General features: G+C 27.8%; 7 protein-coding genes and 1 non-coding gene across 11 annotated transcripts; 4 read left to right on the top strand and 4 right to left on the bottom strand.

The window, feature by feature from the left end:
* Positions 1 to 5,459: 5,459 nt before the first annotated feature.
* Positions 5,460 to 13,463, bottom strand: LOC129963429 (suppressor of SWI4 1 homolog). Its single transcript, XM_056077788.1, has 8 exons — positions 13,303 to 13,463; positions 10,340 to 10,513; positions 9,412 to 9,735; positions 8,651 to 8,724; positions 6,721 to 6,942; positions 6,137 to 6,280; positions 5,795 to 5,955; positions 5,460 to 5,701 (listed from the first exon to the last, which is right to left on the bottom strand). The coding sequence occupies exons 1-8, from the start codon at positions 13,321 to 13,323 to the stop codon at positions 5,508 to 5,510; spliced, it is 1,314 nt and encodes a 437-aa protein (XP_055933763.1). The 5' UTR covers positions 13,324 to 13,463; the 3' UTR covers positions 5,460 to 5,507.
* Positions 13,464 to 13,842: 379 nt separating this feature from the next.
* LOC129962659 (renalase-like) lies at positions 13,843 to 32,024 on the top strand. 2 transcript variants are annotated; one of them, XM_056076548.1, is made up of 7 exons: positions 13,843 to 14,139; positions 18,869 to 18,968; positions 21,546 to 21,691; positions 22,811 to 22,975; positions 25,209 to 25,370; positions 26,915 to 27,091; positions 31,626 to 32,023. In XM_056076548.1, the coding sequence occupies exons 1-7, from the start codon at positions 14,025 to 14,027 to the stop codon at positions 31,775 to 31,777; spliced, it is 1,017 nt and encodes a 338-aa protein (XP_055932523.1). In that variant the 5' UTR covers positions 13,843 to 14,024; the 3' UTR covers positions 31,778 to 32,023. The 2 variants fall into 2 exon arrangements, with proteins under 2 accessions (XP_055932523.1, XP_055932525.1); XM_056076550.1 differs by lacking the exon at positions 13,843 to 14,139 and adding an exon at positions 15,979 to 16,440 and having other exon boundaries at positions 31,626 to 32,024.
* A 713-nt stretch (positions 32,025 to 32,737) lies between these two features.
* On the bottom strand, positions 32,738 to 47,165 carry LOC129962658 (ELAV-like protein 3). Of its 2 annotated transcripts, XM_056076546.1 has the most exons (3): positions 47,063 to 47,165; positions 36,153 to 36,200; positions 32,738 to 33,976 (listed from the first exon to the last, which is right to left on the bottom strand). In XM_056076546.1, the coding sequence occupies exon 3, from the start codon at positions 33,888 to 33,890 to the stop codon at positions 32,910 to 32,912; it is 981 nt and encodes a 326-aa protein (XP_055932521.1). In that variant the 5' UTR covers positions 33,891 to 33,976; positions 36,153 to 36,200; positions 47,063 to 47,165; the 3' UTR covers positions 32,738 to 32,909. The 2 variants fall into 2 exon arrangements, with proteins under 2 accessions (XP_055932521.1, XP_055932522.1); XM_056076547.1 differs by lacking the exon at positions 36,153 to 36,200.
* An 11,977-nt stretch (positions 47,166 to 59,142) lies between these two features.
* Positions 59,143 to 124,316, bottom strand: LOC129963628 (polycystin-2-like). Its single transcript, XM_056078109.1, has 17 exons — positions 124,086 to 124,316; positions 113,653 to 113,876; positions 92,572 to 92,685; positions 88,822 to 88,952; positions 87,535 to 87,785; positions 83,457 to 83,681; positions 82,169 to 82,331; positions 80,585 to 80,650; positions 79,342 to 79,572; positions 78,639 to 78,760; positions 76,884 to 77,004; positions 76,649 to 76,747; positions 74,698 to 74,828; positions 71,495 to 71,737; positions 62,991 to 63,138; positions 62,064 to 62,170; positions 59,143 to 60,775 (listed from the first exon to the last, which is right to left on the bottom strand). Exons 2-16 carry the CDS (start codon positions 113,852 to 113,854, stop codon positions 62,066 to 62,068), a joined length of 2,352 nt encoding a protein of 783 aa, XP_055934084.1. The 5' UTR covers positions 113,855 to 113,876; positions 124,086 to 124,316; the 3' UTR covers positions 59,143 to 60,775; positions 62,064 to 62,065.
* Trnal-cag (transfer RNA leucine (anticodon CAG)) lies at positions 107,234 to 107,317 on the top strand. Its single transcript has one exon. It is a non-coding gene; the product is annotated as a tRNA-Leu (tRNA).
* Positions 124,317 to 130,012: 5,696 nt separating the features above from the next.
* Positions 130,013 to 185,550, top strand: LOC129963131 (unconventional myosin-Ic-like). 2 transcript variants are annotated; one of them, XM_056077224.1, is made up of 32 exons: positions 130,013 to 130,417; positions 155,127 to 155,259; positions 156,395 to 156,510; positions 158,584 to 158,782; positions 159,517 to 159,597; positions 159,684 to 159,863; positions 161,441 to 161,539; positions 161,630 to 161,740; positions 162,335 to 162,406; positions 162,870 to 162,989; positions 164,692 to 164,759; positions 164,842 to 164,947; positions 165,672 to 165,752; positions 165,828 to 165,965; positions 166,219 to 166,267; positions 166,578 to 166,624; positions 167,985 to 168,065; positions 169,126 to 169,231; positions 170,130 to 170,361; positions 171,859 to 171,935; positions 172,026 to 172,094; positions 172,935 to 173,019; positions 174,347 to 174,401; positions 174,963 to 175,067; positions 176,092 to 176,175; positions 176,255 to 176,348; positions 176,626 to 176,696; positions 177,769 to 177,910; positions 179,979 to 180,049; positions 181,845 to 181,948; positions 182,034 to 182,133; positions 184,409 to 185,550. In XM_056077224.1, exons 1-32 carry the CDS (start codon positions 130,407 to 130,409, stop codon positions 184,424 to 184,426), a joined length of 3,105 nt encoding a protein of 1,034 aa, XP_055933199.1. In that variant the 5' UTR covers positions 130,013 to 130,406; the 3' UTR covers positions 184,427 to 185,550. The 2 variants fall into 2 exon arrangements, with proteins under 2 accessions (XP_055933199.1, XP_055933200.1); XM_056077225.1 differs by lacking the exon at positions 130,013 to 130,417 and adding an exon at positions 153,906 to 154,059.
* Positions 185,551 to 185,670: 120 nt separating this feature from the next.
* Positions 185,671 to 196,129, bottom strand: LOC129963446 (mitochondrial import inner membrane translocase subunit Tim22-like). The gene is made up of 4 exons (XM_056077820.1): positions 195,737 to 196,129; positions 189,405 to 189,589; positions 187,126 to 187,198; positions 185,671 to 185,797 (listed from the first exon to the last, which is right to left on the bottom strand). The coding sequence occupies exons 1-4, from the start codon at positions 195,945 to 195,947 to the stop codon at positions 185,718 to 185,720; spliced, it is 549 nt and encodes a 182-aa protein (XP_055933795.1). The 5' UTR covers positions 195,948 to 196,129; the 3' UTR covers positions 185,671 to 185,717.
* Positions 196,130 to 196,268: 139 nt separating this feature from the next.
* On the top strand, positions 196,269 to 206,515 carry LOC129963413 (m7GpppX diphosphatase-like). The gene is made up of 4 exons (XM_056077768.1): positions 196,269 to 196,774; positions 199,884 to 200,023; positions 203,043 to 203,267; positions 205,088 to 206,515. The coding sequence occupies exons 1-4, from the start codon at positions 196,432 to 196,434 to the stop codon at positions 205,364 to 205,366; spliced, it is 987 nt and encodes a 328-aa protein (XP_055933743.1). The 5' UTR covers positions 196,269 to 196,431; the 3' UTR covers positions 205,367 to 206,515.
* Positions 206,516 to 216,568: the final 10,053 nt, after the last annotated feature.

Raw genomic sequence — 216,568 nt, 5'->3', positions numbered from 1 at the left:
CCTCCCACGATCAGTACTTTTTGCCTTGAAGTAGGAGTAGGACAGTCTCTCTTTCTGGTCGTGATTAGAGAGCTTTTTTTTTTTTTCTTTTTTTTTTCTTATTGTTTTGGAGAAGGAAATGAAACACTGCGTATGTGGATGTAAGGTTACTATGCAGGTCTTTTCTTGAAAATTGAGTTCAAGAAAAATTCCTTGTTCAAAAGAATAGTGCCAAAAAATTAATGGATTCCTTTCTCGAAACGTAATCAGACTGAATCGATTAAATACATCGTTCAAGAGCTCTAATAGAAAAAAGTATTTCGATGTTTGAATCGCATATCTCTGTCAATAATAATTGTTATTAATATTTGAAATTTTCCTATATTGCTTACAGAATGACAGTTCGCCAAGTATGTGTCGTCTCTATAGCTTTAAACAAATACTAATAAAAAGTCACACTTAAACTAATTCTAAATATTACTGTTATAGACATTTCTGTATTATATCATTTGATACATGAAAATATATTGTCTTTATGTTAGCTAGTTATATCTTCTTTTATTTAACTTTATCTTTTTTTTTTAATGCTACTTTTTCAAGAATAATTGTAATTCATAATAAAGAGTACTGAATTTCCACCTTTTTTGAAGGGAAAAAATTTCAAAATATTTAATGGGGATTTTTTTTTTTTTTTTTTTCATTATATGTGCAAGACAAGGGTGTCAAACTCAAATGCAGATAAGAACAAAACTGGCAAGACCTATGGTCTATGTGGACTGTAAAAATCTTTATTTTTATAAAATTGTAAGCTTTCTTTTTAAAAAATAGTAAAAATGCGCAAAAGCAAAAATAAAATGTTTTTGTCCCGATATTTGTCCTCTACCCAATTTTGTATATCTTGCTTGGAGTGATTAATTTCAACTATGATCCAAGGTGAATGTGAAGTCACGACTCGAAGCCGTTCGTTAGGAAATGTTGTATTTCATTATTAACATCTATATACAACTAGTTTTTTAAAAAAATTAACCTAGGAAATGTCTATAAAAATATGGTTATACTCTATTATGTTTTTTGATCTCCAAAATATTATTTTGTTTCCCGAAAAGATTGTTTAACATCGTATATTTTTTTAAAGTCTTTGCCTTGCATTCAGATCTAATAACATGTTTAAATATATATTATTCTATTGTATTTTTCTTCCGATTAAATAAATCTATCAAACAAGCCTCATTAGCAATTAATTGTTTTGCTACGAATATTAGTAGCATTTAAATTTAATTAAACCCCTGAAGTGTAAACCAGATATTCATAATTCTCCCAACAAAATATTTTCAAGCATCGAATGGTGACAGACATCAAAGGTCAACTTATTAATTTTAATAGCTTTACAATTGTACAGTTTACAGAAATTGAAATTACATTGCAAATTTAATGCAATTGCATTTTATAATTCTTCACGTAAATTGTTCACATAATAGGCAGAATCTTTTTTCCCTTTAACTTTTAACTTAGGGAAAAAAAAAAAAAAAAAAGAAAAAAAAAACTCCAACGAATATATGAAGGATGAAAAAATGAAAATTATTTAATTTTCATTCCAGCAATGAACCTTATTTTTAAATTGTCAATTTTTTTAAACCACATGACAATTTAATTGATATTATCAAACGATATATATATTTTTTAATTTTAAGGTAGTATAAAAATTATTTTCATGTTGTAATGTTTTTGGAAGCTATGGTGTACAAATTAATTTAATTTTTACCACTTGATTAAAAAGGTTAATCCCCAATTTAATGATAAATTTCAAACAAACAAAATTTAGACATTTTATACATTTCTATTTTAACTAAAAATAAAGTTGAATGCAAGTGTGTACGCTTGTTGGCGCTCTACAAGCTAGCCCTTTAACCTATAATTACCAAATTTGGCATATATATAATCTTGGTGGGTCGAAATGTGCACCTCGGAAAATTTTTTAAAGCATTTTTAATAATTGAAAATTAAGCTGAATTTTTTAGCCTTTCTTCAATAACCTTCAAGAATATTATTACACAAAAATAAAATTTACACTATTGAAAAAGTTTTTAAATTATCTTTTTAAAAATGTCAATTTAATAGTCTTGCAAATTTTCCCAAAATTTTGATAATTTTCAACAATAGATTTACATTGGTTGACCAGAAATTCAAAACGTATCATTGTTAAATCAAATATTTTGTCATAGGATTTTCTTCCATTGTTGCAAGTTAAAGAATAATTCTGTTTAATATCTGTATAGTTTGCAATACGAATTAAAGAAAAAAAAATGAAATATCACTGCCACAAATTTTAGATGATGGATGAAATGGACATTTAAGTATTTAGAAGCCTTTTGATGTTACGGGAATCGCCTCCATTAAAAAAGTACATGCGCCCAATAAACAGAAAGCACGAAAGACAATTAGCACGGTTTCAATATCTAACATTTGGGTGGAATCGTGAAAAAGAAGTTATACCTGAAATTAAATTTAACTAGTATGCCGGAGGAGCCAATTGATCGACAGAGGAGGCTGGTTAAGAATATAATTTCATCGATCTATAGGTTCACCAATTTTATTTTTGAAGAATGATTTTGGTTACTTTGAAGAAAAGTCGTGAGATGCTTTTATACATCTTGAGTTTTTGCTTATTTAGCGGATTATATTTTAAATCGATGAATTTTAATTTGCAAAGCAAATAAGCGAACATTCTTTCAACAACAAAATATATTGATTTCATGCTTCCGCAACGAAGGCATCCGATCGACACAATTATTTAAAACGAATTCTTATAACCAACAGGCGAACATGAAAAGAACAATCACCAAAATGAGTACGGTCTAATAGTTCTAACAGCGAAATAATATCAATGAAGTTTTTTGTTACTTAAACTATTTTGCAAAGACTGAAATAGGTTATATAGACGGTTATCATTTTGGATGATTTCGGGGGCTTTTAATTAAATGTTTAAAATGTAAAGATTATTTTTTCAATGTTCGATATGAGAACTTTTTTTTCTGAACTATAAATCCGCATTATTATTTTCATGACAGTAAGACTTTTCGTAAATTTTCAGAAGGTATTAGTTTCCATTAATTTCCAAAGCTCATCCATCGTGACGGGTTTGCAGTTAGAGAGTTCTTTTCAACAAACCAAAGGCACAAGAGCCCATTGTTATTATGGCAGGTGACTTGGCAAGAATATGTTGAAAAGGTATATATGCAATAATTCTCACCATCTTTTCAAAAAATACAGGGATACTTCTCGAATTATGGCCTGTGGCTTTGTCTCGTTGAGGTTTCATTCTTTGGAATGAATAGTCGGAATTTCTTTTGTAGATATTGGACGCAAAACATTCTGTTGATAGTACGTTGAAGTGATTTTAGCAATTTTTCTCCACTATTCTTGTTTTCAATTTCCTATTGTAGAAGAAACCTGCGATGATCATGAGCTTTTTATTAAAACTTTCTTTGCATTGACGGAACAAAATTTACCCTTTTTTCCCCCTCATCGTTTTCTATAATAAAGAGACGTATTCATAGGTAAAACCAAACTTCATTTCCTTTTACCTCCAGTTAAATAGTTTTCACTCAGGATTCTACAAACAGTTTTGCTTTGAGCCACATTAAAAACATTTTGCTTTTTACGTTCTAAATTTTGGTTTTTATTTGTTTTAATGTTGATACAGATGTATTGTAAGATTTTGAAGATGTTTTTTTTTATCGGTGGATTTCTCTTATTACCAGACATTTCACTTTAGAAATATGTGAAACAACTTACACTTTTTTCCGGTATTTCTTGAAATCTTCTTAGTAGAAAATATGATTGACGACTTTTCCCTTCGTGTATTTCCCTCGCTTATTTTGCATCATAGAATAGGAATATTTCCTTTCAGAAAGCTCGAAACATAACCTTCAATCCACAGCTAGTTTACATGCGACATTTTGAAAGAAATTTAAAAGTAGTAAATGATATTTTTCATTTAGAATAGTAAGTTCATTCTAATACATTTGCTTAAAAAAAATTCTTTATCGAAATCTTTCTTAAAATGTGTAAATACCCTCTATAATCAAATCGTGCAAAATTGGTAGAATATGGCTAGTGGTGAATTTTTTACCATTTGAACATGATTTTCTCAGTGTTTATTATGCAACATGTGGTTAAGCATTGTTGTAGAGGATTTCAGCATTTGGCTGCTTTTCTTGAGTGAGTCTTGTGAATTGTATTTGTCTAACATGGTTGTTTCACTATGTTGCAGTAGCTCAAGATGTATGTCTGGTGGTGTTTCATCAAACACACAACTTTAAAAGGTGCAGCTCAGCAATTATGCCAGGTTCTGCATTTTCATCTGACCCTCCCTCCTTATATTCTTTTGAGCTGAATATTGTTATATAAAATCAGCTTCTCAACATCTACTATTGCACTATCTAATAAGAGTTTTTCATGTACTATGAAAGGAAAGAAATGGATAATGTGGACAGAGAAATGTAATATTCATGTATCATGGTTAGAAATGAATCCAAGCTTTTTTTTAAACCGTAAAATTCAATTGAATTATCAATGGTAGCTTCTTTGTAATTTTCTCAGTGTTATTTTAGGACACATTTTAGCCATCAGTACTCAAGAACTATAGCATGCTGAATTTAATGTCTTTTTTTACTAAATGAATGCATACAATAAAACAGACATAAAAACAAATTCAAGATAAATTAAATTTTAATTGATATTTTAATAGAAGCATAAATTTTGAGCAGTTAATTTCATTTTCCTACAAGTTTTCTTGTTTTATTTCATTATTTAGATTACAAAATGAGTTTAATGTTTTTTTTTTTTTTTGTGCATACTGTGTAAGTAATACTATTGATAGCAAAATGTTAAAAGTGTTACAAATTACACAAGCCATTTTAAATGAACCCAACTAACAATAGTTGTAGGTGATAAAAATTTGCAAAATACAAATTCTAACAACTTTTTTACAAAAAATGAAAAACAAATGTAATTGTTCATTAAATTTTAGTCAATTATCTAAAACGTTTCCTTTATTTAGTTTTTAGTTCTAGATTCAACCTGCAAGTCCCTTTTGCTACTAGTGTCAACAGCATAAACTTTTACATTTTACTATGGCTTAAATAGTATATATATAAAATGGCATTATATATTAATAATGTACTCAGTACTTTCTTTTTAATAAGCTCTAAACATCTATACTATAAGGTACAGTTTATATGATTGAAAATGGCTACATCATATGTCACACAATAACTTTGCAACTCACAGCACGATACAACAATGTTAGTAATATAAGAATCAGATAACTGAAATTCTTAATATTAATTTGAAAATGTATAAAATTTGGTGCATATGTTCCCATTACAATAATAAGATTTACTTTTTATTAAATAAACTATTCTTCACTATCTAATTTCATAAAACAATACCTTATGAAAAGAGAAAAAATGCATTTATTTTTTTCACAAATAGATATAAATTATTCATATTTACAAGAACTTCCATCATTTTCTTCTTTTTTCTTTAACAAATCTTTTAGAATTTGTGCTTTTTTTCATCTGTCCGTGAAACTTTCCTTGAGTTCTATTTTGGAATTTTACATGTTTTTTATTACTGAAATCTTCAGAAAATTTCACTTTTTTTCTAGGTTTATGTTCCACACTTGCAGCCTTGCGTTTCCTTAAAACAGGCAAAATACCTATAAAGAAGACAATATTATAATTTCAAAATTTAAGAAGAATTAAAATTAAAAAAAAAAAAAAACATGATTAGAAATGTAAGAAACACTTACTCTCATCAGGTTCTTCACCAACTTCTTGGCGATACCATTCTAGATCTTCAGCTCGCTCATCATCATCACCACCACCACCATTTTCATTTTCTTTACTAGCTTCAGATTTCTTTTTTTCTACATTTCTTTTCTGTTGAGCTCGGCGTTGTTCTTTCAGAAGTCTGTACATAAAATGAAACTTACAACTTATTGCATAATTTAAAATGAAGATAAAATATTTGGAAAGCCAAATTTGCTCCTGAACTTCAAAACATATCTTTTTTGAAGTAAAATTTTCAGGCCAAATTTGTTTAGTTATAAGATATGTTTTACATTTAAATAATATTTTCCCATTAAACTTACTTTTGAGCTTTTATTTTAGCTTTAATAGCTTTTATTTCTTCAGGAGTTTTTTTGATGAATTCATGGAACAACACTTCTCCTGACAACAATCCTTCTTCAATTTTAATTAGCTGGAATTTAATTCTTGGCCCCATTTCAAATAACCTGCAATAAAAATATACATTTACAAATGGTATTTTATCTAACTTTCAATTTCAAAAAATTAATACATATACAAAAGAAATAAGTAAGACATTCAAAATAAATATGCAAAAAAGGAAATATTTTCTGAATACTGAGATGTGAAATTTAAATAATCTTTATAATGGAATATTAGATATAATCAAACTAATTTTCATTAAAGAAAGAAAAGGGAGAATAAAAGCCAGATTTCATATTCTCGTGTCTCCTAAGTATAATACAAATAAAAATATCCAATGGACTTTCTACTGCCCTTAAACTTTCCATACTAATCAATTACTCTTGACTTTGATAAATAGTCATCTTTAAAAACTTTTTGCAACATTTCAAGCTTTTTTTGTTGCAGAAATTTCTTAGAAAAAATAAATGCTTATTTAACAAAACAAAGTTAAATAAATTATTACCTTATAGCACTTTTCTCTGAAGTAATATTGCCTCTTGTTGAAATGGGTTGAGACAGGACTACAGTGTTCGCAGGAGTGTCCATTTCAACTTCACTTTCAGAAAGATTTCCAGATTTTTGAAGGAAATCGCCTATATCATCATACTGACTCAAGTTTGGTACTTTACTTTGAATTAACTTTTTTACAGCCTTGCTCATTCCAGTAGGTACAACTTTAATTGCACTAAAGAAATAAAAAAGTAACATGTTACTTTATATTTTTATAAAGTGTTTTATTATTATAACTGTGATCTTTTATCAAATAATTATTCATCGGAAAAAATAAAGAAAAAATAAATCAGAAATAAATGTACAGTTATTAACTAAAATTCCAACTATAAATAATTCTTATGTCATAATAATTTTGGAAGTATCTAAATATTTACACTCTTACAGAGATATCATGAAAAAAAACTTTTTTTAAACAAGTGAAGTTAACTGTAGAAATACATATTCACATGAAATTTCACAGAAGCACAGAAAAATGCTCATTCGAAATTGATTCAATTAAGTTTTATTATTTTAAAACTTAATTCAAATTTTGCCATAAAATCAAGCAAATCAACATATTAATATGCAGTAACAAGTGCACAATACAGATTTACTATTTATGATGCTCTTTAATTAAAAAAATCATTAGAATAATAAATTGGCTTAATGTTAAATAAATATAATTGTATCACTTAATCATATGATAATTGAAGACTTCATATTTCTATTTATTAGTTTATTAAAGCAAATTAGTACTTCTTAATTGAGTAGCTAGCAGTAAATTAAGAATTTTTGGAGTTAATGCTTAATGAATTGAAAAATAAGAATAACAGCAGCAGTTAAAAATTAGTAGAGAATCATTCTTTAAATACTGATATTGTTAATGCAATGGTGGATATTTTCACATTTCATTTTCATGAAAATAATATCAGAGATGACATTTCTATTTCCTGATCTCCATCACACACTAGCAGAAGGTTGAATGACAGCATTTAGATTCACAATGAATTGGGTTCCAGTTTAAAAGTCAAGTCTGTCTTGAGACACAAGATATATGGAAATATACTAGGTTAGGGTTTCAAATATGTGGATGCCTTATCTCCCACTTTCTTGCTTGAAGAAATAGTTTAATAAAGTATTTCTATTATTGCTCATTTTTATTTAACTTAGCATGTTTATAAGGATGGAATTTCATAACTGATTTTTCAGGCAATTCTTGTCTATTTTTTATGACAATGTGCTACTTTATCTAAATATCAAAGTATTAATTAATTTAATCAAATTTTGATTTCATAAGAATGGTGCTAACTATTAGTAAATTTGAAAAGAGGGAATGGTTTCAAGTTTCCATATTTATATTAATGAACTACAAGAAGAAAAAAAAAATTATTTTATAATGTACTAACTGATGTGAATTAATATAAAACTGATTAACACAAAATGGCCTCATTTAATTGTTTGACTTAATTTATTTATTACTTTTTTATTCTCTTTGCTATTTAAACAGGTTTCTTATACAAAAAGAAAGAGAGCATTAAGTTAAATTGAAATTCTATTTGGAAGCTATAAGATGACTATTATGGAATACATAATAAAAATTTGAATACTAGTATACCTGACCATTGATCTGCCATGACAGATATTCAAAATAAAAGGCAGTTTATATGGCATATTTAAAAATGGAATCATGGCTCAAAACAAGGACAGTTCATCAATGAAGATAAAACATTGCCACCTAGCTACCATAGTCATAGTTGCAGCGAAAGAAATAAAGAGATATGATAACGAAAATAGTGGTAGCAATTAAAAGTATAATCTGCAGAACTGGGGAAATTTTACATGAACAGAGAAAAACAGCACAAGAGATAATATTTTATGGAATTAAAATATTTTGCACTTACTACTGTCTGAGATCAATTGTTTTGTCTTCATTGTAATTTAAAAGTAAACATCTTCTTATTGTGTTTAAATTTGTCTGAAAAAAAAAAAATGAAAATCATACATAAGAAATTTTAAAGCAGTAGCAAGCATCAATTCAAAAAAATGTTCTTTAAACTTAAAACTTTATATTTCTGTATCACTTTTACAAAGTTCTATATAATTATTTTAAAAAAAACTATGAATTCTATAAGAATTATACTTAAACCTATATTTATATAAACAAAAATTTAAGAAAGTGCAAACTCATACTATCTTATGAGCATACATTTTACCACAATATGCAAATTATAACATGCAACTAATTAAAATGGGGAGAGAGGAAATCAATACTTTGAGATTCCATTTTTAAAACGTATTTTTGAACATTAAAAAAAAATAAACCCTCAATATTTTAAAATTGAAATATAGACAATGAACTAACTAAAAATTTTACCTTATTTAACAATTTTATGCTAAACCTGAAAAGATTCAGCCAAAAATATTTTCTTTAAGGTATCTGAAATCATCATATAACCTTTATTTACTTATTAAAAGTGTGAAGAATTAATTAAAGTAACAGTAATTGAAATAATTTTAATTATGAAAATTTCCCAATCAATAAGATTTTACAAAATTATAAAACAACATGAAGGATAAGATATGCATACAATATGCAGTAAATAATTAGAATTATTAAAACATTACGAGGAATTAAAAAAAAACATAAGTAAATGATCCATACCTTATTTACATTAATTGACGGAAACATATTTTGAAATGTAGTAGTCATGAGCTTGAAATGCATTCCTTCACCACTGAAATTATTAAGAACCAGTAGAGGATGATGTTCAAAAAGTTTTTCATACATAAGTGATTTTTTCTGAGATGAAATAACATCACTTATGAGTGAATATTCTTTTATTTGAAATGTCAAAGTGGGTCCATGTGGTAATTTTGCTATTCGAAGATACATTGCTTGTGAGGATTTTGTGAAAATTACTAAATGTGTAACATTCAGAGGACCAGCTATATGAATGAAATCTTTCAACACATTTGCTTTTTGAACCTGCAACAAACATACAATTTAAGAAAAAAGAAATAGTTCTTATTTTTTATTGTTTTTCAAAATTTTATACAGAAATCAATCAAAAGATATAAAAGTATTATTTCTGCAGTATTGTAGAGAGTGCTGTATAAAAACAAATATCTTCAAAGATTAACAGTTAATTAATCTGACAGCTTCTGAACTAGTTTAAAACAAGAGTATCTATGATGGAAGACATCATTCACAATGCTATTAATAAATCTAATAAGAATATTATTTATGTATGATTATTCATTGCTTTAATAGTTGTTGAAAATCATTTTATATTACACTGGTTACAAATGATTGTTTTTTTAAATATTGTTATAAATTTTATTTTACATTAATGTTTATTTTACATTAAATTTGCTTTCCTCAATTCAGTAAACGTCATTGTTTTGTCTTATCACCTGCACTTTTTAAATTCAAAAATTTGTATTTGTAATGCAAATTTTTATATATTTTCAGCATATTGCAAATAAATAATATTTTACTGGTCTCTTCTGCTTTCGTTTTACGATGTTTTAATTCAAACTTCTTTTCAAATTTTAACATGACAATATTATGAAGAAAGTACAACACTTACTCTCAAATGAGATGCAGTGAAAGGCTCCATAACTTTTCGAAAATTTAGTAAAAGTTCATTGGCACTTTTCCCTAATTTTCCTCTGTTGATTACAAATGAATGAGGTGCTTTCACAATTTCTTCTGGTTCTGCATTATTAATACCTTTTCTTGCATTTCGAGCAGTTCTTCCTCTCTGATTAAAAAAAAGTTACATTTTTTTTTAACAGCAAAGAAAAAAAAAAAAAAAAAAAGAGAGAGAGAGATTACTTATAATCAAGAATATCTCAAATTCTACCTATTACTTTTTAAAGTAGTATATAAGCAATTTAACAATTACATCATGTACAATTATTTTATATAAAAATGTACATGTATTTAATGCAAAAAAAAGAAAAAAAAAAGGTCAACCATACCAATAAATAATAAAATCAGCAAAATTCAGATAGTAAGTTCAAATATCATTGATGACAAACAGTTGTAAAGTAATGAGGAATAGTTTGTTTAGCTTTTCCTAATAAACAATGCACAAGTTATTCAGAAATGTCAATATTTCACACCAGCAGATTAAATAATGAGAAATTTTAATTTTTCAGCAGACAATTTCTACTTTACATATCTGATCCTACCATTACAAAAATGACAGTTCAATTTCTTGGATGGGAAACCAGAATAAGTCATTCAGCTGACGATAACAGATCCCCCTCCTTAGAACTTGATGGTAGGAGTAAAGAAACCCTTTTCTTTTCTTTTAGCATAAATAAAGTTTTAAGAGATTAATATCTTTAACTATTTTTTAAAGAAATAACTAAAGGCCTTTTCTTATCTTTGCTATACAGACAAAAAAAAAAAAAAAAAAAAAAAAAAAAAATCCTGGAATTCTTGTTTTCAAGAGAATTTCAGAATTGTTCTTACATATTTGTGCCTTGAATAAAAATCATCCAATAATGATGATAAAAAAAATTTAATAGCATACATTTTTTTAGTCAATCAATGTAGTAACAATTGCTCCAATAATAATAAACTACAGATGTCATAATATTTATCCCAAAATGAAACATTCCATAAGAAATTACTATATACATTTCATCAAAGAAAAAGCTTGGATAAAATTAATATATCACACCATAATTTAACAAAACAATAGCAAAGATATTTTTCAAGAAAAAGCAATGGAATCAGTTGAAGAATTTTAGTTGATTCCCACACCAGGTTTTGCAAGAACAGAAAAAAACAGCTTTTTATACAGATAAACTGTCAATACTCAAAATAATTGGTTAAATGGGGAAGGGGGAGGTAATAATGGGAATCATTTTAAATAAAAATGAAAGTAATCATTAAAAGCAAAACATGGTGATAGGAATAAAACTTGCTTTCAAAGAGCAAACAATATAAATTGTTTAAAATCAATTGCTGTAAAACACTACTATTTCTAAAGGTATTGCAACAGGGCTTTAACCAAAAATCATGGGAATCAAATCAATAGTGATAGGGCTTTATAAGATATCTAAAAATAGTATGTGTACAAAAATTCATATCACTTTAACAGCTGTTCCAACTTTTTTAGTAAGTAAATATTTTTTATGGCTAGTTTTTGAGTATTTTCTTAATATTTGGCAAATAATAAATAAATATGAAGATTTATAATGAAACACAGAAACTTTATTAAAACTGCAAAGAAACTAAAACTATCTTTATTCCAACTACAGTATATCTTATCACAATTAATTCATAAATGAAACATAAAGGTGCTTAGCTTAAAAGGTTGGCATAAACCAATGCCAACCTGCATACATCCCATACATAAATGTAGGGTTGATGAATGTTCTTGAATAGATAAGACATATCATACACTTTTCATGAAATAGTTAGAACACTTGATTAAAATTTCCAATTAAACTGATGGAAGCAAACTAAAAGTTTTGTATAGAAAGTAAAAATTAATAAAAGAAAAAAAGTCATGATGTAGTGTATCAAATGATTATGTGAAGACAAAATAGGTCCACCTTATACTAATAATAAAGTAGAAAAAAGACATTAGGATTCTTCTTTTCAAAAGAAAAATGGGAACAAGCAAAAGTTTCCTATACAGTAATGTACGCTTTTTCACATCTATTTACAATCAATGAACTAAATACACATACATTTTCTAAATTCTGTAATCATTTTATGAGTTACAAATGCAAAATGGAAGGGGGGGGAAGCCGTTTGATCAGCATTATGAAAATTTACACATAGAGTCTTTTCCTTTAGCAAATGAAATATATATATGTGATTTCTTCTTTGATCAGAAAAATCATTTCTCCAATACAAAGGGTCTGTAGTATGTTTGGCTTTTATTTCTGACTCAGCAATCAATGACTAGAAATGCTTGGTTTGATCAGCGCTATCAGCAACTTAAGCCAGACCCACCTTTATTAGATACCCCCCCCCTAGTGAATTTTTCATTCATGTATTTATGCAAAATCCATTCAGTAACCCGTTTCAAAACTAAGGATATCAAAATTATAAATAAAACAGTTCACTTTAGAAAAAAAAGCCCCAACATTTTTATTACTTATATGATAACAATCATAATCCTTTATTTTTCCTCCAAATCCTCCAAAAGTACTATATGGCAAAACAAACTTTGGAAACATGTTTTAACCATGATCATTTTATTGCACTGACCTCTTCTTCTTTTCTTAGAGTTACATTATTAAGTAGTTTATCTTCATAAAGTGTGTTGACTGCATTCTAAGTAAAAAGTCATATGGCAAAAATAAACTTTAATGTAATTGAAAATAATGAAGTACGAAAGAAATAAAAATATCTCATTTTTATGCAAAAAAAAGCAAAATTTTGGACATTAATCGAAAGAATCAAATCATTTGATATATTAAGATTCATCATAATTCGCACGAGCACTAACAAAGGTATGAAACACAAAAAAATAATGAGGTAAAATATAATTATAGTGACAAAAGTATATTTTCTAAAAATTACCTTTCCTTTACGTTTTCCCATTTTGCTATATGATCAGAAGTTACGATATAATTTTCCCCACATGTAAGATTATTTGTTTTTCAGTCATAGTTGTGGTTAAGTTCTGTATCACAAAAACATGATGACGTGAAGTAAATCTTTCTTAAAAGATAAGGAGTAAAAATTAAATTTTTAATTTTTGCTAAAACAAATGTGATTTTTAAGTTGCAAATATTTCTAACAATTTTATTTTGAATTATCTTGAAATATCTAAGGATTATTGCCTGGTTATTTTTCTTGAGCAAATAAACATCTTATTTTTTTATTATTATTATTTGGTTAAGCAGTGTGCACACGTGTCCAGTTATTGAGTCCAGTGCACACGAGTCCAGTCCAGATCATGTGATACTGAGAGGATAGTGGCAAGTAATTGTCCCATCGGAACAACTGTTCCGACAGCAGTGTTTCAACTGTTCACATTAGCAGAACAGGAGCAGAAAGGCAACTATTGCCCCCAATAGTTGTCCTCATATGAACGCACTTATAAGGGCAGGCAGTGCTTTCTCTGTTTTTGAGAAGCACGTGTTGAGATTGGAAAACACATTTAACTGTAATGTGGTAAACAAAGTTTTGCCAATGGTTCTTTGACAAAGTAGGAAAACTCTGAAAGGCGGAAAAGAGTTTAGAGAAAATTAAGTGTTTGTACAGGTCAACAGTAATCAGAATTAAAATATTTTTCTATCATGCATCGTTTAGGCATTGTAGGATGTGGAATTACTGGTGCAGTAACTGCAATGCTTTTAAAACAAACGATGCCGAATTTAAATATTGTAATATTAGAAAAATCCAAGGGAACTGGTAACATACATTTTACTTGCTCAAATCATAATTGTTATGCTACTAAACAATATTCTTTTCTGATGTTTTGAGGTACCTTTTATTCTAGCTAACTTTCAGGACAATTTTGATAACATTTTATAAATGCGATGCAACAAAATCACATTTAAAAACTTTTAGCAAAATCCTGCTTACTAATTTTGATTTTTTTAAATTTATGATTAGTGTATTTTTAAGTCTGCAAAGTCTGCACCATCAAATGTTTGCTATTTTTAAAAAATATTTTTATCTATATTCTTGTAAATTTGAGAATTAATTTTCATATTTGAATTTAGTTTAGACTTTGCCTTGACTTTTTTGAGAATCCTGCACCAGGAAAATCAAATTGGATTTATTCCTTTTTTTTTCTTCCACAATTATTAACTTATAAAATGCAATAGTTAAAATAAAGTGGAACAAAGTGAATAAGCTTTACATTTTGATATTTTATCTTCTATATATATATACATTAATGATTTATAAAGTTAAAGTTAATAAGTTATCTGCAACCTTTTTGCAAAAATTATATCTTGAATAGATTTTTATATTAACTTAACTAATGCAATATACATTTTTCACTGCTTACTAGAACTGTATTTTATAATATTTTTTTATATATTATCTTGCTTCTCTAGCAATTCATTTTGCAAGGATTATTCATTACAGTGTTTTATAATTTTTTCCTATGAAATTGAAGTCAAGAGAATTTCTGGTCTAACATATTAGGTTTAATCCCCAGCATAAGTTTATTTACATACTTAAAACTATGATATCTATTCAAGTTATGGAATGTCTTTTCAAAAGTTTACAAGAATGGTTTAGTTTTGACATTTTTATTGACAAGTTTTATTTAGTTTTGACATCTGTTAAACTAAAATTAAACTTCTAGTATAATTTGCTGTGAAAGTTCTTTTTTAATTTTGTGAGCATTTTATTGTTCTTTTATGTATTAAAATTTTTTTGAATAATAAATGTTTGTAATTTGAAATTGAAAGAAACATTTTGTTACTCTTCTGAAATACAGTAAAACTGCTTATAACAATATTATTGTGGGCCTTTAAACAAACTCTTATAAACAGGTTACTTTTGCAGACAGTTTGAGTATTGTATGTCCAATATTTATATACATGTGGCAATATACTAACTTATTTCATTGCAATTATTGATTCCCTATACAAATTGTTGGTATAAAATGTATTTCATAAATTTTTAATTACTAGAACTTTTTTTAAGATCTTGAAAACAGATATTTTAGTTATAATTTTTATTAACTATAAAAATATGTATAAAAGGGAAATGTAAGCATAACTTAAGTAATAAAGTAATGAGCATTTCATAGTAAAATTACAGTAAAAAAAGATGTTAATTTATTAGTTGAGGCAAATAAAATTTGCATACTGTTTATTTCAAGATTCCAAAACTAGCTTTTTTGGACAAATTAACTTTCGAAAGAGTTGATCATATGCAGGAAGATCAGCACATTTTTTAAATTCTTTACAAGGTTTTGACCTGGACTTCCATCTTGTTAGATGATTTTTTCCCTGCTTGTTGTTTTCAATAATACTATTTTAATTTGAAACTAATTTATTTAATTTTGTAGCTGATTAATTTTATTTTAATTCAAGCTGTATTTATTACTCATATAGTTTGTTCAAGAGTAATAAAGCTTTCAGCAGTGGCATTAAGAATATTTTATATAATTTTGACCAAAAAATAAAAAATGGTAATCAGAAGGTGAGCTCAATCCAAATTTTGCTTCATCAAAAAAAAAAAAAAAAAAAAAAAAGGAAAAGAAAGAAAGCGAAAAGGATAATTTTGAAAATGTCTATTAATTTATTTCACTGCAGCATTAGCAGACAAAATGTATTCTCCCCATAACTTTTATGTTATTGGCAGAGGAAAAAATCTTCTAAATGTAAGACATATAAATTTAATCTCATGTAATAAAAACATAGTTTGAAATACTTTGCCTACTACCATATTGCAGTTTTAATGTAATGAATATATTTTTAAATAGATAAATCTTGCAGTTGACATGGATGTGAATAAATTACTCCAAGAAATGGTAGATTCCATAAATAAAACAACCAGCAATAAGTAGGAGTGGCATTGCAAACATGTTCAGATACTAGAAATGAAATATTGGAAAAAGATGCTGTTATTGAAGAAATATATGAAACCCTTCAATTTTTTTCCCCCTTCATATAATGGATGATGAAGGAACTTATGACAATAATAGTAGAGCCATCATTCCAGCAGAATGCGAGAAGGACAGTATATAATGTATATAAATTTTAGCTAATTATTTTGTATCCTTTCTTAAGAAATAATTTATCAAATTTTTAAACAGTTTCATATTTTTAGGAAATCAATAAATAAACATAAGATGTTTTACATAAAGTAAGCTCTCGCTTATCTGCTTTTGTTGATCACAAAATTGTTGTTAAGAAAAAAGAGATGTTTTAATATAACTACTTTATTAAGCCATAATTGTGGCTTAGTTCCCCTAACTGTAAGTGAAAATTGTTCTAAAGTAATTTCATGTAAATTTTTGTATTTTTTTGATAATGTTCTTGGTTATCTGCTGTTACTATACCATGGAATTCCTAGAATATTCTGTGTTTACCTTACTGCTAGATGTAAACTCCTCCACCACCATCTTATTTCTATTCTAGTGAACTACCACATGCACAAAAGCACTATGGCTCTCCACATTTGATAGTACACATATGTTTCAATTCATCTAGTGATTTCAAATGTGCATTGAGGACATCTGATGTTGTTAAAATAAAATCCTGTTGACTGTTAATTAAATATATCATAAGGAGTAATCTTTCATGCTAAAGCATTTGGGTTTATTAGTTAAGGGAAAAGTGATCCACAAAATAATAAGACTGATATGCCGTCTCTTCAAAAACTTAACTGGGACATTCAACTCCTAAGCAATGACATTATTAAATCTCCAGTCTGCAAATCTTTATTAGATCATATTGCAAAAACTTAACAGAATATAAATATATTTTTTAGAGGAATTTTAGCTTTTGAAAATTTTGATTAAATTGATTATTCATTTCACTTATCTGAACTCGCTCACTTCTACTTCTCCCTCAAATTTTAAATATATTTATGATTAAAAAAATTAAAATAAATAGTAAAGATAAACAGAAAAAAAAATGCAGATAATATAAAAACATATTCAGTGCATGCCAATATGAAAGAAAAAGAGCCAGACTTCAAAGAGATCTTTAATATATTGATTTAGTAATGTTTTTTACACCATTGCAGGCTTTAATATCTTGAGTAAGCTCAATAACTAAGTATGGCAGAGTTAGAATATTCTTTTTTCGGTTGTTTCCGAATTTTCGGTTCAATCAATAAAGCAAAATATTTTTTAAAAATTGATGTTCACTTACTTGTTTTCTAACCAACGACTAGAAATCAATATATATATATATATATATATATATATATATATATATATATATATATATATAATATATTTGATAATATTTGATCTCCCTATAGATTTTTCTTATTTTTTAAAAAATATATTTGTACTGTTTCCCATTTTCCTAGATTTCTAATATGAACAAAAGAAACAATATATCTTATAGATATATGAGTGTTAAAAACAATTTTTGAAATCTTTCTACACACAATATTCCTTTCTAAATGCATAGGATTGTAGATTTGAGAAGCATAATCACATAGAGTGTAAACTAGTAATTCATCTCTTGCAAACATGTGCTGAAAATAAAAACTAACATTTCCTGCTTAAACTGTATTCGAATAATTAAAACTAAACATCTATGCTAGATTGTATGAAATTTCACACCATATAATATGTTTTTAACATAAAATGAAATCTTAGTTGATTTTTTTTATTTTGAAAATTTTCAGAAAATATATGGATAGTTATGAGTTAGCCAATTTAAAAATGAGCATGATAAATGAAAAAAGCTGGTTCTAACTTTTGGGGACTACACAACAGCCAATCATTAATTTTCAGAAAATGTCAAAATTGGTTTATTCCTATATTTTAATAGTGCTTCACTAGATACCTAAGAGGCAGAGAAAGTAAGAATATCTAACTTGTTTTTATGTACACATACAATCAATTGTGTAATTAATTCCATTGATTGTGTTATTATATGCAATCATTGAAGCTGAAATAGCTAATCAGGTTAGGATAAGGTAGATTTAGCTTTTGAAATGCAATATATTATTGTAAGTATAAAAGATAGTTAAAAACATGCTTATATATTTTTAAATAATAATTTTATTTATCTTTTCTGGTCTGCATACTAAAAAAGCAAACTGAATGTTTGAATTCTTCTGATTAAAAGTATACATGATGTGACAAGGATCAGAAAATTAACAGAATTCTTTTAGTCAGCTTAATTATAAGTAGGGAATATTTTCACTAATACAAATTATAGAAAATGAACATATTTTATTATAATACACTAAAATATGACTGAATTATTGATTCGCAGTTTTAATAGACTTAAAATATAACTATTAGTATTTAAAATTTTATTCAGTTTTTTTTTTTAATTTCATGTTTAAATACTTTGTAAATGGTTGATTATGATGAATTATAAAATAAATTTTAAAGGATTATATGTATGATAATTTGGTTATTGAATTTCTAGTTAAATTATGGTGTAATGTTATAAGGTATCTGTATAAAGAAACTTCATTCTTACAGGTGGACGTATGTGTACATCTAGAAGTTCTTTTGGAAGCACAGTCGATTTAGGGGCACAGTTCATTACAAAGTCATCTAATTTAACAAGTACACAGGAGAAGTAATTGAAATAATCTAATATATTTTATGACAGTTTGAATGATGAATTTAATTTAAAGCTTTGATTTTATATTTATGATGTAATTAAACTGTCAATTGATTATGATTTGAATGGATTATTTGAACTATTTAGTAGTTCAAAGCAAATATATCTGAATATCTATAAATGATAAAAATCAATATATTTTCAAATTTAAAAAAAATTAATATTTTCAAATATTTTTTTAAAAATCCAATATGAACCAATATATTTTGAAATTTTTTTTTCTAAAATAAACATTAAACAATGTAAATTAGAGCCATTTGTTATGCTTAGTTACATAACTTTCTAATAATTAATATAATATGTAATGTTTTTATTCTTATTGAAGATTTTTAAAAATTATCTATTCTTTTCATCTATTGTTCCATTTGCTTAACGTGATCCATTAGCTTCACAATGGACTAAACATATGCATGTTTGATTTCTTGTAAACTTTGTCTCAAAATCTACTTTACCTAACAATTTTTGCGTCATTTCACATCTACCACACTAATAGAAAAATTATGTTTTTTTCTAAAATGTATCTTTAATAGTAGCTGCTGCTGTTGAACTAAATGTCTTTCCATATTGAATTATTGTTTTTAGCATTGTACAGTTACAAATGAAAATAATGAGACATCTTTGTAACTTTGCTATTTATTATTGCATCTTCACAAAACTAGAGTTGATGGAAATGGTTCAAGGGCACGGTTTTATTTAGATAGACATGCTGATTAATTGGACTAATTAACATAGTTAATTAATTGATTTCTTCAAATTTTCCCATTACGCTTACCAATGTTTATCAGTTGAATACTCATTATGAAATAAAACCTAAAAATAAGTTTTGTATGCTTTTGATGAAAATTTAAATATTTATAAGATTTTGAAAAATAATGCTTTCAATAAATTAATTGTAAAAACTCTTGACAATATCTTGGAAACTATTATATGTTTCAAAATTTTTTTAATGTATTAAAGTAATATAATTTTACTTTACATATGGGTAAAATAAATCCATAAATAAAAAAATAAATATTTTTACACATTTTTAAATATGACTATGAGAAAAAAAAAGTGAATTGTAATATAATAAAATTTTTACATTGCAGTTAAAGCTGAGATATTAAAACATCGGAATCTTAATAAATACATGTATATCTGTAATAGTTTTTAAAATATTTACAAAAAAATAAAAAGCTACAAAATTCACACTGTTGTGCAGTAACAGCTTGATATGTTTTCTTGTTGAAGGACCATATATTATTCCTAATTGTCTTGATCAATTCATCTCAAATCAAGAATTTTAAACAGCATTATAAGCTTTTCATCAAGTAATTTCCTAGATCAAATTATTATAATATAGAGTAGAATTTCCTTTCTAATAAAAAAATAGGTATCATGTATCAGTTTATATATATAAAAAAAAAGAATGTCAAATAGAATTTCTTATTGGAAGAAAAAATAAAATTATATTATTAATTTGTGCAATAAGTGTAAAAAGTTCACTGAGCTTAAAATACATGTGTGAGGAACTGTATAGTTTGCATATGAAAAGTTCACAGCATCTGTAATTGATAACTTCACTGTTTTTATAAGGCTGATTTTTATAAATATTATGTATTGTTTAATGCAATAAAAGTATAAAGGTGATCAGGAATTTTCATAATGTTAACCAATCCCTTTTAGAAAACAATGTCCCTTATTCATATATCAGAAATGTATAAGATTTTTATAAAATAAAGAAGTATATAGAGATGATTTTTGCCTATTAATTGGAGAAGAATGCAAAAATGTTCTTGTTAAGAAGAAATTTTCATTTCACATTTACTGGTAATTTATAATTAATGAAAATAATCTTGCAACTCATTAGTAATTAAATTTAATAATCATATTAAAATTATAGTAGATACCACTTAGTGTGATCATTTTAGATCGTAAGAACATGATTATGAAACATTAACCAATTGATATTAATAACCAAAATAGGTATTATCAATTATATTTTTATCATATTAAAGGGAAAGAAAAAAAAAAGCACTTACTTCTGAGCTATTTATTAAACTTTCCAAAAATAAAAATAGTCTATAATTTTTGCATATCGACAATCATTTCTTAACAATCCACTTACATATATATTATTCATACTTATATCATTTTTTATATGTAATGAATATTCTGACAAGTATGTGACCATGTTACTTGTAGAAAGAATAAAAGAACGTTATATATCTTACAGTTATTTTCAATGCCTTATTTTCTGAGCAATTTGATTAGCATGCATTAAAATATTAGACTAAATCAGTTAGAATAGGAATTGATTAAACTTTGGAAATATAAACTCTTATTTTAAGACATTTAGAGTTACATTTTATGGAAAAGAATAGACATATTAATAATCAATAAATATACTTAACAGAAATGCTATCATTTAGGGTAACAATATTGTGTTTCGGAGAAGCAAGTAGTATATCATAAAATAAGATCATTGATTCATGTAGCTCCATTAGTAAGCATTAAATGATATTATTTCATTATTTGTTTATTGTTTTTAAGGTTATATAATCATTTATTTGATGAAGGAATTCTTCAACCAATGCCAGAAAATGTTGAAGGATTAAGGTCACTTCCATCTGCCGTGGGTCATTTCATTTGCCCATCAGGATCAGGATCACTTGTGAAATATTTTCTTAAGAAAGCAGGTAAGTGCTTTTATAGATGATATTTTTTTTTAGACTATAAGTTAAAAAATTTTTTATTAATGCTTTGTATTTATGTGAATTTACAATTGTGCTTTTCTTTGAATACTTTTAAACTATAAAATGCTACCCCCATAAATTTTAATTTATTTTTATTATTATTTTTTTATATTTTGGCAAATTATATGGAAACATTTTTATTTAGAATATATATATTTTACTATAATTCACTTTTTCAATCATTTGGTCCATCTGTCTTATTATAATAATAATTCAATTGGATTTATTATTTTATGGAATAATGTCTATATTTAAAAGTTGCTAGTGGAGAAAAAAATTAAGTATTTAAAATTTCCTTTAATTTCTTCTTTTAATTAAAATTTTGAATAAATGGCCATGAAATGCACATTATTAGCATTTAAAATGTGTTGGTACCAAATTTTGTCACTTTAGATTTAATGGTCAGTCCTGTTGAGTGCCAAGAAAGAATTTATATTTTGACTTTTTAAAATTATTTTTTCTATATTTAAGTTATAGTCTAAATGAGTAACTTTGCAAAATACATTCTTTTCTGAAATGTGATTTTTTTTTCAAAATATACTTTAAAAAGTAATATTTTTATAACCAAATTTAATTTAGTATTTAGAAAACAAAAAAAAAAAGGTTGCTTTTTAAAATAATTATTTATTGCATGAAGTGTATAGTAAACTTAAGTAATATAGTACTTAATATATTAAATTTTAAGAAACATATTATTGAAATTTCATTTATTTATTTATATATTTTTAAAAGTCGTCTATCATAAAACTCTTTTACTATCTGATTTTTTTTTTTTTTTTTTTTTTGCTTACTGCTTGACTGTAGATATGTTATGCTGATTTTTATTATTTTAAGTTAGTGATTACATAAAGTTGAAATCACAGCTGATTTCTAGTTGAGATCAGAATTTATTAATAATTTATTGTATTATCTGAAAAGCTAATTTGAGGATTTTAATGACCTGAAAATACTATATTTGAAAACATTTTGCATAGCAACTGTTATTGAAATTTTTAAAGAATTATTGTCATCAAAAATGCTCATAAATTTTATCTGTTAATTTGATTGTAATTTCCTTTTAAGGTTGTGAGATTTTATTTGGACACAAAGTAATAAAAATAAATCCCTCTAATGAAAAATGGGAAACACTTTGTGAGAATGGTGCAAGTCATGCATTTGATGCTGTGGTTTTGACTATTCCTGTACCTCAAATATTGCAGCTAGATGGATTAATACCTCATGTTGAAAGTAAGATATCTTTAAATTTATTTTTAACTTATATATTTTTAAATATTTCATTTCCCATTAGCTTAACTGCAGTCATTTATTGTGTGCATGTGCATCAATATACTGAATTTTATGATACTAAGTTGTGAGTAACTGTATTATGTGAAATTGCTATATTTTTCAGTAATTTTTGCTATTAATTAGTTAATGAAACGCCATTTTTTATTATAATTGTCTTTCTATAAAGCATCATGAAAAGATTTATCCAAGGCCAGAAAAGTGAAAGTAATAAATAGTAATGTAACTTTTGTAGATATTTATTCATTATTAATCTTTTTTAATAAGTCATTTGTTCTCTCATCCTGATTTTGGATAGTAAGTTTTTGTAATAGATTTCATACTTGCCTTACCTATCGTGTTAGCATAGTTTTACTTTTAAGTACTAATTACAAATGAGAGGAAAAAGTGAAAAGTTATGGTATGTTTGAGCTGGCATGAAAATAAGTTAATGCATAAAAAATGTGTTAAGTAATGCAAACTACATCTGTCAAAACATAATTTTTAAAAATTTAGTAATTGCTGTATTGAAAAGTTATACACATTTTGGCAATCTTAACATAATCTTTATATTTGACAGTTGTTGCTGTCAACTTAATGGAAAAGTTCCTAATTTTAGAGAAATGCTTCAAGTATATACATATTTCTGAATGTGAAATATCATATTAATATATTTTCCTTCTTTTAATAAATAAAAAAAATCTTTTATTTAAATAAATTGAAATTTTACTTAAGAATATTTTGTTTACTTTAAACCTCATCATTTTTTTTTTTTTTTAACTTTGGAACTTAATCCAATAGTTTCAAATTAAGTATCAAACTGTGACTTATAATGCAATTTAACTATGAAAATTATGCTATAGTAGGATTTATGAGAATTACTTCCATTAATGATGTGAAGTTCCCACAGAGTATAAAAAATATTAATAAAATTAAATTATTTCTTTAAATCCAAATATTTGATCTTATATATGTAACGAAAGCAGAGAATCTAAAATAATAAAAACTGCTGCAGAACAGAACTTTTTCGTTTCAATTTGCACCCTATTTTTTGTAACTCTGCTTCACTTGTAACCCATCATATCAATATCAAAAACATTATGCAGCCTCTTCTACAATCACAAATTTTTTTTTACAATCCCATGTCTACTTATAAGTAGGAAAATAATGTAGAAATCAAAGCATAAATTATTATGCATAAATTATAAATAAATTATGTAAGCATAAATTATAAATTATTAAACATATGCAAATTTATTTACTAAATACAGTGGTCTTTCTTGTAATGTGGTTTCTTCAGTAGTCTATTTTTTCGAGAGATCATGAAAGGGAAAACATTCAGTGACCTTATAGATGACATAAATAATATGGTACTGCTCATATTTTGCAATATATATATTTTAAGCACAATTTTTTGTATAATTTGAGGCATAAACAAATGTTTAGTATTTTATTATTAACCTTTTCTAGTCCAGCAATCCTCTGTCCAGTATCTACTGGATTAGAAATCTCTGTACATTTTATTTGTAAAATGTCAAAAGATATCCATGAAATTAATAAAGCTTCCTGAACTATTTTGATATTCAAAGTCTGGACAGAAAAAAAAATTGATTTGTATGATTTTACATGAAGTCAAATCTCATAGATTATGACATTTTGGTTCAGAAAAGAACTTATTAATTTTTATTTATTTATTTTCGTGTAAGTAAGAAAGTTGAAAAATAGGGTATTAATTAATGTCACTTAAAAAAAAAGAAATATAATTTAGAATAATTTATTGTTAAATTTTAATTATGTTATGGACAGATGATTTTTTTTTGTTGACAAATACTGAAAAAAAATAAATCTGTATGATATTTTGAAACCCTGGTTTTCATTACATGATCCTATGCAGCAACAAATATAAAAATTAAGAAATTCTCTTGTGGAGTATTTCAAAATCTTGTTTAATGAGTAAACGTCTGCTTTATTCATATGCAGCACTTTTTAGAACTTTTATTAATCCCTTAACTTAAAACTGTTTTGTGAAAGATTGTTAAAAATTAAAATATATTCCAGAATATTGTCAAAATACTCAAGCTTTTAAGTATATGTAAAAATTAAAATTTCCAAGTATACTCTAGCTTTAAAATAAGAGGTTAAATTAATTTAAAATTTTATGTTTGTGATGAATTGATGTTTTTTCATTAATTTTTAGGGGACCAAATTGAAAAGTTAAAAGCTGTGAAATATTGCTCCAGATATGCTCTAGGCTTTTTCTATGATAGTGAGTCAAGTTTTTTCAAAGACATTTCGTGGTGTGCAAAATTTATTAATGATGATATTATTCGATATTGTGCCATTGATGTCCATAAGAGAAGTAAGTAAAAATGTATTTATTTATTATTATCTTTTTGTTTGATGTTTCAGTATATATTTTTATATTATTCCAAATTTATTGCTCCATGCCAGTGTCCCCCGATTCTATTTCTGATAGTCCAATAAATAGCATCAACTGAATTGACTTCAGAGGAGAGAAATTAGTGTTTCTATTTGAGAACACTAATGAAACCTCAATCAAGCACTGAGAAACCTCAATCAAGTTGATTTTCCTTAATCAAATACTTGATATAATGTATTTTATTGTTTTTTTTTCAATAAATGGTGATACTTGCTCTACATTTAATAGGAAGTTAAACAGGATTAGATATTAAGGCATTGATCAAGAATGTTTTTGTATGTATCATTTTAAAGATTTATGAAATTGCCATTTCAAAGTTATATTGAAAAATTAAATATATAATTTGTTTATTACACTATATTTAGTTTGAAAATTAAAATGTCACAATATAATTTAACTTTTATTTATTGGGACTTGGGAATTATTTCACTCATTTTTATTATGAAACAGATCAAAATTACAATATTAATTTAAAATATTAGCATAATTTATAGAATTATTATATAAATCAACTTATTTTGAGGAAATTTTAATTTTATTTCTCTAGAAGTTTAAAAGAATCCCTTTCTTTTTTTAAACATATTAATTTACTATTTCATTTTAAAACCAAGCACAAATGAATATCTGAAAATTTGCATTTTTCTCCTTGGAGCTTTTTTTCTTTCTTTCTTATGTATGTTGTGTCATGTTTTATTTATTCTTTTCTTTTATATGTAAATTTTACTCTCTTTTAAATGACCAAACCAGTTTTTTTTTTTTTTTGCACATATGATTCTGAAGAAAATAATCTATTGTTATATATATATATATATATTCTTAAATTTCACAGGTATAATATTTTAAGGTTATAAAGATATCATCAAATATAAAATTTGGCTTATTCACTTTTAGAAACTTAAACATTGCAATCAAAATAATTAGAAATTTAGGCTAAGGAAATAAATCATTAAATCTGTATCTTTATAATTTGTATTTTTTTTCCTGTATTCCAAATGAATTACATTCTATAATGTACAAGTGAATGAAATGTTTCCAAATCGAATGAAATGTTTTCATTAATAAAATATCTCAAAATTCCTCTCAAGTAAATGATATTAATTTTGCATTTTGATAATTATATATTATTATTAGTGATAAGGTCTGTAGAGCCATTTTTTAAGTTAATAAGTTATGTTATACTGTATCTGATGCAAGGTGGGTTTTTTTTGTATGTGTTTTTTTAGAAGTTTCTAATTTCTTAGATCCTATTAAGATTTACAATATGTTAAATAATTTCTGAATATATAAGAAAATTAATGATTTCATATCTTAATAAATTTTAACTATAGAGATAGCTTTTAACAATTTAGAAAGTTAGTACTTGTTTTAAGATATACAAATATTAGTAAAAGATTTTTTCCAATAATCATTTTTGTTTTTACCATACATCATTAACAAATGCAATTTTTTGTTATCCCTTTCAGAAGGTACTGGATTACCTTCAGTAGTATTTCATACTTCCAAGGAATTCGGGGCATCGTACATAGATGAAAATGCTGATGCTGTTCAGGATTTGATTGTTAAGCGTATTGAGCAACTATTCCCCCAGATGCCCAAACCAAATGAAATTAAGTTTCAGAAATGGAGATATTCTCAGGCAAGTTAAATTTATTATAACTTTAATACTTGTGTAAATGTAGTATATATAGAACACTATATTTTGCACCACCACACTTCTTTGAATTCAGTTACACATTTATTGTTGCTTTTGAAAAAATTCATTTGATATAACTTGTTACTTAAAAATAGCATTTAACGGTTCTATCATTTGGAAAATATTCTTGAAATCTGACATTGCACTTTTTGACCATGCCTTTTATTTTATTTTATTATATTTTGAGAATAATTTTCTATTACTTTTTGTCTCGAAATTTTGTCAAATCTTTCGATAGTAAAAAGTATACTATAAATAAATAAAATAATTTCTAACAAACCTATTAAATTTGATTGATAACATTACAATCTTAATTATGTATCCATTAAAATGTTTTACTTTATTTGTTAATATTTTAATGCAGTTGTTTACCTTTATTTGTACTATCAATTAATTAGGACCAAAAATTGTAATAAGCCAAATATCTAATTGGAAGGGTGAACTGGCAATAAAAGTTATAGTTTGGTTTAAGTTTTCATAAATTAATGTTATTTATCTCTTTCCCTTAAAACTAATATATTAATGATTATACAGCACTTAATTTGCTTTTATTTTTGCTTCTATTCATAAAGCACTGTTCTCCTTTCAGCCTCTTATATTTTGGATTGCAACTGTCAGGTTTCAATATTCATTTCATTATATATCATTGCATTAATTTCCTTTGTGAACTATTCTTTTTTTTTTTTTTAAAGAATTATATTGAAATTATTGTTTGAAAAGTGTGTGAATGGTATTGACAATTTTTGTTACAATTATTATTAATTTACATTTGCTTTGGAAAAATGAAATATCTCTTTACTAATTAAAAAAATACCATCTATAAATTATGGTTTGAATATAAACTTGCTAATCAGAATAAAGCATCAGCCTATTTATTAATGTTTAAAAGAAAACTGCTCCATGCAATCTGATTTAATTTTTTTTCGTATGAAATACCTCCTGAAATCTTTAATCCTAATCTTGTTGCTCATGGTGAATACTTAACATTATTAAAGGATGCTATCAAATGAAATGGTGATCATCAAGGTTAGCAAACTACATACAGAATGTAATGGATTCATGAATAGAAAGCAATAAGGGAAATATTGTTCATGCAATTAATCTCAAGATTAGATTTATAGCATTTTGTATCTTAACAGATACATCATTTTTCTACATCAGAATATGTTGAAATGTCCCGTTTTACAGATAGCCATATTGTGTCAGTCTAAGCAAGGGTCATGCTTGTTTAGATTGTAGGTGTTTGTGGAATTCAAGAATGCTGTAAGCCAGTCATTAAATTTTGAACTGATCGTTCATATGCTAATGCAATAATAGTTTGAATAACAAGCTAGAATTACATTTTTGCACTATCTCTAAAATACTTCATCCTTTCCAGAGAATGAAGGATCTTGTAGTTTACAATTGCTGAACCATTCAGTAAATAGCATTTATTCTTCTGGATCTAAACCAACATTTTGATGTACTGCCTAAAATCATCAGATTTCAAAATGTTTGTTAATGAAATAAACCTTTCTTTAAGAGAGGGTAATATTACGTGCAAAATTTCACACAATGGATTTTATTTTCCTATCCAGTATTCTATCGCTTCTTTGAAATGTTCACTTTTATAAAGCCTATGTTGCAATTGTTGACCAGTTAAAGTGAATATATCAATATGCATAATTAATATATTCCTTCCAAGAAGTTGTATTATTACAGATATCTGCATATGATTTTTTTTTCTTTCTTTTTTGTAAAATAAATGTCTAGGAATAAACATATATGAAACTTAGAATATGCATTGATGAATGTATTTTCCTGGCACTTTTACACTATGGGAAGCATATAAAAATTCTTTTAACTTTGGCTTCTTTTTATAAAACTGCCCATCTTATTTAACCCTGCTGCTATGTTTGGGTTCATTTTGACCAAATGTAATTCTATAATAAAACAGAACTAATATAACATATATGTTTAGGCTTCATGAATTTGTTCCATTTTCTATTCTGTGAAATTTATTCATTTTTGGTTTGACTGCAACATAAACCTATTTATCAAAAAAGTTTACATATACATAGTTCAGGTCCTTTTGGACCTTTATCTAAAATGCACAAGATTTAAAAAGAGAAAGCACAGACAGATCTCTATTAGAAGAAATTCATAATATGTTACTATTTCAGATGACAAGATTGTGTGAGAATCAGAAGATCACATTTCTGAATTAACTTTGAATGATGATGATAATTCTAACAAAATTGAATTTATGGACAACATCTATTTGTTCAAAAACAATCAATTCAGTATAGAAGTGAATATTCTTTTCAAGCACACAAATTTGCCTTGAAGGAGATTATGAACTTTACATCCAGAGCTATTAGAGCCATGAATTCTCTGCTTTTAGATTGTTAAAAAAAACAAAAAAACACCGACACAATTGTTATGAATTCAGATAAAGAGGATAAATATGTGGTTGAATAGTGATAGAGAGATAAGTGGAAAGAAATTGATAGCACTTAATTCAGTGCCTCCATAGCTGACTGCTTAACTGCTATTTGCTGATGTATTTAAATCCTACAGTGAACACGCAGAAAAGACACTGAGCAAAGATTCTTCCATATATTCAAGGATTTTGATGATCGAGAATCCCATTCCTGAGAAAGAGAAAAGGATAAATTTGCAGCTATTTGTATCTTATACATCAAAACTTTTAAATAGTAGCACATATTTAACCATTGAAGAACAGAAGAAACTGTTCATTCTGAAATACATGCCTTAAAAAACCCAGGAAACTATAGCACAAAAACTTGGATTTTTTGCTGCAACGCAACAAGTTACATGTGGAATATTTAACCCTGCCTTGGAAGACCAAGAAACAAGCCACATGAGAAAGATAAGGTTTTTTAGAGTTATTTTTTATTTATCTTATGGTATCGAGGGACATGATATAATTAAGTGCCAGCTTCTTTCCCTCATAATACACTTGGGCAGATGTTATTAAAAAGGAGTACAACCATGATTGGAACAATAAGAAGAAACAAAACTTTTCAATCTCTCTCAATTGCTCCAAATTAAACATACTCAAAAGAAATATTATTCAATGCACACTGAAAAAAAAATGCTTCAGAATCTAATATTGAGCAAACCTTGATTATAATTCTACAAAAGTTGCTAAAAACACCTTAGACAAAATGATTTCATGCTATACTAGGAAGAAGAAAAACTAACAAATGCCAGTCATTGTATTTTCAAATATACTTGATATTTCAGCCGTAAATACGTGCATTTTATTCCTGGCAGCAAATCCTAATTAGAAACAAAAATCAAAGAGAAGATGGCAAGTTTTTATTGAAACTCTAAATGGGTATTAATACAAAACCATATTTATAGAAAAGATGTGCTCTGATCTCATGTCAAGAAGTTATACCTAAATTAGTGAAAAGTATGCAAGAATAATTGAAAGAATTCTATTGTCAAAATGCTGTGCTCAATGAGCAGAAGCAAGGAAGAGGTTGCTGCTATCTTTGTATTCAAGGTAGAGAAACCCAACCAATTCAAATTGAATATCCGGGTAATTCTATCTCTGTATATCATATTTCAATATGTATGCATGAAATGCGACAAATACGTGCATAAATAACACTAGAATCAAGTATGTACAAAATACATTTTACATTTGCTCTGTGAAGAACATCTTATTATGTTGGAAATATCGTCATAAGGAGGTAATTTTGACCATACATATGATATAAAGAAACTGAAAAAATATAATTTTTATATTAATTCAATACTACTATTATTTTTTAATATTGTAGATATTGGATAAATTTTGTTACATTTATCAGATATAATTCAATCTTAGATTTCTTTTGCATAAAAAATGGAAGTTTCAGATATTTTTACATTTATTTTTTGTTTCTTCTTGAAGTAAATATAGATAAAAAAAATTTGAATGCCTTTTTTAAAGAAAAAAAGCATTTCAACAATTTTGTTCAAAAATTGAAAATGGAAGTATTGTTGGTAATTAAAACAAGGAACACTAGTGTTCTTCATTTTAAAGATAAGTGTGCGTATATTCGACATGAGCATAGCAGCAGGGAAAGCATATGTTGCATAGCAGAGAAAGTATATGTTTGATGCAATAATCGCTAGTTAATAATTTTTGTTGTGACATCCTATAGGTGATTTTAAAAAGTATTTTAACATACAATAAATCCGAAATTTTTTTAAATAAATAATGAGCAGTTTAGTAATCAATTTTTCTATATAGTTTTGGGAATATGAAGCTATTTAACAAGGCATTTAAAATTATGGTTCCAAGTAATTTTAGTATCAATTTATAATATACATGAATGACTTGATTTTAATTTATAATCATATCAATTAAGTAATTCAATATTATGAAAACTCTTAACATAACAATCACAAGAATTGTTTATATATATTCTTTTAATCTGTTTTAGTAATATAGCTAAAATGAGATTTTTTTTATTTTCAGGCAGAGAAAATTTATTGCGAAAAGCAAGCTTGCTTAGTAGCTTCTAATAAACCTTTGCTCATTTTTGGAGGAGATGGCTTTTCAAATTCTAATTTTGAAAATTGTGTTCTTTCAGCGGAAAATATAGCCCAGAAGATTATTGAGACAGTAAGTTAAACACAGCATGCTTTCTTTCATTCACGAGATATACAGTTGATTGACATTTGTGGATGAAAGTCCCAGTACTTGTATTAAACTGGTTATAAGAAAAATCATTTTATTACATCCTTTTTAAAAAATTGGAAACCACATTTTATCACAATTATTTTACCATATTCAAAACAAAATAATTTTGATTATACCTATGTTAACTTGGTTTTATAATAAAGTGTATATGAGGATAAAAATTCAGTTGCAATGTCTAAATTTCTGTTATCAATAAAAGAACAAAAACATTTCTTTTATTGTTAATTTCTTTTTTTTTCTTTTAAAATTTTCAACAACCTTAACTTCAAACGGTAGTCTTTCAACCTTTAACTTTACATTTAGTATGGAATCAACACCTTTGAAAAATTTTCACACACTACGCCCAATAAATTAGTTTGTTACCCTATTCCTTCTTTAACAGTACATTTATTCAAATAGCAAGATTCATATCAAAATTTAAATTAAATTTTAAATGGATGCAGAAATCAAATGTCATTGAGCTATACCAAGATTTTTTCTAAACAATTCAATTTTTAGATAAACAGAAGTAGACTTTTTATAGATGTAACAATAAGTTGTATAAATGAAATAAAACAAATGCATAAAAATTATCCCTAAATTTGCCCAGTTTTGAAAAACACAAAATGGCACTGTAAAAAATATTGAGAAATTGTGAATTTGATATTTCTATATTTGACATAGCTAATAAAAAATGAAATTTTTTATTAATAGTAATAAAGCCAAGATCGATTTTTGTGAAACCTGTGAAGAAAAATAATGCTGCTCAGAAAATTAAGCTTGATATTGATTTAGAATTCTGCAGAGAAATGAAAAATTTCAGCATCTATTTATGAATTCATACACGGACTGATAACTTAGAAGTAAATAATTTTAAAAATATTTAAATTCAAATAGAAGGGGAAAAAAAGATGGCATTAAAATTTTATTTACCAATTGGAAAACAACTTTTATCCTGAAAATTATCAGTTAGTCACCATGAACAAGATGATTTTTTTTTTTTCTTTTTACATAACAAAGAAATGATACAAGGTTGTATTTTGATGGTTAACAAAAATTGAAGTACAATGGAATTGAAATGGAATTATTTTGAAGATTTAAAAGACACCTGTAAAGGCTTGCCAAAAAATGCAACACCATTCAGTGACTCAATGGCTAAAACAGCTTCATCATAATTAGGCATTGTGACAAACCCATATCCTTTTCCTGCACCGGTTGCACCTTCTCGAATCACATTGACTTTTTGTACTGTGCCATATCTGGCAAACAGCTGCCATAAGGTTTTTTCATCTGTATCTGGACCAATATTATAAACAAAAAGAATATGACCTTCATTTCCAACACTTAGTCCTGATGGTGCTGAATACCCGTAAGATGCTCCCATATTCGTCATTGGATTGTAACGGAATCTTCCCTGAACAGAATGCCTTACTGGTCCACCACCACCAAATCTACTACCCATTGGTGCTGCAAATGGATCAACATAGGGTGTTGCTAAAGGATTTGCTGTCATTGGTGCACGGACTTTTTTAGCATTATCTTCTGCATATTTAATCATCAAAGGCTCAGATCCACCTTCCAAAATTTGACCATTCAGTTTCTTAATAGCATCCTCTGCTTGCTTCCTTTGATCAAACAAAACAAAGCCAACCCCTTTATTCTTATTACCAGTTGCATCTTTTAATAAACGGACTTGAATAATTTCCCCAAATTCAGCCATAATCGACTCCAATTGATCTTCGGTCATATTTTTGGGAATTCCTCGCAAATATAAGTTGGCATTTTTAATATTATCTCCACCTGGACGAGAATAAGCAACTTTAATTCTTTTGTTCTGCAACTGAAAACCATTCAATGTCTCAATTGCTCTTGCTGCATCATCCTCTTGTGTATACTCTACAAACCCAAATCCATAACTATATCCTGTAGCTTTGTGGCGCACTATTTTTGCTGCTTTAAGTGGACCAATGCTCTGGAATAAATTCTTGAATTCATTATCAGATAGCATCTGAGGTAGGTAATTGACGATTAAATTAGTCTTGGCATCGTTAGCATCGTTTTCCATCTTTAAGGTATATCAAAATTCTCTTTGAAGTTTTTATTCAAAAAACCAGTCACAATTAACCACAACTTCCCTTTGCTGATGAATTCCTAAAAAGACAAAGTTTATTATAATGTTTACATTAAACAGCAATAAAAGTTACAACAAGATTTTAATAGGTCAGTTTAATGTTTCTAGTCCATTACATACCTACCCCAATTTAACATTTAACTTCTGTTGCAACAACACAAATATCAATTTTTAAAAATATAAACCATATTAACATACAAATTACCTTTAAAACACACTATCTTACACTTCGTTATACAAAAAAAAAAAAGGCAACTGCTAATTATATTCTTAGTCAGTATAATTCTAAACTAAAATGTAGTCTGTTTTGTCAGACTGAATTTCAACGAATCTTATTTTATTAACAAAAATCAACCCTTTAAAATTTCCCCACTTTTTTGAAAGATGAACTATTAGATTCTTCTTCTTCAAAGCAACAAAAATGAATGAAAAATAAAAGTATATGCATTTCTTGACAAACAAAGTTTTTTTTTTTTTTTTTGGCTAGATTAATGCCAAAAACTGTTTTATCGCATCATATATTTAATATAAAATAGGAACTTCAGTTGGTATGTTGTATGAAATCCTTTAAAGAAACTAATAATACAAATGATATGAAAACATATTTCAGTGGGAATGTTTCCCATTAAGTCTTCATTGACATTACTAATGTCAAATCAGTTCAATGAGTAACTATATTAACTTGGATATGGAGATAGCTTGAAATACTAAAATATATTTTTACTGCTAAAATATGTTTCTGCAATTGAAAGCCATTAACAGAAAGCAAATGAATTATTCGAAAATATGGTGTCATTGTCAATCCTTTTGGAAAGCTTAAATACAAATAAACATATAAAAAAGAGAATAAGAAAGTATAATGATATATTAATTTAAATTTCCACCGATTTTAATTTCATCAATTGCTATGAAGATAAGCAAGTGTGCCCATTCAGTTTTATTTGCTATGGAAATCACATTTCCTGTGAATATAATTCAATTTGCTATTGAATGCTTTAAAATATCCACAATGATGAAATTGCAAGAAATAGAAAAATAAAATACACGAGAGTGACAGCAAATATGATTCTGGATAAGGAAAAGGTAACTTTATAGTTATAATTCCCTGAAAGAAAATTGAGTAGTTGACAAATTCTTAAAGATTGAGTTGTTGATAATTTGCAATAGATATGATATTAAAAAAAAATAAAGATCATGAAATATAAATAGATCTACAACAATGACAATAATACAAAACAAACATCAATTTAATCAAAAATATTAATTGCAATTTTTGTTAAGAATTGCTTCTGTTTCTTAATAATATTAATCTCAGACAGTTAAACTAAAAGACAAATATTAATCTAAACAATTTACCATAATTCCTTAATATTTATAGTTGCCAGCAGTGATTTATACAACTGTATGACTACACAATCTTGTAAAAGCCCCCACCCCTACAGCAAAATTGCATGTCAGATTCAGTCAGAACAATACTGAACATGATTAAATCCAGATTCATTAATTAAGGATGATAGAATCAAATGGTATAAAAGATCGATTACTTGAATAATACCTTTATTCTGTTAATTAAAAGACTAACTAAACATGGTATGTAGATGTGGATTTACATCCAACATCCCAATAACATTGCATAAGTATTAAAAAAAGCAGGTCCACCAAGTAGGAAAAATAAAACAAATTAAAATCATGCTTTGAAATAAGGAAATAAAAGTAGCTCTTCACTAATTACCATATATTATCACCACCATATTTTCTCTTTTAACTTTGGAATTATCCCATTTTATATTGAGAAACACGTGCAAATGTTACATTAACTGTTGTGAAAAGAAAATAAAAACGAATTTTTGACAGATTATTTAGCAACAGAAGATAAGCATATATCAACTGTATTAAAAAAAAATGTAACTAATAAATTTAGCAACAGCATCAAATTTTGTAACTACTTTTCATCTAAATAAAAAAAAGGGGGTTAGTAAAATTCAGAATGGTATCATGATTGTTACAGTTTCTTCAACTGGGGATCTATTTATAAAGGATAATCGTAAAGCGACTAATAAGAATAAAAATACAAAAATATGAAATGAAACTATTATTAAGAAAAAAAAATTACAGAATCTTAAAATATGAAAAAGTAAAACAAACCAATGCCTTCAACGATAAACATTTTGTGGCACTTGACTTTAAAAATCTTACCAGAAAAAAAAATATCCCTCAAGAAGAGCTTCAAAAAAATGAGGAATTCTGGAAAAAAAAATCGTAAAGATTTAATAAATAATTTAAAACATTTTATAAAAAAAACTTCATAAATACGATATAAAAATTAGTACAGAATATTAATTTGAAAAGTAATAACTAATATAATTGATTTTGTTCTAAAGAAAAGAAAGTTATGAAAGAATTTAGAAAGAGAAGGGAGGAAAAATTCACTATTGTTTTAATATGCATTTGAATTATCCCAGATATTCGTAATAGATATGTATTAAATTTATCTATTTTATTTAAAATATATATATTCACTGCCTTTTTTTTAAAAAAAATGCAAATGGACAAATGATAAAAGATATTTAATATTAAAGATATTTGGAGCAATTAAATATTATATGCTAACTTGTGGATTAACTCATGACGAGAAATGTCCATCTAAATCAAATTTATTTCATTCTTTTAAAAATTTAAGAAGATTTTTCCAGAAATTTAAGAGAATGAGTAATTAGAAATAAAATAAAAGCTTATACACGATAAAAATTTAAACAATGAAACATTAAAATTTTGACATCCATATCATCTTTTTTTTTTTTAATCAAACATGTCTATATTTCGGCTAATTATTCTGTTTGATAAAATATTTATGGCAATACATTCTATGCAATTTATCTGCATCACTAGTACTTACTCAATTTATTCACTATATATTTATTTCTTGGATAACTTCTGCTTATAACTTGGATTTACTGTAATGCATGTTCATTTAACATTATTTCTATCAGAAATATGAAAACACTATTAGAAATTTGGCCTCTCTTAATTCTTTAATTTAAAAAGTCATATTAATTTCCTTTCTTAATTGAACATGTTTTTATATATCTAGTTTTACCACATCACCTCCAGTGAAAAGTGTATTCATTTATAAATTATTTTTCACCTTTCTATAAATTGACAACTGGCCATATCAGTATTCTTTATCACTATTTTCAAATGTTTAATATGAATTCTTTCAAAAGTATGAAGACACCTTTGGTAGATAGGCCATAATATTTTCTGTATTGGCATAGTACTAGAAGTTTTATCTCTTGACAACATTAGAAATTTTTTCTCCGATTATTTCCATTTTCTGTCATGCAGTTTCTTATATTTCATCCAATTGGTAACTATCATTGCATTTTGAAATATAAGTTTGAAAGACTTAAATTGTATTCCTCAATTATAACAAATAGATAAAGATGCTAATTTTTCTTGCAAAGCATTAAATAAAATGAAACTCACTCCCACAATTAGCAATAAAAAAGAAGGAATTTATTTTTTACATAGCATTTCTTAAAATGGTAAGTAGTAAGATTAAGTCCTTTTGCATTTTAGAATATCTGAAATCTTTATCATTCATTTCAAAGTAACAAGTATTTTTTTTTAAATAATAATAATGAGAAAATAAGTCAGATCAGCAGAATATTCTATTGCTTTTTCAACTGAAGAACAATGAATGTTTTATTAAGGAGGCCAGGAGGACTAGGGCTCACAAGATGTAGAGGATAGAATTAAAGCTGTTCTGTCAACAGAAATCAACCTATAGGCCTGAACTAGGTACTTAGCAAATAGTTTGGCAGATTTTACTCCATCAGTTATCTACGAAATCATACAATATAATGTTATTCAAAATGTAGCCAGTGGCAAGTACAGTCATCCAGCACCTTTAGGGATTACTGGACTATTGAGCATTTCAAAAAGAAAGGAGTTCATGCGGAATATTTGTAACTATTCCGAAAAAAAAAATCATAATAATAATAATAACAATAAAAAAAAATTCAAGTGTTATTTTTCATATGAGGTATTATGTATTTACAGTTTTAATTTATTCTGAAATATAGTGTGTTTAAACCCGATGACTATTTTTCAGTTACTTAATTTTTTAACTAACATGACAAGGGTTTTTTTTGTTTCTTTTTTTACACATATGGTACTTATACTATAAGGTATTATATTATATCAATAGCAAAAAATTTTTTTTTAAACGGACTTCCATTTTCTTCCCTCTCAATAAATAGACTGATAAAATAATATAAGACTTTAAATACAAAAAATATTTCATTATTCACTTGAAAAGCTATTGCACAGATATGTTAATAATCACCCCATTACATTATACCTCAACAATGTATTGCCACAAATACAGGCTTCTAAATGATGAATTCTATTCTTCATGAATCTCTCCTATTAATAATTTCAAAGATTTCTTGATTAGACAGTTTATTTTTAAACAAATTGTTAGTAATTTAACATTTACTTTACCAAGATAAGACTTTAAATCAACACAATTTTATTCTCATTATTATTAAGCAATCAAAAAGACATGTTTGGTGGCCATAAAAATAATTTTTTACAAGATGATCAAATATTTTCCTGGAATTTGGCATATATATTTAAAACTGATTGATGAAAGCAGTTCTTGAAATCACTTGTTAAAATTACCTATATTTATTTGACTTTTTTTTAATTGACTGAATTAAAAAAGTCATCTATAATATGCAAATGTTTTTTTTTAAATTTTATAAACTGTGTTTAATGTATTTGCTAAATATTAAATATGAAGTTATTATTTGATATGATATGGAAATGTATAGATCCACATTTTATTTTTAAGCTTTAATGATTTTTAATTTAAGCTTTAATGAATCAAGCTTTAGTGATTTTTTTAAAATTTATTTTCAAATATGTAGCTTAATCTTAAATGTAATTCTGATATGTCTATTGGAAAGTTATTTAAAATACTTCCTTTTAATGATAATTTTTAAATGAATACCAACTAAAATTCTTTGTTTCCTAGTGATCATGAAAAGTTTATCAACTGATTTAAGATTGAATATAAGATCATATATTGTTTGAGAGAGCAGCAAAGTGAACAGTCAGTTTCTTTTCCCCATTTTAATTGACTTCAATTTTGAATTTAATTTTATGCAATAATTTTTAATGTTGTTTGGCATCTGTTTAGATGTTGCTGCAGATTAATATTAGGCAGATAAACACCCAAAAGCTGGTTACATAATTAGTATGGATAAATCTAGCTACATAAGCTGTTGCCTATACTAAGGAAAACTGCTGTGCACTGTAGTATGAAATATTTCAGTAAAACATAATCATTATGACATTATAACAAAATAACACAACTTGTAAACAGACAGGTATAAGCTTCAAGAACAGAAAGAGGTCAGTACTATTAAAACCACAAAAACTGATTAAATGCTATTCAAGCAACTTAGATTTATTTATATGTATACAATATATAATTATGATAGGTTCTCCCCAAGCTTCTCAAAGCAAAAATCTAATTTTTACTATCTACTGAGAAGCTACAGCATCATATGAATACCATGCAATTAAAATAATTAGTAAAATACCTTTTGCATTTACAGTCAAATCTCATTTAATGAGTACCTAATGTAACAAGCAAAACAAAACAATAAAAAAAAAATGTTTAATGAGCAATGTTTCATAAAATGAGTGGTGAGGAGATATATCATGCTGAAATGGCTTCTGTATTGAGTGTTTGTTTAGAGAACCTTTACATTTACATGGAAATATTTTAGACAGATAGCACTGTAAAGTGCAACGCCAAGGGATTTGAAAAGTGCCTATGTCTGTTAAACAATGAGATTCTGTCTTTGGCCAAGATTATGATGCTGGAAGTAAATAGCAATGACATCAATGAACTAGAGGACGACCATAGCCAGAACTATTAACGAGCTTATGAAGCTACACCCTGTATCACAACAAAAAGTTGCAGAATAAGAAGAAATAGCAGCAACAACCTTCCAATGAAATAATGAAGATGCTGAAAGTATGATAAATTATTGCATCTTGTGTTGAGACATCATTCTGATAAAATATTGCTATGCGCTACAAATTCATTTAATGATAATGCTGTTCCTCATTTAAGCACTGTGATAAATATATAGGTATATAATTTTTTTTATATAGTTTAACAAAATTTTGCTGAAAACTGAAGTGCAACAAATAAAGCTGCAGTTTACAAAATTGGCAGTTTATCTGCCTATAAACAAATTTAATATATATATATATATATATATACAGTCAAAAACCTTGAAATAAAAAAAAAAAAAATGCCATGATACAGAGATAAGAAATATCAAACTACAGAGAAGTACACTGCAGTTTTATAAAAACAATAACCATTTTGTTCACAGATTCATTTTATTTCTGCTATATTTCATGTTGAATTACAAGATATGAATTAATAGTCCTAATGTAATGCAGAAAAGAATAAAGATAGGAAAATTACCTATAAATTTGGAAGTTTCAGTTTACAATTACTTTTTTTTCATCATGAAGTCTGATTTAAAAAATTATAATGAATGTAAATCCTTTAAAATTTTATTTCTAAGTCATTCTACTTATTTTTTAATGCTAAAAATATAATTTCTATGCACAAGTTAGAAATTTTTTTAATGGCAATTCATGTCATTAACATTGAATGCAAAAATTTGGAAATATAATGAAAATCTTCACATATATCTTCCATTCCCATTCATATAAAAATACATACAAGTTTTCAGAAATACTTTTGTGTGTGTGTGTGTCGAATTCATAATGTGTGTGTATTAATCTTATAAAGAAGACTTCTCTTATTTATTTGCTTCTCAAAAAAAAAAATAAAAAAAATAACACCTTTGGTACTTTTGTTGTATTTAAGAAAGACCATAACCCTTTGAATCAAATCGGACCACCATGAAAATTTTCTAATATAAAAAGTTATAATTTCATACCTCCAACATTGGTTATCTAGTCATCAGTTGCACTTCTTACCGATTATTACATATAACACAATATCAACAAATTATTGAAGAATAGACATTCCCAAGGAATTTTAACAAGTTAAAACAAATATTTTCAAACATTATTAATATTATTTGAGACATTTATTAGCGACTAAATATATAAGTAAAATATTATTTTTTTAAAAATCACACAGCGTGATTCTGTTGACCAAATAAATTAATGCTATTTTGTTAGAAATTTACAATTTTGTTTCATTAAAAAAAGCAAAAGTCCTTGCTGATTTAAGTCATTGTTGCTCAGTTTAACATCAAATTCTCATATTCATTTTTATTATGAGGAGCGACTCCAGTGTTTTTGCATTCATGCTGGAATAAGATTCTGTTTTCTCCCTGTCCCCCATGCTAAAAATACTTTCACTATCCATATTGCTGTGAGCAAAGATTCAGGAAAAGTGTATTTTATGCATATTTTGTAATTTTTTCTCTCTCTCTCTATATATATATATCCATTTTATGTGTATACAGAAAACTGTGTGTAGTTTTTCACATTTTTTTCATTACATATTAGTAATTTCAAAGTTTTCACCTAATTTCAGTAGCAACTACAGAAATTCTATAGCTGCTGGAGGGTTGCAATTTTGTCACTTCTTGCAGCAATCCTAAATAGCTGCAGCTTTGCAGAATTTGATTCTTTACTTATATAATTCTACTTTGTATCTGATAAATTCTGAAGTGAATGATACCAAATAAAAAAAAAGGCCAAAATAATACATTATATAAAATTATGAGCAAGTTCAGCTCATCTTTTACATAGAAGTTAATCAGCTTAAAACAAAGATCTTTAATTACTCTTATGATCAATGCTGCAATGTATCTCCAAAGTGGATTCATCCTGGATAATGAGGATATATTTAACAACATTATATGAATTCAACGAATCTGGGCACATAAGACACCAACATTGAAATTCATCATCATTTAATAAAGAATCACTCTTCAACAATTTAATTAGAATGCAAGTCTGTCACTTAATATAATCTTATTTAGGAGATACACCAAATGGTAACAAAACACAGACTTTTGCTGAAAATAAGTATTCATTAAGCTAGCAAAACCAAGACTAAAATCTTACTAGCATAACTCTTTACGGGCTTTTATGATCACAGTTTTAGAAAAGGGAATTTTGTGCTTTGTGCCACGATAAAAAATAAAAGCAATAAAAATTTTGTTCATATGAATAAACGACAAATTCCTGAAGGGAGTAATTATTTTCATTTAATAGTTTTTTAAAATCTCATATATGTATATATCTTTCAAAGAAATATTTCCCATTTTGTTACAGCATCATTAATTTCTTTACAAAATTTCATTAATACAGTTATACATTCAAAAAAACATTTGAAAATATTGAAATCTCAACCATGAAACAGGCACATACATTCTTTAATGAACATACATGAAAACAAAATATAATAAATCTAAGCTATTTTCATATTGTAATACAATACATTCTGTGATAGGAATTTATGAAGATGTACTTAGGTTACACAACTGAAGTTCAGTCTGAAATCTGGAACATTTTCTTCACTCATTCACTTCACCCAACTACTAATAATAAGACAAAATACTAAAATTTTATTTTTGCATATTAATACAAGATCAAAAAATAAAAGCAATTATGTTCATCTGTGCAAAATAAGTTAAAATTTTAAATAATGAAAAGTTATTGAAAAGTGTAATTTTAATCATGCTATAAATTATTCTATTAAATTTTAAAGATACTTTTCTAAAATTTGCACATTCACCTTGCATATCTTGGAGCATATATCATTTAATTTAAAATTTGTATATCAGTTTTACTTATTTTATGTTAATATTTTATCAAGATTCTAAATTTTGATACTTCTGAAGCTTTCACTTCTTGGAACATTTTCAATGAAACTAAACTTTGTTTCCTAAAGTACTTTGGTAATGAACCAAAATAAAATACTTGATTTTTGGGAAGAAAAAAAAATTTTCATACAATGATAAATAACATGAATGGGACTTAATTATTGCAACAAAGATTCTATTTTATTGGTGTAAATTTGCAATTCCATTAAAAAATGTCACACACTTTTTTTCTTCGTACAAATAATTAAGATTTTTTACTTAAGACAAGTTTACAAAACTTGATTTCTTATTATTTAAGATAAAACAGAATTTTTGTGGGTTGAAGTCTAATTTAGTGTACCATTTAAAATATCCAACAATGCTAAGTTGCCAATATCAAAAATCAAAATGTTTGTCAAGATTAAAAAAAAAAATCTGTAAAGCAGGTAAATGTAACAGTTAGTTGCTTTTTTGAAAATACAATTATAAATTTTACCAACTGGAGCTTATTTACAAAGATTATTTTTTTTAAACCTTTATGATCCACTATTACTCAATCTTCTTCGAATTCTGATACATATATTTTTGCTGCAGGCAATTTTCAAGTATGCAATACATTCAGCATCTAAAGAAGGAGACATAGTGCAGATTTTTTTTTATCCGAAGGGGAAAAACCATCTTATAGCTTTACTAACATAAAGGACAGGAAGCTAGTAGTGTTGCTAGAACAAGGAAATGATTCAAAGGACCAACCATTTCTAGTAGCTCCTCTATTACTTGCTTATAAGAAATTTTAAAATTATTTAAGTTCAATTGATCTTTCATGTAAATTGAGAATGGTCAAGAAATTTCTGTAAAAAAAATGGCAGACCTTTTGAGTAATGTGCACATTGTTCTATCGTTGAAATATGTACTCCCCTAATATAAGCACCAAATCCTGACACAATATTCCTGATAATATTTTTAACCATCGCATTAGCAGATATCCAGTAATCACTGCAATGATGAATTATTACGGAAAAGCCATGAAAAAAAAAAAGAATGAAAAATGACGCAGAATTTTATTAGAAAAATAAGTTTCGTTAGAATGACTAAAATGAAATTTGTGAAATAAAGACAAATTATTTTAAAAAGCTTGAACAGACAATTTTAATTAATAAAATTGCAGAATAATTATTTTTTCACAGTTCTTTAAAAATAAAACTAGAATGTTTGTTTGTTTTTTATTAGAATTCAAAATATTTTTACTTATAAGAAATTAATGTCATAATTTATTATAATTTTTAATCACCATTTATTAGTTGATTATTTTTAATTCATATGTCACAAAATTTAAATAGTAAATATACAACTTAACAAGGGTAAACAAATCAGCATTTGGATTGCTAAAAGAACTAATACTCCACCTAATTTAGGTTACCATACAGACAACAAATTCATAAAGAACACTAAATTAGATTTCAAATTTTTTGAGATTTTGAAATTACATGGTAAAATATTAATACAATCTCAAATAAGCATTTGTCTACTATTGTCATCATATTGGTAAAGTTTATCAATAATGAAGTTCAGCAGAATAGGAAGTAATCACAAGATTTTTGCCATAATAATATTGCTATCAGAATTTAACATGGCTGTCACTAAATATAAGTATCTTTCAATGAAAATATGGTAGTGCATAAAATTTTCTATTTCCTTAAATCTCCAGCAGTAAGATTATTTTTCTGTAAGAAAATTTTCTACTTTGCTTTTAAAAAGTGCATCTCATTTTTACAAATTTAAAATTAAGACTTTCATAGATTAAAGAACCAATTCTAACATTTTTTTAAAATTTAGACACACACACACACACACACACACACACACAAAAAAATCTCAAAAGTTTTAAGTGGAATGTGTATACAGTTAAAAAATCACTTCCTTATTAAAAGTATGGGTATTTTTAAAATCATTTTTATTCAGAAATTTTCCAAATGCTGAATAGTCAATCAAAAATTCTAGATGATCCAATATAAGAGAATAAAAAAGTGGTTTTATCTATACATGATGGAGATCATTTTTAATCTTTTTTTAGACAGTTTAGGAATTTTTTTTCGATTAGTACAAGTTACACCATGTACCATTATGGGTAATTCAGTGGAATTTTATTATTATATGGACAGATTATTTAATTTCTAGATGTGATTAGAGGATTAGGACAACATCTAAGCCGAGAGCCCACTTCCAAATTTCGGCAGCATACCAAAGGGTCATGCGTCAATGATTGATTCAATTATTTCCAGGCTCCTTTACTGTGAAATCGAAGTTTGAACTTGAAACTTTTCAGTTCCAAAAGCAAGATTTTTTTACTATGCCATTGGCAATTTTAACAAGCAAGGAGAATAAGAATAAAATTACTATTTATTCTAGAGAGAATGAGATCTTTTATATTCTATGAGTGCAATAAGATTGGGCTTATTAGGCAAAATTTTATATCAAAAGATGAATGCAAATAAGAGCAACAAATAATAAAATATGGTAAAATTTGCTTAATATTCTAATTGGAACCTGAGAAAAAAAAAATCAGAAAATGCTGATTTTCCTCCCCCTTCCCATGAAAATGAGGACAAAAGACAAAACTTTACTATTATGCAAAAACAAAGCCAAAATAGAAATCGCAGATATTAACCACAGCTTAGAGAAACATTTTCTTCCTACAAAGAAGATCAAACAATGATAATATTCCATCTATGCATAACAACAAATATTAGTTAATTTTTTTTAGAAACCACATTTTTTTTATTTGTGAATATTTTAGCAAATGTTTATCAAAGCACATTTGCTTATAATCCATTGAAGACTTTAAGAAAACACATTCACATTTTATAAAAATGAGTTTATTTGTAAATGTGATAATAAAATCTATAAACAATCATACCTAAAAAAATGACAAAACAAGAAGTCAAAGTTGAAATTCTTGATAATCTTTATAAAATTTCAACATTTATGTCAAAATCCTGAATATTTCACACCTAAGTAAATATTTTAATTATGTGATCCAAACATTGCAAAAAAACTACTCAAACATTAAATACTGTTCAAATGTGTAGATTTAGTTTGGAGAATCTCTAATTTTAACTTTAATTTCAATTCATAAATAGTTTTGAGTTAAAATACAGAGATGGATAGGGCAATTTATTAATTTTTCCAAAAAGATGGATTTTGCCTATATCATTTTATATTTCTTTTAAAATATGATGTACATCAAAACCACTCAGCCTGAAAAAATATAATGCAAGTAAAATCAAAATGAATTCTTATAATCATTTTTTAATTGTATAATACTTAATTTTTTGTATAATTTTTAATTTAGTTTCATATTATTTAATTTTAAACAATACTCTGCATAGTAGGATGCACATTCAGGTTCTCAAAAGTTCATTATCATTGTACATTAATCCTGTTGCATGCAATAAAGTTAAAAAAAAAAAAATCCCTCTAATGAAACAGCACAAATGCCATTTTAAAAATACTTCTAGATAATTATCCAAGATCCCATTGCCAATAGCAAAGTTTACAAGAAAAGGAAGTATCAAAACTTAGATTTAAAAAAAAAAAAAAGCCTTTAAAAAATGACAATGGCAGCAGTTAAACATGATAAAATAATAATGAGATATTGTTCCTGCTGAGACGTTACAACTATGTCGTATAATTTAAAACTATGAAAAGAAATTTTTTTAAAACTTTTTGCTGGTTCTTTGAATTTTGAAACAAAATTTTTTTTATTTGAAAAAATGTATATATTACATATAACGATAATTATTTAAATGTAATTTAGAACTTAAATTGTGGGTTTTTAAATAATAGAAGATAAAATTATTTTCTCAAAGTATGATATGTAGGTTTTAAAAAGTATTCGCCGAATTACTCGTATCTGAGATATCAAATTTTCAGTGGAATCACTGACAAATTGATTTGAACAGAAAAGGAAACTCTTTAAACTCATGTGGTCATTAACATAATATTTATGTGTTTTAAATAAGCTTAACGCGTTATTTATAAAATTGCAATTCTATTTCCTAAAAATATGTTTAAAATACTGTTTTCGTAAATCGGAAATTCTTACAAAATGGCGCAATAAGAAACGAATCGTTTTGCAACACTGGAAAAAATCAGAAAGCTATGAAACTATTTATTGTTAAAAAAATAACAAATTCCTCAAACTGCATACAAATTTTCACTTACCATTAATTAGTGAGATCCAACAAAATTTTTAAATTGCTGTTATTACTCAGGGAATACAAAGACCGGTCGATTGCACCGAATGGTCGAAAGCGGAAGAATTCAACGGTAGCGCTAGGGGATAAAAAAAAACCGTTCACTGCAGAACGGATTGAGAATGATTGATGTGGCATTTGAGCGGATTCAAAAAAGAAACATCGTACTCAGATCCGCTATTTTCGAACCGAATCATAATCAGACTTATGTAAAACATTCAAAGATTATATTTACGCCACTAATCCTATTCTTTACACAAATACTTTTTTACTAGCACTTCAAGATTTCATCGGTTTGAAAAAATGAAATTTATTGAAAGACTTGTGTATTGTTAGAACAAAACCATTGTAAAACAATTATAAAATTTCAAAAATAACATCTCTTTTATAAATATGAAATTGTTTAGTAATTAGTTTGGTTTTGTTGTAAATCTGTTTAATCATGTTTATAAATATAAAATAAAGAATATCATATTAAAATAAAATTTAAAAACTTGGTAAAAAAGTTTACTAATTATGGCTTTTTTTAGCAATTACATTTTTTTTAAATGACTAAAAATATAGTATATTTTAATTAGAAATAAAAAAGGAATTTTTCACAAAGAATATATAAACTTGGATTGGATTAGTATAATTCGATAAAAAGGATAGAAATTTTTGTAAATTAAATTTAAAATTGCTATTATAAAAGGAATATACAAAAAGACAAGATGCTTTTAAAAGTTATATTTTATTATTAAAGTTATATTTTATTATTAAAAGTTATATTTTATTATTAAAGTTATATTTTTTTGTTATTTCAGTGAAAATAATAAAGAAATTGCTTCAAGTTTTTGACAAATAAATTTTTTTTTTTAAACTAAACATTTTTAAAAGAAAATAATAAAAATTGCAATCTTTGTAGGTTATTATTTGTTCACAGCAAACATATAATTTCAGCCTTCAGGATTACTCTTAGCAGGTAAGAACCCAACTGGAAACAAATTTTTGATCAACTTCGTATATCTTATATTTTTATAAAACAACTGAGGAATAAATATAAAGTATAACATCCTAATAAATAAAGTAATAATAAGTATTGTTAACATTTTTAACAATTTTTAAGTTGACAATTTTAATAAATTGGTATAAATTTGAATTTAATAATTTAGATTTTAATAAATTTGATAAATTTTAATGAATTTAATAATTTAAGTTTTAATAAATTTTACAATTTAAATTTGCTTAAATTTGAATAAATTACAAAAAGTACTCAATTTTTTATGGCTTTTTCATTGGACAAGCTGTAAAACCATTAAGATCTCGAATGAGATAAAATCTTTGAAAAGTTGTTTAATAATTATCGTTGAGTCACAAAAATATAAACAAACTGAAGCTTATAAAAAAATTCATAAATTAAAATTTTTAATTTTGATTTCGAATGAATTCAGTGTAGAAATAAATACAAAAGTAGTAACATTCTTTTTCAACCACACTTCTTTTTTCTGTTGGAAAAAAGGAATGATACCGTTTTGTTTATTGTGTCCCTAGTCATTTTCTTCAGCTTCGGTAGTAGTTCAAAATATTTTTCCAATCGAAATTACACACATGAAGACATCTATGAGGAATAAATAACTGCATCTTTCTATTGTAAACTTAGTAAGAGTCAACCTATTTCTAATCTCTTTGCCATAGATATTAATCCGAAATTATCATCAAGTTATACGATTCCGATTCGTAAACATTACCGGAATAGGGAAAAGAATGGTATAGTAAAATTGCTTCAGTGGTTTAGTTTCAAAGTTTCTGAACTTTGTTTTCAAGTTTTTATAAGAAGAATGTGTGAGCATTCCAAGAGTACGAACTAGATTTATTTTCCAAGAATCCACCAAACAAATAAATATATAATGTTACAAAAGAATTTAAAAAATTTAAAAAATGTTTAATATTTCTTATTTATAAACATTTCTTTTACAAACATCTATACTAAATATCTAATGTATATTTTTAGTACAGAAAAAAATAATAAATCTGTAAACTTTTTTCTATGAAATTTATTGTTATTCATATCATTTATATAAGATTACAACAATTCTTAAAGTTCCCGAAACAATTTATGACTTGAACAAATTAATTATTAGCTTGTAATAACTACACATATTTTAAGAAGATGATACCTCAGATTCACAAGAATTACGGTATTTCAGTGTTTAAATATAATTATTTGAACTTCATGAAAGGCAATTATCTTGCTGAATTAAAAAAAAAAATCCTTCACAGGAAAGGTTTATTTTTATGGCAAAGTTGTAAAAGAAAGCAATTTTGGGGCAGAGATAAATGACCCACAGGTCATATTAAAAGAGTTCACAGTCGTCATCAGTGTTTCAGCGAGGAAAAATAATTTTTCATACTATCATTTTTACTATCGCAAAAAAAAAAAAAAAAAAAAAAAAAAAAAAAGACAAATGCATCATTGCTTTGTTTCCAATGTACTTCTCTAAGGCTGGCATTAATAGAAAAAGACGGAATGCATATGCACCTCCTACCTTTGTCTTTAGAGTAATACGCAATTTGAAGAAAGAAATTTACATATTCAAATACTCTAGTTGCCTTTGGCGACCAGCTGGTTTGCTGAAGATGATGAATGCGTGATTAATGATTGCAAAAATTTTCAATTAAATGTGTGATATTTTTTGATCTTAATGGCTATTTCAGAAAAATATTTTTAAGTTTCAAATTTTGACAGACATATAGCTTAAACCCTAAGCTGCTTTGTTCATTTTATTATGCATTTCCCTTACTTTCTCCCACTTCCTTAAAATTTAAACTTTGAAATTGAAGAGATTCAAGTAATATAAAAGTCATTTTCGCTGAAACCAAACATTTTTTTTAAAAAAAAAGAATAATCCAGCATTGAAATCTTATATAGATCTAAAGAAATATAAATCTACAGAACATTTTTTTTTCATAACTTGTGCAATATATCTGAATATTCGATAAAAATTTCTATGGTTCATCGTAAAATTCAAGTTTTAGTTTTACTTTCAAAAGTATTTGTTGTTATTGTGACTTATGGCACTTTACAAGCCCACCGGCAGTTGTCTGTCAGCGATTTAAGCTGAGTGAGCGTCTCTTATTTTTTCAGTAGCGCCAACTAAGGCCAAGAGTGCGACTTAGCTACTTCATGCATCATATTCGCTCGTACAACCCCTTTTTACAGGGGGGGGGCAGATTCACGTACCTCACATCAAAAGTATTTAAATGACATAAATAATAATATTTTATTTTGTTTCAGTCAATAAATGTATTACTGAAAAAATTATGAAGTTTACATTTTATTCAGCCTTTTCGTCTTAAGGAATCCTCTTCAGAAAAATATTATTGATAATCTAACTTTTAAATCAAAGAACATTTCAATCTTCTGCAATTCTTCTGGGCAAGTTATGAAGCTTTGAACATCGTTATTACGGGATAATGAGCAATTTTATTATTTTAGGCCAATCAGCCTTAAAGAACTTCCAACGTTGATTGGCATACCTTCTAAGCCAATGGTCAATGGATAATCTGAAATCGAGCTTTTATAAAAAAAATCATAATTTTCATAATTCAGTTTTAGTAGAGAGAGTGAACTTTTTTGTTAAATTTAAAATGCTAGTGTATCAGAAATATTTTATTAAATATGGCTCACAGGATTGATGTTCCATATAAAAATTTAAGATTCTTAATATATCAGAGAATTTATTGATTCAAACTAAATAAATGTTATTTTTTGCTTCATCTAGATCATTTTTCATATTAAATATATTTGCCTAATACTAATAATTTGTGCTTCATACTATCTTTTAGGACCGATTAGAGTGAACATTCTACATATGTAAACTATGCCTTAAATAATATAGAATTATTTGAATTAATGGTATAGATATTTTAAAAATTCACGGTAAATATTTTCTTGCATTAGTTTTTCGGGGGGGAAAAATCATGTTTCATGCTTATTTCATTTCATGGAGACACGTGCAGGAAATTACACTTTACTTTTCTAGGCTCAAGTAGCAGTAAGAATTAATTTAATCTACAAGATAATAGTAAAGAACTTATGTCAAGTGAATTACTTAATTAATTTAAAACAAAATAGCATTTGTCAGTTTCTAGAATTCATGCGAGACTTAGAAACTAAATATCTTCAAACTTGAGGTTGTGACATCATGCAAATCTGTATAGCTCATGTTGTGTTATTCATTTAAGTTAATATTTAAGTGGGTTTTATATGCATCTTTTGTCTCCATTCTCTGAATGGAATAATATTTTATAGACACACTTTAATTATTTACTAAAAGTTTAAAAAAGCCCATCATTTTATTAAAAAAAATAACATCATAATAAAAAAAACCATCATATAATTTAACATCATATAGATCACTACCATCTTCATCATTTATCTCTAGGGAATTTGCCGATTTATTCTTCTAAACTTATAAGTTTTATTCTTATAAAGTTATTCTTTATCCTTTTTTCTTTGCCAAAAGTATTCTGGTGATATTTGAAATTAAGTTTATCTAGCCTGCTGTATGGAGACATCTTCACGCTGTATGCTTCTGGACAGGTAATAAAAGAAAATACTCAGATCTCTACAAAAACAGTCATTCCTTGAATAGGGCTATTTGATGGATGCCAGTGCTTTTATCTCCTTTTCAATTTTAATTCAATCGACCGATACAGCAACAGAAAAAAAAAACATTGGTTTACAAAAGAATTTAAAATCATGAAAAACATCCCGGAATTAATGTTCTGAAATATAAAGAATAATCGATTGTAATTTGTATATATTCGAGTACATTCTTTATGGTACTCAGGAACTCTCATTTTAGTGAGAGCAATTGTTCCAATCGATTGAAAGTTGGCCCGACTTTCTTACGGATAGGATTCATCAGCAAACAGTTTAGAACCCTCCCCCCTCTCTTAACAGATAGTGTAATATTTGAAAAAAAAAATGGAAAGCCTTTCACGTTTCTTCGTTGAATACATTACTTTCAAAATTAATTATAGTGATGAGTTCAGTTTTCAAAATTCTCCTCCTAAATGGTTTTTTGGGCACACGTAATAATTATACAATTAAATATAAGCAAAAATATGTTTTAATTTATTGTAAAATATATTTTTATATTCTTTACCTTATTAAATTAATTCTTATACTAATTTTTATAGCAACAATTTAACAACTTAGTAATTAAATATTATTTAAATTTAATTACTTTAAAAAATCTGTCAAGATAATTGTTTAGAGAACCTTTAAAATTTTCTTGTTAAGAAAACTTTTTAACACAATTTAGTTTCAGTTTCAGTTTCTAAATCGAACTTCGGATCAGAACCCTTCATTTGATAAGAGAACAAAACTGACAAACCACAAATGTACAGGTGGAGAACGCGTTCTTCATCAGTTACTTGAGCGGATAACAGTCCTCTCTGTTAATAACGTACATTATTTCTAAGAGAGCTGAGTTGAGCTGCAGCAATTCTTTTGAAATCAATAATTCTATTATTACAATTATAACGAAATTTGGCTAATTCGAATTTCTCTCTAACGTCTTCAATTTCTTGCTTAATATAATATCAACTGGGTTTAGTTTTGTTAGTTTTAATTTTTTTTTTTTATTCTGTTAGCTTTCAATTAACCATATTGTACTACTATTAAAAACAACTATTGTCAAGACAAACCAAGTGAATAATTCATAGATATATTTACCCCCCTCCTCTTAGATATTTTTGAAAATGATCGAAATGTGTTTATTCATCTTCTGGAGTAATTTTCGTCAAAATATGGGAATATGCCGAGCTGTTTGTTTTGTACTTATAAAAGTATAAACTTAAACTTCATAAAAATATTAAAAAAAAACACTTGATCAACGGCAAAAAATTCCTTTCTTTTTTTTCCTGCATCTTAGAGAATACAAGAAATATTTGACCTTAGAGCGTTTTAAAAAATCATCGTTTTGTTAGGTCGTCCTGAAAATCTACATTTAATTTTTTCCTATATTTCTCAAGTTAATCATAATAGTTTGAGTTTCAATATCTCTGCAAGCTTTTCAGCTTTGTGCTATTATAGATTAGTATAAAAAATATTGTACTCATTAACATTTATAAACCACAAGAGCTGTATATAAATATAATTTTTTTCATCATTTTCACTATTCCTCCTTATAAAAGTCAAAGTATTTATTATTATCATGTGAAAACATGATGTTATATTGGTTTGAGGGTTTTGAAGCCACAAAATGCACGGGCAAAGCATTTTTGATTTATCGCTTTTGAGACACTAATTTTCCTCTTTTAGGGTTATTAGAAAATGATTAAGTTGTCACATTTGGCGACTTATCGCCCACAAAAAGTTACAACTTGGCCAAAATGTCCACCATGTATCCGATTCTTCTGTCTGGTCAATAAAGGGCAGGGTCGTGAGAAGTTATCTCCCGAAAAAGCACAAAGAAGACGGAAGGTGTTATAATATATATATATATTAGCGGTATGGGAATGCGCGAGGATAGAACCTGGGAACTTCTGGTTAGCAGTCCAGTAACTAAAACATTTTACCAAAACAACTGCTCGGGTAGAAGAGCTGTTACTGGCTTATATGCTATTCACCACAGTACTCTCCCTCCAGTGAGTCGAAGGCAAGACGAACGATTAGGTTGTTGAGTGGTGATATATATTAAGTTATTAGTAGCTGCTGTATTAATGGGCCTACCCAGTTGATTAGCGCCAAGCGTTATGGTGAGCGTTTGAGGTTGCTGATGCGCCAAGTGTGTCTGGCGACTTTTTGTTGCTGCGTCAAGTGAGTCTGACGGCTTTAGTTGCGGGTAGATGGCGCCACAACAGCTGTACGAAGGTTGAAGGTTCAGCGACCGAGGTCACCAATGAAGCAATAGGTGATGGACGAAGGATAGAATCTGGAACTTTCTGATTAGCAGTCCAGTAACTAAACCATTTTACCAAAACAGCTGCTCGGGTAAAAGATTGGAGCTCGAAAAATTTTTAGAAAAAAAAAACATCGCTATTCTAAAAATTAAAGATTATGCAATACAATAGTCACATAATCATTCCAAACCAGTTTAAACGAGATTTTTGAAAGAAAAAAAATAATAATAAAAGAAAGGCTTCGAAAACGTTTTTTAGGTGGACAGAATTTGAGTTGAAAAAAACCCATCGTTCTTTAAATATTGACACATGCGCAATCGGATAGTCACGTGATTGTTTCAAATGGTTTAAACTGATGACAAAGAATGACTTAAAAATAATAATATTCTCACATGATAACTTCAAATTTTTAATAGATTTCCATTTTTTTTTATATATACCTTATTTCATGAAACTTTGCAATTGGAAGCATATATTAAATTGCAATAGTTAAGGAAATAAACACATTTCACTTTTTTTTTGGGGACATACTACATTCTCTTCAAATGATTTCGTTACTGTGACCAGAAGACAAATACGAGTTCTCAATTACCCTTATTTTCTGGGGTAATTGGGAACAAAATGGAGACATTATGAACATTGCTGTAACTTAGACTGGTTATTTATAGACTAGTTTTATAAAAAAGGCATTGTTTAATGAGCCCTCCAGAATATTACGCACATCAATTAGACATATTTTCTTTCTGTCAGGAATATTTTAACTAGAAGAAAATGACAACTTCTGCTATATTCGTTCTTAATTACCCTAACTGACTGCATATATAAATGTATAATCATTATAATGATTATACATTTATATATGCATTTTATCTCAATACATTCAGTGTGTACATAGGTCATAAAGTTCTTACAAGAATATAATTATGTATATTTCTATAGAGAGCAAGAAATTTCAGAGCTCTTTTTTTATGTAATAGAGTTAAGAATGAATTTTGCAGGTCAACATATATTTTTTACGATTATAAGAACTAACTGCAATTATTGAGATAATATTTTAAAAATAATCATTATTAAAATAAGTTTAAGTCGCTAATAACCAACAAAAATACAAAAAAACAAAAACAAAAAAAAAGCAAACAGGAAGACAAAAAAAAAAAAATAAAATATGATAACGAAAATTTAATTGAAAGTTGTTGGTGCAAATGGAGCGTCTATAAAACGGATTATTGTATTATGAAGCTTCCTTCTGGTCTTCTTTTGTTTCTAGCATCTAAAATTTGTGCTATAGACACATATATTTGATAGATTCATCCCTACGCTATAGACTGCCGGCATCCTGGCTTAGGGGTAGCGCGTCTTCCCTTTGATATGAGTGGGCCGGGCTCGAGTCCTGGTTTGTGCATGGGTGTTCTTTACCTGTGCTCTATCTGTGAAGTGTGTGAAAGAGCATCTCTGTAAAAAGGGGTTGTGCGGGAGAGCGTGTGAGTGTCATCTTCATATGAGATAAAAGTTAGACTTCTGCCTTCAGTTGCGCAGGAGTCTTTACCCCCAGAAGCTACTGCATTCCTCATTCCCCAATCTTTTGTCTTAGTTTGAAATGGTATTAAATCCAAAGGAATTAGCAACAACAACAAACTTCCCACTTCCCGAAAATAAAAATTATCGTCAGCTGCATTTTTCTCTATGACATAGCCATTTAGCTCAAGGGAGTATACATATCGGACAGCATACAACAAAGAGTTATAGAAATAGAACAATTTGTACTCATTGGCGTGTCGCCATTAATGCTGATAAAAGCCACTCAGTTATGTTCCGCAAAGGACGTTTCAGAAAGAAATTCAAAATCTTTATTTCCTTTGAATACAATCTTTCCATGAGTAAAGAAACAAAATATTTTGATTTGATTCTCGATAGCAAGCTTTCTTTCAAAAATTACGTCAAATACAACACTTAATAAAATTCTGAGGATAAGTGCATAATATAAAATAATAAATTCGGCTTAGTAAAATATTAAGAGTGCTTAGATAAATTATGGGGAAAATGCATCTAATAATTCCATTAATAGTTTCACAAAACAACGAAGTTCTTTCTTCAAATAAACCTTAGGTTCCATTCTCACCTTGGTTTCATATAGCTGGGACAATGCTGTTAAAACGCATCTTAAGAAAGTTCAAATTATGCAAAACAAATTACTCTGAATCATCACAAATGTACCATGGTTCATAAGCTCCATAAAGATTTAGAGATACTAAAAATCGAAGGTTACATTACAGAACTTTCTGAGAAAATTTTAAGTCAGCTAAGCAGCAGCAAATACCCTGCCATCAAAGATGAGATCCAATTTACTCACAACTCCGAAAATTATTCCTGTCCATACCCAAAGGATGTCCCAAAATTAACGTAAGATTTGAGTGTGGCAAAACTATTGTGAAAAGTGTTGGCAACACTATTTAAAAAAAACCCATTTGACAGCTGATGCTTTAGGGTTAGAAAAATTGAGTGTTACATGATAGAAACATGTATTTTCATTTTTAAACAATATTTAAAAAATAATGAGTCTAGCGGCCGCAGCTCGAAAATTTGAGAATGGGGCCCCTAGCTCGTGTGATTTAATGTCATAGGGTTTCTTTTTATGGGGCTATCTGAAATCAAATGCCTATGCCAACAAGACCACATTCATTAAAAGAAGAAATTCAATCCTGCATCGGCGAAATTCAGCTACATTTATACAAAATTGGCATGGAAAATTTCGACAAAAGAGTGCGTATGTGGCAGAAAATCTGTGGAGGCCATTTGCACTATGTGCTATTCCATACATATCTTATCCTGTGTATTTTGCGATTCAGTAAAAATATAACAATTTAAAGGGAAAAACTGTTTTTTTTTTCATTCAAATCTTGCGTTAACACATTGTTCTGTCGTGTAAAGCTCCATTTTTCTTTATCCTAAACTATCAGCTGTCAAATTGTTTTTTTAAAATAGGGTTGCCAACACTTTACTATACAAAAAATGGCAAATTCAAATCTTGCGCTAATTTTAGAACACTCTTTAATAAATGGAACCTTTCAAACCACTTAAAATTTTTTTCAATACTTTACCCGCATTTGTTAAACTACCATCGCAATTCATTGCATTACTCTTTTACTTCACCTTGTTTCATCAGTGGTAATGTTGCGAAATGTTCTTTCCTTGATGATTTTATTGCACTCATTTGATTACACTCATGAATTATTAATCAATCTTAGTGGAGAAATGCTCCGACATGAAAACTCAACTAAAAATATCCGACAAATATACACTTATTTGATAGTTATATTTTACATGGAAAAAAACAAAATTCAAAGGACTGGAAGTTGTGCCTGTGTATTTTAATTAAATTTAAATAACAAATTTAAAATTACTAATTAAAAATATAACTTCGAATAAATCTTTCAATTTTTTTTATTTATTAAAATATTTCTGGTGCTAGTTAAAATTTCAAATTATAATAGGAATAAAACAATTAGAAACATGTTAGATGAAAGCACATTTAGAAAATAAATGTTTTAATTAAGTATTACTGGTAGCAACATTTTCTTCTTCTTTTTTTGGATATTATGAACCTCACATCCGAAATAATTTCATGATTAAACAGAAATGACAGAAAAAATTAATGTTAATGGAAACCCGGTAATTCGATATTCAAAATTATCTTTTGTAACAATACATACATGAATAAAAGTAAAATATACAAAGGTAGTTACTTTTTTTATGGGAAATGTTTTATAAATGTATTGCAAGCATAGTAGAATGTGTGTATGTGTTTGTGCACGTGCGCATGCATTTCATTATTCAAATATAAAAAAATAATTAAAAAACCTAGCAAATAAGAAAATTACTCAAGTTATGAAACAATTTCAAACTTCTCTAAAAATCTTGTTACAATAATTATGCAACCATGTAGCGCATAACAAGTATGCTAAAATTTTTTGTACAATATTAAATGTTGGTAAAGCAAAATGGATTGCACAAATAATGTAAAGTAAATATTTCACAGTTAAAATACTTGAGTCATATCATTTTCTCTTAAAGAGAATCGAACATCTATTTCTAAACATCGCAGCATGGTAATGTTTGTGGCCTCACGGCAGCGATAACTTATGCACAAAAATTAAAATTGCAAAGTGTGTGCAAAGAATTTCCGAATCAAAAGAGGGTAACATACTGTGTGTACAATTGAATTGCAAATTCTTCTGAAAATGGTCTCAAAAAAATGCGCCGTCTTGAATGGATTAATCTGGTAACTAATATAAAGAAAAGTATTACTACTAAATAAATTACATTTTTTTCGAATAATTTATTAAAATTACAGGAAAGAAAACTGTGCAGAAATAAAATTGATATCGCTGATTTTTTTTTTATTTTTAAAGAGATGTAAAATTGTTTTCTTTTTTATGAAATAATATAGTTTGAAATAATAGCGAAAAAGCATACATTTTTTTCATCAATTTTTATTTACAAATTCAATTAAAATTCCGAAAAACCCTTTTTTATAATGAGAATCTGCTCATTCAAAAAGTGATTACATGTCCAATTTAATAATTCCAATATTGTTCTGTAGTGAGTTTTAAATGTTTTTCTCATCACTATGTCACACTTCAAAAATTTTACAACCAGCGCAAAATCAATATCATGTAAAAATATCAGGAAACAATATTGCTCATCATAATATGATGAGCAATATATTAGCAATTCTATTATTATATTAGCAAGTCTGTCAAAAGTGCTAAAATATAGTTTTTCAAATCTGACTTAAAATAATTTTCTTATTTTAATCGCTTGATTTTTCATTAAATGTTTGTAAAATCAGTTTATCTCTCACTTCAAATTTCTTTAAGACGAATGGTAAACGCACGCGCGCGCACACACACGCATAAAAATTTAGTATTTTGCTGCACAGTCTCTTTTTATTCAAATGGAAAATATCGGTCATATGTCTAAGTATAAATCAAATTTCTGCAGATAAATATAAGGAAAAATGCAATAATGAAATTTTTATTTTAAGGAACAGATGACAAAATTCATTCTTCTAATCCATTGTGTTTTAAAATTACTATGTTCACGTACTTAGAGACAAACATAACAAAATAAAAAAAAGCAAAAAATAAATACAAGACAAAATTTTACACAGATAATTTATTTGGACATTCTAAAAGTGCATAAGTTAACTGTACACTATATACAATTTTTAGACATCCATTTATTTCGTGCAGTAAATTTAAGAATTCCACAACATCATATTATCAGCTGATAGATTTACAGCAGGTACATAAGGTCTAAATTTTACTTTCCAATAAAATGCATTTCTTAATAAATTGTGCTGGTGTAAATTCACATTTATGCTATTAAATTCATTTTCAGAATTTGAAATGTATTATTGCACTAAAAAAATTCTTCCCAATTTTTATTCCTTTATAAATTCTACATCAGCAAACAAAAATAGAATGCATTATTTTTTTTTATTACAGATTAAAGTTTTAATACCAGTATCATGTGACTATAAGTTTTTGATTCTTAGGAGTAAATTCCTGATAAAAAAAATTACCATTCATAAAATCATAATTACATTATTGTATTCAGGTATCAATATATATACAAAAGAAAATGATTTTTCTATGATAAAATGTTTATAAAAAATACCCTACATTTAATGCAATCTAAAAATTTCTAGAACAATTTTTTTTTTCTTTAGGAACAATTTTTACAAGCATTCTTCCTTCTTAATAATATATTTAATTGAAAGAAAAACTCTGAAATAACAAATAAATTAGATTCTGAGAAAATTTTTGATTTTTTTTTTTCTTGCATAAATATTTAATGCTCAGCAAGCTTTTTCACCTGTGTTTATGTTGATACATGGAAAAGACATTACATGCAGATTAATAAATAATAACTATTCTAAAGAAAATATTAATTTTACGAAGCATAGTGCTACTCTCCGATATGTTTATTTATTGCACGAAAGAGCAAGATCTAAAATATTCCTAATCTACATATCACATTTTCAAATTTCCATAATGTCAGTAAAGAACGATGAAAATTACGCATTTTTGAACGAAATATTTAATATTTAACATTAAAATACGTATTTTTCACGTTAACACATTGTCAGCCGGTTGGATAAAATAAAGTTTTATCCATGTGTATCGTTTAGACTGCAAGTTAAAATCTCGTTTGGTGTTTATTGATAGGATCGTTTGCGATATTGCGAAAAGGAAATATTAGGGTAAAAGTCATAACAACATTTTTCATCTTCTATCCGTTATTTGAAATAAACAATGTTTTTATATTCTTTCTTTCCTTTTTTTTTTTTTTTTTTTCTCCTTAAATGCTAATATTTGAATTCTAGTTATATTTCAACAATATATTTCATCAACAATTTTTTCATAAAATATAAACATTTGCTACATTTTCCGATAAAACTTATTTTTGCAGTATCCATTTGTACATAGCAGCACCGGCTCACAATACGTTAAGAATACCACCTACAATTCTAACAATTTCAACAAATTATAAAGTGTCTGAAAATCAACAGTCTAAGTGCCGAATGTCATTCGACATTCGTTTCCTTTGTTCGAAGTGGCCACTTGGTGATGACTTTCAAAACGCCATAAAGAATGTGCACAGTGAGTGCCGTGCTGCCTGTTTTCACCAGTAACTCCACAAAATTATTGATTCGTGCATATGGACGAATTTGCAATTACGTGCTGAGACTGGTGCTCTTAAAATGTAAACATTTCAGAAGAATGATCTGAAATAAAAGGAATGAAAATTTCAGAAAAAATGCCAACACCATTCAGTTCAAATTAATAACAGAATACTAATAAAATTATTTTCTCAAAATGTTTCAGTTTTAGTGCGAAAGTTACGTTATATTTTTTAATTAATATAGGAAGAAAGATATAAATTGTTTAAATATAAAGGAAAATATTAAATGACTTTGCTCATAGAAATAATTTATTTCTTTTTTTCCCCCATTCAAAATGAAAAAAATTATATTTTTAAAAAGTTAAAAAGTTAATTGTTTATTCTTTCAGAATAAAAAACAGTCATTATTATTATTTCATTATTATTGCACATTACAATATTTAGAATATTCTCATTATTCTGATATTTCCTTTATAGAAAACAAACTGTATTTGAGGACTATTTCGTTCGTTTGGAATATTGGTGCTTATTCAAAATTAACCTACTTATTCGAAAATACGAATGGAATAGTCTACAAATAATGACTACAAATTGGGCAATACCAAGTTATTCTAATCAGTCTACAAATCAATACGTATGCAAATTAAAAGTATACCATTAAAGTATATAATTCAGTTTTTCATGGAAAATTTAATTAATTCATAAAATAATTGATATTCTGTGAAATAACCGACTTCATACGGTTTAATGATAACATACATGCTGCAAAATAAAAATGGAAATAAAAATTCAATTTCGGAATATTTTGGAATTTTTGTCCCAAGAAAACATTTTTTTTTAAATTTTGATTTTAATATTGGCAAAAGCAAGCGACTGAATGGCTTGATGGAACAATGAAATCAGGTTGCATTTCATCATAACAATAAAAACATTTTAACAGATTTGTATCATATTAAACAGAAAAAACATTAATCAATTAATTAGAGAAAAAATATTGTATGGAAATGGGAATATTAAAAAGGTAATTTTTTGACTTTTAAGACAGAACCAAAGACTTTTTTGTGAGAAGACATATTCGGAAATAATAATGGGGAAGTAATACTTATAATGGAAAAACGCCAACAGCTTAATTTTTTAATCAATTTAACATATTTACAAATTTAATAAAAATCGGACAAAAACTGTACATTCATATAAGAGACATTAAAAAAACATTTATTTCTATGTTATTGAAAAAAAAAAAACAGCAATAAAATTATGATTGAAGAACATTCTTTTTTTAACACTTTGGCACTCGAAAGAAATTGCATTGTTTATATAGCCGAAAAAGAAGATGCACAGATTTTATATTAATAATTATTCATAAGCCAGTTGTCTTAAAGTGAATTTACTTTTATCGACGCATGTTGAGTGACTGATCAGAGTCCCAGCGTTGAAGTTCTTCCCTCACTAACTGTTCCATCTGCTGACGTTTGGCTTTTTCATCCAAATTCTCACTCTGAAAAGAAAGCAGAAGCATTCGTTTTATATAAATGTATTAACATAGAACAGGAATCAATGATGAGGTATTCAGTATTGCCAGGGAATATTTTAAACAATAAATGAAAAATTGTAAAAGCTAGTCCCTTCAGACATTTTATTCTGGGAAAAATTTCGCAAGTTAAATTATCTAAAATTAAAAAAGTAATAATAATTGAAAAATGCTAAATGAGATCAGCAGGCGTATTGAAAAAATAAAGAAGGTTCTTTCTTTTAATAATTTTAAAATAGGTGGCATAAATTTGCTCAAATATTCCATAATAAATACCTAATTTAAAGAGAAAATTTACAAGTAAAGGAATATATTCTACAGGTAGTACTATAGGTTTTCTATAGATAGTTAGGCAAGCGATTGCACTTATACGCACAGACATGCACGCACATGCATACACACACAGTTTGAAATTTTTAAATAAACAAAGCTAATATTTTTAACATTCGAATTTTCATCTGAGTATGAGATTCTAAAAATACCAGCATTTATATTTGAATCTGTTTAGGACTTTCACGAAATATCTAAAATGCTAAATAAACGTCAATTACCAAGTTTCGCGAATGTTGTCTTTCTCAATAAAATTTCAAGTATGCTTACGCATTAACATAATAAAAGTAAAAATACTTTGTAATTGACCTATAGCAGACATAAAACAAAAACAAACAGAATTTGAAAATTATAGAAATAACATTTTATAAGCGAAAAACAGTTTGCAAGTTTCGCAACATCATTAAGTATTTCAATTTCGAAAAGAATAATGTGTAAGATGAGCAAAAAAAGATACCTCGGAAATGGAGTTGAGGATCTTGTTCATGTTCTCTCGCCTCTTTACTTTGGCCTTTTCCATACCTTCCATCTTAACCAGGACGGCGTCGATCTTTGATACTATGCTTCCAATAGAATGCTCCATGCGATCCACACGGCGAGTGAGTCTTTAAATACAAAAATATCAGTAAAAAAATTAAGTTAATAACATTAATACAAAAAAATGCAAGTTTACACTATAATATAGAGTAAACTTGTTGTAAATCTATAATGTTCTTACAATTCAGTGATTGCACTTGTAGGAACAGGTTGTGAGTAACGCAACTCATCATCGCAAGTTATTGTGGTTCACACGTAACTAAATATTATAAATAATTATTAATGTTTTGTATTTGTTTAATTGTTATAATTGTTCATGTTTGTTTTTGAAGTACTTGCATCAAAAATATTTTATATATTATTTTTGTGTTAAATGAAACTATTTTTCTGCTGTTGCATCTGGCAACGAGATTATTATTGTAAAAATAAATAGAACGAGTGAGATGCTCGCCGTTGCTTGGATTTGACGTAGTTTGTGTTTTTATTTTAATTTCTTTAAAATACTTTAAATCGTTGCTCGTAATATCCTAAAATAAGAAATGTTTATTTTATGTATCGAGCGTTTACAATCTGCACATTAAAACGCAGAGTCATACGCCGATAAAGTGGTGACCCGGAAACAGAACTGCAATGGCGACCAGCGAAAAAGACGAACCGAAACTAAGTGCAGCGGATACAGCAGCTAATGGTGAAGTAGCCAAGGTTAGTATAAAAATTCCTCCATTTTGGACAGAAAAGCCAGAAATTTGGTTTTACCAAGTGGAGGCGCAATTTTCCATTAGTGGTATTAAATCAGAGGAAACAAAATTTCATTATTTAATTGCGCAGATGGAACCAAAATTTGTTGAAAATTTATGGGATATAGTCACTGATGCTAATGAAAATAAATATACCGCTGCGAAGGAGAGATTGCTGAATACCTTTAAAGAAAGCGAAAATAGACGTATTCAGCGTCTCGTGTCAGAAATGGAGTTAGGCGATTTACGGCCAACTCAACTACTTCAAAAAATGCGTAGTTTGGCGACAGATGGGATTTCCGATAATGTGTTGAAAACCCTATTTCTTCAAAAAATGCCCGATTCCATCCGAAATATACTAATCGTCAGCAATGAAGATATCCGGAAACTTGCCGAAATGGCTGACCGTATTGTAGAAATGCATCCGAATCGGGAAATATATGCTACATCTAGAGGTGATATACAGCAGGAGAGTGAAATAAATAGTTTACGTTCACAAATTGTTTCTTTGGAGCACAAAATCAACCGCTTACAACTTGAACGCAGTCGTTCAAGGAGCAGAGCTGCTAATAAAAACAATCGGGGACGCAGCGCGTCTCGTAAACGATTTAATCCTGCTGGTAAGTACTGTTTTTATCATTATAAATTTGGAGCAAAATGCTACCCTGATAAATGTAAACAACCTTGTGAATGGAAAAATGCAAATTCGGAAAACTAGCATCAGCAGCAGACTTAACGGCGAGTTCTGCTGCGGAAGTAAATCAAGATTGCCGTAAATACCGTTTATTTGTCTTTGACAAAACAACGGGTTTGCGTTTTCTTGTGGACAGTGGAGCTGATGTTAGCATTTTTCCCAATACTGCAAAACAAATTTCAGCTAGTGATTATAAATTATATGCTGCAAATGGAACTGAAATTGAAACATATGGAACGAAAGTATTAACCCTTGATTTGGGATTACGTCGTGAATTCCAATGGCCTTTTGTCATAGCAAATATCAAACAGCCAATTTTAGGAGCAGATTTCCTAAATCGTTTCCATTTGTTAGTTGACGTTAAGAATAAAACATTAATTGATGGAATAACTAACCTCTCTACTGAAGGTAAAGTTGCACCTGCCTTAAACGTCAGTGTAAATACAATGTACAGTGCCTGTAAATATTCAGATTTATTGTATTTGTATCCATCTATTACAAAACCTAATTTTTTCATTTCTGATGTAAAGCATACTGTAAAACACCACATAGAAACTAGGGGACCACCAGTGTACTCTAAAGCAAGGCGATTAGATCCGAAGAAATTAGAAACTGCCAAACAGGAATTTAAGTTTATGCTGGACAATAATATTATTCGTCCATCTAAATCAGAGTGGGCCAGTCCACTGCATATGGTCTCGAAGAAAGATGGATCTTTCCGACCATGCGGGGACTACAGAAGGTTGAATGACCAAACACTCCCAGATAGATATCCAATTCCTAGACTCGAAGATTTTCAGCACATTTTGCCAAACAAAGTCATATTTTCTAAAATTGACCTTTTTAAGGCCTATTTTCATATTCCTGTTGCAGAGGAGGACAAGAAAAAAACAGCTATTATTACTCCGTTTGGACTTTACGAATTTAACAGAATGAGTTTTGGTTTGCGGAATGCTCCGGCAACATTCCAAAGATTTATTCACGAAGTATTTCGAAATTTAGACTTTGTGTTTCCTTATTTAGATGATGTATTGATTGCCTCTTCTAGTGCAGAAGAACATCGCTCACATCTCAAAATTGTTTTTCAACGCTTAAATGATTACGGGCTTCGCATAAATGTCAGCAAATCAGTTTTCGGAGTTGATTCACTAGAATTTTTGGGCTATAAAATTTCGGCTAAAGGATCAAGGCCTCTGCCTGAAAAAGTAAAGGCCATATTAGAGTATCCATTGCCAAACAACCTTCAAAAATTGCGTACATTTTTAGGTATGCTAAACTTCTATCGTCCATACATAAAAAATGCTGCGGCAACTCAAGCCCCTCTTCATGAATTTTTAAAAGGTGCCAAAAAGAAAGATCAGAGAAAAGTGCCTTGGAGTGAGGCAACTGTAAAATTATTTGAAAAATGCAAAATGGATATAGCAGAAGTTGCAATGTTGACATATCCAAATTCCGATTATCCTCTGTCTCTTCACACAGACGCATCGGATTTGGCTATAGGAGCAGTTTTGCAACAACACGAACCTGATGGGTTGAAACCTATCGCATTTTTTTCAAAAAAGTTAAATGAGGCGCAAACCAATTATTCGACGTACGATCGTGAACTTTTGGCTATTTATTTGTCAGTAAAACATTTTAAGCATTATTTGAAAGGTAGAGATTTCCAAATCTTCACTGATCATAAACCTTTGGTTTTTGCTATTAAGCAAAAGAACGACAAAGCGTCGCCAAGACAGTTGAGACATTTACAGTATATTTCTCAATTTACCACAAATATATGTCATGTAAAGGGTCAGGAAAATATTGTCGCAGATACATTATCGAGAATTGCTAATGTTAACCTGCCAACTATAGACTATGATCAAATTGCTGAAGCCCAAACTGATGATGACGAACTGAAACAACTGCGACTTTACAGTAAATCCTTGAAATTTAAGCAGTGTCAACTTCCATCCGGAAAATCTTTATGGTGCGACACATCTACATCAAAGGTTAGACCTTTTATTCCAAAGCCTTTCCGTATGCGGATGTTTCAACAAATCCATTGTTTATCTCACCCTGGAATTCGTACAACAGTTAAAGAAATGTCATCACGATTCATTTGGTCTTCACTGAAACAGGAAGTTCGTAACTGGACACGAGCATGTCTCCATTGCCAAAAAAATAAAATTTCGCGGCATACAAAATCCGAATTTGGAACTTTTAAACCGCCAGATGATCGTTTTAGTGTAATTCATATTGATTTGATTGGGCCGTATTCTCCATCGGATGGATACATCTATTGTTTGACATGCATCGATAGACACACATCTTGGATGGAAGTGGTTCCTTTACGACAGATCACTGCTGAAGTTGTTGCACAAGCTTTTTACGAATGCTGGATAACACGATTTGGAGTACCTTCTCTCGTGGTTACGGATCGAGGAACTCAGTTTACTTCAGAATTATTCAAAAAATTAGCAATCATTTGTGGTGTAAAATTACGGCATACGACGTCTTATCATCCCCAAAGCAATGGAAAGATAGAACGCCTACATCGCACGCTAAAAGCAGCCATTAGATGCCACAACTGTATTCGATGGACTGAGTCGTTGCCTACGGTTCTCATGGGTTTACGAGCTTCTCTTCGAGACGATTGTAGTTTTACAATAGCCGAAATGGTATTTGGTAAATCTATCAAATTACCTGGTGAGTTTTTTGAAGATTCGAAAACTGTGTCCATTACAGATTCTTTTGTTGATAATCTACGAAAACAGATGCAGTTAATAAAACCAAGAATACCCAAGCAAAAATGCAAACAACACATTTTTGTTCCACAAGATTTAAATACAGCTACTCACGTATTTCTTAGGATTGATCGCGTAAAAAAACCCTTAGAACCGCCATATGAAGGACCATTTTTAGTATTACAACGAACGAAAAATTTTTTCACGTTATTAATCAAAGGTGAACATGTAAATATTTCTATTGATCGAATTAAACCAGCCTATAAATTAACACATTTTGACACTTCTGATGCTCCATTGCCATCAACTGTTAACAGTCCTGCATCTTGTGAACCCAAAAGAAGTGACTCAACTGAAAGGATGCAACATAAGAATGCATTAAGTGATTCAATAAAGGACGAGAAACTGCCTGCTTTAACCACACAAACACGTTGTGGAAGGAAAATAAAACGACCTGTGCGTTTTACAGACGATGCATAAAATGTTGTTCTAGTGCATTCTATTCATATTAAATTTAAATGTCATTTTCAATTTTTTTTTCTAATTAACGTAACTTTGTTACTGGCAAGGGAGTGATGTAGGAACAGGTTGTGAGTAACGCAACTCATCATCGCAAGTTATTGTGGTTCACACGTAACTAAATATTATAAATAATTATTAATGTTTTGTATTTGTTTAATTGTTATAATTGTTCATGTTTGTTTTTGAAGTAATTGCATCAAAAATATTTTATATATTATTTTTGTGTTAAATGAAACTATTTTTCTGCTGTTGCATCTGGCAACGAGATTATTATTGTAAAAATAAATAGAACGAGTGAGATGCTCGCCGTTGCTTGGATTTGACGTAGTTTGTGTTTTTATTTTAATTTCTTTAAAATACTTTAAATCGTTGCTCGTAATATCCTAAAATAAGAAATGTTTATTTTATGTATCGAGCGTTTACAATCTGCACATTAAAACGCAGAGTCATACGCCGATACACTGATTTTCTTTTGTAAATATGTGCATGAATACCCAATTTTCCTTATTGCGTGAAAATTTGCAAATTCGTCATCGAAGAAGATAATACTGTTATTTAAACATTATGGATTTTACATTAAGTATGGTAGAACATGCTAGCACGGACAAAATCATAAAAAATGATGTAGTGGTTCAGAAGGATAATGAGTCATCTCGGAAAGCACATTATGCTTCCAAATAGTTACATTATTAGAAATGGCCATAACCATCGTACAGACTATTACTATTATTTACTATTATATTATTATTACTATTCACTATTGAAATTGGAATTCTATTTGAGGACATGTCAATAATCAGATGCATGCATAACTTTTAATCAGGTGGATTGCAAAATTGTTACAAAACTGCGGACTTTGCAAGGAAAGATCAGCATATCTTTGCAAAATATAATGAATGTAAATATATTGGCAATGAAATTATATATAAAAGAAGTTGTTTAACTTCTTTTTTTTTGTTTGGTTTACTGGTATAAGAGTCATAACTAGCTATACTGCGCCAAGCATACGGTAAAGTCAGAATAGATTATATATATAAAAGAAACGATTATAAAAACAAATGTAAATATATAAAACCGCATAAAATATGACGACGCAAATAATAAAAAGGATCCTAAATCAAGGTTAAAAAAAATGCGAAATAATGGTATAAAGTAGACCCATTTAACAGAAAAGGATATAACAAATAGAAGAAAAAGGTTCCAAATTCCAGTCATAAAACCAATAACTTTTAAAATTAAAAAAAAATTTGGGTAGTATTTTTCATTCTTAAATTTAATAACTTCCTTTCTTATAAAGTTAATGGCAATGACTTTAAAAAGTAAGAACGTTAGGATTTAAAAGATAAACATTCGATTAATATATGATGAAGAGTAAAATCAAAATGAAATCTGCTACACATAGGGGCAATTTCGCCAAATATAAGATATTTATTGGTAAAACGAGTATGTCCCATTAAGAAACGCTCTCTCGTATAGGCAAACCAGGCCGTAACCCAATGTCCTTTTTAATAAAATGTAATTTATTATGGATTAGCAGATCCCATGTCTTTTGACCGGTAGAAACGATATGATTGTTTAAATAGTTTTTAACATCGCAAAAAGGAAGACCCAAGTTCAAAATCCCCGTAGCAGATCTTGCAAAGCTGTTTAAAAAATTAGTACAATTGTTTTAGACACCTTGTATACAGTTACCAAACTGCTATCAGTTCCATGAATTTAAAGAATAGTATATCACGAATAACGCCTTTAAAATTTAAAATATTAGGGACAAATATTTAGGACACGTTATTGATAAAATAATGTTACAAAATTTCTGGGTTCGTTTGGATAGTGGGAGTTATATGGTGTGGAGAACGCTAAATCAACAGGCGGCAGTAGAAAATAAAACAACGACGTTTATTTACACGTAGACACACAGGACAGCACCAAGACGACAACTATATACAGCACAGAAGACGATTATCTTCAGCCGAGACGTGCAGCATACAACAGTATACACAGCAGCTCTACTCCGTCGCTGCTCCGCTAGTACCTGGAAGACGAGTTCTTCACCGTCGCTTCCGACTACTCTTCGACTCCACTGGTCCACGACTCAATTCACCGTCTGCTGGCAGCTGCGGGTGCTTCCTTTTATAGGTCTCAGGAGGCGGGGCTAGGAGCCTCTCAACCAATCAGGAACGCTCGAGGCGTATCTCCGTTCCTACCGGACGGATCGGGAAAATTCTCGATGTTTCGGGTATAATCTATTTTTGCGCCAAAGTCGCCAAGCTCTGGAACCTCCTATGGAACCAACTATGCTGGAAAGCCGCATCACAGATTCGTAACAATAATTAACACACAGGATACCAAGAAGAAAATCTGTGCGGATATATCTGATTTTTTGTGTTCTACTGCTGTTTCCAGGTACAATCTAAACAATAAAGGGAGAGAAAGAGAGAGAGGAAAAGAGGATGGCTAAAAATTTTGGGAAATTATTTCTTGCTCCTCTGGATAATGTACCAACAGTTTTTTAAAAAAGTTACAACAGTAGATTATTTCATCAATATACTCGAGTCTAAAACTTTTAACATGATAGAACTGATCAGTTATGAATTTTACACTCATTCATTTTTTAGAAAAAGTTATGAATATATTAAAATTAGAATGAGAGAAAATCAAAACAAAACAAAAAAAAACCCATTGAGTTAATTTTTTTTTTCTTAGCGTAATTTTTGTGTAACATTGTACCAACTTCGTTATGGATCTATATATCAAACTTCATATTTAATCAATGAAACCAGTATTTCATTTCAGCTATTTTCTTTTCGGAAATATTTTAAAATCTATTTTTAGCCGACATCTATTAAAATAAATAAAATTTTATACGATGAATTTTTTTTTTTCAAATTAAGTAAATCTTACAACGAAAACTAAGCGTGCATATAAAGCCCAATGATAAACAGCATGTTACAACAACAATAGAGTCTCTAATAGATCATTACACATAAATTTTATAAAAAGTATCTTTAGTATTTAATTCAATTCTTATTATCGATATTTATGAAGATTCTATCTAAAAAAATCTGATTTTAAAATCAACAAAATTTGGCCTTACCTAAAAAATTTATATTAAATTTCCTTATTACTTTTTGTAGTAATTAGTAAATTAAAAGATTAATCTTTTCTGAAAAAAAAAAAACTTTACCCAAGAGAAATAATTGATTAATTTCAAGAAACCTTTTTGTATTAAGTTTCACTCAATGGTTTTTTTAACTTTTTAGTAACACAGTAACCGCTTCCATTCGGAACCTTGATAATAGTTCATATCATTACTGGACAATGCAGAACAGATTCAAAGTTCAGATATTTTGATTTATATTTTACAGTAATTGAATATCAATTAGACAATATGGCATTATGATTATCCGGATCTTCATTAATATAAATATATCAAAAAATAGAAACTTTATATATTATCTTTTATCAGCTCAGAGATATATCAGAAATTAGGATTGTGACCTTTACTCGAAACGCTTGGGGGTTTTATTATCTAATAAGAGAACAATCCATAAAATCTTATATTTGAGACCTTCCACATTTCAAATTAAATCACACAATGAATTATTGATGATATAACTATCAGGTAATGAATTTAATAATAACACATAATAAAATCACGCAGACCTTCCACATTACGCGATTTTATCACATAATAAATCCTGTGTTGAATTTTAGTATGTTTTAACTATAGATTTGTTATACATACACATTGAATTCGTCCGCTGGAACGCCTGATCCGTTTCCTCGTCCAAAAGCAGCGGCGGTGGGTGGTCTTGAAGCGTCAGACGCTATCATGCTCTGTTGATTGTTTATCTCGTCGTCCAACTGCAGTTTCTGGCCCTCCAGGTCAGCAAACATCTGCTGCATTTCCTTCTCATCCAGCTCCCGGTTGCCGTCCACGTCGTACTTGGCGAACAGCATCTCGATTTCCATCTCCGAGAGATTCCGTCTGTGAGGGGAGTAAAAACAATGAGAATGGTACTGAAAAGTCAAATTATATCTTGTCTGACACGGAACGGAATATTGAAAAGAGATTACAAGCTCCTGGACAGTTGTTGAGATTAACAAATGATAAGAAATATGCTTTATGGGGATTATTCAAGTGAGGACACAGTACAGTACACTCCCGATATCCGGTTCGCGACTATCCGGCTTCCGTACTATTCGGCCTATTTTTCTTTTATCGTAATTAAATTAGAAAAGCAAGGCGTTGCATTGGAAGTGGGCGTCTGCCACGATCTTTTATGTGTTATGTGGAAAATACAAGTTGAGACAGGGAAAGAGCAGTGTTCTGCTCTTTCCCTGGTTCGTCAGTGTGTAACGGATCTCATTTGTTACTGCTGTTCTTGATTATAACTGCACAGTACGTATAGTATTCGTAAATTGTCCTCCGGATTATGCTTAATGTTTTTTTAAGCTTACCACAATGAAGATTTCAAAATAGATGATGAATGAATAAAAAAAGTTGTGATTATGGAGGAGAAATTAAGCGTTATACAGCGACTAAACTTTGATGTAATAGCAAAAAGTATAACTTCAGAGTTAGAAGTTTGGAAAAGTATAGTGGGGGACTGGAAAAAAAAATCGAAAAGAAATTGAAAAGTGGTGTCTTGCAAATAAAAACTTTGTCTTCTGGTATTGGTGGGCAAAGAAATGAGTATATAAAAACTCCAGCTTTTTATTATCCGACCTGCCCTTACGCCACATTAGGCCGGATACTTGGGAGTGTACTGTACATGGCAAAAATAAAAGTGTCTATCATCAAACTACAAGCTGTCTATGAATTTGTAGCTCATCATTTCTCCGAATTGAATTTATTAAGTTGCCTTTTTTAAGGCCCGTGAAAAACTAAAAAATGAGTTACAACCTTATATTTTAGCTAACTTCACTTCATAGTTAGATAAAAAAGAAATAACATATCTTTCCCTGTTTAGAAGTATCTGCAGATAATTTAAAAGTAGGGAATAAAACCAAATTAAATATATATACATAGTAAAAGACGTGAGAGATAATTTAAAAAAAAAAATACAATAACAAAAAAAAAAGATAGTAACAAGAGTCACCGGTAGGAGAAATTTCGGCGCCATCAGAATGAAAATACAAAATCAACAATTACAGCAAATGCACGAAAAACAGATTACGCAAAATTTTATTAATGTTCGAGTGATAAAAAAAATACATATACAGAAATGAATGATACACAGAATGAAACTTATAGAAAATAATTTTTTTATTAATAAATACGAGGAGTAGAGTTTTTAATATGCTGATAACTCTGATCAGTTTGTTTTGACTCTTGTCATAACTCTTGTTTCTAACCTTTGTGTATAAGATATTATATCATCCAATTCTTTTTAATCGTAATTCATTTTCTTAGTGCTTTTCATAAGTTGAAGATGAAATATGATTTTTCATTCTATTCATTAAGAGTTTTAGTTGCAGATGCTCCTAAATAGGGAAAGATATTTTATGGCCCTGTAAAATCGGCTCCGCTAGAATATTGATGCTTAAAAATAACTAAATAAATAGCTATTGATATTATGCACAGAATAATCAATCACCACAACTGCTGGATTGTACATGTTATGAGAATTTCATAAAAATTCCTGTTCAGATATTATACAAAAATCAGAATAAAATGACCAAGTGAAAAATTATAATTTATGAATAATTAGTAGATACATTAACTAGGGATAAAATTTGAATAAATATTCTAGAAATATTGCTTACCATAACACAGAACTAATATAATTTATTTAATTCAACAATACTACTGTGGTATCAATGCTATAAAGAAAGTTTTCTTATTTTTTTTTTCCATTTATGATTGACTTTCTGGCCAGAAAAAAAAATTATAACCTCACAACAGTCTCAACAACTTTATCACATTAATTTCTGATTATAAACAGAAATTCAAATCAAATTAGATATCAAGCAATTCTGTATATAATATTCAAATTCTAAATGGATTTCGATATATATATATATATATATAATTTTTACATTCAAATATTTAAAAAAAAGAGAGATTGGTAAGTTATGCATTTGCTTTAAAACGTCATGCTATTAACATAAATGTTGGAATTAAATATTTTTGTATTAGTTATTCGCTTATTTATTTATTTGTAGTATCTGCATTTTAATATTCAGATATAGATTTTATTTGTGAATGTTATTTCTTATATAACAGGAATATGTATTTTGTTTTCTCAAAATGCAGTTTCCTGTTCTGTATGATTATGAATATTAATTCTTATTTTTTTACATATTAGCAATAATAATTCCAAATTATAAAAGCATGAATATGCATTCGTTGTTTTATCCTTTACACTAAAATCCTATTTAGCTATTCTAAATATTAATATCTTTTAATTTGTCGAGAATATAAATAACGATATCTGGAAATCTGTGGATAATAAACAATCAGATGTTTCTATTAAAATAAAGCCTTAATAAAATATTTAATGAAAAGAAATTTAATTATTGATATCACTGCAACTGGTATCAATGATATGCTGTGTACGAAGCGGCATTGTTCCGCTGACACCTGAAGTTTTTCGACTCATCATCAAATTTATTATGAGATTACCTGAATAAGTGATCACAAACTCCTCAACAATACAATTCTAAATAACGCAGAATGCCACTTGGCAGAAACTTGCAGATCATAATCGCTGCCAACATCATGTTTGCATATTCAGGGAAAATTTTGGAACATCTTGTTCCGAGGTTTTCCTTTGTTTACTTTTATTATCCCAATGTATAACTGCTAAGATCAGCATTCGAAATTCTTTAATAACAATAAATTTCGACACTTCCATTGTTTCAAGCATTCGGTTCTTCTTGCGGAATCGGATACATTCCCCCACTTAACTATGATAGATAGCTGTATAAATTCATTCCACTTACGCCTTCAGTTGTTGCCTCACTTCTTGGTAGGACAGTTTCTTGTCTCCATCGAAATCAGCAACACGAAGAGCGTTTTGAATGTCTTGGATCTTGTCACGCTTGCCCAGTTTACCCAGGATGTTGTTGTAACCCTGAAAAGTAGCGAACATTTTAGAAGAGAAAATGCAAATTCTTACTTTCTCTTATAAAAAGAGTACAAAGAGATGTAATGTAATCTTTAAAATAAGTTGAAATCGAGATTTTGATAAATCTCTATGCCTGGGTCTGAAAAATACATTTTTGGAATCATAATTGTCTGTGAACATTAGTACTCTGAGCTAGATGAATGAAATTTTGTATGTGATCATTATATCAATTTTGTAGATATTTCAATCAAATTTTGTACGAAAACCATTTAAAGATTAATTCTTTATCCGTCCTGATAGTAGAGAACAAAATAACTACAAAATGCAAAGAGCTAGACAGATATAATTTAGTGCACAGTTTAACATCTAAAATATAAACCTGTATCAAAAGATTTGAATTAAATCAGATCACGTGTTGATCATCAGTCGCTCATGCATGTAAACGCGATAGCTTAAAAACGCAACAACTTAAATAAAAGAAATTTGGTATATGATCTTGCTTCTAAAATTGCAGTTCTATGTCAAAATTTGGAGTCAATCGGCGGATCAAAAGGTGTTCAAAATGAAAAATCGGTTTTCTTCACTATCTAAGATACACAAAACATTCATGTGCGGGACACTGAAAAAAAAAAAAAAAAATCTGCATTCGTAGCAACACCTATCATGGTTCACGATTATTTTGTATGGGAAAGTCACGATAGCATCTTTATTTGAGAGCATGCTAGAAAATTTCGAATATATCCCTTTCTCTAGTTTGTTTCAATATATTCATTACTTTTGCAAATTTTTACGTGAAGGTTGTTGTGATTTATGGCACTGTATAAGCCCGCTGACAGGTATCTGTCAGCGATTTAAGCCGAGCGAGCATCTCTTGTTTTTTCAGTAGCGCCAACTGCGGCCAAGAGTATGACTTAGCTATTCACGCGTCACAACCCTTTTTACGGGGCGGACTTCATTCCTGTATATCATTCACTCATCCACAGATCGTAATTTAGACCTGAATCAGAGAGTGATCACCTCTGAACCAGTAACCCCAGTGGTATTACTCTCGACTTGGAGAACTTTGAGACCACGATAGATTTATACGTGCGCCAGCCACTCCACACATGGGGAGTCTTCGAACTCACAACGTAAAGGATGCGAGTCCAACACCCTACCAACCAGGCTATCTCGGCCTCCTCCAAAGGCCGGGATACATCAGATATATAATACATATGGTATGATGATATAAGGCCATACATAAAGGTATGATGATATTTTATATATCTAACGATATCAATCTAATGTGTAACTGTGAAAGAAAATTATTACTTTTAGTGGTGCTCTTCAATTAAATTACAGAGCTATAGCATCCTCTGCAATTATTTAAAAAATTTCGACAATCATACGAATTTAAGATAAAATTCAATAATTAATCGTATTCTTTCACCGCAAACTTGTTAACTTTAATTCAAACTACAACCAATTGGTATTTTCAGTTATTTCTGTCGAAATTAAAACTCAGTTGATATTTGTAACTAGGGGTATATATCATTTCGAAAATTCACCGATCTTGCATTATTCTAATTCATCTTGTGCTAAGCAAAACTTCACCCTTTTATGTTCATATTTAGCCGAAGAAAGATAACATGGCTTTGTGCGGGTAAAACCTTTGTTTGACTTTAAATTACAATAAAGATAATTGAAAAAATGACAAATTTTCTACATTTTGTGCATCTTCTTTCACTGATAATTTATCTGGTTATTTCTTTAATTAAAAAATTAATTTGATAAGATCAAGCAAAAAAATTATTACTTTTATAGTAGATTATTAAATGAGTACTTACCTTCTTGAAGAAATCAGCGATCTCAAATTCGCTATTGGATTCGGCAATTTCAGCCTTGACTTCGGCGTAGGTGTCGTTTATGATAGCCAAGAACATGTTCTGTAAAAGAAAAATAGGTTTTTCTAAATAAAAGTATATTTTTCTTTAAAAAAAAAATATTGAAACAAAAATATTTATCTCTATTTAAGAAAGGTTTTTGAAATAATTTAGAAAAAAAAAACACAATCGAACTCACCATCAGAACGAAGAAGACGAAGAATATATAACACAGGAAATAAATCGGACCCAGAACTCTGTTCGCGTTCTCCAGGGCTTCGAAGTCAAAGTCTCCAAGGATGAGACGCAGTAAGGTGAACCTAGTTTCAAATAACGAGAAAAAAAAATAATTGTTGCAAATTTCAAATTATCATATCTTTATGAACAGAATGACACAAAAATGTAATTTATAGAAATATTATCTAATAGTTTTATTTATTTATTTTATTTATATAATGTTTCTGAAAGTAATTATTTTTTGGAGGGGGATTGAAGTTAAAGGAGCATGTAGTGAATAGCTTATAAGCCAGTTAACATCTACGCTACCCGAGCAATTGCTTTTGTATTGTGGTCATGTTACTGGGCTGCGAACCACAAGGTCCCAGGTTCTATCCTCACTCATCTCAATTCGCTGCAAGCATATCAGATTGGAACCTTTTAAGCAATGGTTGAGAACAAATGGGACAAAATGTCAAAAACTGAGATTATTCTTGCCTATTCATAGCACTAGACCATTTTACTGTTGCTGTTAAGGGACAGCATGAACCAGTTGGGAATTAATACTTTGATATATATTCAAATGAATTACGATCCTAAACTGCCATTATTATTATTTTTTTAAATATAGTGATTATATCCTATCCATAGTAAAAATTGAAAAAAAAAGGGTGGGTGGGTGGTCGGAAGTTGATTTCAAAAACACAGGTAAATCAGTAACATACCGTTGTTTGTTATGAGCAAACACATCCAAAAAGATCTTAGCCTTTCAATCATGAAAGATTTTCACAAGAAACTATCAACAAGGTTTTTTTGAAAAAATTGACCAAAGTGGTAACATTGTAATATAAGAAATAGAAAATTACGACCCTACACTACCAAAAGATGCTAAGAGACCTCGTCATCTTTTTCATGTCTAAATCATCATCATAACTTTATTACGCCGATTTGACTCTTGATCGAATTTATCGAAAAACAGCTATGAAAAATCTATCTCCCCCCCTCAACCTATTAATGATGTTACTCTTCTAAGTAATACCATTAATTATTTAAGCACAACCACTTATTAAGTAATTGCAACGCCGTGCTATTACTCACCTGTTATGTACGGAGGTTAAGAACCTAGAGTTCAAGAACTCTGCAGTATTCTCTTGAAATCGGCAAATTTAATTCAAAAATACAATATGTATAAATTATCTTTTTTAAAATGATTTATTAATTAAAAATTTTTTTAAAAATGGGATATTGCAGATTTTTTTTTTTTTTTTTTTTTTTTTTTTTTTTGTTTAAACCAATCCAAGATTATTTAGAACCAAAAATCAGGACTGCTCTGACTAATATGGGACTGCCTGTTTTTTTTTTTTTTTTTTTTTTTTTAAACTACACCCAAGTCTATTTCATACCAATGAACATAATATCATAAAAAATATGATTTACAGAAATATAATGAGACATTTAATTTTTTTTTTCTTTTACTCTTGCAAATATGCTATTACAATGTTTGTGGGAGGAGAGTTTTAGTGTAAGTTTACAATATAATTTTACAAAATGTTTTTGAACTCTTTTCATTAAAAGTGTATCGCTCTCATACCCCCATAGGGACAAAATATGCATGTGCCAAAAAATGCAGTCTAGTCTTTACGTAGATTTGTTCTTTGCTTGCATTTACTCTTTATATGGACAACGAACTCTTTCATTCGGGACAAATAACAGAAAATAATGGTAAAGAGATACTTACACGGCCGTTCCAAAAGTGCTGAACTCTTTCACAATGCTTCCGAACAGCAAGTAACCAAGTTGAGCGAAGGCAAAGAATACGATGAAAAACATAACGGCGAAGCCTCCAATATCTTTTGAGCACTGTAAGATAAAGAGAAAAACTCGATTTATTTAAATTGAAATAAGCTTATACAATTTTGTGATAAAAAAATGCAATTACCAACTACTTAAAGTCTAATTTTTTTGTTATTTACTCATTAATAAGATATTAAAATATTCTTGAATTGTCATAATTTAATTCAACAAACCAAATCAAAGAACAGATATTCGATGTAATGAGAATTCTATTAACAAGAATTTAGAATATACATATCAATATTATGTGTAGTAGAAAGTGTGAATTCTATGTTAGGTTTCTTCACAATAAACGAACAAATTTGAAATTCTTCGGTAATTTGAAAGAAACAGAATAGCTACACTTGAAGAATTTCTATTTTTGGTTTTTATATCATAATAAAATACCGTGCATAAATACATAATTTAGAAATTATAGTAACGATTTATTACTTACTCATTCTTTTGTTTTTTATTGAAATGATTTTACTGATCGTTTTATAATGATAATAACTTAACTTTTGCATTTAACTCATCTAGTCAAAAATTAAAAGAAAATTGGCAGTTAATGGTTTAAATGCTATTTTAAAAGAAATGAAGGTACAAACCCTGGAAAGTGTTGAAGAGAGCTGAGTCATAGTCTTATTGAAACTAATATATTTAAAGACTTTAATCCATGCAATGAAAATATCCACAGCAACGGCATTATTGTATTGCATTTGCCAGAAACCTAAGAACTCGAAATCCGGGAAAATGTCCGGTTTAGCTAAAAGCTCTTCCAGCATGTTGTCAACGACGATGGTCCGGAAAGCGGAGAAAGCGATGCAAATCAAAGAAACCTGAAAATTATAACTAGAATGTCAGGAAATAAAGACAAAAATGATGTACAAACATATGAGATTAAAGACTGATTCTAGTAAATTAATACAATGAAATCTAACACTGCAAAACTTTATCTGTCTTCTTCGAATGTCATATTTTCGTACACATTAATTTAACTTGACTTGCTTCATAGATAGATAAACATATTTGTAAGACAGACACATTGCAATCGATTTTATATTGTAATAGAATTTTGAAATATTTTACACTTGTGTAAATATTTACCCAATCACAACAAACTATTTAATTTTTTCGTAACTTAAAGATCAGTTAATTGATTAATTTAACAAAATTCTGATTCCATTCAAGCCTATATAGTAAATATGAAAAAAAAAATGATCTCAGGTAATGTTTGTAAAAATAAATCATATATTAAAACCATCAAAAAAGAATAAAACAATTTAAGTAAAGAAAACCTACTTTTTAATAAACTAATAAAAAAGTATTTTTAAAAATTGATTTTATTCAATTTATTTATGACGGAATGTAGGACAAATGTTCTTCATAATGGCAATTTTCAGTAGAAAGCTATGATTGAATCTAGCCCATTTAGATTGCATTTTCACCAATAAACACATGAGGACAATTATGACAGTAGGTATTTCTCAAAAAGCATTATTAGATACCAAAAGATCAATAGATTAGATATCAAAAGCCAATATAAAAAGATCTAATACCAAAATAATGCTCGATAGAGCATTAATTCGGAAAGAAAAGAAAATGCATTAAAAGCGAGTTAATACAAACTTCATTAAAAAAATACACAACATTTAGAATTAATAAAAATATTAAAATAAACTTTTCAAAATATAAATTATAATCTTGAATTCTATAGAGGCATCAAGTGTTCAACATAGCATTTCATAAAAATGAGACCATGGTGGCAACCCTTTTAAACACTTTTTTTGCTTCTTAAATATTTTTAGAATTGTTCATCCAAAAAATTAGCTACTGATTTTAATTACTTACTCCAATGACAAGCAAATCTAATATGTTCCACACTTCAGAGAAATATACACATCCATTTTTCTTGATCTGTAATAAAATGAAAAAAAAAAGAACAGTAATATTAACAGCTAAACTATTCCACATAAAATTGCAGCATCAGAACAGCAAGATATAATAAAAGTACATACGACAGAATAAATCTATTATAATTATAATTTACAAATTTTGGATAACTTTAAAAAAATTTTATTACTTAATGTAACAATCAAAGATATTTTCAAAAGAATGATTTTAAATAATTTATATTATTTAAAAATTAATTTCAACATAATAATTTATTAATTAAATTTCAATATAAGCCACTACTTTCTCAAACTGAACTATTCCTAAACTAGGTATCAAGAAAATTATCAACCATTCAATGGAAGACTGCCTAAAATTCTATAAATCTTTATTTTTTCCTGGTTTCAAATGTTTATCACAACTATCAAACTAACTATTAAATGGAGAACTCAAAAATAAATTAAAATAATATAAAAATTCCTTTTATTCAATTTTTAATCAACTACTGGTTTAAAAAAATCGGTAATTTTTGAAGAGACATTTGTTGCAATAAAAAGCGAACTAACTGCTTTGAAAATGGAAATTTTTTTGAAAATTTTCAATAGAGAAGAAGCATTTTAAATATGCTAAAAATCTGATTAACTGGACCTTTCAAATGTTAGAGATATTGTATGACTTTACTATCCACTATCATTATTCAAATAACTTAAGGCGCATTAATTCAGATAATTCTTATAGCCATCGACAAATTTAAAGGCGGAATGCCTTTGAGTCTACAGACTCAATCAGAAATTTAGCCATAACTTATTGCATATAAAACAACAAATCTGATATTTTGTATTCGATTTATTATATTAACATTTAGTTTTGAAGTTATAGAGATAACTATTAGAGATAACCTTGATCATTTGATCGAAGTTCAATGGACAAAGCTGATGTTCCATTCTTCATATTTCTAAACAACTTATAGTAGGATATTACAGTCGAAATTCGATCATATTTGTAATTTTCAGCGGTACAGAGATTTAAATTCCACGATCCACGGATCAAAATGTCGAGATTCTGCTTCGATTATAAATAACGAAAAACAACTAATAAGAACAATTGTTGTAAACAACCATTTGCCATTTAATTAAAGTGCATAACGTCTACGATTAAAAGATTATCTCTTTTAGAAGTTTCTCATCGTAATTTCTTTTTTATATTCGCTATTTATTCAACCATTTCTGAAATACGAATCAATGAGATTTAGATTTATAATAACTAAGGCGTTTTTCTCCACAATAGTGTCTAAGTATTTCTTCACAGTATTGTATAGAGATATTTTAATTTTACATCAATTGGAAGAACCGAAATTCTTTTGACTCGAGGACATTAGTTTTAATATCTCATAAGCAGTGATCATAAGAATTGTCACCTCTACTTTACAAAAATTCTACTAATTTCGATTCCTCTTCGATATAACTGACTGATGTTTGGAGTCCCCTTCAACAACAAATAATTTTTTTTAAATTCAAAAAATCAGTAAAAGTTCCAACTTACTTCGAGAGACTCTTCCACGATGTAATAAAGGATGAAAAATATAATGCAAACTTCGCAAGCCATTATAAAATAATCGTAGGGATTAACATAGCGAAGCAGCTTCACGGTACGAAAACTCCAAGAAGGAATCATACCACCTGTTGCAGGAAATTCAAAAACTAATCTGGAAAAAAAAATAATAACAGAGATATTATTTTTATTTCAGAAATTTTACGCACAATTTTTCATGCAAAAGAAAGAAATAATTAAATTTTAATGAAAGATTAGAATAACATTCTGAAACTGTAATAGCATTAATTGGGAAGAAAACAATGACATTGACTAGTCAACGAGAACAAAATCTATGCCAGCAATTCCCTTCCCTAAAATTCCACAAGGAAGATGTTTTCACCTCATCATTATATTTGGCTTTAAATTATGAATATATATCGGTGTGCGGGATCCCACGACTGGCACCAGGGTCTTTTTACCCCTTTTCCCCATCACTATATTCCTATCTTGAAATAATTTACCATATGTGCTTGAGCATTTTAATCATCTGATGAATTTGTTAACACCTTGACTAGTCAAAAAAGACACATTTTTTGTGCCTGCAATCCCCCTCTCCAAAATTCTTTTAGGAAGATGTTTTCACCTCATCATCATATTTGGTTTCAAATTATGAATATATATCTTTGTGGGGGATTCCACAATTGGCACCAGGATCTCATTACGCCTTTCCCCCATCACAATACCCTAACTTGAAATAACTTATCTATGCGCTTAAGCATCTTAATCATCTGACGAATTTGTTAACACGACTCGATAATGTACTTTCATAGAATCTCTTGTACTCTAGTTCTTTCACGTAGCTTCAGCCTCACTAGCCACTCCTGGAAGACATATGGATTGAATTTTTGTTCGAATGCAAACTCCTGAATGTGTGTATCTGAATTTAGAGCTGGTCACTTTGATCGGTCATTGAGATTAAAAAATTAAATTAATTATTTAACTTTTTAATTATGAATATATAATCATCTAAAACGATAAATTAAACAAAATCATCATCATATATTTTTGTAAGGGACATCGCACTTCCAGGCTTAAGGCTAGGCATTGCTAATGTATCAACTTCCTAACGATAACCGCCTTTCTGATTGATTAAAGAGAAATTCCCCAAAATTATAACACATACGATTAATAAGTAGTTTTATAAAACAGTATTACCCGAAATATTACAATGAATATCCAAAAGAAAGGAATGTGGAACTCTGATTTTAAAATTGTGCAACTCGTATCAGGTACTTACTTAACAACACAGAAAAGATTCAAGTTGGCATTGTAGACGGTGAAGTCGATGAAGACGGCTCTTGTAGCACGAGAGATCCATAAGTTTTGTTTCAACACTTCCAGGCGGGCAAGGGCTTGCTTCTTGGTCACTCCGAGGTCTCGGAAGGACCCTGCTCCGGTGTAGGTCGCAAGAAGAGCCCAGTGATTAGACCCGTTCATCTCTTTTTCCGTATGATAGACCCATCTGAAATAATGATTACCAGATGCAGTATGATAGACAAAATCAGTCAAGAATACAGAATTGAAGTTTTTTTACAGCAATATTAGAGACCCCTAATCAATTTTTGACTAAAGAAAGGCTGTGGATCACGACTCCAAAGAAGGTCATGATCCTTTGACACTCTTTTCTTTTTTCTAATTCAATGTTTGTTTACAAATATAATTTTAAAAATCATTTAGAATTAAAGTATTTCATTAAAATTTGTAAAAGATAGTTTGAATTAAATTCACGTTTCACAATTTTGTATTATTAAAAGCCTGGGTTGTAAAAAATCGAAGGGAGTTTTTACCTCTAGTCTATACGGTTTATTAAATTCTTTTAAGTGTAAAGATTTTTCCAGTTCACTTTGTCTATATTCATAAAACTAATTTATTAAAAATTAATATGATAAATAGACCAAATATAATATAAATTCAATAGACGTCAATACATTCTGGATTAGATTAATACTTTAAAAATATTATCAAATATGAATAATGTTAATGCAACGTGAAAACGATAATATATAAATTAAATAAAGTTTAATGACTAATTAAATATGTTCTAATACAAAAATCGTGCTAAAACACCAAAAGAAAATATAAAACGGAAAAACATTTATTTCACAAAGAAAAAGAATCGTTATTAATCTTAAGACGAGCAGATGCAAGATGTACAATGAATTATTCCATATATAAATAAGTAAAATGCACTTTACGTCCTATGGTGAAATAAATGCCAGGAAACGTGCATTATTGTATCCTATATAATGCTAATCGAAACTTGACAAGCAGCAACAAACATAATTCAATCGTTTTCATCCTTAAGCAATCGTTTCAATTGCATCATGATATTTCGGAATTAATTCTACTGAAATTGAACAGATGTACTAAATTTTTCCTTATATTTTAAAAGATCTATTGCTTGCCATATCTTATTTTGGTCTCGAAAACAGAACATGTTCGCACTATAACAGAATTTTGAAAACTCACTCATCGCAGGTATTTTATAATTAATTTGGGACAGTAAGCCAAAATCGGAATCTCTGTTTCAAAATAATTCGAAACACACACACACACACACACACACACACACACACACACACACACACACACACACACACACACACACACACACACACACACACACACACACACACAAAAAAAAAAAAAAAAAAAAATTAACTTTGACGTGACGCACCTATGGATTGTTTTTCAATTCTATATAATACTGCACTGAGTTTCAGCATGAAATATAATAAGATCTCGATTAAACTCAAATTATCCGAAATGAAAAAATTCTGGGAGGCGAAAACATGGAAGCATGCAAAGTGACTGAATGGATTGTTAAGAACAATTCAGGAAAAAAAAATCTGGAACCAAGAAATTATAGAAGCAGTGTTACAGTTAAATGCTGAGTTGATCGAATAGTTCAAAATAGAGGACAGAGTGACAATTGAGAATGAAGAGTTGCACAAGAAGTAACCTTAAGTTAAGAATTTGTTGTGTCTTTCCATAACCTATTACAGTATTTAAATGCGTTTTTTTTTTTAATGTGAAAATTAAGTGATAGTTGTACCGGTTGTAGCCAACTGTAATTTTAAACATTAATATTTTTCTTTTGAAGAAATATAGAAACTATAGTTCATCTGTTGTTGTCAGTTTAGGCTGTTTTAATATTTGTTGAACAATGCAGAGAGAGTAAAAGCTGCTGATGACCTTCTAATGAAAAGATGGCGAGAGCTTGCTGCTCACAAGCGTTAGGAGGAACGCTAAAGAAAGAGAGAGAGAGTTTTTTGAATAATGAGCAATTCATTTGCTATATACAAAGTATATACTGATGTTTTTACTATAATCCTAAAAATATAAGCAGTTTACAAAGATAGTTTTAAATTCACTTTACACTCAAAGCATTTCAGAATTATATATTGCAATTAAATAAATAATAGTAATGGATCTTCATGGCTTAGTCGAAAAAAAAAATCGCTATTGGAAACCTCGTTCTTCTCTTAGTTCGATTAATCGATGTTATATAACTAAGCTGAAATATTAAAATTATTTAAGTATTTACTTATTAGCATAACATATTCTACGATATTATTCGATATTATGAATACCGCACAATATCATGAAAAAATCGTGTAATAATGTTGTTGGACATTTTGTACTTCTTCATCTTATAATAAGCATCAATATAAATCATGCAAAAAAATATTAGAAATTGCTTTTTCAACATAGAATTTTTGGTTAAATAAAATGACAGGAATAAAATGCAAAAAATTATTTTTCCATGAAAAATATTTGTAAATGACATTTTCCTCTTACTTCTGAAAAATAATGAGAATAAAGAATAATAAGCAAAGTAATAAAAACAAAAATAGACAATGTATTAGATTTTTCAATAAATTTATTTAGGATCGTAGAAATTGTTAGATATGTATAAAGTATACACTAAAAGAAATAAGTCCAGACAAACAATTCTGATCAAATAAAAAAATAATGTCAATACTTTCCTACGAAAATTTATGGCATTTTTTACGAGAACTGCTTTCTATTGTTGTCTAGATATTTCAGACAACTGTGTTACTTGTCTAGATTAGAGAATGGTATTTACAAAATAAGTCGCAGCTTTAAAAAAAGAAGCGTAAAAAAGTTTTTGTTTTTGTTTTTTTAAAGAACATGCAACTATTGTTCTAGTGAATATAGAAATAATTTTAAAAAAAGAATAGGGTTTTTTTTTTTTTTGCGAATATATTTTTAAAATACATTTGCAAAGATAATGAAAAAGATAAATTCTTAAAAAAACTAAAGATAATAATTTTATTGCTCTAAATAATGACGGATCAGAGCATCTTGTGGCCTTAGGCAAAGTATATTATGAGGCTCTTTCATTAATAAACTGGTTATTTGCAGATTTTTAATTTAATCAATATGCTAATGGTGAATTTCAAAAAAAAAAAATTATTTTCATGAATTTGTTAAAATGTAAGTGCTTTTATTTATTATGACTTATTACAAGATTGTGCGATATTCAAGTTTGTGTAGAATAATATTACAGCAGTTATTTGATGTTTCTAAATATTGTAATAACTATGTAAAAGCAATGAAATAAACAGGAATTTAATTAATTATTCTAAAAAGGGTATCAAATAATTCCAATATTATAAAATTCACAAAATTTGTAACAAATTTATTTATTTTTAACAAGGCTCATGATATTTTTTTTTTTTTGGTCGAATGGCAATGCGGTTCTCTCTTTTTCCATCACAAGGGCCTAGTTAATTGAAGTCATATAAGCATTGTTGAAGAAGGTTTTATTATAGTTTCTTGTACTTAAATAAAGCATCCAAATATATAAAAAAATGATGAGACAGAAGTTTGCGATGGTCTTCAGTATATTTTTTTGCACACATCAGCTATTACATTATTTGCTTAGTATTTTAAATATTACCTATGAATCTTTCTTATGATTCTATACCTGTCAGATGCTTTGACACTTTTACCAAGACGCTGAACTAATTTTTACAGAAATAATTAATTTCATCTGCTTATCCCTCGATGAATCGGATGAGATGTTATTCGTTCATTACATTCGTTACATAAAGTTAGTTCTGTAATGAAAATTGGCTTAGATTTGGCGAAGAACCATCTATATGGAAATAGATGCTACTATAAAATACCGAAGTGAAAAGATAATTGGTAGAAACTGTTGACTCAGACCAATTAGCTTTCACAATGGTTCATTATATTAAAAGATGAAATGAAATATTTAAAAAGAAACAATTTTTATTGAACGACTTTCAAAACGCATGCCATACTTTGAGGCAAATCATACTTACGCCGTTCCGTTCATCAGTCCGAAAGGTTCGGTGTCTTCTATATGTGGGCTGTAAACGTCGTAGCACTGCGTAATGGCCTTTTTGAAGTCTGAGTGTACTTTGCATGAGTCGTTCCGGACCCGTAATTGCCTGATTCGAGGCGAGCCTAGAAGCCGGTTTTCGTATAGTATGTTCCGATCGTCGGGGTTTGTCTCCAGGTCGTTGTACCAGTTGTCCCAATACAAATTCTCGATTAGAACGTCTTTCGCGAACTGAAAGATAAAAAAAAAAAATTGTTTTAATTCGATATGAATAAAAATCATTTCTGTCTCCGATAAGGTATTTTTCAATACTCTTTGAAAAAATAAATAAAACTATATAAAAAAAAACACCATTACTACCATTATCAAAGTTGTAATATTCCCGAAGTTTTCTGCTCCATTCTATTTTAACTGTAAAAAAATTTGTTTCCAAGTTTTCTATTGAGAAAATAATAATATTTGTTGAATTCTCATCAATTATTAATACCTATGATTTCGGAACTATCAAATCCATAAGAACAAAGGAATTTAAAATGACCATTTCAATAAGAAAAGCATTGATAAAAAAAAAAAAATCTGAAGATTTTATGGTCATCATTAATTGTGAACAAATGCAGATTGATAATGCTCTCCAATACCAAATTAAGATAAAGAAGCAAAAGTATATGACATTATAAAAGTTTGGAATAGAAAATTCCAGGCACTCACTCTCTACATTATTATTTATTTACAATGTACCAACAATCAGAAAAAAATTATTATATTAACAGCTTAGAATGAAAGCATTTGTTTTGAGTAATTTAAATAAACTGTTCATTTTATATTATGTAGAATATATTTTACACAAAAATAACTAATGTCTTTCGCTGTATAAAACAATCTTCTTGGAGTGGTTCTTGCGTCATCAAAATATGAATCACTGACTAAGGTTTTGACAAGAAAATAGCCAGTGTTACTCACAAAATGGTAAAAAAATTATGATAATAATCTTTTGTGAATACTCACAAAATTTATTTTTTTACTTGTAGTGAATCTACCAACAACATTCCTAGATATACTATGTATCTAATTACCATAAAATGATTCACTGGGAACACCTACTGACTTTAAGAAATCACGGAAATTAGTTAAGTATTACTACTGCATGATATTAAGGCTTATTCAGAGTTCTACTGCATAAATTATATTTATACATTTTAGCAACATACTGCAGTTTCAAAACTGCAGGTTCAAAAGATGAATGATGTCACTTTTTTTTCAAATGTACCTTCCAAAAATCTGTCATTTGCGTCGATTCTCTCATGGATCCCGATCCATCTGCAAATGACGAATCCAAGAATAATTCGCTCATCACTTTCGTCTGGAAGTACATTGTGGGGCTCATCATTCCAAAGGTCACTGAAAAAATAAAATATGCATATATTCATGATGACTCACTCTGTAACAACAGTTACTCCCTTCCATCCTTAGAATTTAGCCATGCCATTTTTTAAATCTTTAAAGTAGTAACACAGATAATCCAAGCAATCTATATAAAAATTTCATCGATGAATTTCTCACTTAAAATAGAAATAAGCCCTTTCGGTGATTCTATTTTGCATTTTCCTCATAATAAGTTTTTAAAAATGTAGGTGTGCAATAAAAAAAAAACTTAAAAGAAATATTCTTGGAAATTTCCGAGCTTGTATTAATCATTTGGTATAAATTATGAAGTTAATTTTGCTCACATGGGTTATGTCAGTTTAGATTTAATTACATGGAAAATTGTTCAAATTATGAAATATGTTTTGATGCACTTAATTATAATAGCGAAGTCATTTATGACAAATAAAGATATTTAAAAAAAAAACTTGCTTAAGCAAATACCAAAATTATGTTTACTTAGATTTGTAGCCAATTTTTTATTATAAGTTATTTTTATAGCATAAGCATTCCAGTAAAAAAATTAAATAGTCAGTATCTTGTTGACTTTAGTAGGTTAAATAAAATTAATTTCACAATTATAATTCAACCTTTTAATATTTTATAGGGCTTTACTTTTTATATAAAAATCGCAGGCTAAATTTTAATATGTATTTATATTCATAACTTACATCCAAATACTTTTACAACAGAGAAAATTGCTATTTATATGTAAAGATAAAATATAATTTTTACGTTGTTTGAAACAAGAAAGTTTATAAAAAAAAAGCCATATTTACACTAAAAATACCAATTTTCGGCCATTGAGGTATTCTTAGCTACTTCACATGTAATAACAGAATTATGAAACAAGTACAACGGTAATGGAACAAATATTAATGAATATTGAAATTTGAAAGATTTTTGTGTATGAAAAGAACAGTATAATTCTGTTTACATAGTGTTAGAATATTGGAGAATTACATGTTTGTATTGAAATAAATAATATAAGTAATGGAAATGTTTTTAATATTCCACAGAGTTTCTCAAACTGTAAATGTATATCAGTACATATTTGGAGATGAATTAAGACTGTAACAACGAAATTAGATCGTTAATTATAATTTTGTAATAATAGTAAATAACTGTTAAATTCTCGACAGTTAAATTAAAATAGCTGTTAATTTCATAATTACTAAAATGTGTGATTTATAAAAACAAAATTTAATGTAGACATAAGAATAGCATTGTTGAAGCAGTGTAGTTCACATAAGTCAATTTTTTTCGTGCAAAAAAAATGCATTTTTTTATTTACGCTAGTCTAATTTATAAAAAAATTTAAAAAATTCTATTTGAAATTTAAAAATTGTGTTCCAAATTTATAATTATTTTTTATTTATATACGGTAACCCAACTTACGAATGAATTTATACTGAAAAATTTCTCTGATTATATCATATCAAGTAAAACAAAAGCAAAGAAAAAACGTTAATAATTTCTCACTATAATTCAATATTAAAATGAAAGTTCAAGAAATATGCTCAATCATCACTTCTTACAAAATTAAAAACAACAAGAAAATAGGACAATAATTTTAAAAAATCAAAATCAAGATTGAAAATTCACTTTCACTATGCATTCCTTGACTTAAATAGATAATCAACTGTTTAAAGAAATTGCTTTGCTGGCTATTATGAAAGCAATGAAGATTCGTATTTGGGTCTCATTTTTATTATTATTTGAAATTTAGAGATCATATTTCAAATTTATAATTATGTTTTAAACAATTCTAATTACATCAATTTATTTTAAAATTATAAACTAAAAAAATAACTCCTACTAAACCAAATAAGATAAGACTTTCTTCCTATAATGTAATATTAAAATCAAACGAGTTAAATCGTGTTCAATCATTTCTTCTTTCAAAAATAAAAGCGAAAAAACCCCATCCTAAGTGGCAAGTGTAGTTTGAATTTCATATATTTTACTAAGGAAAGAATGGATTTTCACTTTCACAGTAGATTCTGTGACCCAAATAGATAATCACCTGCTTAAAAAATCTGCTTTATCGTCTGTTGTGAAAGCTATCAAAATTCATTTTAAAAAGTTATGATTTCGTGATTAGACTTAACCCAAACTTTTTTTTTCCATCCTTCTGTTCAGGACGTTAACACCACGTTCGACATCCAAGTTTTTATTTAATGAATTCACAAGCTGTCTGAAGAATGACGCCATCACGAACATAAAAGAATAATTTTTTTGTTCTTTCATAAAACAGAAGAAGCAGACAGATTATCGAACAAGTTTTTATAAATTGTTATTCAAATCGTCTGCACTTGCATCATACTTAAATACTTGGAAAACGGGAATGAATGAAACAATGCCATCGCGTTGAAGATCACGTCTTTGAAGTATACGTACGTTTTACAGCGGCTACCGTATAAGAAGTGTTAAATTACGAGGAATGAATGGGTTTGACATTTGAAAGGATCATGTGAAAGTATGTATGCCATGCTTGCAACCACGTTTTAACAATAGTTCAAAAAGGCAAGTAAAAAAGTAAATTCTTAAAGTGACTTCTGAAAGTGAATTCTGAAACAAATGAATTAAATAGATATTTCTTTAATTTTAGCATCTGTTTTTTTCAATGCATATAATAAAGCTATTTTTAAAATCAATGCAATTCATACGGCGAGGGGGAAAAAGTTTCTATATGATGCAAGCATCGATGAAATGCAGTATATTTTTCGATCCGATTTTGATAAAAAAAACGTACACTATTTTAATTAAATATCTTCAAAGTACAAAGTTATATAAATAAAAAAAAAGAGAGTGATCGACCACACAGCCACTCAAATCGAGGCGAAATTAATTTTAAATTTCATGTCTATCATGGTTTATTGAACTTGTACATTATTTTCTTAGATACTCAAGCAGGGCTACAGCCATTATTTTTGTAATGTATCTTTATTTCAATAATTCGCCATTAATTTACAAACATCGACCTCCGTTCTAAAAGTTTTAGTTTTAAAGCCGATAACCATAATAACCACATTCAATGAATACTTTATTGCAATTTCAGGTTGTGACAGCAATTATGAACTGAAGTCATCGCGGCAATTTGTGTAACAGCAATAACTTAAAAATCAGTTCTAAATGATGAACCCCAGAATACTTGGCGGAACATTTTGTAATATAACGATATAACGTATATTACAAAAAGATATAACGTATACTTTTGTAATTTATAATAATCCCTAAAGAATAAATTTATACACCCAGAGTTATTCAACACAATTGTATCAATTATAAATGACTTTAACTTCCCTGTAAACACCGAAGAGGAGGAAAGAAAATTTAAAACAATACATGAGGAAATTTAAAATTTTGTTTGTGTGAGTAATAATTGTCCTTTGAGATACAGGGTACAATTAAATTTCTACATTTTTCAAAACAAAACAAACAAAAAGATGCTGTTGTTCCTAGAGGAATCGCAGTTATTTTAAAGTCTAATCTAAGAACTTCTGACAATAACTAAAAAGAAAATTCATAAAGTGCTGCATCAGCGCCATTTTTTGAATTTATTTTACTGATAATATTCACAATCCATACTCACTTATAGATAAGAGCACCAAGAAGACGATGTAAGTAAACAGTTCCCGTAAGGTTACTTTCACATACCAATCCTTATCATCGGCATCTCCTTTCATCTGGCGAGTCGCCCAGAGACCTGATAAACGAAAAAAGTTGCATGAAAATTTCCCTTTAGCACAAATCATTACGACTACGGCACATTCTACCTGGTACAGTGTATGCAAGTAAGTGTTCAAAGACAACTGATAACACTTTCCGATGAAAGACACCAGGTCTTATCTAAGATAAATCGAAGACGATGTGAAATCAATCCTCTAAAATACCCAAGATTTCAGTTAATTGTGTAATATAATCTCATCGATTTCGACTGTTATTTTGAAATAAGAATTATGAACCATTTTTTTAATGTTATAATGAAAAATTCGTTGTGATGGACCCAGAATATGTTGAGTATTTTATAATTTCTCTGTGACAGTCCTTTAATAATAATAAAGAAGGATTTGTATCTGTGTCTGTCTCTTGACGCCTTACAGGACTCTTTATTTCGAGTAATCCAATTTCGCATAAATATATGATGAAGGTAGGGAAAGGTAAATATTGGATCAATTTTTTAAAATTTTAATTAACTAAAAATTAAATGAAAGTTTGTCTTTTCCCCGTGATTTTAATTACAGGATATACAATCTAGGCAAAAATGCCTCGAAACCTGGCAAATTTAAAGAGTTAGAATCTTTGAGCTCAGTTTTTTTTGCTTTAATTTTATTTGATTTTCAAAAGCCGTGTATTTTAAATAATCTAATTAAAATAAAGTACCGTTTAAATTTCAAGACATTATTCGTAAGTGCTTTCGATGTAGCACTAACAGATCAATGTGGCCCACTTTATTTTGCAATTTACTGGTTGATTCATAAGTCACAAGGGAAATAATGTATTAGAATGTTTAACTTTTTTTTCATTATTTCTGTTATAATTTTGTTTACAATTACTTTCATATTCAAATTTTTAAATATACTAGTTACTAAAGTCGATTCTCTTGAAGTTGATCAGTATGAATATTTTGCTATGACAGTTTGACAAAATATTTATTACTTAAAAACAGCTTGTATACGGTTTAAATTAAAATTATTAAAATATCTGGGTTTGGAAGTTATACGAACATCGAGTTTTACAGATCCTTTACAAGGCTTGAATCCTCCAAATGTCAAGGGGAATGTATAAGAAATGTGTGATATAAGAAAAAGTATATTTTTTTATATAAGATTTTTATTGAAATATAGACAAAACATGCCGTTATATATTTAATCTACGCATTATTTTTACATAAATCACAAAAGTTTTCTGCAGTTGCTGAAATTTTAGTAAATACTCATGATTTTTGCAGTATTATAGGGAAGATTACATGGCGCCCAAGGCATAGTATTTTATTTTTTTATTTGCGCATCAATGATATTTGGTTTTAAAAAGTAACATAAGCACACAAACATTTTGTTTTCATGCCATCATTTTACATTGGTGCCGGATAGGATATAGGCACAGCGACCTGATAGTAAATGGGGTATAAAAGCGTCTTAGTCAATCTTAGTATGTTTGTGTCACAATGTGGCACCTAGTCAAATAAGGGTACAAAAATGGCACCTAATTCTCTGTAGCAATTCTTCTTGCTAACGCCAATATTGACAACTAGGAACGAAAAAAAAATATTTTTTACTTTCTGTGTGAGGGTATATATATATATATATATATATATATATATATATATATATATATATATGCTGAAAGGAAAGAGAACCATCTCAGTAGCAAGCAGTAAAATGTAGTACAGAAATAAATTTCCAAAACACACAAGAATAAAAAGAATTCTTTAAATAGAATAAATTATACGTTAAAAATTACCTCTCCCCCCCAAAAAAAAATCAACCTCAATCATAGAAACCTTCTCTAGATTTACCAAAGAAATGATTAAAATATTTTAGACAGTGATGGAATTTTTCAGTCTATATTTGAGAATCCATCATTACGTTCAGGATTAACTGTTAATTTAGTTTCTAATACAGCGTCAATTTGTTTGTAATGATATTAATTAATGAATCAATTAATTAAGTGTAATAACATATCGCATGCATCATCTAATACTGTCAACCTGAGTCATAATTCACTATAAGTAAATTGGTTCAAGGGTTAGCAGTTTCCGGATCTGCCAATCCTTGACGTGAAACATTAGCTGTAGGAAGGAAGACAACTTTGACGGCCGGATTTCAGTAATGAAGATGAAACCGTTAATCTTTAATTCAATGAGTCATATCCTAACGAATAATTTCCTGACTGCATTCTGCACAATTTGCTGTAAGTAATAACTTTAAAAGCAAACGCAACCTGCATGTCAACAAAGGTATAGTAAAAGCATCAATGGGAAATGTCGCCGTCAATTTCCTGTCATCTTGCTAAAAGCTCAGGTGAAGAATCAGAACGTGGTATCTCAATATACAGATCGCGACCCTACGGTGGGTGGCGCAAAACAAAAGAATTTTTTCTAAAACCAGCAGAAGTGTTATCCTCGAAACTTTCTCGCATGCTTTAATAAATATATATTTGTGTATTGTTAACCGTTTGCCATTGGTGAACAACAATTACAAAAGAAGTCACTAGAGTGCGATTTTTGGCAATTAATCGCTGGGTTCAGATCATAAAGTTCAGATCACTTCGATGTAAATTAAGTAAAAATGTATTCATATGATTATTTAGCAAGCAGTGAAGGATTTCCGACAAGCAAGGTGGGCAAGAGAGATACTGCATGCCGTGAGACAAAAAAAAAAAAAAAAAAAAAAAAAATGTTATTAATCTATTTACATAATAAAGAAATTTGCAAAAAATACACACTCTATGAATTATAAAATATTAAAATAATATCAACATTTTATCAAGTATGATTGGTCAAGTTTTATCTATTTCACTTCAATATTACAGAATTTAAAAATAACAAGTGTCTACTTAAATATAATTGTGTGAATGCCGTGCAGTCATGACTCGTAATTTATGTATAAAAAAGTAAATGTTTGTATGCGTTTGTGGCGGCCTTACAAATCTATCTATGCAGAGTCATGAAATTTGGCAAACTGCTAATTTCTTTATTATGTAAGTTTGAAAAATTTAATGCATAAAAATTTTTATTTAGTATTTTGTGTTGCTTTGGGTGATTTTTTTCTGTCTTTAGTTCCTCTTGTAGAAGGGAAAAGAAGTCAGTGCACCATCAACTGTCGTTCTGAAGTTTTTTTTTCTCCTTTTGCTCACTAGCATAATTTACAGAATTTAAAATTTTTAGTAAAATAAAAATATTTAATGAAAAAAAATTAAAATTTCTTTAACCAAGTTTCTAATTTTGCTTTGATTTTCATATCTTTTTAAGTAATTAATCGAACATTTTTCTTTAATCAAAACAATCAAAAACAATTAAAACAATTAATTAATTAACAATTAAATTTAACAATTAAAACAATCAAAACATTTTTTTCATTAATTTTATTTTTTATTTTTAATCTTTTATGATTAATTTTTTCCGCATATACGAGAGTAGAATTTTCTCTCTCCTTTAAAAAGATCCTGCGCAATGCAAAAATACTGTACTCAGCAAAGAAGGAGGGGTGGAACCGAAATGCTGAAATGTAAGTACATAGAGAGAAAGGCCGAAGGAAATACAAGAAATATTGTATACAGCTAGGATTTTCACAGAGCTTTATCAAACAGAACGTATATCAAAGATATTTGTAGAACAAAATACAAATATCTTTCATTATACGTAGAGCATATGCTTAAATAGGGAAACAGAAAACATTTTTCTCGTGACAAACTAAACACTCAAGAATGTTGCTGATAAACATTTGGAAAATTCTTTATTTTAATTTTAAGTGTGCAATACATTGAAATTCGACAAAACAAACTAAAAAAAGAAATGAAATGCGCCGTATTTGTATGATGTGACTTCAAAATTAAAGCTAATTAACTTGAAAATTTCTTCTCTTTTTCTTTTAGGTTGATTTTGAAAATGTATGATTTTCATATAAAATATGTTTGACTTTGTCCTTTGAAATATATTGGTCCCTTTGAAATCATTTAAAATTTCATTCGATTTTCAAAAATAATGATTTATTGGTACTAAATTTAAATCACATAACTTCAATTTTAAATCATTCTATTGGATGGTTTTAATTCAAAATAAATATAATATCAGATAAGCATCATTTCTACTAGAAAATTAATTATTTTAAGCAACATACAAAGATTTTATTTCATCAATTTAAACTGAATCGCCTCCCCATTTCAGGAAGGAAAGATGGGGGGGGGATAAACCTACAAGAATCACACAAATTATTTTTACAAGATTTAAATTCTGATTGCATCGTTTAAGTAAGTATTTTAATTTCATTTTTTTTCTTTATTTTTAGACAATTTTTATTCATAATAGTTTGTTTCAATTTTTATCTGCGTACGATTTATTGTTTGAAGAAAAATAAACATGTTAAAAACTATTATCACTTTCTTTTTATTTCATTTTGATAATTTTATTTTATGATACGGTTGTTTTGATTTCTCTGACATTCATCATATTATGGACAACTCCCTGAGGGTTCTGCAAGTTAATAGATATAAACGCCTTCACAAAATTATTAAAATGCAAGAATTAATTTTTAAAAAATAAATCATTAACTCGATGATTGAGTTAAAAAATATACAAAATGCAGAACTAACTGGATTAGTTTATTTAAAGCAGAAGAGCTTCATAATTTGCACTGCAAAGGGCCTCAAAATGCCTATATCCGTAACTATTAGCAAATAACTGCAGGATAAAAAACTTCTTTCTTTGTAATTATTAGGTTAAAAAAAACACAGCTCAACTTTTTTAGAACCGATTATATTTTCTGTAACAAGGTTCGTCTTGGTTCAGTTACAATAAAAACCTCCCTCCACAAGAAGGTCGAGGTGACCTTTTCAAAATGACGAATTCCTCCACCATTACGAGAATGAAAAGGTAAAAGAAACAAATTAGCTAAAAACCGAACATCAGAAACATGGGTTTTATCAGGCGTAATCATTGGGTTTTCATTACGCGGAAATAACCCGCATCGTTCATCGTTGCCATACCACGGACCCAAAAGCTTGATATTTACACGCCCAGATTTTAATATTTCACGGCTCAATCTCCCAAATGGGACCGGTTGCGGTCCACGGGTCCTTGTCCCTATGGAGACCACCCCAACAAGACCGGACATACCTGCTGATGCGAATCAAGTAGCCGTAACGATGTTTCTGGGCTGTGATTGTCCATAAAGAGTTGCGCAATTTGGACGTTTTAAGATCATTAAATGCAAGAATTGTTAGTACAAAGGGAACATCTGACCATGGAGATGTAAGAGATTGACTTTATTTGAGTAATATATCATGTCCTATGTATACATCTGTCTAATAAGACTTATCATTTGGATTGCAATAAAAGAAATTAAACTATCGATGCATGAGATCAGTTTGGCCATACATGGAAAAGCGAGTAACGATAAAAAGCTGCAAAAATAATATCGATATTAATATAAACTGAATGAATATCGATATAAATAATATTTAATCATCGTTAAAGAGCAATTTGGGCATATAAATTACAAATTGTAAATGTTATAACGGTGAAGTTGATTTTAGGAAATTGCTATAAAGAATCAAATGCCGATTTATTTAATAAATACGGAAAAAGGTAAAGAGGTCCAAGAAAAAAATATTTTTACCAGATGCTTTCTATTTTCTTTATTTATTATTATTATTTACATCATTTATTTACAGATTTCATAATGACTTTCTTAGGGGCTTCACTTGACATTCTTAGGGGTCATCATTATTTCCTTTACCATGACAGAAAATAGTTGCGTTATGAATTAGAGCAGCAATATGGGTCTCAAAAAATATATGCTTATTTTCAATTACAATGGTATAAAAAACTAATAAAAGTACAATCGGTAAGTTCCTCAAAATTAAAACCAATATATTCAAATGTAACATTTTGTCAATTATCGTAAGTGTTCAAATTATTGTCCAGCAGTTTCTAATAAAACCAAACAACGGAACGCAAATAGAATTGAAAACGTGGATTCTATTTCAATGGATGCTCTCAGTTTGATGACATAGGGGAAAGATCTGGCGAATGCGGAGGAAGTTCAATGCTATCTATTCACATTAAACATCTGTTCAACAAAATTTCATCAAAGTGATTCCTCATGTTTCCAAAGAAAATGATCCATCTTGCTGGAAATAGCATTCCTCTTTTTCAAATATTTCTTGAGATTGTAGCTTAACCCTTTAAAGGGGCATTTTTTTCTAGTCATATTATGTTAAAATATTTTTAGGCTTGAAATTAGAATAAGAAAAGGGATTCATTTAGCTTATTAGATAAATTTAATTTGATTCATTAATTAATTTGGTTCATTAATAATTAAGTAACTAATCAAGACATATCATTTTGTCTGAGATAAAGAACTGAAGCATCTGAGTTTCTGATTTATTAAAAAAATTTGTCAGAACTTATGCCAACCTACATAATTTCATACAAAGATTGATAAATTTGGTGGGAAGCATACTTCCCACGGCCCTAGAAAGGGGTAACAGTATCTTATTGAACGTTTATATAAATATTATCAATTATAGTATGTCGATGATCCAATATATCCAAATGTTCATAAACTATCATGAATAGTTAACACCTGATAAACTCATATGTATTTTACCATTGCACGAGGATTATCAGTTGCCTAGTAGCTATAATTTTAAGAAATAATTAAGCCATTTTTTATGAAAAAACTTTGTTCATCACTCACTTTAATGAAAACAAATTTTAAAAGCAAAAATGGGGAGCTGCTGTATTAATTCATGATAGATATATACTAAAATAAAAGTTCTGATAGTTAACTTTGTATTAACTAATTTGAGTTATGGTACATTTACCTCTGCATTAATTCTTTATGCAACAGTTACTGAAAGTGAGGATACACTTTTTTATATTTTTTTAAGATTCTGCAGATTTTTATATTTCTTTAAATAAGCATCAAGAAAATCATGAAACGATAGCTATATAAATCCTGCTTTTATTATATATTAACCACTCTTGGCGAACAGTTGGTCTGCTAGGGAATACTGGTTGTGTTCAATTTCAGTTAAATTTCTTGTGCATAACTTGTTCACTATTCCAGCATGAAACCTTTTTAAGCCACAAAATGAGATACACATTAAAGCCATGTTATTTTATAATCTTATATCTATCTATTAGACCTTTGCACTCGGATGGTGTCTCTCACTCACCATTCAAGATGGTACATCATTTTGACGTTTTATTTATTTATTTTTTGATTTTGATTGTTAAAAATACCTACAGAATGGTAAAAAGATGTAGATTAAGTTTTCAAAGAAATTTGACTTAAAACTATTATGTATATTTATTTTTCAGAGCAATAAATAAATCTTAATATTAGGTGAACAATTATGCATCGAATTACTTTCACTACTGCAAAGCGTTAAATTTAAAGTCAATGTGAACATCTTAATGAAGTCAAATCCCATGACATCATATTGCTATTAAAAACATAACAGTCCGTTTCATATATTTTCTAGGTTTTGTAGTAATGTAACTTCACTTTCTTATTCTCATTAAACAACATATGTATTAAATAGAATACTGGCGTCCTTGCATAGGGGTAGCTCATCTTCCTCGTGATCTGGGCGTCCCGGGTTCGAATCCCGGTTCGGGCGTGGCTGTTCTTCATCTGTGTTCTATTTTTGAGGTGTGTGAATGTACCCCCCTGTAAAAAGGGGTTGTGCAAGTGAATGTGTGAGTTTCATCTTCATATGAGCTAGAAGTCAGACTTCTACCCTCGGGTGCTCAGGGGTCTTTGCCCTCAGAAGCTACTGCACCCCCTTTCCGTGGTAACGCGGAGACGACATCATCAGCATCATTAAATAGAATCCGTCTTTCATAGCTTTCAACAATGGAAGTAAATAGCAGGATTAAATCTTTCATGAAAAATATTGATAAACCAAAGGCAGATCTATTCTTGAAAATTAAGCAAAAAAAATTTACATTACAATAAAGCTGATATTATTAAAAAGACATTTTTTTTTAATTAAAAAGTTAAAATCAATTTCATGCATTAATATCTTCTAGAGTTATTGAAGGGAAAAGCCAAAATATTAAGTAATTTTTAATTAATTAAAATTCTAACTAAAATTAATTCGACAGTTGGTGACAGTTCATTTTTCCATTTACACCATTGACACCATTTTTCACCATCTTAAGTATATCTATGCCGAATTTGGGAATTTTAAATCAAATGGTCTATCCTATAGATCGCCAAAACACCTACAGACACACATTCCCCTCCTGTATGATTAGTAGAAATAGAAATCATATTTATTAGAGCCCTAATGTATGTTTGACAATTCATGGAGACAACCGAAGGGATCTCTTCCTTGTTTTGGAATCTATTCTGATGCATTTCCTATTTGAACAGGAACTGTCGCCAAAAGAAAACCAGGGTAAAAAAAATGGAACATATTTTACTGTTTAAATTGTTCACTTTTTTGAATAAAGAAACTCAAATATTGAAAAAAAAAATGCATCGCATGTTTAATATCAAGAATAAAGAAAAATACCCAGGACATTTTTTGAATAAAAATTCCCAAGATCATATCCATTATCCTCTTAATCGTAACCATTCTAGAGGAAAAAAAATCATAACGTAGGCTGCACAAAAAATTTATGATAGCCTATAATTTTGCTTAGTAGTAATTTGAAAACTCCAACAATGCTTAAAGACAGACAAGAAAAAAATGTTGTCTAGAAGAAATTAGTTTTTAAAAATGTATTTACTGGGTCACCTACATTAACACTGCAATTTGTTACGATACGTAGTTGTTTAGATACTTATGATAGGCAGCTAATGTATGGAGGGAAAAAAAAAACCCCTACTACTTTGAAAATTTCACGATTATCTACAGAACATTTCACAAGACAGTACAGAAAAAGAATAATTTTTTTTCAATGGCGGGAAGGAAACGGAATCATGTGTATGTTAATGAAAGCCGTGCTGGATTTCGAATGTCAAAATCAATAAATTAATTTGAAAAAAATTCAACTTTAGAAATGCAATTAACATTCACCTTTCTTTTCAATTCCATGTCTTGTCAGAAAACATTTTGATCTATTCCAATGCTTCAGTTCGTTAAAAAATATATAATTCTTTAAACGCACATTTTTCAAAACTTCTTTATGAAATAAAAACTGATTTTTTTTTTTTTTTGATAAAAAGACCTTTTAGCAAATTTTACTCGTTTATTGGCTTATTTTGACCATATATGTGAATGGTTAGACAGATAGTTATTATCTAAATTGGCGCATTTTTATAGTGTTTAAATACAATAGGGCAAATGTCGTTTTTACACAAATGTGTTTACATACACAGGGCTGTTTTTTCGTACGTAATTCTGGTTTAAAATCAGATTTAAGCCTACCTTCAATTAAATTTAATTTATTTATCCATTTCTTCACAATCTCACTCTTACAAGGGCAATAACGCGTGCAATTTTTTTAGAACACACCTGCAGAAAAACTCATCCAATATTCTTTTTAAAAAAATTACAAAAAAAGAAGAAATCTGATGATTTTGTTTTGCGTCTTGTCGATATTTCGATGAATACATTTCATGAACGATTAGCAATTTATATGTAAATAGATGTGCTGTCTATATATGTATTTGTGATGTGTAAAAGAAATGTACGTAAATTTTTAAAACAGATTTTGCAATGATTCGATCAAGCATCTGCCTTTATCTCACTTTAAACATGGTGGATAAAAAAAACATTAAATTTTCTCTTTTAATTTAATCCATTCTCCAAAAATGTATCTTCTGTCTATTTTAAGACCAGAAATGTGTTTTTTTTTTTCGATTATTACGATTTCAAATTCTACTTAGCAGGAGAAAGTAAAAAAGTAGCTTAAATAAAAGTAGCTTTGTTAACATTTTGCCTCGGGTCTCACACGTTTTCAGGGTTAGTCGAGTCATTTTCGCCTATGACTCACGACTGCTCTAACCACAAATAATGTTTTCAATTACTATGCATCTCATGCTGAACCCGCATTCGCTAAATACATTGCCCTGAATTTTCAGAGAAGACGCAACACCTGCCATCGCAGCAGATGAGCCCACGCGAATGTAACCTAGAAATACTTATTTGATGCTAACGTAAGGCAAAAGAAAAACATTGGGGAGCAAAACATATATCACTTATAACAGGAAAGAAATTAAATAACTAAGTAGATGTCACAAATCTAGACGATTTTTACAACGGATGGATTTGGGAAAAAATTAAAGGCTTATTAAAGGAAAATTCAATATTTTTGTTAAAGCGAAAAGAAAAAAGATATGCGATGAGAACATCTGAAATATACATACAGAATCTCTATCTCTTCCAATAATAAAAGAGAGTATATATGTGTATGTGTATTTGTGTGCATATTGGTGCTCTACAGGTCAACCCTTTTGACCTTCAACTACCGAAACTGATATAAATATATCTTGGATGATGGAAATGTGTATTTCAGAGCGATACTTTTTGAAACTTTAAATACAATTTTTATCAATTAAAAATTAAGCGTAAATTTTATATTTTACTACGTTAACTTTTAAAAACTTTATTGAAAAAATATAATTTTAATTAAAAATTAATATTTCTAACTTCAAAAGATAAATTCAAATTTTAATTAAAAAATTAAATTTAAAAATTATATTTTTAATGATACTGATTTATTTGTATTGCAATTTATTTTAAATTTTTACACTTTTTAAAAAAATGCTATTTTGTATAATTTTCAATAATACTTGTATATTTCGCTGTAGCAAAAAAATTCAAACCACTTTCATTGTTTTATCTAATATTTAATAGCGTCAAGGATTTTTTCATTATTATTATTCTTAAAATAGAAGATTCTGTTTTATCATCTGTGCTGTTTATATGAAAGATACGAAAGAAAAATTAAAACACTGTGAAAGTTGACTTGCAAATAGACGGTAGATAATCCGCATAGTTACATTTTTAACGGCACTACGATCCATGAGAACAAGCGCAATATAATTGAAATAAAATGTCTCTAAAATCTATAACATTTTGATGTTTAAAATCACCTTTTTTTGAGGAAATCCTGAATGTAAAAATAATGCATAAGAGATTTAATGAAAATAAAGCATAGTGAATTTTCTTGATGAATCAATTATTAGGCAAAGGCGGCTAGAATAATAATATATAAAATTATTATGACATGGAAATGAAACTACAAGACTAAAATATGTTAACTATATTCTATGCATAATAAACGATGAAAATGAGAATTCGTCAAAAATTAGTTCTTAAAAATTAAATCAATATGCAAGTATTTCTAAAAAGGCAATATAAACTATTTAATTTTGAACATTTTAATTAAAGGTAATAAATCTATGACATTCTTTTAATTTGGTACGCAATATCAAATAGGATATTTCGCTTAATCAGGGACGTCCAGTCATTTTATATAAATTAAATAAAAATTAGATCCTTTGTATAACAGCTTATATTTACAAATATTATTTAAAAAATTTATAGGTTCGCATAAGTTTATAAAATTATAAATGAATACTATATCACAGTTTATAAAATTATTTTGGAATATTATTTCAGGTTTTTTTTTATTTTATAAAAAAAATGTGCATTTTTAAATAAAAGTATTTGAAATTTCTAAGCTAGACTCATTTTTCCATATGTCATATAGTGTTATCGAAGGTGAAAATTATATCTTAAAATAGTGATATTCTTTCTAGGGATACACGCAGTGGTAGTTTATCAATTCGTAAAAGATTAGTGTAGAAAAAGGCATTAAGAAAATTGTCTTTTAAATTCTAAGACAACATATTATATTCAACAAAATTAAATAAGCAAGGTTTAATGTGCACCTATAACTTTCTCCACTTCCACTGAACACACGAAAGCTTTTTCAAAAAGTACTCCAAAAATAAAAATAAAAATATTTGTGGAGCATCTTTCTATAAAATAAATGATTAATCACAAAAAAGATTTTTTTTTTTAAGAAAGTAGTATGAGTGGTCTTCCCGAAACTTTCCCCCATACTCTTTAATAATAATGTTACAAATTTGTAATGTTGCTTCCCAGCGCAGTTAGTTGTATCGTAAGGAAGACAATTTTACAAATAGCTCTGCAGGATGCTGAACGAATACCAGATCAATGCCCTTGGAATCACCGACACTTTTACCAGCGAAATAGAAGATTCCAGAATCTACAGGAATTTTGGCGATAGGCCCGTTAGGATGAGAGTTATGTAGATCTTTCTTGATTTTCTTCGATTTGTCATTAAAAATATATAAAAAAAGCGGGAGACAGAGCTGAAGTCGGTTGAGAATTGATATAACACTGAATTGTGAGCTGAGTAGCCAATTTGTATTCAGTTTGTCGACGAGTAGTGTGATTCATGGGAAGATGAGTCGAGAAAGAATAGTTACGTTCTCTCTGAACGCTTTGTGCTGTTGCGATTATTTATTATCGATTGGCTGCTTGTGAGCTGATGTTTATTGTAAATGCTGTTCTTATGTATGCTTTGACTGTTTTTGTTGTCTGTGTGTAGGTGTTTTCGTGTTCAATAAACATCTTTCTTTGTTACTAAATCTGTTATACTGCTTCACTGTACACCCATTACACTGGACCTGTTAATTTTGCAGAATTTGGAAAATTTCCATAACAATAATGTTATTTCCTTCCATTCCAAGATTATGTTTATTATTTAATCAGAATATTGAAGGTATAAAATTAGCAATAATTACATAAATGCAATAAAATAGATAAAAACTTGAAGAATTACACTTGAAAACGTTTTTATAATATCTTAATCCCGTAGAATTTGTGCATTTTTTTTAATAAATTTATTAGGCGACTAGATTAATAACATCTTTTAATCGACCTGGAAGCCCAGCGACCTTTGGTTGCTCGTAGACTAGTCTATCTAATTGGAAATCCGCCACAGATGATATTTATTCGTAAAACAAGTGTTTATCGCATTTTCAACTGTGTGTGTGTGTGCAAGTGATAATTTCATTCTTAACGATTTCCGATCTTCTGGGAATTTCTTTTCAAGTAAAAATTGATTAAGTATTTTGTTTCTTATTTACGTTATTTTTCTTAAGGGGAAAAAAAAAATTAACGGTCACTTTTTAAAAATAATAGGTATGCATAGGTTTTCGACTCAAAAATGTTTCTTCTGCATATGGAAATTTTATTTCGCATATTTTCTATAGAAAGTCCAAGATTTAAAAAAAAAAAAAAAAAAAATTGAAACTATACAGATTTTTAAAACATGGAAGTTCCACTGTAGAATATATAACAATACTCATTAAATAAATATATGGTAGCATTTTAAAAAACGAGCAGCCATAATAATTCAAGTATGTAAAGGTAAATAGAAACTTCATACAATTGCTTTTCATCTGAGATTTAGTAAAGCTTCGAGTCAAATCGTAAAGAATGTAGCTTTCCCCCCTCCCCCCATTAAATAGGGGCGAATTTTTAGAATATTGTAAAAAGTGACTCACTGTTGGTGATTTATGGTTATTTACCTAAATTATTAAGCAATTTTGTAGGAAAAAAAACAGTTGAATTATTTGCTGTTATATTTCTGAGTAATTTTACAAATGCAAACAAAATGACTTTACGATGTAAAGGAAAAATAAAAATGTTTGGACAAAGCGAGAGGGAGAGAGAGAAAGACAGCGAGAAAAGGAGCTTGATCAGAAAGGAAAAGGGTTGGAGTGGTATTTTCGCGAAACTTTCTTGTATACTCTCCAATAAAAGTCTCATCCCCCTCCTCTCAAAAATAAATAAATAAATAAAATTTTAAAAAAAAGCAGATTTTACTAAGGCTGTGAATGTGTTGAATAGCATTGGAGAATAACAAGTATAAAATATAGATCTTTTACATAAATGTAGCATTTTTACTGGAACTATCTTACAATTATGTATTTTGAATGCATTTTTCAGATTAATTAAAACTAAATATTGACACGGAATTACAGATATACGTCACAAGATCAGAAATTTCATTCATTTAAGTCCTTGCGTTTACGAGTTACTGGGTTTACATGCGTGTGAAATTATAGACCGATAGACGATCAACCCTTTGAGAGGCTTGGTAGGAAATCTAATAAGAATTTACATTTCAGATACTAAACCTACGTAATAAATTTTATCAACCTAACTTTTTACATTTTGTAGTAATCAAGTTTTCAAAGTATCAAAATTTGCATCAAAAATACTGAGAATCAAAATTTGATTGAAATCTACATTTTTGTCTTAAATCCATATATCAAATTCAAAGCGATTTTGAGTTACTACGTTTACATATAAGTACGTAATAAATATGGTCTGAAACGTGGAAATTCCTCACAATCTCGAGTTTGACTTTTTTGACGTTTTTTTTACAATCTTTTTCTATACTTCGTATAAGATAAAGTAAAAATAAAACGAATTTCTTTATATAGTGGTTTAAAAAAAAAGTATTTTGCAAAAAATGAAAGTGAAACGGTATGAGGGTCCCAAAATGATAAGGAGAGCCTTCCCAATGTGTCAGGATGGCCGAGCGGTCTAAGGCGCTGCGTTCAGGTCGCAGTCCACTTCGGTGGGCGTGGGTTCGAATCCCACTTCTGACAAGCCATATTTTTCTTTTCATTTAAGGGAAATATAAATAATCAAATTCATACAATGCTGAAATTTATAATAGAAAGTTAAATATTTGGGAAGCTACAAATTTACTTTCCTTCGTAATTTTCGGCAAAAGCATATTAAATTTGTAAAAAAAAGTTTTATAGCTGACAACAAGCGAATTAATTTTAAGCGTTTGATTTCAACTGCTTATTTAAACGATTTAGTTACACTCATTTCTTTCTCTTACTTTTTTTCCTTTTTTTAGTTATTCGCATTTCTCAGGCTTTTTATATTATTTTTTTTTTGTTCGAAAAATTACGAGAAAGAAACCAACACAAATGACTCTTTCACTTCCGGACAGATGGCGCATAAACTCCTATTTGGACGAGGTACTGAACTTGGAATTATATTTAGTAAGATAAACGGGGTCGTTAAAATACACCTTGGTGATGTCCTTGAAAAAAGAAAAAGTTCCACGTAACACATTGTTAGTAAACTTTGTCGAAGGTTTTACTTCTCACCGCTTACTCACACAGACGCGCGTCGCGTTCGAAATTAAGATACTGGCACGCAGACAAGATAAACTCCTGGCGAAAATTGCAAGCCCAGCGTTCCTTGTGGCAAATTTAACATTTCCGCTTTCGACATAAGGTTACGTGTTTCGTAACTTTCTGTCAGGAAATACCACTGCGGAAAAAAAAGCTTCTTTTAATTATGAACTCATGAGAAACGATTCATCAGTTTTCGTGAAATGTTTTAACGCCTCTTCACTTTTTTTCTTTTATACATATATTTTGTTTAAAAAGAATGGCATGGAAAAAATGTCTGATAAATAAGATATTGTTTAAAATGCAATCATAACGCAGAAAAAATTAAAAACAATAAAAAAAAATACAGAAATAATATTATTTGCCGTGCTTTGAAAATTTTATTTAATACCATCATGTTATTTTTTCAATAACGGCTTGTAATTTTCCATTTTTTTATGAGAATTCATTCCAAAAGTGTGATCTTTCTGGCCACGCATCTGCCAAATTATGCACACGCGTACACAAACACACAGAGAGAGAGAGATTAGAGTTAAATGTCACGGACAATATTCTTTTGTTATAATACAATGATTCAATTTCATTTTTGAAACGAAACGACTGAAAATAACTAAAACTAGAAACTCTATTATGATTTATATATAATTTTTTTTAGTTTCATAAGATGGAAAACTTGTATGGCATTGCAATGCAGCATGTGTACTTATGTTCATTTTGACTGTACTAGATTCAAAACACAGACAGTTTATACAAAAACAAATAACTGTTTAAAAAAACCCTAAATATAAAGAATTAAATTTCAAAGTCAGCATTTCTGTTTTTATTTTTGAAAAAAACAAAGGAACTATTTGTTGAAAACAGCTGGAATTCAGGAAAACCTTATCTGTCATTTTCAGAATGGCTACTTCAAAATGTAGTCGAAATACTTTCCTTTCAGGATCATTAGTTTTAGTACTACATTTTTAATATTCGTATGCTTGAAAGAAACATAAATAACCGACGAAACCGCTCTTCTTTTTTTTTTTTTTAACCCGTTGTGCATATATATGGAATATGTATGGTACTGATTTGAAAAATGATTCATTATGTCTACAACCACGTCTGTTTCCTCTCCCCACCTCTCCTATTCAAGAAAAAATATTCAACTTTAGTAGCTAGTATTATTATCAAATACATGGCATTGAAAATTTTGTTTCAAAAAAGCAACACTATATTTCTTATCGAACCAGAAAACTAAAAAAGTTTTGTAACTGGTTCTTTGTAGGCGGGAATAATTCGATCGTTTACCATTTTCAGTAACGGTCATTTCTAACGAGCAAGCGTTTTTCACACATCACTAATAGGTCTAGGTGATCTCCACAAGGCCATGTGAAATATTTTTTTAATAGTAATTTGTCTTATAATTTCTTAATTTTTATTATCCTGAAATAAATGAGATGAAGTATGGCACAGAGCGTTGCAGTCTTTAAAACTTGGCTGGAACAAAAATCTAGTATCAACATATTTCAAACTAAGGTATTTGTATTAATTTAATATATCTACGAAAAGATTAAAAAAAGCATTAAATCATATGTTATATATTCTATTATTATTACCCAATTTCGTTAAAATTCAATACCGTGGAATAATTCCTGCAAATAACGTGGGGTAATTACATTTGATTTATTTTTCAGTTAAGAATACGGCCTGATTATCAAATAGACAAAGTAAGTAACCTTGCGATTTCGGAAGGTATCAAGGTTAATGTTTTTTTTTAAATATTTTTTCCCAAGTTATTTTATATAATGCATTCGTTTAATTCACAAGGAACATGCATTAACAATTATTCAAATTAAAATCAAGTATAAATTAAATTTTAAAATTTTATTCCAACAATATTTCTAGTTACCCTTTTTAAGTGTTTATTATGCTATTTTATAATGCTAAAAAATAAACTGCTTAAAACATAAAAAAAAAATGGTTGATTTTTGTAATTAAATAATATTTAAATGACGTAAAAAAGTTTTTTTTTTACTTTTACTTTTACTTTTTTTACCTTTTGTTTAAAATTACTTTTAAATTTTGAATCTTTTTTTATGCGCGAGATTTAAAACCAGCTAGTTTTCTGTAGTCAATAATAGTTAATAACTATCAAATATTGTTTTTATTTCAGTTGATCAAATTTTATTATTTAAAACTTCTTGTATAGAGATAAAATTAAAATTTAAAAGAAATGTTTAGTTTTGGAAACTCGGATTATAACATTTATTTTATCTAATGACCCTTAAAGGACATAATTCGAAATTGGTTAAGATGAGTTATTGCTATTAGTAAATTTTGTGATTATAGCATAAATACATGGTTTCCCAGAATTTTCCTGTAAATTTCATCATTTTTATTTCTTTTCCCAAAAGAATTCTAATGGGAGATGCATCCATATTTTTTCGCTTTTCAGAAAACATCCATTATTTCTGACACAATTTATCCTTAAAAACAAAACAAAAATTGCTAAAATATTTTATTAAAATAACCGATTTTAGCTTGCAGTTTTTTTTTTTTTCCATTCTTTTGAAATTTTTCAAAAAATGCACTTGTTAAAATCTCTAACCGGCAAGGACTTTAAGAGGAAACATTCCTGGTCAAATTAGGAGATATGATTTGTTAATAGTATTAAGGAAGAATTTCGAAGTACTGCTTTTATCTGTTTGCCGTCTGAAAATATGTTATACATTTCATTTCATGAATATGCTATTTTAAGTATGTTGCGTAAATTTTCACATCGGACCGTAGTGGTTGAGTTAAACATATTTGTTTTGAAAAGTAGCCGACAAGTGATAGCGCTACTGACACGCCAAGATCATAGCTAACAGCTGTTTACTTTCGCCAATCGGGTCAAACAAATATATCACTTTGTTTACTCAGCGTTTCGTAAAAACGAAAGAAAAAGTCCTTCGAATAAACTTAGAGGAATCTAAGCAAGAAAAATTTTTAACTGCCTTGATCGGCTTTGAAAGTAAAATATTGCCCATCTTCAACTGAACGATACCGTTTGTTATACAACCAGCACATTTGAACTTAAGCGGTTGCTTTGCACTCACCTAAACTATCAGAATTTCAATTCAAGCCATTGTTTGAAATTCAAACAATGGCTTCAAACAATTTTTGAATTATCACCATCAAATACGAGTGATATTGAACAGATAGAATTTGTAGATGGGCCTTCCAGCTCAAAAAGATTTGAAATGATGGAAGGTTATGATTTTTATTTCCCTATAATTTCAGACAAAAAAAGAATCATTTTAAGCGAATTAGAATCTTGTTAAAACAAACAACTTCTGTATTAAATTTTTTAATAGCTGCAATTATTTAGAATTTAAGGACTGATTTATTTAAGGACTCCATCCTTAACTTCGATAATTTCTAACATGATCTGCATTGCCAATTTTGAAAAAAAAGATGAAATAAAACTTTTCTACGTTGGCTTCTTTTTCCTAACTTTACAACAAGTAAACGGAAGTTTAACAGCTTGTGGAAACTAAATTAAGTAAAGGAGTACAACGATTTAGTAACATTATATAAAACTGATTAGCTTTAGAAAATTCCAGACGCTTTAGTTCTTTTAAAAATATTTATTATAATCTTTATTTTTAAAGCGAGAGTATGAGAGAGTTTTTTTTTTCTTCTTCTAAAATTTTAATTTAGATTGAACCATTCAGTTTTGAAAAGCAGCCGATAACTAATTTCTTCCTCTTAAAAGATGTTAATAATATTCTCAATAATTATTCTTAATGAAATTGATAATCGTCTGCCTTTAAATTTATCGTGTAGAGTTCTTAAGGATTTTTTCTAATATTTTCTGATGAATACAACTTCGTTTGCATTCTTGTTCTTCGACAACAAAAAGAATATTGTCATAAATATTTCATAAATTATTTTTTAAAATAAAATTTTAAAAAAGTTGCCAAAATATTTAAAAAAATAAAACAGAAAATCAAAAATTAGAATTGGAATAGTTTAAAGTCTTACTATTATCTTGCAACGAAATATTATAAATTTACTTATTTCAAAATAATTTAAGCTTATTCAATTTTTTTTTTTAAATCCAAGGTCCGTCGTTAAACTGTGGCACAATTATAAATCTGACCAAGAAGATTTCGCTCAGTAATTGGAGAGTAACAATTAATTCAAGTAAATGCAATTTCTTATTTTTATCATTAGATTCAATCTAACTTTTAAATTACCCTGAACGATTATCTAGGATAATTATTAAATTTCAAATTATCATTTGAAGCTCAGATAAAAAAGATATTTAACAAATGTACGGTGCTTAAATCTGATAAAAGTTGCGAATTACAAATTAGTGACAAATTCTCTCGATTACTGTAAATAATTTTAAGAGCAAAAATAGCAATTTGTTTTCTCTTTTTTTCGGTATCTTTTTGTTGAGAACACATTTTCACATACATAAATTACATATTCGATCACAATTATTTTTCATCGTTAATAAAGTGAAACCTTACAAAAAGTTAAATCTACCCGGGCGTCAACCGATGGCACATCAAAACTCGACGCTTAGTAAGTGAATGGAATTCTTAAACAATCATCGCTATTACAAAAAGGAAATGACATTACAAGAATAGTTACTTTATTAATCCAGAACTGCATAGATTTTTTAACGTAAAATGTTACTTAATTTAATTTAAACAGAAAGAACTGGTAGAGGAACATTTAAGGAAGGAAGGTGGTTTTTTCATTCATTGTATAATTTATGTTTAACTCTTCTGACCTCTATTTCCTTTTTATTATTATTATGGTACTTACTTTGCATTTATGTTTATTTTTTAACTGAGATGGCTCTGTTCATATTTATACAATGCCACACTTGCGTTTTGTATAAATCCAGAGTATTTTTGCTTAGTTTTGTCTGCTGTAGAAGTGTTTCAGGTGCTTTCTGAAACGAACTTTTGATTCAGACTTATTTTTTCTCCTCGTGTTGTTTCCAATTCTCTGAGACAAAGCTGGTTTCAGAGTATTCAGTGCCATTTGCGAAATTATTGTAGCGGCAGCCTTGTTCTTTTAGATATCGTATATTGATATTCCTCAATATGCTTAATCCTCAATAGGGTCAAATTATGTAAGTATTTAATTTCACTCGGCGTAGTGGTTTATTTAAAATACAATAAAAGGTATAAGAAAATCATATAGAGTTAAAAATAGTAGATGGCACACTTTTTTCATGTAAAGGTTTGGTTTGGTTTTATGGCACAAAGGCCAGATTTGGCCATTCTGGGCCAAACATTTGTTACGCATAATTTTCATATTAAAAATTAAAACATTGTAAGAAAGATACAGTTAAATCTGATGTAAAATGTGAATATCATTTAAAAAGGCAAAAATTTTTGAATGAAGGTTAACTCTATCATGCACTCAGTTCCGGTATTTTTGGTTACGCTCAGTTCTATTGTTTTCAAATCACGTCATATAACAAGCACGTATTTTCAAATATGTGATTAGGAATTGGCGCCCTCAACAAGCTGGACTCCCTGTGCAACTTAATAAGTTGCATCTTTACGATTCTAGATGCCTGGGTATGCATTTGGGTTTTAGTTAAATACTTTAATTATGAGATTTAAAAATGAAAACGAACTCAGGATGGACAGATGTGATTAATCAATCTCCCCCCCCAGTATAATCAATTATTCTAAAATCAACAACAGGGTGATAATTTTAAAATTTGACTAAAAAAACAATAGCTTTTCTGTATCCCCCCCCTCTCTATTCCAAACAATAAAATGAAAAAAAAAAGTACTCACTTCTTATTACCCTAGTGAAGCTGTACCAGCATCCGGTTCTTTCGGGTTCGGGTATGACATCCGCTCGGTGCTCGACCAGATCGCTCTCGTACTGGTCTTCCAGATCTCGACCCGAATCGCTGGCACCATCGGCCACTGCCCAGGCGGGCCGGCCGCCGCTATAAGGGCGGTAGTCAGTGGACAAGTTGCTAGATGGGTTCATGGTTTTTTCTCTCTAATCAAATCTGCAAGAAATACAGTAACGTCAGTCTTCTCTGTATTTGAAGGATAAATACAAGAATTCCTATACTAAGCAAATATTGATTTTTAAAAACAATAAATTTGGATACGGTTTAATACAAAAAACAAGAAATAGCTGTAATATTTATAAATAATCTGTAGAATTTTTACGACTGTTATTAATATAGAAAAATAATAATGGCTGTTAGAGGAGTAGATGATATCTTACATAAATTCTTTTACCCAAGATGTCATAGAGTATTTTAAATTGTAGAATTCTAGATCTGGTATAATGAATCTTTCAGAAAGTATTTTCTATAGATTTAATCAATTTGTTTCCATTTAATTAAATATTGTGATTTCAAGATTTAAAAATGTACAACAGTAGAACCAAAAGCAATTATATCATAAACAATATCATTATCAGAATTAAATTAATTGAATTAATAGAAGAATTACTTTTAGTATGAGTCTGGGTATATATATATATATATTTGTTTCACAGGAACTATAAAATGAACTATGAATCATGAACATAGTTTGTTTGACAGAAACTATGAATGAACAGAAATATGAAAATTCGATGGAGATTAAATCCGACGACAAATCTCACGATTCCAAGAAGTGGAATAATTCACCATAAAAAAGAAAAAGATTTCCTATCGGGAAAAACAGCTGATTTTTTTTTATGCATTGAAAAAACAGAAATGATTAGCTTATTAAGTAAGAATTTATATGGTTAAAAAAAGAAATTTTCCCTTTTTCATATTATTTAAGTTTTATTTATAGGTTTATCAATTAATTACATTTGAATTAATGATATATATTCAAAATAATTTCAAAATCGGCTATTAAAAAATATTTTTGAAAACTATATTCGCGCACAAAAAAAAAAAAAAAAAAAGCTTCAGTCTATTTATCCAAAAATTAAATAAACTATATTCATGCACAAAATAAATAGTAATTTTATTTATTGAAAGCAAAATTTGGTATTTTTTATCTCTACATTAAAAGTGACAAGATGTTCTGAAATATAATCCGGGTTGTAGGATTGGGAATGGTGAAAAATAAATTTTAAAAAGTAACAGATGTTTCAGTGATTGTTTTGAAAAATTTACGAAAAATAAGAAAAGCGAAAAAAAGGCATAGATGAAATATCTTTGAATCATTTGTTAACAGATCTTACTTATACTTTAATTTTATTTATATACTTTGACTTTTTTAAAATCATATATGATTAATGTTTTTGATATCAGAAATTTACTTTTTAAGTAAAGTCCTGAATAATATATTTACATTTTTAATTCCTGGTATATTAAGTATAGTGTAAGTACTTTAATCGCCAAAAAATTCGGAATTCGAGATTTTAACGAATTTTTACATTCACTCACCCCTGAAACTTAAAAAAATTAAAAAAAAAAAAAAAAAATTTCAAAAGTGTCTGTCTGTCTATGAACATAATAACTCAAAAACGCGTTGATCTAGATATATAATATTTGATGTACGATCTCTAGTTCAAATTTATAGATTTCTATTAAATTTTGAACGAAATTCATTCAGATGAATTCTATCTATCTGGCTATCCGAGTGCAAACGAATACGATTGATATAAAATGTTAAGGACTGAACAGATAAAATATGGCGCATCTGTGCATTTATATGCATGGAAACGCGATTACTCAAAACTGCAACGATTTAAATAAATTTAGTGAGTTATCTTACTAATCAAATTGCTATTCTGAGACAAATTTTGGTTTCAATCAGTCTTCAAAAAAGACATCCAAAGTGCACATTTGTTTTTCTTCCTTATACTTCGATGCACAAAATATTCATGTGCAGGATTCTGAAAATAAAAATCTGTGCAATTGCCTTGCCTAAATTCCAAAAATTTTATGCAGGACGGGGAGGGGGATAACATTTTTTTAGGGACTAGGCAAGAAATTTTCGAGGTAACCATTCATTTTGGTTTTGCTTTCCATTTCTTTAATTACATTTCGGGACTAACAACCATGGCTGACAACAACCACTTGGTGTTCTTCGTATAACAAATAAAAACATCTTACTATATTCCGCATACCGCAAACAGTCGCCTTACTGAATTCCGTTAAGAGCAAATGCTTTCAAAAATGTAGAGGTCATACAGATGTTCTAAATTCTTTGTAGCGTGCAGGTACCAAAAATATTGAATATATAATTTGGAATCAAGACAGTTGGCAGCAATAACCCGCATTCTCTCGTACCTTTACTAGATGGAATGCGAGGAGATAGGTACAGCATTCGCTCACGTAATGATGAATCAGTATGGGCAGCTGTTTTGATTGAATGTATTAGTTTACCGATACATTAAAATATGTAGCAAATGAGAATTTACACAAATAAAACTAAAATTCTAGGAAACAGCTTTTTGAATATTATTTGAAACTAAAAAAGAGGGTTTATTATTTAATGTAGATCTTATTTTGCAGATGACTCAACAAGCTGAAAATATTACACAAATTATACTTTCGGTGACCAACTGTTTCACATACAATACAGATTGTGCTTAGTTGCAATTCGATCTCTTATGCATTACTTGATATTCATGATTTTCAAGATGAAATCATGAATCAGACTGCTTTAGACATCAAAGTCTGCAATTTAATTAGCCTTACACCTGTTCTATACATGAACTGTCCCAAAGGAATCGTTCCTTGATACCATGACATTATAATGCTATTAAAAACCAAACTGTCCGATTCATCCATTTTCCAAGTGTGCATTTTGCGGCATTTAACTTAGTTTTTTCATTCCACATGTAAATTCTGCAAATATACGCGTCTTTTTCTAAAACACTTGATTTTAATTTAAATAAATTCGAATGTACGGATTTTGTAGTTAGATTCTTGTCCTCCCCTAAGATTGTTGGACCTCTAAGTAGTTGCCAAATTTGCTTATTTAATAATCCGCTCCGGTTGACAAAAAGAGAAAGTATTGTGATCTTCAAAACATCTGACTTTCAGATCTGGACGAATCTCCACATTTTTAGCCTGAACTGAATTTGAAAAATAAATTTATGAAATGATGTCAAACAATTTGTCAATAAACATAATTAAAAAATAATAATAAAACAGCTTGATGAATGAAATTTGTTAAGTGGTCTTTGAACAAAAACTTTATCAAAATTTCAACGAAATCCGTACATGGAAATCTATTTGTCTGTCCATCTGAGCATGATAATTTGAAAATACAGAGATCTAGAATATTGAATTTTGGTACATAGTTTCATCGCCAAAATCGAATCAATATTGAGGTCAAATTTGTCAGTGAGCTATTTGTCAGTCAGCCTGTTTATTTATGAATATGCGCAACAAACCAATATTCGGATTTGGACCTGCATCAAATTTTGAGTCCTCCTAAAAAGCTGAGTTCTTAAATGAATATTCCGTATCACAAAGTAATTACTATACGCGTTATACATTTTAAGTGCTAGAGAAAGTCGAAAGAATGCAATTCTGCTGTTTGCATCTTAAATTTTAGAAACAAAAAATTAAAAAACAACAACAACGGTTCAAATAAATTTGATTTGCTTTATTAACATTAAACTTTTGTGTCATTCTTTAACTATGTGTACGTAAAAATATTTATGTTTACATATGAAAACAAATGAATAAAATCGTAGAAAATAAAGCTCTCCCCCCCCCCGTTTTTGATGACAATGAAAACAATGTACCTTAGCATGCAACTGCAAAAGAACGAATTTTATAGCGCCACCAGATATAGAAATTTATTTTTGGCTACATAAAAGAAACATAAATGAAACAATGCTGTTTACTATTTATAAAGGACATTTACAAGTAGCAAGCACATGAAAATATGACTGCAAGACAATTGAAAACTATAGAGCCACTGGAAGTTGTGCTCGTCTGGATTGGTTGTTATCTGGTTAACATCTCAGATATAACTATTACTGATTAATTAGAAAGTTATAGTAGAAGATCCCATGCACATTGGCACAAGCCAACATAAAAAATGTAAATAAAATTATTATGATCTCAAAAATAATCTTTGTTTATGTTTAGGTTTATTTGGAGAACAGAAGGCACTTTCGAATTTTTAACTTCGATTGATTCCATTCGGGAGGCATAATTTATGTATTAAGAATAAGTGGTAAGAAATACATCAGTTCACATCGCGATACAAGAGCAAAAGAAACCAAAATCTTTTCTCTAGTGATTTTATACTATGTGATTCTGATAGGGATTTTCTTTCACACGCGTCGATTTAGGTAATGGAATTTAGGAATCTTTAACAGAATGTTTCAAAGATTAAAGAATTTTATCCCTTCTCTCGGAGCGTGAGAACCTGCTGATTTAGCAGTTTACAGAGCGTGTGTAACATCAATTAAATAAAAAAAGATGTAATTGGATCAAGAAAAAAAAGAACATTTTAGAATGAAGTTAATGTGGGCTAAATTAAAAATAAAATTATATATATATATATATATATATATATATATATATATATATATATATATATATATATATATATATATATATATAATCGCAACAATTTATTTAAGGCATGTTAAATTAAAGTCACAAATTTTCATAAGGGTCGATTTTTCCTGTGGACGATTTGGACTGATGAAGTGACGTTAGTGCATGTTTTTGACCATATATATATATATATTGGAATAAACATTGGAATATAATATATCGGTACACATAAGCAAATAGACAAACTGACAGGTCGCTAGTTGATGAATTTGATATCACTATTAATTTTATTCTGGCGAAGTAATTATGTGCCAAAATTCAACAATCTAGGTCATTGTGTTTTTAAGTTATCGTGTTCAGATGGACAGACAGGCAGATTTTCGTGTAAAAGATTTCGTTCAAAATTTGATAACGTCTTTGTACAAAGATAATTTCATCAACTGATTTTTTTTTTTTTAAAGTTATGTTCACTGACAGATGGATTGACATCATTCAATAAATGTATTTTTCGAATTCAATCAAGAGATTCTTTCAGATCTTCGGATAAAATTTTTTAAAGATAATTATACTTGTTCTTCGTATAAGCAGGGAAAGGTTATTAAATAGCTAAACCAGATAATTGTCAAGGGTCCCAATAACTTAAGGAGGGGGGGGGGTGGACTCTTAAGAACTTTTTTGCGGTATTTCAGGAATTATTTCGTTGTATGCTTTCATCTGACTATAAAGGTAGTTCAATCAAAATATAATCTAAATTAAAATCAAGTATTGTTTAAATTTTGTAGCATTAATCTTGTAACATTCCTAATTAATTATCGCTTGCAAATTTTATTTTTTGTTCTAAAAAAATGTAGAGCTTTTTAATTCTAAAAAAATGTTTGATTTTATTACTAGAAATTATTTAAGTTGTGTTAAGAATAGTTTTTTTTAAACCATTCGTTTAAAATTACTTTCAAATTTTAGTATGTATTTTTTATACGTAATATTCTACAAATAACTTTTTAGGAACTGATCTTCAATCAATCTTTTTGCTGCTTCAATTTCTCAAAATGTATTACTTAACATGAATTTCACAAAGATTAAATTAAAATTGATAAAAAAATTAGTTTTTTAAAATTAGGAGGGGTGCCCTGAGGTTTACATTGTCTAAGGATCCCTAGAAAGTTTAATTCAGTCCTGTATACAAGAGATGCTAAAAAAAGTTTAAAATGTTAAAGTTAAAAAATTATGTTTTAGATTAATGTGGAAACTATATTAAATACAAATTAGAAATGAAAGGAACTTAGCAAAAATCGAAGTAGATTTTTTTTTTCAAGGATCTTCAGAGCTTGTGTTAAATCAAAAATTACGGTACTGACAAGCATTTAATACACAGCAGAAGGACAATATTGCTGATGTAAATATTTGTACCAGAACATTTTGGATCAACAAAATGAACTTCACAGTGACAGAATGGGGCTGTTGAAGCAGCTGACAGAAAACTGTGACATTACTTTTTAAAGCTGTCACCTCCGTGCTCTTAAAATAGGGTAAGGTTAACATTGCACTAAGGAACATCAATTTTCGTAAGTAAAAGGTAGGTTTTACTCTAAGCTTTAACATTTTGGTAAATCTTACGCAATAGATACGAAACTGAAAATGTGGTCACCAAAATTTCGATATCCAGAGGCGTTTAGGCAAATTTTAAAACCCTAGGATAGAGTAATTTGATATATCATCAGAATTATAACTAAGAATTTAAACGCCCATATTCCATAATAAAAGTAAATGAGAAACAAAAAAACATCTACTTTAGTTAATCCCTCACAACTCTAAAAATCTTTTCAAAATAATGATTTTTTTTTAACTGGATTTCCACTTATAATAATGTACATGATTAATGTTAACAATTGTTTTATATGAAAAAAAAATATTCATTATTGTTTTTGTATGAATATTTCTTTGAACAGATATTCTTGCTTATATAATATTATAAAATCGATGATTGTGTAGCTACAAGCTATAACCATATTAAATTTTAAATAATAATAAATTGATTTTTTTCAAAATCAATACAATAAATTTTTCATAGCCTTTGGACTGCAATGCAATTAGCCCGATGGATAAGACGATCATGTCGACATCGTGCCTCTCTCCTGTTTTCTATAGCAAATACGAACAAATTTCTCGAAAATCATTTCTTTACTAAAACATTTCATTACATCTTATCAAGCATTATATTACAATTCATTCCTTTCTGTTTCTACTTAATTAATACTTTCTGCGTTTGCTTTTGTTTTTACATTAGTAGAAATTATAATAGAAACCATTTGGAAAAAATGTATTTCACAAATTAGACGGTTCAAAGGATTCAGAATAAAGTATAAAATTGTATATAATTACAAAAAAAAAAATGAGAATAGCAATTATAAAAGAATAAAAAGAAATGCATTAAAAAAAAAACCAAGAGAAGTTTCAAAATTTTCAACTTGTCAATTCATAGTTTAACGTACGTTATTACATATGACGCTTTCCTGTGGTTTGCACTAAACTTTTTTCTTTGGATTCTGCAGCTAATATAATAGTAAGGCGTACCAATTAATTAATTAATTTTTGAGAGAACTAATATTTTATTTTATATGCTACATTGTTGTTTTTTTTGGGGGGGGGGTATTTTCTTGGTGGATAGTATTATCTGAGTAACAATGCTACATATTTATTTTATTTAGTTAGGATGGACTATTCTCACGATCTATGCTCAGTCTTTTTGATGCCATATTCCAGATCAAAACACTTAATTGAACGTTTCTCGGTTGGAAAGCAAGTATTTTCCAATGCTTGTCTATATGTATCTTATACCATCAGTATGAAATAGGAAGATATTGTTCTCACCACTAAAAATTAGACATTTCTATCGCTTCTCTGCCCACTTCAATCTTTTAAATATTCGTTCAAAGTTTCACGTACTCAAAAAAAAAAAAAAAAAAAAAAAAAAGTGGAAGTGGTCTCTACGAAACTTCTACGCGTTCTTTCTAAAAATGGCCTTATCCTCCTTCCTCTATATAAAATCGTGGACCTTGGGTAAGAATGCAAAACCCTTTGCAAGGGATTGGGGAAAGCTACTTACGAAAAGCAGATCTTTGATGTGAATCTAGAATTTTCACTGAATCTATCGCGAGAATTTGCATTTTGCGCGCTTCTTTTTTACTGGCCGATTAACAAAAAAAAAAATCTGTCAAGAAATTACAATTGTAATCACAAGCTAACACATCAAATTTCATTAAGTCATTGCGTTAATGCGTTTGCATGCATGGAAATTATAGACTGACAGACATTCCATCGACAGACATTCCCTTTGAATCAAATTCGTTCGACGAATTTGATTCAAAATCTGATAAGTATCTATATTTCAGATGTTAAATCTATGCATCCAATTTTATATACCTAGATTTTTGTATTTAGTAATTCTGGAGTTCACTTGCACTCGAACAGCCAGACAGACAAATTTCTTGTGAATGGATTTCATTCAAAACTGGTTAAAGTCTACAGACTTGGTAGTAATTTCATATATCAAATTTCAGCTCATAGCGTTTATGAATTATCGTTTACTGACACAGTGCCAAAAATATGTTTTTCGGACTTATCAAAATCTCGAGTTAGAATTTTTTGATGATTTAATACTTCCTTTACACTTCGTATACAAAAAAAAAAGTAAAAACTACCATGATAGTCCAAAAACAACAGATATTATAAATAATCGAACTTTACAAATACTTTTTTTTTTCAAAAAGTTTTCCATAATCTGGATCACTAATGTGTACCTGCAGTTAGGGGAGTAAAAAAGTGTTCGAATAAAAATGAAATTTAATTATTTTTCCCACAGAAATTTATTTAAAAAAAGAGAGGATGGGTTAACAAGTGAAAAAATTGGAATTGTTATTCGTCTCGTATTAAAATGAATTGGTAGTCATAGGGAATGTTTCATTCGATGTTATTTTGAAACAACAAAATTTCAATCTGACAATATGTGAATACAAATTAAAAACAAATAAAAATTAAGAGCAAAAAGGTGGAAACTAATAATCAACAGTAAAAAAATAACTTGCGATATATGCTTCCATTTAAAATATCCATTAAATATTTTTTTTAATTCGATTCAACAAGCGTTTTTTTCCAAAAGTAGTTAGCTAAATACTATTGAATCATTATTTCTCTAGTCTCAATTAGGCAATGGCAAATAAATGGAGACAGCAAATCCCATTTATTATTTCCTTGCATTTAATAACACGTACTGGTGATAGTTTCACACAGGGTTTTTGGAAAAAGTTTAAGGTTGTGTAATATGTAACAGCAAGTGTGTCTAATAAATTTTTCAACTATAAGAAGAAAAGATATATTCTAAAAAAAATCTTTAAAATTAAAAAAAATTACATCAATTAAAAACATACTCTCTGTTTATTTATAAGTAAAAAATAATATATCTTATAAGATCTTGCAAGTTTGAATAAAAGACTAACACTAGGATGGTCCCTAGTGTTGTCGTGACATTTTGGACGTTTTTAGAGCGAAACTAATGTTTTATCTTACTCCAGAACAAAAATAATAATAATAAGTCAACGAAGTTTAAGCAATCTAATGAAATAAACTAATAAAATTAATTAATCTAAAAAAATTAATGAAATTAATTAATGAATAAATTAATCTAATGAAAATAATTAAAAAGATGAAAGTTTTATCCTTTCTAGCCCAGTCATATTTTATATTTGATTTTACTTTCTTAATTATATAATTTAGTCTTTCACATGTTTATAAAACCAGATGCTAGTCATTGGAAAATTATAATGACAAATCAAAATTGCCTCAGTTGCCCCCACTGACAATTTGTATATTTGGCAAATACATATTCGCATAGCTTTATTTGACCTGACTTCTGATCTATATACTTTGCAAAAAACATCAGCCATTTTTCTCCCGTACTGAATTCAAAACATATTCGCAGTTTTGCTTAGCTTTATTTTTCTCTAAATAATTTTTAGATATGCAGGCTGATTAAATAAATTCTTAGTGTTGCCAATATCAATGCTTAGTACAGTGTTTATGGGGGAAACATGGAATAAAAACGGAACAAATAGTGACAGTTCCATATACACGGGATGTATCGCAATCCTAATGGTTCCAGAATATCTGTTTATTTTATCAGTATGACAAACATTAATTAATCAACATATGATATTCAGATCAATCTCGCGATCGATTGGCTTTCAGCAAAAAAAAAGTAAACAAAACATTGCTGTTATTATTTTGCGCTATCTTCCATCAATCCATGAAAGGATTATGCTCATTAAGGATGCGTGTTTCCTCTTGTTAAGCAAGGAGCCAGACGCCTCATAAATGAAGAACTCTCCAGACGGATTCCTCTACACATCGACGAACAACCGTATTCTTATCGCTTCCTTATACAGAAAGACGGACTTAAAGCATCCTTATTTAGTAAGAAAGCGATTACGTCACTATTTACCCGTCACCAAAGGCCGCACCCCATAAAACTCAACTGAACTCATCGCGTGTGACGTGAAGAGAGGAACGTCAAAGAGTTCCTTCTTTTCGTCCGGCTATGACTCAAAGGAGAGAGGGTGAAAGCAACCCACGCTGCGCTTTGGACTCTTCTGAAAGTCAAAAAACACATAAAGAACATCAAAAAACTGCGAACTCCGCTCTTCGTTCAAGACTTGTTCCAGACACACAAAAGGATTGGCCACTTACCCCAGTAGTATTTGAATTTTCGAACACAAAAGTCAAGAATCTAGTTGAGGCTCAGGGTCCGGCAGAATTCCAACGTAGAACAACACCCACGCCTTAGGAAACTCGAGCGGTCCCCCGGTTATTGAAAAGATGGGGTGCCTCTGTGCGTCACGTGATATTCACTTTGCCAGCCAATAGCCGATGACCGCTGCTCACATATGCCTGCCCCCTTTTCGCACGCGCTGTATCGGATTTCGGAATAAATGGTTTCATTTACTGCGTGCCCTTGCACACTGTCCCGTATCAATCTGCGGCTAAAAGTGGAGTTTTTATTCAATTATGTATGGCAGCAGAATTGACAGCAGTGCCCTTTTCTTGACAAATGATTCCCCCGTTTCGTAAGCTGTTTACTAATAGAGAACTATTAATACTACGAAAAGTAGAGTTTAGCAGATATAAAAGTTTATTTTTTGCTCTATTTAATCTGCAATATGTGTCAGCAATAATAGTAATTTGATCTTATTTTATAAAAACTTTTTATCAATCTATTAACAAAGGTTCGCAAAATTTTGAAATATTTTAACGCATGAATGTGAAGTAAAAATATATGTAGTACTTTCATTAAGGAATTTTTTAATTAAAAATCAGTGTATTTTATATGAAGTTTTTAAGGTGGATTGACATATTTTGTGATTTAAGGCCATGCAAGTTATGAGGCCCTTCTTTTTAGTAAACTAATCAATTCGTCTTCACATTTCAATACATTTTCCAAAAACTCCAATCCCATGACATTACTTCATACTTTTAAAAACGTAAATGCCCGGTTCATTTGTCATAAATTTCACGATGTTGCGCTTTTAATTTTTTTTTTTTATCCGTCTTCTAAACGACAGAAATATTTTTTTAAATCCTATTCAGTTTCAACAATGAAAGAATATTAGATAGTTGATCAAATATTTGATGAAACTATAAAACCAGTTTGAATTTCAGGGCAACAATGTAATCTATTGTTGGAAAGAAGACACAAAAATATTTTTAAAAAATTTGCAAAATTCACAAAAAATAAACACGATAATTAAATCGGTATCATTAAAAAAAGCTTAAAATTCTTTTTAGTGCAGTAATATTTTCGGAGGTTTTAAAGCAAGAACTCTAAAATTCAACTTAATTTTTAATTAATTAAAATTTTAAAAAAGTAACTCCGAGTTGCACATTTTCATCTTCCACGGTATATATGTTTCAAAGTTGGTATTGTAAGTCAAACGATATGTATGGCTTGTAGAGTGCCAACACACACACACATTTATCTTTATAGATTTATCTGCATGATTTTTTTTCCATTGTTGAAAATTAGAGATGGAAGATTTTGTTAATTTATATGTAATTCTTAAGACAAATAAGTGAAGTCATAATATTGCGATATTTAAAAGATGGATAAACCTGATATTTACGTTTCTAATAGTGCTATGATGTTTTGAGATTGCTTCCATTAGAAAGGTTCATATATACAATAAATATGACTTAGGCAATTAAAATAATAATACTTTAATATCTGACATTTTGGTGAAATCATGGGTATAAAGTTATATCTAAGCGATTCATCAGAAATCAAATATAACTAATATTTCCAGTTAACTAACCAGTAGTCTGAGGGAATTAATAATACATACAAACAAATATTATGATACGTTATTGATGAGAATTAATTAAAAGGCGATCAAGTCTGTTTCATTATAACCAGTTCCGATTTATTGGGCACTACCTTCATTGCTATAAAGCATAAGGCCGGTTTCAGTTGACATTGTATCCCATATTTATTTTTTATTTTCATTCTATTGTGCTACGACTCATTAGCTATATCTTTGTTAAAATCTATTATTAGTCCCAATATTAATCTTAGAACCCGTAATAAGTATATGATCAAGGTGGCCGCCTATGGAGATGCAAATTTAAAGAGAGGTGGGGAAAGGTCAAAAAAGGAAAAACAAAACAAAGCAGGCACTTCTCTAAAGGATCAAAACATAAATTTCAAATATAAAACATTTTGTATTCATTCTGAATAGCAATTTAAAACTGTTATGCATCATCAAAAATAATTTAATGTGTTATTAGTGGTATATGTTATAATTTGAGAAATCCTGACATATATTAAATGATATAAAATTGGTGTATATTAAATTGATGTGTATTAAACTGATTACACATACCGAATTAACTTGGCCAGCCCCTAATTTTGTCGTCTACTCCAAATTGAAAAAGTGTGCAGAATTTTTCTGATAAATCCAAATTTTAAAAAATGTTTACCTGTTTAATTTTTTAAAATTTAGATAAAACAAAATTTAGTAACCAATTTTTGCTGTTTGTACAAATGGAGAGACATCTTAAGTTGTCGCATTTTTTTACTTACCATTAAATATATCAAATGAAAAAAAAGGATTATCTACATTTAACTTTCCTAAAAGTTAGTGGAAAATATTTGAAACGATGTAATAGAAGTAAATAAAAATTTGTTGAAATGGATTAACTCCAGAAAGAAAAAAAGTATATTATATAAGCAATTTAATCTACAACTGGCAAGAATGAAGAGGTTGAAAGAGATTACTACATCATAGAAAAGCTCCTATCTCTCAATAATACGTGTATCATTCAAGATTTATCTCAGATCTTCATGATCGAAGGCGATTATTATATCCCTTAGACAGACACACGCACAAAATGCCAATTTATTTAAATTCCTAGTTAGATGTGTAATTTTATTTTGAACATTTATTGTTATTTCAATCTATTCTTAGAAGAGCGCAAAAGGCCGTATGAGGTACTTAAACGTATTCAGATAATTTTTACCGTTTATATTAATTGCTACTTTAACTTAAATTCAAATTTATAAATCAAGTACCCTATAATTCGATGCATGTCATTTCAGTAAGAGAGTTTTAATGTATCGAGTTGATTTCTTTGAAATTTTATTTTATTCCTTAAAAATTATTCAATAATTATTTATTTGCTAACCCTTCTTTGCATGATGATGGAAATTTCCATCATAACATTTAGTGAACAAAAAATTGTATTCAAAACAGGTGTACTGTAAATTGGTAGTTGCTGGCAACTTTTTTCACGCCTATTGCGTAACAAGAAACGTAGCTGTCAAAAAAAAAAAAAAAAAAAAAAAAAAAATCAAATGTCACAATTATTATAGCGGGTTTGAACTTGTCATTCCGCTGTTTGTTGTGGTTGGAAGAAACGTGTGATTTCTTGAATATTTTTTTTAATAATTTATCTGAGGTAATTTGCTAATAAAAGCGATAATGAGTGGAGAAATTTAGAAGAGAGAGACACTGAAGATTTTGTACTGAGCTTAACATGTAAATTTGCATGATGATGGATATTTCTATCATATTTTTTTTTAATTATTTCATATTATATATTTATACTATGATTATTTAAACATTTTTCCTTTAATCTAGAGCATGAATTATATAACCCTGATTTATTTCACAAAAAAGGAAAAAATCATGCAAAAGAGGGCTAATCATACCTCCAGATTGGCTAGGAATGACATCTGTTTTGAAGCCTGAGCTAAAGTTAAAATCTCTTTGACGTTTGGTCTCGCTTTACTTTGTAAAAATGCATTTTCCTTATAAGATACAACAAGATAAATAAATTATACCAAAAAATTCCTATAAGTGACGTTTTTATATGAGAATTCTCAGTATTATATAAAATATAGGTCAATTTCGACTTACGATTGAATTCGTTCCAACAGACAAATCGTAAATCAAATGAGTCATAAGTATAATTTATAATTTCTTTGGTACGGGCTGTAAAAGTTGAACATAAAACGCTGAACTTCTGTCTATGGTGTATAATTATTGTACATAATATAAAAAATACTTAATGTACATGCAATGTAGACAAAAATATAACTTCAAAATGCATTTCATTTTGAAATTATACTGGAGTACTTGATACTGAGGATAATTATAAGTTGAGGGAAATAAAGTGTAAAATGTCAGCAAAGAGGCAAGTTAAATGAATCCACAAAAATAAATAAATGAACAAGTAAATTTTGTGTTAAATATATATAAATGAAGACTTTTGAAAACGGCAATCCATTGAAGAAAGAATTGCTGGTCAGAAATATGATTTCAGTCCTTAATAAACATTTTATTTAAATTTTTTATTTACAATTTTTTTTTCTTCTTATTTTAACTATGGAGTCAATTAATGTTCTTGTGACCCATATATGTGCCGTGCCAATTAAATTTTGAAATTCATTTTTCACAGTACAAGACAATTATTTGCAGTTAGACAACATGTGTACGGACTTTTAATACTTCCTATACTACCATTTATGTATTGCTATTAGTAAAAAAGATGCAGATAAAATAAATAAACATGAATAGAAATTTTTAAAAATTAACGATTTAAAAAAATATACTTAAAAAGATATTTAGATTTATAAATGATGAAATATTAAAAACAAAATTAAAATTAAGTTCTTACTGTCACTCTGTGAAGTCATAAAAATCCTTATTTCACTATAAATGCTTAAAGTGTATTTAAAAAAATACTTTAAGTAATGATACTCTAAAAATTAATAACCATGTCTATAAAAGACGAACAACTTGGGAAAAGATGACAACTTTCTATTGTTCAAAGCAGTAAATAGACAATGTTTAATGCGGACGGATGAAAAAAAAAGATCGTTCACCAATTGCATCAAGTGCAAAAGTATTAGATCAGTCAATACAAGTCAGCAACCTATAGCTGATATAGAAAAATCCGTAACTAATATATCTTATATTTGATGATTATGATGTCAGATGAACTGAAACTACTGTAATTAATAGATTGAGTTAGCAGCGTATATAATTGTCCACCACCGTCTGTAAATCTAGGCGGAGTTAAAAGTATCTCCGTCCTTTTGATTTGCGTTATTATCGGAGGCGTAATCTCTACTTCTATTTTAGAGCTTAGCAACTGAGACAGTTTCTTTTTATGTTTAACGACTGATTTATCGGTGTGAGAATAAACCTAAGTATGAATATATAGCAAATATCAATGAGCTAAGATCTGCAATTTTCGTTATTTTATATCCTGATCCATTATATTCTCCTTTCAAAGACCAAATTGAAGATTATTGCTAATACGTTCTTTCAGCAATTTTTTTTATATTAGTAGATCACTATTTGTTTCATGACGGTTTTACTGATTAATTTTGATTTGAGAATTCGTGAACAATATGGACAGAGAAATTCCTCTAATGTTATTACATATTTGCATCTAAATTTTCTGCAAATAATAATTTTATTTATTTCTTAAGCAATAATGCAAATATTATACTACCAATAGTGCATGCTATTTTCGACTACAGCTTCCTTTAGTTAATCCTTGATAATTAAATCCAAGATATTATTAACAGCCTATCTAGGTGACACATTTTTCTTGTTATTATAATAAATTGATAAATTTATGCTTCATTTTAGAAAAAAAAAAAAAGATAGGAAAACCAATAACAAATTTATTTATTTAATGATTTCCTATTTCTTGTGGAGTATATTAAGTTAATGAATAATCCCACACAGCAGCAAATTACCTGTTGAATTCAAAAATATTGATTTAAGCTCATCGAATATATAAACCGATTTTAACTAATCAGTAAATCAAACTTCAAGGTTCTGAAAAAATCCCACGATAGATTATTAGATTATATATGGTAATTACTTCAAATATTATCGATGATATTATACTTTTTTATTTTCATAGACCCAGATAATAAAATTTCGAGAGAATTTTATCTGTGATAATCCTGAATTTATAAATAGCACCGACATTTTTCCATAGTTGTTGAAAAGCTGTTTATAATCAGAATACCTTTACGAAACGAGGTCCGATCCATCGATGATAAGTTATCGGCAGATGCACTTAAAAGATTTTAAACAAGCTGAGTTAACGCAACTGTGTGGTGAATGTTTTTATTGTCAGTCCGATAGAAGGTAAACAGTCGAGTTCCGCGGATTATGTTTCGACTGTCTAGTAACTTTCTGAAACGGCTCTTGAGACAATATTGAGAATTACTCTATTTTTAACTTGAAAGTGTTTTCCTGATAAACCAATTGTCACCAAAGTTATTTTATGTTAAATTTTGGAAGAAGTGAAACTGTGGAATATTTTTTTCGAAGTGAAATTCTTTTTGTGTGGATTGTGAATGACAAAAATTGTGAAAGAAACCAAGAGAAGGGAATAATTTCAAGCGAGAAAAAGAAACTAAGCAGCGCATGCTTTACAGCACTTTTTGATATAATTCTATGAGCAAGTAGAGAGACAGACGGACAGACAAACATGGCTAACGCGTGAGTACAATTTTATACTACTGATTGATTAATTTAGAATAAAAATTTCAAATAAAGGTATGGCTAAATTTATGCAGAAAGAAAAGATCTCATTGTAATTTTTTTTACAATAAAGCATTTTGTATAATTGAAAAATTTTAATAAAAGAATCAAATTGAATTATTGTATTGACAAATATACAATGAAACTGCTATTGTCAACGATAAATATGAATTGATTGCATTAAAAAATTACAGGACCAAGATTTTGTTTGTTTGTTTATTTATCAATAAAATTGATTACATTAAATAATTATAGAGCCAAGATTTTTTTGTTTGTTTACCAATACGAATTGATTGCATTAAATAATTATGGGACAAGACTATTTTCTGTTTGTTTATCAATATGAATTGATTGCATTAAATAATTATAGGACCAAGATTTTATTGCTTGCTTATCAATTTGAATTGATTGTATTAAATAATTATAGGACCAAGATTTTTTTGTTTGTTTATCAATTTGAATTGATTGTATTAAATAATTATAGGACCAAGATTTTTTTTGTTTGTTTATCAATACGAATTTATGGCATTAAATAATTATAGGACCAAGATTTTTTTGTTTGTTTATCAATATAAATTGATTACATTAAATAATTATAGGGCCAAGATTTTTTTGGTTTTTTACCAATACGAATTGATTGCATTAAATAATTATGGGACCAGGCTGCTTTCTGTTTGTTTATCAATATGAATTAAATGCATTAAATAATTATAGTACCAAGATTTTTTTTGCTTGTTTATCAATTTCAATTGATTGTATTAAATAATTATAGGACCAAGATTTTTTTGTTTGTTTATCAATTTGAATTGATTATATTAAATAATTATAGGACCAAGATTTTTTTGTTTGTTTATCAATACGAATTGATTGCATTAAATGATTATAGGACCAATATTTTTTCTGTTTGTATATCAGTATGTACTTTTTAAAATATGCTTAACAGAGTAAAAAAAAATTGAAGGAATTGAAATAATTTCTGTTCATGACAGAAGTGTTCAAACAGTCACAACTTTTTTTAACTCTTCTGTAGAGAAATAGATTATCATTTAGCTAGCAAGACCCTACTAGAAAATTATAATATTCATATAAAATGAACTCTAATATAGAAATTTCATTTATTTAATTTACAAAGCAGTTGATTTGGAGCTAAAATTAGAGAATTTGTTATTAAGCTGATGGTAAGCTCCATTAAGCTCTTTTTGTAAATTATTGACTTAGCGTTCTGAAATTCTGCATGCCTGTTTATTTTTACACATGCCTTGCGAAATCTTATACCTGTAACTTTAACCGTCTTAGATTAAATTTTCCTTCCGCCCAATGTCAAAGGCCTAATTTTAGTTGATAATTTCGCGATTCTTTGATTTCACTTTAAAAAGGAGGGAATTTCCTATTCTTGTTCCAGATTTATTTTTCATACTTTTCTCTTCACAGTTGAGCATGCACACTGGGTCTCATTGAAATCAGTCATAGATTGGAAAACTTAAAATACAATTTAAGAAAATATTAATCTGTCATCCATTTCAAATTATATACCACTAATTAAAATAAATTTATTTTAAATCATCAATAATCGCTAATTCCTATAAAATGCCTATTTTGCTCGGCAGTTTCACCTTATACTTATTCATAACTTATACAATAAGCTGTATAATTACATCAAATATCTTTAATGTGCATTTTAAAATCAAACAATTTTTTAAAAATATCTAATTTAAAGAAAAATGTGAATATTTCATGCATTCAGATTTTTATTTCCTGACTTAATTCTTCATTATTATCACATTTGGAAAATAACGAGATATTATGTCGAGTTTACATTTGAAAGTAATTTTTTTTTAGGAAATATTTTTATGCACACACACACACAAGTATGTTTCTTCAGAATTATGTGTTTTTTCTGATTAAAACTTATTTTTACCAATCTAAAACAAATCAAAGCAAAAATCGGATTCCTATTACATATTGAAATATATCGGTCAAGACACATTTCAATATATAATAGGAATCTTTGCCATGTATTTTATATAATTTCTTGAGAAATTAAGAAGCCTCGAGTATTTCAAAAACATTGAGATTTGGTAAAAACATCGCTTTGTGAAAAGGCACTAAATATACTTACTTCTCATAAACCCTTAGCTATTAATTTTATTAAAGGATATATGTATCAATCTTTTATTCGAGATTGAATTTATTGAAATTAAACATGATTAATTTAATGTTTAGCATTTATTAATTTATTGAGATTAAATATGCATTATTAAACATTTATTAATTTATTGAGATTAAACATGTAAATGGAAATTTTGTATTTCTATCATTATTATAAATTTTTATATCCTAATGACCATTTACCCTGAATATTAAGCAGAAGGAGTCATTTTTATTTTGATACATACATCAGAATAAATCATAATAACGTAGCATAGGGAAGAAGACGACAAACCCTCGAAAGTCGTAGCAGTCCGTAAGTGTCAATGTATCCTTCCCTCCCTCTCCCAGGGGCCGTGGTGGCCTGGTGGTAAGGTTTGGGTTCCTGAGGTGTAGGGTTTCAGGTTCCCGTAGTAGAAGACCCGTAGTGTAAGGAGGTCTATTGCAAGTTAAACACGTCAGGCCAAACATAAGCCCGCTGGTGTGGTGTGGAGAGGGGGCCGCCAACTCAGGTGTCGCCCTCGCTATCTGACCGCGGTTCAGAATTACCAGGTCCGTTTCAAACTAGTCCTAGTGTTGTTTTACAACGGGACGTTAATAAAAACTAAACTAAACTAAATCCTCCCTCTCCTACTTCCGTGCTCAATGACACAGTATAGTTCGTTTTGTGCTGCGTAATATAATGATAAAAACTGAGTATGTAGTTTGAGCGCTTATTTTTCTATCGATTGGATAGAAGATTTAATACAGGCATACAATTTTGGTTACAGGACAGCATACCAAATTTTATTTGTATTAATTGCGGCGTTTTTCGGTTACCACGTCTATATGTACACAAAAAACATCGTGCTCCCTTGCAGATTTAGCTTATAATTTAATTATAGTGTAGATCAGTATTAAATAAATAGATGTATTCTGATATACAAATATATAACTTTGTATTCTAAGGTATACAAAAATTATATATTTATATACCGCATTTCATTCATATAGTTCTTTGCTTTTTTTTTAGTTACAGTGTTCACATGCATAGAAACAAACAGATTGCCTTGATGTAAAAACAAACAAACGCCGGGAGTGACTTCTCCGAGATATTCTGGGAAGGTGGTCGGAGATTAGTCGTGGGGATGCGATTAATACACAAGTACCAGGAAATCAAATGTATATTTTGCACGCCTTTTTTATGCGACCAAATAAAACCAAAATTTCTTGCGAAAATCACATGTCAGATCTCATATATTTAAGTTATTGCATTTTGGAGTTATCAAGTTTATATGCATGTTAAATTACAGACCGACAGACGACCAACCATTCGATGGATTTGGTTCGAAATTAGACACATATCTATACTGTAGATATTAAATCTGTGAAATTAAATTTTATATATATATATAGCAACCAGATAGCCTTTCTATATATGAATTTTGTTCAAGCTTTAATAGAAATCTGCAAATTTGGTATGAAGCTCCTTATCAGTCTTTATAATTCAAAACCTTTTTATATATGGAGTCCACTGAAATGGACATATATATATATATATATATATATATGTGTGTGTGTGTGTGTGTGTGTGTGTGTGTATGTGTGTGTGTGTATGTGTGTGTGTGTATGTGTGTGTGTGTGTGTGTTTTCGGACTCAAGTAGGTCTGAAATTGGAGATTCGTCAAATTAACGAGTTCGAATTTTTTAACGATTACAGTATTTTCTTTTTGCATATTTCGTAAGCGAAAAAGTAAAAAGTTAAGATAAAAGAATATTAATTTATTCTATTACATTTCTGTAAATGGAGCACTGTGATATTTAAATGAGAATAAACTTTTAGATTTTCTGTAAGAAATTCTGTCTCTTGTGGCTAAATGTGTTTTGTTCGAAGTCAAGTCTTCTGAAATTATAAATCATGATCTCACTCAGGATTACATGGAGTAACTTTAGGGTCGAGGAAATTTTAAAAAAGCTGTCTTTCCAATTCGCCAATATTTGTGACTGAAAATTATCGAAATATATTTGACGGTAGAAATTTCTGTCAAATTTAGCTGCTATAAAAATATTTTCAACTCACTTTTTAATCCTCATTCAGTATCCTTTGTTTTCTTATTTATTTTCAAATTTCAGGCCCATGAAATTTTTTTAAACTATGGAAAAATTTTAAAAGCACTATTTCTAACATTGCTACTGCAGCATACCTCAAAAATACTTTCCTCTGCTAAAAAATATAGTTGTAAGGAAAGTCTGCATCCTATAATTGGCCATGCACGCAGGCCGAATTTGATATTGGGAAGAAACATAGTTCCCTCAAATAGCTATTTTTCACTCTGCACAGAGAAGCATATTCTTGGGATGATAAAAAAAAAAAAAAAAAAAATTCGTAGAGGGAACTTATGCTTTTGCCTCAATTTTTTTCCCTTGTATTTCCCTTAGAAACCGGAAATACTTAATGTGAAATCGTGCTAATAAATTTAATGCATCTGGAAAATATAATAATGTAATCACTAAATTTGCATAATTTACATTGCAGCCCACCAGCATTTGCTGGGAATGTTGCAATACTGAAGTACTTAGACAAGAATATTCTCAGGATGTTTTATTCAGATATATTATTCATACGGCTAAAAATTTAGAAAATTTTAAAAGCTAGTTTTCTTATTCACTATTTAAAAAAAAAAAAGGCTGAAGGCAGTAAAATTTCTCAGAAGGAATGGATATTGTGCAGGCTAAATCAATGCATCATGATTTACAATTCCTCCATTGAGTATATAAATGTGTTTTTAAATTCATTCAAATCATTTTTTAATTCATAAGGCAATTAAAAAGGGCATTTGCTAGCAGTTGGAGGCAATAGATCTAATGGCATAAATACAAGATGGCAGATTTGACAAAATATCGGAGGTCGCGGACATTAGGAAATCCCGACTCGATGTTTTACAATTAACTAGGCACCCTTTGAACATGAGAACTAAAAAAAAAAATCCCATCTTTCTGTAGGATTTTATTATATCTGTAAGATTACTTCAAAATCAATTAACAGGATTAAGAAAAGTGACTGAACATTTAAAAAAATTAAATACAGTAGTTCTCTGATTACTCGAGTGCCTATCACTTGGGGTATTGGTTAACCAAGCCTATGTCAGAAAATCAAACTGTGTTTTTAATTTTTAATGAAATTGCTTAATTCCAGTCTATAACTATTTTATGAATATTGGGTATAAAACTGTATGTATCACTGCTGAACGCAAAATCTTAGAAAAAGGGAGTAAAATTATATTTTTTTTCCTTCAAAATTTTGAAACAGGAAATGCATTTCATTTGGAGTATATCTGCTTCAATATCTCGATAAAGTATGGTAAAATTCATTGGAACCTGGTGATGATTTAATTTCAGTAATTTTACAGCGAAAGACGCATTATAAAATTTAAGTGGAGGATTATTAGGAATTATTACACATATAGGAATATGACGATTAACCATCGTTTTATTTAATATGTTAAACGTATATCATATTTAATTAATAAAAAACTAGCTAACAATCAATGTATAATTCGTAAATGTCTTTTTTTTCTGCTTAAAATTTCCAAAGTATTATTCTATTTTAAACGTTTTCACAGTTTAAATTTGCTTTCAAGCTCTTTTATTGTTTCGAAAACAGATGTAACACACACACACACACAAAGAGATATGTCTTCTATTTCTAAATCTTTCTTCAAGTACGTATGCTTTTCCTATAAAAATAATGAGAAATGCGACAGTTTTGGCGTCAAAACCAATGATTAAGTGGTGCTTATTTTGTCCCGGAACTAAATACTCGTTTTTCTGCTTCGAGGGATAGAAAATTAACTCCATATGCGTCATCGATACTCTTCACTGGCCTACTTGCTCGTGTCACTGCTTTTTGGCGGAGTTCCATTTCGAAACTCTTTTTCGGAGAAATTAAGTCACCCTTTACGCCTAAACATTTTCTGGAAAATCTCGGTATTTCTGAAACAAAGTTGTTTATATGCCGATATTCCCTGTAAAAATATGTATTTGCAAGCCTATTTAATTCTTTTAAAGGAATCAATTTTAAGAACCGATTGAAGAGAAAAAATAAAGAAAGATGGTGTATTATAGTGGATATCGCTTGTAATAATAGTACATCTAAAATGCTTTAAAAATACTGCAAATGTATAAGTATACAAGGAAAGTTGAAAAAAAAAAAAAAAAAAAAAAAAAACAGATCACACATCATCATTCATAGAAACAGAAAAATTGATACAATCTACAGGATTGAAAAGTATTCTTACATATTTGAATCTGTAAACGATCTTTAAAAAATTTATCCAGTCTACTGAGTTATCAAGCATGCGTTGGATAAATCTTGCATATGAATGATTTTCAGCTGAAGATTCAAAACAGTATTGGACTGATCTTAAAGGTCGAAGGACTTGCGGAGTTTTGTAGGTTGTTGATAGTTTCTCTTCTGGCTCCTTTTCACCTTGACTTGTCGTCATGTTATATGACGTCATCTCTTCGATTCTCCCGCGTATGCCAAATTGTTCCTTTTGTAGCTTTTTATTTTTATTTTACATCAACGTTGAATTAGGCTTCATAATCTTCTTTAGAAATTGATTTTTCAATGATTCCGGGTCATCTTCGTGATGAGTCCTAGTAAAACCTCCATTCCGTTCAGCCTAGACTTCAAAATCGATCATTACAATCAAATTGTTGATCACTAGAATCGGCGAAATTTTTTACGTATATAATAGGAGGTCCTTTCTTTCTTATTTTGGTTAGTCCAACTAATTGGTCAACACATCCATACTCACTACAAGAGGCGATAACTGTATAAAAAGGAAGATTTCGGTGACATATTTCTTTTATTAGAAGGTGATCCAAGTGACATACCTTTCGAATCAGGTTGTCACTTGAGAGATACAAAATTCAATTGAAAACAATTTTGGCAGATAATTTTGTCTTAAAATCTGAGGATTTATAAGTAAGAAGTAAAAAAACACAACCAAAGAAATTTCTTCCCTTTTATTTTATTACATAGTAAAGCAATATTTGTGCTTTGTAATGAAATAGAGAAAAAAATATTTTCAAAATCTTCCTTTTTTTTCCATTTGAATAAAAAATTTGGTGAAGATTTAGTTTTGGGTGGCAAGATAGCATACTAAATTTCAGTTGCCTATCTTTTTGTATTTTTCACTCATGGTATTCATAAACCTGCGAAAAGACAGAGTTATAGACATTCAGCATGTTGATAGTTTATATCCAGAATTTGATATATATCTGCAAAGATAGACAGACTTCTCTTCAACGTATTCCATCTGGTGTTTCGTTATTAACAATTATTGTGCCAAAACTACATGCAAAATTTCTTTTATCAGTCTTGTTCGGTTGTTTAACTATCGCACTCACTGTCAGGATTGATAGCATTCTGTGCCAAAACTACATGCAAAATTTCATCTATCAAGCTTATTCGATTATTTAATTATCATATTCCCAGTCAGAGTTGGTGGCATTCTGGTGTGAGACTCTGTGGCGGATTGTTAGGAGCGAGGATAGAACCTGGGACCTTGTGGTTCGCAGCCCAGTAACATGACAACGATATAAAAGCAATTACTCGGGCGGCGTATCTGTTTATTGGCTTATAAGCTTTCACCACAACTCTTTAAGCGCTGGGACCCATTAGCAACAGTAAGTCAATCGACTAAAGATAGGCCCCGGCTAGGGTAATATGCCAGACTGAAATAAAGTTCCAAGTACTACGGTCAATTGGAAACTTAGCAGTGACGTAAATTACTCTGGACACATTCAGTGTGGTCATTCTATCACACTGACTCTCTTCCCACCAAAACCTGTTTGATTGCTAATCTGGAGATATCAAAGTTGTGGATACATCCCCCTATTTACTTATGGCCCATTGGAATGATCAGATATATAGAATAAAATTTAAAAGGAAAAAAATTCTAAAAAAAAAAAAAAAGAATAAAGGAAATTTAAAGCATGTGGGTGTTTCTTCGAGTGTATCCTGTTAAGAAAGATCATTTCCAAGATTTACTCCTACAAGAATACGCGAGAAATTACAATGCGTTGAATTGGACATCACACATTCGTTCTGCTCTGTGCCGATGACTTTTCTCTTTTGTTTATTTAAGAATACTTGAACTTCTCGCACGCCTACTTGACTTCTGGTGCAATGTTTGTGAATTCAAATCTTTGAATTTTCAGCACTGTATTTGTAGATATAAAAGGACACTTCAAACCTTAATATAATTATTCGATTGATTGTTATTGGAAAAAAATGTCTTGTTATTATCTAATTTCTTAAAATTACTTGTTTCACGCGTTTATTTTTGTAACTTTGGGTTCATATCTAAAATATAATCATAATAATTATTATGACAATGTTATTCGATAGAAATATATTAGTTTAGTGCAAAAATTACATATCGAATTCATCAGAGTAATTTGTTATTTTATGAATTGCTATTATCATTGATTGACAGATATAATTCCCAAAATGGTTTCATTGGCTCGGATGTTTTAAAACGTAAAGCTTCAAAGAATTTTAATTTTTTTTTTCAAGATTGCAAAACCTTCACTTTGGATACTCTGAACGGAGAAAGTAAAAATGTTTTAATTGGAGTGAAAAACAACAACAACAAAAAATTCAGCTCAAAATAATACTGGATTAAAATAGCAGTAGGAGAGTTATGGGTGTTTAAAATAATCGACGATGTTATTATTATTATTATTATTTAGAGCTTCGATTACTAGTACCAGATTTGCTACATTTTGACAGAAAAGATTAGGAACTGCAATTTGTGACTTGATCAGAAATAAAGAATTCAATTATACTTCGACATATATATAGGGCATCTTATTAGTTTATACCAGCCTTAGTAATAATTATGGTACCAGACTTAGTATGGTACTAGCCTTATTTAATAATCGCAGCCTAATAGCTAATTCCTGAAATCTTAGAGATAAGTATATATTTCGAATTGGGAAAAAGTGCTCAAAATAACACAAATAATTACGAATATTTTATTTTGTTTTAATGGATAAATACACTACTGAAAAATTACGAAATCTTTTTTATTCAGTTTTCCAGCCTTATTTAGTCATAATTAGTGTAATATTTTTGATACACTAACACGATAAACAAAAAAGTTCCACTATTCTACGACTGAATTGACTCTTATCTAAGTTAATTTTTAAAATCATGTTATGTTAAAATAATTAGCGTTATCGCTAAAAATTATTTTTCAAAACTAACTTTGAGGAAAAACAAAATTTAATTCTAAAACTTTTTTCATCTGAAATTGTGTATCTATCTTTAAGGGAAAATTAGCTATTGGGCCATAATTACAATGAATACCTGCATAAATACATTTCTACATGTTATTGGTTGCTTTTCCAACTAACTTAAAAATTTCTACAACGGTGAATTAAAAAAAAACGAAGAAAATTTTTCAGCCTAGTTTTTTTTCTCATTTCAAAAAGACTTCTATACACTCGTATTTATGTATAAAAAAAATATACTTTTATTAAACTGCTCCGAGACTAAATCAATGTGTAAATAAATAAATAAAAAACATAAACAGTTTAAAGATTAATTATAATAAGTATTTCAAAAGTTAGAAAGAGACAAGTAAACAAAATATATTTTGCAATAATTTTCGATATTTTAAAATCAAGCTATCATTGATCACAAAAGGCGATTCTATTTTAAGAACAGTGAAAATTGAGAAGGAGAATTCTTCAAAAGCTGATATTTATAAAGTTTAAATTTAGTTTCCTTTTTTTTCCCCCTGAATGTGAGCTATTTACTTTCAATTTAAAAGCGAAACAACCAGAAACATGTAATTCAAATTCAAAAGATTTTTGTTTAAATGGAAAATCTATATTTATATCCAAGATCTTTTGTTGATCCATCAAAAATTTATTCGCTATTCGGTGTTTGGAAATCCTTGTTCTATAAAATCAATAATGTGCATTTGTGAAATGTTTATCTTTCGTTTACTTAATCATCTTCACCCTATTCCTATATCACTGTTTCCCTGAGCATTTTAGCATATAAACGGTTTCCAGCGATTTAAGCTTTCCAACTTTTACATCACTATTCCACTATTACTTTGGAAAATGTAAAAGCAGACAATATTGTATGTAATAAATTCTTTTTCCCGCATCTTTCAAAATACCACCTCAGTTTGGTTTCAGGCTGATGACGAGTTTTACAATCTACTTTGAAATAACGAATCCCTTATTTCTTAAGCATTGCTTTCGTAATTAAGAATGTTCTACGTTTCAAAGATATAATAAGGCCACCTGCTAATTTGATGTTTCCTGTGATTTCACGATCATTGGTGCAGTGATGTAACTCATATTGGTGGGGAATAATTAAGGCCTGGGACATGATACGATTCTTTTCGTCATCTGTCGTCATCGACTAAGAAAAATTCAAATGGCGCCAAAGGCATAGCATTATACTTTCATCTTTTTATCATTTAAATAAGCGGCATAAATGATCATCTCTAAAGTGAGAGTGATATCAAGGATATTTATACTAACACCATTGCGCTGGTGAATTGTATAACTTCACGCGCAACATTCAGGGAAAAAAAATCATTATTAAAGGTAGATTTCTGATTAGACAACAATTTAGAGCCATTGAGATGAGAGAGTCGCAGAAAGGTTTATAAAAAAATGCTGCTCGCCTTTTTTTCGAAATAAATAAAGATACAAATTCTATGAATCATAAAATATTAAGATAATATTAAGGTTTTGCCATATATATTTAGTCAGGTTCTTATTGTTGCAATTGTTTTCATGTCATCTATTTAGATTAGCTTCTGATATCGCAAATTTTAAAGCAGTTCAAGTATCATATCGCTAACATTCACTTTCACTTCCAAGCGGTGGATAAAAGACCCCCGAGACCGGGCGCTTCCCAAATGCGTCCACTGGTGCTCTATTTATTCCAATACGCCCACTCATATGTCTGCATAATGATATTATGCACAATTGAGGTTTCTGCGTAGGCTTGAATCATAATAAATAAATAAATATGAAAAAAAATATTTTTTTCCATAAAGTTATTAAAAAATAACTTACGCACGAATTAAATTTACGTGCTGAAAAGATTCAGATTTTTTTTTCTTCATTTATTTATTTCTGCTGGTTGATTAAAAATGTAGAAACAGTTAAAACTACATCGAAATGCAAACTTTAACTGTCCAGTTTATAAAAAAAGTGATTTCATAATATACATTGGTTTAATCCGCGATAAAAGGTTTAAATCTGCCTCTGACTCTAGCGATAAGCATCTAATCTTTTGTAAGAAAGTAAACCAGAGGAAATGGTCTCCCCAGAACTTTCTCGCATACTCTCTAATAAACTTGTCATGCCGGAGAACGCCTTACATGGCATGGGCTTACAATAATTATTAAATACTAATTTTTGATGTGAATTTAGCTTTTTTACAGAATCTATCGTGTTATCCTTGGCGAGTAATTTGGAGAGTTTTTGAATTATCGCGTTTAATGTTTCTGAAAATACAGATAAACAGAGTCAACTCGTCGTTAGATTTGGATCCAAATTTGACAAGTGTCTACACTATAGTTGTTAAATATGTGTACCAAATTTCATCTAGCTAGCTCTCTTCATTTTGTAATTATTGTGCTTATGTATATTCGAACAGCTGGACAGTCGGACTTCTGGACAGATTTTACTCATAATTTGAACATAATCTGCAAATTTTATGTAAACATCCTATACCAAATTTCAACGGCTTAGCTCAAAGCATTTTTGAGTTATCTTTGTCACAAACAGACGGACATTTTCAAAAATGTGTTAATCAAGGAGGTATAAAACGTGGAGATTTAATCGAAATTTCGAGTTCGAATTCTTTGATGATCACTAAGTTTTTTTTCTTTCTATATTACATATATGATAAAGTAAAAATGTTAAAACTATAAGAATTTTTTTTTCTGGAGATTACGCTTTCCTTCAAGAAGTCTAGATTTGTATTTTGCACATAGATCTTCTTGTTGATACAACATTAAATCGAATATAACAGGTAATCCAAAAATTCTAAAATGTTTTTATTGTAACTTTCACTTAGAAAAAGAGTTAAATAAATAAATAAGATTTTCTTCCCACGTTTTTTTTTTTCAGATTTTTTTAAATAGATTATTTTGTCAGATCAGATTTGAATCTGTCACCAAAAAGATACAAAGAATATGATCCAGTTCTAAGCCATGTAATTTCGGTTATAATAATTCTGTCTGGATGTTTTGTGTCGTAGTTTTTTTTATGTCATTTAAAAATGTAGAAAAGCAGATCTCGAAATTATATTGAAACCGAATGCGACAAAGTTTTCTCCGTTATGTCTTTCTAATACTTGAAACACTTCATTGGAGGAGAGTTGGATCTATACTTCCGGAAAGCACCTTTCTTAAAATAGCCGCGCTTAAATGGTTTCGGAATGAAGAAGACAAAGGATGGTGTTGTACAGAAATAGAATGCGACCTTAGACTTAGTACAATCGCTTGGTAGTTGATTTTTTTGAAGTGCTGTTCGGGTTACTGCTGTATCAGAAGAGGACAGTTTTGAAACGATTTTTTAATTTGTTATCACAACAGTTAGGTCATAACAGCAACACTACACTAAATAATTTAAATGTTTTGACTGATTTTTATGAGGGTGAAAAAGTGCAACTGGTATGCTTTAAATAAATTCTGTATCATTCGATACGCAAATTATTTTTGTTTAAATTGTTTAAAAATTATTTTTATTAAATTTATTAGCCAAACAAAATTAGAGAAAATTATATTCCGAAATCTTCCGCAATCATTATCCTGTCAGAGACACATTTCCGGAAGTGCAAAACTGTAAATGAAGTCTAAAATTTCAAATGAATAGTAACTTCTAGGAAAAATAACTATTTGACGATTTGCATTCGTGTAACATTCAGCCGAATTACATTCTTCCTATGATTTGGTTACTTTTATAATGACATTCAAACTTAATGATGTGATGCATAAGATAAATATGCAATTTATTCAATTTTTAAAAAATTAATGCTTTGTATATTATTTATTTAGTTATATAAAATAACTATAATGCGGAAACAAAAAGGGGGGGCAGTTGTGTCTAAACTTTCTCATATATTCTCTAATAAAGTTTCTTGGTGGTAAGGTCTCAGCTTCGGAACCGGAGGGTTTCAGGTTCGTGACCCGATTCCACCGAAGAATCGTCGTGTAAGGGGGTCTGTTGCACGTTAAATCTATCATGATCAAATGTCCTCCTGCTGGCGTGGTGTGGTGTAGAGAGGGGAGTGCCAGTTCAGGTGTCGTCCTCGTCATCTGACCGCGGTTCAAAATTACGAGGTCCGTCCCAAAATAGCCCTAGTGTTGCTTTAAACGGGGCGTTAATATAACTAAACAAAACAAACAAACTATTTTCTCCCTCTCAGTTTAAAACTGTGTACTTCGGGCTTGGCCATGAATGTTGAGAGTGCTCAAATTTTTATTTATTAAATTCCGCAAATGAGTACTTTGTGTTTCATAGTTCAGTATATAAAATTGAGTTTTGGACGCTTTATTTTAAACTGAAATATGAAAATAAATTGCAGTTGTAATCACATTATCACATATAATTAAAATATCCTTCAAGTTTCTTTCATAGCGTGATAGGAATAACTATAACTGCCTATATTTATATAAAAATGTGGGTTTATCTATTAGCCGTCTATGGAATCAGTTTCAAACTTCTAGAATTGTTTTAAATTACGTTTTGTCGACAGTCTTTTATAAAAAAAAAAATCTATTTCACGCTATGGATAGCCAAAAAAAGAAGCCTTTGTAAAATATTACGTTTTATTACTTTAAAAAGAGTATTAGCCCAAAAGAAACTGCTAATGAGAGTTGCACCATATGCAAGAATGGAGCTACAACTATTATGACTCTCCGCATTAGGCTTAAGAGATTTAAAGCTGGCAATTTTGACTTGAAAAATGTAGCTCGCAAAGGCCACCTGTTGACGACGAATATTTATCAACGCCACACTCGGTGAAATTTTGCGCTATCGTTGCATGAAACAGCGAATACCACAAGAACAACGATGCATACATGTATGATCCGGCTGGAATACGTCAGTCAATGTGAAGTTTGGATTTCTTATTTATTATCAGAGACCGGCCCGTATATCTCTGTGCGATTTGCTACTGCAGTAACATGAAAAAGATCCTTTCTTAGAGTCTTGTCATTGGACACGAAACTTGGATTTTGTATCAAAAGGCGCGCACTGAGAACGCAATTTCGTCTAAAGACAACATATCTTTAAATGTCGCGAAACCTGGACTTTGCCTGTGGAAATATAATGAATTTTATCCATTTAATGCTCTGGAAAGGTGTAGTCTACTATGAGCTCCTTTTTTCAATATAAAAATCATCAAATCTGTCAAATATTGCAATTAACTTGAAAAATTGAAATCCGCCATAGCAAAACAGCCAGAATCGACGAATTGACTAGACATCGTTTTTCAGCATTTCCATGAAAAACTGAATATTGCATTGATTGTAAGAAGAAAAAATCTTTTTACAATTCGGTTAGAAAGTTCTTCCCCATCTTTCGGGCACTCTAGATTAACAGTCTGTCGGTCTGCACTTCCGCATGTATGTAAATGTCAAAAGTACATTGATCTAGATAAATGAAATTTGTATATCGATCTCTAATTTGGGATCTCGTCTCTAAAATTGCAGTTCTATGTAAAATTTCGGTTGTAATTAGTTGGGGAAAAAAAAGGAATCTAAACTGTATACTCGATTTTTTATTTTAAATTACGAAGAACAACCGTTCATGTTCGATACTCTGAAAATAAAAATGTAAGGTCTCGTGGTGTCCAAGATCCACATTTTTTTAACATTCCGAACATCGCACATTTATTTAATATTTAACGAATTGCCTTCGGCTTCTTGTCTGTTCACTAACTATATTAAAAACATTAATTTAATTATCTCAACCAACTTTGATTAATTATATCTTATCACAATGAAAGAAAATACTATTTGAATTGAATATTGAACATAAAGAATTCTGACTAGTTAGCAATATCTGCAAACTGACGAAATCAGTCCAGTTGTTAATGCTGGAGGATCTATCGAAATTTAATTTTTCAATATTTCCCGAAATTTTAGGAGGATGAAATGCAGGTTATCTTTGATGGCTTATCTAGGGATCATGGGCTTTTTATATGAAATGAAAATTGGCGAAATCGTATCAATGGCTGAGAATTGGAACAGATTAATTTGGGTTTTTTTTCTATAATTTTTAAAATATAGACGATTAAATTATTAAATTCCATTATGTTTAAAAACAATCATAATATAAAATACAGCAAACATCCAATTACACGATTGTTTTGTTTTTAAAAATTATCATTTTATGATTATCTGTGGCAGAAGAAGCAAAGAATTGCTTCAAAAATATAAAGGATTTAACTTCTAAAAATTAAAAAGTACTGTAACATTTTTTTAATTAAAATAAAAAATTACTAAAAATTTTTTAAATAAAAGCTTGACATATGGACATCTTATATTCAAATAGGTTTTCATCGTAATAACTATTTAACAGAATTAACTATTCTCGTTTTATTTGGGACAAGATTTCTCTCCTACTCTTTTTAGAACCAATCTGTCAACCAGTACATTCTATTTTATCAAAGTGAACCGAATTTTTATTATTGGCATTTGTATACGAAATTCATTTATTTAAAATTTTCACCACCTTAGTTCAAAGCTTCTCAATAATGCATTTTATCACATTAATTTATTTAAATCCTAAAAATAAAAAGTTCAATTAAAGATTCTGCAGGTAAATCTGGCATGATAAACATACCCGAAAGAAGATAAACAATCTGCTGTCTGAAGCGCTTATGTTTTTTTTTTTTATTATTATTTAGTCATATACGGAGACAAAGTATTGCAATTTTCTTTTCTTCTCCGATAATTTTCTTTTTCCAGAATGTTGTATTATATGATGGGTTTTCTCCACTGTTTAAAGTGTTAGAATGAAACGCAATCACTGAATAATTTGCTGCTATAATATTCAGAATGGAGATGTTTCTCATTTTTAAATCGTAAATTTTCTTTCAAACATCTGTTTTAAAATGCGAAGTTATTATTGATAGTGAAATGCCGAGTATAGTGTCAGCCAAAGATTCTGTTACTTTCTCTATACTTTTTTATATAAAATGAGAAAATGTTACAATCATCAAAATATTCTGTCACGAAAGCTTGAAAAACCTCTCTGCTTTAAAATGACTCTCAGTCTGAAAAATACATTTTAAGAACTATATATCTCCGTAAACTCGAATTTTAAAAATTTATTCAGCTAGATGGATAAAATTTGTTAAGTGATGTTTACATCAAATTTGTAGATTTTTCTCAAATTTGGATGAGATGCATCAACTGAAAATTGTCTATACGGATATAGAAATATGATAACTCAAAAACTGGGCAGTTGATTATATAAAATTTGGTATAATACCTTTATTATTGAAGTTTACATACTTATCATACATATAATAAATGCATTTTTTTTTATGTTGCCATAAACCTTTGTGGTGAAGAGGTCTTTGTGGTCTTGTTACTCAGCAGCGAACCTCAAGGTCCCAGGTTCTATTCTCGATCATAACAATCGTCCAAACCTTCCCCCCCCCCATTTCATGGTTTATGCTTATATGCCAGTTAACAGCTACGAAACGCGGGCATTTGGTTTTGTATTGTGGTCTTGTTACTTGGCTGCGAACCACAAGGTCCCAGGTTTTATTCCCGCTCATAACAATCTTCCACAATGGTGACCTCGGACGATGAACCTTCAAACTTCATACAGTTGTTGTGGCGCCAAATACTCACAGCAACCCAAAGTCGTCAGACTCACTTGGCGCAACAGCAAACCCTCACCCACACAGGCTCGCCATAACGCTTGGCGCTACTCAAATGGGCGCAGGCGCGTTAGACTCAACAGCTAATACATCACCACTCAACAGCCATATCGTTCGACTCACTGGAGGGAGAGTACTGTAGTGAAGAGCTTATAAGCCAGTTAACAGCTACGAAACACGAGCAATTGCTTTTGTTTTGTGGTCTTGTTACTCGGTTGCGAACCACAAGGTCCTAGGTTCTATCCTCGCTCATAACAATCTTCCCCGTCTTTCCCCCCATTTCATGGTTTATGCTTCTAACTTTCCTTCGTATTGGAATTTTTTGCTTTAGCATCTACCCTTATAGATGTTTAGAGAAAAGCGATTTCCCTTATCCCCATTCTCTTGGAACAGAAGGAAGAGGGTCAATATTAAACACGAAGAATCAAAAGTGAATGACTAAGACAGATTCTCGAAAATAAATCCCGAAAAAGGTTTTTGCGGAAAGATGAGGATATTGATGTTATTGAGAACAACTTCTTTGTAAATAATGAAAAAGTTGAAAAATGAAATACATCTGTCTACAAAATGTCAGTCTAATCGTGATTCAGTTACTAAATTCTAAACCATTAGTGATAGGCATATATTTCTAACTACAGAATGTTTTTAACTGTCGTAAAGAATTATATTTTATGTTGCTTAATGGACTGATAAAACAAAGTCTAAATTTTTTGTAGTTCCCTTGCTCAAGTAATCATACTTAAGCAAATATTTTTGTTTAGTAACAAATATATTTGTGTAAAAACAAATATATTTTCAATATATATTCTCAAGTAATATATATAAAACAAATATAAAATTTTAAACAAAGAAAGTTCTTTCTTCTGCATCGAATTCTAATTCTAATTCTATTCTATTTCTATAAATCTAATTCTATTCTTCTAATCGAATTATGAAGCTTTACATTATGAAGCTTTATACTAATCGAATTATGAAGCTTTACATTATGAAGCTTTATACTAATCGAATTATGAAGCTTTTTATTCTTAATATCAATATTTCAGAGCAATTTTAAATTGTTACAATTGCCTATTCGAATATCTGATAGTCAATTCATGTATTTCCTTCATGTGATTGTTGATTGTCTTAGTAATGAATAATGAATAATAAAGCTAAATAATGAAATTTAAAACTTCATAACTCGGTCGGTTTAGGTAGCTAAAGCGTGGAAATTTTTTATGCAGAATATTATTAGAGTAATATGAATATTCTGCTAAATATGATTGATAGGAATATATATAAAAAATTGAGCTTCATTAGTTTTCATCAATATATTTATTGGTTCATCTTTATTATTTCTCTAAACGACATAAAATATAATTCTTCATGCCATTTAGAACATTTTTCCATATAAAGGTGTTTGGAAATATTCTTTAAGTTAATAATTTTCTCTGACGATTTAAAAATTAGCTACTGAACACGGTTAAAGTGGACATCCTGTATCGCTAATGTCATATCTTTGAAAAGAATATAAATAAAAAGAAATCTTATATTTAGATATATCCTGTTTGGCGGCTTATGAACCAAAGTTCTTCAAACACTGCCGAGATTCCACATTGGAAACACAGCAATTCCAATATATATATTTAAAAAAACTGAATAGTTTTTTTTTGTTTATATATTTGGACATTCATCACTTTTTATCGCTTTATCCATAGATTTACAACTAGTAGTAAGTACCATTCTTACGTTTCCTTTGTCAACACTGTTGTTTTAAACGCATACTGCTGTATAAACTGAGTAAGTTTACCACAAAGAAAATAAAAACGGACTTTACAGTCTCAAAGGTTGTAAAAATCGTGAAACTGAAAAATTGCTTCATGATGAAAAGCGTTATTGGTTGTAAAATTCAGTCAGATGCATTCAGTTAATTAAAACAGGAAAAGAGGAAGAGATTAGAATGAATTAAATTCTCCTCACAGCCGGTAATTGTTTTTGAAAAATTCATTCATAAATCTTTTGAATTTTTAAAAAGAGATTTTTATCCCGTCGGTGCTTGCCACAGATGGTTTTGATCTTTTTCTAAATGCTGTTCACATCTATCCGTAAGAAAGGTTCTGGCAGAGAAATAAATAATTTTGATTTTAGTTTTGGCATTGGTAGTGACTAATCCCGTAAATAATGTGCACTGTAGCCTTCCCTAAAAATTATATATGAGCAGAGATGGACAAAAATATGTACACAGCAATTTCTAATTCAATTGCTATACTATTTTTATTCACTGTTTATTATGACTATAGTTTAGTAACATGAAGCTTAGATCAAACTGGTCATTGATTGGTAATGAATAAAAAAAAACTATTTACATGTTACAAATAATCTTTTTCAAAAAAAGAGAAACGAAATGTTTTATCTCCAGCAAAAGATAATTAATACATCTATCAGTTTGCATTTCGAGAATAGATGCAATTGTTAAGCATATGTGAATTGTGGCTTTTAAGTTGCCATGAATATTTTTCACCTGATTTTAAAAATTTTCATCTCAGGAGTAGGAGAAAAAAAAGGCTATGATAATAAACATAATTCTCCACTTCCATTTATATCGGATATTTTGATGATAATGCTTTTAGGCTGCCATATTTTCTGAAAATGACGTGTACATAATTACTTCTTGGATAATAAATACTTATTGCGAATATTTTTAAATATAAGCACTTATTTAAATAAAAGTAACCATCATTTCAACGTTTTTCTTCAATAATTTAGAAGCATAATTTAACATAAAAACCCAACACTACTTTAAAAAAAATAGTGTTTTAGTAACCAGTATTTATTAACCACTAAATGGTAACCGTTGGTTTGACTCTGTTGAGTCAGATATGGCTATTGCACCTTATAACCCCAGATAACCAAATAATCCAAACCGTGAGCTAATCATCAAATCATAGAACTCATTTGATGGCAGTTATAAAGATGAATGAGGTCATCTATCCTCAGGACTGTCCAAAGAGTATTGTATAAAATGGCAACGTTGGATTCCAAAAATTAAAAAGAATCAAAACAGTATAATTCCATATATCATGGTATTCATTGTGTAGGACCATCAAATTCACTCCATCGCTGTCCTGTTTTAATATTGAAGAATTCTATGAGTGAATTCAGAAAAGTCTCTTTGTGCTGGAACTACATTTCAAGGCTCAATTATTGACTAAACTATTGTTCATTTCCATGGTGTGATTAAATGTATTAAAAAATATTCGATAACTGACACAATCCTGCTTTACGAGGTTGAGACAAGATTCTATCATGCGGTTCCCAACGATACCGAAATCCGTGTGTTACAAGAACAGTTTCAAAAATGTATTGTAAATGCTCGAAAATCTCGCATCATCTAATGAAAATAACAACTTTGTATGTCTGCCTGATTTCGATAATTTGTGAGCATTTTCCTTCCAAATATAAAGTGATAATGAAATTTGATTGAAACAGTTCAAATTTTCTATTACAGTTTAAACAAAGTTCAAATTTTCTATTACAGTTTAAACAAAGTTCAAATTTTCTATTACAGTTTAAACAAAGTTCAAATTTTAATTACTGTTATTCTTTAAATTCTATGTATATAGTTTACTATGAATTACTTCATGTTGTTGCTTCAATACAAGTAAAACTGAGCAGACGAGTCTACTTCCTTATCTTCCATAAATGCCTCTGTTACAAGTGGGAAAAAGCATTATTTCCGTTTTTCTCATTTAAACTTATGTTATAAGCGATTTTTAAATTAGGTAAACCAAATTCGAATTTGAGATTGAATAAAAATTAAATTGTTAAAATTTTATAGTTAAAATACTAAAAGTCTGTTTTTACACAGATTGAACATAGTCCAAAAAAAATAAAGTGTGCGTAGTACTTATTTACTGTAAGATTAAGTATGTAGAAAATACTGATCTTGTAATTTTTTTTTAAAAAACGATAAATAAAATGATAATAACAATAAACTAATAAATAAATAAAGATACTTTTTTTAGTATTTCTGTTTTTCAAAAATTTCATTTTTATTCTTCTTATGCTTTTTTTTCTTTAGGAAATGTCCCAATTCTACCTTTTTTTTAAAAAAAATATAATAAATTTAGTTAGAAAATCTGTTGCTTTAAAAAAAATGACTAGAATTTTTTTTCCTTTGCAGAAAAAAAAAAAGTATTCTCAAATGCAATTTGGATCAGCTATAATAATTTTTAAAAAGTTTGTCAAAAATAATTTTTTTTTGTAATTTGATATCAAAATCAATGGCAGATTTCAGATTGGCAAGTGAATATACCCACAAATAGAATTTACATTATTGTTACAAAATGTTTTTAGCCTAGTTGCAAAATAAATAAGTACAAAATACAAATTCTATGAAGCTCAAAATTTTAGAACTGCAAAGTGTGCTCATATTGAATTATCAGAATCATTATTAAAGAAATTATAAACATTTATAACATATTGGAATTATTCATTTAATTGCTTATATTCAACTTGACAAGTATTATAAGATAATAATTTTAAAATGTAAGTTACTTGATGATTGCTATATAATAATTTATTATGACGACAAAATGCTTTTCTTTTTAAATCAGAAGTCAATAACTAATAATTATGATTAATTTTTCAATAATTTTATAATTTTATTCATAGAATATACGAATTGATGAAATTTATTATTAGTTAATTTTTTCCATGATAAATACATTAAAAAGTTAGATATATATATTTCCACTAAGTTACTGATACAAAAATAAATAAATAAATAAATAATTGTTGATTAAATTAAAAATGGATTGAAATCTGAAACAAAAGTGATCCGTTATTAAAATACGGACTTTATAATGTTCACTGCCTAGCGCAGCAAAATGTCTAAATCCTCCACTGATGAAAATTGGGACAAAAACGGACTATCGATTTTTAAGTCTTTTTTAATTTCTAAGTTTCAGTGTAAGGCATACGAACAGTGCTTAAAAAAGCGGCTTAATTATCTTTTTAACCAGAAACTATGTCGAGATTTGTATCAGATAATAGTGTCCTAATTTAATATATATATATATATATATATATATATATATATATATATATATATATATATATATATATATATATATATATATATATATAAAGGAAGGAAGAAAGAAAAAAAGAAAACATGCATTATTTCACAATCACATTTCTCTTCTTAATTATTTGCTAATTTGCAATGCTATAAATAATTTTTACACAATTTTCAAAAATAGTTTTGTTATTTATTAAATACAAGTTTTCTTAAAGAAGTGTACAAGTTCTGAAAAATTCCATTTACGAAAAAACTTAAAAAAAATTCATTAAATTTATAGAAAGTTGGATTTTATTCCCAACTATGCAACATTTGTTAATACAAATATTTATTTTTCTAGACAAATAGATAGACAAAAGATAAATATTATTTTCTAGACAAAAGATAAATATTATTTATTTAACATTTCTTTCAAATTTGTTTGTTATTTTTCAAAGTAGCTACTATTCCGATTAGGCATTAGTCTCGATTCTTTTCCATAAAGATTTTTTATGATTATTATTCGAGGTGAAACAAATGATTTATTTTAAACCAAAATGCTTAGCAAATATTTTTCAACATTCTTAAAACTTTACGAAAATGATTAAAACTGGTTTTTTTCCTTTTAAGAGAATTTTAGTTTTTCTTGACATTTATAAAATTTTGAACATCGCAATTAAATTATGTAAAATTTTATTTTGTTATTCGGGAAACGCTATTTCTTATTTTAATAAATTATTTTTAGTGATTGACTGGAGAACGAGAGACATTACGATCCCTTCAGCAGGTTCTCTCATTGTTCTATATTGTTTTAAATGAAGCATTTAAAACAGTTTTTTGTTCAATAAGGGAGAGAAAAAAAGATAGATCACTGATCATGAAAATAGATATTTTATAAATCACCTCTTCTTTCGGGATAAATTTTAACCTTTGTCAGTTGATAATTTTTTGGGGGGTTTAGTATATGATTTAATGATACATAATTATTATTTTATTTTAGAATTTGAATATAAATACGTGAATATAAAAAAATCTTAAGCTATTTCTTCACAAGAAATCAAGGAACGCATAAATTTTGTTCCTTTTCTCAAAGATGCCAAACTTTAATTTGAGCATTTGTTTAGAATATCGAGTTTTCCAAGTACAACTATTTGTTATTTCTTTGAGACCATTTGGCGTTAATTTCAAGTTCTTCAAATTTCTTTCCCCTCTTCTTTTCGATTTATTATTGATGAAGTAAATAAAAAGATAACAAATATTACAGGTAAACAACAAGTTTAACTGTAACTGATAAGGTTGTTTTTTATTTTTTAGCTGTCGGCCTTAAAAGGAAAGTAAGCAGACTGGTTCAATTTGACCGCCTTTTTAAACGTGATTGATGTTGTTTTTTGTTCGGTGCGTTGGTGTTATAGGCTGTCTATTATAATAATATTATGTTGTATAAGTGCGGCTTCTGGGCCCTTTGTCTTTGTTCTAAAAAAGGTATTTAACAACGGTTTAATAAAATATCTAACGCTCTTTATTTTGATATTTGACTTAGATTGTGTTACTGATAAATAAACGCAACTATTATTTCATTTGCATGTGTAATTTGCGGCTTTTGAAAAAAGTTCTATTTTTCATTGCTTTTTGCAATTTTTTACATTTGAATTTTTCTATTATATTCCTCAATGTAGCTTAAACTTAATTTTATATTCAACAATGTTGCTTAAATTTTGTTATTTTGTTGTTCTTAAATATAACATACAAAAACGTTCATTCATTCTTAATATATTTGTCTATTATAAAACTCCGTTTATTTTAAATATATTTGATTAACATGTAATATATTAAATTTTAAAACTTTGTTATTTATGTATTTCTATTGAAATTATTTAATATTTGGAAAGCTTGTGAAAATCCGTATATGTCAGAGAAAACATACTTGTTTATATGATGCATAATTATCATACAAGTGTTTAAATTTGTTCCGAACGATTGCCATTTTTGTTTTATTTTTAAGACATTCGTTTAATTAAGATGTTTACTTCGTTTTGTAATATCTTTTTATGGACTTTATCCTTTTCTGTGATTGTTTTGTAAGATCTCTTTTTTTGAAATGACAGTTTAATGATTTATCAGCAATAGCCTAAAAATTATCCAAGTTCTAATTTTTTTAAAAAATTTTATTGATAGGTAAAGTAGAGAGGATTGGTAGAAACAGTAGGGATAAATTTTTATTAGTAGGTAATTTTTTTATTGAAAACATTTTTATTCATAGTAAAAATAAATTTTTCTCCGAATTGTTGAAGTGAAATAATGTGAAAATTTAAAGTTTTAACTAAATAATGAATGCCAAACTAAAAAAGCTAAAAAAAAAAAAAAGAATTAATTTGAATTTATAAAATTGAACTAAAATTGAATTATTAAAAATTGAAAAATACTTTATTAAATTATATTCTAAATATATAATTTAGTTCTTTAAAAATGAACTAGTTTAATTCACATTTTAATCATTGCTTGTAACTATTTATATTAGAATAATAATTTAATTTGAAAAATATTGACAGCTTACTGATGGAGAACCAATTGCATGCTCGAGATAAAGTGGGAGTACAAGATTTTGTACTCTTGGAAGATTTTACAAATGAACATGCATTTATAAACAATTTGAAGAAACGATTTCAAGAAAATCTGATATATGTAAGTTCTTTTCTTTTATCAACATTTTTTGAGTTTCAAAATAAATTTATGCTGCAAAATATCTCCAGTTTACCACAAAATTCAGATATCTGCATACTTTTAGGTTTATTATAAAAATTCGTTTTCTGGTAACTTTTAAATAATTGATTTTATGCTTTGTTTTTAATTTCGTAAAATTTTTTTACGTAATTAATTGAAAATTGGTTTCTGTTAATATTTTTCTGAATGAAATTTCTTCTTTACATCATGCATGCATCTATAAATTTCGTTGAGTAATATTTTAAAATCTAAAATAAACTTATGTTTTTTTTTTAAAGTTATTCTGTCATTATTGATATAACTGTACATGCTTTTGTGAATATTTCTGGTTTAAATATTATACGTTGAGTTGGTTCTTTCATATTTTCATTATTTGTTACAATTTTATACTGCAAACTGATTTCTAAATTTAATATTTATAAACATTTATCTTTGGCTTTTCAGAGACATATGGTGTATATAAATAAAATATAATAAATTTGAGATCGTTCTTAAAATGCTTGTAATCTAAAATATATTTATTATACATAACATAGATCATAGTTTGTCAAAAATTGTGATGGATTTAAATGTTTTGCAGCTAGCAGCATTATGAGGCCCATCTTTTAATTAACTGATCAATTTAGTTAAACATTTCAATACATTTTTTAACATGTAATGTTTTATTTCATTAATTTTCTGAAAATATATGGTTTTTTTAATTTACTCTTATTATTCCAAACTATCTACCATTCATGTTTGTATATAATAGGATTGAAGCAATTTTTTTTTTTATTTATAACAAAATGAGCATAATGAAATTCCAATTATATTTAATGAAGTATTATATTATCTTAATAGTTTATAATTATTTGATAGAAACTTATTTGGAGACTAGGAAAATAAAGTATTTTAATTGAATCTGTTATGTGCTCTCTCTCAGCCTAGTGGCTTTAGGCAGCTGCATAGTTGGATATTTGGGTGATGGTCAAAATAAAATGAAATTTAGTGTATGCTTACAAACTCAGAAAGTTGTTTTTAGTTGGGACTTGTGAATTTTTGTATCTGAAATCTTCAAGTATTGTTGTAATTAAAATTTGGTTCATATTTTTTTCAGACTTACATTGGCCCAGTAATCATATCTGTGAATCCATATAGAGATCTAAATTTGTATAGCAATGAAGTGATTGAGCAATATAGAAATGTTAATTTTTATGAACTTCCTCCTCATATGTAAGTAGTTTTCTATGTATTTAATTTTCTTTTAGTGGAATTTGTTTAAAATGGTTTTGTGTTTTAGTTTCCTAAAAGTTTAAAGTATAATAATCATTTATTATATATTTTTATGTTTGATAAATAATTTAATTTACTTTGATTCCACTAATATGAGAATGTCTTCTTTTGTTATTGTTTATAATTTTAATTCAGAACATTAGTTGTTTCTTAAGTATTTTGAATTTGCAAAATGAAGTAATCATTGATTATTTGTTTTGAATTAATGAACCATCATAATAAAATATATTTTGTAAATTACTTATATTTATAAAATTTATCTGTTATTAAGAGTGGAATTCTAAACGTTTCATAATTATTTGATATAGTTCATGCAATTTTTTTTTAGTAAATAACAAAGTATAAAATTTAACATTTTTTTAGGCAGCTTTATTTTAAAGGGCTTCCTAATTTTATATTTTATTACAGTAACTTTATATTTTCTTAGCTTAATTATTTCAACATTTTAGAAAACCAAATGCCAATCATTGATTTAAAAAATAAAGTCTATGGGCATTTTCATTGTCTTGCAACTGATATGTTTTATCTTTGAAAGATACTAAATTTATAAATCTAATCTAATCAATATAAAATCAGTGTATTGAGAATTTAAAAAAAATTACATTTTGATAAGCTAATCGGTCAAATGATTATTTGATGTGATAATCAGACTTTTCTTTAAATTGTTCTTTTTAATCGCCTAATATAATTTGCTATTTCTAATTAAATCTGTTATTATTGTCATTTCTTCCTTTCTTTACATTCAGATATGACAAATTTTGTGTACATGGAAATATAAACATTTGGGGAAAAAAAAAAAAAAAAAAACCTTGCTAAGGCAAAAAAGGATTTGTTGCAAAACAGTTTTACTCCATCTTTAGGCTAATTAGTGTTCTTAAATTTGAGAATGTATAATAACTTAAGTTTTGCATAATATGGCTTAATATAGATTTTGTGTGAACATTTTACATATCTTGTTTACTATATGATATGTTATTCCTATTTTATTGGCAATCTTATACTGCAAAATGTTTTGTTTCTTGTATATTTGTTTTAATTTTAATTTTTATGAGAAAGTCAGTGAAGGCTTACATATTGTAATAATAACATATATTATTGTAAAACAATAAGTGTAAAATGAAATTGATTTAACATATATTAATTATATTCTTCAATATATAAGAGTAGAAGTAGATGTTAAATTTTTATTACCATATTTATCTTTTCTAAATGAACCATTGGATGCAGTGCAAAACAATAAAAGAAGCTATTTTCTGTGTAAAAGCAAAGATCATTTTATGCTTCAAAGTATGCAAAACTTTCATTGTTTGCTTTAATGTAACTACAATTCCAAAGGAAATATGTAATAGACAATGTGGGCTATCAAATTGTTCTACATTAGTTTTGACAAAAATGGGGGAAAAATGTGGTTTTTGTGAGAGTTCCGAAAAAGATCCGAAATACTGAATGTTTCACAGTATGTAATGGATATGTCAAGACATTTTTCATGTGATACAGAGAAATTAACATTTTGTTCTGCATGTGAATTCCAAATTTCACATTTAAGTGTCTGAAACATTTTACATCACTATTAATGTTATACAATAGCTACAGTAAGTATAGTAACATTTTTGAGAATATAATACATGTACTAAAGATGTCTTGCACATAATAAAAAGAGAACATAGTAAACCTTTTGTAGCTCTTTCAACTGAAAAATCTAAATATTTTTATTTTTTATGACATGCTGTTAATTTTGATAGTTAAAATATAATTAGTGTTAATGTGATCATTATTGTTCAAAAATTTGGTATTGAAATGATGAGTAGAAAATTGAAATTATGTAAACATCCATCATTGTTGTTACTACAGATTTAAAAGTTTTGTAGAAATGTGATCTATTTTACTCTTAATTTGTCTGGATTTTTATGATTAGTGTGCTTATAAAGGATTATTGGTTTTGGTCTTTGTATTGGTCTTTATTGGTTTTTTTAAGTATTTGTCTATTTTAAAGCATATTTATTATTTTTTTAGATTTGCAATAGCTGATAACGCATTTCGGTTTATGCGAGAAGAATGTAAAGACCAGTGTATTCTAATTTCTGGTGAGAGTGGTTCTGGTAAAACTGAAGCGTCAAAGAAGTTATTACAATACTTAGCGGCTGCTAGCCATCACACACCATCTGTGGAAAATGTGAAAGACAAATTGCTGTTATCCAATCCTATACTTGAGGTATTGACTAATGTTTATTTCATGCATTCTTCAATGATCGTAAATGTAAATTATAAACAAATTCTTATATTTATTTTAACTGGTAACTCCTTTGGTATGACAAATAAATGCATTTATAGAATTTATTCTGAAAGTGTTTCCTTGTTTTTTTATCAATAAAATATACATTATTTAGTAATAGTCTTTTAATTTGAAAACAAATTATTATTAATTTTAGCTCTTTATTTGCAATGAGATCTCCTCACCCTCTTTTAAAGTATCATATTTAAGCTATTATTTTTATACTTCCTTGAAAATTATATAAGAAAAAAGAATTCTGTCATTTAAGTTCAGTTGCATTTTCTCTTATATTAAATTACCTTTTATAATTTTTATTTAAAATGGTGAAAATAAAAAATGTTTATATAGGTAAATGCATAGTATAAGTAGATACAATTAATTTTTATATTAGAATGAAAAAAATGTTAAATACCAAATTAAAAGGGAAAGTATTAATATATACATGAAATATGTACATTTTGTAGACTGATTTTGTCAGAAAGAAAGCTAGGGATTTTTTAAATAATATTTCATGTTTTTAAATGATTAAAATGCATCTGTGATTTTCTTTTATTAAATTACAATAAGAATGTGAACTTGGGATTTGTTTCATAAAATTGCTTAAAGAGTTCTGTGCAGAGAGCATGTTAGAGAGCTTCTATGTGCAATAATTTTATCTAATTTTGTTTGTATAGGCATTTGGAAATGCAAAAACTAATAAAAATGACAACTCAAGTCGTTTTGGGAAGTATATGGATGTTGAATTTGACTTTCTGGTAAGTGCAAATCAAAGTAAGAAAGTTATTCTAAAATTTGTTTAGTAACATAATGAAATATTCTTTTTTTTTTTTTTTCCTTATAGGGTGCTCCATTGGGTGGACATATTTTAAATTACCTATTAGAAAAATCAAGAGTAGTGCATCAAAATCATGGTGAAAGAAATTTCCATATATTTTATCAGTTGCTAGCTGGTGCAGATAAGAAATTGCTTGAAGATCTAGAATTGCGTAGAGATCCATCTGCTTATTTTTATTTAAGCCAGGTAAATAAAAATTTTATCAGATTTTTTAAAAAGTTCCTATAATTTGTAGTTAAAGATGTTGCAAATTATAATTACATCGGTAGATAGTAGATTATTTGAAGTATCAATGCTTAGGGTGGTGACAGAACAAGAAAATCAGGGATATTAAAGAAAAGTTGGAGTAATTTGTAAAAATATCTAAGTATCAGGAAAAATTGCCGATGAGATCATTTTGCACCAAGCATGCACACAGTCAGTGATGTTGCATGATCGTTTCTCCACATCCACAACTTAATGTTTCAAAAACATTCTTGGTAACAACAACCTGGGGCAGCTTTCTTTCAAGGGGAAGTTACATGGAGAGTTTTTGAAATTTCATTACAATAAGAAAAGCAATAAGTTGATGAATGTGGCTAACAATAACCTTAACAAAACTTTTGAATTTTTTTTTTTTTTCACTTTTCAAACAACAGAGAGGGTTAGTAGTTTTGGTTCAGCATAATCTGCAAATTTTTAATGATACTATATTATTGTTAAAAATGATTGATATTTTACCATTTTAACAGAAATGTTGCGACAGAATTTTCGGTCAATAAAGATTGTTTATTGTAGTATATGAAAAAACAAGCATTCATTGCAAGAAATATTGTTTATGACAATATTAAAGTAAAGGCTGGATATAAGTAATTTTAAAATATTAAGATAATTGCTTTTAAGTGCAATTAATTCATCAGCCAAATATGAAAAGTATAAAGAGAAGAAATGAAAAGAAGGAAAGGAATTTAGCAGAAATTTGAAAAGGAAACAGTAACAGTTTAAAGAATTAAAAGCAAAATAAATAAATAAGTGAATAAAAATAAATGAAATATGTCTTTAAGTAGCTTGGAGAATTTTAAGTGCCAAGAAAGAAATTGCAGGCCATAAAATTTTTCAAAAGAAGTTTTTGAATTCATTTAAAGCAGGCCAATTTTTTTGAACTAAGTGTTTTTATTAGTATTTTAATAATTGTTTCAATTCTGAAATTAATAATTATTATTTGCAATTTTTTCATTTTAAGAGTAACAGACAAGTTGATTATTTATTACTGGTGTTATCTGTAAATTAGTACCTTACACATACATTATTTGCATTAATAAGTAGAATTTAAAAAATATATATTCATCTATGAAAGCCTAAGTTTTTGAATAGAATATTTCTAATTCTAGAATAATAATTCTGAAAATTTCTAATTCTAATAATAATAATTATAGAATAGAAAAGTTTCTAATACATGGAAATTTGTCAATCTTGGATTTATATTTTTTGATGATTATAATACTTTCTCTATGCTTCATATATGAGAAAGTGAAAATGTATTTTTAAAAATATAAGAAATACAAAAATATAAGGCAATGAAAATTTTTTATACAATCTTTGTCACTGAAAACAAGCCTGTCATGGCAATTAGCATTGCACTGAACTGCTTATGTTTATTTGAGGCAATGAAATTATGTATTCATCATTTACATAAATTATTAATACTTTTATTTTGTGTATAATGATTCTTCGTAACTCTACGATACTTTAACTGTACTTTTTCTTTAATATTTCATTATTAGGGATCATGTTCGAAATTAAGGAATATAGATGATGCAGATCAATTTTCTGTAGTTGAAAAAGCTATGAATGTTACCGATTTCACAGAAGAGGAACAGGAGGTATGTAATTGCTATAGGATAATATTTATAAATGTTGACAAGTTTCTTATTATTTCAGATAAAATCATGCATTTTTCTTATTTTATTTAGGCAGTTTTTACAATTGTAGCATCTGTACTGCATTTAGGAAATGTTGGTTTTGTTGAAGAGGAGGGGCAAGCTGTTGTAGTCAATGACAAACCTGTTCATTCCATATGTAAAGTATGATAATCACTTTTTTTATAATTATGTATTTCAAGCTTCTCTAAGTCTATATGATATATGAATTGCTAAATTTTTCTATGGTTAATTTGTAAATATGAGGAATTGTTGCAGGGCTTCTTGATAGAAGAAATTTCATTAGATTTAAATATCCTAGATTGTGTTAATGGGAGATAGTTAATAGCTCTCTGAAAGTTGCTCATTCCACATGCAAAATGTAATACTATTCTTTAGAATATATATATATTGATTTTATTTAGTATTATCTTTAACTAGTAAAATTTCCTTATGATAACTTGCAGATTTTTTTATTCTTCTATTTTATTGTCATTGTATTTTAATTATATTAGAAGAAATTTCAGTGGAATAAGGATTAATTTGTTTTTGATAACATAAGTTTTTTCGTTTTTAAAATTTGTTGTATATATTTCAAACTATATTGTATTTTGCTTTAAAAAATCTCTTTTATTGTGCAGTGGAAAACGGTAAAGCACTGATAAAACTGACTTCTTAAAATTTATTTAAAAATTGAAATATAACTTTTAGAAATGGGAAACCAGCAACAATATTTATTTAACAATTTTTTTTATGCAGTTGCTTGGCTGTTCTTACAGTACATTGATGAATGCCCTTGTAAATAAAACTATTGAAGCAAATCAAGAATTGGTAAGATTTTGTTTTAAAATGTTATGTATTCTTTAAAGTTTTGATTTGTATACTGTACCTAAAAGTTTGGAATAAGTATAGATTTATATTTTTCATTTGCTAAATACCTCTCCTCTTTATAATGTATTATTTTATTAAAATTAAAAATTAAGAATATCTCTAAGAAAATATTTTATATGTATTTGTAATAATGTTATGGGGTTATGAAAACTTGCTTTAAATTTTTGTTTGTTTAATGTTGCAATTTATTCAGTAATCATATTGCAATTTTTTTTTCATTGAAACAGTGAATGGTATTTACTTTTAAAATTATGATAATTAAAAGAAAATCCGAGTTAATTCTTTATTGAATATTTAAAGTTATTGTTGCGAATTTCAGTCCAATTATAAATATTTTTGCCAATATTGTATATGAAATATTATTAATTGGACATTTAAAATTTCTTTTATGTGTCTTTTACAGTTGTGCAGTCCATTAAATAGGGATCAAGCAATATATGCCAGAGATGCTTTGGCAAAAGCTCTATATGAACGTCTCTTTACTTGGTTAGTGGGAAAACTGAATGCATCTCTACAGTCAAAAGTGAGTTTATTCCTTTGACTGAAAATTAGCATATAATAATTTTATAAAATTATTGGTTTTCTGATTTTTTATTTCCTTCTATCAATTATAATACCTCTTTTTTAAATTCATGTACTTTTAGTTTTTTTAAAAAAAGGTTTGGCTAATGGCAGTTTTGACTTTGTTATCCATTTTCACTGAAAATTTCCTGTGCATATCCTGGTACTTATGGTTAGACATGATGTCCCAGATTAAATATCTCCTAGTATATCATGGGAGTTAAGAAGTAGAAAGAGAGCATAGGTTCCATCTTGAATGTTCTGTTCAGTATCCCAGCATGGCTGAAAATTAATTGTTCAATCTCGCAGTGATTCATTAGTGGTCCCAAAATGCCAGGCATTTGAGATAATATAACTAAACTGAATTAAACTCTCTCAAAAGATATTTTCATTGACACATTATAATATGTCAAAGATTTATGAATAATTACTTAGATTCATCAAGATTTCAATTGCATATGGTATTAATATTTAATCCCTTGAACTGAAATAATAAGTGCAGCTTGTCATGAACTTTCTTGAGCAAACTCACCATGGTGAGCTATACTCATCAGAAATTGAAGTTCATGCTTTTTCAGAAAAATTTTATTCACAAGATAGAATTTTTTTTCTTTTTTTATGAAAAAAAAATTCCTTAAGTTTTTATATTAATTTCTTTGCTTAAAACTAATGGAATTAAATTGTCCATCCGAAAATAAATTACAGTTCAAGGTGTTAATAGCAATACTATTCTCTTGAGCTATACTTTTATCTAGATGTAATCAAGAGCTTCTTCTTAAACAAACTTATAGTAAATATATTTTACTATAATCATAAAAATAAAGAAATGGAATTTCTCATGTTCTTTTATTCAATTATTGCAGTTGAAAGACAATTTATTCATGAATCGTTAAGGAAATTGTTACATTCAACTATTTGTATTATTAATGATTATTTGTATTATAAATGAGTTTTGCTTTACTCATAGAGTTAGACAGGTATATAGAAGTTTTACCATCTATATTTAACAATTTCATTAAACTCTGAATTGAAGTTATATCTTTTCCAAACAGTATATGCCTCTTGTGGGAGAGACTGGGCTATATTTGGGAAAGGCCATTCACATTAAGTTTTGTACTTAGTACTTCAATTTCCCATGTTGATGTCATGCAAAGGCATTTAAATAACTCTGAATGTTTTAGTAGAGTGGAAGTAGTTCTTTTTTGGCCATGCATATTATTATTATTATGATGCACTATATGTTTATGAAAATGTATGTACAGTGTGATACTCTTATAATGAATGAATGAGAAGTGTCTTTAATTCAAAACTACTACTAAAAGAGAAAAAATAATATAACATTTTTTATTTAACAGTAGCTATAGTTACATTTAGCATTAAATTATTCTTCATTCACTATAATCAAAATTATCCTATTGCATTACAGTTAAAAAAAATCTAATCTTGCTTATTTTTAAATCTGTATGTTTTAAAAAATTAAATTCTGGATTGGTTCTCCATTATTATTAATTTTACTTGAATGTTTATTTAACTTTGAATGGACTCATAAAAACATAATTATTATTTGATAATTTATTAAATGCTAAATAACCAGAAATGTCCTGTTTAAAATCTTTACTTTGAGTTGTAATATTATGTTTACTTGATAATTCTTATATTTTCAGGTAAGAAAGAGAAAAACATTAATGGGATTATTAGATATCTATGGATTTGAGATTTTCCAGAGAAATAGGTAAATATCAATATGTAAATGTTAGGTTTTAATTTTTTTGCTCTTTTTCTGCATATAAATTTTTTTTCCCTTCATATTTCAGTTTTGAGCAGTTTTGCATTAATTATTGCAATGAAAAGTTGCAACAACTGTTTATTGAACTTACTTTGAAATCAGAACAAGAAGAATACTGCAAAGAAGGTATAGAGGTATGTAATTATTTTGAAAATATCCTATCTTTGTTTTTTATATTTTTTCTTTTCAAGTCCCTCTACACATGCACAAAAGTGTCACAATCTCATTTTAATTATAAATTAAAAAGGCCCTAAAATGGAAAAATAAATAAGAAAATGCAATCTGGGTAATAATTTAAATAAAAGAAAAAAAAATGTAAAAATAATTTTTTAAGCAATTAATAATTGCAAGGATTTTAAGTAAAGAAATACCTAAATTTTTTTACAAATCATATTATTTTATGTTCGTTATTTTTAAATTATGTATCCTTGCTTTAGAGCTGTATAAAAGAATTTTGTGGCTAGGAAGGCTTTGAATGATTTGATTGCTGTTTAAATTATCAGTATTATCAAAATGATAAAAGCAACTTAACACATTGTATTGGAAATTTGCTATATATATATATATATATATATATATATATATATATATATATATATATATATATATATATATATATAATATAATATAATCTTTATTCAAATCTTTATTTGTCTTCAATGTTACATTTAAAGACTTTTTACTGACTTATATAAATATGATCATATTACAATTTTTAATAGCTCAAAATGTTTTGTAATAGAAATAATTTAAGAAATCCAGTTCTTTGCAATTCAAATGCAGTTGAAACAAGATTCTATTAAAAAAATATTTATTTTAAATTTATCTTTCAAACTGAATAGTATTATTTTTTTTCAGTGGGTACCAGTGGAATATTTTAATAATAAAATAATTTGTGACCTTGTAGAAGAACGTCATAAAGGCATTATAGCTATTTTAGTAAGTATACTTTTTATATTCTTTCAGTTGGTTAATTTCATCATTCCAGATTTCTATAAAACTTTGTTTACTTAGGATGAAGAATGCTTACGACCTGGGGATGCAACAGATGCTACCTTTCTTGCGAAACTGGAAAGTATTGTGGGAAAACATCGACATTTTCTCTCGCACAGTACAGCCTCTAGCAAACTGAGAAAAACTATTGAACGAAATGTGAGTGTTATGTTGTGGTGTTAAAAACAAGCTTAGTCTTTATAAATGAGCATTTAACATTGACATTTTGTGTATGAACCAGTTATTATTAAAAGTTCAATATTTAACTGTTTTATTTAGCTGGTTTTAATTAGTTAAAAATTAAAGAATATTGAAAGAATTTTGCATACAAGATGGATTTTTTTCTTCTTTGGAAAAGTAAATATTTTTTCCCTCGTTGCAAAATTAATTTTTTCAAAAAATTATATTGCAGGAATTTCGTTTAGTTCATTATGCCGGTGATGTTACATATAATGTGGAAGGTAAGTATTTTTATCTATCCTGAATTATTTTATCTAAAAAATTTCAATATTATTCTAATTAAAATGTTGAAAGAATAAAAGGACAGTTTTAACATTATTAAAAGTGTCTTGATAAATAAAGCATCATTCAAATTGCTTTGTATAAATATGAATTGTATTTTGAACATTAAAATAGCATTATAACCAATCTTCTTTCAATTTTTTTCTATTGTTTAAAGTTGCATGAAGGCAGGGGAGGAGGGGAGAGGATAAAATGTATTTTTTATGTAGAATTTGCATAAAAATTAATAGTTTTATTAATTTTTTTTAGGATTTTTAGACAAGAATAATGACTTGCTGTATAGAGATCTGAAAAAGGTGCTACATTTTTCTTTTAAAAATTTCAGCATTTAAAATGTTTTAAATAATATTATTTTAATCATTTTTTTTAAAAAAAAATTCCTGTATGTTAAAAACTATTTGTATTCTAACAATACTTTTAAAAGTTATTTAAGTTAAGTTTAGTTAATTGGTTTAAGGTAATCTGGCTTCATTCTTGAATTTGAGATTTAATTCTGCAAAGACCTTCAATATACGTGGGCTTGATATACATGAAATCATTCACAATGAAATAAATTATTTAATACTCCCAGATATGGTAAGGAAATTTGGAATGGAAGGTGCTACTTCAAATGCTATTCTCATTATCTGAACACAATTCTTAAATTACATCCTCAACTGGCCCATGTGTACTTTGAATGAAAAACATCATTAATCTAACTAAATTATAATTAAGCTTTAATATTGTTGGTTTAAATAATTTTTTGCTAAGAAAACTTTATGAAATTTAAGAAACTTTATAACTTTATGAAATTAATAAGTTACCAACATCATATCTAGTAACAAAATAAAGATACAAAAGTATACAAATGGGAATTTAAATTATTTAATAATTAACTTATTTGCATACAGTATTTATTATAAAAGTTTTGAATTTTATGAACATTTATCTACATAATAGTCTTAAAACTGTAGTAAATGCAATTTTGAACCAAAGTAAAAATGAGTGGCTGGGAGAAGTATAACTTTTTTATGAAATGCAAAATAGTTTAAAATTTACATCTGATTTATGCTGTCATTCTAAAACAATACTTTCTTATGCAATTAAGATTTAAGAATAAAAAATAAGTTTGAAAATATTGTCATGTAGATGAAGTTAATGTAGGTAAACTATGCGTTAACTAAAGTCAAAGATAACACTCGTTAATCTCAACTCAAGATTTTATTCCAGGAACTAAACTTTGCATCCATTTTTATCCACAAGACAAAAGGACTTGAATCTTCCTTATTTAGAAAGATACAGAAATTATAAGAGCATTCTAGAACAAATGAGAAATCACAGAAACATAATTACTAACAAAACAATTTTTAGGCAACTTGCCTGCAGTCAAATACGAACTTGCGAATTGTCGCTTTCACTTCGTCCACTGAGCCATTCAGTCCACATCAAGTTAGAGCAAGTTTTGTTACTATATTAATGTATTTCTTTGTTTTGGAAAGTTACATGACTATATTTAATAAACATATATATTAAATAATTTTCTTTTAAATATAAAAATTTCCTCGAATTTTTCATGAATATGTTTTTATTTACATTGTAAAGTCTTATGAAATTTAAAATCATATCTAATTATTTTAGTCATTTTATTTAACTTTGAATGGAATCTTTTTTTCATAGGCTATGATGGAATCAAAAAACTGGATTGTGAAGAATGCATTTACAACAGAAGAATTATTTGACAAAAAAAGACCAATTACTGTAAGTGTGAAATTATATTTCATTTTCATACATTTTGCATATGTTTATACATTTTCATTTTTATTTAATTTTAATTCTATAAACAATTTAATGTATTAGTTTCATGTTTGGTGTTTTATAGTAGGATTATCACTCTTCCTCACATGTGAAAGATCTGAAATGAAGCACATCATTTAAATGCTTTCATTACTCAGTAATCAATCGATAGATTTTAATTAAAGTTTAGTTACGCATAAAAGTCTCAGCTTGGAAGTGAATCAGAGAAATGTTGCTTAAGACTGCCTAATAATTGTGATAAAGTAATGTGGAATTTTCGTGATTCAAGATATATTATACCATATACTCATGAAGAGAGTATATGGTATAATATATCTTGGGACAATTTATACTCATTAAGATCTAAAATTTAAAATGTCTTAAGCATTTTTAGTGTTAAGATAATTTAAAATTAAACTTAATAACATTGGACATAATTAAAAATATCAATGCTCTTTAAATCCATTAGTGATCGTTCAGATAATTAAAATTAAATTCTAGCTAAAGCAAGCTGCTCAATTAAAATGTGATGAATATGAGAAGGATATTATATTGATTACTGCAAGTTAATAATGATTTACCAAACAGTAACATGCAAGCATAAAACAATATCCTGTATGTAAGTGTTTTATATTATAAAATATATTAATGATTAAAAAGTTGAACATAACAAAATCAATTTCAAAAATATGCACTTTCATGTACTTAAAAATGAAAAATTTTATCAAAATTCTGACAGCCAAAAGGGGGGGGGGGAAAGCTTAAGGTGCTGAAAACAATAGAATATGCGAACTAGTCCAAATGAATAATCATAAAAATGAAAATAATTCATATTTAATAAATTTCTTATTTCAGAATTTTTTTTTGTTTGCAATATAACATTTGAAATATTTTTTTTTGGAGTGTTTTTGTTCAGAGTATTGTAGTTTTGCATTATTTTTTGACTCCCAGAGTTTTGATAAATACACTAATAAAATATGTTTTAAATTTTATTTTCAAATTGACTGATTTTCATTTTCTTTAGGCTGCTACTCAATTTAAAACGAGTGTGTCATCTTTGATGAATATTTTAATGTCCAAGGAGCCCTGGTATATCCGGTGTATCAAACCTAATGACAATAAATGGCCTGGTAAATAAAAAATTAAACTTATAATGAATGATAAATAGTATTAAATGTTTGACAAATATAATATTCTTTTTCATAAGTGGTTATTTTTATATGTCTATATATGTTTGTGAAACTCATTTAAATGATATATTTATTAATATACCATTGTTAAATAATTATTTTCATCTTGTGAAATAATAAAGTTTAAACATTCATTTTTAAAAAAAAATATGGATGAAATACATTCAGTTGGTTTTCTTCTTATTTTTCTTCTTGTAAATTATCAAATATTATTTCTGTAGATAATCATTGTAATATTGAATGCATTTTTTATTTTAAGGAAAATTCTCTTTCTAGGATTCTAGCAGACATTAAGTAATTTTATATGAATTTAATCTAAGTTTGCTTTAACATTAAGCAGGTTAGGCTTATTGACATTTCTTTTATATCTTACTCTGTAGATATATAAACAGAAATCTGTTTGGCATTAGAACAAACTAATTCATTTTCTGTTAGAAAATAAAATAATCATACCCAGAAAACTAATAAGTGAAACTATGAGATATATATTTATGTAATCTGTAATATTCAGCATTATGTAACATGTTTATCTCAACCATTGTGTATGTAATCAATTTTATTTACATTTTTTATGCAAGTAATTTTTTTACACAGTGTATAATATTATGAGAGTGATACTATTCTCGCAACTCTGCAGCAAAATACTGTAGGTAAAAATTAATAGATTTTACCTATTTGTTATCTATTGCAATTCTATTCTGGAGTATGATGGTTAAATCAGTTTTATTTTATAAAAATTTCTTTCCAATTCCAGTTTTTTCTTTTATTTACTTAAATACATTCAGTAAGTGTGTAGATATGTGTAAGGGCATCATGCACTCTTAAAACTTTTTTACAGGTGTTTTTGATGAAACAATTGTTGCTCATCAAGTGAAATATCTGGGTCTTATGGAGAATCTGAGAGTCCGCAGAGCTGGCTTTGCCTATCGAAAGAAATACGAGGATTTTCTGAAAAGATACAAATGTTTATGTCCAGATACATGGCCATCTTATAGTGGGTCTGCTAAGGATGGAGTAAAGCTTCTTGTGCAGTATCTTGATTACAAACCAGAAGAATATGCTTTTGGAAGGTAAATTTTATTTTTCTTCTCAAATATTTAATCTTGATTTAGTATATAATTATTTACTTTTCTTGATATTTTCATTTATTGCTGAAGTGTTTACATCAAGCCATAAAGCACCATTTAATATTTATTTTACATTAAGGATTTTTAAAATTAACTACTAATTTATTTATTTTTCATCTAAATCTTTTGTTGCAATTAGGAAAATTCTTTGAGAATTTTTGTATTTCAAAGATTTTGCTAATCTTGAATTAGATATCCGAAATCTAATCCAACCTTTCCAATGACTGCATGAAATTTTAAATACATAAATAGTATTGTAATTTTTTGCAATATAATTTATTAAAAGTGGATGTTTTTATTTTGGAGCTACTCAATCATCAAGTCTTATTCAAAATTCATGGAGAGGTTTACTAATGAAAAACTACTATTAACTAATAAGACTATTTAATGCATTATTAAAAAAAATATAATGAATCTTGTCTAATTTAGATAAATACTTCAAGATCAATGATTTTACCTATACATTTCAATTTCAAAACTCTTACTGCTGTCTTTGCTATATCTGTGATGGATGTCAAGATTGATTTTTATCACTTTGTCTCTATCATAAATTTGTATAGTTTCTATCATGTGTGAAATAATTTTTGTGTTTAAACATTTTAAATAGGATTGCTAATATTAAATAGGAAGCATTTTCTTCATATTGGTTAAAATATACATATACAAAATAAATTTATTGGACTACATATATATCGTCAACTGAATGATTAAAATTCATATTATTGACACATAATGTGCATAATTCAGTGATAGTTTTGCACTATAATTAGTCTTCTATAATAATGTAGGTGTTTTTTTTAAAAAAACAAATTATATTCAACAATTTTACATGTAAAATATTTTAATTTCAGTAATATTGTTATATATTTTAATATTAGATTTATTGAATTATAATTCTTGAAATAATTTACTTAACTAATAATATATATGTGCTAATTATATACTTATGTTAGTTTAAATGTGTTCTATTGAGATAATTTAAAAAAAGGTTTTCTCTTTTTTTGCTTTCTTTTGAAGCTGTAGGCAACAGGTAAAGATATTTTTCTCATTAAATTACATTCTTGATTATTTATACTTCTTTTACCTTCAGGAACAATTTCCTTACAAGAATTGGCCTTAAATTAAATTGGCCTTTGTCATTATCTTGTTTTTAATTCTAGTACTTAAAATTAACCAGATTTTGAGAAAATAATGACAATGTTAATTTTATGTTAATGAATTTTAAAATAGCATATTAACACATTCGTATTTTTACTAATTTCACACTTTTCACTGAAAATGATAAAATCATACTTTTTTTAAAAAAATTATAATTACAATTCTGCAGTAAAAGTTTCTATGCACAATTAAAGCTTAGTTATACTTATTTTGAAAATCTTATTTTCTGTTAAACAATTCTAAATGATTTCGAAAGTAGACGTTATTAATATTGTTTTGCAGATCTAAGATTTTTATCCGGTTCCCCAAGACACTGTTCCAAACAGAAGATGAGTTCCAAAGATATAAACATGTTTTAGGTAAACAAATATTTCATCATGTTTTTTTTGTTTTTTTTTTATTATTTTATGCTTTGTCAATTTGTAATGTTAATTAAAATTTTTTTTCAGCTACCATAATTCAAGCTAAATTTCGAGCCTATGTTCAAAGGAAAAAATATCTTTCCATGCAAAAATCTGGTAATAAGTTTTCTTTTATTGCAATTATAAAAATATGTATACCTTGAAAAGCTATTATTTTTTGAGTACTAGTACTAAAAATTAACCATATTTAGGTAAATAATAACAGTATTGATAATTTTATATGAATAATATAAAATTTTATAAGAATAGTCTGTGAAAAAAAAAGTGTGTGTAGTAAGTACAATTTACAGAAAGTTTTGGTTTCTTTAAATATTTATAATGTGTGTAGGAAGTTATTTGATCCTGTTCATTAAAGTTTAATGAATAGGATCAAATGCATGATATTGGGAAACTGCTTATATTCAAATTAAATTATTTTGAATTTCTAAGCATTTCCTTAATTCATTACAGCTTATTAATGTCTTAAAGCAAATTGCAAAGCAATTGACGAACATGATTTAAATAATTTTCAGTTGGCTTTGAGTGAAGTTCACATTTGCAAGTTCCAATAAAAATTCTGATGATAAAAGTTGCTAATTTAAATCCTAATTTAATGCCTAGTTCCTAATTAAGTATTAATTCTCATTATACTTATTTTTAAAAAAAAATTATTTTTCACATTTGAGAAAACAAATTTTTCTCGTATAATTTAAAATAAAATATGTATTATAAATACAATTAAATTTTATTTATAAACGACTGTTTAATTTTTACATTTACTACGCTAAATTTTGGAAATAATTTCTATTTAAATTCTAAAAATCAAATTTTTCTCTTTGAATCGTACATTTTAATCAGGAACAGTATTTGTGTAGTTTTAAATGAATAATATGTTTGAAGTTTTTATTAGTAAGATTCTAAAATTTGAAAATTTAGTTGCATTTTTAATTTTTTTAGCTTTGCTTATTAATCGATATTGGAGAGGACATTTGGCTCGACAGATGTTAGAAAGGAGAAGATGGGCTGTTATGGTTATTAGGAAGTGAGTTTATTTTTTTTCAATATTATCATCAATTTTAATATTAAATGTTAGGATTTTTGAAAAAGTAATTTTTTCCCCTTATTTTCAGTAGATGTATATACTACATCTGTATATATTTCACCCTTACATATGTTTTGTATTTTATATCCATTTAGGATTTCACTCCTTAGTATCATATTGGATTCCTTAGTATCATATTGGATTCCTTAGTATCATATTGGATTCCTTAGTATCATATTGGATCTTGTAGATAATGTTAAATTCTTGCTCTATTTGTATGATTAAGGGAATTTAGAGAATCTAATGGGTGAATACATTTATCTCTCACTTACTTAAAAAAGGAATATTTTATTGCTTAAAGTGATCTTAAAAAGAGATTTTTGCATTTTATTTAATTATAAAAGATAGTGGATAATGGTTATATATGCTTGGAAGTTTTTAATTTATATTGCTTTGTTTTTTAAGTCTTAACTGCAGTCATCTAATGTATGCTATTCATTGGGAATTGCATTTTTTAAAGTTTTTATTTGGGGAAGAGTTACTGAATTTTTAAATTGGTCTAATATCATGATATTATATTGATATTACTATCATATTATATACTTTTTAACATTAATAAATATTATATTATTCCTTGGTTCTTGAGAGAAGGGGGCTGAGAATTAAACACCATAAGATATTAGAGGAGTCTATTTTTAAAAGTTAGAAGAAATAAATAGAATAATTCTATGAGAAGAATTCTATTGAATAATTTCTTTTCTTTTTTTTTTTTGACAGCATGTTTTCTCTTTCGTACTTTTCTTCTTCTCAGCAAATGCATTCACGTATTTTAGTTTGAAGGTCAGTTTCCATCTCTAAAGAGCTGAGAAATTGTATATGTGCTTTTGTAAATACATAGAAAATAATTTTTATTAGTTTAGAAAGCCTCTGAAGACAATGTTGTCAGAGACGTATTTTAATGTGAAGTTGTGTAAATTTTTGTATTTCGAAAGGTCATGTGTTTGTGTTGTCATAATGAATTCGATTTTATATTTCATGTTTAGATAATTTAGATTGAGATATTTTATTTTTCAAATCAGTATTCTTATAAAAAATTTTTGTTTAGAGTATTGTAAAAAATAAAATAAAGAAATAAAAGTGTATCAAATAAATTGTATGATATTTTAGACTAATTCACGCTTTTTTTAAAAAATTTTTTAATGACATTTTGTGATATCAAACCATAACTTAAAATAAAGTCGAAGTCATATTCAATTATTCTATAATATATAGGAAATGAGCTATAATTAACAACCTACAGTAATTGTAATAATTTTCTTTTTTGTAGATTCATAAAAGGTTTTATGCTTCGTAATGAGCCAGAAAATGAAATCAATGCATTTGTGAGTTTTAATTTACCACTTTTTATTTCATATAATATTTTTAATAATTTAAATGAGTATTTTATTGAGAGTTTTGTCAGTTATTATTTGAAAGCTATTTGTCTAAATTGTTTTCTGTAAAATTGCAGTTTTAATTTAATTTTTATTAAAATTGCAGTATTTAAAATAATTTTATTTAAAATTTCAGTTTTAAAATGTTTATTTTGAACTTTGATCGCATTCATATTTCTGTATTATGATAATGAGTCCTGGATTATTTACTCCAAGAAGTTACAATATTAAGCAACTCTTCAAATTAATCTATGTATGTTGACAATAATCATCTGATGTATATGTATAAAAAATAAAAGTAATATAAATATATAAAAAAATTAAACGCCATATATATTTTAATGAATATTTTATTTTCGCATCACAAAACCTAATTTTTTTCTTCTGGTGATTAATTTGTAATCATTCCTTTTGAATTGATGCTATTTAAAGCAGTTCTTGATATTCACTTTATTTTACATCCTTGATTATGAATAATTATTTTTCTAATGTAGCATTTTTGGATTTTAGTTTCTGCTGAATGTTAAAGCAGAGTTTCTGAAACGACTTGCTCGAAGATTACCTACAAGTCTCCTAGATAAGCATTGGCCATCTCCACCAACCTCCTGTAAAGAAGTAAATAATGCTTTTTTATGTCATAATATTTTTGAAGTTTGATATTAAATTTCTCTGACAATAACACATCAGTAGTGCATGTAGTTATGATTTTGCACTGGATTTAATCTAAATTATGATTATTGTAAATTTCATTAACCCAGTTTGACTTGCTTTTCTTTTGTGAACTTTTAAAAAAATTGAACTTGCAAAAAAGTCTTATCTATTGCATTCTTAATTATCTATATTCCATCATTTTCATTGCCATTAATGTGTGTATAAGTAATGGTGTAATAAGTATTACTTTAATGTGTGTAAAAGTAATGACAAATTACACAGTCAAAATATTTTTATTTTTTATTTTGAAACATTTTGTGAAAATTGCAATAGGATTTTTAATGTTTTCAACCCAATTGCAATTCTTTTCTTTAAAAAAAAATGACAAAATGTGTATTACATTAATGTGTAAGTAATGATAAATTATATATGTTTAAGCTGAACATGATATTGGAGTTATTATTTCTAATTCATTCATGTGTGGTGTTTTAAATCACATCTTTCAAAAATAAATTTATCTAGTATTTATTTTGAATTTGAGATTTTTAAATCAAAAAAGAATTTCCTGTGTCAGAAATATATGAATGCTTAAAAATTTAATTTCTAGTTTAAAATAGAAATTGGTAAAGCGAATTTATTTTTTTCAGTTTAGATTTGAGTTGTAGAGGTTGCTTAGTAGTTTAATTTAAGGAACCTATAGCAGTGTGAAATGTTAAAAAATTATGTTAAATTTAATTTAAAGTAAACAGAAATAGTTTGGAATATAACAATAAAGATTTACTAATATACTAGACTCTTCCTTCTCATTATTATTGTGCAAGAGATTTTTCTTGCTTGATCATTTACCAAAATTATAATATTTATGAAATGTATGCATATCAAATAATTATAAGCTATATTTTAACTGATACTTTTCAGTATAATTTTTTCATCATTGTATGCATGCAGAATCTTTTATTATATAATTAAGAAAATTTTTTTCATCCAGGCTTCTTCATACTTAAGACAATTGCACAGAACATGGCTCATGCGAAAATACGTGAAAAATTTGTCTCCTGACAGAAAATTCCAGGTAAATATTAAAATGACCTATCAATTTTATTATTTTACTTTCTGCTTCACAAAATCTTACTCTAAAAATCTTTTCATAGTTAGACCAGAAAGTTTTTGCAGAAGAATTATTCAAAGGAAAGAAAAGTAGTTATACTTCCAGTGTACCAAAGCCATTTGTTGCTAGCAGATTAGGTAAGAGTTATAAGCATTTATTAAAAAAAAAAAAAAAAAAGATTAAAAATTTTTTTTCAATTTATTATACCAGATCAAGTGGCATATTTCTGATATTCATCATGTTTCATATTAATATGATCTTGAGTATTTCTGTTATCTTTCTATGAACAAAATAAGATTTACTAAATTCCTAAAAAATCCCTAGTTAAATTTCAGTTTATAGGTAAATATTTGCATTCTTAATGCAACTTTGAAATGAAGTTACATGTATTATTTATTTATTTTTCAATTTTAGCTGCTGATATAGAAGGAAGAATATTAACTGTTTTGGAAAATAATATGCAATCTATTAAAGAAAAAATAGTGGTAAGAAGCCATTTTAACTTTTTTTTTTCCTCCTTATTCTGGAGTAAAAATATTGCAATATTTTAGTTTCTTGCAGCAGGTGAATACATTTCAGTAACTACTCACCAATTATATTTGTAAATTACTATAATCATGTAAATTAAACCAAATTATCAGTTGAATTTTATTAATTTTAATTTTCTCTAATCAGTTTGGCAAATTTTTGCATTTCCTTAGAAAATCAAAATTATTACTTTAACATGTTTCATATAAAAATTTCAATCCATCCTATTTTTCACTTTAGAATAAAGAACTATTCCCAAATAAAGGAATAATTTACAGGGTTCTTCATATTTTTAAAATTGAGATGCTTTAAAAGATATGCACATATTCATTTACTGAAAAGATATAAATATGTACCAAAGTTTTTTTCTTTTTCTTCTAAAACTAATAAATATAAATGGGAAAACTTCGTCTTTTATGTAAGTCTTTGAATTGATGATTGTTATTATTCAGATGCTGTTGAAAAACTTACTGATAAAACTGCAAATGTTACTAAACTTATTAAATGACAATTGGCACATTTTCTTTCAATGGGTACACATAAGTATTATATCATTTAATTTGCAGCATGAAACTTTAACATGCATTGTTTGCATAATAATTATTCAAAATATTTGTGTGCAAAATTTGTATCGTAAAAATTAAAAACATTACCTTGTATATTGTACACATTAAAACAGTAATTTTTGTACTATTGGTATTTTGCAATATTAGATCAGAACAACTGCATGTATTAATGTAAGTATTATAAGAAAAATCATTCTTATCGAATTTTTAATCTTGGATACTTCTAATACAGAAAAGCAGTATTTTATTGTTATAAGATTCTGTGCTGCATATACATAAACTTACTCATTATAATGTGGTTTATAATCTATCAAAATACAATTTATTAATTTTAATATTTATTGTGGTAGTTCAGTTAATGCATATATAATTGAATAAAATTTTTAAAGTATTTTGTATTGGAATCGTAGAGAATTTTTAATACGATATGTATAATAAAAGATTTATTTTTTATTTTTTTTAGTACATGCTATCAGTAACAAAATATGATAGGCATGGATACAAAGCAAGACCTAGGATTTTGGTAGTTACCAAAGATTCTTTATACTTGTTAGATAGCAAAACTCTGAAAATAAAACAGCAAACTGGATTAGTCAATCTTAAAGGTAATGATTTCAATATATAATAGTAATGATATCCTAGAAATGTAATCTATATCTTTACTTATAGTAAAAATAGTGTTTTATGTATTGGCACTCCACAGGCTAACTGTTTGATATAGTGTATGAAACTTGGCATGTTATATTTTGGAAATTGGCAATATGCACCGTGGGGTGATACATATAATTAATGAGAAGTTTCATTAACTAAAAATTAAGTGAAATTTTGGCATTTTTCTACCATAACTTCTGCAAATAAAAGCACAATAGCACAAAAATATTTTTTACATCATCTTGAAATTCAAAAAAATTGTTTTCAACGATATAATTGTTTGAACCTATAAATTTGTTTCTATTTTTGACGATTGTTTAAAAAATATTTTAATCATATTTTCAAAAATTTATTTTGCAGAAAATTTGGGAAAAAAAATATGAGTGCATGGGAAAAATTATCCTTTTTTTTGTGTGTTGCCAAAGGCGGCTAGTTATTATAAGAGATGCCATTATTAGCATTAGTTTCAGCAAACACATTTTCATATTTATTGAACTTCCATTTCAAATTTAAATTTTATGGCAGCTAACAGCAAATTATAGAGAGATATAGTGCTATGAATAAAATGTTGCTAGGACTTTTTAAATAATAAATTATGTGACTATCAAAATGTGAATCTTAAAAATATTTTGTTGAAGTTATTAAGAGACCAAGGTACACAAATGTTTAATTGAAAATTTTATAGAGCATTACACCTAATGAATCAGCTGGTCACGAGAGGGAGGTAGTTAATAATAATGATGAATTTCTATGTGTTGGTGCTCTACAGGTCAAACCGTTTGATCCATAGCTATCAAATTTGGTACATGAATACCTTGCATTGTGTAAACATGCGTCTCAGAGCACTTTTAATTGAAATTAAAAATTAAGTTGAATCTTAGCATTTTCCCATGATAACTTCCCAAAATAAAAACTTTTACATCATTTTAAAATTTAAAAAAATTATTTTTTTCACGATATCATTTTAATAGTTGTGTGAATTTTGATAATTTCTTAAACATATTTTTTACCATAATTTCCAGCAATAGATTACATTGTTGTCATGAAGTTCAAACTGATTTTTCATTGGTTTCATCAAACAATTAATTGAAGAATTTTCTTCCATTGCTGAGAGCTAAAGGATGATTTTGTTTAATGTTTGTAAAGTTTATGAGAATAATAAAAGTGAAGTTATAATATAGCTAAGATTAGATGATAGATTTGCATTTTTTAATAATGCTACGATGTTATGGGAGTGGACTCCATTAGAAAAGTTCATATAGACAATAAACAGAATTTATGTAAGACAATTAAAATAACATGGCTTTAATGTCAAATAGTTTGGTGGAATCATGAGTATGAAGTTACATCTAAATGATTTGAATGAAATTAAATATAATCAATATTCCTGTCAAACTAGCTGGTTGCCAGAGGCGATCTTTACTACTACTAATAATAATAAATTCAAACTTGGCACATATATACTTGGGAAGTTGGAAATGTGCACTTCCAAACGATTTTTGGAAATTTTATGTTAAATTTTTAACTAAAAAAATAAATTAAGGAAATGTTTTGAATTTTTCCATTTAAGAAAATATTATAGCACGAAAATGACTTTTACATAAATTTAATTTTCAAAAAATTCTTTCCAATAAAAGCAAATTTTTGTTGTATAAATATTTTTTGTATAATTTACTTTTATTAAACTTTTTATTAAAAAAAAATTATGTACATTTTGTAACAAAAATCATAAGAATCCTTTCTGCACATAATTTTTTTTATATACATTAAAAGTATTATTAACTTTAACAAAATGCCATACTTTATTGTTTTAGGTTAGAAACTAAGTTATATTCTTCAAAGACTAGAAATAGCAAAGTGTATTCATTTTTTTTTTATTAAGTAATATAGACTAAGATACAAAATCATATTTCAAATTTGTTTTTTCAGAACTGGTACATTTTATATTATACTGCATTTCAATATATATATATATATATATAATATAATGTGTGTGTATATAGATTTTTTCTTTTTGTGCAGGCATTCTCGTCAGCAATTTATCAGATGGCTTTGTTGTTGTGCAAATGCCCTGCACAAGCAATAAAGACAAAGTAAGGATGGAAAAAAATTATATTGCAGATTTGCTGCTATTTGTATCTCTTAATGATAAATTAGTAATCCACAATCTATATAATTTTATTAATATATTAATTTAATAAATTTTACATATTGAAATGCATTTAATACAGAATTTTTTAGATTGCAGCTAAGAAATGTTTTCTAACTGTAAATTAATTAAAATCGTAATGGGAAATTTGTACTTATTTTAATTATTTCCCTTTTTTTATTTTCATTTTCTGAGATGCAGTTAGATATATTTAAATCTAATTACTCATTGAAGAAAGTTCACCTGGTAATTCTGAAGACCGAAATTTAACCAGAATATTTGTCAAGTATTAAGTAAAATAAATTAGATATTATTCTGGTAAAATTAAATATATATATATATTCTCTCTTTGGTTCTTTATATGCTTTCAAGAAATTGTTCTTTTTGTTGCATAATATATGAATAAAATAAGCTACTTCATTGGAAATTCAGCTTTTTTTTTTTTTTTTTAAAGTTTATATTTAATTGCTAAATATATATCATAAAGATGGTCTTAAAATAAACTTTATTGGCATTTGTTTTACTAAATGAAGATAAATGCTATTTAAAATAAAAAAAATTATGTATGATTCCTTAATTTATTTTATCAAATTATCGTATTAAATATCCTTTTTAACCATTATACATAAACTAAAGGGTTACATTTTCTTTTCACTCTATTTGTCAACTCTCAAGAATCATGTTGCAATTCTTTTGATGTAATTATGTAATCCCAGTTCACTTGCTATTTGCATTTCTGTTAGTATAATATATCCGACCATGAATCCTATAACAGTATGGCTCTATTCCAGGAGGAAGTTTAATGGAATAATATTGAAGTTTCATTAAGGGAATATAACTGCTTAAGCTTTTGTCCCATGAAAGCAAAAACTAAAACAAAGTTATAAATTTCCTTTAGTTTTAGTTTCCTTAGTTATAGTTTTTGGATTCAGATGAATCACTGATTAGTAAATCCTCCAACATTTTCACCAGATTTTCCAGAAACAATTTTTTTATTTTGGTAACATTTTGCATATTTTCCATTTGAATTTACTTCTTTTTCCCGAAAACATGCCAGTCAAAAGAATAGAGTCCTTTCATAGTCTAGCAATTGTGCTCTTGTAGTTCAGAAAATTGATTAACAATTCATTTTTTGTTCATTCCAACTTTTAGTGATTGTTTCTTTCACACTCTCATTTGCAATGATTTCAACTTATAATCGAAACTGCTCGACTTGAACTCCTTTCTTCATATTATCCAACCAAAATAATAATAATAAATAAATCAAAATTAATAGTCTGATTTTTCATTAAGGCAAGCATGTAAAAAATCCAAGCATGGGAGTTGTTCCCAAATGACAAATAAATTTGGCCTAATTTTGCATCAACATAAATGTTTCATATTTTTAAATATTATAGATTTGTTTTCAGATTCATAAATTTCTACCCAACAATTTATTGCTTATTTTTTATTCACTCTTTAGTATAAAGGACATTTAAAGTAGTAGCCATATATTAATCCAATTGAGTTTATTGTGGATTTAATTTTAATATAGTGTAAAGTTTCTTAATTTCCCATTTCTTATTTCATAATATTTTGAAAATTCTATCTATTCCTTTGGTTTTGGATAGCTTTAACTTTTCTTCTAGTAAATCATTCACAACAATTATCTACAGTTTAATTTTTTCTGATTCAATTTTTCACTGTTATAACAATTGTAAGTTTAATTCTTCTGACCATTGTTACAATTTTTTTTGCAGGGGGATTTAATTCTTGATTGCCAGCAATATCTCATAGAGTTTGTAGTAAAAATAATGGGAGCATGTAAAAATAAAAATCTTCTGACTGTGGTTGACACTGGCAGGTAAATTTAAACCAAAAAATCTCTGATTTTATTTTTATGTGCAATAATTTTGCTGTCAGGTTAAATTTAATTTTTACATTTTCAGTATATCTCATGAAATGCTTGGAGGAAAAAAAGGCATGGTGAATTTCTCCACTGGTGTTGAAAATCTGATCAGTAAAGGAAAAGATGGCAGTCTTCGAGTAGTAAGTTCAAATATAACCATAAATTATCACTTAGCAAATTTCGTATGTGTAACGTATAGGTTTTGACTTATAGCATTCAGATATATACTATCAGGCAAAAGAACAAACAGTGCATCCCATTAAAGATTTATCTCAAAATTTGATATATTTATAATACAAATTATAAAGGCATATATTAAATTCCTTTCTTCTTGCATTTTTCAGTTGTTATATTTATACACAGACAGCATAATTAAGAAAATGGTTTGTCCAGACTTGGGAAGGTCTTTTTGATAATTTATATGAATGAACAAAATTTTGATTGGGAATTTTTTATAATCTAAGTTTTTCAATCGTTTTTGGGATCAAAACAAACCGATTCTAAAAAATTCAATGAAAATCGATAATTATAAATTCAATCATTAAATTTAGCAATTCTAAAAAATTATTTATTCTTTTTCACACATTTTTCTACTGAATTTCTAAAAGCACCAAGTATAAAACATATCTCTAAATATTTCTAGTGAAATTTATTCATGTTTATTATTAAAATGTAGTATCTGAATGAATGCTGAATTTAGTAAATGTTTTTTGTTCCCTTGGAAAGAGGATCTAGCATTAATATATTCATTGCTATAGAATAAAGTGCTTGTTGTTATGAAGAAGCAAGACATGCATGGTCAGGAATGAGACTTGTAGAATTTTTGTATTGTGAATGGGAGATGCAGATGTAAATTAAAGCTTGTACACTTGTCTGAGAGTTGATCATAACCAGAATTGCACATAAATATTTATTTTGTTCAGTATCTTCTCCTGTTTATATTGGCAATGCATTTTTTTGGATAAAACACATATTACAGGAATGCACAACTTTTAGCATTTCTAGGCAACCATTTTGATAAGAATAACATTTTCAGAAACTTGATGGGAGAAACTCCTCATTGAACCTTTTGCTATTTCTAAAAGATTATCTAACTCATATGAGCACTTTTTCATTTACTTACTTTTTGAAGACCAGTTAAACCCTGTTTTATGCAATTAATAATCCTTTAATAGATATTTGATTGAAAATGTTTGATTATCTTTCATGTGGCATAGTGTAGTCAAATATGGTTTTTATTAATAAACATAATCCAATCAAGTAACCAATGAAAGCTTAGGCCACTCAATGCATTGTACTATTATTGTGATAAGAAGTTGTCTGTACATTATAAAATTATACAAAATACAGTTTCAAAAATTGCATATTTATCAGTAAAAAGCATATTTAACTCATGCCATAAGCCAAACTGATCTACAAGATATATCTAGGTACAGTACACTCCCACATATCTGGCCTAATGTGAAAAAAAAGCAAGCCGGATACCCCCCCCCCGGGATAGGCTTGATTTTGAACTAATTTTTTTTGCCCACTAATGCCAGAAGACTAAGTTTTTATGTCAAAATACACTGTTACAATACATATTTTCTCTTATCGAGTACTAAGCCGTCCATTTATCTCAAGCCACATAAAATGTGACCGCAGCTGTGACCCGATTAATCATAGAAGCAATTGCCGGAAATGTTTCAAGTTAAAATAAAAAGCTCTGTACTGATAGATTAATCTTGAACAATGAGCAAAATGCTGCTCCTTTCCTCTCACAATTTGTATTTTACACACAATACATAGGAGTAACATAGCAGACATCTACTTCCAATGCCATGCCTTGCCTTCCTCATTAATTACAATAAAAGAAAACTAGGCCGGATACTCTTGAGTGTACTGTATCTGTCTTGTAATGCAGTAAATATGTTTAAAATGAAGAAATTGAAAATTTTTACACAGATACATAATGGAGATATAAAAATTTGATATGATTATTGTTTAAGAATAAAATGATTTCACAAAGTAAATTATTTTTTAAATATATAAAAAAATATTGCATATAAAATTAGAAATCCTCCCCCACCAATAACTGAGTAAGATTGGAGCAAATTGACTTGATGGGATATTGAAAAACATTATTATATGCCATCTGTTTTCTTATTTGATGGAGTTTTGTTTATTCTTCATATGGAATAAACGAAGCATACATGGGAATAAATTGATTATATTTTTTTCAAATTGGGGAAGGAAAAAAAAAAAAAAAAAAAAAAAAACTCTGATCTTAGATAGAAATTTGTGACTAAGTTTAAACATTACACTTATTATTTTTTTAATCTTTGTAACTGCAAGAATATATTTTAATTCTTGGATTTTGTTGAAAATATCATTCATACTTAATAATCTTTATTAATTATACTATTTTAATTTCAGGTTTCTGTAGCATCATGATAAACCATGCAAAAGTTACAACTGATGTCAAACAGCATTTTAGTAGCTACATTTTATTCTTCTTGCTTGACATTGCAAAGCCATATTTTTAGATGGAACATATTAAGAAAAAGAACTAGAAAATTGTATTCATTCATACATTGCTCTCTATTCTAGTCTCCTCAAAAAAAAGTAGCAAAGGAGGCCAAAATGGTGTTATACAAACATGTATTTATTCAGCAATTTTGCCTTACAAAACAAAATGCAAATGTCTGTTTGACAGAGTTTTTCATGTTTATTATTATTTTTTTTTTTTTTGTTTTCATAATTTTAAGTTGTACATTTATGGTTAGTTTTGTGCCATAGTGAATGTAATTTTTCAAAATAGAAAGCCATATTTTTGATGGATGTTTTTAAATGTAAATTTTAAGCACCTTAAATTATTTTCGTAAGGAATTTCTTTTTGCAAATTGAATTATTTTTATAATTAAATGAAAAAGTGTGATGTATTTTTAATAAATAATACATTATTATTTATTACATAATTTATGTAATAAAATTATCTAGGAAGAAAATTTTATTACTCGGAAATGTATGTGAATTAAGCCTAAGTAATAATGCCTTATTTAAAATGCAGGGTATGCTAGTTATTTTTTTTCTAAATTCAAATATTAATAAACATGACATCAATCTTGTTGAAATTCGTTTTATTGTGATATTAGAAATGCCAGTCAGTGTTTTTCTTATAAAATATAATCATTGTTAATGATTTAAAAATATTTGATTATGCATTACTAAAGCAACACACAAAAAAGAAAAAACTTTCCTAAGAATTAATATATTTATAAAACTCTCTAAATATAGAAGGAAGAAATTTTTAGTGCAATAGAATTGAAACATCCTTCTGAATTTTAGCAATCTAAATACGGTTATTTTACAGAAAAAATAGACGAGTTCAACTAATGATAGATAAATGCATTTTATGAATCATGCAATCAAAATATAATCATATTAATCAGTTTTAAGATATTTAATTATGAGAATTAAAAATTTGTAAATGTATTTTAAATTATGTGTTCCTTCCTGGTAAGTTTATTGTTCATTATATCACTGTATTTCATGCTAATGCATTCATCTATTTTTGACTGAAATATACTAGAAATTGTACTTAACAAGTATGAAAAATTTTGTGATATTTTTTAACATTGAATAAAGTATTTTTGTTTCATTTTGTTTTTTAAGTAAAAGTTATTGTATCAAGCAACTTCAATATAATATTTATTTTAATATATTTACAAAATATACATTGTATCTACGATCTCATATAATAATCAATTATTGTTGAAAATGCTGCAAATCCTGCAGCTCCTAGGACACCTGCTTTTACACCAGCTAAAAAGAGAAATATACATATATTGAATAATTTTCAAAAGCACACACCATTTAAGTATAACCCTTCTTACATTTCTAGGTACAGAACTCAGTAATGAAAATATTTAAAACATGCCCCAGAGAAATTTTTTTACTGAAGGCATTGAATCTATTTTATTTTTTTTGTTTGAAAAAAATTGTAATAAAACAAAGCTGCAAAATACAGTGATAATGTACTATGCAAGATATTCTAAAAAAGTGGGAAAAGCAATATTTAAGGAAATAAATACTTCTAAATATAAACAAGCTTCATAATGTAAAAGTGCCAATAAGCAAAATGTTTACATGTACACATAAAAATGAAACCTTCCATTCAATTCATTTAACTATGAAAATTTAGAAATGATTTTTAAATTCAAATATTTGTCTAGTGGTACTATCAATTCTCATGTACAAAAATTCTCAAATGTTTATTTTACCAAAATAGGTACAAGGTGAGAGAAAATGCATCTACGGGATAGTTCAGGTCTAACAAACAATCCTAGAAATGCACACCATCCTTTTTTTATAGAAAATCTGAAAGTGATCTTGGGATCCTGAAAGGAGCAGTACATCTTTCTGTTATTGTGACTTTGCTACTCTTACATACTATTAACAACTTAATGCAATAAGGAAAGGAAACTTTTGAAATTAAAGCTTTAAGATATCTCCAAGAAGTAATGCAGTTTAAAAGGAAAAAAAAAAAAAAAAAAAAAAAAATCTAATATTGCACACATAATTGTGAGCAAACTTCCTAAAAAATGGTGCATTTCTGCAACAAGGAACATTTTGAAATTCAGATGGTTTATGTTGCGTATGTATGCTAAAAGGCAACTTTATATAGATATTAAAATGCTTATCCTTTATTTCAATCAATATATTATTTGATCTTTTTTGAATTTATAAAAGAGTATTATTTTCTGATTCAGCTTTTTTAACTTATCGTGATAAGTATCTTATTCCTGAAATATATAATGGACTTATTTAAATATCAATTAGAACATTAAAAAAAAAAAAACTTCTAAGGCAATAAATTTATTTTTATTATCCTAGCAAGTTTGTGTATACATAAATGAATGTAAGAAAAATGTTTAATATTTTTCTATCACAGTTTGGTGTATTCATACAATTGCTTATCTTAATGACTGGAAGTATATATCTAGGTGCTATATTTAAACAATTGAAAATAAACACAAATTTTACTTTTTTGGGACTACCTTGTATAAGTTTTCAGTATGTTATAGGAAGAGAGATTCTATAATAAAATGTATTAATTCATTTAAATGTAACTAGTTAAATGTATTTCTTACCTCTTAGACCAATGAGTCCTCCTGTTATGCCACCAGCCATTGTGCCATTTTTCCAGTCACTTTTCCCTCTGTGCTGTTATTAAATTAAGAAACATAACACGTGATATTGCTTTATATTAAATTATGTAACATTTTAATACCTATTTTTAGTAAAAAACAAACAAAAACACAACAATTCCTAATGAAAGTTTAAAGCAGCATTATAAAATATACTCAGCTCGTTACATCAAATTATTTCATAAATGAATTTTTATTTTATATATTTTCTCACTGATATATTCACTCAATTAATGCAGTATGTCTTTAGAAATATCTATATGCATAACATCAAGAGAAGTCAAATTAATTTTCACATAGAAATAGAACTTTTTTTTTTAACAATATCCAAGAATGGATATTGTCTTAAGAGATGAGAGGCCTAAACAATTTTAGTTTTTAATAATCCATACATTAAATTTAGAAAAAAATTAGCAAGAGCAATTAGCTTTGTTATATTGATTATAATGCAGCAAAGAAAGTGTGCATTTCAGAAGTCTTTCTTTTTTCCGAGAATGAGATAGAAAACATGTTGTGAACCATAATCTGATACAACTTTGCATGGGGGACAGACTTCACGATAAATTTCATTTATCATGTAGTTCCATAGTATATTGAGGATATACAGATGGTGGATTCTTTAATAGTTCAAAGATTTCAACCAATATAAATTATAATCACAAAACTAAATTTCATCTTCCTATTACTGTTTCTTATATCATTGTGTCCACAAGGATGAATGGATGGATTTCATTAAAAATTTAATAGACATTTACAATTTGGTATGAAGACAACAGGTCAAATTTCATTTGTATTGCTTGTTATGTTTTTGAGTAATGGTATAGACACATAATTCCAAAAATAAGTTTTTCAAACTCAAAAAAAAAAAAAATGCTGAAAAGTGTAGATTTATGAAAATATTGAGGTCAGACATTTTTTTAATGAGTACACAGTTTCTTTTTTTTCCAAATAAAAAGGCAGTTTTCTTAAATTTTTAGTTTAAGACTGGTCTTTTCTTTAAATCTCTTCTGAGTCAACGGCACTCTGTTTACTTGAGCATTTTGCATCATTGAACTGTGTGAAGAATGGATAGGAACATTGTTTAATAATCTGCTGTGTCTAGTATCAATAAATAATTGTGTAATAATAACAAGAAGAAGAATATAGCATAATAACATAATTAAAAATATTATAATAAAATAAATGTATAAAATATAACTCATAACTCATCGTTTTAAGATGGAAGGATATTCATGCAGTATAATAGCTGTATCTAATTGGAATAGGTACAATCATTAATTTTTAAGAATTTAAGAAATAAGTAATACTGCAAAAAATATTTCACAAGTTTTAAAATTGTAATTACGTGAATTGTAATTATGAAAATTATTCACATATCTTTTTGTGTATTAAAGAATACTAATTTCTGTTGGTGCAATGTGAAAGTGAAAACAGAACCAAATAATAATAATAAAGAAGAAAAAGAAATAAATTATGAGAACAAAAGCAGACCAGAAATGGACGAAGGAGAGAATCAAAACCATAATACAGTTGGCTATGCACCAAACATGGGTTGTAAGCAGAATAGCTGAATAATTGCCAAATTCAATCTAAGGAATCATTTTTACCATACGTTATAGTGTAGCAAGCAAATTTTGACAATTTTCATGTCTGAAGAGTACCTCTAATGTATTTCCTACTTACTCTCTGTTTTCTTTATCTTTCACCTTTTCATTCTTTTACCATGTTTTCCATTTGAAAAATAACCAAACATACTCTTTTTAAAGCTTTCAAAGTAATTTCAGAAGATGCTACAATTTTGCAAATATAATGTATGATCTGTCGCTGCTAATAAGAAGCATACTGTATTCATCATCATAATCAATACAACAGAATCAAGTATTGAGGAGTAAACAGCTTTGCCACTGGATTGTGACCACATTTATAATTAGATAGCTTGATTAGGTAAAGAAATCAGCAGAAAAATTGTATTATCTATTTATTTCATATTTATAAAATGAATACAAAAGGAAATCCATGCAGACAAATAAATATTAAAGGATATACAGATGAGGTTAAAAAAACAAACAAACTAAATTAGATATACAATTATTATTAACATATTTTTATGCTAAGTGCGATTAATTTTTAAAATAACAGCAAAGATCCATATGTTTTTATTCAAAATAATAATGTGATATTTAATTAAACTTTAAATAATACAATGAAAAAAAAATACTTACATTTTCAATATTACATTCTATTGCAGCAAACAGAGCACCAATTATGGCAAAGTTTTTTCCATACCCCATTGTTTTGACTTTAAAATCTTTCAGTATCATTTTAACTGTTTGTTTTTCTGGTGCAATTCCTGTATTTGGATCCATACTAGCAGAAATTAAACCCATAAAAGCACCAAATCCAAAACCTGAAAATATTAAATAAAAAAATGAATGAAAAAAAATGAATTTACATTAAATATTTTAAAAATAAGTATGCACATGTGCATTCATGATGATAAAGGACATAAGATAATTTGAAAAAATTATGCTCCTATTTCTTAATTATTTGAAATTATAATAATTATAATTGCATTACTTCTTACAATGATCATTTTCAAGACAAGTTCCTAAAATAATTTAATGCAACTTAAAGAACTGTTCTGTACTGTATTAAGGTGATGGGTAAATTAGAAATGTGAGAATAAAAACTACTGGAAAGTACAAATAAAATATTAACCATATTTTAAAAGTAAATTACAAAATATGCTGAATAGGAGAATAGATAAAATATAAGCAAAACACTATGAATTTCCAATTTGAACAGAAATTTCATCAAAGGTGGCTGTTGTAAAATGATTATTAATGTAGATCAAAATAAATAAACACATTCTAAATTCAACAGATTCTTTTCAAGAGGGGAAAAAAAAAAAAAAAAAAAAACAGCAACCTATTTTTATGAAATTTTGTGCATTAGTAAAAATCTGATATTTCTGTAAAATTTTTCAACTTAAGAAAAAAATAAAACCACTTTCTCTCTCTGTACATTATATTAATTTTGAAAAATAATAATAAATAGAAAATCCACTGTATATTAATAATAACTTTTGATCATATGAAGTAATTTTAATTAAGAATATATTTGTTATGACTTTAAATAAATTAGATAGCTAATTTCAAAGAAAGCATGAAGTAAAAAGATATACTACAAAGGTACAGTATCTTTATTTTATTTAGAGTTACTTGAGACATATTAATAGAATATTACTGAATATTTTCTATCATTTCACATAAGTTATTTGTAAATCTACATGTATTAAAAAAAATTCAATTCCCTATAAAACTAAGATATACAATCTATATAAATAAAAATGTAAATACTGATTTGCTCAAAATCTGAAATCTCTAAAAGTTTCTTACCTACTGCTTTTTAAATTTTGATACAACATTGCATGCAAGTGCATATGAGCCGTTTATTTTAAAATGGGGCAAGTCCATTTTTTGTTATTGCGAGGTATTTAAAGGTTTGTGTTTCAATAAATTTAAAAATATTGGTAAGTATTAATAGATATATTTTTTGTATTTTGTGGTACCAGATAAAGTAAGTTTGTAATCCAATAGCTTTTACAATGCTGATTAAAAAAATAAGAGTTTTATTATAACTAAATGGACTTATCTCACTTTCAAAATTAATGAATTATTATAAATGCACATTTAATTGGGAAATATTTCAGTTGCATCAGCCCTTTTTTAATAATAAAAGCAAAATAATATTCAAATTTTAATAAATATTTAATCATTTGATAAAAAGTGAAACAAAACAAAGAATATTTTTGTAGAAAATATAATATAACAAAAAACAATTCAGTTTTATTAAGAATTTCAATGAAATTATACATTTTAAGTTTATACCCAGGTATAATTAAATTGAATTTTATTCAGGATTTAACATTTTAAAATGTTCATGATGGATGGGAGGTATATATGGTAATAAATCCATCATATCCTTGTATTTTTCAGATGTAATAATCCTCTTTTTCTTACATAAAAGATAATTTTATATTTCTGAAATTGCTTGGAATTATTTCCTGTTTCCTCGTTGTGTTAACAAATCGATAATTTTAAATTCAAAATCTCGTTCTATCGAAGTTTTCTTGAACATTTTGTATGGTGCATCCCTTGCAAATCTGATCCAGCACATAGTTAATCAATTCACAGTTTCTCCATCGGCATTTTTCTTTTTAAACTGCTTTTTCCAGAGGTTGGGTTGAAAATAAATTTCCATGTTTAATTTAATGCACTAAAAATTTATTATGCTTTCAACAATTTTGTATAACTTTACAGTAATCCTGGGGAATATGCAAGGAACTGGTTTCTGGATAGTTCCACTTCAAAATCACAATCATTCAGTAGAAATGAATGTCCTGACAATTTGTGATCAACGATATTTATTTCATTGTCACTCGACTGAATAATCGGTGATGGAAGTAAACATTATTATCGACACACAAAATTAAGATATACTTTTTTTTATTTATAAAATACAACCACCAATTTTCAATATCAAAAATAGATAAGTAGAAACACCCTAGATTTTAGACATGATGTCAAACGGCCACATTTGCTTCACCATAGAGCAACCAGAGCTAAATTTTGCCATAGTACATTTGGTCAAATATAATTTCAATCTAAGATGGATTTGCACCACTTTCAAAATAAACAGATTTTCAATACTGTTAAGAGCTAAAACTTCCTTCTCCCAAATACTAGAATCGAATTTTTTTTTTTTACTATACATTTTTTATTCATAAAAAGATCATAATAGGTTTTATCTATAACTGCCACTATCCCCATTTTTTTCAAAAATGGACTTGCCTCACTTTCAAATAAACGGCTCATATATACCTATTACATAGATGTCACACTTATGACAGGTAAAAACATGCCTTTTGAAACCAGTATCATTTGTTGGACATAACACTTTTCCATCCCATTTCAATGTTTCTGCTTGCAGTGTTAGTTTTCTTTTCGATTTCATTATTCCATTTGAGAGTGCATTGTATTTGAGCTGTGCTGTTTAAAATAGTATTTATTTTATGAGCCTAATTTTTCATCTTTTTATTGACAATTTTTCATTTAGTTTTTTTAAACCGTCTTTCTTATTTTTCAGTGCAATTAATAATGAAATTAAGTTATGTCGATAGATTTTCATTTGAATTCAAATTATATTGTTAAAATTGACCTTTCAGGATAAATTAATTCAAATGGATTGGAAGATTTCATTTCTCATTCATTGCTTTGAAATTAAGCTATGTCAATTGATTTGCATTTGAATTTACTTTACTTTAATTTAAATAAGTTAAAGTAACTTAAGTTAACATTTAAATACTTTTTTAAAATTTAAATAGGTTTAAATATGAAAAAAATAGTAATACCTATGCAATAATAAAATCTGTATAAATAAATATGTAAATGTTCATCATGATTTAAGCCAAGTTTTACTGTATTCAGAAGTGCCTATATATTACACATGGAATGTTAGTAGAAAATCATTTGAACAACGCAAAGGAGAAATGCGAGCCAATGGACTATATATACAATGTGCATCTCAACCAAGAGTAGTGCATCTTTCTTTGTGTGCTGTTGTAACTGTGCTCAGTCCCAAATCTTTCCAGTAATTGAGAATCATCAATGGTATTTCACATGTCACTTTCTCCAATGCATCTTAAGTTCCGAATTCACTAGGCTACAATCAACAATAGAATACATGGATTCATGATTTGTACAACAAATCACAGTCAAAGCAAATGCATGCATTGTTGCAATCATATTGACTGACTGCTCTCTTCATCTCTAACAGAGTTAAGGGAGAGATATAATTGAGCTACAGTGATGTGTGACCGAATACAGCTAGTTTCTAATAAAAATGAAAATCATGTTTCTGTTTGTTAACACTCTAGATCATAAACCATAGTAGAATTTTCATAAGATGTAAAGTTATCAAATTTGGTAAAATGTGTTTTAGAGGATTGAAATGTCAGCTTCAATTTTTTGAATATTTTAATCAATTAAAGTAAAATTTTGACATAATCCTACCACAAATTTTATGTTCCATATTCAATGATAATAGTCAGGTTGCCTTAGGAGTTTTTCCCTTATTTCCACAAATTATAAAAAAATGAATTATAATTTACAAACATAATTTTCATTGATATAATGAAATTCAACTAATTTTCATTGCTTCTACAAATACTGAAAAGAGGAATAGAAAGGAAAAATATTTTTCTTTCTTCCATGGATAAATATTAAGCTATGAATATACTAATTATTTCTTGTATAATACTGCAAAAGTTTCATTTTGATTTATTTTTGCTAAAATTTTGTAGTTATTTTTAGTTTTAGATGAATTATAATTAAGATTATAAAACCATAAATAAGTATCATTTCTAAGCCTTGCAATAGTTTCCTGTAATATAATTTGGTATATAAAATGTATAACTGCTTTGTTAGCTAGAAATATTATTTTTCTTTGTAGTGTGTTGATTTTTTTTTTATTTCAATGATGAATGATTCACTAACAATTCTAATATATTTTTTATGAGTACATTTCAATTTAACAAGCTTTTAATTTGATTTTCTATATTTTCAATTATGCAAAAAAATCCAATTTTTAGGTATATTCAAAAATATAATTAGCCAATTATAGTGTATGTATACACACAAGAAAAAAGATGTACAACTTCTACAATATTATAGTTTAAATGCCTACCATATATTGAATTTTAAAAGTAATTTGCTGCAGAAGCTAAATTACACAGAAGCAATATTTTTAAAAAAGAAATCTAACCAATATTCCTGGGAAACAAGCTGGTAACCAAAGAAATCTAGTATTAAGGTATCCTCCCCCCCTGTCCCACCCCAACTTAAGCTTCCAGAATAATCACAGCAAGAATTATGGTTGAGTTCTAAGGACTTCATTAGCCAAAGCAGAGCTCTTCCAATAGGAGGAAGATCTTATCATCGAGTAGAGGTAACTTCATCCACACATTACTTCTTCACTTCTCATTAGAGAAGTGAAAGCCAGTTTATTTCTTTGACAACCTCTCATCTACATATTCCTGGTGCTCCCTTGTGAGGAAAAGGAGGATAGTATAAAAATAAATAAAAATATATGAAAAAAGACAGTAGTGAAAAAATTGGGTAGAAAAGTTTTGTCATCATTATTAAGGAAAACATAAAACATCTTAAATGGGAATAATTTATACAAATCTAGAATTGTTATAAAAGTGAAATAATATATGAATTAAAGCAGTAGTCACTTATTAATTGGAGCTGCAGCATACCTTGAAATTTTTTTAAAAAGTTGCATTTCAGATTTTTATCCTATTTCTTTAACTTTTTTACCTTGAAAATTTGAAGTTCCTAGTGTACTTTCTTACTCAGAGTTCAATTACCAACAAAAATTAAAAACAAAGAAACAAATATAAAAATAAGAGAGAAAATGAATCCCAAAGCAAGAGAAATAAAAATTGGAATTGTGTAAAGAGTAGCCCATGAAAGAATATAAACTGTTCACTAGTAGAAGATTGATCAAAAACAAGTCTTCTCCCTTCAAATTTAAAAACCTTAAAGTTGTAGTCTGATCATATTTGATTTAGAGCCTTGCCAAGTGATCCTTCTTCTTCTTCTTCTTTTTTTTTTTTTCACTCTCTTTCAAAACTTGTCTTTGTGCTCTCAGCACTTTTTTTCTTTCATATTGGTTGTTTATCAATTTTGGTTTTCACTGCCACAATGTAAACATATTTAGTTCAGAGGATATTCAATTTTTCTTGTATGAATATCACTCTTTGAAAAAAGAGTATGTCAATATTTAAAAACAAACAATAATTCATTTTAACATATTTAAGAAGGTACTAATTATTATTAATTATTACATGTATGAAAAATGATGAACATTATAAATAATTTAGAGTATATTTTCTTTAATATAATTTTTTTTGAATGAGCATCATTGAATGATAGGAAAAATGGAAGTGTATGCAAAGGAGGGAGGGTCTGGCACCTTTATCAGTTGAATCATCACTTCAACATTCATAATTTTTTTTTAATTATAAAAACATGGTATTTATATTATGTATTGATTATTCTATATGGTTGAAAGGTAACAAACTTCATATCTGGCTTTGAAATTAAAAACTTTTTCTGCTTATGGTTAAAATAGCTTGAAAAATGAAACTGAGATCCTTTGAGAAATATTTTTTACAGTATAGCTAATTTTTCAGTGTAATAGCCTACTACTGAATCAAGACATTTATAGACTTAGTTCTATATAGTAAATATAAGATAAAGTACAAACGTTGAAAAGATAGATACAAACGTAGTACTTGGCAAATTCTTTGGGTTCAATTCTTAGCTTAATTCTCTTGTTTTTGCTGTCTATTCATTTAATCATTTTTAAAAAGATCTAGGAGATCCCCCCTTTTTTTAACTAAGCAAATAAACATCAAAAAAGATTTTAAATATTTTTTTCGGAATTCCAAATGTAAAGTTCAATGGAAAAATGTATTAAAACTCACCAACAGCACAACTTGTTACTGTCTTAAAGGTGCAACTTTCAAAAGCCGCTTCCACTCTTAATTCATCTTTTGATTTAAACTGATGTCCAGCCAGACTCACAGGCAAAATTATTCTGTCACTTATCCTTTTAGAGGGATTAAGTAATATGAGAGAAAGTTGATCAAAATCAAGTTTTGAACTTTCTGTTTGGCTACTATTTTCCGAATCCATTTTAGCAAATTATTTAATTTTAAAATAAAAAGAAAGTTATAGAAACATAATAATTCTAAGAAATTCTACGAATTTTGATTTAAAAATATAATAATTAAGCGAAACATCCAGATAACACTAATTAAAAATAAATCAACGATAGCTTTTCACATGCTGAACGCACTTTTCGAAATTCAAAACAAACTATGACCTGTATAACAAGAACGTTACAGTTAGCGTCTATCTGTAAATCAATTTAGTCAGAATATTCAAGATGTAGGAATAAGTATGCAAAGAAAGTGATTGTTTGCTAATTTCTTTTTCATAAAATAAAAATATAATGATATAAACATATATATATCCATGCAAAATTTCTCTATAAGTCCTGATAATTTTGTAAAATGCTTTATTTCAGATTTCCCAACAAAAGGATACATTCATGTGCACAGAGAAATTGTTCACTGTCACCCGGTGATTACAAGTTTGTAAATAAAAAGCGGCAGAAATGGCTGTTGATTTGACAACAGGATCTTACGATGAAGCTGGTGTATTTAGTAAGCACAATGAAGCTCCGAAATCTATTGCAAAAAAATCCATTGAAGATAATATGGGATCTCTAAAATCCTTCCAAGTTGTAAAAATTTTGAAGGAATGCTTGTCTACTAAATCCATTGTTGTTGAAGGCCGTTTTGACGGAGATGACAAACCAGCTATAATTGTTTTAGAGAAAACCCCATTCGATATACGAGATATATCTCAGTTATTCACTTCAGATTCACGATTAGAATTAAAATTTTGGAATAACATTTATGGAAACTATCATGTCTACCCTCAAACTGGCTTCAATGGTAAGTGTATATTTTTGGCATTTGGCTATTTAAATTAGTTAAGAGAAAATAATTGTTAACACTTTACGTAATGAGTATTTTTTCAAAGATGCATTGAACATATTACGATAAAGAACAAAAATATTTAAACATGTAAGTATTTCTGTTTTTGAAGGCATTTAAATGATTAGTCCTTTTCATTTCTTTATTAATTCAACATTGAACATTTAAATTTTGTTCTTATTCTCTTATAAACTCTTATATAGAAAAATCTTCAAAATTACTTCTTTTAAATTTTAAACTAAATAATGCTTAGTTATTAAGGTAATATATGAACATTATAAATAATTTTATGACTTAATGTAATAACTTTAATTTATATGTCTGATTAATTTTAAAGTGGTTTTTAAATTTTTATGTCAATCTAAATTCATTCTGTTTTGCAAGTCAGTGATCCAAATTATATCTTTTCAATACACAATTTTTATTCCAGAATCAGTTGTAAATTAGTGTTTCGTTCTTTTGTTTGAATATTCACCTCATTCTCATAATTAAAATTATGAATTAATAGTCTGCATTTAATTTCAAGATATAGTTATTTTATTTTTCTATCCTGTTAGCTTGCAGTGGTTACAAGAAGTTACTTGTTGAATTTTTTAATGTTTGGTGTAAACTTGGCAAAAAGTCTTGTACTGTTTTGTCAAACATATCTTTGCTCCAGAAAATCATAAACTTGTCGCATCCATTTTCAATAAATAGCACTAAAATCTGTAAACTTCCTCTTACTCATTTTTTTACATAGAATAGATATGCAATTTACAAGTCAAATAAAGAAACATACATCATAAAAAGATTGAAATTCTAAAGTTATTTCTGTATTATTATTTTATACACATACACACTCACACACACAATTTGCCTTATTTTAGTTTATCTGGCACATTCTAGCCTAATATATAACCAACAATCTTTTAGTTTTTTTTTTTTTTTTTTTTTTACTGCTTATTATATATATGATTACCAAAGTTAACTTCTTGTCTTGACCCTAGATGGCGCTACTATAAAAACAAGAGACATCCCCCCCTCGGCTTAAAATCGCTGTCTTCGTAACAGTAGGTTTGTTCATGGCAAGAGCCATAAGAAACAAATAAACAGAAACAACTGATTTGTAAAGTTTTTTTATATTTAACTTGTAAATTTTCATTTATAGAGTCGCATCTAAAATCCTGTTAAATTGTAGCAATAACTTAAAATTTTTTAGAAATCATTCTTATCCCCGCATCTTGGTTAAATGATAGTATTAAAGTAACAATGGCAACTTGCTTGACTAAGACGCCTCAAACCAAATAATATCTTTATACTTTCAGAAACTGTTGGTGTGACAGAAAGTTTTGGAATTGGGATACCACCTAAAGATTCCGTATTGTTTCAACTCGGCTGAAAATTTAAAAACCTACTCTAAAGTGGTTGTACAAACCTTTAAAAGATTAATAAAATTCTAATAAATCATACTTAATAAACTTTACTTTTAGAAATGAAAATGGATCTTGTTTATGCTGGAGCACCATACTTAATGTTTAGACTTACTGTTCATTTTGGAGATCTAAGACAAGAACTTCTGGATGATTTTATCATGCATAAGAATGATATATATTGAGCAAAATGAACATATTTCTAGGGTTTTTTGCGAGGTCTTGTCTTGCTGTTAAATGCATTTTCATTCAATTTTTTTTTTGGTTTATCATTTTTAACCATAATATTTTATTATTTTGAAACTTATATTTACTGCTCAGATAGCATGTTATTGCTATGCCACCTAATTTTGATGATAAACCGAAACTTCGTCTTTCAGTGAAGAAATCGGTGTCTCCTGGTACACGCATAATAGTGTAGCAAGCTTCCTTATCTGACAATAGATAGAAACTGAAATTCAAATGCCTACTTCTTCTGAAACAAACACAAATATTGTTAGGGTGGTAATGAAGGATTTATTAAATTGTTATTTTCAGTTTGAAAATAGATATCATTTTCATAAATAATTTAATTAACAAGATTCAAAATATGGTAGGAGTAAATAAGTTTGTTACTGAAGGCTTTTAATTTATTTTGCAACTCTTTGACTTGTCGTTAATTTCTACATTTTTAAAATTAAATATGAGAAATGTAATATTATAACAATTCATTTGAATTAATACTTCTTGATGTAGAAAATAAACTTAATAGTATTTTTATAAGTACAGTTGGAGATTAATTAATAAGTAATGCAGACTGCAAACAGATTATTTAAGATATGCTTTTGAAAATGACTTTTTATGTTCAAATAATGAATATTTTATAAAACAAAAGAAGTGACACTGTGTATAAACTTGTAGATCTATTTTGTAGTGCCACTGCATGAGAGTTGGAGCAGATAAAAGCAGGAAAGTAAAGTACTTCCATAAATAATAATGAATTGGGTATGAAGATGAAATCTGACATTAGAATGAAAAAGTGACATTTCTTGGATGAAATTCTGAGACCCCTTCCCCTTCCATAGTTGATTTCTGTCCTGAATTTTTGAATTCACTTGTTCAATGTTTCATTACAGTACAAAAAAAAAAAAAAAAAGCACCATGTTTTTAATGTTATTGGACTTAAAAAAAAAAAAAGATATTGTCGAGAGTTGCACAAACCAGATAAAATATGCAAAAGATGTATTAATTTCTTTATGTATTGTTGTAATATACATATGTGATATTACATATAAATAATAGCAGTGAAAATAATTACATGATTTATTTCTTTGGGTTAATAGAATGAATTAACGAAATTCATATAAAAACTATTGTAAATTGATAGTTATTTGATTAAATAAAAATTTATTATAAAAGTTAATTAAAAAGTTATTTGGATTATACATTATGCTTATTAATTTATCACCAACTGTACTGAATTTTTAAGTAGATATATAAGAAAGAGATACTCTGAGTGTGTTACATGCCTAGGAGCTACTGGATTGAAACATTGCAGGCATTTAGCACATTGTATAATATAAGGGCTATACTATGATATTTTGTATTTGTATTATGATTTTTGTACTCATTGTGTTTAGTTTACAATTAATTATTGTTTCCTTTTCTATTTATTTTAGGCATTAGTGTGCAGGTCATTCATCCAGCAACTGAGAGCGACTTTTTGAAATTTGTTGAAGTGCCTTTGATTATGGTTAATGAAACCAAAGATTTATATGAATCTGCTGTTCTTCCTTACTTTAAATCAGTTTCAGAAAAGGTATGGATTCTTTTTTTTCTTTCTTTTAATTATAATAAGATTAAACACTTCTGATTTAATGTGGCAAAATGTCTTTTAATCCTCATGTACAAGAGTATGAATAGAATATTTCTGATATGTTTACGTCTGTGATGTAATCTGTTTTTTAATGACTGCATGCATTACGAAAGTCAGTAATTAAACTTAATTACAAGTTACAAAAAAGTTTTAAATTTGGAAAGAAAAAAAATTTACTAAATTGTTTATTTTGAGCACAACCACTAAAAAAAGATAAAAATAATTGGAAAAAATAAATTATCACAGGGTGCATAGCATCATAAAAAGTGTTTAAATTTGAAAATCATTTTTAAGCACATGGAAAGTGCTTAAATTGGAAAATCATTCTTAAGCACCTTAAAAGTGCTGAATTTCGAAAAATAATTTTGAAAATTCCAAAGCAATCCAAAATATTGTCTCGCCCTGGCTTTAAAAAATACTTTTAGGAAATGCTTCTATTAGCTTTTTTTATTTTCATTTTGCTTCTAACTACAGAGCTAGCTCATTTTTAACTTCACAAATTTGTTTCTCTAATTTAGGAAAAATTAGAAGTTAAATTATATTCATTTCTTCACAAAATACATGATCATATTTTTTTTTACTAATTTTTTTTAAAGCTAAAGTAAATTTTATAATATATATATATATATATATATACATTAAAGCCCATTACATTAAAAAGTTGATTTTATCCAAAATTATGATTTTTTAAATTTAATATTCTTAATTTTTGAGCAAGTTTTTTGTAAAACCATAAGAATTTTGTTTCCAAGTTCATTTTTAGAAAGTTGCATTGATTTTTATACTTACATTTACATATGTTTTAATTTCTATTTTATATTTTCAGATGCTATTTTCTCAAACTCTAATCTTTGATAGTATTTTTATACCAAAATCTTCATAAATTAAAATCCAATACATAATTTTTGTTCAAATTGTTATAATAATTCCTTGAACTAGAATGCAAGTAATCTATTCATTAAGAAATATTTTATAATTATTTTATTGCATCACAATGTGAAAAATTTTTTTTTTCGTCTTATTTTATAAATGGCATTCTAATATTTAAAGAATGGATCGAAATACAGCCTATTTTTTTGTTTAGGAACTAGATAATATAGATCTTTAGCTGCAAAATTTTAAGCAAATCATTTCATAAATTTCTAAATTAGATGTTTTGCTTTATACTTTTTTTTAGAAAGAAAAAAAAAAAAGCATTTCTTTTTCCAATTATTATCATTATTATTTACTGATAAATTTATTAACTGATTAATTTAGATTGTTAACTGATAGAATTTAGTTTTATAAATGTTTCTTCAATCTTTTTTTTAATGCAAATATTCAAAAATATGTGCATTTGAATGTTTTTCAAAAAAAATATATCTCGGATGTAGTCACATACCTTAAATGTTTGAAAAAAAAAGGCCTTTACTAAATTTCAGAAGTTAGAAGCAATAAGACATTTTTTAATAGTCTGATCATTTCTAAATGCTGCTATTCTTTTCTATTAAAAAACTTATTCAGAACATGGTATTTATCTATCATAAATTTTGTAGCAATTTTGCCAGTCTTAAGATTGTGACCATTCTGGATGGCTTATTTAGCTATATAAGACTGCAACTGTTTGTTTTTTAATCTGTTTGGCACAATATTGGATTTCCTTAAAAACAGAAAGGAAAACTACACAAAAACCTGATCACATCCAACAAAAGACTTAATTGATTGATATATCTAAAATGCTTCACAAAGTCAGTCTAGAATTACAAGGTGATGGATTAAATTAATTAAAAAAAAGGTCATTACTGCTTTTATGGGAAAAGTTGCTTTTATTCAAATAAAATTTGATAAAGGTGAATATATACACTTTCCGACATTATTGGTAGTTTCTGCAAAATAGGGAAATTTACTTACTGTCAACACTTGAATGCTCTTCATGCTATCTCTTTATGAAATTATTTCAGAAATATAGCCCATTTAGTTTTCGATCCTTTTACAAATACAGATATACATAAATACAGATATACAATCATCACATTTAGAAAAGGGATTCATTCGCATTTTATGAAAAAGTAAAATTCAGCATTGGGTACCTAGAGTTTGGTCCTAAAAATCAGTATTGGCTTTCTACCCTAGATTTGTGCAAGAGTACAGAACTTTGTGATTATTTTTATTTGTATTTGGCATACTGTGAGTTTTAACTTATTTATTGTCTAATATAAGGAACGGATTGCACTAGCAATTTCTGAATGGAATGAATTATTTACCATATTGAAATCTGATGGTAACAAATTGTTAAAACTCCATCAATTTCAATAATTCAGTCATTTTAATTAATTTTATTTTTGTGTTTACTTAAAAATTTTTAATAAGCATTTTTTTTTTTACTAATTTGACAGTTTTTATTTCCGTAACTAAACAGATAGATAAAATGGATATATATTATATGCAACAATATCTTAATATTTAGCATTATTCAATATTATAGAAAAGGGCACGTTAGAATTTTTTTCCCTCTTGTAAAAAAGGTAATTGCCCAGAAAAGTTTTTTGACCTCTAAGCTACAGAGATGAATATTAATATGTAATCCAAAAGCAAAACTTGAAAATTTCTAGCAAATTCTGGACAAAATACATGTAAGAGAAGAAACTGTGCACATGTGAATATAATAACTTAAGAATACAAGAAACTAGATAGATGAATTTTGATATATAATTTTTCCATCAAAAATTGTTCATGTGTATTTAATTTTTTTTCATAATTCAACAATTGTGGTGATTATTTGATTTGATTTAAGATTTTTGAGATACATATGTTAATTTCAAATGCTTAATCTCAAATGTGGCCATTTACTGGTCTTGATTACTAGTTGAATCAATTGTTGTTAGTATTAATAATTGATAAAAGAATTGTTTTTATCAAAAAGCAAAAATTGTCTATTCAAATATATTTGAAATATTGTTTTGATATTTTTAATTTCTTTTAGATTCAGGATTGTATTAACAATTCCAACGATGAAGATAAGACTATTTATAATGATTCTGGTGAAAGCAGCAGTTTTGTTTTGCTGAAAGATGATGTAGAAAAATGCTTCTGTACGAGCACTCATTTTAGAGCTAAAGCTGTGGTTTCACAAAAAGATATTTTGTCTTTGAGATGTCTTAGTGCAGCAAATTTACCATTTCTTATTAAGTTACAGAAGAAATGCCTGGTAGGTTCCAGTTATTTTTGTATATTTGTACAAATGGTACTGTTTTATATGGTACTGTTTTTTTCTAATAGTTTTTATTAAATTTTAATGCTATTATTCTGAAATTTTCAATGGCTTAAAACAGACATGAGATGAATCAATTTAGAAAACTAAAATGCAATTTTATATGTTTTTTATTTAATTTGACTTGTTTCATATTTGTAAAGATTACATTTTGTTATTGATTTTTCATTTCATTGATGAATTCTGAAATTTTGTACAATTATATATTCCCTGAGACAATAGAATATTTTAATATTTTCTATTAAAATGTTACTAACTTTAGAATACATACAAGTTGTGCCATCTTATATTATATGTGGGAAAAATGAATTTAAAGACTGCAATGTTTATAATAATAAATTATGAAATAGCCTATATTAAAAATTAAGAAGTGATAAAAAGGAATAGTTTTTAAAAATAACTGGTAAAAGCAAAAAAAAAAAAAAAAAATCATATATTAAGATGCTTTGAAAAGAATGCTGTAAAGGAATTAAAACACAATCAATATTCTTAAAGAATTAAGCATTTTTTTAAAAATTAAAATTTCTGTAACAGCCACTTGCCTGTTTCTAAAAATTGGTTTTTTTGGAGAGGCTTTGCACATTAAAGTGTTTTTATTTTTGAAGGAAAAAAATATGTATGAAAACAATCCCTAATTTTTTTTTTCTGATACTATGAATTTTTAAGTTTATTGGAAGAAAAAAAATATATTTATTTCCAAGATTTCTAAATTTTTATAAAAATGCATTATATTTTTATTTGTGGTTGAGGAATGAATGGTCAAATATGTTTAATTTTGATGAAACCTGCCTCTTCATTGCAGTTTAATTTTTCTTTTGAAGTTGAAATCTTTCTAGACATTCATGAATGTTGGATAAATTTATCAGTGCCTATTGCTTTTTTAAAATTTTGTACTAAAGCTTTATGTACTAATGGGGATTTTCTTTGTTCTAGCACTTTCAAGCCATTCAAAAACTGGTTTTATTTATGCTATTAATCTTTTACTATAGCATTTTTGACATATTGTAGCATTTGTAGCACAAGAAGTTAAAAAATTTTGCATTATTTAAAAACTGCTACTTTTAGTGATTTCTTTTTATTTACTTTGTTGACTGAATTTCTTACTGATTTCTTTATAATCTGATTTTATATATCCAATACAAAACTTCTTTATGATATTATCCAGATTAAAAAAAAAACTTCAAATCAAATTTTAAAAGGTTATGTTTGCAAAAAGCAACAGTTTTTGCTTTGTAACATGGTTGCTTGAATCTTGCAAGTTTTGCTTTCCTCTTCATATTGGGAAAAGGATGATTGATTTCCATTGTTGCTTTTTAATGTATGATATTTTTCATTATCTTTTTTCTTGATAAGTGAAAGGCCAGAGAGAGGAAAGGAATAGATTTCAGATTTGAATTGGTGACTACCCTTGCTACTTGTAGGAATAAGAGTGATCAGTTCTGGGGTTTTTAATTTAAATATATGGCAAAAAATGCATACCAAATAAAAATTATCTTTTAGCAAGATGCAGAGCATGCTACTTCAAGACATTTTATATAAATGTAATTAAAATTCCAGTTTCATTAGAATACTTCTATTGTTCATTTCTTGTCTCATTTTGATTAGATTTAAAAAATATAATTATGATTGTAATTATCAGTTACATTGAATTTATTATAAAAAAATAATGGACGAGTTTGTGAAATTTATTGTAAGGCATACATTATCATATATATGACTTTTTATCTTTTAGTTAAATATCATTTTTATTTTTTCAGGAGGAACTGAGTGCCAAATATGAAGTTCCTGTATCTAAAATAGAAACTTATATTACTTATCCACCAGCAAGTTTTCCTTTTCATGTATTTTTTGAAACTGTTGAAAAAGACTCCTCAATTCCTGTGGAAAAAGCTCATTCTCTAACAACAGTTATTTCCAATTTACAATTAATACCTGATTATTATCAACGAATTACATTAACCTACTCTTTGCCTGAATCAGATCCTTTGTTGCAGAGCATCAATGAACATAAAACTAATTCTGCAGGAAAAGAATAACATTTACATTTGTGACAGGCATTGCCAATTTTTTCATTATAGTCAGTGACACCCAATGTTGTATATAGTAGAATCTCTCTTAACTGGCAGTAATGGGAACGGCCATTCCAGGAATTTTTTTTCTTTTCCCCTCATTAACTGAATATGCATTTTCTAAAACTGATCTGGTCATGTTTTGTAAATTCAACTTTTCTTATTGCAGTTTCAACATTTAAATTTCTTTTGCTGAATGTTTCAAAGTCTTGACTGCAGTTAATAAATAATATTGAAAATTGTGCAGATTATTCAAAATTTATTAAAATTTGTGTCCTTCCATTTAACTTCCTTGAACTTTATCCTCATTTTCTGCTTCAAATTTTTTCTCTTTTCCCAATGCATGTTTCTTTCATTGTTGTGGTTATTCTATAACTATGTCTATAGGAAACTATCACCTCATATTCACTAAACCATTACATATTTTGAATTATTTTTTTTAATCTTCCAAATTTAAGTTTTAACTATAAATCTGTTTCTTCAAAAGTATCAGTGCTTTGCTACTGTCAGGTATGAGAGATTTTATTGCAAAAAAATTTAAAGCAATTGCATCATTAATGCGTGTAGCAATAAACTCATTGCTTTGTGGCTAAGCAAAATAAATTGATTTCCATGAAATTAAACATTGTAAAAATAGTTTTATTACATTAAGAAGTGATACATAACATTTAATTGTATCATTATAATTGTATCATTGTAATTTAATTGTATCATTATAATTGCAAATAATGATATACTTGGTAGTGTATTTTTTCTATCAATTTTAATTGTCACTGACATGAAGTTATGCCAAGCATAAATATCATTAAATGAATTTTTTGTAACATTTCCAGCAGTGATTTTTATTGTTAATTTTTCAGTTTTAAGTACAAATAAGATATCTTTGTTAAAAGCTTTTTTCCCCCCACCAAAATCAATTTTCACTTGCCAAAATGGAAGTTTAACTCGCTCACTATTATCTTATTTTCTTATACATGTTTATCTTATCATTTTGCACATATTTAATTAAACATAAGATAATTTGTTATTCTTTGTGTGGTGGCTGAATAAATTTAATTTTTTTTTTCTTTTTGGTTCATGTGTACTCATAATCTCATTTCACTCTCATCTATGTATGTAAATGTGCATTTGTTATTTTTAAATAATAAAAAAAATATTTTTGTACATTTCAGTCTGTTTTTATTAGCTTAGTTTTTTAATTGAAGACGAGTAATAAATTGATTGAATCTTTCCTTTGCTGAGATTTTATTGAATGTATTGTAATTTAATATTTTACTATCAGTTTTTGAGTTTCGTTTTTTTTGGAGTGTTAGTCATTGTGATAAAAAATTTGCCAATCTGAGATTATTAATAAGCATAATGTGTTCAAATATAATGTTCATTATTTTGTAATCCGATTTTAAAAAAAATGATTGTTTATTTCATTCAGGAGAGAAAATAAAATGAAATTTTTAAAATTATAATAATTGTTAATGATAATTTTAATTAAATAATTACCTAATATTAAGATTCAGAAGTAATTATTGACAAAATTTTTAAGCTGTGTTTTCTTTTCTTTTTTTCTTAATAATAAAAATCAGATCTTTACCTTGAGATTGGCACTCTATAGGGCAGATAATTGGATCTGAAGTTAGGAAATTTGTTTCAGATATACTATTGAAAGTAATGATATTTATTTCAGACAGTTTTTGTGAAATTTGAGTTGACTTTGTAATTGATAAAAAGCTTATCAAAATTGTTAATTTTCTGGCAATAACTTATAAATATATAATTGCAGAAAATTAATTTAATTAATTGAAAATTATATTTTAAAACTTTAATTTGGTAGATTTTATTCTTAATTTAATGAATTTTTCAAAATTTTTGAACTTAATTTATAACATTACCTTATGTTATAATGGAATTCAAATTATTTTGATTATTTTAGCAAATATTTAAGGTTCATATATTTTTCTTCCTTCATTAAAATTGAAACATAAAGCACTACTTATTTTTGGCATATGAACTGTGAAGCTGGTTTTTATTTATTATTGAAGTTGAATCTAAGTTGAAGTAATTATAATTTGGATTTAATTTTTGAAGTAAATAATATCGGAGTAAATTTTTATTGCTTGTATATTTTTAAATTGCATGCATTTTTCTCTAATATCATTTGATGCATAAATATATTTCATAACTCTTTTCACTAGAAATTTTACTTATTTATTTATTTTTTATTATTTTTATTGTAATGCATTCAATTATAGATTAAATTTATGATAAAAATCATTTTAAGATAGTGAATTTTGAACTTATCTGGTATACACTATTATAATGTTGAATAATTAAATTATTTTGGGATGTTCCAATTCCTCTAGTGCCCTGTGGAATTTGCTGAATTTTCATCATACTAATTAAACATCTTACCTGTAACTAAGATAGTGCAAATTTAGCAAGTCAACAACAAGGAACTCGTGAAATAGTGAAGTTAATTGTTTATTGTAGTATGATCATCATTGCCTGTTTTATTTAAACTGTAAATACAACAAACTTCAAAAACTATATAAAACTTTAATAAAAACTATCTTAAAACTATATATGATTTTAAATAAAAACTTACCCATTATAGAAGGAAAAAATGTCATATCTTCTTTATCAGCAAATGAAAGAGAAATCTAGGATGTAACAATAGTAAAGCAACCAGTCTTTTAATAGCAAATAAATTGTTAAATGACCTTAAAAACATTTAAAAGTAAATTGAAAGTATATTAAGAAACTGCATTGAAATTGGCATAATTGAAAAGATATTCTTTAAATTTTAAGAAGGTAGAAAACTCATTTTTGTGCTCTAATCTTTTCAGAGGTTACTGTGGAAAACTCTAAAATTTCGCTTAATTTTTCATCAAGCGTAACTTCAATATGCACTTTCACACATTATATCTGCCTACATTTTCTATATAAGTTAAAGTATTTGATGGATAAATGTAGACTTATTTATTTGGTTCATGCCCATTTGAGTGTGATACTCTTAGCATAGCACTTCTAGTCAATTCCATGAGTTAAAAGATTTATGATTAAGTGAAAATGTGGTATCTTCTGTTGGTCAAAGTAGTCTTGGAGCATAAAAAGTAGAAGCAGGCCCTTGGAGGTAGAGAGGAGGGGCAAATCCTTCAAGGCTTGGGTCAAGATAAAGAAAAAAATCTCCCTCACCCTTATTTCTTTTTTCTTCATGAGAAGTGCAATCGGCATCAGTTGACCAATACTTTTACATTCATTTTCTCTGAATGACATATGGAGTAGACAAAACGGGAATGAAGGGATAAGGTTATTGGGGGATGGGTGCGTAGTTGAGAAATAGCCTTCTTCTTCTTGCGTACAGCCGACCACCCCGCCACCACTGAACGTAGCAGTATCGATAGGATTTTGAGAAATAGCCTCTACTCATTTTCATAAGACTATTTGGAAGTGTTTGATGCTTGTGTTAGGGGCCGCGTGCCAGTATTTTGCTAAGAGGCCCTTTTCGGTTCTTGGCGACTCTAAGTAGAAGTCGGATGGATTAGTTCCAATACGATAAAAGGTTGCCGTCTAAGAGAATTTTTTGGGAAACCGGTCCACAATTGAGTTTTAATAAGATCAATTGGACCGCACTTAATTTCCTTGGTATAGTTAACCTCAAGTATCCAATCAAACCATAGAGAATAATTTCTTGGTATCGGGTACATAATTTGAATAATGCTGATTAAAAGCACAGTCTGAGAATACTGTTCAGAATACATAATTTTTTTTCTTTCGACTGATATTATCCAATCAGGTCGACATCTTAACTTATTCTGCCACTGGTGAACACTTGCCAAATGCATGCTCTTTTTGAATTTGAGTAGTTTTGATAAAGCATCTGAAAAGTGAGAATTATCTATTATATGTAAAAAGTTCCATAATTTTCCGAAAAAAGTAACATTAATAAATTGTTGGCAACGATGGCAATTAAAATATGATGTAACGTAATATCTGCCACGCCCGATACATCATGCATTTTAATATCTGAGCATTTTGATGGAGCACAGTATAAGACAACTTGCAAAATGTTAGATGACATGCAGTGTTACAATTATTTTTCGGTTTGTTTCTTCACAACCGCAAAACTTCTCGTCAAATGACTCCACTGGGGTTCCATAATTCCGTTACATTTCATAATGCATCTATATAATTGAAATGCTCATGCTTGCTAAAGATTTCATAACTGTAACCGTCCTTAGATTTTATTATGGTTAAGTATTAAATGATTTTTCGATTTGCACTGAATGTATAAGGCAAAACGTATTATTAAGTAACTAAGACTTATGTTACTGGGAAAGCTAACATCGCACTTCTTACCAACATAAAGATATTTAAATAATAAGGAAATACAGCTGGCATTTTTAAGCGGAAAACACAATTTTGTGATTAATAATTTTTTTGTTTTGTAATTAATTTTTGGGAATCTTTGCTGCAAAAATGAAATAAAAAAAGTTAAGATAAAATGTTATTTAATATAATCAGTGACAATTGAAGTTCGCAATATGGCGAAAGCTATAGAGATTGACACTAAGGCGATTTAAATTGTTCTTTGTATTATCATTGAATTTAAAAGTAATTACTCATGTATTAAAGCGATCATATGTATGAATTAAGGGAAAATATATTTTATACATTAATTATCAACATTCTTTGTAATTAAACTAGAAATAAAATAAAAGTTTACTTTCCTAAAGATATTAACATTTCTTCAATACTCGTAAAAATGCATTATTACGCCATTCATCTATGATTTTATCAATCGTAGAATTTTTAATGCTGTCTGATTGAATTATCACTACCTTTTGTTAATGCAGTCTTCAATAAAATTATTTTACTGTATACTGAAAATACCAGCATCATGATAGGAGTCCCCCCCCGTCACAAATTCCGAATTTATGGGAATATTAAATGTATTTGATCTTTACATTTTAAATCTGGTTATGGTTCATTTTTTTTTCAATTGCAAGAAGCGCGGAATGCCAACCAACATTTCATCTTTCCCATATGATTGTAGTATAATTTAAGAGACCTTTGCATATGCCGCGGTGGCTTTGCTTCTTCAGCATCAACAACTTGTCTTTCTTTCCACTTATGAAAAAGATGATACTCAGCTCAAGCTTCTTTTTAAAATTTAAAAATATAAATGCAAACTGCTCTGTGATTTTAAAGAACGAGCAAGTTAAGAATCCAAGTAAAATGAATAAAGATAAAATTAAATATTTAGTTCAAAGGGTAATTGCAAGGTGGCTTGATAGCACAATCTCAGTAATTAAAGCCATGACATCGAGACACTGTTTCACGGAAGATATTCATATACGCTGGCAGGTGCATGGCTGATATGTCGTCTAATGTCCAGAGGCACAAAATCTGTTCCAAGATAGGTATGGCTTTCTTTAAAAACAGGATATTAATTTCACAAAACTAAATTGAAAATCTTTTCTTCTTCAGCAAATATCGAAGCACAATGAAATTATTGTACTTTTGTAATATAATTGGCGTTATTTGGTAGACAAATTGCAATTTATAATTTGAGTTCTCTTTTGATTAAAACACATTTATAATGGTCTACCACAAAAATTTCAATTTATTACTAGTTTTTGGGGCAATTGCTGTAATTGTTTAACTCAAGGGTATTTTTGATAAAAAATTAAGATTAATATTAATAATAAAAGGGGTAATTAACAAATTTAATGAATAACAACAACAACAAATAGTTCATTGCCTGAAAATCTTTTACATGGAGAAGGTAAAAGAAAAGTTTATAAATTCCTTTGGCTGCAAAATGCATAAATGACCTAAAAATTATTGATTTTCTACTTTTTAATTAGCCTATTCTTCCATCTGTATTGATATATATGTATTCATATCATTATTCTACTACTCTAATTTCGATCACTGTAACCGATCATTACTTCAAAATATTGCGAAAATTCTCCATCTTAATAAATATAAACTTTCTCATTTTGAAAAGAAAGTAATTCTTTTCATACTGATAACCTTTTTTACACATATCATGGTAAACCTCATTACAACTTCTCGTTGTTCACTTCCTTTTAAATATGACAGGTATAAAAAGTTTCAATTAATAACGGTTTCACAGCGGCTTAAGAAATAAGACATTCGCTCCCGGATGTGATCCAGTTAGTTGTATTTTCGCCCTCATCCTTTTCGTCACGATGAAGGATGCTTCAGTCAACGTTTTTTCTTTCTCCTGGTCAAAATCTACACCGATGCTTCAGGCTACAGGCCATCATTTCGCTTTCTTCACAACGGATCTTAAGTTCGGAAAAAGTAACTTTTAACTATTTATTTTTTTGTGTTTCTGCCTTCGGTGTTTTTAAGAGGAAATTAGAGCACTGATTGCCCTGATTTTGAGCTCTCGGTGGTGGGCTCAAAAGGTTCTTCGAATGTTGCTGGGTAGGCAAACATCTGCTCGAATGGGCGTGTACTGTAAAAACTTCCGTCAAGCGCCCAGATGGTGCAAAAGATACGGTAATCGATAAGTTTTTGTTCCGAAAATCCACTTCCCCAAAATATTATTAGAAAAGTTACACACACATTTTCCCATGCTGCACAAATAAATTTTATTCTGAAAAAAAAAAAAAAAAAAAAGGTTCCCGGAAAAGTGATAAGATAATTAGAGCTAGCATGTTGCGCCATCTTTCTGGTTAAATTATATTAGGCTGAGATAGTCTAAGCTTTATACAAACTTACATATGTCACTTCCACGCCTGCTTAAACAATTGTAGATACATAGACTAATCGAATCAATCAATTGACACAAGCATAATTTTTTTAATTCTCTTTCTCACATGCATCCTTTCTTCCTTACTTTGACGAATTGTATTAATTTTAATGTTTAAGTGGCGGTTAATATCAATTGTTTGAAATTATACAAATGTTTGCATTTTAGATACATACAATTTAAATAATAAATAAGAGCGTAGTGGAATCAGAATGCCATTCCTGTACTATTTATTTTGCTAATAATAAAGATGAATGTGTGTGTGTTAGCGCTCTATAGGGCGGATCGTTTGGTCTGCAGCTGCCAATTTTGCATTATATATACCCTTGAGGGTGGAAATGGACACCTCGGATCCTTTTTTAAAATTTTTGATTAAAATTTTAATTAATTAAATTAAGCTGAATTTAGGAATCTTCCCGGGATAACTTCCGAAAATATTTTCCCACAAAAGGGAATTTTACATCGTTTCAAAATTTAAAAGATTCTCATTTTAATGGTATTATTTTAATAGGCGAGCGAATTTTTGATAAATCTTGGTAGTTTTTTTGAAAATATTTTTTTACCTAATTTTTACCACTAGATCACATTGTTGCTCTGAAGTTCAAACCGTTTCCTTTGTTTCATCAACTATCTTGTGGCGCGATTTTTCACATTGTTGAAAGTTAAATAAAAATAATTTCGTTTAATATCTATGTAGTTAGAGAGACATATATAAAAAAAAGCGAAACTATAATACAGCGAATTTTATAAGATAGATGAATTATGCATCTACTATTCTAATAGTAACGTGATGTTATAGAACTGGTTTCCATTAGTTAGATGAGAGGAGCATATGAAAAAAAAAAAAACACAATTAAAATAATGCGGCTTTAATGTTTGATAACTTGGCGGTATCATAGGCATAAAATTAAATCTACACGATTCAAAGAAAATTAAGCATAATCAATATTCCCGGCGAACCAGCCGGTCGCTCCAGGCGATTACTGAGAAATAAGAAAGAAAAATAGTAACATATTTCCATAAGGCAATAAATAAATAAGTAGATAAAAAAATACAGTTTGGTGCTGTATGGTCAACTCCATGGTGCTTGTGCCAATAAAATCCAAAAAATCCAAATCCAATCCATAAGGCAACGCAGACTTTATCTTATCCTTACCCTCAAATATATTATTAGTATTTCAAATTAAAAATAAATAAATAAAGAGCTACTGGAAAGCGTTGGTGGGAAGAAATTCGAAACATTATGTCTATAATTGTTTATATGTATTTTGATTCTGAAAATTCTTATTTTCTATATTATTTATTGTGATTTTACTTTGAATTCACTAAGTTTTAATACAATTTGAAATTAAGATAAACTTTATTCTCGAACATTTTGATTATATTCACGTTTCGAACTACAGGACGTATTATGTTAATATTTTATCAAAAATGATATAGAAACTAATTTCTAAGTATGATTGCTTCATTACTGGCATTTTGATATTTCATGATTTTAATATTTATATGCACCCCCCCCCCCCTTAATTGTGAAGTGATCTTTTCTTTACCATTCCAATTCCCACTTCATTCTGTCCTTCACCTTCCCTTTCCAACAATGCTATTCAGCCACAACATTCTAACATTGCTTTATTAACGATTACACAACAGATAATCAAGTCTTCAGTTGCTTAGTCATCACGGTCAAAGCAAGGCCAGAATCACATACTATGTCATCATTACTAATCATATTAATTGCATTGCCAAGGAAGATTCTTGATTTTTTTAATTTTATCATTTTTGTTTTTCTATTCTATTTCATTTTTCTTCTAAGTTTTTATTTAAGTCATGAATATTCTATATTATGGAACATGATTAGTGATAATATGGATAAAGATATGGTAAAAATGCCACGGTAGAATTATTTTACTCTCCCCCCTCAGTAGGACTGGTCAGCAAATCGTCCGTATCTCCTAACTCACTCCCGTTTCTACTTCCTTCTGTTATATATATATGTTAAAATAGGGAAATCAGTGTGCACGTGATTTCGAGACCTCCCTCCCCCATTAGGTTTGATGAGCAAATTGTCTGTATCTCCTAACCCAATCCCCTTTCTAACCTTTATCTGTTATATACGAATTTAAACATGGAAACCAGTATACACTCTTATCACCAATCTTAATGGGGGGGGGAGACCTCTCCCTCCACTAAGATTGGTGAGCAAATTGTCTATATCTCCTAGCCCACTCCCGTATCTACTCCGCTGACTATGACGTAACTTGAATTAACTTAATTAATTGAAGTGAAATAGTGTTATTTCGTAATTGTATAATAAGGCACATCACAAAAATATATGTTTCCTGAAGATATTTTTTTAAATACCCCTTCCTTCCCATGCAGATTTTGGAAATCAACTTAAATTAAAACGCATCTTTGGTGGAGTTATCACAATATAAAGTAATTTTCTAAGTAAATGATGACTATCGTATGTGCTTGACATCAGTGAAATAGCCCAAAATTAAAATTTTGACCAGATTATATCCCTTTCATATAAATGCCAATCAGAAAAATTACAGCATTATTTAATACGTTACCTGACATTTGACTGACACCTGTGATCCACACCTACAATCTAATTAGATGACCGACTTTTACTATTAGGGAAGGGGGCCGTCTAATTAAATAGAAGGTCACAATCACAGACTTGAGTCATGGCTACATGCATTTAGAACAGTTTGATGTGAATGGTAATAAGTAAAAATTGCTGATTCATCAATGAATGAATTTAATTAACTAGAAAACTTTAAACAGGAATTAATTAGTTAGCTAATTAATTTCATTCTTAAATGATGTAAGATTCAAATTTGGTGTAACTGCTTTAACAGAAAATCTATAATCAATATATTTTGCTGAATAAAGATTTTCATGTTATTTTATTAGTTAAAATATCTGATGCTCTAAAAATATCTTTAAATTTAAGAAAAATTATTAAAAAATTAACAGAGATTTGTAAAGATTGCGTTTTTTTATTGAAAAAGTAAAAAGAAAAATCAAAGTTATTTTTGTAATTTATTTTTACTGAATGATATCAGATAATGATCAGATATCAGATATTGATATTATCATTCTGACTGCAAAATGGCTGCATTCCAAGAAATGGCGCATTCGCATTCGCATCTGAGTTAAAATCCTATTCATATCTAAAATTCATGTGCAGTATATATATTACAATGTAAAGAATAATGGAATGCGGTTTTATGTATCCATATGGACTAAATGCAACTGATATTTTCAAAGTCGATAATTTTTTAAATCGTGTTGCATATTAGATATGGTAATAAAGTAGAGTAAAAAAAAAAAAAAAAAAAAAACGAAATTCTCTGACCTTGCAGATTCAAAGTTATTTTTATCAAATAGATAAGAAGAATAGTAAATACAAATTATTTCCAAGGTTCTTTTTTTTCTAAAAGTAAAGCACTTTTGAAAAATCGTGTATTTTTTTTTTTTTTTTGAATTCGACGATTAGTACTAACTAATATGGAACAGAGAAATTTCGTGGACATTTTTTTTTTTCGCTTTGGGAAAAAAGTGTGAAATTTAGGGCAACGATTTAAGTAGGTAAAAATATATCTTTCTAGAAATGTGCTGAAGTTCCTGTTCTAAACAAATAACATTCTATTTGGAGGAAGTAGATCAGTGTTCATAAAAAAAGGGTAAAAAAGATTTCATCATTTCCCGAACTAATTAATAAGAGACACTTGGACAAATCTTTTCTAATACCTTAATACATTGTTCCATTTTATTTCGTCTTAACTTCTTTTCAAGTTCTAGAATTTATTTGAAATAACGAAATTAGTTCTGTGTTTCAATAATAAACAATATATAACATTCTTTATTTGAGTTTTTTTGTGTGTTAATTGCGAGTTCAATTATTAATTTTTCATTTAAGATTTTTATTTTGTTTAGATTATGAATATTAAAATTTAAATACTTTTTTTTGTTTAATAAATATGTCAGTCTTTGAGATAATTATCGTTTGGATTTTTTATTTCAAATCTTCTAATATTTTAAATATATTCTTAGCTAATTTTATTTTATTTTATTTTTAGAGAGTTGATTTTATGAATGTTGCTGCTTTGCTTTATTTAAGGTTTTTAATATTTTTAGAATTCAGATTTTTTTCCCTCGACTTTCAGTCTGTCATTTTATCGGTGGTTTGGAATCCATGCTATCAGCAGTCATTGATCATCCACATGATAATTAATAAATTATAACTGTCTAGGATTTAAAAAAAAATTTTTTTCCCTGCATGTAGATATTTTTTTTTTCATTTTATGCATATTTTTCTCTATACTTTTACATTCATCTACTCGGTATTTGAACTAAAAAAGCTGTCAGATTTTCAAACA

This window comes from Argiope bruennichi, chromosome 3 (genome assembly GCF_947563725.1).
Source record: "Argiope bruennichi chromosome 3, qqArgBrue1.1, whole genome shotgun sequence".
In the NCBI taxonomy this organism is placed as follows: domain Eukaryota; kingdom Metazoa; phylum Arthropoda; class Arachnida; order Araneae; family Araneidae; genus Argiope; species Argiope bruennichi.
Note: the sequence above shows the minus strand (reverse complement) of the source record. Positions and strands in the feature narration are given on the sequence as shown.

Coding starts and splice junctions, on each gene's coding strand:
- LOC129963429 (XM_056077788.1), bottom strand. CDS start 13,323: ATGGGAAAACGTAAAGGAAAG. Junction 10,514..13,302: donor TGGGAAAACGTAAAGGAAAG/GTAATTTTTAGA, acceptor TTTTTTAATCAG/AGAGGAAGAACTGCTCGAAA. Junction 8,725..9,411: donor CGTCAATTAATGTAAATAAG/GTATGGATCATT, acceptor TTTTTTTTTCAG/ACAAATTTAAACACAATAAG.
- LOC129962659 (XM_056076548.1), top strand. CDS start 14,025: ATGCATCGTTTAGGCATTGTAGGATGTGGAATTACTGGTGCAGTAACT. Junction 25,371..26,914: donor CATTGATGTCCATAAGAGAA/GTAAGTAAAAAT, acceptor TATCCCTTTCAG/AAGGTACTGGATTACCTTCA. Junction 27,092..31,625: donor ATGGAGATATTCTCAGGCAA/GTTAAATTTATT, acceptor ATTTTCAGGCAG/AGAAAATTTATTGCGAAAAG.
- LOC129962658 (XM_056076546.1), bottom strand. CDS start 33,890: ATGGAAAACGATGCTAACGATGCCAAGACTAATTTAATCGTCAATTAC.
- LOC129963628 (XM_056078109.1), bottom strand. CDS start 113,854: ATGAACCCATCTAGCAACTTGTCCACTGACTACCGCCCTTATAGCGGC. Junction 82,332..83,456: donor AATCTTTTCTGTGTTGTTAA/GTAAGTACCTGA, acceptor TTTTTTTTCCAG/ATTAGTTTTTGAATTTCCTG. Junction 71,738..74,697: donor GTGAGGCAACAACTGAAGGC/GTAAGTGGAATG, acceptor CTCCCCTCACAG/ACGGAATCTCTCGGAGATGG.
- LOC129963131 (XM_056077224.1), top strand. Junction 164,760..164,841: donor GAGATTTTCCAGAGAAATAG/GTAAATATCAAT, acceptor TTCATATTTCAG/TTTTGAGCAGTTTTGCATTA. Junction 181,949..182,033: donor ACTGTGGTTGACACTGGCAG/GTAAATTTAAAC, acceptor TTACATTTTCAG/TATATCTCATGAAATGCTTG.
- LOC129963446 (XM_056077820.1), bottom strand. CDS start 195,947: ATGGATTCGGAAAATAGTAGCCAAACAGAAAGTTCAAAACTTGATTTT. Junction 189,590..195,736: donor AGTAACAAGTTGTGCTGTTG/GTGAGTTTTAAT, acceptor TAATATTTTCAG/GTTTTGGATTTGGTGCTTTT. Junction 187,199..189,404: donor TAGAATGTAATATTGAAAAT/GTAAGTATTTTT, acceptor ATTTAATAACAG/CACAGAGGGAAAAGTGACTG.
- LOC129963413 (XM_056077768.1), top strand. CDS start 196,432: ATGGCTGTTGATTTGACAACAGGATCTTACGATGAAGCTGGTGTATTT. Junction 200,024..203,042: donor TTAAATCAGTTTCAGAAAAG/GTATGGATTCTT, acceptor AATTTCTTTTAG/ATTCAGGATTGTATTAACAA. Junction 203,268..205,087: donor AGTTACAGAAGAAATGCCTG/GTAGGTTCCAGT, acceptor TTATTTTTTCAG/GAGGAACTGAGTGCCAAATA.